Genomic DNA, 288358 nt, shown 5'->3' on the forward strand with positions numbered 1-288358 from the left:
TAACACCCAGAGTGTTCATTTGTGTCCAGTGGACTTATATAAACACTGTAGGGTGTAAATTCAGCACTCTGGGTGTTAAATCAACACTGGGGATTTTGCTGTGTGGGGGCAGGTTCTTGTCTAACTTTAGCTCATTTTAGCTGTTCTCTTCTTCAAAAGACTGTTAACATAACGGATGTAACGTCACATAATTGACATGGGCAAACCTTGCAAACTCAACGAGATTTCCATTTAGTTCACTTATAGACCAGTAATCAGAAACCGTATGAAAGTAGAAGAAACAAACGCTAGCTAACGTTAGCTTGCCAGACACTTAATTAGCAGCTAATGATAACGTTAGCTAATGTTAACATTAGGTAACGTTAGTTTGTTGGCTCTAGCTTTACTGTTGCTCTTCCTTGCAGTGTCTATAAACATCATACCAAAGTCTAAATACGTATTTTCATCTGTATATAACAATAGCACGCATTGGGTCATCTAGTACAGTGGTTTTCAAAGTGGGGGCCGCAGCCCCCTTGGTGGCCACCAGGGGGCGCCCGGGGGGCCTCAACAATTTGGTGGGAAAAATAAATAAATACATGATTTTCTTTTTCTCACTCTCAGACACACACACACACACACACACACACACATACAATCGATTCCTAATGTAATGTAATGTAAAGATGTAAGATGTAATTATTAATAAAAAAAAGGGGGATATATTCAGAAGTCTGTATTTTTAATGTGTTTTAAAGACATCTTGCAAAAGGGCGGCCTCGGTCAAATGTTAATGCCATTTGGGGGGCCTTGGCCTGGAAAAGTTTGGGAACCCTTGATCTAATAAACTGTTACTTACCGACACAATGCGAAAAGTCTTCTTCCACAAAATATCCTTCCTTCCACCTGCTGTGCGTTCCACTGGAGTTAAGGGAGGGGTCTATTAACCAAACTCCTGCCAGAAAGACGGACGAATCAGCGACCAGTCTGATCTAGGTCGGTCACTCCTAATGGTGCGTTCCATCATAGCGGTGACACTATCAGAGTTGATTTCTAGAAAACAGTTATAACACTCCATTTTGACACCAACTCTTTCATGGTACAGTGTGAAAGCTAACAGATTAGACAACATACAGAGTTAGATCAACTCCAAGTAGAGATAGATTGACTCTCTGTTCATCAACAACAGAAATTTAACTCTGCTCAATTTGCTGTGTGTGAGTGAGTGTGCTTTCAGTATGTGGTGTGACCCCTTGTGCAGTAATAACTGCAGATAAACGTTTGGGGTAAGTGTTGATCAGTCCTGCACGTCGGCTCGGAGGAGTTTTATCCCGTTCCTCAGTACAGAACAGCTTCAACTCTGGGATGTTGGTGGGTTTCCTGAATGTGTGCGGAAATGGTGCCCTGCGATGGACACTGTAGGAGGCCATCTGTGGAGAATTCTTCCACCTTGCTGGATGTGCTTCAGATCCACCATGACCAGTTACTGAAGATGAACAAATGAATAATCAGTTGTCATGAGAAAAGGGTTTGGGAAGTGTTTACTGAGACAATTATCGCCTCGACTCGATTATTAGTTATTATTATTATTATTATTATTATTATTATTATTATTATTACGAGTGCAATTATAGTTCTGTTGAAATGATGTTTTGATACGTAACAAATTACTGAGTTTAACTCTCCTCCTAAGCCTTCTGAGAAGCTTTCTTTAAATGTTCTGTAGATTGAAACGCCTGCTTAAAAACGCCTTTTAAACACAGCTCTTGTTTTTAGTGCTGAGAGTCGGAGTAACTTTTCTACAAGTCATTTTTTGGCCATGTTTTTACTCCGAGCAGTCTAATATCTCGCAGCCATGGCCCACTGTTGAATCCTCGATGTTTCTCAGTGCCCTCTGTTGGGAAATGCGAGCATATAACAGCTTTCCGAGGAAGAGCTGCTCTTCACCAGGTTGCCAGTGGTAACAAAAATGCGCACATTATGGCCAATGCCTTGTTCACTTTGTGTGTGTGTGTGTGTGTGTGTGTGTACTATATTGTGTAATTGTGAGCAAGGTTCAGTAGGATGCATTTGCAGCCTCTCTTTATTCAAAGCAGTGGCCAGATCACAGGCAGTAATCCGAGGCAACCTGAGGTCAACACCAGACAGAATCTGAACGTATGAAGCACTACAGTATGCTACAAAACAAAGAGAATGATTTTAATAGTAGTAAATGCTGATTGGTGTACTAGGGCACGGTGTGTAAACTTTGTCCAGTGTGGGTGCATTCCATCCAAGCAGGAGCCACACCTTAGTCTATTGAAAGCCAAGATCAACTGATTAAACCGGAGGAATCGGGTGTGGCTCCTGCACCGGCCCTTTGCGGATAAGATTGGACACCCCTGTCCTACAGGCTTTATTCATACCCGTAATTCCTTTTTAACCATGCGTCCGGTCATTTCTCGTGAGCAAAACGCTTTGCACGACACCGAACTGAGATTTCAGAGCATGCTTAAACTCAAACGATGCGCATGAACGAGAACTTTAACATTTAAGTGAAGACATTAAATAGTAATAAATACCGAGCGTTGTAGAAGGGTGAGCCAGGGGTTTTTGTCAGTAGATTGTACAGTTTATGTGCAATAACATGCATCTTTGGTTCGACAGCAAAACAGGTTGTTGCCAGACAGCCTCAGTTTGAATAAGCACACAAAGCAGGGAGGTTGCCATGGATACCAGTTTGACTAAGAAATGAATTTGAGGAACACCAGGGCCACTCATTTACAAATGACGCTCAGCACGATTCCTTTAGTGAAGGCAAAGTTTTGTTTTTTAGTTTTTTAGCTGCATTATAAACACCGAAATAGTTCTGTACATTTCCTGACTTCTGTGTTCTTGTGCTGCCTTTTAATATTTATTAGAACAAGTAGCCATTTTACTTTTATTTTATTTGTGTGTGTGTATAATATATATGTATGTACACACACACACACACACACACACACACACACACACACACACACACAGTGTCCTCCCTTGGTAAATATGAGGAATAGAAGGCTGTGAAAAAATTGAACCTTTTGATCAAATATTTCACAAAAAGACTCTGCTCTCATGGATATCAAACAACTGCAAACACAACACGGGTTTATCCAAAAAATCTTTGTTAAATATAGGTGTGCAACAATTATTGGCACCCTATTAGTCAATACTGTCAAGATAACAGCTCTGAGTCTTCTCCTATAACGCCTGATGATGTTGGAGAATACATGGCGAGGGATCTGAGAGTGTTCCTCCATACAGAACCTCTCCAGATCCTTCACATTTGAAGGTCCACGCTGGTGGACTCTCCTCTTCAGTTCACCCCACAGGTTTTCTGTTTCACATCGGTGTTCATTTCCACAACAAAAACATGTGTTGCTTTCATTACATTTCATTTTTTTCATTTCGAGTTCTCTAGGGGATTTGTATTAGATGGAGACATTGACTATTCCTTCCAGTATTTACAAGGTGCCCTGGGTGATCATGCCCACACTGGGGTCAACGTGAAATGAAGCGTACACTTGTGCCGCTCTATTTTCATAATCATAGGGTCTGTATGTTTAAGCAAATGTTTGAGGAATACAGAGTGGTGCAAGGGGTAACCCTTACTTTGAGTACACTACCACATAGCAGCTGGTGTGGTGAGGACATGACTAACGGGGACCTGACCACAAAATAAAAACAGCAGCTTTTTCGTGCTTGGTTGCAGAACAACAATTATTCAGAGAGAAACTAATGACTCTTCTTTACTCTCATTCACTGTCTAACTATATTATTTATTTCTTTAGTTCTTTATTTGAGAGAGCATAATACATTAAAAAACCAGCAAACAGTAGTCTGTTTTAAATAGATCAGATTCATTCTGAGATTCCAGACTGAGATTTTAACCTTATATCAGGAACAAAATTTCAACAATACTTCCTTATTATGTGAATTTCAAACAAAACAAAAAAAGATAAAAGATTTGCTCAATGGAATGTAGGATTAAATGAATCTGCCCCTTAGTATAAGGCACTTTGCATTTATACTCTGCTAAATGACAAGAAAGGTGAATATAATTGAATCTAAAGAACAAACAAACAGATCCAATCCTGTGTGTTCTCATAAACGTTATTAAATCCAACGTGTGTACTGTTTTTAATTGACCAAATTTCAGTTCTTGCTGTTATGGAGTGTTTACGCCCGATACAGCCATTGAAATCAGATCATCCTTACGTTTGCCTTGAATAGATTTGAAATGGTTTCAAACAAACAAACAAAAGAGACATTTGACAAAAAGATTAGTATATAGGATTTTTAAAATTTTTTTTATTCTCTTCCAAGTGATCGTGCCATGGCACCACTTTCTAAAACCCGTCTTCGTCACTCGGATAACATGCAAATCACGTACAGATTATGCAAAGAAAGCTTTTTTGTGGGGAATCATTTTAATCAAGATCATTTTTGTATTGTAAAATAATACGCCACACACTACATCAAATTGGTCTGCATGGCCAATCTGAAGACAAGCAGACTAAGGACATGGATTACTGGAACCATGTCCTGTGGTCTGATGAGACCAAGATAAACTTATTTGGTTCAGATGGTGTCGAGCGTGTGTGGGGCAACCAGGTGAGGAGTACAAAGACAAGTGTGTCTTGCCTACAGTCAAGCATGGTGGTGGGAGTGTCATGGTCTGGGGCTGCATGAGTGCTGCCGGCACTGGGGAACTACAGTTCATTGAAGGAACCATGAATGCCAACATGTACTGTGACATACTGAAGCAGAGCATGATCCCCTCCTTTCGGAGACTGGGCTACAGGGCAGTATTCCAGCATGATAACGACCCCAAACACACCTCCAAGACGAACACTGCCTTGCTAAAGAAGCTGAGGGTGAAGGTGATGGACTGGCCAAGCATGTCTCCAGACCTAAACCCTATTGAGCATCTGTGGGGCATCCTCAAACGGAAGGTGGAGGAGCACAAGGTCTCTAACATCCACCAGCTCCGTGATGTGGTCATGGAGGAGAGGAAGAGGACTCCAGTGGCAACCTGTGAAGCTCTGGTGAACTCCATGCCCAAGAGGGTTAAGGCAGTGCTGGGAAATAATGGTGGCCACACAAAATATCGACACTTTGGGCCCAATTTGGACATTTTCACTTAGGCGTGTACTCACTTTTGTTGCCAGCGGTTTAGACATTAATGGCTGTGTGTTGAGTTATTTTGAGGGGACAGCAAATTTACACTGTTACACAAGCTGTACACTCACTACTTTACATTGTAGCAAAGTGTCATTTCTTCAGTGTTGTCACATGAAAAGATATCATCAAATATTTACAAAAATGTGAGGGGTGTACTCACTTTTATGAGATACTGTACATACAGCAGGAGGAAATATCGTCCTTCTGCTTAATCAATGCTGTTATACTATTTATAAGCATTAGTAAGAGCTATTGTTTACAATTAAACCATCATTTTAATCCATGTGCGTTCAGTTCACCTTAGTTATGGTGTTAGGTTTATAATCTAAAAGAATAATGAACAGGAAAATGGCTGTCTGCTGCCTTACGTAAAGTCATGCTCCATGAGCAACAATACTTAGTAATAATGTAGTAATGATGCAGTGGGGTTTGGGGTTTGGGGGAAGACAAAATTCCTCTGCTAGCATTAGAAGTAGTCACTAACAGTAATTACTGCTAGTAATTAAAAGTACTTTCATCATTCCATTAAAGTCACAGCAAATGTTTTTAACCTGTTCATAAAGCCCTTCAAGTCCCAACAAGAAGGCAACTTTATTTGTTAACCAAATTACAATGGAAAGCTTGAACCAATAAATCTTGAGCAGATGGCATACGAAGCTCCAGCATGCGAAAATGCAAATGCAGGTGAGGTATTTGTAAATTTTGTTCACTCTGTCCTCTTACCTTCTCAAGTTGGCCAGGTTTCTTCATTACGGTTCCCTTTCACTCAGGGACAAGCTCAGCAAGGTTATGACATAGCGGCACATTTCGAATTCACTTCAAAATGCAGATCATAAGGTCAGTATTGTTTCCTTTGTGTATTTATACATTTTTCTGGGTAAGTATTTTATTTAATGATCACATTTGAAACGTTGAAAAAAAATAACACTGGCGCAACGGTCCTACGAGTAGCCTACTAGTTAATCAGTGGGGAAAAAAAGCTTTGTTTTCATATGGTAGATAATATATTAATGCACATGTGCTGCTGAATGAAGTTTTCTGTGTTGGGAAATGACTGCGTGTACGTTTACGTGTTTGATTATTACCTGGATAACACTGTAATCTGGAGCACAGCTGTGGAATTGAGCATAAGTAAAGCCTGACCAATCCATGGACAAACTTATTACAAATTCTGGAAACGTAACCGATGTTGCTGTACTTGGAAAACATTCAGCTCTCCCTGACAGTAACAATCTGGATTTCCTGAAACCATGTTGTGGATCCGATCACAAAGGAACATCATTTTTTATGTTTCAGTATGTGACAGACTTCAGGGGTCTAGTGTGGCGCAGGTCAAAGAGAGACCAACGTTCTTAGTTTCCTATTTTGAATATTTATTTTTTATTGATAAGTTTCGAAAATAATAATTGTAACACAGTTACTCGCTGAAGTAACTTCTTTCTCTGATTAGACGCTAGTCAAGAGACCAGTGACGTAAATATAAAATTCTTTTAAAAAAAAAAGAAAAAAAAAGTCTAAAATAATCAAAAACACAATATCTAAAGTGTAGCGATGATTCTTAACTAAAATCTGTGTCTCGGTTACCGCTACACGGAGCTCTGTAAATCTATGAATATATATTTAAAATTATATATTATATATATATATATATAATATGCACAGCATGATCTCAAATCTAACATTTTTATCAAACAAACAAATAAAATAGATCATGACGTGAACATTGCTTGAATTTACCAAGATCAGGCCATTCAAATATTTTGGGATGACTGTGACCAGACATCTCGGACAACACAGACAAACTCGGACGTTTTAAACAAACAACAACAAACTATATATATTTATTATCAACATGCTAAATCCAGTCAATCTGTCATTTAGTGACCAAAGAAAAAAGCAGATCACGATTAAGAGCCTGTTAAACCATCATGTTAATATCTATTAAAACTGATTCCACAAGAAGCTTTTGTTTAAAACCAGCTCAAGAAATGTACATGGAGCTTCAGACTAACAGCTAACAAACATGACCAGATGTTCTGTCTGACAGCTGTGGATTGTTATGAAAAAAATGGATCAAATCAGATCGTAATGGCTTGAGGGCAGATTGTATTAATGGATTTCCCTGAACATTTAGAACCTTTTGAACTATGTGGGCTTTGTTGTAAAAATGACCATAAAATAATAATAATAATAATAATAATAATAATAATAATAATAACGCTACTGTACATAAGTGAAATAGACCTTACAATGGACCAATGTGGCAGTGCATTTAGAGCCCTTTCTCTTTGACCCGTCAATCATTCAACAATGAAACCGTACTGAATACAGACATCATTGCTTCAACTCTTGACTGCGTTCATGATAACATATGGCTGGTTACGAATTCCCTTTACAGCAGTCTGAGGTGATTATTCTCCTAAAAAAAAAAAAAGAAAAAGAAATCGAAGTAAACGTAACTAGCAACTTTTCTTGTTTTATAAGCTCGTTTCATTCAAATTTGATTTCATCCAAACGTTACCATTACATAACGGTTCCAACAGGAAGTTCCCCACACGAACTGGCAGAACTCCAGGATGAGTAATTAACTGGCTGAGAAACGTAACGAAAACTTCACAGAAACACTTCACCTTTCAAAACTTTTCATAGTACAAATAGTGTTAGGCCTTAAAGCTGGCTCAAGATTAGATCAGTTCAAAGTCCTGTGAACACGTATGGAAATCAAAAACCACGCCCCACGCTTTAATATGCAGTCAAGAGTTCAAGTAAACATTGAGTTTTCTTTTTCTTTTCTAGTTTTGTGAGCATTTGCAAAAAAAATAAAAATAATAATAATAGTAAAAGTAACCTGGTGAAGTAAAGTAAAATAAACCCTTTGGGTTTTAGCCACATATTCACATGAATTCATTTACTATAGAGCTTAAAGTATTCAAGCAATTCTAATTATTAGGTCTTTTTTGTGTAAAAAAAAAAAAAAATCTGATTTGTTTTCATCATATTAATGAAGCACTCAGTGTTTGTTTCAGTGTATTTTAAATGTCTAGAAATAGGTTTAATAAGTTTGATAATTAGAAGATTTGACTATAATCAATATATTTTCACTTGCTAAGATTTGTCACTCATGTGTCTCATATTGTTTCAGATTTTTTCATTTGCAAACAAAAAGAAACTTATAATCATACAGTAATCATATGTATTGATATGCCACTAAATCTCCCTCATATCATTCTCAGGAGCGAGACAATAAAATGCACAAGCATGCTTCTCTGTGGCTTACTGCTAATCTACTGCCAGGTAAAGCTCACCATGTTCTCACTAGTCCTGTACAACATCTACAGTAGTGGACCTGTACATTAGAGGTATAAATTCATCACCTTTTCTTTTCCTGTTTTTTTTTTCTTTCTTTCTTTAATTCAACAGATCACACATGTTGGTAAGTATAGTGCATCAGTCTGTGTTTATACTTCATTAATAGGTCACATGCAATATGGGTTCTTTCTACCCTTAAAAAAGTGTTTAATGTACTGATAAAGATTGATTGACTGATTTATATTAGTAAATTGACAACGGATCAATATTGAGCATAATTACAAACCTTTCTATATAACAACATTAGATTGTATGAGCATTATTTTGTTGTTGATTTTCTTTATCAAGAATGAAAACTCTCTATTGTATGCTTTTATTTCCAAAAGGGGCTCAAGACACATATGTGGCAGAGGTGATGATCGAAGGGAACGCAACCATGGATGTATCTGGATTCATATCTGAAATGATCATGGCCATCACAACCACCACGTCCATCGTGGACGCTGAAATAATAGGCGGTAAGCATGACAAAGAGATGCGTTCTTCTTTTAGAAAAATGTTACATTTATATATTTAAATATAGTTGTTTTTGTACCACTGGCATGTACCGGTCTATCGCTGAGGATACATATACATTGTAGAATACAGAAAGCTGTTCTGGCGGTTGTTAGACTCAAAGCGATTATTTATCATTATTTTGACCAGGAAGCTTTTAAGATGTTTTCCGAATGAAAAAAGTTGATAGTAAAAAAACTGTCTTTTTATTTGCATATGAAAAATTTGACAATGTATAAGGTGTAATGCTTATGATGACGGTTATGGTGTCAAGAGAGTTTCTGTGGTATGTAGTAATAGTAATAGTGGTCATAGTAATAATAATGAGTCTTTATTGGCCACATATACAGTAGCGCACAGTGAAATTCTTTTCGTCACATACCCCAGCCTGTCAGGAAGTCAGGGTCAGAGTGCAGGGTCAGCCATGATACAGCGCCCCCTGGAGCAGAGAGGGTTAAGGGCCTTGCTCGAGAGCCCAACAGTGGCAACTCAGCAGTGCTGGGGCTCAAACCCCCGACCTTCCGATCAGTAACCCAGAGCCTTAACCGCTAAGCCACCACTGCCCCACTTCTAATACTACAATTAGTAGAAGTAGTAGTAGTAATAGTAGTAGTAGTTCCAATGAATAACATGTTTAGCAGCAAATAAAACATCTGATTCTTCCTCATGCAGGACTTAATTTGCTGCAAATTGTATTACAACTCCACCTAACCTAGCCACGCTTCTATTCTCCTACCAACATGATTATTTTATACATTTACAGCATCGATTTGACACTTTCTGTCCTTCAGACGTCTTTCTCCTTAATATTTCTGTTCTTGATGTCCACGAGTAGGACATATTTTGAAAAAGAAAAGTTGTAACCACATCCGGACATCTTTTCTCTGTCATTAGTTTGTTGTTTTGATCTTTCTTTCTTTAAAAACAAACAAACAAAAGAAAACAGGAATTTTGACTTCCCAGACGTATTGCAGTTATGGTATTTGCAGAATTCTGATTAAGATAAAGGAGGTAGTAAGTGGAAATTCTCAAGTTGGTTGGATTAATATTACTGATCCGGCTCCTTTCATCGTTCAGCTTGATTTAGAAAATGAACTGAATGCAAGGACTGTTTTTTTCAAAAATGCAGAAACAGAATTACATTTATGTTTCGTAAACATTACATCTTCTAAGGACATCTTATTATCCTGGAAACAGATTGATAGAACTGAAGTAAGATGTATTAAGTAGTCACATGGGTTGCAGATGTGATTCAGTGATGCTGATTGGATTCCTGTGTGTCGATGCAGAATGTGAGCTCGTTGGTGATGAGACAACATGCTGGTGTGAGCCTAATTACATTTGGAGTGACCTAGTGTGCGACACTTTCACTACCTGCTGCAACACTATACAGTGTGTGGCGAATGTCTCCGATTTCACGCCGATGTGTGTTCCCCAAGTGAACGGTAAGCTGACAGCTCGTGTATTTCCCAGCAAAAACAAAGTAATAAGGCCATTGTTGTCACGTTTCAAACATTCAATCCATCTCTTCTCTTTCTGTACAGTTACTCTTTATGGAGTCCTCACCATGTCCTACGTAACCAACCTTCACACGCAGGTCATTAGGAAACTTTTCTTTGTCCATGTTGAAATGTTTGTGATTGAAACTCTTTCCAAAGGCAAACTGAATCATATCGAGTACCATTTACTTCTTGCTCAGATTTCATTCTGTCAGAAACACACATATATTTGATCCAAAACCTTCAAATATAAACAAATACTTACGCTATTATTTTTCTCTCATTTATTTCAGCTGCAAGCTGCGTTCGCGCTGCTGAATGGGTTCAACACGTTCACCAGTCTAATGATTACTGGGTACTGAAAATAACCCCGTTATTATATCCATGCTATGCCTGGTTAAGACAATGATTATTATTTATTTTTTATATCTTCACATCATTGCCACGTTCTCTGCACTAAAATGCATGTCCTGTGTTCTGACACACAAACAGCGGTCAGACTTTCACTGTGAGTCTCAATGCCACGTGTAAATCTGCGAAGCTTCAAAACATAATCTCAAACATGATGACGACCTACACGTACATTACAAATTTCAACATTACAACGACAGGTAAGGAAAGCATGTCAGGTATTCGTAAAGTATTTTTAGACTAATGTTTAATATCTTTTAGAAGTGTTGTTAACTGTGTATTTGAACAACCACAGGAATGGCCAGTATCGAAATTCCTCAGGGGAAGGTGTGTTATAATTCACAGTACACACTAAACTGCAGCACAGAGGAAACCATGGAGACGTGCACATGGATGATTGCTTATCCTAACCAGTACCCACAGATAATTGGGGTAGGGTCAGAAGTGGAACTACTGCCTTGTTCAAACCAATCATCAATCAACCTTCTGAACATAAAAGGGAATTGGGCAGGTGAATGTCTAAATCCTTGTCATTTTTACCAAAGAACTTACAATGAGAACGAGACACTAAAACAAAGCATTGTTGTCTACAACAATTTCTCATGTTTTTGAAAGCACACCTACGTATATTATATCGGAATATTGGAAGATCCAGTTGCAAACTGAGCATTAATCAGTTTTACACACCATTAGATAAATGCACACAAGATTTGGATTAGTTCTTGCAAAAACAGCATTAAAGTACCTCCAAAAATGTCATTCCATATAATTACAGATAATATACGTAGGATAAAAAATTATATGTATATATATATATTTACCCTTTTTAATAAAGCAGTGTCCTCCAAGTAAAATCTATTTAACACTTTAACTTGTCATATATATATACACACACATACCAAAACCCAAGACTTTAGTGCCGCTAGCTAACTTAGCAGGCTGGTTCTGTAGCTAAACGTTGCATACTTGGACCGTGACAAGTTCAAAGTTGTGCTGTGCTATTTCATGACATCACTAACTAAACTTGAATTAGGTATTCCACAGTAATACGGAATCAGACTATAATAATTAGACCCAATCACCATTTATATATCACCGGAATCCGCTATCCCTCAAACCATCACAGTTTTGAGTCCATGGGTACATGGACATGGTGCTCATACATTCATTCCTGAGTGTAAAAGATTTTGTTGTGTGGTCCTGACCTTTCTATCACTGCATCCTTCATGATGTTTTTTTTTATTTTTAAACATTCTTTCTTTTTGCTGTATTTCAGGAACATACACCTGCCTGTTTACGAATGGGTCAGTGTCACATTCAGCCTCAGGACTTCTTGAGGTCGCCCTCTTACCAGATAAAATCAATGTCACCAGCGTGCCACCAACTGCAGATTGTTCTGTGGGTTCATCCACGTCAGTTATCGTGACATGTTCCATCTTTCTGAGTCAGGAAAATTACACAGTTATGATAAACGATTTACCAGTACAGACGACAGGTATCCGTGCCTTTATTGTGTCATTCTACATGTTAATTAACATATAACATATAGCATATACATATGGTTTATACATCATCCCTGTGCAAAGCCTATAGTCATTTATTTCTCTTAAGAGTTACACTAATGTAATATTGATCAGTTAGAAGGCAGTTGTGAGCCTGCGTGAACTACTTAGTTGGTGTTTATATGATTCCCATTCTTTTTCAGTGACCCCCCTAATACAAAGCTACACTCTAACTGTGCCCATCAACTGCGTGGCAGAACCGATACCATCAGCCAGTGCTCTGTGCCAGTTCACAAACTCTTTAAACCAGATACAAATCGCCAATACAACCATATCAATAATATACCGTGAGTACTGGTAAAAATTTGTGATTTTTAGCACTACAACTATTATGCTGACGACCTGTATCTTAACTACAATGTTTATTCAGCTGGGGATCCATTTTGTCAAGAGAACGGCACATGGCCAAAAACCAAGGGTGCAGAAGTAGCAACTATACTCTGTACCGAAACGGGTAGAGTAGGAAACATGGAGCGAATGTGCAATGGCACAGTATGGGCTGACCCAGTTGATCTTTGCACCAAAGAAACACTGAACCTATTACTCACTGCAGCATCGGTAAGAAAAATATATTTCTCATACTGCTATCGGAAAGTAACATCTAGAAATGTGCGCAAATCTGTTATTTTCTCCGTCTTATTTCAGGATTTTGAAAAAGGTATTGGGGCCACAACAGAGGGCGCAATTCTCATATTTGAAAGTCTAAAGAATGGTACTTCGACTACAAACTCCTACGGTGATGTAATGGCCACTGTTTCTATTTTTACATCAATGAGTCTTGCGTCCGGAAGAGTCACGCTGACCGATTCCCTACTGCCAGTAAGCATTTTCTAACGAGCAGTTCTCATCTCTAGTTTGAGATGCAAGCAGTCCACTGACGATTAGCTAAGAAACTAATCAGTTAGGTGCACTGGGATTAGGAAACACTGTAAGCAGGTCAATGGTCAAAAGCAATAGTTTTGAGAATCCATGTTCCGCAGATTTACTGCAGTGCCACAAACATATACGCTATAATAAACTTTATTTTTCAGTTATATTTGAGGGAATTACTTTGTAATAGGGAGGCAACCCATTTTTAAGAAACCTGCCCAGAACCTACAGCAGTACAACAAGTATCAGGAGGTTTTACTTTCCTGTGGGCGAGCAGCCGGATGTAAAGTTCACAGGCTTTAGTTCATAAAACTAAATCTGTTAGATATTTTTGTTAAATTTTGTTTTTGTTAAATTTTGTTAAATATCACAGGCTGGTATGAACAAAAATAGCTGAGCAAATATAATAGCATATGACAGACCCGTTATGAACCTGTTTCCCAGGTGCAGAACTGTAGGGTTCAGATTTAATTCCAGAACAAAAAAACAAATAAAGGTGATTTCAACAGCACCAAAAAAACACATCATTTAATACTTCCTTAATTCATAAAACTCTATCATAGACTATGAATAATTAATTTGTTAAAATATTCCAATACTGGATCTAACAGGAATAATTAGTCCGTCTCTCTTGGTTTAGATCGGACTAATCACTTTTTAGTTTGTAAATACGAAATAATTTCATGTGTTTCGACTTATTTATTTATTTATTTATTAGATCCATTTAGATATTTAATAACGTAATCATCACCAACATAGCTACAAGCTGTTTAGTAGTGTTCTGAATAAATTATTCCACTTTACAAAAAAAAAAAAAGTGATTTAATTATACCAACACATAACTTACTAAATACTGTCTTTCAGAATTTCATCGAGTCTGCAAGCAGTGTGCTGAACACGACCTGGATATCAGGAAATGTACAGCGTGACTATAAAATCGCTACCACATATCTATCGTCTGTTGAGAACCTGGTGAAAAACATTCAAGTTAATGAGAGCGAGGGACATAATTCTTCAAACATCCAACTTCAATTCTGCCGGAACAACACCGTCTGCAATAAAACCCTTTTCAATGTCGAGCTTGAACTGAACTCAACTTCTTCTATGGTGAAAACGATGGGAATTCAGAGCATGGCAGCACGTCTCCCAAGGGGCATTTATCAAGATGCAATATTTCCGGCCCTAGTTATCAGTGCTGTAATCGAAAACAACGGCCCTGTAAACATCAGGATGGCTTATCCAATACCTGAAAATGATTCTGCTGGCAACTCACCATCCTGCATATTTTGGAACATGACAGAAAATCAATGGTCACAGGTCGGCTGTACCTTGGTACAAAGTTCTGAGAACATGAGCTACTGCGATTGCGATCACCTGACCTCCTTCTCTATGCTGTTGTCCAAGACCCCTGTTAACCTGCCTTTCTTAGACCAGTTAACTTACATTGGGTTGGGAATCTCCATCTGCTCCCTGATAGTCTTCCTCATCATTGAATTCTTGGTATGGAACGCGGTGGTCAAGTCCAACCTCTCTCACTTCCGTCACACTTCCCTGGTCAACATTTCTCTGTGTCTCCTCATAGCTGACTGCAGCTTCATTGCCTCGTCCTTCCCGAACATTCTGAATGACACTTTATGTCTTATGTTGACAATCGCGAAGCATTTCTTCTTCCTGGGCATGTTTTTCTGGATGCTCTGCTTGAGCATGATGCTCCTCCATCAGCTCATTTTCGTCTTCAATCCACTGAGAAAAAGCGTGTACATGCCTCTCGCCATCATTGTTGGGTACTTTTTCCCAACGGTGATCGTGGGAGTGACCTATGTGTACTACAACAACAGAAAAGATGTAACCTACTACAGCCGTGCTACCTGCTGGCTGACGTATGTATCATCAATGCAAGGGTCCCTCTACTCTTTTCTCCTCCCCATCGGCTTCGTTGTGTTCGCCAACTTATGCTCAATGGTGGTGGTCATTTCAACTGTCATGAAGCCTGCTGCAACCGAGAACACCAAAAAGGATGACAAAGAGGCAGCCAAGAGTGTCATCAAAGTGATCGTTTTTCTAACACCAGTTTTTGGAGGGACCTGGATTTTAGGGCTTTTTGTGTTTCTGATGAACGACAACAAGTTCACCAAGGTTTTAATCAATTATGCCTTCACCATTGTTAACTCCTTACAGGTAAATGTTGTCATTATCATTACGGTACAAACTTTTGTATTACATTTTATTCAAAGCATGAAAGAAACTAATTTTTTTTTAAATTATTATTGTTTTTCCTCTCTCCACCGCCCCACCTCTTTCTTTTTAGGGATTGTTCATTTTGCTGACTGGATGTTTTGGAGAAAAAAGAGTATGTTTTTTCCTTTCTTCTTATTAATATCGTCTTAAGTGTAGCTGCTGAAGATGCTGTTATGGTGAATTGCAAAGCAGAACATTAATTTTTATTATTAATCTGCTGTTTTCCATCAGGTTCGAGATGAAATTGTGAAACTCATTTCATCTGTGAGTTAATCAATTTTTGAATTATTACAAAAAAAAGAAAAAACACGTACATTAATTTCTTCTTTTTAGAAATCACTGTTTTTAAAAAAAAAATCCATGTCCAATTCTACACGAGTCCACAGATTCACGTAATTTATGACGACATATTATAAAATTCCAATACCGTATTGGTCATTTTAAACCATATCTATGTCTATTCTTCAGAAGGGATCCAAAAGCGAAAGCAAGACGAACCTGACTTCACGTCAAAAGTGAAGGTCGGTATGTGAAAATGGATTATCTTTACACTTCCTGCATTTTGTTGACTTAAAGTACAAGTTACCATGTTTTCAATCTTACGTTGCAGGGATTAAACTAGAATAGATCGAGGGCTGAAGATGTACCAATTTTACAGCAGGAGTACACAATGCGCCAGACACAATGGAGACACACACACACACACACAGAATGGAGAGCAACAGACACAATGGACCTGCAGGATGCTGCACAGTACAATAAGTTCATCACAGAAGATAATAGAGACTCATTTAGCAAATATCCGACACCACTAGCATCCATGCTGCAGTAAACGCTTTGCATTAGCAGATGTTCAGGTCAAGTGATTTGATGGAGTTCCCTTAATGACAGCAGATTTTATTTAAATTATATCTCTTTGTCAAAGAGCTGATACTGTGTGCTTTATATATACACACGTTTTCACCTTTTCATGCCTTTTACCTGTAGTTTTGCTTTGTGTTCTTTTGCTATTCTGAAAGCAGTCTCCCTGCAGTAATATAATTGTTCAAAGTATATATATATTGTACAAAGTATGTTTTTTTTTTTCTTCCTAAACATAGAATGGACACTTATACAGTTAATAAAATTGTCAATAATACCTAGCAAAATATTTTCCAGTTTGCACTTTCTGCATTTAGCGTATGGTAAAAATGTCAGCGAAAACATGTTTATGAGAAACATATGGGATTTGTTTGTTTTTATTTATGAACATAGAATACGATTGCACACAGAATTTCACAAATTACCAAATAAACCCATATTTCTGCCTCAGTACCTGTTCACTAGCCTGATTTTATTATTGGAAATCCAAATACCTTAAAAGAAATACCTACAGTTGCAATCAAAATTATTCAGTTTTGTCTAGTGAAATATAATATTTCAGGAATATTGGACTGTCTGTAAATCATTATAATAATGCCAAAGGTGAGCTACTTTGCCTGAAAAATCCTAGACGATCAAAATTGTACTGATAATTAATTCTCAGCCCTAGGATGGACCGGTATTCCCAGCTGGGGAGCAGATCCATCATGAGCCTGATCAAGATAAAGTGGTTACTGAAGACTAATTCAACTAAGAAAATTGTGGCATTTAGATACATTACAAGAAGACAAATCAATATATAATAAATAGTATGCAGGTGGTCGCTAACTAATTAGCAGGTCCATCAAAAGTATCAAATCATTCTGATATGTTGACCAAGTAGACTGCTGATCTGTAAGAAACACACAACTTCAAATAAACAAAGAGAAGAGGTGTAATTGAACCAACAACCTACATATAACTTCTGCTCCGGGGGTTTCCTCCGGGCACTCAATTTTCCTTCCCCAGTCCAAAGACATGCGTTGTAGGCTGATTGGCGTTTCCAAATTGTCTGTACTGTATGAATGTGTGTGTGATTGTGCCCTGAGATGGGTCGGCACCCGCACGTATAAATTCCCCTCCTCCTTTACATCTGCCACAATCTCAAACAAAATGTCCTTTGATGATGTGATGGAATTTAGTGTGAAATATGTTGAAATAATACTATGCTTACAATGAGTAATGATCCCTGCGTGTGTGGATATGCAACGCTACACAAAAGATGCGATAAACTACGTATTGTTCATTAATTTGTTGTTGAATAACTCAGACATTTCACATACTATCAGTACATTTTGCTTTATTAAGAATGTTGTTATTAACCGAACTCCAACAACAGCACATCAAAAAACAAACAAACAAAAACAAGCGTAACGGTAGATCGCTGAAACGCAGTGAGGTCATCCAGCTGAGCACGGTCAGCATTCACTGATGTCGCTTTGAAGTGACGCTTGAGAGAGCGAGGATATTCGGTTCCTTTCTCCTCGCATCTCATCCTCGTGTCCTTCTCTCACATCCTAAGGGGGTGGAGCTAAGATGCAAGGAAAGGAAATGAGGATGGACAAATAAAACATAAGAAGCACCCAAGGTGTTGACTCGGCCTCCGAATTCCCCAGATCTCAATCCGATCGAGCGTCTGTGAGACGTTCTGGACAAACGAGTCCGATCCATGGAGGCCCCACCTCACAACCTACAGGACGTAAAGGATCTGCTGCGAACATCTTGGTGCCAGATCCCACAGCACACCTTCAGGGGTCTTCTGGAGTCCATGCCTCGACATCTCAGAGCTGTTTTATTGCGACACACACGCACATTATTAGGCAGGTGGTTTTAATGTTATGGCTGATCGGAGTACATGTATCATCCAGACTCTCAACCAAACAAACCCACAGCAATAAACTACTAAACTACTACTCACACAAACCTAAACAAGTGTCTCACTGCTGCTTTCACGTGTGAGCTACTGCAGCCTTAGAAGAAAGAAACCCTCAACTCGGGAATTCCTCCTCAGAAACTTCTTCTCGACTCTGAGTTCAGGAAGTGACGTCAAATCAACATGGCTGCGCGCAGCATCAAGAACAAACACAGTCGCACTTCTTACCTTTAAATACATGTGCAGAGGTTCTCTTTAGACGAAGCAAACACACCGACGTTCTGAGACAGCACGGACTACACGTCACGTCATGGTCGCGGTTAGCATGTTGCTAACAAAACACGAACTCTTGTCGCTCGCACTTTGTAGCTCGGATGCACGGAGGTCGAGGATGACGTCATTCCGAGCTCCGACGTACCACTTCCGAGGTTAGCCGAACACAGCAGTGTCAGATGTGTGTGGAGCATGTAAAGGTGGATCAACGTGTTCATTCTTCTGACAATGCCGCTGCTGTCTTCCCTACACCCACTTCCGTTGTGCAGAACCCGGAAGTTAAAAAAAAAAACCAACAGGTCTGCAGAACTGGATGTATAGGAAGCACCTGAGTTCCACACTGATTGTAATCCTGATCAAGAAGATACACGACTGGGTTCATTCCAGCAGCAGGTAAAGCTTTTTAAACACTGATCTTCCATGTCAGACTGTCTGGAGGATGAAGGATAAACCTTTGACTAAAAGTTGATGAAGGGAAACAGTTATTCTCTTACTTTTACACTAACTGTATGTGTGCTGAAAGTTAACAGTGTTAGTTTTAATGTTGTTTATATTATACTGTCACACAGTCTGGTGTTTCTCTTAAAGTAACTGAGTGACGTTAACATTTATGTTCTTAAATAAACGTGGTGTGTAATCTGACTGAGTTGGTGTGTTGAGCAATTGCCCCGAACCTGTACTGTATTATTCACCCTTCGGAAGAGACTGGGTTGCCAGGTCTGTGTGAAACACGCGCTGTGTCTTTTATAAACGAGATTAAAAAAAAAAGTCACAACCAAAACTTAAAGTATATCCTTTACATATCCTTTATACGTTACAAAATACACACACACACACACACCAATGAGAAATTTAGCATACCGACTCCAATATGTATTTGGGACATGGGAGGAAACCAGAGAACCCATATGGGCAGAAGGGAGAAGGTATAACAGCACAGACAGTGATTGAACCAGGACCTCAGAGCTGTCTGGCACTAGCACTATCTGTTGCATCACAGCGCCCCTAATCCTGTGTACTCAAACCTCAAAACTCCAACCTGTTACAGCATAAACCGCGTCCTTGTAACACTGCCGCTATATGAGACCGTTACACCAAGCAGCCGTAAAAACAAGCACATGATGCTCAGTGTTTGAGCATTGATGAATGAACTGTGATAAAGGACATAGCCTTAATATCTCAATATATTGACTGTTGTGTGATAAACTTTGTTTTCTTCTGATAATAGAAAATCACATTGGGGAGATTTGTGGAAACACCCAACATTTGCTTAAATGGGGAATTCAGTGGGGCAGAACAGCTTGGGAATTCCTCGAGGAAAAGGACCACACCAGGTGGGATCCACAGACTTAATGGTGGGCCACACAATACAGGTGAGTGAATAGCTCTGCAACACTTCCTGCTTTAAAATGCAAATGAGTTCTGAACAAGGATGGGCAGGCAGTCATGGGTTCCTTTATGAAACACCTCGTTCATTCACTCGTTCAGCTCTCTCCTTCGTTCTTTCGTTCATTTGTTTGTTCATTTGATTTGAGACCGTGTGCACAACCATCTGACTTTCCCACCAAAATTCACTAATTCCTTTATGTATTGCATAGACAACATGACCAAAAGTTTGTGGACACCTGTCCATCACACCCATACGTGCTTCCAGTATTACATATCTGTGAGTGGCAAAAGTATGTCTACCCTAGTTTTACTGATGTACACATAACTGTGGCTAAACGTTACCGGTAACTGTTGATCAGTCCTGCACATCGGTTTGGAGGAACATAGAACATTTCTACTGGATTAAGGTCAGGACTTTGACTTGGCCGTTCCAAAACATTAACTTTATTCTTCTTTAACCGTTCTTTGGTAGAACGACTCGTGTGTTTAGGATCGTTGTCTTGCTGCATGACCCACTTTCTCTTCAGATTCAGATCATTGAAATATGTTCTGATATTTTCCTTTAGAATTCGCTGGTATAATTCAGAACTCATTGTTCCATCAGTGACGGAAACAATGAGTCCCAAACCCTGACACTACCACCACCATGTTTCACAGATGGGATAAGGTTCTTCTGCTGGAATGCAGTGTTTTCTTTTCTCCAAACATAACGCTTCTCATTTAAACCAAAAAGTTCTATCTTGGTCTCATCCATCCGCAAAACATTTTCCATTAGACTTCTGGCTCGTCCACGTGATCTTTAGCAAACTGCAGACAGGCAGCAGTGTTCTTTTTGGAGAGCAGTGGCTTTCTCCTTGTGACCCTGCCGTGCACACCGTTGTTGTTCAGCGTTCTCCTGATGGTGGACTCATGAACATTAACATCAGCCAATGTGAGAGAGGACTTTAGTTGGTTAGAAGTTACCCTGGGTTCCTTTGTGACCTCGCAGACTATTACACATCGTGCTCTTGGAGTGATCTTTGTTGGTCTCCACTCCTGGGGAGGGGAACAATGGTGTTAAATTTCCTCCATTTGTACACAATCTGTCTGAATGTGGATTGGTGGAGTCCAAACACTTTAGAGATGGTTTTGTGACCTTTTCCACCATGATGAGCTTCAACAACTCTTTCTGATGATCAAAGGTTTTCTTGTCCAAATATGTCAGAAAAAGCCATCAATTTCCATGGGGTGTACTTATTTTATCTTCAAATGTTACCATAGTCCTAAATTATACATTTAAAAAAATTAAGGGTGTTCAAGGCTTGGGGTGGCAGAAAATTCCTAATGTTCATTTGGGGTTGTTTTCCCAAAACTGTGGGAACCCTATGAGAAGCACTATGAGAGATCTATTGTTGAACAAGTCCCTTAACCCTCAACCGCTTACCTACAGTATATTGCCAAAAGTACATGGACACCAGGTCATTGCCCCCACATGTGGATCTTCCCCAAACCGCTGCCACAGATCATCTAGAATGTTTTGTATGCTGTAAGATTTCCCTTCACTGAAACAATGACAATACCCCTGTGCACAAAGCGAGCTCCATGAAGACATGGTGTGTTAAGGTTGGAAGAAGGTGGAAGAACTCGAGCCCTGACCTCAACTCCACTGAACACCTTTTGGGATAAATTGGTGTGTACTATGCCTTCTTGTACGCCATCAGTGCCTGACCTCACTAATGCTTTCGTAGCTGAATGAACACCCCAAAATCTAGTGGAAAGCCTTCGCAGAACAGTCGAGCTTATTATAAAAGAGTGACCAAGTCTGGGTATGATGGTCAGGGGTCCACACACTTTCGGCCATATAGTGTACATGACTGGATTACTTTTCAAAACAGATATTCATGCATTCACAGGGAACCTTCTTCAGACTTTACTACCCATGCCAAGCTGTAGAGGGTTCAGATGAGCTGAACTGGATCCCATGCAGAGAGTACTTCAACGGCCTCGCGGACTTCATGAAAATGAGCCGAGCATTGAGCGAACGGATTTTTAACTTCCTGTTTGGTAAGCTCCTTGTTCAGACACCGATAATTAACACGTTCATGTATTGAGAAGACTTGTTACTGACGTAGATCAGCTGCTGAGTATATTCAGCACTGACGTGGTCGTGTAGCGTATAGATCATCGTGTGTGTATATAAGCTTACACATACACTCTTTATCTAGTCTGCTGATATACCTAGATCATGAGAGAGAGACTTTGACTCTGCCGGCCAAAGGTCTGGACACAAACTGCATATAGGAGGGGTTTCTTCATTTTACTGCATCAAAATGAATATCCATAATCCACTGCAGTTCTTTCGTGAATTCTTATATACTGGCCACTTTAATAGGAACACTGGTACCCTGCGCATTCGATGCACTTATCTAATCAGCCAATTATGTGTAATGTGTAATAACTTTTTATTTTGTGCTATACCGTTGCTCATAAAAGACCGTCATCATTACAGTTCCATATTTTACTGTCTCAGACATCAAACGATGAGGTATGGGAGAAGGACAAAGAAAGTTTATAAAAGATAAATCGTCATTTCCCCCCCCCTGTATTACTAGGATATTTATGATGACAAACTATTATTTCCGTCATGAAGAACTGTCATAAAGGTATTGCAGTGTTATTAAGATGACATGAAATGAATTCCTGGCTATGCCACTGTATACATATCTAAGAAGTTCTTTAAAAATGATTGAACAACTTTTCTTCTTTCTTCAAAAGGGTCTTACAAAATCCCAGCAGCATGGAACGCCTCTTTTAAACCAGATGGAAAATACCCAGTCGTTATTTTCTCTCATGGTCTGGGAGCATTCAGGTACATTTAATTCACAGTAGTCCAAGCGAGGCATGTGCAGGTATAGTAATTCTTATGATAAAATGAGCATATTTTGCTGGAAGCTATATGTAGGCTCCTCTAGATGTACTGAAACGGTGACGGTTGTTTAACATGTCTAGTAGTACGAAATCTGAGCTATTGTCTCGTATTCATGTTTTGATCTGAAACCCAGTGTATAACGTCAACAAACGAATTGGCCTCGCCGTTCCAATACTTTCAGAGGGGGACTATATGTACCTGTCTTTTTGGGCAGCATTTTACTTGGAAAGGGTCAACTTTAACATCTTGAAATGTCTTTAGTGTTAAAATTTAAAATGGTGCACACAGAGACAAACGTCGACGTGCCCACGAGTGTCTGAACTGTGGTCTGCAGTCCCTTGTGATCTTCTGTGGTGTGTTTCACAGGACACTGTATTCAGCAATATGCGTCGAGTTGGCCTCACAGGGCTTTATTGTTGCCGCAGTGGAACACAGGTAGGGTTTGTTTTTGTTTTTTAAACCAGGACTTAAACACGGTCATTCACTCAGTGGGACGCTGTTGACACTACGACATGTTAGGGTTCATGAAGGATAGTTTTGTGTTCAGCGACGTCACAGGGTGTCCGGTGCAAGCGTTGAGGTCTCTGTGGGTGTGAGTTTGTGGGGAAATGTATTTTATAACACGTTATAGACCGTATATTAAATGGATTTCTAGAATTTTGCACACCTTTTAAGCACTTCAAGAAGTTTAAAAAAAAAAAACTGAATCAGGCACTACAAGCAGCTTCGGTTCATTTGAGACGTTATTACACAATTACCAGGGTACTTACTTTCGTTCATTCATCTTCAGTATCCACTATATCCTGGTCAGGGGCCTGGGAACACTGGGCACGAGGCGGGAATACGCACACTGGATGGGACACCATGTTTTTGGGAGGTGGGAGGAAACCGGAGAACCTGGAAGAAACCCACATGGACGTGAGGAGAGCATGCGTAGAAACCCCACACAGATGGGATTCTCGTGACGTTTGAGCTAGCGGGTTGCCTCCTCCTTTCACTGAGGAATATTAGAACGTCAATACGATTCTTTTCCCCCCATTGAATTTGAATTTAAAATCGACAAATGAATTATATTTATTAATTTCAGATTAAAGCAAACGTTCACCCTTTTTCAATTTCCCTTTTTTAAATTTTTTTCTAAAATCAGAGATGAATCAGCTTCCGCAACCTTCTACTACAAAGAGAAGTCTGAAACGAAACAAAGCCATCACGCGCCACGGGAAACGTTCCGGCCTGTGTCCGATAATTTGGTGGAAGAGTGGATGTACTACAGACCACTAAAAACAGGCGAGAGTGAATTCCTTCTAAGAAACAATCAAGTGAGAGACTCCCCATATTATTGTTACTGTAAAAAATATATTAAAGGAGAAGACTCCGAGTTGTTATCTTGGCAAAGGGAGCTAGCACAAAGTATTGACTAAAAGGGTGCCAATAATTGTTTGCATACCTATATTTACCAAAGATATTTTTTTGTTAAACCTGTGTTGTGTTTGTAATTGTTTGATATCGTGAGAGCAGACTATTTTTGTGATTTTTTTTTTTTTTTTTTTAAACAAAAGATCAAAAGGTTCAACAATAAAGACGCTTTTTCACAGCCTTCAATATTAGTTATATTATAAGGGTGCCAATATTAGTGGACGGCGCTGTAAACTATAATATATTCGTTTTATTGAATTTTCTTCAGGTGAAACAAAGGGCAGATGAGTGCATCAGAGCTTTGGATCTTCTGATTGACATCAATTCAGGAAAGTCTGTGGAAAATGTCTTGCTGTCTGAATTTGACTGGTCAAAACTGAAGGTGATTACAGAGAAAAAGCCTTTATCTACAAACATGAGCGTGTCCTTCGATATGTTTACGTAATCAGAGCATAAATGATGAAAAATCCCCAACAGTATTTACAGTACAGTGCTTGGTATGCTTCTTTACAGAACTGTATGGACATGTGTAGAATAGCAGTCATGGGCCATTCCTTTGGTGGGGCCACAGTGATCGAGTGTTTGTGTAAGGAAGTCAAATTTAAGTAAGTATTCATAACGTAAGAGGGTCTTAACGTGTTCACCGGATCATCACACGTCATTAAATTCATAAGATAGATCATACACTCTAGTGTAGGACATTTCCAGCAGATAAATCAGTCACTTTTAGCATCATTTAAATCAGATTTAAATTAGATGTTAGGGTCTGGAAAAACCTTCACGTGGTCAAATCTCAACATTTCCTACTTTATATATATATTAGTTCAAGTGGTTTTATTGTAATTTCAACCATGTACAGCTGGTACAGTGAAATGAAACGACGTTCCTCCGGGACCACGGTGCTCCATCAAACAACACTCTAACCACACGAGACGACACGGACGTTACATCGTTCTGAAAACCACACGTTTTCCTGAACTGTAACTGGTGTCTTATTTGTACACCTCTCACTCACAAACAAAGTTAAACATTTTAACACCCAGTTGCCTCAAAAGCAGCGCTTTTAAAAAAAAAAAAAAAACAAAGTTTAAGGGTCCAAAAGTAATTGGACAAACTATCTATCACCCATAGACATCACCAGACGCTGGGTTTATTCCCTGGTGATGCTCTGCCAGGTCTTTACTGCAGCGGTCTTCACTTCTTGCTTGTTCTTGGGGTGTTTTGTCTTCAGCAAGTGAACTGATCTAGATTCAGGGCAGGTGACTGACACGGCCGCTGCAGAACATTGCACTTCTTTGCCTTAAAGAAGTCTTGGGTTGCTTTCCGAGTAAGCTTCAGGTCATTCGTCTGCACTCTGAAGCACCGTCTGGCCAGTCGTGAAGCGTTTGGCTGAACGTGAGCAGGTAATGTGGCCCTGGTATGCGTCAGAATTCTTCCCGCCGCTTGCGTCAGCAGTCGCATCATCAATAAATACAAGTGAACCAGTTCCACCGTCACTACCACACTATAACATGAGGTGGTACGCTTCAGACCATGAGCACTTCCTTTCCTTCTACATGCTCTTCTCTTCCCGTCATCTGTCCACAGGGTGTTCTTCCAAGACTGTACTGGCTTTTTTTTTGTTGTTTTTGTCAAACTCTACCCATGGTCGAGGTTTACCAGTGAGTTACCTCGGCTTCATTTTGTTTGAGGCTATGTCCTGACTAACGTTAGCCTTCACCACTAAAATGCGTGGTCACGAGCTGCTGCTGGTTACCAGTGTCTTCCAGAATAGATTTCAAAATGCTTTGACATGTTTTAAAGCTCTTAATGGCTTTGCACCCGTGTACCTCACTGAATGTTTTTCCATCTGTACCTCGGCACATGACCCGGGAGCCGCTAATGTCAGCCTTCTTAAAACCCCCTGTGTAAAATACAGGCACGGGGAGAGGCCCCCCTTTTGTTCCTACTTTGTTTCAAAACTGTGGAACTTGCCCCCGTTTTCATTACTCAGTTAAGATCAATACTTTTTTTTTTTTTTTTTTTTTTTTTTTTTAAAGTGGCTGAAAATGTAAAATGAATATCTTTATTAACTTGGCATTTGATTGAAAAGTTCATATTCTGGTATTCATGGTTACCTCGTTTGAATTGTTTATATATTTATTTTTTATACATGGTTCATTTTTCACTTCTATTTTTGTGTTTCTGTATTTATGCACATTTTACCATGAAATGTCAACTATCTATTGTATCAGTCAATAGTGTGTGGAAAAAAAAAGTACACCCGATGGATATTGTTTTTTTTTTGTTTTGTTTTTTTGTTTTTTTACATATTTGGATGAGTAAACATCTGATCCTCTTTGAAACGGTGCCTGTTAATGACGTTGATATACTTGAACAAAAGCACAAGGAAAATTCGCTTTTTAAAATCATTTATTCAACAGAAATATCAATAGATGTGAGATTCTTCTGTGGAAAAAGTAAGTACACCCTTGGCCTCAGAAGCTAGTGTTGCCCCCTTTAGCAGAAATAACTACTTCTAGGTGTTTTTCATACTTGTCCATGTAATATTCTTTCAGTTGTAAGATGTTTGAGGGTTTTCCTGCATGTTCTGCACGTTTCACATCCCCCCACAACATCTCAATGGGATTCAAATCCGGGCTTTGACTCGGTCGTTCCATAACCCTCCATTTCTTCTTTCTGAGCCGTTCCTTGGTGGATTTGCTTAGGATCATTATCCTGTTGAAAGATCCACTTTCAGTTCAACTTTTGGTTAAATGGCCTCACGTTATCTTCACGCACTCTTTGATATGACGCAGAATTCATAATTGAATCAATGAATGCAAGCTGTTCAGTCCCTGAGGCAGCGAAGCAACCCCAAACCATAACATTTCCACCACTGTGCTTCACAGTTGGTGTGAGGTGTTTCTCCTGAAAAACTGTCTTTGGTCTGCACCAAACATGTCTGCTGTTACTGTGACCAAACAACTCTATCTTTGATTCGTCTATCCAGCACATTATTCCAAAAGGTCTGGTCTTTGTCTATATGCTCATTGACAAACTGTAGTCCTGCAAAGGCTTTTTCCTGACACGCCTCCCACGCAGGTCAAATCTGTGCAATCTCTTTCTGATTGTAGAAGCATGCACTTTCACCCCAACAGCTGTGACTCACTAGCAGATCCTGTGATGAAATTTTCTTGGTTCTTGGAGACTTCTTTTTGCATCAGACGGTCTGATCTTAGGCTGAATTTGCTGGGACGGTCAGTCCTGGAGATTTTTTTAAAAGTCCTTTGCCAGACTCGTAGGCATCCACAACCTATTGTTTTTTTTTTTCTTTCCCTGAAGGCCTTACAGAACTCTTCTGTATGATGACACCAAACACCTCAATAACAAAGATTTGTTATATACAATAACACAAGATACTAGATATGAGAGGGGTTTAAATAAGCAGGTTCTAATCACTGGCGCCTAATCCTGAAAACCTGACACTTTACGGATTTGAAGGTGTGAACTAACTTTTTACATGTGACTGATTGTTTTTTTTTGTTAATTTAAATTGGGACAGTTACTACAGGATAGTAATTTGATAGTGTATCCATCCATCCATCCACAACCGCTTACTCCTTTTCAGGGTCACGGGGAACCTGGAGCCTATCCCAGGGAGCATGGGGCACAAGGCGGGGTACACCCTGGACAGGGTGCCAGTCCATCGCAGGGCACAATCACACACGCTCACACACCCATTCATACACTACGGACACTTTGGACACGCCAATCAGTCTACCATGCATGTGTTTGGACTGGGGGAGGAAACCGGAGTACCCGGAGGAACCCGCAGCACGGGGAGAACATGCAAACTCCGCGCACACAGGGCCATGGTGGGAATCGAACCCCCGACCCTGGAGGTGCGAGGCGAACGTGTTAAACACTAAGCCACTGTGCGCCCTTGATAGTGTAGCAACTTTATTAATAGGCACTGTTTCAAAGATGAGCAAATATTTGTAAACAAAAAACAAAACACTGGTGAGCAGAAAAGCATCTCCGCATGTACAAACCACCAGACCTCGAGGTGGATGCACTACAACAGCAGCAGACCACGTCAAGTTCCTCTCCTGGGCACAAACTCAAACTTTTCATTTGTCCTGTGCATTCTATTACAGTGTGTATCATTTAATTTTACTACTTCATTGCACTGCATTTTGAGGTATTGTACATAAGAAAAGTGCTTTCTACATACTGTTTTTAAAATGATGATGATGATGATGCTTGTCTCTTCTACAGGTGTGGCATTGCGCTGGACGCGTGGATGTTCCCCCTTGAAGAGGAAATCTTTCCAAGCGTGAAACAGCCAATATTTTTCATTAACTCTGAGAAGTTCCAGTGGGCTGGGAATATAATTCGCATGAAGAAATTAGATTCTGCAGTCATTCCAAGAAAGATGATCACCGTCCTGTCAGTAATATGATTGTTTGGAGCATAAATTATTCAAAGTTCAGAGCTAGCTCTGCTAAGTATATTCTACAGTAGCAAAGAATTTTTTTATGCAAATGTATAGATAATAAATTCATTTTTTTACGTTTTCTCTGTGTAGGGGAGCTGTGCATCAGAGCTTCCCAGATTTCACCTTTCTCACAGGTCACTGGGTTGGGAAGATCCTGAAGCTGCAGGGAGAAATCGATCCTCACATAGCAATGGATTTGTGCAACAGAGCCTCGTTAGCATTCCTTCAACAACACTTATGTAAGTTAGAAATGCTTTTGTAGAATATACTTTCATCAGTTTAGTGTCTTTCGTGCTCTTTGCTTACACGTAGCTTTTATCATTAAGAATAAGGCAAATAATTGTACTTTTAGGGCACATTAACTTCATTCTTCTACCGTACCCCTACAACAAAAGTCAGGCTACAGCACGCTCCTCACGCTTTGGTAGATAGACAGGGGAGTGATTTATTTATTTATTTATTTATTTAATAGCAAGTCAGAATTTGTTGTCTAAATTGTCGGTGTTGGTGTTTATGAACACTTTTCTGATTCTGATACCCTTCATTTTTTACCACACACTGTACCGTCAGACACCTTTCTAAGCCAACAGTTGTGCTTACAGGCATTTAGGGGGCATAACTGGTCTGAGGAGCTCTGTCTTTGCAGCACCCAGTTCAGTTAAGTAGCAATCATATTAGTGAATTAAGAATTCAACAGCCTTAGCTTGCGCTTTATGTAACATACCTAATTTATACCGCTTTAACAAACCTACAACACTTATTTACAGTCCTCTCGGGAACTCTTGGAACGACAAGGCCTATTCATCGTTTTTGCTGTAGACTGAAAACATTTGGGTTTGAGATCAAAAGATGAATATGAGACGAGTTTAGAATTTCAGCTTTTATTTCCTGGTGTTTATACGTAGGATAAAGGACACAGAACATAACACATTCTATATCGGACCAATTTGTAGGTTTGTATTTGAACAGGTGGCTGACGGGTGTGTCCTGTTAGATTGATCATTAAAACGCACAGCTCTGAAAGTCTACTCTTGGTTTGAGACTTCCGTTTCACCGGTGAAGACTGCATTTGTTGTTAAAAAGGATAAACCAACATGAAGATCAGAGAGCTGTCTATGGGAGAAAAGCAAGCCATAATCAGAGGCATTCCACAAACATTGGGTATAGTCAATAATGATTTGGAATGTCCTGAAAAAGTAAAAGAAAAACACTGGTGTACTGAGCAACAGAAACATTGTGAGAGCTGTGAGGGAAAACCCCCAACACAGTCAGTGACCAACAACCTCCACAGGGCAGGGTGAAGGTCTCACTATCCACCGTTCGAAGAAGACTTCGAGAGGAGAAATATAGAGACCATACCACAAGATGCAGACCACTCATCAGCAGTAAGAATCAGAAATCCAGACTGGAATTCACAAAGAAATACAGAGATGATCCACAAAAGTTCTGGAACCAAGATGAACCTCTACCAAAGTGATGGAAAGGCCAAAGTGTGGAGAAAGAAAGGATCTGCTGATGATCCAGAACATACAAGCTCATGTGTGGAACATGGTGGAGGTAGCGTCATGGCTTGGGCTTGCATGGCTGCTTCTGGAACATTCTCACTAATCTTTAATGATGATGGAACTCATGATGGAAGCAGCAGAATGAATTCAGAAGTTTACAGGAACATTCTGTCTGTAGATTTACAGAGAAATGCATCCAAATGAATCAGGAGGGACTTCATCATGCAGCAAGACAACGATCCAAAACACACTTCCACCTCAACACAGGACTTCATCAGGGGGAAAAGTAACAAACAAAAACAACAAAGAAACTGCAGTAAAATCCTGGAAAAGCAACACAAAAGAAGAAACTAGCAGTTTGGTGTCAGTGAGTCAGACTTGATGCGGTTATTGCAAGAAAGGGATATGTACCCAAATATTAAAGTAAATAACGATTATATAACAACATTCCTATACTTTTGCTCACATAAAAATCCGGTAGTCTGACACAAAAGCTTCTGTGTTTTGTTATTCATCACATGTAGATGTAAACACCAGGAAATAAAAGCTGAAATCCTAAACTCTCGTCTCATCTCCATCTTCTGATCTCGAACACAAATGTATTTGGTGTACAGCACACACTAATTATAAACTGGCCTTGCAGTTCCAATAGTTTCAGAGCGGACTGTAAATTAACAAAACAACCTAAAATCTATGTCGAGGTACTAGCTAGCTACTGCTACATACTTGGGTTTCATTCTTATTGAGAAGTTGCCTATAATAGACACGTTTAGCTAGGTAAGGTCTTCAGTTCAGATCCACACAGCGCCAGGCTGTATTCTCCTAAATATTTCAAATGTGCTTCTGTGGGGCAGCATGACTTTAACCTACACTAAAGAACATTCTGGCTGAGGTTCTGTACCAGTAACTGGAAGGTTGTTGGTTCAAATCCCAGGATTGCTAGAATCTCACACACACAGAGCTATCAATCACTTCACCGATTAGCTATGCACTTACATTTTAGTTTTACTTGTAAATCAGTTTTATCCAAAAGTAATCAGATGTATTGTTTCACAGCTCTGGAGAAAGACTTCAATCAGTGGAATCATTTAATTGATGGAAAAGATGTCCACTTGATTCCAGGCACCAACATCACTCTGCTTCAGTCCTCCACCTAATCCATCCGCTTGTTGTACTGCTTATCCTACACAGGGGCGCAGGGAGCCTGGAGCCTATCCCAGGGGGCTTGGGGTGCCACCAACCCCTCGCAGGGTACAGGGGAATCCCCCATTCACACACTACAGATATCGAACTCTAACCACTAAGCCACGGTGCACCCAACCCCGCCCTGATCTAAAAGAACATGCATCACGGCTCTGTTTGTAATAGTACAATCCCAACGTGCCAAACTAAATTTAATTTCAACTGTATAGCTGAACTTTGTCTGCGGTGTATGAAAATCGAGCAGGTCGGACCAGATGAATCGTAAATATTTAAAATAAGAACATTATTTAAATTGAGTGACGTGCAAATGCTTATACTTATTCCCTTAAAGGAATTTTATTAACCACAGAACGAGAGTATTTTCTGAAGTTCTACAGCTTGGTGTCCCAGCTGGTCTCGTGCTTTGCTTCTACAGCGATGTTACACAGCGCTGATCGGTTATAACGAGGACCACACCCCCCATTGAATATTAATAACCTGCGACATCGTGGTTACGGCAAAATAAACAGATAGACTGGTTGGGACTGAAGAAAAATCACACAGGCTGAAGATTCAGCTTTAAAATGATCTATAAAGCCTTTACACTACAAAATGCCTACAGTCAGAATGAAATATTCCACGATGTCATTTTATATTTGAAACCATTTATAAGTTAATCCATGTATTTCAGTTTGAAGTGTTTTGTCGCTTGTCTTGTGTGGGGAAAAAAAAAAAAAATCCTGAGATGCAGAGGAACTACAGGAAGCTAAAATACTGACACAGGAGAAGCCTGACTTTAATAATTATTGTGTAATTTATATCCGTTTTACATATGGTTTATAACTGGGCAATAATAAAAAAAAGAATTGGAATGAAAGATGTTTTGTGTGCATTGTTTAATCGCAAAAGCACCAGGGAAACTTGCACCTTGTTGATTTTTTACTGAAATTCTGACGTGGAACCGTAAAGAACAAGAACCAGGTCCACCATTTTGTGCTATAAGAAATGAAAGAAAAGTACGAGACACCACCAAACAAAATGGTGTTTCGATATTTTTCCTCCTCACAACACATGCACTTTTAAGCTCAACCGTCAAACTGAACAAACTGTTTTGAACACATCTCAATAATTTAAAAAAAAAAAAAAAAAAAAAAAAAAAAAAAAAAAGAGTAGCCGCAGCTACTCTCTACTACCGGGCTCGCTCGCCCCGGCCGGGGAAACCTGCCACTCCTTCACGAAGATGATGTCATCGGACGTGTCCTCGATTTTAACGGACAGATGCGCGACCGTTGAAGCTCTTAACTCTTCATCAGCTGGTTTCTGCAAGTCTGCAGAGCACATGACTGTCATCTGTATTAAAAAGCCAAAGTGTATATATACACCTGCTGATGGGTCTGTGGTTCATAATCAAATGTAAGCGCTTACCAGAAGAGGCCGTGTCAGCAGCAAGACGTTCAGTCTCCACCATACTGCCTTGAATCTAAAATTCAAATTCAACACAAACACACAGCATGCAAATATACAGAAATAAAAATAAAGTTTAAGTGCATCAACACTAGTGGGAGTAAACGATCCTCACCGTGTCTGATGTGATATCTGAGCCCTGTTCGGTCTCACTCACAAAGTCAATAATGTTATCTGTAAAACCAAGAGCCAGATCAGAGAATGTTAGATTTCTAAAAAAAAGAAGAAAAAAGAAATGCATCCTCGATAAAAAGGTACTGTTTTGCCATTTGTCATGTGTGAGGATGTTTTTTGCAAAGCAAGATAGCGTACCAATCACAGCAGGGAAATCAGGATCAGCAGCAAGGTCCACATCCAGAGCCTACAAAACATCAAATTACACCTGGGATTAACGTGTGTCTTGGGCGATCCGAGCGCAAGTGGTCAGCGTGACGTACGGGGCGAACGAGGTGTCCGACGTGTCTCACAGCATGATCCGGGACACATACGGCCACACAACATTCGTAGAGTGGCCTCAAAAAAGCATCCCAATGTGTCTTGGAGAGTAACGAAGGACCGCCTAAACGACTGCTTCGTTACAATCGCTGGAAAATAAATACGTGATCGTTGTGATTGTGAGTTCTCCTCCTCTGGGCTAATGGAGAACGGCGACGCGGTAACAGCAGAGCTGAAAGCAGCCGCTTCTCTTTGCGATCTCATCTCCCGTTTATTTACAAGTTTTGTTAAGAAGCCACGCGGTCGAAACGTTTTAAATGGAAGACCGATGTAATAAACGTGCACGACACCCTTCCTCTAGCCGAAATCTGATCTCAAGTGCCTGCTGGAGACACGTTCAAAATGCCAGGTATAAACACCAATGTGTTCTGGCTGTCCACTTGTGATCGGATCACTCGAGACAGATGTTAATACCAAGTGTGAGCAGGGCCTTAGACAACCATATACATAGTTTATATTTACTGAAATAACTAAATTAAAATAAATTAAAAAAGCGCACCTTCTCCTGTGACGTTACGCCAAAGGTATCCAGATCCGCTTCAGCTTCCGTCTCCTGGTCCTGTAAGATGTTAAAGCTTTATATCTCCGGTCCATGTGTGCACTCAGAGTACATATTAACTGGAATAAAGACAAAGCTGTACCTTCTCCAGTGGCATCGCAGGTATGAATCCCATCAGCTCATCTACCTGCTCACACGTCTTAGTCACATGTTCTAATGTTAGTGGACAAGATTAAAATGAGTGTATTAGTTCAGTTTCAGACCCTTTTCCAGATTAACATTAGATTATATGTTCATATTAATAAGACTAAAACAGACCTCTCTGTTCCTCTACTGGAGGACTCGTCTCCTCAGCATCTTCCACAGGTTGTACCTGATGAGAAACGTCAGCGTGAGTTTATGCTTTTTAATTGAACCAAAGTCTACATTAATTTACCTGGACTTTCACAGCACAGCATAAATCTTCTGCTAATTCTAGTGTCGGATTCATTTCCATGGCAGGTTCTGCAGGAGAAAGCGCACTAAAATCATACCACAGATTCTTTTCAAATAACGTGTTAACATTTTACACTGAGCAGTATGAGCATACGAAGTCATTTATAGTCACGTGGCTTTCACCTCATAACCGAATACCTATTTAAAAACGTATTCGGTTACAGTTACAAATTACTTCACCAGAAATGTAAATGGTGGAAATGTTATGGTTTGGGGTTGCGTCGCTGCCTCAGGGAGTGAACAGCTTGCATTCATTGATTCAACTATGAATTCTGCATCATATCAAAGAGTGCGTGAAGATAACGTGAGGCCATCTATCCAAAAGTTGAACCTTTCAACAGGATAATCACCTTAAACACACGAGCAAATCCACCAAGGAACGGCTCAAGAAGAAGAAATGGAGGGTTATGGAACGACTGAGTCAAAGCCCGGATTTGAATGGGATGTGAAACGGGCAGAACATGCAGGAAAACCCTCAAACATCTTACAACTGAAAGAATATTGCATGGACAAGTGGTCAAGAATTCCAGCAAGACTGGTGGACAAGTATGAAAAACACCTAGAAGAAGTTATTTCTGCTAAAGGGGGCAATACTAGCTTCTGAGGCCAAGGGTGTACTTACTTTTACCACAGAAGTATCTCGCATTTCTATTGATATTTCTGTTGAATAAATGATTAAAAAAGCAAATTTTCCTTGTGGTTTTGTTCAAGTATATCAACATCGTTAACACTACTGTACTGGTACTGTTTCAAAGACTATCAAATGTTTGCTCGTCCAAATATGTAAAAAACAAAAACAAACAAAAAAACCACCCAACAACAATTTCCAATGGTCCATGGGGTGTACTTATTTTTTCACATGAGTGTATATATAAAAAAAAAAAAAATCTTTTGCATACAGTTAACTAGTTTCAATTTTGCCCACTCGGATCCAGACTCGGATCGTTTCGGTAGCATGTAGACTTAACTGCTCACATAATATACCGTCAAGTTGCATGCTTCAACACGACGCTAGTTCCGAGTAACATCTGGGTAACATCGGATTTTTGCCATGCTGTTAAATTTGCCAGAGATTTTTCAGGCGGAAGTTTGGTTTGACCAATACTTTGTATCCTCTATTTTTCACTGTGCAAAGAGACCACAGTTCCACCTTCTTGCTTTCTATTGGCTCAGAAGACAGCGGGTCTTCAATTCACTGCTCAAAGTGCACCAGAAAGCAAAAGGACACATTTTCCCCCTCTTTCAATGAATTGGCTTTTCCACGTTTTCACATGTCTTCGATATCGGTGTAGCAAGAGTTTAAAAATGGCAAATGCTATGGCTAAACAGTAGATGTTGACAGGTGTGTCAGGAGCAGTGATTTATATTACACACGTTGTGGTATTCCGTTTCGGCCTGGATCCACTTTAGAAGTGACATGACTGAAGGTATTAACGCTTAGCCGACAGTCCCGAAACCCATTTGTAGTACTCCATGTCCTGGTGTAATGTGAATTCATTAAATGTCACGTGTTACATTAGAAGAACCATGCTTACGCAGTGTTCTTGTAATGGAAGTGTTTATCTTACCACTTTGCTCAACTGAAATATCTGCAACAAACATTTTGCTCTGCAGAAAAACAACAAAATCCAACATTAGAAGCTGATGTTGCTGGTTTTTTTTTTTTTCTTTTTTAAAAAACAAACCACATTTAATATGAAAGGAATGAAATAAAGCCCACCGTTTCCTGAGGAGCATCGAGACCTGAATCTGGACCTGGGGTCACATCATCTTGCACAGGTTCTGTTCATTAAAACAAAATGGTTTCAGATAGGTATTCACACAGAAAAGCATAAGCTCTTCCCCTGAGAATGATCCAGATCAACCCATATTACTTACGTTCAGACTCTGCCACCAAGTCACCTAAACAGGAGTCGTGCTCTTTATCTTGAGGCTGCAGTAACAAGTAAAAGTAGTATGTAAAGGGACTCTGACCAAAATTTAAAATGTCGATGCATATAGTGTAAGCATGCCTACTCTGTGGTCCCAGTCTGAATACCGGGGAAACCCCCTCCTAAAGACGCATGCTGCCTTGAAAGCCTATAACAGTTATGGGTGGATATTTGGGGTGGGGAGGGGGCAGTCATCACTAGTTAATGGAACCAATTGTGAGGGGGAATAGCTCATGGTTCAAGAAAACTAGATATAGTGGATATAAAAAGTCTACACACCCCTGTTAAAATGGCAGGTTTTTGTGGTGTAAATTTAAAAAAAAAAATTGAGATAAAATCACGTCAGAACCTTTTCCACCTTTATTGTGAAATTTTAAGCTACACATTAACAAGCATCATGTTGAGGGCTGGGTGTTGATCACTAAAGGTGAAAAAGGATCTGATTTTTTTTTTTTACATCACAAAAACCTGCCATTGTAACAGGGGTGTGTAGACGTTTTATATCCACTGTAGCTAGCTGACTGGCTACTGGTAACGAGTAATGACTTTGTACATAAAGTACTGCAATAACAGGAATGGATTCCTTAAGCAACAGAAGTGAGAATTTTTAAGGGTTGCTTGTTATTACTAGAGGCAAGGACAAGCACTTGCTAGCGGACATTAACTCGCTCTCATGCCTCGGTGTGGCTCCTTCTGTCAGGTTTACCGGGTATGGGGTTTCTCTGGTCCCTTTTTTTGTGCCAAATACAAACAAAATTGTCGTTTTCTTTAGCATCTTCTTCAGCAAAAGACCCAGTAACACTTTCAAATCTATTTCATATTCTGCTGGCTGCACACTCGGAAATATCCACCATTTTTCTGTGGTGTAAAGACCAATTTAGCTCAACCTGATTTGCAAAATGACCCGATTACCATGACGCAACCTGATGCTACTTGGTTATCCCTCCTAATTACCTGTAACAACAACCATCTTGTTATTAAAACACGTTCGTTTATCAACACGTTGCGCATTCAGAAGCTCAACAGTACATGACATTTTAGTTTTCGCAAGGCGCAGGCTTTTCCGTTTTTTTTAGTAATGTCAGAGTGACACGTCTCGCTCAGGGAGGAGGATTGGTTGATTACAGCAGGGAATCCTGCTGTGGTTGGCTGAATTACATATTGGTGTACAGCATGCTGGGTATTGTACTTTCGTTACATGGATGTGTGAAACAGGAAACCGACGCAAAATCCTGAACTCTGTTAAAATGCAGACACTAAGTGACACAAACCTGTGCAACAGAACACTACATACCATGACGAATAATATACAGTGGTGCTTGAAATTTGTGAACCCTTCATAATTTTAAATAATGAATAAAGTTAATGTTTTGGAACGTCCGAGTCAAAGTCCTGACCTTAATCCAATAGAAATGTTGTGGAAGAACCTGAAGCGAGCAGTTCATGTGAGGAAACCCACCAACATCCCAGAGTTGAAGCTGTTCTGTACTGAGGAACGGGATAAAACTCCTCCAAGCCGATGTGCAGGACTGATCAACAGTTACCCCAAACGTTTATCTGCAGTTATTACTGCACAAGGGGTCACACCACATACTGAAAGCACACTCACTCACAGATGTGTCATATTAGATCATTTTCCTCCATAAATAAATGATATAATATTTTATATTATTATATATAACATTTTATAATATTATAGTATTTTTGTCTCATTTGTTTAACTGGGTTCTCTTTATATACTTTTAGGACTTGTGTGAAAACCTGATGTTTTAGGTCATATTTATGCAGAAATGTAGACAATTATAAAGGGTTCACAAACTTTCAAGCACCGCTGTACGAAACTAGCTTTATGCCGGAATGCTCTTTCATGCACTTTTCGTGATCAGGAAAACGCAGGTATGAAGCAACACTGATTAAAATAAAACCTCTCGGATAACGTGACTGCTATAGGTAAGGTTCTACGTGTAATAAAATAAAGATGTGAGGGAAGTTTTCAGTTAGGAAATATTAGGAATTATCAGAATTAGGAAATATCAAATTAAATTCAGATTTCGGCATGACTTAAATGCTGTCAAGTGAACAAAACTCACGTAATGTAAAAGTTTCGTTGTGTGTACGTATAGTATATATTTAATGAAAAAAAAAAAAAGCGCACCTTCTCCTGTGACGTTACGCTGAAGGTATCCAGATCCGCTTCAGCTTCCGTCTCCTGGTCCTGTAAGATGTTAAAGCTTTATATCTCCGGTCCATGTGTGCACTCAGAGTACATATTAACTGGAATAAAGACAAAGCTGTACCTTCTCCAGTGGCATCGCAGGTATGAATCCCATCAGCTCATCTACCTGCTCACACGTCTTAGTCACATGTTCTAATGTTAGTGGACAAGATTAAAATGAGTGTATTAGTTCAGTTTCAGACTCGATTCATATTACACAATATACAGTATATATTAAAACATACTGCCATTCAATTGTGCAAAACAGACCTCTCTGTTCCTCTGCTGGAGGACTCGTCTCCTCAGTTTGTACCTGATGTGATACGTACATGATTGGTTAGACTTCCGCGTAAACGCATTCTTTTATGACTACACAAAGACACAAACTGGGACGTTAATTTACCTGGACGGTCATAGCACTGCATACGTTCTGTTCTAGTTTTGACTCAATCTCCATGGCTGTTTCTGCAGAAAGATAAAATCGTACCACAGATCCTTTTCTCCCAACAATACATTTTTTTTTTTAAATGAAAACTCTATGGACATAAAATATTAAACAATACTTAGGACAGTAAGTGTTTTCTAGTCCCATGTTTCTTTCATAGAACAAAACCATTTTGAAGCTACAACATTGTTCTGTGACTAGTCGGCAGTCGTTCTATAGTCTTCCCTAGGAATGAGATGATATATTTATTTATTTATTTCCTCTGAGGATGATCCAAGTAGGCCCTATTACTTACTTTCAGATTCTGCCACCAAGTGACCTAAACAGGAGTCCAGCTCTTTGTCTCGAGTCTGTAGTAACAATTAAAAGTCGTCATGAGGCAATGTACAAATCTTTGTTTAAACTCATGAACATCAAGACTGTTCTCGCTCAAATTCTTAAAACTTCACCAAGTTTACCTGTTCGTCACTGACTAGATACATCCCAGCACTAGGTTCTTCATCCATCTCTTCATAACCACCTATGACTTTAGATGATAAAGACTTTCAGAACATTCAAGCAAGCCAAACAATATTCTCAAGTTTAAAAGAACAAAATTTCATAAATGCTGCAGTCACATGTGATGAATCTTACCAGAACGATCTGGAGAAGCAGAACAGGTCACGGCTTCGTGCGTCGTTTCCTTTTCAGCCTGTGATGAATAACGAATACGAGTAATGCAATACCGTCCTACCTTCAGTTACACATTTTCCTTTGAACCAGCGCGAGTAAACGTAGTGCTTCTTTCCTCAAACGTAGCGCTTCTTTCCTCAATTTGCCTACTCTATTAGATAAATGTTGCGGACTTATCAATAAATTAGATGAACAAATTCATTAAGACTATTTTATATTTCAGTAGATAAATATATATTTAAATCCTCTTAAACATCAACACAAACATCGTCTAACCCTTCCACTGAGACACGTGAGGCCAGCCAACTGCAGCTTTTCTGACTGCTGCATCACAGGGCATCGTAAAACACTTGGAGGAAATCCTCCGGCTATCTACCCTCTTCTACATACGTGAGCTCACAGATGCCTAGTGTAGCTGTGATTGACAAGGGAGAGAGAGAGAGAGAATGCCCCACCCAACAATTTTGTTCTCTTTCAACACCCAGCCACGGATGGCTGCGGCACCGTCGCGACTCGGGAGCCGGGTTCATCATCATCAATTACATTAAAAAATGATAATTCCTTAGATAACTGCTTTACATTTGAAGGATTTTTAACAGCGTTTTGCTCCCACCACTGCTACATTCCTACATATGAATAGTTCAACAATCAGAACAGCACTTCTACGGATGGTTCATACCTGCACCGATTCTTCTGGTACAGTTTCAAAAATGTTCACCGGATCCACCAGCATCACAAAACCACGGTCCAAATGCTGTACTTGTATGTTATTTTGAATTTAAAACATTGCTGTTCATGTGACATTCACAGTCGTGAAAACATGCTTACCGAGGTGGAATCATCAGAAATCTTTAAAGCTTGTTCTCGGGGCCAGATCACACATTCTGACCTGACTGCACCACTTTCTGCAGCCCTCCTTACGTTTCCCAAGGCTTTGGAGAAACAAAGAATCTCCATCATGCATATAAACCGTCATGTATAAATAAATAAATAAATCAATCCAGATTTTCACGTGACACTTACCTGATTTAATGATCTCATGATCAGACCCAGTCTTATTCTCATCGTGTTCTGAAACCGATCCATGCACTTTTTCGCAGACCTCATCACAAGACTGACCTTCTGGACATGCAGTTTCCACTTGGTTCTCATCAGTATACGCCACAGAACCTGTGAATGCTCCTTTACTCATAACGTCTGTGGAATCTAATAGGCACTCCCTGAGAACATCCACAGGGTGAACTGGAGGAATGCCCACATTTATATTTGTATCCTTTACACCGACACTTCTGCCATAATTCTCAGGCTTTTCAATGTCTGCTGACGTCAAGTAGCGATCTTCATCTTGAGAAAATCTCTCACTCACAGCAACATTTCTTTTATCCAGCATCTCTGCGGGTCCAGCTTGCTCCACATGCTCGGTCAGACCATCGCATTCTACCTGCAATTTGGGAGGAGAAATGCAAGTGCCACTGTGCAGATTCTCCGTGGCTATAAAAAGGGGGTCCTTGGGCCCTTCTATGGGTTCAGCTACACATGGAGCGGACGTTTCAGGCACAGTAGTCGAATCACAGACCGTTGCAGAAGTTGCTAGTTCAAATGATGTCCTCTTGCTATTCTGAGTCCAACATTTTTTCATTGCATCATTGATGATAAGATCGTCACATTCCAGCTGAACAAAATGAGGAGTCACCACATCGCATGAACTGGCCAATTTCACAACTGTGACTTTCAAGAGTTGGTCATTGATTAGCTCATAGAACTGATCAGCTGCCTTGTCGTCCCAGGACCCATCCAAAACATCAAAACCATCAAGCTGACAAGCAAACGCCTGAGGAGGTAAATCAGATACCTCAAATGGCAGTGGTCTAATGTCGCACATTTTAACTTTTGATTCGTTTCCATAGTCAACAAACAGAACAGAGAGTGTGTCCTTTTCAGCTGAAGTCACCTTGGCACGATACCATAGTCGGTCCTCATCGAAAAGGGCAATGCATCCACTTTCAATCGGTAGGGTTTCTATACTCAAAGTGCCACTTTCCAAATTACTACCAATCTTTTGGATTATATCAGAAATCTCCTGCAGCTTTTCTGTCTCTGCATGCTGACACCAGAAAAGCTGTGGCCCAGTAATGACTGAGGCATATACAGCAATTACCTGTCCAGTCCATATCTCAGGATTCTTATAAGCACACAGATTGAAGTCAGTATCTGGGCTCTTGGGTGCACCTGTTGCAGTTATGACGTTTGTATCTTTGGAGAAAGCAGATCCCAACGGCTCACCATTGACCTCAAGTTTGACCTCCCATACAGAACCTGACTGCTGGATAAATTTACATAAAAATCCATCAGCATTTTTTTTAATTGCCATTTTGAATTTCGAGGCCGCATCATGGTCGACTTTTACCACTCCAGTCAGTGAGCAATGAATGCTATACCTTGGCTGGGAGAACATTTTGTCCAGAAAGCATATTTTTGAGAGTGAAACTTCAGCGGTGTTTCCGAAGTCAATGAATTCGACATCAGCCGTGACGCCGACGGGCGCGTTTCTCACAACTGCACGGTACCAACAGTTATCTTCAGGGTACTCTGCACTAACCAAGTCACCTTCACAGAGATCACCAGGGTTAACAGGTACATGCTTTGGCTGACCAGCATTCAACTTTTCCACCAGAGACCAAATTTCACTTTCATCCGTTACCAACTGGACAAAGAAGCTTAAAGGACTATTGCAATGTGAGATGAACGCTTCAGCTTCCAGACCTGGCTCGACTACTTTAACAGGGAGCTCGGCTTGTTTAAGGACGCCGGGTTTGGCATTTTCAAATTCACCAAGAGATTCTCTGTGAAAAACACTGTGCTTCAACTTTACTGGGGCGATTCTTTTCGTGCCCCCGTCAGGAGATTTTCCTGCGCTTTCTTCCGAGTCAGCACTTTTCTGAGATCTCCAGTGTTTTTCTGGAATCCACTGCGCTACTTTTCGTCTTTCAGCATATGACTGAAATTGACCCTTGACTTCAAGTCCTTTTACAGTAATTTGCTCGTTTCTCTCGGCTTCGATGTGAAATTTCTCTCTGATTATTGCATTTACTGGAGTTTTCCCATCATACAGCTCAACAATTAATTTACCAGATGGTTCTTTGGATACTACCAAGGCTTTGAGCTGGCGATCCGTCACAAAACTTTCAAACCAGCTATTCACTTCACTTGGAACCTTTTCGGGCACATCAGAAAGCCCACACTCAACTGCTTGCACAGGTATCGTCATAATTTCAGCAACTTCAAGTGGAACTGGTAGGACATCTGATTTCTCAACTTGCTGTGTGTCACCATAATCCACAAAGTGGACTACAACCGAAGGCTTTTTAGATTTAAGTTGTCCTCTGTACCACAGTCCATCAGTATATTTTGCAAAGCAAACATTTCCAAAGATTTTGGGACAGTTAATGCTCTGTAACTGACTGCATAATCGGTTGACTTTATCTGCAAGTGCATCAATCTGCACCAAGTTTCTTTGCGGATGACAAAAGAATTGGTTGACACTTTTCACACAGGTGATGCTTACAACTTCTTCGGACCCAGTTCTGATGCAGTGTGAAGAGTAGTAGTATGTATCTAGCCTTAAAGATGGCAGACCTACCTTTTTAGGTGCATGGTCAGCCAGACCTCTCTGGGCAAGAAGTCTGCAGATGCTTTGGAATGGACTCTCCAAATCCACTACATTAAACACCACATTCTGAGTGTCGCACATCATGGCATATACAGTACATTTCAACACCACACCCATCGAGGCTGCCTTGTCCACAAACTCTTGAAACTGCAACGTAGCATCCAGACTCCATACTAAAGTGGAATGAGAGACCGGAGAGTTCAAGTTATACAAGCAGCATCGGAAAGCTTGTCCTTTCAACTTAAGGAATTCTGGATCAATGCGGCGAAGGTCGTAAATGGGAACGCTCCTCGTTTCCCCATAATCGACAAAGAGTACGGTTACATTAGAAGCCTGGTGCTTTTGGACGACCAACGCTCGAGACCACATTCTATTTTTAGGGTGACGAGCAACACAGGCAGCTTCCAAAGGAGGCTGAAATTCAGAGTTTGCATAGTACCTCTGAAGATCTTGCATTAACAGTTTCAGGAATTTTGCATCATTAGCTTTCTGGCACCAAAAGTCATTCGGATTCTCGATGTAGGATACCGTAACGTCAAATGAGCTTCCAACTGGAATCAGGTACTCCGTGAAAGCAGATGTTAGAGCAGGCGAATTGGATGACTGTGAAACAGCACTCGTCGTGAACACGTCAGAAGTCTGTACCACTTTAGTGTATGGTGTGATCACAGGTTTATCCATAGGTTCCATATCTGCAAAACCTGCACTACAGAGCAGCTTTGAAAAATCTTTTTCTCCATCAGACATAGAATCAATGACCTGGACAAGATGTGTGTCTTGGGACTTTGCAAGAATATGTACATCAAGGACTTTGTCCACAACAGCTTTAGCAAAGAATAATGTGGCATTTAGATCCCATTCGTCACTTCTGGGTTGAACGCCGTAAAGAGCACACTTAACTGCCAAGGCTGGTAGGTTTTGATAACTGAGGGGCAACTCGCGAAGGTTACTACAATCAACCAATTCTTTGTTTCCATAATCAAGGAAGAAAACCTCTGCCTTCGTCTCAAAGACTTCACAAATAGCAGCCCTGTAGAACACATCATCTTTAGCTTTGGCCACACAAAGTCGACCAGCTACAGGCTTTATAATCAGTCCACTGGCTCTGGTCAGATCACTACACATCTCCATCAGGCCATCCATTAGCAGGTCAAACTCAGCAGCATATTTCTGTGTCTGGATCCAAAACTTTGAGGGGCTATCAACATGCTGCACAACAGCCACATGATCGGTATTAGGTAAGAGACTTTCTGTGAAAATCCCTTTCAAATCCTGGGTCCCTTGTGTCTCACCTTTAACTGAAGCCTGGCACCTCCGACTCGTTCCAATCTTGTGCATGGTATAATCTTTAAGGCACCTCGAATCTATTAAGCACTTCTCTCTTGAGCCAAATAATTTGTTTAGATTTTTGTTTTCGTGTCCATACAGTGTGACGTAGTGGACGCCCTCCGAGAGGCTTTGATACTCGAATTTGGCTATAACGGTTCTGTTAAGCAGTAAGGATTTCAGATAATCAATCTGTGAAACTGTCCAACCATCACCTCGATCAATAACTCCATGCAGAGAGCAAATATAAGTCACAACAGGCATTCTGATGAATTCTGGGGCCAGTGGTCGAACATGCTCTACTTGAACAAATTGTTTCTTCCCATAATCCACATGCAACACTTCAACTACACTGTTGGTGGACATGACCTGCAGCAAAACAGAGCGATACCACTTTCCATCATCTCCTCTTGATGCACAAGGAGCCCCCAAGTTCTCAGGTCTTGCAAAATGAGATCCAACTGTTCTTTCATAATGCTGAGTTATCTGCTCTCTCAGTTTCTTGAGTTCCTGGGAGAAAACCTTTAGCTGACAGAAGACACGTAGGGGATTTTTTACCTCCGTGACTAGCACAGTCTCGATGGTTTCAGCTTCTAGCTTCGGATACATGTAACACAGCTGTGTCTCGGTTTGTTCAAGTGGTTTACATCCGACGGATGCAGTCCTCGACGGCTCTACAGACCCAGCATCAGACTGTAAAGACCTTGAAACAAAGTCTTTGAACTCGTCATTTGACAATTTCTTTGCAAATCCCATCTCGTACATTTGCCTAGACAGACATGGAATATCAAGTAGAAATGCACACTGGGGGATGGAAAAATCCAGAACATAGGCAGTTACTGTTCTCCCACAGAATGATTTCATGTACTCCAAGGCCAATTCTGACCATCTATTTTCAACAGACAATGGCAGGACATTGGAAAGAATGCACAATTCAACTTCAGGAGGTAGGCTGAAAAAGTCAGTTTGGCCCCATGCCAAAAGGCTGATATGAGCCTGAAGTGTTCTGCCTTCATCAATGAGAAATACCGTGTAGTAAGCATCATTTCTTGACACTATACGAGCTCTGTACCATGTTTCATAGACCCGTATAAGACAGAGGTCGCCAGGCTTCCCTTCTCCTTCACGAAATACTTCTTTGGGGTACTGAATATCTTTTTTCATTTGTTGATATGCAAGTTTCTGATCCTGGACAAAATTACCCCAAAACTCTACCAGAACACAGAGACGGTTCACGTTTATTCTGGTAATGAACACGGTCACATTTGAGCCAGGTGACGGGAGCCCAGGAATTGAACACATTGTGCTGTTGTCTAGGTTTCAGGTTTGCAAATAATTCAAGAGGTTTTCAACATCTGATGACATGGTACCTATAAAGAAAACGCAAAAGAACACATTTTTTAAACCATTTGATGTTGGAATGTAATCAAGAACATACGAGTTTCATGTTTTAATCAGACAATAAAAGACCAGTGCAATATCTGGGGTTATGGTAGGGGCAATTTGTGATTTCCAAATCAAGATCTGCGAATGTTCAGAGCGTCATCACAAACGCAGCTTGAGGAGTCCTAAATGCATCGCAGTGCACACTGGGAATAATCTGGACGCTCGATCAGCTACACGGCAAACACTAGAGCAGTGATTCTCAAACTGGGGGTTGTGGTGCCACAAAGAAATTCTACAACATATTAAAAAATTTAATTTGACCTGTATGTAAGTCAGGATTGTCAACCTTTGAACTAGGACGTAAATGAGAAATATTAATAAATTAAGTCAATTATACACAGCACACTAAGACACACACTGCACAGAGACATCCGTTGATATACTAGTGTAAGGTTAGCCACACGCTGATAAAACCCAAGACTATTTAAAATGGATAGGTTTTTAAGATAGAGGACATAGTCTCTTAGCTGAGAACATTAATACAGAAAAGCCTAGTGTGAAAAAACAAACAAAACAACAACAAAAGTGCCAAAATTTGACGACTCTAGGGGGCGACAAAGGGATGCACCCTTCACAAGGGGGGCCGCACGCTGAAAAAGATTGAGAACCACTGTACTAGAGTAGAGTAGTCAGTGTCCGCGGTCATTAGACAGCACGAGAGTGGCTTCTAGACTTGAAATAAAAACCATCACTTACAAAAAAAAGTGTTTTGTTTAATTTTGAATGTGTCTTTTATTTTTATACTTGATCTATATCTTATTTACTTTAATATATCTCAATATTTATTCCATTAAAAAAAAATTATAGTACATTTTCATGGTACAGTCAATACTGTTTATTTTTGTAATACAGGAATATTTTACTTTCAGTGTTATGTTTTCACTCAACACTATAGGTGTTAATCCAACACTGGGGATTTTACACTCAGTGCACAGAGAGCTTGGAGTCTCTGAAATGACTTGTCCTGAGCCTGCGGTAGTGCGAGAGCTCGACTAGACTGAATAAAACATGAAATATTTTAAATAAAACATCGTGTACATCATCACATACTGCATTTCATGTTAATTGTTGACAGTCCAATCATTTTTCTTTCCCCAATTAATTGATAATACAAGTAGTCATTAGTAGCAGCCCTACACTCGGGTTTAGTTAGAGTCTTTATTACTCTCGACATGTTTAACTGCGACGTTGGCGTAGCTAGACGTGGATTTCAGGTTTGGATAATAGTCATGGTTGCAAAGAAAGATTACAAAAGGAGACAAGATTGACAAACAGGAAAAAAAATTATTTATCCGACAAGAAAGCACCACAAGAGTGAAAAATCCCGATAACACACCTTCTGCATTGCACTGAAGTAAACAAAGGCTCTTTCTCCTTATGAGAAAACAAGTAAGTGTTGAACAGACATTTTACCTGGTTGAGGATGTAATACCCATCAAAACGGTCAAAAACATGGGTTTAAATGCCTTTTAAAAATTCGTGATCCATGTTACCACGTACACAAATGTTCCCCCACCCCCCAAAACCGCTGTTCCTCAGCTCTACACAATGCAGTAGCACAATGCAGAAGAGCACGCCGGTACAGGTCAAGAGCTTCAGTTAATGTTCACATCAAACATCAGAATGGGGGAAAGGTGTGCTCTCCTGGGATTTTAACCGTGGCTTGGTTGTTGGTGCCAGATGGGCAGGTCAAGTATTTCAGAAACTGCTGATCTCCTGGGATGTTCACACACACAACAATTTGTAGAGTTTATAGAGGCCATCATGAGCACAGGGTCATCCAAATGGGAACGCTGAAGATTAGGGGTTAAAAATAAAATAAATAAACCACCTGGTCTTTTCGACTCTTCAATGGTCCAGTTTGGGTGAGTTTGTGCCCATGATAGCCTCAGATTCCTGTTCTTGTCTGACAGGAGAGTAACCTGACGTGGTCTTCTGCTGTTGTAGCTCATCCACCTCAAGGTCTGGTGTGTTGTGCATTCTGAGATGATTTTCTGGCCACCATGGTTGTAAAGAGTGATTATGTGAGTTACTATAGACTTCCGGCCAGCTCAGACCAGTCTGGTCATTCTCCTCTGATCTCGCCATCGACAGGGTGTTTCAGGATCTGCTCACAGGATAGTTTTTGTTTTTCGCACCATTCTCTGTAAACTCTAGAGACTGTTGTGTGTGAAAATCCCTGGAGATCATCAGTTTCTGAAACACTCAAACCAGATCATCTGGTACCAACAACCATGTCATGGTTAAAGTCACAGAAATCACAGTTTTTCCCCCATTCTGAAGTTTGAGGTGAACATTAACTGAAGCTCTTGACCTGAATCTGCATGATTTTATGCATCGTGCCACTGCAACATGTTCGGCTAATTGGATAACTGCATTAATGAGCAGGTATCTGTATTCCTATGCGTGTTCCTATTAAACAGTGTGCATTTAAATCCTCACTCGTCTGTCAATCACCTTTCCATTTACAGCATTTTTAAAAAGAAGAGGTGACGTACTTTTTATTAGACCTAGAAGAAATGACTCATCACCACCGTTTCTCCCAACCTCGCACTTCTATGTTCTTCGTTTTTAAACTCCCTTCTTGGAGATGTTTACAAGTAATGAAAGTGAGTAATCCGTTCCTTCACGACTACTCAGCCTCACTGCTTCTTTTGTGGCTGCGTCCTTGAGTGAAACTATAGTACCTGTAAATGCGTAAATGTTTGTGCACAGTGCCATCACCAAAGACGACTACTTTCTAAAAGAAGTAAATATTCAAGAAATGAATTACAAGCTACAGGTTAGTTTCCACTCTGATAAAACTTTCAAATAGAACCGAATATTGTATTGAAAGGGAATATCTTCCTTTTTCCATGTATCCTAATTTGCATTTGATATGCCAATGATCATGGTGTACTAATTTGCATATTAATTATTCGTGACGCCATTTAGCAGCTTACAGCGCACACTTTAGCTACTTTCCTCTGAAACGAGCTGGTAACGCTGGTTATGATGTTCACTCATTATATATCACACACACACACACACACACACACACACAGTGAGTGATCCAGACCCATCATTCACCACACCAAGTTAAACTGGTGTTCCATTCAGATTGTCCAAGTCTTTGCCGACTTACTTAGTCATATCCATCGCTCCAGAACTGGATTCAGGATTTCACCTCTAAACAGCAAAAAAATGACAAAAATGCCAACAAACAATAATTCCAAATATATCACATTTAGTCAAGAGTTTTATTTATAAGTTTAAAAAAACACAGAATGACTGCATGAGTGAACTGTGGTGTACAACACTACTGCAAATTCTCTCACTACACAATAACATTGTCTTCACTAGCGTGCACTGACTAGTTTGTTAGATGTAATGCTAGGTTTATAAAACTTTATATTTATCATTTACAGCCAAAAGTGCACAAATAAACCCCTGACACTGATCACTGGTCAGTCAGTTGCAGTTCACACTGCACGAGTATGGCCTTTTCTAAACCAGTCTTTTTAATAGACAGTTGTATGTCAAGAAGCCAGAAGTACTGATCATCCTAAATTAATCTGCATCATTACTGACAGATTAGATTATTTTTAATCCCAGCATTATAAAAGGTCAAGTTTTCCCTCAAACTTCAGCTAGTGTAAACCACACTATCACTTAAACTGACTGCCTTACAGCCTGGTGTTTATAACCACCAAAAACTACTAGTTCAGACGATGTTTAAAAACCTCACAATTACCCAGTGAACACACACGCCAACACATTTTATTTTATTTTATTTTATTTGAAACATCTTACCTCAGGTGTTCTCTACAGAAGCACGAGCAGACGCTTCAACCGGTTGCTAGCTATCAGTTTACAGCTTCAAGACTTCGACACTTTCTCCACTCCTGGCCTTTGAGAATAGATCAGACTAGTTAATTTTAAGTGTTAATCGATTATTAAAGCACAGGGTTGCGTTACTTTTTCTTTTTAAAGTTGTGTTAAGAATAATATCAGTCAGTTAACAGGTGCTAAACTAAATGGCGCCTCTCATTTGAAGCCCAGCCCCCCCCCCCGCCATTTTGTGTAAACTAACAGCTACTGATTGCTCATGGATTCATCTACTTGCTATATTTTGTATGGGTTTTTTTTTAAAAAATATATTATTATTAAAAAAACAACAACAATTAAATCAACAAATAAAAACTAATAAATAGAGGCGTATACAGTTTAAAACATATCATCGGGATAATTATTAGTTGGCGGTGAACGGATACACCGATTTTGCGCGTTAATTCCACTATAATCACGAAAATATCGTCTGTCTAATCACATTATATCGGCTATCAGCTGCTATGATGTGAAATTTATCAATCAGTTTAATTACTACAGATAAAACGCTGATTTTCTACTTCCTCACCTTTCCTCACTTTTATACTTCCTCACCGTTATATGCGCGGCTTTTACACACTTAGCGGTAATAACACACTTAGCGGTAATAACAGCGGCGCGGCTTTTACACACTTAGCGGTAATAACACACTTAGCGGTAATAACAGCGGAGCGGCTTTTACACACTTAGCGGTAATAACAGCGCCCAAAGCGGAAAGCGAGCGTGCACGAGCTCCTACACAACCAAAACAACTTTCTACACAATTATCATTTTAAATAAATAAATAAATATTAAAACCAACACACAATTCACAGTATTTATGGGTACATTAAAAAATGGACAAAATCGAAGAGACGCAATAAAGCATTAAGCCCAATAAAAATACATTTATTATTATTATTTTATTATTATTATTAAAATACATCAAACCATGCATTTTTTTTTAGTGTAGATGGTTCATTTCACAGAGGAAGTTTCTGACACCAAAATATTAATAATTTAACCCACAAATTAGTTCACAGTGAGCTAATGTATGCTTTTGCAATAGATTCATGGCGTGAGTTATACAATGATAAAAATAATAAGATAGTTTTTTTTTTGTTTTTTTTTTAAACGTGTTTAGTAAATGTATTTTATTTGTATTTAAAAATGCCATTTTACACCATAGGGTACAACTTGTAATTACAAAAAAAAAAACAAAAAACAACAACAACAACAAAAAACAACATGATATCCAAGATGTCCGACATAACTTCAGGAACATCTTTACAATCCTTCTATAAAATATCTTTTTTTTATAAAAGACGAACCATTAATTAATATTTATGTTCAAATATTGATTTAAGGATTTTTGAAACCTATGATTAACCACTAAAGAGGACATCATGCATTAGTCAAGTTATAGCACAGCTTTATTGGTGTGAACATACTTATTCATTTTTTAAAAAATTTTTTTTTTTACTCTTATTTATTCATTTTTCAGTTAACTGATCTATCATTATAATACAATTTACGGATTTTTAAAAGCATTTTCTGTAGTTAGCGCTATTGTGTAATTAGTATCTTGATTTTTGTATTTCGTAGAGTTTGAGAGTAGCACGAAATAGAGAAGAGTACAGGATTGTAGATGAGATTCCAAGTCAGTCAAATGAGGATAGTGACAGTGATGATGATGATGGTGGTGATGACGAATGGTAGCCAGGTAAAGAAGGGTCAACAAGTGCTAGCAGTAATGAGAGTGGAGCTGAAGATTCGACAGCCACTGCCAGCATTCAAGAGCAAAATAAAAGAAGGAATATCTGGAAAACCAAAGACAAGCAGTTTAAAGGAAACCTGCCTCCTATTTTTAATTATTATTATTTTTTTAGGAAAGTTCCAACTGAATGTTGAGGGAACAGAACCAGTACTCATGTTCCCAAATGACCTGGTAAACAAAATCTTGCACAACCCCGATCTGTATGCACTCCAAAAAGGAAAAGAAAACCTGGCCCTAACAAGTGAAGAACTCAAGACTTTTCTTGGAATAAATATGGTTATGTTATATGCTCATCAGATGAATGTCTTCATCTTGATTTGATAGAAAATGCCATGCCTGTTAACGTTAAGGTACGAGAAGATCCTTAGGTACCTTAATTTTGTGTATAATTCCTCATGAGTAAACAGACCAGTGTTAGATACTCTTGGATTTTATCACATAACATCACCACAATTCACTCATGCAGTCATTCTCTCTGTGTTTGGTTTTTTTTTAACTCATAAATAAAACTCTTGACTGAACGTGACATTTTTGTCATTGTTTTGCTGTTTAGAGGTGAAGTCCTGAATCCTGTCTTTGCAAAGACTTGGACAATCTGAATATAACACCAGTTTAACTTGGTGTGGTGAATAATCGGTCTGGATCACTCACTGTGTGTGTGATGTGAGATATATATATATATAGTATATATAGTAAGTAGCTAAAGCGTGCATTGGAAGCCGCTAAAAGGAGTCACGAATAATTAACATGCAAATTAGTACACCATGATCATTGGCATATCAAATCCGAAAAGGAAGATATTCCCTTTGAATACAATATTCGGTTCCATTTGAAAGTTTCATCAGAGTAGAAACTAACCCACCTGCTCTAACACACCTGCTTTTTTTGGAGAAAAAAAAAAAGTAAAACTCAATTTCAGTTACATTAAACACCCAGTTTCTACGAAGAGCAACGTATCAAAACACTTCAATCTTAATCGGTAAAAGTTTCAGCCTAGGGTTAGGTTATTTAGGGGACATTTTAGATGGTTTTGTTAGGTGTGGTTAATAACACAGAAATGTAAAACATGTCTGTCTCATCGGTGGTAAATTTATTCATGAATTCACAATAAAACCCAATTACAAACCAGCCATTTTAAACCAAAAGTCAGAGTAAAAATCCTAAATAACCATCTGGTGGTACATCACTTGTACAAATAAAAAGCTTTATAGCAGGAGAAAAAAAAAAAAACATCTTAACAACTCAGTGTTTATTACATAAAAGTTAAGGTAAATTAGCTGTACAAAAAATGTGGCTTATTTGCGTTCTTGTTTAAAAGTGTTCACTTGGGGAGCAGAGGGATAATCATCGCGTTACTTCGGGGGGTCCGTATTTATGCCATATTTCTCCTTGAGAAGTTTCAGCTGCTCTTCTTTTTTCTTCGTGTCCATTTTCTGGAATGCCTGAAAGGGGGAGAGAAAAAAACAAACAAAATCAAACGTAACCAAAGTTTGCACACCCCTTACAAAAGCAGAGGATTAATACTAAACATCAGAGGACAAAAAGCCGTTTGTACTTCAAAGGTAAACTCAAACGTACTCTGTTCGCGTTGTAGTACAAAACAACCAGGTATCTGTTGCAAACGTTGAATCCGGAAAGGTGGTCACAGGCATTCTTGGCATCAAAGATGTCCTCATAGACTACGTAGGCAGTCCCCCTGGTCTCTGGTGTGTTCCCGCTGCATGCACACAGTTTATTATCGTTAAGACACGGATATCATTTTTTAAAAAGCATCTCCAGACATGAACTAGAACACTTAAGTACAGTTTATTAAAACCTTCATTTAAACAAACATCGCTGAAAAACATCCGTCAGAGTGCCGAGCGCGTGTTTGTACTTGCAGCAGACGCTTTTATCCAAAGCGACTTACAAATGAGGAAATACGAACAGAGCGATAGATCAAGCGGAGAACAATACTATTAAGTAAGTAGTGCTACTGTACAAGATTTATAATCGAGTTCTAGAGAAGCAAAGCGCACAGAGTAGAGGCGTAAGAGCCAGAGTAGTTTATTTGTTTATTTTTTTAAGATAATGTGGGGCTGGTGTTTTTATAGGGGTTGGTTACGTGCTCACGGAAGAGGTGGGTCTTCAGCTGTTTTTTGAATATAGTGACAGATTCTGCCGTCCGGATTGAGGTCAGAATTTCATTCCACCGCTGAGGAAGAGTTAGTCTGAAGGTTCTGGAAAGGGACCTTGAGCCACGTTGTACGTAAATTGTTAAGCTGTACAATTCCAGCATTAAATGTATGTGAATTTGTCCTGACAGAGTATTTAACGGTTCAGTATTTCAGGAAAACATGACACTACTCTGGATGACGTTGAAATGCTGGAGGAGGCCATGAAGCTGCCCTCTAAGGATCCGGATCAAGGCTTCCAAGAAATGACTCCGACAACTCGGGTTACACATCCTGCCGTTACAAAACACACTTCCCAACTGTTATGGAAATTAAAATATGACAAGATGAGTACCCCTGTGGTGAAAGGTGACCTTGTACTAGCTATCATTCAGCTTCCGTTGTGAGACTGGTCCACACATCAGCAATCTCCCTCACCACTCTGCCTCTTGACGCTAGACATACTGATGCCAATATTACAACAGGGACAAAAGGGACGCGATCATTAGCGTCCCTTTGACGAGTTGTGGGAGAGGCGACAGTGCGACTGACTTGGGTTATGATATAAACTCTGTCCAGCAATAGACACTGAACATTAGAAATAGGCTTACATGGGAAACGGGTCTCTCACATGCTGAGAAAGGATGAGGAAAAAGAAAGAAATAAAGTGTCTCCCTTTTCCAATGCCCTGTATTCTGGGATAGTTCGGGTATTTTGTCTGGTAGGCGGGATGGAAATCTTGCTGAAGAAACGCGTCAACCCTGATCAATGATATTAAAAGCACAGAAATATAAACGAAAAACCGCTCTAAATGTTATCGACTCTTACTTTTACTTTATTTGCTAGATAGCCGACCATCGTGTAACTCCGTCGGTTATTATTAATACCATCTCAGAAGGGTTGTGAAAACTTTTTCAGACCCACAGTAGGAGTTTTACTTGCTTAATGCTTTTATGATGTTGTTCACTGCTTTTATTCAGCAGCAATACACTGATCTAGGACACTGGAGTGACTCATCAGCATGTTATTGGAAGGTGCCACGGGAAAGACTCAGGGACAGTGATTAACTGTGGACTTTAGAAAACCATCCTGTGTAAACAAGACCACGAGTAAAACAAAACGTGAACTGGGAACTTACACTCTAATCTGCCGAATTGGACCATACTTCCCGAAGATATCGTACATCTCTTCTGCTGTGATCTTGTATGGAAGGTTACGTATGTACAGTATCCTGTTCACCTCTGGAGGTAAGCGAATCTGAGGGGAGAAAACAGGAGAAAGTTTATGACGTTATTTTTGCAGTGAAGAATTAACGCATTGACCCTCTTTCTGGTACAGTCCGCTCTGAAACTAGTGGAACGGCGAGGCCAATTCATTTGTTTTTGCTGTTGACTGAAGACATTTGGGTTTGAGATCAAAAGAAGTAATCTTGAAATAAATTGAAATAAATAATATTTGGTTGCATATCCCTTGCTTGTAATAACTGAATCAATACTGCGACTCACTGACACTAAACTGTTGGTTTCTTTTCAATTCAGTTTTATTTGTATAGCGCTTTTTACAGTGGACATTGTCTCAAAGCAGCTTTACAGAAAAAGCAGCTGTTCTTCTTCTGTGAAGCTTCTCCAGGTTTTTTACTGCAGCTTATTTCAGTAGGTGTTTGTTTCGGGGGGTTTCTCCCTTCAGTCTCCTCTTCAGGAGGTGAGATGCTGATCAGTTGGGTGAAGGTCTGATTATTGACTTGTCCAGTCTAAAACCTTCCACTTTTCCCCCTGATGAAGTCCTGTGTTGAGGTGGAAGTGTGTTTTGGATCGTTGTCTTGCTGCATGATGAAGTTCCTCCTGATTCATTTGGATGCATTTCTCTTCTGAATTCATTCTGCTGCTACCATCATGAGTTCCATCATCAATAAAGATTAGTGAGAATGTTCCAGAAGCAGCCATGCAAGCCCAAGCCATGACGCTACCTCCACCATGTTCCACACATGAGCTTGTATGTTCTGGATCATGAGCAGATCCTTTCTTTCTCCACATTTTGGTAGAGGTTCATCTTGGTTCCAGAACTCGAACAGAATCATGGTTAACCTCCACTGATCTATATATAACCGGATAGCTGATGACGTCACAAACAGTGAAGCTACTGCGCCTCGCCTTATATTCCTCGACATTCTAAACTCACTATGGGTCGTAATCACTGATATACAAGATTAGTGCTCCGAAGCATAAAACAAACAGAAAAATACACCGGATATTTGTGTACAGAGAATATTTAACCACATGAATATAAACTCGTTCACAACGGGGATGATGTGCGTTTCATTGTAGTGTTTTTATAAAGATTTCACACCGCGCTAGGGCTGGGCGGTACAGCTAAAAGAAATTATCACGATATAATGCATCGTTCAGTAGAGATAATTTTTGATAAATTTTCTTTTTTTAAACCAAGACTAGTAAAAAAAAAAAAAAAAAAAAGGTTTGAATTTAACCACTGTATTTTTAATTTACCCACTTCATCAAGGCAAACAATAAATAATTGTAATTGTAGTTTTAACAGTCAAAAACAAAATAGAATTTCAATAAATATCTTCTATCATATCTTACATGAATATATGGTATATTTTGTGAATGGGTATTCTGTAGTGAAATTCATATAAAATTTACATGTGATTTAATAGCTTATTTTGATAAATATCAGAAATCTAAGAGGTGTGCGTTACAGCTGACACCTTGATGAACACTGCACAGTTGGTTATACGACTGTAAGTCATTCCCTTCAAATGCTATTGAAGTTAGAACCGTGTTTAACAATGTCGGATGTGACTTTATGACCTGAATTTCCGCATATCTGTGAATATCGGACGTTAAACCAACTTGACTCCAGTCTTTCAGAGCAGCTACTACACCATACGGTCAAAAGTTTGTGGACACCTGTACTTATAACGCGATGGCTTCATGAATGATTCGTTCAGAATATTTATTCCTCCTTTGCTTTAAATTAGTCGTTCAGGACACTTCAGATGGGTTGTAGCTTAACAACATCCCCTGTCTGAGTCTAAGACGTTACTGAAGCTAACAAGCTAACAAGCTAACAAGCTAACTACACTGCTACGGTCTTGGATACAGCGGAAGTGCTCAAACAATTCGCAAAAGTTGACGGATTAAACTGTACTTACATTCGCTCGCTTGGCTGCTTGCATCGCCATGGCTGAAGCTCTTTTCCCGAAAAACACCTTATACTTTAAGACAAACCTTTAACACGTCGAGATTGTTTTCGCGAGCGCCCCGTTCACGCCGTTTGTAACGTATTATGGCGCAGATCAATGACGTAGTTCCTGAAACAGGCCAGTGAGTTCCGGTGTTCCGGAGAGTTCAGGTTCCCCTTCAACGCGCATGCGCGAAATCACGACGCTTTTCTCCTGTGTTAGTTTGTAGTCTTATTACTTATTTTCTATTAGCGTTAGGTGAATTTCACATTGTTTGTTAGCTCAATTGCAATTAAATAGATGCTTTAAAGTATTGCATTCTCTTGTTCGGACAGTCGCTCATATTTTAGTTGTTGTTGTTGTTGTTATTATTATTATTATTATTATTAATATTATTGTTATAGTGTGTATGTCGTTTTTGTCATACAACCTTGGGCTTTATTCCAGAAAGCAAGGTCAGCTGAACCCTGAAAGTTTGATTAACCCAAACCTTGTTTACTCGGAGTATGTCTGCTCCAGAACACCTGTTAGTATAGAATCTTTTGACAAAGTGTAATCAATATGTGTAACTAATATTTGGATATGTTAATAAAGTATAATCTAATATGTATAACCAACATTTTGAATTGTTACTTAGAGTCATAATATAAAACTATTTAAAAAAAAAAACTTTTTAATTAAGTTACATTCTAAGTGTGTAGATTGAGTTAGAAGAACCTTGTGTTTTGTCTAAAGCAGCTTTACTCTATGGCAATAAATTAGCAATTAGATATTCACCAGAACTGTGCTTCCAATCAAAGCCCTTTAAGCTTGCAAATCAGTGCCACAATTACAGTATTATATATAATAACACTATTGTGTTCTGTTACGCTGCTCATCTCAGTCTCTGCCGTGTCCGAACACGATCTGAACATCTGAACAGCCTTGCTTAGAGACTGCTAATAAACAAACCGATTCAGCAGCCCATCCATGGCTCTATAAAGCAACACAACCATACCTACAAACGCTCTACAGATCTGTAAAGCATCAGACCAATCCAGTTGCTTCATATGGCTCTAAAACAGCAAACCCAGGTTCTCAATCCAGCAACAACTCTGTAGATCAGTAAAGCAAATAGGGTGAAGTCAGATAAAATGGGCCACTTTTTGGTAAATGATTTATAATACCATCAAATACCATCATGCATGATATCGAACATTTTTTTTTATAAATTAGCATGGGTCTCTTCAATATAATTTCCTTTTAAAAATGTGAAAAAAGTATCATTGTTTTAAAATTATGAGAGTTAGAGTATCAGTACCCTCTTGAGCCACAACACAATGTGACAATTGTGTTTAATTAATTATATTTTGTTGCAACGCTGTTGTACATTTTTTTTTTTTTGGGGTTGAGTCATTGGTACAGTTAAGTGATGAAATTTGTGTTCTCATGCACATCCCTGAGTACAAAAAGTATGGAAACGTAAGTATAAAATATGACTTGCAGAGGCAGCTGGCATAAACAGTTAGCAGGGCTTTGGACTTTTCTGTCCAATTAATATTAATAATAATGATAATAATACTAATACATTTTATTTATAACGTTTCTCATACCCAAAGGACTACAAAAACAGGAAACAGATCAAATACAAAAATACAGACATAATACAATTCAGTAAGACAATAAATATAAAGCAAACAATAATTGACTACACCCTATTGAAAAACGCTAGATCAAATTAATCAGTATAAGCTGTTTAAAAAAAAAATGTGTTTTCAACATTTTCTTAAAACTGCTTAATGTGGGAGCATTTCTGACTGTAAAAGGAAGTGCATTCCTTTGCACATTAGGTAACAATATTAAAGAGCGCTGAGCCTGTTCCTGTCCAAAAAAGGGTTTGGAGGGATCTTGAACGTGCGTTAATCTGTGGGTGCCCTCTTTAGTTCAGATGATAAAGACTTTCATTCATTCATTTATTCATTCTTTCAGTCAGCTTCAGTAACCCTATTATCCTGATGAGATTACTTTAAGATTACTGGTGGATCCAGAGTCTCTGTCAGGAGTTTAAGACCTACTAATAGATGGCTCTTTCCGCAAGATACCAACCCCAAAAACAACTGTCTTCAGATTTGACCCCTATTGAAATATTTGAGGATGGGACCATGATGCAGTGGATACTGTAGTTGCCTCACAGCTTTGGAGTCCTTGGTCTGATTGAAACATCGGGTTGCTGTCTGTGTTGAATTTCAAATGTATGTGCATATGTGTGTGCATGGTGCCCTACCACAGACTGGGATGCCATCCAATGTGTATTCCTGTCTCGTGCCCAGGATTCCCAGAATAGCCAACCAGTTTTTGGCCTGAAATATCTTGGTACAGAATTCATGATGCTATCAATCAAGAACTCTTGGACCACCAGCTTCAAGATAGCTCCAAAAATTCAGTGATCCACCACCATATTTTACTGTAGCTATGGGGGATTTCCTATCTATGCACTCCCAAAATACACAATACCAGTGACCAGTGAAAGTTCTTAACTCTTTGGTAAGTTTGGTAACTCTCTTGTAGGATGCTCACTGAAAGGGCTTCTTTGTGCATGTGTTGACATAAGGGCCCATTCATCCCTACCGCTTATCCTACACAGGGTCACATGAAGCCTGGAACCTATCCCAGGGAACACGGGCACAAGGCAGGGATACCCTGGATGGGGTGCCAGCCCCATTCACAATTTGGAAATGCAAATCAACCTACAATGCATGTCTTTGGACTGGGGGAGGAAACCGGAGTAGCTGGAGGAAACCCCCGAACCATGAGGAGAACATGAAACTCTGGACACACAGGGCAGAGATTCAAATCCCCAATCCTGCAGGTGCGAGGAAAACGTGCTAATCTCTAAGCCACAGCGCCTGGCTCCTCAGGGCCCAGTTTCCTAAAAACATGAAGTCAAAACCATACTAAGAGGTCAGTGTGATGCTGGCCGTACGATTTTATGGTGATCTTTGTTCTTCAATGCTTCTGAGAGGATCAGCCCAGTTTTCACGTCTTGGTTCTGCTTAGGATTGTTCATGTGATCAAAATCCCCAAAAACTATGACTCCCAAGTCAGGGAAGGCTTCTGAGACCTGCAGAGAGGGTGCAGTTGTAAAGGTTTTAGGTGGATTGTAGACAGCAATCAGAATATGGGGGTAGATAGAAGGGTCTGCACTTTAGAAAGAATTTCTCCAATTCAGCCGCACGAAACCTAATGAGATAAATAGGCACCCGGCTGCCTGTTTATTTATTTATTTATTTATTTATTTATCTATCTGTCTGTTTGTTTGTTTGTTTGTTGGTTTGAGTTGACCACCGGGTGGCACTCTGATATTGTCTACCATTTTTTTTGCAGAGGTGTGCACAGTCCTGGGAGCTGGTGGTTTTTGCTCTCATGTGGGTGATCAGTTATTTAGCTCGCAGGCCAAAGGAATAGGAGTGTATTGGACATGGCACAGTGTTTAATTTATTGATTTTTTTTTTTTTTTTTTACAATGTTCTTTCTTTCACCTTCAGTAAATATTTTATCTTGTTTAGGGTTCCTGTGGTTTTGGGAAATAGAACCATCCGAGAACCAAATAACTGCAGAAGCTGGTAGGATTAGTCAAGAGTGTCTCTGTGAGTAGTTGGGGATTGGTCAGAATTTCTTTGGGAGTGTGATTAAAGAAAACATTCCCACACACACACCTGTAATGCAGTTTACAAGTCAAATGTTGTTGAACATATGGCAATTGCTTCATAGGCAGCTGCACTATATCGAAAAGCACAAAATCATCTGTCCTGAGGACTTTACTGCATTAGAAAATGTACTGGAACATCATTACCACTGTTACAAAGCGCTGACACTTGAGACTCCTTACATACATTTTCAAACTTGCTGGGTATATGCTCTGCACAGTAGACCTAGTAGTTAAATTCGGACCTTAACCACAAAGGTCAAAGGTTAGCCTGTACAAATTTCTAATACCAGGGACGTGGGAATACTTTTTACACTGGTGGTCCTGGACTTTTAAGCAGCATTTTGGCAGTTGTTCCTGCAGTTTCAGTTAAAGGACTCTGCACTATATGTAAAGAATAAAGCCACAAAGTAATACTGATAAATGATACACAGTGATACACAATTGTGGTTGACATTTCTACATGACCCAAATGTCATTAAAATATTCTATTACAAAATCATAACAAGGAAACAAAACATTTGACATTCGTAAGAGTTATAAGCACCACCTAAACAAGTTACTGCAGCACATTTCTACATCTACATCATGATATATTTGAACTACTCAACTAAAAATAGCTATCAGAATTTAGAGAAATATGTTAATATAACTATAGAAGACTATAAAAGGTCAAGAAAGTGTCAAATCTAAACAAATTATATAGGTATATTTTAATTGTTAGCAAAAAGTATATTTAATGTTGGACAGGTTTTCACCTGTAAGATGTCTCCAGATTAATTCATTTATTCATTTATTTTCCAGTTTCCCCTCACAGAATTAGCTCTCTCTTCTGAAGAGAGGTAAAGAAAAAGAAAGAAAGAAAATGCTTTAATCCCTTTCATCCGTAATCTTGGCCTTGGCCTTCTGTGGACCGAAGACTGAGTAGCTCGCTGGGATTTCCTGCTTTGAGCGCTGGACTGTTTCAGCTACATATTCTTTCCTGGAAGAGATCAGAGGCAATAGTGAGACTGGAATGAGATGAGCAATGAGAGAAAGAGAAAGAAAGAAAGAAAGAAAGAGAGATAGAGAGATAGAGAGAGAGAGAACCTTAATCTGGTGGGATTAGACCGAACCACACTAATCTTAATGCTATTAATAAACTTAAGTTTAGGGGGAGTTTTGTTTTGTTGCTCCACTGCTGTTCGTCTATACTGCACATTCAATTAGCAAGTTTAAAACTGTTTACCAGTGATTTAAAAAGTGTCGTGAAAGCATCTCAGAGCATTGTGCGTACAAAAGGCTTCGTAATGAAGAGAATGTCAGTAACTGAAACTAACTTGATTTTTGTATAATCAGAATAAGATGTGCATTACATATGCATTACATCGTTATGTAATTATGACTTACCATTTCAAATTCATCTCTTATAATGTATACATCACGTTATTTTCTCCACTTTTTCCATTCAGTCTACTGTATGTTTATCCAGCGCTGTTAAAGGGTAATACTTTCAGTCTTAGGTTTTGTGATAGCTGTTTTTCTGATTTCATCCTGACTCCTAATTTGACTGCTTGCAGTAAACTGCTTGAGAGTTTCGCCTGTTTAAACCTTTCATACAAGAGGACTTAATTTAAAAAATCATGTTAGTTATTTTAAGTTATTAGACACATGAGGCACATTCCAAATGAAAGCATGTCAGTGTCAGTGGAGATGCAAACTTTTGACCTTACTAATAAAGATAACTAGATAAGTGGAGATCTATATTAAACTAACATAAAACGTATAGTAACTGTCAGACTCGGGACAGCTTTCTGTTTCAACTAGTTGAGTTTTTTGTTTAGCTTTTACTTCCTCATACAAATGTCATCAACCTGGCTGTAGAAACCCCTTACAGGAACAGAATCCCTTTTTCTTTTAAGGTAATTACTAGTTGACTGTAAATGGAATCACATGACACATAACAGCAAGTAATAATACACATAGGTTGTTTGACATGTGTTCCTCCTAGTGAATAACAGTTATTTCTACCAAAAATCTCATAATTTGTTTATGGAAATATCGCAAATAGATTGATTTCATTTTAATTATTAATTTAAAATGCTTATGAACACCTACATTTTAAAACTTAGTTAATTTTTTTATGCACTTGTTTCAGAGTCATGTATCTGCACTATTATGTAGTCCTGTGCTCTGTGCTATTGTACTGTTGTTTTGCACCATGGGCCTGGAGAACATTTAATTTCATTACATTTCATGACCATGGAGAACATGGTCATGGAGACATGCCATTCCAATGTATACAAGCTACCGTATATAGATGAAGGACAATAAAAATCCATTTGATATGCAGACTAATGTTACACAGTTGGGTCATATAGCTAACCGAGAGATAGAATTTGTGTAATCTAAATGTTTCATTTGCATTTTTGTAGGTAATTTGATATTGTGTACATTCTATCGCACAAATAAATAAAATTCACACTGTCTGTTACAGAAACATTCAAAGCTATTGGTATGATAGTAGTAAGTGAGGCATTTACCTCCCTTAGTGGTAGATTCACTGTCCTGGTAGTGGGGCTCTGTGAGACTAGGTAATAACAGTTGGTGGTCAGAAAGAGTGGGCCTACAAGGGGTGCTTCTTTGGAAGGTCTGGGGCAGGCATGTAGCTTGTAGTCTCCCTCTGAAGACCTTTGGCTCTCCCCATGGTCTTGGTAGTGTGGACCTACAGGAAGGCTTGACAGACTGGGAGGCTGATTGGTTCTCTTGACAAAACACAGAGCGAGCATCACAGAATGACATTGAACTAGAAGCAGCCTCGAAGCCATTCTCATCATCACTGTCTCTCCTGGTCCATCTCTGGATTTGGAAAGAAAATGAGGCTGTGGATGTTTCCCCCTGACCATTGACAGGACAGGAAGGAGATGAAGGTAAAACAGTAGGACGCGGAACTCTGTGGCATGTAGAATAACTTGAGGGTGGGATTCGAGCTCTGGAGACTGGTGGAGTAGTTGGAGGGTGGCTGTTAGCATAAAGGGTTGATGTTTCTCCCTCACATGAGTCCCTGTTTCCCAGTCTTACTGTTCCTCCCACTCTCTCAGATAAAGGCTTGATATTACCTTCATCCCCTGAGCCTAACTTGGTTATAATGTCGGTGGAATGACACAAATTATTAATCGTTTGAGAGTGCTGGAAAAGACCAACTGCTTCATCTTTGTCTTTGTCTGTATCCCCAGTTGTTTGGTCACTGTCCTTCTCTGGGTGGCTTTCGTCCACAAAATCCTGTCCATTAGGATAGGATTCTGAGATATTCAGGGAGCCCCTTGAAATACAATCCTGGCTGGGGAGTAAAGATTCTGTGTTCATTGATGCTCGGGGACACTGAGAAACACAGCACTTCTGTCTTTGTGTTGAACATCTCTGATTTTGGGTTTCACTGCCATATTCATTACTAGTAAGACCTTCATTTTTCTCAAAGGAGTTGTCCATCAGTAGCTCAGGAGGAGGAGGTGGAAGGCTGTTTGCATCCACATCAACAGGTCTCTCTGAGAATTGCTGGTCAAGTGGATAACTGTTGGTATTGTTGTTGCCATTGGTGGAAACTCCTGCCCTGCAATTGGTTATTTTAGGCAAAAAGCTCCTTTTCTTTACTCTTAATCTTGTGGGCCCATTAAAGTGTTTTTCGTTGGAACTGTCACAAACCCCCTGGCTAAATGTATTAATGAGTCGTCTGACAGCATTTTTGCCAGGGGGTACAGGTACAAAGGCAGGAGTCAAGCTAGGTGTTAGCCCAGGCTTAAATGGTCCATTGTTCCCATCTTGGCGACAATAGAATTGTGATGGATTCTGTCTCTTACTAATCCATTCTGGTTTTTGGTTATCACTTGGAAATCTGTTCTGCCCTTGGACAGTATAGTCCTTCACTCTTCTACATAAACAATCTGCTGATTGTGACCGCTGTGCACCCCATAAACCAGAATGTCTGTGCTTTCTTTGACAAGATAAAGACGAATCATCTGCAGTTTTGGGCCGACTGATGTTTCTCTCTTTTTGATCACTCCATTCAAAGGTACTATTGGTTGGCCTCTTGCTCTGCAAATTGACATGTCGTGAATACTGACTAGGGTCTGCCTGAGACCAATTAGACATCTTCCTGTCTGTCAAATCAGTTTTGCTGCCCTGTTCATGTTTTGCCTCTTCATCATCATTGCTATCTTCAGCATCATTATCTTTGTCAAAATCATCATCTTCATCCCGATTAACATAGGGCTGATCTGGTAAACTGCCCTCAGGACAACCATATGATGACTGAGTGCTAGCTTTTGATCCAGAGCTCTCCTGATGGCTGCAACGTCGCACTGAGCCATTGTGGCTCTCGTTCTCTACACCAATGCCACTGTCCTCACTGTGCAGAGCAATATCTTCTGAATTCGGCTTTCTCAAGGCATATGATTCCACACAAGCCAATACCTGTTTCACGCGCAGCTCTGCTGCTCTCTTTGCCCCCAGCTTTCCTTCCATCAATTGGGAGAGTGAGCCAAAGTAGTCACCTGTTTCTTCTAAGGATGTGTCCCCCAGCCCTTTTACAGAATTCCCTACTAACCTCATTTTTTTAATCAAGTGATGAAGCATAAGCTGCAGCAGGTCTGGAGAACTTTCAGTTGAGGTCCTCTCAGCCTCGGGTATGTCTGGGTTTAGCAGAATATCATTTTGTGCTGCTGGCAAAGCCATGTGGTTTCCATGCATTTCGAGCATCTGCTCTCCTTCAGTTGCAATTTCTTCTAAGGCCTGGTTTATCTCCTCATACTGTAATGTTAATAAGCTGACCATAGTCTGTAAAGAAAGTTGGGTCTGCGTTGCTTTTTCCAAGAGCTCTAAGAGGGCCTCGTATTTAGGGATATTATGTTTCAGATAAGCATAGGCAGCCTGGTGAGCTTTTACCATGGCTTGTGGAGGATCTAAATTTGACCGCATGTAGACAGTTTTTCTCAGTCTCTCTCTCTGTCTGCTTCTTTTGCATCCATTATTTTTCATTCTGCTGTCATCTTTTCTGTCTGTATTCTCTTTGGTCAGTAATTCCCCTTGTGAATGCGCATTTGTCTCTACTATATCAACACTTCCACTAACTATATCACAAACTGGGAGTGGTACAGCAGTGTTTTCTTCTTGTAATAAACTTAGTCCACTGGAAACTATTTCTGTCTCGGTTTGGCTCTTAATTTCTGTCCCACCTGAGAAGTGATGAATGTTGCTTTCGTATGATCCAAACTGCAGAGCTTTGTCTTGGTGGTTACAGATTCCAGCCAAGAGTTGACCTTTGGAAGGTGAGCAGCCCATCACGGTGATCAGAATGATATCCTTATGTTGATTTTATGAAGTGCTCAGAGTTGTCTAGAAGAAAAATAGCAAGTCCTTAATAACATTTATGCTTTCTCCACCATGCCCACTGATGCTGTCTTCTTGCTGTTTTTGGATTTTAGCCTTCGAAAAAAGATGATGCTCCTTTAAATGATTTAAATCTGCCCAAACTCCTTATTCTTTAGGCTGTCATTTTAGTCTTGGTATTTTTTATTAAGATTTTTTTTCCCAGTTTGTATTCACCTAGGAATAGAAACAGTGCATTCTCATCTGTGCTGTGCCTTCGAATAGTCAAGTGGCTGAGAGGATAAAGGAGGATTGGAGACTCATGCTCTTAGGATGCACAGATGGCCACGCTAAAAGTATAAAGTGCACACGTAAGAGCCTAATCTCATGAAAAAACAAGGTGGCTGTTGGTTTACTTTCTTCATCCTAATTACTACTAGTATGTAATACTAGTAACATCTAATGAACAACCGTATACCTCCACATGATGTTGTCTAATCAGTCAATCATGTGGCAGAAGCACAATGCAAAAAATCATGCAGAAACATTTTATGTTCAAAACTTAAAAACTTCATTTAATGTTGACATCAAACATCAGAATGGGGGAAAAAATGTGATCCCTGAGACCTGATTGTGGCATATAAAAGAAAATATTTTAAACTGTTTACTGTATTTATGCGAGTATGTGTACAAATAATTAACATGTTACAGCACAGAAAAAAAGATTTTCTATAATATCCAAAATAATTTCAACAAAACTTTAATTATACAATAACTGTTTCATACAATAAAGGCAAACATTGTTTTCAGAATTACTGCACTTCATGTAAATGAAAAACACCACACAATTATTAGCACCCTTCATGGAAAATATAATACAAAAAAAGAGTAATTACTCATATTGTGACATTTAAGTACAATGAAATGCTGTATTCTGTTATTTTAAATATCTCTTCCTATACTGTTTAATAAGGTTGATGAAGGATCTTAGATTTTGTCCTCTATGCACAGCATTTCAAGAGGCTTTACATATTATGTTTGTGCTTTTCAATTCAGACCAAAGATATTCAATACAGTTAAAATCCTGCAATGATATGACTTTTGATAAACATTGTTTTTGTGACCTGCAACTACTTCTGTATTGATTTTATAAGTCACACTTTGTTAATAATACTATCTACAAGCATGAAAATACCCTTTACTCCTGTTAGTGGAACTAGATATACAATTAGTGTGCCTTGAAAAATATATTCTGTTTTAAGATCATTTACTTCTTTTGAATATTATTATTATTATTATTATTATTATTATTATTATTATTATTATTATTATTATAATATAAAAAGAATATACTCCTTATGAATATAATATTGTTACTGTGACACTCGTGACGTCGTAAACTGGCTCCATGCCGAGCGCATATATAAGCGATATACACCGGCGTTATTTCCAGGGATACCGCCCTGTCTGAATGTAGGCCGAGGATCCTGTTATATCCAGAGTCCCGCAGTTATTTAATGGTAGATTAGTGTTCTTAATAATTTCCAGAGTTGGTGTACTGTGTTACTGTATTCCAATGACTTTTTCTGATAACGCAGTAATGTAACACATTACATTTTAAATTTATGTAATTTGATTAGTTACTGATGTCAATAAAATTACATGACTTGTGTCACTAATTTATTGTTAAGAAAACAATATTAAGTAAAATGCATTCCAAAGATCTCAATCTGATTGAGGATCTGTGGGATGTGCTGGACAAACAAGTCTGATCCATGGAGGCCTCACCTTACAAGACTTAAAAGATCAGCCGCTAACGTCTTGGTGTCAGATACCACAGCACACCTTCAAAGGTCTTGCGGAGTCCATGCCTCGATGGGTCAGAGCTGCTTTATCAGCACAAGGGGGACCTAAACAATTTTAGGCAGGTGGTTTTAATGCTATTACTGATCGGTGTATGTTGATGAAGACTCTTGTAATTCCCCTTTGGTACATAAAGACACTTGTTGGGATTTAGTTCGCTTCAATGTATTTTCTGATAATATCCTGTACCATCTTGGAGTGAAGTGGCAGAGCAAGACTCCGTAGTTGGAGACCATAATGGCAGAGAGCTGGATAGTGGGTCGTTGTTCCTTTAGTGTGACAAAGAGTGGAACAGCACAAAGCCAGGCAAACAAATGAAAGAGCATGCTGAAGACTGTAGGCTCAGTCTCTCTTGTTCTCACTTTGAAGGCCAAAAAGAAACAAAGTATAGCTAGAACAGCAATGTATATATGCATCATGGCAAAGCCAACAAATGTAGACCCTTGAGTGCACAGACGGATCATGGTAATATGGTCTGTTGCGTATTCATCAACTTTGAGAGGATCAAATATAAACCAGAAGAGGCAAATTAGGACTTGAACACCAGTAAGGAGGCCTATGTTGACAAAAGCCCTATTAAACTTGCTTAAGAAAAGCTGTCTATTTGGGTCATAGGACATGAAGACTAAGAATGAGCCAAAGGCCTTAACCAGAATGCATGATACAGTGAGAGTGAATCCAAGACCATACATGGCCTGTTGTACCATGCACTGATGGGAGCTTGGATCGCCTAAAAAAGCTATTACACTTCCAAAACTTACAATCAGACCTACTGCCATGATGCATAACAGAATGAAGTTGATCTTTACTGTTTCATGGTTTCTGTATATAATGAATAGTATAATTGAGAACACTAACAGTAGTATGCCTATTACTGTTCCAATCATCACCACAATAGAATGCGCTGCAGACCACTCCAAAATCCCAAGCTTCCATTCCACACATTTCGCTGAATTAGGAGGAGAAGTTCCATTTATACACTTGGTACAGGATGGTTGATCTACGTGGAGAAAAAGTGGAACATCATAACGGTAAATACAGGAGGATTAAGGCAAACATTGTATAAGTGTGCGCACCCCTAAAGTAATACTCAGTTGAAGCACCTTTAGATTTTATGACAGCATTCAATCTTTTTGGGTAAGAGTTAATCAGTTTTGCACAACTTGACTTGGCGATATTTTGCCATTCTAACTCTGTCAAACTGTCTGGGCGGCTTCTGTGCACAGCCCTCTTCAGGTCACCCCATATATTGGATTGGAACATGTTTTGGTGAAGCCATTCCTTTGTTGATCTGGAGGTTTGGTTTGGATTATTTTCAAAACTTGATAAAACCAAAATTTTGATGAGAGAGGTCTGTGGTCCTTGCCTTTATTTTGTGATTTTGCTTTAAATATGATTAGTTGGACTGAGGTATTTGAAAAATTATGTAAAACAACAGATAGTGGGGACATGAGAAAGATGGGTGTTGTGGAGTGTAATTTGTTCTAATTCTTAGTTTTCATATAAAGCAATGTATGATATAATTGTTAGCTATGTTCAGCTATTATTGTTTACAAGGGAAGCCATGTATCTTTTAGGCAAGCTAAGCATGAAATAGCTCCCCGAGAATACATAGAAAATGGTTTCATAACCTTTTCTGAAGTGATAACCTTAAGAAAATCTCTGCTAACCTTAAAATCTTACTAGGTTCTGAGGTCCTTTATTTTAGGAATGTTTTATACACATTTAGTTGTACTCACCCTCCTGGTCAGAATAATATCCAGCACTACAGTTGGTACAGGTATAGCAGCATGTTATATTTAATATGTGCTTGTATGTGCCTGGTGGACAACGCTTTGAACACCTGGACTCAGGAACCTTGATGTGAAGAGAGAGGTGTAACTTCATTAAAATCCAATCCTTAACGATGTAGTTGTGTTAATTATATACATAACATATGAATGCTTTATATATATATATATATATATATATATATATATATATATATATATATACGATGTTTCTAAGATGAATAGCATTTATTTTTCTCTCACCGTGTTGTTAAACCATGAGATTTTGTCCTCATAGACATCGACGTTGTTACTGCTTATAAGGAATTTTCCCACCACATCAAGTACTCTTTCATCACCATCCTTCTTCCACGTGATGAGATCATAACCGTTTTCAAAATCACCATCTTTATTAAAGAAATATGTCTGGTTGTCCAAGGTGAAGCGCATCTGACGAAGAATGCTTATAAGCTGAACATAAAAAAGGATGAAAATATTTTTAAAACATAAAAAACACAGTTTTGAGTGCTGTATTTAAAGATCATATAGTCCAGTAACCTAATCTGTCGTGTCAGCTGTTTTGGACATTGCTTCTCTTACATTTTTATAATCTTTTTCTTTTGTATAATCCGAGCTAGTGTGATTGAGTCTCCACCCAAGTATTTGCTACGTTCTGCTTTCCAGCACCAATCATAGGCAGCATTTGCTGGACCCCATGCAAATACACTTGTCAGAAAACCTATGACCTAATTATTATCAGAATTTGCACTCTGATAAGCATCTACACACTGACACTTGTCACTGGCAAGAATGTCCTTGTTTCTGTTTACTTTTCAATGTACTTCACTTTTCCTGTTTTTGGCTTGTGGTTAAAGACTTGCCTGTGTTAATCCTGTGAGCTTTTGTTCCCTTTGGTACAGTTCTAGCTTCGATTGCTGGAAATGCTCTGATAAATGGTGTATGAATGTAAATATGATCAACGGAGCCTCCTAATTGTTATAAATACAGTTAGCTACAGTAAGCATTGAGTTTCTTCATCCTAAATGTTTTACTGGTATTACACATTGACTATCAGTGTTATCAGGGTAAATTACTCAAAAAAATTAACTTTGTAACGTGTTACACCCAAGTGTGTTGACCATTACCTTCCAAGGCAGGAAGTTAGTGTCTTCAGTACAGGAAGTGCTGTCACATTTTAAAAGTTTCTTGATGGCATGAGCAATGGCATAGACCGCCACTCTCTGACCATAAGTCTCTGTCAGATCCACATTGTGAAGGTCCATCTTATTGCAATCCAAAAGAAATGAGTTCTTTGATTGCTGACTCTGGGTGCAGTTGGATGACATTTGTTTGTACTCACTGATGAAATCATTCCTTGCTCCTGGACTTGGTCTAAGGTTCCGCAGGTAGCCTTCAAAACCAGGAATGTCCCCAGTGACAAAGGTAAAACCAAATATGTCTCCCACTTTGTTAATGTCTGTCATCTTCATTAAGAAGTTTGTTGTAGACCAGGCATCACTAGCTATCCAGACCCGCCTAATGTTTCTCTTAATCATCTCCTTAAAGAGCATCTGCACAAGTTCTGGTCTTAGAATAAGCAGAACAGCTGTGGCATTTGAGGATTCGATACGATCAGCTACCATCTTTATCTTCTCGTCCATATTTAGAAAACCTAGGTAATTTGGTAACACTTCATGGAACTGGAGGCACACCTGTTCTTTTTGTGCGTCCTGCAAAAAGTTCTCAAGGACTGCTCTGCCATATTCATCATCAAGGGTAACCACCCCAACCCAGTTCCAGGAGTAATGTGTCATGAGCTTTACCAGTGCCTGAGTCTGGTACACATCACTTGGAACAACACGTAAGAAGGATGCATAGCGTAATTTATCGCTCAGTGCTGGTGCAGTAGAAGTGGAACTTATCTGTTAAAAAAAAAAAGTCATTTTCAACAAAGAGAAAATAAATCAGTCAACTTGTTAAATTGAATTGTTGAATATGTTACTGGGTTAAAATATCTTATCACACTAAATAAAAATGATTATATTTGATTATACACAAACAGTTCAAATGTACATGAAAGTCAATGATGAGGTCAACTTTGTGCAGAATCTTGTGGAAATCTGAATGACCAGGATATAAAAAATCTATTTATTAATTATTTTATTATACTCTAAGTTTTATTAAGATGCATAAATAAAGAAACATTTCTATAAATAAACAATTAAAATGGAAACAGTCGTTATAGGATAGGATATCATTCATAACATTCAGTTCGGTGTGACATGTGGGCTCATTAAAGAATCGTCATCAAACTGTAAGACCTTGAATATTTTTCAATTTAATGTACTGAGTAGAAGTCTTAAGCTTTATTGTCACATGTCACAAAAATGCTCAAACATTTTACAATGAATAAATAATAAAAAGAGCTATGTAAAATTGCATTTGTATTGAAATGATTTCTTTACATGCTGTTTTACCTTTTAAATACCTAGTTGTTCAGATGTTGTAAAACATAAAAATGACGTGCACAAACCCTTTATCGAAACATACCTAGATTCAGTGATTTTATGCAATTGCTGTATATTTTCAAAATAAGAACTGTGTAAGAAGCATTCCTGGAAAATAGAATTTAAACTACTGCACAATTTGTGAATAAATGTAAACAATTTTCGAAAACATTAAGTCGGGTGATAAGATGGAGCCAGGAAACTACAGAAAAGCTGATAAGAACAGTGTCTCAGTATATTTTACCTGGGGGATCATGTAGAGACTGAGTAGTTTTGCCACAGGAATAGACAGTTCTGAGTATCTTTCACCCAAGAATGCTTTTATGGGTGAAGTGAAGTTTGAGTAGTCAGAGAGGACTGTAGGTGACCCATCAACAGCAAGCATGCGCTCCACACACTCTAAAGCTTTGGTCCCGTATGCACAAGGATCACATATCAGATATCCAAGCTTAATCCCGGGAAGAAAGCTAGAGTTATTGATCTCTTCAATTGTGTGAATTGCAGCTAAAGATGACACAAATGGTATTAGATCAAAGCTAGAAGAAAAGAAAAGAAAAAAAAACAAGACCGGGTTAAAATGAGGCATAATTAAAAGTAGCACTGTTGATTTAACAAAACAAAAACAAAATGTAATAAGAACATTAAATTCTACTCTATACTGACTCTTTGCAAGTATACATTTCTGGACATATCCGATCCTGAAGGTCTTTTATATTAGAATGAACTGATGCCAGAATTCCAAAGACAATGTCCCCATGTAAATAAGCTCCAAAATGAGACCGATTTACATCACAACGTGCCACCAATCCTAGCATCACAGTTAGCCCCAGCACATAAAGACACAGACGAGGAACAAAGGTAGTCATGTTGTGAAGCCGTGAAGACATAACCTTTCTGTCTCACACTGCTGCAATGAAAAAGAAATCTGAACTTACTAGCAGCCCTTGAAAGATGTGTTTTCCTGTAATTTGGTGGAAGGTGGTAGAACAGGAACAACAGCCAGTGACACACTGTTATCTCTTACTGTGCTGAATACAGTCACTTACCTTAAAATGGGTGTTAAAATACTGTAGCATCATCATACTGTAGAAAACTGTAAGATGTGTTGCATTATGGGAATTTTATGTGAAATCAGTAAATTGCATTATGGTTCAATAGAAAAGCTACAATAGGGTTCAATGTAAAAGTTATAGAAGCTCCAGGGTCCCCAGTGTCCCATCTCTGAGGATTTAACATGTTTTCTATGAGGCACCAAATATAAAAACTTGGCTATCTCTTTTCTATCTGCCATTTTTGAACATTTGTGGCTATACTGATATTTTAATACATTATTGCTTTTTAAAACATTGGTTTAAAAATATTTTTGGCCACCAAGATATTCTTTTATAGCAAATAATCAGAACAAAATGAAATCAGATTCTTCAAAAATATATACTTTGGCAAACAAAAATAAATGTTAACTGCAGATAGTGCTACTGCTACATGCATCCATCCATCCATCTTCTACCGCTTTATCCTTTTCAGGGTCACGGGGAACCTGGAGCCTATCCCAGGGAGCATCGGGCACAAGGCGGGGTACACCCTGGACAGGGTGCCAGTCCATCACAGTACACACTCACACACCCATTCATACACTACGGACACTTTGGACATGCCAATCAGCCTACCATGCACTGGGGGAGGAAACCGGAGTACCCGGAGGAAACCCCCGCAGCACGGGGAGAACATGCAAACTCCACACACACAGGGCCCCAGCGGGACTCGAACCCCCGACCCTGGGGGTGTGAGATGAACGTGCTGACCACTAAATTTAAATAGCAGAGACATTTACAGGATTTACCAGTCGTAGTGATGACATCACTGTCCCAGACAAGCGTTCCGAACCATGACGCATCACAGTGGCTTCAAAAATGTGAGATAGAAAGAGCATTAAACTTTCTTCATTTGGCACCCATGGTTTTTGCCTTTGTGGAATGTAAGAGGTTACGTTTGAATGCAAACCACAGTTGAAGTTGTAGATAAAATGAACGTGGTATCTCAATGCTGCATTTATCATGCAGTCCTTCTGCACGCTGTATTTTCAGTTCATAAATGAAAGTGTTTTTCTGTACACCACATTACTTGACTGACCAGAACAACTACATGCATCGGTGGCAGATTGAACGCACGATGATCACCTGAGCGCAAGTTTGGCATAGTAACAAGATTTTTTGTTTTTTGTTCTTTTGTTTAGGTTACTTTTGTTTTGAGCTTATTATTTAGAGTACACACCATGATCCACTACTCTTAGTGGACACCAACATTAAGTTTTATTTTTTATTTATTTTTATTAAACATCATTATTTTTGTTTGGTTTACTGAAGATTATATTTTATTACCATAAAACACACACACACACACACACACACACACACACACACACACACAATACAAGGTATAATACAATGCAGTGTATTTCATATACATGTCAAAAATAGATCCATGTTATATTTCTGTAGAAAACAGTCATGGAATGCAAGGAACAGTGTCTATATAACACTTTTCCTCACAGATAATTTATTTTATCCTTATTGCTAAACTTCAACATTGTTATCGGGTCGTAGGTTAAACATGCTATGGTGTTCCTGAGCTGTAATAAGTTGCCCTGGAAATCTTTTGGGCACATACATCACATGTCATTTCAGATACAGAATCACGTCTCGACACTAAAAGTCCAGCTTTACATAGAACTGCTTGTAGAGAGGTACCTGGCTGATTTAAGCTAGTGAGATAAATTGTGAGGTAAATTTAAGCCAGTGGGCTATAGGCCAGAAAACACAAATACTAACAAAATACACAGAGAACAGATTGATTAGTACAGTTTAGGTCATAAGTTTACAAATGCCTTGCAGAATGTTAATAATTAAAAAACAACAAAATAAGAGGAATCATAAAATATCATTTTGGGTTTTTTTTTATTTAGCACTGCCCTGAATAAGCTATTTCACACAACAGATGTTTACATATAGTGCACAAGACACAGTAATAACTGAATTTAGACAAATTAACCAGTTCAATTGTGTCCCTTGTTTGTTGTCATATCACAGCAAACCAGTGACTACATTTTCCATCCTGCACAGCGGCCTACAAACATGGCCGTCATGGACTGCAATTCCCAGAACACTCACATTCACTCTAATCATGCACACCTGCATCCTATTCACAGCACTCACAACCACACATATAAGAGACTGGTTCTACGCAAGAACTTTGTGAAGTATTATGCTCCGTTACCTAGTCTCTGTCGTATTTCCAAGCCTTGTCTTGTGTTTGCTTTTCTGGTTATAGACTTTGTTTACCCTGTTGACCCCGATCCTCTGCTCTGCCTTGTTTAACCTGTCTGCCTGATCGTTTAACCCTAGCCTGATCCTTTGTACTCCTTATTGTTTGATTAAACTACCATACCTGCATTTGCTTCTGTCCTGCGCCTACATTACGTGACAGAATACTTTGCCTATAACATGGTAGCAGCAGGAAAGAGGAGGAGACGTCATGCTAGGGAAACCAAGCAAACTGTCCCAGCTGTGGATTCGATCCAGTTTCTTCAGTGGACTGTCATAGATCTCCCAGAGCCGTATGATGGGTTATCAGGCTACCCTGAATAGTTTCTTGTTGACTGCCAGATCTATTTTGCAAGCCTAGCGTACCCCAAGCCCGGTGAGAAGCAATGGCTAAGGTTCCTGTTGTCCCGGTTTTATGGCCCAGCACGCCAGTGGGTGAAGCGTCTAGTGGCCATGGGATCTTGAGAATGTAACGCAGTTTGTGGGACTATTCGTGATATGTTCGGAAGTTCAGAATCCTGCACCATCCTGGAGGATCTTTTGGGGGAGGCCTGCCTCAGAGATGAACCTGACTTGCCGTTCACCACCTACTATGAGCAGGCAAACTGGGTGACCTCCTTCTCAAAGCTCCTGCCTAAGACCCACTATGTGGTTTCCTCTGAAGAGCTTCAGCCGTAGGTCAACATGGCGACCTCATCTCCAGAGCTCGAACCTGAGACCCACGAGGTGGTCTCAACTGCCAAGCTCCAGTTGGAGGTCAACATGGCGATCTCCTCCCCAGAGCTCCAGCATAATGTCAGGTTCCTGCTAGAGGTCAACAAGGTGACCTCCCAAGCCACATTCCTGTCCAAGGTCAAAGAGGCGATCTCTCAAGCCATGTTCCTGTCTGAGGTCAAAGAGGCGACCTCTCTAGCCAAGTTCCCATCCGAGATCGAAGAGACGACCTCCCAAGCCATGTTCCTGACTGAGGTTGAAGAGACAGCCCCCTAAGCCAAGTTCATGTCTGAGGTCGAAGAGATGACCTCTCAAGCCAAGTTCCTGTCCGAGGTCGAAAAGGCGACCTCTCAAGCCAAGTTTCTGTCCAAGGTCGAGGAGGCAGCCTCCCAAGACAAGTTCCTGTCAGAGGTCGCCTCGTCGACCTCCCACTCCAAATTCCTGTCTGAGGTTGAAGAGACGGCCTCCCAAGACACGTTCATGTCTGAGGTCGATGAAGCGACCTCGCATGCCAAGTTCCTGTCTGAAGTTGACGAGGTGACCTCCCACGCCAAGTTCCTGCTAAAGGTCGACGAGGTATCCTCCCACCTCAAGTTCTAGTCTGAGATCGACGATGTGACCTTCCACGCAACGTTCCAGTCTGAGACCAACGTCACAACCAACCAATTTATGCTCACGCCAGAGTCTAACATGACCAACCTGGGCTCATGTAACATGAGCATAACTTGGTCGGCCATGTCAGCAGACTCGGGCGTGAGCAGAACTTGGTCATCCTTGTCAGCAGACTCGGGTGTGAGCAGGACTTGGTCATCCTTGTCAGCAGACTCGGGCGTGAGCAGAACTTGGTCATCCTTGTCAGCAGACTCGGGTGTGAGCAGGACTTGGTTGTCCGTGTCAGCAGACTCTGGCGGGAGCATAACTTGGTTGATCGTGACATCGGTTTCAAGCGTGAGGAGATCCTGGTTGGTCGTGACTTTGGTTACAGACTGGAACTTGGAGTGGAAGGACATATCGTCAATCTCAGCCAGGAAAGTGTCTTGGGAGGTCGCCTCGTTGACCTCAGACAGGAACGTGTCTTGGGAGGTCGCCTCATTTTTACGGACAGTTGAATCAATGCACCCCTCCCCCACCCTGACACCTCAGCCCAGCTGCTTGGGTCAAATAAACTCAGTGCGGACTGTTTGAATTCGCCTCAGGTGGAGGTAGTGGTTTTCAAACGGACAGACTGTTACATTTATTTGGAGAAACACAATCAGAAAGTATGTGTTAATATCCTACACACTTTTTGTGTTATTACTATTGCAACACATGTTGTGTTAAATTATCCAATAAATGTGATAAAAAAAAGAAAAACAATTTTACACAAGTGACCAACACAACATGTGTTAAATGATTGCCCAATCATGTTGCAACGTGCAATAATAACACACAAAGTGTGTAGGATATTAACACATCCTTTCTGAGAGTGTACATCTGGGCAAGGCAGAAGACTCACTTGAGCAGTTCCATGGAAGACAATGCCCTTGCTACATTGGAACACAGATTAACAGAGCTAGCAGAGGGCATCGGGCAAATACCCTGCTGGTAGCTCAACATCAAAATACACTGTAGATCAGAGGGTAAAGAAGGAGCACAGCACAGCAATGGCAATGAATACATCACATGGTAGGCAAAATTAAAGTTGGATCCTCTACCTCATATTGCTGGACAAGTGCCCAATCCATTTCATGCTACATCAGCCCATGAGATTGGCAGGGCTGTTCTACAATGCACCAGTGTTCAAGCTGTGGAACTCATGGCAACAAGGTGGGCAAATCACCGCACTTGAGCAGAAAAGTTTAGTTGGTTCAAATGGCATCATCAGAGCCTGGGAAAAACACTCCAGCTGCAGTTATTACCTGGATAGGTCTTAGGTGCACAGGCCCAGTAAGCATTCAGTGATTATTCTCACTGCTCCTTCGAAAGGGCAGAAAATTATGTATTTACATTTACAGCATTTAGGAGGCACTCTTATCCAGAGAAAAGTGAACTGATATATACTCACACTAATACAAATAAGCTATGGTCGGGAGTCAGGAGTTACTGTGAGACATTAAAAAAGGTAATTAATTCATGTGAGTATAGTTCCTGATCTAATTTTATCCAGATGACAAGTGTCACACTTGTCATAAAAAAAAGGCCCTGAAATTCCTCTTTGAGATTCGTAAGGGAATCTGATGGAAACCATTAAGCCAATTCTTATTACTTGATGGAAACCATTCAATTTTCTTGCTTTTTTTTCCAGGACGGAAGTGAACTGTAACTGGTAAATGCAGAGATGTATTTACTGCTTAGTTCATTGGTTCATTATTACCTCTTCATTCTTAATTGTGGACAGAAGTGTCTTTAACGAGCGCAGGCCCCAGCACTGATCAGTTTAGGATGACCCTTATCCACACACAGACAGCGGGAGAGGTGCTGTTGTGGAACTTAAACTCTAAAAAGCAAGGAAAATTTAATGTGCAGGTTTTTTGTTTTCATTCATTTGTAATTTGTATGTATGTATCATCTTGCCTTTATCATTATTTCAATAGGCACCCTATTGTCATTCTATTTTCCATCGCCTGAGGCTGTGAAACAAATTTGGTGACAGCTCCACATACTGGTCAGAAGGTAAAATAACATGTTAAAAATGCTTACATCTAACTGCCATTTTTGCTTCTCCTCCTCCACATTTTGTCCAATTTTCACCAAATGTGGCTCAAATTATCTTGAGACCTGTCTGAACAAAATTTATCAAAGGATCTCTGATATTCAAAACCGTTCTCCCATAATGGACTGGCAAATGCATAAAACTACTAAATCATTCTTGAATAACTTTGCCTATAGTTATGGCTGTTTTCCTTTGATTGTTATGCAACAATTATAGCATATCTGTGAATGTGCGGATCACTGAGTCTGGGTGCTTGGCCCCCGAAAAGCTTTTATTATTATTATTATTATTATTATTATTATTATTACCTACATAAACATTTTTCAGGTATGTTCCATTGTTTTGAGGTCAGGTAGGACAAATGTACTCAGCATAATAAACAAAGGGATCATGAAAGATACTGCTTAAAAAAATTACTCAGACTAATTCTTTGCTGTGTTTAATCTGAATTTTGGCAATAGTTCATAAAACACACATATAATCATAAGGCGTCTCATTCAGGGCATATTTCCACCTCATGACCAGTGTTCCCAGCACAGGCTCTGGGTCCACTGCAGGATCAAGTGGTTGATGAAAATGTATTAATGAATAAAATGAAAGGGGAAAGGATTAAGAAACCTGTCACAGATTAGTAGTTACTCATTCATTTATTCTCTCTCTCTCTCTCTCTCTCTCTCTCTCTCTCTCTCTCTCTCTTTCACACACACACACACACACACACACACACACACTTCAAAATGATGTCAGAAGAGGTCAGAAAGATTTTTTCAAATTCATATAACCCTTGTTCTTTTGTCCACAATGAGGTAAATAACTTGACATAATAATGGTTACAGTTAAACCACAGCTGGACAGTACAAAGAAAAAAACAAAACACTTTCAGATTTGCATATTAAATATTGTTGACAGGCATGTGATCAGATTTTCATATAATAATTGTCTCCCTTGCAATAGCTGTATGGTCATAATTGTATAATGATAATATAGTGCAAAACAAACCTTAAAACTGAAAATGAAAAATGATATATTTTATAGCTCTGTCCAGTGAACAGATTTATGGGAGTAAGTCTCTGGGAAGACATCTGTCTTTTTACTGCCTTTCAGTTGGACACATTAAACAACAACAACATTATAATGGTATAACGCATTTCAGATCAAGATCAGTCTTTTGTCTTTTGACTGTTTACATTTTTTTGCATTTAAAGCCATGTAGATAAAAAGTGAGGAGGAAAAGTCAACAGGATCATCCAGTTTTCCAATAAGACACATACAAGCATGTTCTCAATAGTAAAACCCGGAAAGAATAAAAGTAAAATTTAATTAGTTTGCATAATCATTAAAACCATAAGGAAATACATACATTTCTTGTTCATATATTTCTAGTCATATAAAAATATTGTCCTTTTTTTAATAAATAAAAAAGAGGTGTTTCCATTATTTAATAGGAGAACAGGAAGACGTTTTGCTTACTCAAGTTACAGTGATAATTTTGATCTTCAATTCATGACACACCCCGCCCCCCCCACACACATACAAACATGTCAAATTCATGCGCGTCACATTGATATAAATTAGAAACAAAACAAAACAAACAAACTCCAAGCAGTTTCCAAGTATGTTTCAGTGGGACTGTCAGGCCACTGTTAGGACTGCATTAAGGGCTGAGTTAGGGGTTTCAGAGAAGCCGGAATGGGTAGTTTGTCCAGACTTTTTGGAAATTCTTCTGGTGGCAGTTGAGACAGGATTCTTTGCATAGCTATGAGAAAGAGCGTTCCTGGAATTCTCCCGACGAGGTAGTTAAACTGTTCCTCTCCCAGAACTTTAGACCAGCATTGTGGATCCTTTTCTAGTGAGCTCTTCATTTTGAACCGCACCTCAGGCATGAACATGAGCAGGTTCTCAAGGCACATCCTCCTGGCACCTGTGTTCACTTTGGAGGTCCAAAGCTGCTCAAGGATGAGATCCAGCGGTGTCATACCATTGTGGTCCTCAGCTTGCGGTGAAGCCCCATTTCCCAATAACATCATGACGGCGTCTGAGCGTGATAGCTCACATGCTAGATGAAGTGGGGTTTTGCCATCCTCCATTTGGTCACATCCACCTCGGTTCATGTATGAGCGCAGAGTGGGCATTCTATGTGCCACCTGAAGGATGAGAGCCATGATGTCCTTCCTGTCATAGCGGACAGCCATGGCCAGGTGTGGGGCAGATGATGAAGAGCAGCAGAAATGCTCACCTGGCCTGGCAAGAGCGCTGTCTGAGAACTGATTCAGTAGATATCGTGCATAAGCTCTGTGGTCGTGCACGATGGCATACAGAAGTGCTTGGGAAGGAGTGTATGTCCGTTGCCGGGTGTCTTCTTCCCAGTGAAATGTCTCCATGTTGCGCATGTCCTCCAACATCCACACAGGTTTATGGTCCCGCACAGCTTGGTAAAAAAGAAAAGAGAGGAGTTTGCCCTCCTTGCACGTGTCATCCATCTCTCCAGCCTGCACCACGTATTATATTAGAATTTAGAACACGTTTAGTTGTCAGTGTTAAAAGTCACGTTCAGTCGTCACATAAACACATGTAATTAATACCTAATGTTTACATAATGCCTAATGTCTGGTTTCTCCTGCTGTAATATCACTTCATCGTGAACTCGTGCTTTCTCGGTATTCAGGAGCAGATATCACTATCAAGATAATGACGATCATGATGACGTTTCTGCAGTGCCGGAGCAGTGCGCATGCGCAGAGGCGACGTTGGCGCGAGAGCGTTGCGTGTTGCCATGGCGATGCAATGCGCCACATTTCGCCTACTGGCCTGAAACATCAAAATATTCCTTTTATACATCATGTTTTATTTTGTTTACCAGCCATCTAAACTCATAAAGCCCATAGCTTTCTCAAATAAGTGCATTTTTTTTGGTAATCTCGCGATATTTATATTTGTTTATTTAATTTTAAAAAAGTGTGACGTACTGAGCTGGACTGAAGTCGGTGTGACGTTGGACGTTCGATATTCGATATTCGCGGAAATTAAGGGACCGTCTGTAAAGTCACATACGACATTGTTAAACACGGTTCTAACTTCAATAGAATTTTCAGGGAATGACTTACAGTCACATAACCAACTGTACAGTGTTCATCAAGGTGTCAGCTATAACGCACACCTCTTAGATTTCTGATATTTATCAAAATAAACTATTAAATCATATATAAAATTTGTCATGTATTTTATTACTGCATGAGCTCATACACAAAATATACCATAATTTAAAGCTCAATAGCATTTGAAGGGAATGACTTACAGTCACACAACCAACTGGAACGTGTTCATCTAGATGTCAGCTATAACGCAGGTGTGTTTGGGGTCGTTATCATGCTGGAATACTGCATACTGATCACGCTCTGCTTCAGTGTGTCACAGTACATGTTGGCATTCATGGTTCCCTCAATGAACTGTAGCTCCCCAGTGCCGGCAGCACTCATGTAGCCCCAGACCATGACACTACCACCACCATGCTTGACTGTAGGCAAGACACACTTGTCTTTGTACTCCTCACCTGGTTGCCACCACACACGCTTGACACCATCTGAACCAAATAAGTTTATCTTGGTCTCATCAGACCACAGGACATGGTTCCAGTAGTCCATGTCCTTAGTCTGCTTGTCTTCAGCAAACTGTTTGCGGGCTTTCTTGTGCATCATCTTTAGAAGAGGCTGGTATAATAACCTCCACTCTTCTGGGAAGGCTTTCCACTAGATTTTGAGTATGGCTGTGGGGATTTGCCCATTCAGCCACAAGAGCATTAGTGAGGTCAGGGACTGATGTTGGGTGTCCCAAAGATGTTCAGTGGGGTTGAGGTCAGGGCTCTGTGCAGGCCAGCCGAGTTCTTCCACTCCAACCTTGGCAAACCATTTCTTCATGGCCCTCACTGTGTTCACAGGGACATCGTCATGCTGGAACAGGTTTGGCCCCTTAGTTCCAGTGAAGGGAAACTGTAATGCTACAGAATACAAAGACATTGTAGGCGAATATGTGCATCCAACTTTGTGGCAACAGTTTGGGGAAGTCGCACATATGGGTGTGATGTTTTAGTGGCCACAAACCTTTGGCTATATAGTGTATTTTCATGGGTTTTCATGATTTTAATATCCTGAGCACTAACCTGGAAACTGTACAGCGCTTACATCACTTTATCTCTTCAGTGAAAAACTGTCAACAGGGAGTACTGGCTGTATGTACACAAGCTGAATGGGTGTGAGGAATTTCACTGATAAATGTTAATTCTACTCCTTGCTTATTTTTATTTTGCTAAGTATTTTGGGAATAACATTTAATTAAAATACCCAGTAGGTGGAGATATTACTCTGTTTCTGTCCATGTGTTGTGCCTGCAGCAATGAGGACAGTCATGCCCAGTAAAGTTGTATACTTCTGAAAGCTTTTGTTATATATTATATATTGTTAAATCATATCATCTTCAAGAACATAAACAAATGTCTTTTTCATGTCTGGAGGTGCAAATCAGAAACTGGATAAATTCTAATTCTGTGAGCTGTAAGTCTTTTAAATCACTTTTATCATGTTTTAGTAATTCTGATTAAGGATTCAATGCAGGAATAAAACAATGAAACAATGAGGCTAAACCTTAAAGTGCTTTACTTCATGCAAATGGTGATGAACAACGGCCTTTTCTCCTTCTCTGATTAGAGCCGTGACCTCGAGTATGGCTTCAAGGCTGTGATTGGATCGTGAATGTACTTCACAGTGGCTTGACTAGAATTCAGAGAGAATATGCAATTAGGAATTACATTCACGTCTGAAAAATGCAGCGTTTAATTCTTTAAAAAACAACAACAACCCTCTACTGATTGCTTTTCACTGAGTGATAATGAGCGATAATGAAGGTTTTGCTTTTGGAGCAAGTTGTTTAATGTTACATTGGGAGGCAAAGGTAGATGTAAGAGCAGATAAGGTTTAATGCCAGTCAAAACAAAAGAGTATCTATGGAACTCATAGCAAAACACAAAGACTAGGAAACAAACATAAAACGGTGAACATAATGCTGCAACAGACAACAATGGCAAAATGAGACAAGCGGAAGACAATGTGTGCAGTGCAAAGCGTGACTTATATACAGTGCTCATTATCCCAAACGTGAATCAGGTGCAGACAGTCATGTGACGTGATCAGGTGAGGTGCAGTGGCTGATTGGAATCATAGTTTCTAGACTCTTTCATGACAGGTTCCCCCCTCGGACCTCGCGGAGAGCGTCGCTCCCCCCTCTAGCTTTTCAGACAGCACCCAGCCCAAATAATTTAATTTTCATCACAGAAAAAAACCCCCAGTAAAATCCAGAATAATTTCAACAAACTTTCATTATACAATAACTGTTTCATGCAGTAAATACAAGAATTAATTTTTTTTTAAATTCTGTACATTTTGTAAAATAAGAAAATACCATATTATTACCAATTATCGGCACCCTTCAGGTAAAGTATAATACAAAAAAGAGTAATGACTCATATTGTGAGATACAAGTATAATAACATAATAATATATATATAATATACAGTATCTCACCAAAGTGAGTACACCCCTCACATTTGTGTAAATATTTGATGATATCTTTTCATGTGACAACACTGAAGAAATGACACTTTGCTACAAATAGTAGTAATACAAGTAGTGAGTGTACAGCTTGTGTAACAGTGTAAGAATTCAAATTAACTCAATACACAGCCATTAATGTCTAAACCGCTGGCAACAAAAGTGAGTACTCACTTTTGTGAGATACTGTATATAATAATAAGTATAATGGAATGCTGTATAGTGTTATTTTAAATCTATTTTAATTCTTATAGTGTCTAAAAAGGTTGATGAAGGATCTTAGACTGTTCCTCTATGCACAGCATTTCGGAAATCTTTACATATTCTTATGTTTGTACATGCAGATTGTCCTTTTCAATTCAGACCAAAGATTTTCAATACAGTTAAAATCCCTGCAATGATATAATCTTTGGTGAACATTGTTTTTCACCTTTGATGCTCATGTAGATAATATTACTAGGATAGCCTTCTTTCATCTCAGAAATATTTCTAAAATAAGAAACATATTGTCACTACATGATGCGGAAATACTAGTTCATGCATTCGTCACCTCTAGATTAGATTACTGTGATGCCTTACTGTCTGGATGTTCCAGTAGGAATATAAATAAGCTCCAGTTAGTCCAGAATGCAGCTGCTAGAGTCCTAACTAGAACTAGAAGGTACGACCATATCACACCGATATTATCAATACTGCATTGGCTCCCAGTAAAATCTCGCATTAACTATAAAATACTTTTATTAACCTATAAAGCACTAAATGGTCTCGCGCCACAATATCTAAGCGACCTTTTGGTTTTATATAATCCGCCACGCCTACTTAGATCAAAAGATGCAGGCTATTTGACGGTACCTCGAATAGTGAAGGCTACAGCAGGGGGAAGAGCTTTCTCTTATAGAGCCCCACAGTTATGGAACAGTCTTCCTATTAGTGTTCGGGATTCAGACACAGTCTCAGTGTTTAAGTCTAGGCTTAAAACGTATTTGTTTACTCAAGCCTACCCTGACTAGATTCTGTTCTACTACTTCGCAGTCATAATTATCTTTTTTCTCCCTCTCTCCTTTCGCCGAGCCCCACATGAATTTATGGAGATACTAGAGATCCAGATCCTTTCTGCCTCTGGATGGAGCTCAAATCTTCTCTAATTCCAGACTGCTGGGACTAAGGCTGCTCCTAAGGCCATACAGACTTCATATAAATCCATAATGAACTTTTTCACACTATCTGTTGTTACCCAGATGAGGATGGGTTCCCTTCTGAGTCGGGTTCCTCTCAAGGTTTCTTCCTCTTAAAACATCTTAGGGAGTTTTTCCTTGCCACCGTCGCCACTCAGTGGCTTGCTCAGTTGGGATAAATTCGCACCTTTAATATCTGTATACCATGTTGATATTTCTGTAAAGCTGCTTTGAGACAATGTCTATTGTAAAAAGCGCTATACAAATAAAATAAAATTGAAATTGAAAATTGCAGCTGTATTGTAAATGGTAAATGGTCTGCACTTATATAGCGCTTTTATCCAAAGTGCTTTACACTGCGTCTCATTCAGCCATAAACACACACACACACACCAATGGTAGCAGAGCTGCCATGCAAGGCACTAACTTGCCATCAGGAGCAACTTGGGGTTCAGTGTCTTTCCCAAGGACACTTCGGCATGTGGAGTCACGTGGACCAGGAATCGAAACGCCAACCCTACGATTAGTGGACACCCCGCTCTACCACCTGATCCACAGCCGCCCCATTGAATTTAAATTCACACTTTGGTAATAATACTAGCTACAAGCATGAAAATACCCTTTACCACTGTTAGTGCAAACTGGAGATACATGAGTATGTCTGGACAAATATATTCTGTTTTAAGATAATTTACATTTAGGTTAATTTATATTAATTTGCTCTTGTACTTCATCTTCCACATCTGAAGCTTGTGGGTCTGTAATTCGGTTCTGTGCATTTTCTGATAATATATTGTACCATTTTGGAGCGAAGTGGCAGAGCATGACTCCGTACATAGAGACCATAATGGCAGAGAGCTGGATAGTGGGCCGTTGTGTGACAAAGAGTGGAATAACACAAAGCCAGGCAAATAAATGAAAGAGCATGCTGAAGACTATAAGCTTCGTTCTTCCTTTCTCTCTCATTCTCACTTTGAAGGCCAAAAAGAAACAAAGTATAGCTAGAACAGCAATGTATATATGCATCATGGCAAAGCCAACAAACCTAGACCCTTGAGTGCACAGACGGTTCGTGGTAAGAGAACCTTTTTCGTATTCATCAACTTTGAGAGGATCAAATATAATCCAGAAGAGGCAAATCAGAACTTGAACACCAGTAAGGAGGCCTATGTTGACAAAAGCCCTATTAAACTTGCTTAAGAAAAGCTGTCTATTTGGGTCATAGGACATGAAGACTAAGAATGAGCCAAAGGCCTTAACCAGAATGCATGATACAGTGAGAGTGAATCCAAGACCATACATGGCCTGTTGTACCATGCACTGATGGGAGCTTGGATCGCCTAAAAAAGCTATTACACTTCCAAAACTTACAATCAGACCTAAAAAAAACCTGCATTAGCTTTTGTTTGCATCAAAAGCATAAACATAAAACAGAAGCAGAAACACAAAGGACACCGAGATCTTTCAAAAGGAAATTATTACTATCCACCTGTTCAGTTCAAGTGGTAGTTCAAGTAGTAATAGCCTAGACCTAAAATAATAAATAAATACACAAACAAATACAGTTAAGCTTGTGTTAAATGTTAGAATGACTAGAAAAAGTCTTTAACTCCTTTCTGAAAACATAATCCTACTTGCATTGATTTACCAGAATAAAGAAGTATTATTGTGAAATCCATTCAGTGATCAGAGACTTGTGAAATTACAGCTGGCACCCACCCAGCGGAATGGATTTCAATGAGATATTTGTCATTCTCCAGGTCTATTAAAAATAATGTGTAAAGGACCTGCTAGCGTGCCATTCCTGTAGTGGACTAACTAACAGATTCAGCACATCTGTTTAACAGGAACATTTTCAAGATGTCCTAAAAAGCATTATAAATATGTTAGTCTCTTATGTGTATGGAATATATTACTGCGTACAAGTAGAACATGTGAGTGCTTTATTTGATAAGAATATATGAACAGGAATTAATGTGTGTACATGTCATTTTTGATTTAGTCAGTAGAGTATTAATCATATTTATCCCATAGCACTGCTGAATGATTAATTCACAATTTATTTATTCATTTTTAAAGAGCAGATCTGAGAGTAATGCAGGCTACAAGGCATGCTCCTCTGTAACATAACATGCAAACATTTTTTTGTCTTCTTAATTTTAATATATAGAGAAAAATCTGGGAGGATGGTAAAGGAATGACTCTTTATGGCTGCTATGACGCAAGCGATAACAGGAACGAATTTGTTTCACAGATGTTCTACAACATTAAAATGAAATATAAACAAGCAAAAAGCATGTAATTCTATAATTAATAAAAAAATTTTATTGTAAAGAGTGTTTATTTGAGTTACTATAGACTTCCTGTCAGCTCAAGCCAGTCAGGTCGTTCTCTTCTGATAAGAGTATCAACAAGGTGTTCCTAATAAAGTGGATGGTGACAATTTATTTATTTATTTATTTATTTATTTATTTTGACCAAATCGTGCTAAAAATAAAGAAAGGCAGTCCATGTGAGGTGAAATCTTGCTCCATGGACACCAGAGGTCAGTAGTGCACTTTCTTTACTGTTGACCATTTCGGACTCGCCTCTACAACACTGGACAAGCAGAACCTGCATTTTGCGTCATTTTAAGTGAATTTTATATTGGCAAATAAAAAGAATCGAATGGAAACAATAGGAATGTGAAAGTGCTAAAGAGTGATAGAAGCCTGTGTCAAGCTCCCATTTGAGCCGTTATTTAGCAAAAAGTAGTGCTGTAACTTCTGTGTTAGAGCTTTGCATGAAGCCCACAACTGTGAGTGAGTGGCTGCTGCTCCTCTGATCTCATTGTCTTCTTGCTGCTGTTCCACAGAACAGTAGATGATGAAACATTATTTTGCTGACTTGTACAATATTTTTGTGATTATAATGTTTGTCTGTGATCAGCTTTTATCTCTTTTCCATTTTTCTCCTTCCTTCCTGTCTTCCCTTCATTTATTCATACACTTTATTCATAAACATTAATATTTTTTAACCTTTGACTACATTGCGATAAAACCCCCCCCTATTAAAAACTACTAAAGCCATTAGCTGTAGCTATCCTCATAAGCTATCCCTTAGGTTGTTTTTTTTAGTGATTGTTGCACTCAAAAATGCTTCATTTTGTTGTCTTTTTTATTTATTTATTTTTTTTATTTGTGATGTGATTTGCTGCATTTTTGTGGAGAACTACTCGAGTTGGCGAAATTGCACTTGCATGAAATTGTTCTGCACTTCATGCACAAAAAAGGACAAATTGTCTTTTGCAGTGATGTTCGTTGGTAAATGAGACTTTTTAAAAAATTTTTAGCTTGTACTCATGTTCAATGTACATGAATCAAAGAGGGCTTTGACCAGCAGTAATGTGCATTGTGATGATCTGCGAAAAATCTGTGGTAGTTTTGAAAAATTGCAAACTCCTCAGAATATTGCAGTTTGCTTAACTTCAGGTTAATTTCTGCAATTGCAAAATTGCGAAATCCTGTTTCACTTTTATGAATTGCACTCACTTGTTTTGTCTCCTGAAATTCGCATGAGATTAGCCTAGATTATAGGCTAATGCTTCAGTGTTTTAACACAGAGTCAGTGCAGATCTGCTTGACTGAAATTCCCATACAGTGCTATCAATACAACAGCCGATATACTTTCCAACATGCATTGATTTCCTGCCTTACTCTGCGAGGATGTGAGAGACAGCGAGAGATACCAATATAGGTATACAATTGGAGTAATCACCCTTAGTGCCAAGAAGTACTTCAAAGAGTCGACTCTCTTAAACGCATTGAAATTGCAACCAACGACATTCCTGCATAACTGCAGCATTTACAAAGACCAAAGTGCCTTAGCTTACAAAAGAAAGTGTGAGAAGACTAAAATTGATTCCTGAGTGGAGAATGCTTGCCTTTGAAGTGGTCTATCTCAAGAAAATTATGGTTCTATTCCACCAGAAGTGGATAAGAATAAAGTGGATATAACAGAGTAATCCCTATATCTTATACTAATCTTATACTGTAGGAGGAATTTAGAGTTGCCAGTCCACCTACTGGCAAGTTTTTGGACAGTGAGCTAAAAGTGGAGAACCCCTTGGAAACCCATGTGGACCTAAGGAGAACAAATAAAACTCCACAGAGTCAGTAACTGAGGCTCATGATTGAGCTTCTTGTTTCATTGCATTCTCTCTCTAATTATAATCGCAGAATAAGTGCTATTAAGGTTAATCAAGATAATTGCTTCCTACAAGCTTAGCTAAATAAACCATCTACTAGTTAGATAATGTATTTATTGAATACTGGAAAATGTACAAAGATTGGACATGCTGATAAAGTAAAAGCTGTATAATTAATCACTTTCTTTGCTGGGCCTAATTTACTGCCACCAACTGGTAATTCTGTAAACATTATTTTAAAAGAACAAAACACAATTTCATACTTACTTAATTCCAATCATGGATGTGTGATTCACACTGTGATCTCATTACAATATTAGAGCCTCCCATAATGGTTTTGTGGCACTGAAAATGGATTTCAGGTCAGAAAAGTACAACACTCAAACATTTGCATACATTTACTCATTACATGCTTTTATCCAAGGACATTTACAAGTGTGGTAAAATCAAATGCAAGCACAGAAGAGCTGAGGATCACAATCCTCCTGTCATAAACCACTGAGCTACCACTCACAGGTTTCTGTATCACGATTGCAAATTCATACCAGTTTGTAAGAACCAACAAGCACAGAAAGTTAATCATCTATGCATTTTGGTCATTTATAACTGAAGCAAGTAAAAGCACACGAACGTTTAATGAAAAGCTGCAACAGCTTCTCACATATCCCCTTTACCAGTGAAATGAATAGGACCTAAAAGACAATAAAACACTTTCAATTACATATGACAGATGGCATACATTAATTCATTGGGGAAAATGATCCAATATTCCATATCTGTGAGTGGCAAAAGTATGTGAACCTCTAGGATTAGCAGTTTAATTTGAAGGTGAAATTAGAGTCAGGTGTTTTCACTTAATGGGATAATCAGGTGTGAGTGAGCGCCATGTTTTATTCAAAGAACAGGGATCTGTCAAAATTCTGATCTTCACAACACATGTTTGTGGAAGTGTTTCATGACATGAACAAAGGAGATTTCTGAGGACCTGATGCTCATCAGGCTGGAAAAGGTCACAAAACCATCTCTACAAAGTTTGGACTGCACCAATTCACAGTCAGACAGATTGTGTACAAATGGAGGAAATTCAAGATTATTGTTCCCCTCCCCAGGAGTGGAGACCAACAACGATCACTTCAAGAGCACGACGTGTAATAGTCCACAAAGTCATAAAGGAATCCAACTTCTAACCAACTAAAGGCCTCTCTCACATTGGCTAATGTTAATGCCAATTAATGTTGGGCGGCTGTGGATCAGGTGGTAGAGCGGGTTGTCCACTAATCGTAGGGTTGGCGGTTCGATTCCCGGCCCACGTGACCCCACGTGCTGAAGTGTCTTTGGGAAAGACACTGAACCCCAAGTTGCTCCCGAAGGTAAGTTAGCGCCTTGCATGGCAGCTCTGCTACCATTGGTGTGTGAATGGGTGAATGAGACACAGTGTAAAGCGCTTTGGATAAAAGCGCTATATAAGTGCGTCATTTAATGCTCATGAGTCAACAACAACAATGGTGTGCATGGCAGGGTTGCAAGGAGAAAGCCACTGCTCTCCAAAAAAACATTGCCACCCTTCTGCAGTTTGCTAAATATCATGTGGACGAGCCACAAGGTTACTGGAAAAATGTTTTGGCTTGATGAGACCAAAATAGAACTTTTGGTTTATATGAGAAGCGTTAGAGAAAGGAAAACACTGCATTCCAGCATAAGAACCTTATCCCATCTGTGAAACATGGTGGTGGTAGTATCATGGTTTGGACCTGTTTTGCTGCATCTGGACCAGGACGACTCGCCATCATTGATAGAACAATGAGTTCTGAATTATTCCAGCGAATTCTAAAGGAAAATGTCAGCACATGAGTCTGTGAACTGAATCTGAAGAGAAAGTGGGTCATGCAGCAAGACAACGATCCTAAACACACGAGTCGTTCTACCAAAGAACGGTTAAAGAAGAATAAAGGTACTGTTTTGGAACGTCCGAGTCAAAGTCCTGACCTTAATATAATAGAAATGTTGTGGAAGAACCTGAAGCGAGCAGTTCATGTGAGGAAACCCACCAACATCCCAGAGTTGAAGCTGTTCTGTACTGAGGAACGGGATAAAATTCCTCCAAGCCGACGTGCAGGACTGATCAACAGTTACTGCAAACGTTTATCTGCAGTTATTACTGCACAAGGAGTCACACCACATTTACATTTACATTTATTCACTTAGCAGACGCTTTTATCCAAAGCAACTTACAAATGAGAAAAATACAAGCAAAGCGGTATATCAAGCAGAGAACAATACAAGTAGTGCTACTGTACAAGATCCATTAATTGAGTTCCAGAGGAAGCAAAGTGCACAGAGTAGAGGTGTAAGTGCAATTTTTTTTTAAAATTATTATTATGAGTTGGTTAGGTGTTCATGGAAGAGGTGGGTCTTTAGCTGTTTCCTGAAGATGTTGAGAGATTCTGCGGTCCGGATTGAGATTGGAAGTGCATTCCACCACTGAGGAACAGTTAGCGTGAAGGTTCTGGAAAGGGACCTTGCTCCACGCTGAGTGGGAACTACTAAACGTCGGTTGCTAATCGATGGCAGATTGCGAGAGGGAACGTAAGCCTTCAGGAGAGAGTTGAGGTAGGAGGGTGCTGTTCCTGACAAGGTCTTGTAGGTGAGCATCAAGGCCTTGAACTTGATGCGGGCGGCTACAGGAAGCCAGTGGAGGGAGATGAAGAGGGGTGTGACATGGGTTCTCTTGGGCTGGTTGAAGACGAGGCGTGCTGCTGCATTCTGAATCATCTGAAGGGGATTGATGGAGCTGGCTGGGAGGCCTGAAAGCAGTGAGTTGCAGTAGTCCAGTTTAGAGATAACAAGAGCCTGGACTAGTATCTGTGTAGCCTGTTTGGTGATGTAGGGTCGGATTTTCTTGATGTTGTACAGGATGAACCTACAGGACCTTGCAGTTGCTGAGATATGGTCTGTAAAGGTCAAGCCGTCATCAAGAATCACCCCAAGGTTCCTGGCCGTCCTGGTTGGCATGAGTGTGGTTGAGCCGAGCTGTACAGTGAGGTTGTGGTTGATTGAGGGACAGGCTGGGATGACGAGAAGCTCAGATTTTGCCAGGTTAAGCTTAAGATGGTTTTCCTTCATCCAGACCGAGATGTCCGACAGGCAAGCAGAGATGCGTGCAGAGACGGATGGATCGTCAGGCTGGAAGGACAAATGGAGCTAGGTGTCATCAGCATAGCAATGATATGAGAAGCCATGAGACTCAATCACCTGCCCTAGAGATGTAGTGTAGATAGAAAAGAGGAGTGGACCCAGAACTGACCCCTGTGGAACGCCAGTTGTGAGTTGCTGAGTTTCAGAAATACCTCCCCTCCATGATACCTTGAAGGATCTGTCAGAGAGATAGGATTCCACCCAGCGCAGAGCCGTTCCAGTGATGCCCAGGCTGGAGAGAGTTGACAGGAGGATCTGATGGTTCACAGTGTCGAAAGCAGCAGAGAGGTCAAGTAGGATGAGGACAGATGATCTAGAGGTTGCTCTTGCGAGTCGTAAGGCTTCAGTGATGGAAAGCAGAGCAGTCTCTGTGGAGTGATTGCTCTTGAAGCCAGATTGCTTGGTGTCCAGGAGGTTGTTCTGTGAGAGAAAATTGGAGAGTTGATTAAAAAACGGCTCTTTCAAGAGTTTTGGAAAGAAAAGGGAGGAGGGAAACAGGTCTGTAGGTGTCAACCACAGCAGGGTTGAGTGATGGTTCTTTTAAGCAGTGGGGTAACCCGGGCTTGCTTAAATGAGGTAGGGTATGTGCCAGTATAGAGCAATGTGTTAAAGATGTGTGTGAGTGCAGGTAATAGTGTGGGAGAGATGGACTGAAGAAGGTGAGAAGGGATAGGGTCAAGGGGACAGGTTGTGGGACGGCTAGAGAGGAAGAGTTTAGAGACATCAGTCTCTGAGAGGGGAGAGAAGGAAGTCAGTTGGGAGTTACATGGAGGAGGAGTCGGTCTATGCAGGTCTGGGGTTGAGAACAGGTTCCAGATTGATGTAACCTTGTTGGAAAAGAAAGTGGCAAAGTCATCTGCAGTGAGAGAGAATGCGGGTGTTGGGAGAACTACCAATCTGAAAGCAAAGGTTCACATACTTTTACCCCTCACAGATATGTAATATTGGATCATCTTCCTCAATAAATAAATGACCAAGTGTAATATTTTTGTCTCATTTGTTTAACTGGGTTCTCTTTATCTACTTTTAGGACTTGATCATCAGAAAGGACATCATCAGAAAGTCTGATGATGTTTTAGGTCATATTTATGCATATATATAGAAAACTTTAAAGGGTTCACAAACTTTCAAGCACCACTGTAAATGTTGAGTCAGAATGCATCATTGTATCTTGGATTCTTATTGCTGCAGCTTCACTAAACATCTCTGGGAAAATAATTAAATCTCAGCAAATGCATAGATGTATTATTTAGTTTCTCCCCAGGACCAGGAAGAAAGAGCGGTGTATTTTCCTCCAACATGTTTTTTTACTCCAATGTCCCAAAATAACTCTGACTGCAAAGTTCAAAGAGCTTGCTTTTTCTGTCTCTCTGGCAGTTTTCAAAGTGGCAACCTGCTCACTACACAGGATCTTGTTTAATAATAGTGCCTTTCCACCAGCCACTGTGGCATGGCTCAGCAAATTACCCATAATCCCCTGTGTTGTTGCTATTTCCAGTGCCAAATGAGCCATGCCATACTTAAGTACCCATGCTAAATTTGATTACTTTATTTTACTCAGGTACCATGCTGGCCGAGACAGGACATACGGGTGTAGCTAAAAATAGTGCAGACCATCGATTGAGCAGCTGCACAGACGTTCTGATTAATGTCTCTGCCTTGTTACTTCTCGACTGGCACAAAATCTTCACTAGAAGGTGAGAATACTTCCACTTTTTTTTTAAAGTCCTTTTTTTCTGGTAGATTTAAGAGACCTGCAATTTAAATGATACAAGCAATGAATAAAATCTGTGTGTGTGTGTATTTAATGTTGTCTGGTATGGTTTGCTCTCTGTTTAAAGATTAAAGCACCGGCATGCTTGTTTGAGTGTGTAGGCAGCCATTAAATAAAATTAATTAATTAAATAAAATAAAAGTTTTCTCCTCTTATTGTCACATTTGCACACCACCATTAAAATAACTTCATCGTCTGATACTTAGGACTTCACTATGAGAATTAAACATGTATTTTAACATCACCTGGTACCTGGTTTCATTTCAGATTCATTTATTTGATATCAAAATCATATATTTCAAGTAGCCAAGTATTTTACTACTCATAGCTACTGAACCAAGTCAACTCCCAGTAACCTCCAGAGAAACTTCTACTTTTATAGGTAGAGTTATGCAACGGCAAAGTGACACACGGTGGGATCCAAAGGTCTGAGACTACCAGTGAAAACACTTCTATTTTGCATCTTTTCTAATTTTAATACAACAATTTTCATTACAAATTATATTACGGACAATACCTTGCAATTCAATTAAATGTGATTTATATGTACATTTTCAGTTACTCATGCCAATTATATAATTAGTGTCCTTATATTGTAATTTACACCTTCCCAAAACAAACAAACAAACAAACAAACAAATAAAAAACAACAACAACAGCAACAAAACAACAACAACTGGAATTTAATTAATGACACTCATATGAATGATTTACAAATAAATGTATTCATGTATTCATATACAGGTTGATAAATGAAGGCCATTGTTGGTTGGTGAGATTGGCTGAATACAAATTGCAGAAAAATACTTGCTTGATTTTACTGAGCATATCCTGATCATTTGGCCACAGAACATTTTAACAGAACCGTGCTTCTGAAATATGCTCAGGTTGTGTAAAAAAAAAAAAAAAAGAAAAAAAGAAAAACTACACATGTCGTCCCTAGCATTTATTTGCATTTAAACACACATTCTTTAGCCATATGTTCCTCGATAAGACTTCCATCTGACAATTCAGTCCAACAACACTGTGATGTTTAACACTGTGCCCTCTACTAATATCGGCACCCTTGGTAAATATGAGCAAAGAAGGCTGTGAAAAATTGTCTTTATTGTTTAACCTTTTTGTTCTTTTGTTCAAAACAATTCACAAAAATACTCTGCTCTCTTGGATATCAAACAATTGCAAGCAAAACACAGGTTTATAAAAAAAATCTTTGTTAAATATAGGTGTGCAACAATTATGGACACCCTGTTAGTGAATACACAAACAGCTTGTGGTGATGTAGGTGACTTCAGATTGTAGTTTTGGAGACTTTCTGACCCCAAGACGCAACTAACATCTGCAGTTCTCCAGCTGTGATCCTTGGAGATGTTTTATCCACTCGAACCGTCCTCTTCACAGTGCGTTGAGACGATATAGACACACGTCCAATTCCAGGTCGATTCATAACATTTCCAGTGGACTGGAACTTCTTCATTATTGCCCTGATGGTGGAAATGGGCATTTTCAATGCTTGTGCTATTTTCTTATAGACACGCCCCATTGTGTGAAGCTCAACAACCTTTTGCTGCACATCACAGCTATATTCCTCGCTCTTACCCATTGTTATGAATGACTAAGGGAATTTGGCCTGTGTGTTACCTCATATTTATACCCCTGTGAAACAGAAAGTCATGGTCCCTGTTCCTAGTCACCCAGGTGTACTAAAAAAAAGTAAAATATCAATGGGAATACACTTCAAATATATATATATATATATATATAAACCTGTTGTGTTTGCAATTGTTTGATAACCATGTGAGTATTTTTGTGAATTTTTTTTTAACAAAAGATCAAAAGGTTAAACAATAAAGATTTTTATTTTAATTTTTTTAACCAAGGGTGCCAATATTATTGAAGGGCACTGTATTTTCTGCTGTTCAGACTACTTGTTCCCCCTGATCAAATCAAATATGCAAAAAATCTAAACAAACAAACAAAAACAAATACTTTTTATAATCATATAAGCACTTTTTATTCATAGAGAATTCAACCGTATAATTCAGTTCCAAAACATTGGAGAATGTGACGACTGTGGAGAGAAAGGCTCGGGACAAATAATATATCATTATGTGAAATGGTATTTACCCTTTTTATAGCAAAAACAAAATGTGATTGATCAAGTCTCACAGTTAACAAGACTTGTTTAGATACAGATACAACACAGTGAAAATACTCTTCTTTAGATATTGTGTCCCATGAGAATAAAATGCTACTATACAATTCCCCTTTCCCCTTTCCCCTACCCAAGTGTACAAAACCCTCCCCAGCTTCTATAGTGTCAAGCAGCCAGTCTGATTTATCTGTGAATATGATGTGTAATTGTGTGAGAGATGATAAGAATCTCCAAAAGATGAGAGAAGTCTACATACGAGTTCATCTTGCACAGAATTTGTAGGAATTCAGGGTATAAAGCAACAACACTATCTGTATATGTGTTTGTTTAGTGCTACAAATATCTGTATCTGTATCTAAACCCAAAGTGGTCATGGCCTAAAATGTGGCTTCAATATGAACCCTAACAATATACAGTCCCCTCTGAAACTATTGGAACGCCATGGCCAATTCATTTGTTTGTGCCAAAGACATATGTATTTACATCTGGATGTGTTAAACAACATAAAACATAGAACCTTTTGTATCAAACAACCCAAATTATAGGCGAGCAAAATGATAGGAACAGATAAGTCCACATTTCCACATTTGGGGCAGTGGGATAGACTGGATTAGGAGAGGGTTTGAGGTCAGAGCTGGGGGCTCTCTGCTGCCCTCCCACCCCACCCCACTAAGACTGTCCATCCCGCCTGAGGTGGTCGCTCCGCTTCCGGATACCACTGAGGATGTGATGTTGCTCCGCTTCTGTGTTCCGAGGAGGATAGCGCTCTGCTTCATGGTCCTGTTACGGCCTGTTGGTTTATCTCTTTTAACAACAAATGCAGTCTTCACAGGAGAAACTGAAGGATAAAACCAGGAACAGATGTTCAGAGCTATTTATTGCTTAAACAGTCAATCTGACAGGACCCACCTGGGTAACAAGAAACACCTTGTCAGTCATAAGTCCCAATAGTTTTGTTCACCTACAAATTGGGTGGTCTGATATAGAACAGTTTGTGTCATTTAACACATATACATATAAATACCAGAAAATAAAAGCTGAAATTCTAAACTCTCTTCTCATATTTACTGTTTGATCTCCTACCCAAATATCTTCAGTCTACAGCAAAAAAAGAAATAACTACATAAATAAATAAATTGGCCTTGCTGTTCCAACGGTTCTGGCGTTTTACCCTTGAAAACATTGGGGAGGAAAAAGAGGTAGAAGTGGCACCACTGTCAGCATGGTCTCTTGTGAATTCTATCTCTGACAGTTCCTCAACATCAGCTACATCATTCAGGTTCATAATTAGTCTCAGCTAGAGATGTGCGTGGGGCTGTTTTTTAATCCCACTTTTCTTAGTAATTATATTTTCTAGTGAATTTAGTTGGTTCTATTTCCTAAAAACATAAACAAACTAGTAACTGAAGGTAGCCACCATGACCACTATCCCACAAGCTTCATATCTGACTGAAAATGAATGAAAATAATTAACAACTAGCATCCCGAGTATCCCAGTCATGAGGCACACCTCTAATCTCAACCAGAGGCCTTGTGAACCTTTCCGCCAAAAAACCTCCAAAATAAAACCCCACAGACAACCCCAACTAGTGCACCCCCTGCTCATATCTCAGACTGTTTCTGTATGCAACAAAATTATTCATTACATTACTTGCTTGTTACATTCAAATAAGATCAGATGGTATGGCTTTAATTGTGTTATCAATGATATTAACAATTCGTTTCCATGCAAATTGTTATACATGAGTCCTAAACATTTCAGACACACTGCAGGTTATATTAGCAACTAAGTAGGTGACTGGTGTATGCTTTCAAACTTCATGATTAATTTTAATTAAAGTGGTAGTTCACCATCTTGGTAAACATTAATTCTACTCATCATCTAATAATATTAATGAAATATTACAAAAAAATTGCACAATGATCCCCTTATTCTGATCGTCAGCCAGAATGTGCTAGATGTCGGATATTTGTATCTCTGGTTATTCAGTGGAGTTACAACTCCAGTGTAGCTGACAAATAATGGTAGGGTGTCTTATGTTCATAAATACATACTCAAAACTTTATATACAGTATTTGATCCAACAAACATTGTTAAGCTCCATAAAATAATTTTTAACCTCTTAGAACCCAAACCAGAAGGAACAATGAATGCTTCTACTTCTCATTCTTATAAAGTCATGTGAAAAAATAAGTACACCTCCCATGCAGGTCAAATATGTGCGGTCTCTTTCTGACTGTAGAAGCATGCACTTTGACACCAGCAGTTGCAAGCCTTACTAGCAGATCCTGGGATTCAATTTTGGGATTCTTGGAGACTTCTTTTTGCATCAGACTGAATTTTTGCAAATTCAGCTCTTGGGCTGAATTTGCTGGGACGGTCAGTCCTGGACAAATTGGTCATTTGAAATCTGCACCATTTGTAGATGATTTTCATTACAGTGGAATGATGTGTTTCAAATAATTTGGAGATCTTTTTAAATCCCTCGCCAGACTCACAGGCATCCACAAGCTTTTTTCTGAAGGCCTTACAGAACTCTTTAGATCTTGGCATGATGAGACCACACAGCTCAGTAGCAAAGGGAACACCAGACACTAGATATGAGAGGGGTTTAAATAAGACCGGTTCCACCTGCACTCCCTGAGCAGGTTCTAATCCCTGGCACCTGATCTTGAACACCTCATTCTGATTTTATTGATTTGAAGGTGTGATAAATGCAGGGGTGTACTTACTTTTTTCATGTGACCGATCTATTAACTTAAATTGTGAAAATTACTACAAAATGTCGATTTTATTTGTCATTTGATAAAGTGCATCACCTTTATTAATAGGCACTGTTTCAAATATGTTAAAAAATTAAAAAAAAACAAGACTGCCCATGGGGTGTACTTATTTTTTCACATGACTCTAACTGTAATGCTAGCTTAATATTTCCCCATGTTCTTTATGGATAATAGGTGTTGTTCAAGACGTAAAGGAGCACATAGACTATTTTGTAAAATAGCACAGAAAGTCCATATTTGCCAAATGAAGATGGAACTACATTAGCATCCGTGACTTCTATTTCTACTTAGTTTTCTAATCCTCAAACCTAAAAAAAAACAAAAAAACAACAACAACAACAACAACAAAACATGAGTAGGTTTGGGGTAAGGGGAAAATTGTGTTCACTTGTTGGGTACACTTGTGCCCAGAAGTCCTTCATGAAGTTAATGACACGTTAAGACAGGAAATACACTCAAATATGCAGTGTGTCCAGTCCTCAGTACTGGGAATTTGAATCATGGCAATGACAACACAAGTTTTAGCATGGCATGCTCATTTCAAGTCCACTCCTGCTTGACTCCAATCCAATGTCTGCCACTTCAAGCATATTTGGACTGTGACATTTTCACACATCCATCTGACACATATGATTAGTTTGAAATGATTGACATTGGAGATATCTCTCACTGGCTCCTGAAGGTAACTCGAAGACATTTAATATTACAGATATTACCCAGTAATTCAAAAGCAAGATAATTGTCCTGATTTCTTTAATTAGAGCTTAGTCAAACATATGTAGACTTCTCTGGTGGATATGGCATCATTTGTAGCTGTGTGAATGTGCCGTTTTATATAAGAGTAAATTCTGTTTTAAAGGACATCACAGAAAATGTATGTAGTGTGCCAGGGATTGACGTGTGTTTCTTGGCCAGAAGCCAGGAGTTCATTAAAAAAGGTTCTTAACACTTCATTAATTTACACAGGCATCATTTCTTATGGCAAAAATGATGTGGTATTTCCCAGCTCCTCTGTACATATGGGCACAGAGAAAAATGTATACTTTCTATGTGACAGAAAATGTAATGGGACGTTAGAATGTAATATTCAGTAAAAAGTTGAATTAAAGATTTGTGACTCTTTCAACAGAAACCTTCAACTTCTGCTCTTTGCAGATGATTCCTTCAGGACATGAGTGGGATGAAAATAAGAGAAAAGGGAGTGAAATAAAAAAGGTATGAAAGTTCTCTAACTTTTTTTTTTTTTAAAGTCTTCCCTTTGAGAAAGAGTGGTATGACACTTGAGATAAAAATATAAAACTTTAACTTCATTAAATTTATAAATATTATTTGTACCACATATATATTTCTGTACAGAATGAATTTGCAGTACTTTTCTGTAGAGAACGCATTGGCAGTTTTTTTTATTTATTTTAATTTATTAACTGTCATTTAACAGTCATGTATCTGGTCATACTATAATGATCCTGATGAATGGCAGAATCCCAAGGGTATATGACTACACACACACACACACACACACACACACACACACACACAAATGCACTTATTCACCAGAACATAAAGCGTATAACTGTCTGCCCAATACAACACATTGTATAGTGGATATATGTTTTAATATTCGATGAAAAGATATGTAATTCCATGCATGGGAAAACAGAGGCTTTATTCCCTTGAATTTTCTTTGACACAAGGGCAGGATGTCAGCTTGAAAGTATTGTACACAGTCTACACAGTGCTCTCCATCACCCACTCCGAACCCTCCAGAGTGCCCCTGCTGCTAGCCGTGTCATCCTTGAGCAACATACCATTGATGGAGAGGCTACGTTTGGTCCAGACACCACTGATTGATGTTGCAAACTCACCGGCGTCAAATGAGTGACTCCGTCTGAACTTGGAGTCCAGTGTTCGGCCCAGCAGGGGCTCCTTATCATTAGTGGGCACCGCTGATGCCATTGCACGACCAGATTTGTTGTTTCCCAATGGTGCCTGGCCCTTAATCTCTAGAGCATTAATGGCCCCCAACAGATGGTCCAGATTTCCTCGCGGTTTGAGAGACGCTGACCTCCAGATGTTGGCCAAAGCACTGTTGGGGCTGCAGGAGTGCAAGGCATTGACAGAATCAGCAGAGGATGAGGACGAGGATGAGGATAGAGAGCTCATACTACTCTGAAGAGAGCCACATTTAAACTCCACCACCTCATTTCGTAGACTCACCTTGGGTTTGGCTTTGAGTTTGGCTTTGGAATTTGAAGGGGGCATAAAGACTCCATTCTGCCCCAGACACCCATCATTGTTCTGTGAATAGGTATCACCAATGTCGCTTAACTTGCTAACAGGAAGCTCAGCCCCAACTGCAGTCAATGTCCCGCCCTCTCCAGCCTTGTAGCGCACCATTAGGATGACGATGAAGACGAGCAAGGTAGCCACGATCACACCTCCCACGACCAGGATCATGGTGCCACCCAGTAGCTGCCCATGCAGAGAATGACACTGTGGGTACTCATCTCTGGTGAAGAACTCAACGCAACCCACAATGCTGGTGGCTGTCAACGTAGTGGCCGAGTCATCCCAGGCTGCCAAGATGCACAAATCGTAGCGGGTTCCAGAGACCAAGTTGTTTACTAGGAATGCCTTACTGGAAGCAGGGATCATCCTTTAAAAGAAAGAAACAAAGTTTTCAAACCCAGTGCAAAACACATACTCTCAAAAAGAGTGTTATATTAGCATGCCAGGATGCACACCACTGTTGTATTAACTATGTCCTTATCTTTCCATTAACACTTAACTGGGATTTCAAATGAACATACATGAGCATTAAAATAATGCCTTTAAAAGGGTGCCATAACCTGCTCTGGAAATTTATCCTACTGAAATTTTGCTCTTTGTGTGGGGAAAAAACTTCAGAATACAGGAATACTTGACAGGATGGTTTTAAAAAAAATGTTTTTGTTAGTCCTTGTTAATTTGTAGATACATCTGAAAAACAGTATGGAGGAGTTTTGAGATAACTGGCATTATCTCTTTAAGCCATCTAGCCCCTAACAGACGGCCTAACTGATATCGCAAGGATCCAGGATAAATAAATAAAAAAGGCTGAAGAGTGCTGAGAAGTAATACATTTGGACAACCGGCAGTAGACAGAGTGCTGGCGAACATTACTTCCATATCATGAACTTTTATGAATCTATAAGAATTACCCTTTGGGAGTCTAGCTGACTGAACATGCGATGAAAGTTTCACCATCATCTGAGGAACTTTGTTAATCCTACTGAATATAATGAATTTTGCATAATTCATCCATTACATTAAAGGTGCTGTAAGTATTTTTAGTAACATTTTGCTAACTATCACTAAAATAATTAGCTTGAGAAAAAAAATTATCAAAAGAAACATCTTGGTAAAATAGAGTGCAATGGAAATGAAGGTGAATGGGAAGAGGTATGAATAATTGTCTCAGTAGTTAGTCGTTTTGGATAAAAGCCTCAGCCAAATGAGAAAAATGTAAGTGTAAAACATCAGCCTGGCTTTTCAGTGTGAGAGACCGGGTTGATTTTACAAACTTTAAAACTGATGCTGAGCTCACTTTACTTTGGTTGAAAGCTGATTAATTTGCTTATTAAGTTCTGGCATAATTTATTCTATTAATGTGTTACCTACAACATCTTGACAAGCGTCGCGTAGTTAGCTAGCTAATCCTAGCTAGCAACATCAGCTGAGCTATTGTACTTTAGTACAATCACTCACTCACTTTCACTTGGTCAGGGTCACAGTGTGTCCTAGGAACCCTGCGTGTTAGGTGGAATACACCCTGGATGGGACACCTGCCTACTACAGAGCACCACGCACACACACAATCACACACCCATTCACATTGAGGGGCACTTTGTCTTAGCCAATCCACCTACTGGCAGGATTTTGGAAAACACCCAGACCAAGGGAGAACATGCACAGGAACTCCACATCAGGTAACCAAGCTCAGGGTCAAACCTGGGATTTTTGCGTTGTGAGGTGGCTGAACCTTGTGCCGTTGGGCTTCAACTCATCAGCTGTAGCGTACAAAAGCATTGGCACAAATGCTACTTTTTGAAATGATAAAGCAGCATACCACTAACTAATCCTACAAATGTTATTAATACAGGCAAAATCGTTTAAGTCCTTGCATGGAAGAAAAGCATCGCTACTCTTCTGTCCTTTCTTTTCATTCCACTCTGCTTGTGCATTTTTGAGTGAGGGACTATGGAGAGAGACTGACATGGATTTAATAGCTCAGATAACTTTAAAATCAAATGACAGATCCAGTTGCTTTATCATCTCAAAAAGGCACTATATGACTGAAATACTTCATAGTCTTATGATCCTCCATGGCAATCCGCTCAGTTGCCACTCATTCATTCACAGTGGCAGAATGAAAGCTCCTTTGTTTACATGCACTTCACACTGAGAGTATCTGATAACAGACATTTGAATGGAATCCATTACTAGACTGTTTTGGATACCATTCCCGCTCTATACATCACCTCTCTACCTCTAGTTCTCTGTAATACTGTACACGGCACATTAGAGAGCACATCTGTGCTTCCATGGCATAGAAAGATCTATACAGGATGTGAAGATGCTGTGAAATTTCAGGGCTTCGGGTGATTAGATCTATTATACTAGTAGACTACACTCAGAATTTCCTACAGTACATATCGCTGGCTATTTCAAACTCCCATGCTCCCCTGCACCCATTACAGATTGATCTTGTCCAGCAGTTAATTCAGTTTAATTCAGAACTTCAGACAAAGTGGAACTCTGGCGGGACATGTTTGGCTCTACTTATCATACTAGTATGGAAAATAAGTGATAGTTGAAGATGGGAAGAAATGAAAGTTTTAGCAGGCTCTAGGCACTGAAAGGCAATTTTGAAAGATCGAGACTTTGCTTTCGAGACAGCATGAGGCCATAACGTTAATCATGGAGAGTGAGTCACGAACACAGCTTGCAGGAAACAGCTACTACAATAGTGAGCAAATATTGGCTCACTTTTCCCCTAAGAGCTTTATGGACCTTGTCTGCAGCACCTCTGACCCATTTGAACTTTTAGCCATAGACCTGATCTAATAAAACTTACACACCAATAAACAAAATGTTCTCCTCTTTCCTCCCTCTCTAATCATTGCACCATTTCGCGGTTCATTTTTACTCCCTCATTTCTCATTAGACGCTTCCAGTTTCAGACAGAACTCCTTCTTGCCCATTACCTTGCCCTGGCTCTTTATAGACCAATGTCATGCAAATGTACTCCTGCAACATTGATTCCTCTGTAGCAGGGAGATTTGATTGTCTTTATGCAGGCAAAAATAGTAAACGGGCCTGGAACCGGCAGAGAGAGAACAGAGAGCGTGCAGAGTGAGATAAATGGGTCTTGACATTTGTCTGGTCTGGCCGATGAGCTGTTCTCAAATGCAGCACGAACATCACTTCACAATAACACTAATGGATGGATGCATTAAAAAGAAATAAGGAATCAGAGTGAGATTGCCTAAAGAGGCTCCTAAGGCACTTTTTCTGTGTTGGTGTCAGATTAACTCTGTAATAGGGTAACCAAACCAAATAACATCTATAGAAATGATACACACCACAACACAGCAACAGATATCTTATGGAGTTCAAGAAATAGATAAGGTTAATGAGAGAAGGTGATGTATTCCTTTGTGTGCTGAGGAACCATACACCTCCTAAATTAAGGTCGTCCCAGCAGTAATTACCCAGATCACAAGCTTCTAGTAGTGTTTTCATGGTATAACACTTGAGGTATTTGCTTGCTGTATAACAGTCATGCTGTAACACACTATAACTGAGTTTAATAAAATGACACGACGAACTGTCTTTGTTTACTGTCAATCAAACATGGGCTTTAATAAAGCAGACAGACCCAGAGCAATGAATAGCCAATGAGCAAAGTTCCCCAGACAGCATGGCAATATGTATCACAAGAAGACACAAGCCAAACACACTAAATCACACAGTGGGTGACTATGGACAGTGAGGGATAAAAGAGCGTCATAGATGCCTTATGGCAATCCAGCTGAAACATTACCATGGCTTTCCATTTAACATGTCACTTCCTATCTATAGTTAACTTATATGTGCCCTATGGTAGTATGCTAGATGTCTTTAACCATCCTGTCCTGTTCCCTGCTTAGCGATGCTGGGTTCTATTGACCTTGACGTTTACTTTGTAGTACAACTGTACAATCTATTTGAAAAATTCTCTAAATATTTGATTACAGGCCTTCTATCCATCCACCCATCCATCCATCCTTCCATCCATCCATCCATCCATCCTTCCATCCTTCCGTCCATCCATCCATCCATCCTTCCATCCTTCCGTCCATCCAGCCATCCACCTACTTGTTACAGTGGTAACAATGGTGTCAGTGGTACCACTTGATACCACTTAATAACACCACATGGATATTATATGCAGTAGAATACACCAACTTTATATGATTAAACCACAATTTTAACACAGATGATAAATACATAATGCCCTAAGAGACGAGACAAGTACAGATTCCCAGCCAATGGACTGAGCAGAAGGGAGGGAGCTGTCACGCATTTCCCCAGATACTAATGGATAAATGATTTAAAAGGCATTAAGTAATTGGATTTTCTCTCTGCTTGGGTATTTCTACTCTTGCTCAGATTTACAGCAGTATTCTTACATGCTGTAAAACACTTTATATCATTATCAGGGGCCTGGGGACCAAAAGACTCGAATGCTACTCGTGAGATTTGAGAAATGCTAAGAAATAAAAGCAGAGTTGAGGAAACAGGAAAAGAAACCAATGTTTTTCACCCACACTGTAAAAGTGTCAGTAAAAGAAAATGTATTGACTGACATTCGACACAAGGGAACGTGTGTGCAGTAATGCCAATTTGTGCAAAAGTATCAATAGTATTGTATTAAATACGTATCATGGTGTATTTGAAAGATAATATTACACTTCAATTATCCTAATAGTAATTCCAGCTACTAGTCCTTAATATAGATTAATAGTTTATCTAGTGTTAGCTAGCTTGCAAATGATTTCAGCTAACAAGCTGATGTTTTTATTTGTTATTTCGTCACTTTAATTCTGGAGAAAAGCTAGTGGAAAGGAGCTTATTTCTTGCTGAACCAAGGACGCCTGGAAAAAAAGACCAGAGTGAAAAATATGATAAAAAAAAGCTGCTTGATTAACTATTTAGTGGGCCTGATGATAGATCACTGAAAAATGCAACAAGGTTACATTATCAAAGATAATACTTTTAGCCCTAAGAAAATTCAACACTTTCTGGTTTAGATAGTGATGTAGGTGATCAAATGAATAGGAAGTCCCTTATCTCATAGCATGTCAAAACTGGCAGTGCCTCCTGAAAGAAATTTTTCCTCTTCAAATGAATCGAGTCACCAACATTTAGCAAACAAGCAATATATTCTTACTTTTCTGTTCTGTTTGCTGTTTACAGTAGACTGTAGGAGTATTACTGTACAGGTGTGCTGCTTTTTTAGTCTATAACATTTTGATATGAAATATATTGAACACTGAGTCCCGAACCCTGTACATGTTGCACCTTTTATAATACTGTACCTGTAAATGAGCACTTCGTCATCGGAGCAGTTGTACTGCAGCTGGTACATTTTCACTTTGGGAGCTGCCTTGCTGATGGACCATCTGATGAGGGCAGAGTCTGCAGTCACCTCAGAAACCCAAACTGGCTTGTCCTTTTCTGGTTGGCCCTTGGGCGTGGCCTTCGAGGTTCCTGTAATATCAGAGAGGCGGGATTTGGGTTGTCCTGTTCCATTGTTTATGTGGGGCAGCTGGACGATTGACAGTTCCACTGAAGCAGTGGATTCACCGGCAACGTTGGCAGCAATACATGTGAATGTGCCAAAATCTTTCGATGTAGTAATGGTGATAACAAGTGTGCCATTGCCATACACTACAATCCGAGAGGAGTTGCCAAGGAGACGGTCATCAGGGGCTACCCAATGGATTGTGGGAGTCGGGTCTCCAGTGGCCTCGCATCTTAAGCTGGCTGTTTGACCCTCTAGAACTAACATCCTGTGTGTGTGCTGTGTGATAAGGGGCTGCTCACATATAAACTCCTCCTCCCTTATGGTCCAGAAGTAACGCCCCTTCAAATTTGAAGGAGAAGCACAAGTTTCCAAGTCGTTTTCACGCTCCAGCCTTCGAAACCAGAGCATCTCACAGTTGCAGTGGAGTGGATTGCCACCGATGCTCAGCGAAAGCTGTGGTGCAAATGGCGTAGAGACTTGCACCAATTCCTGCAGTGAATCTTGTGCCCGAGCAAAAATTGGGTCTGGCGGAAGCTTCCGAAGGCGGTTAGATGTCAGGTCCAGACGTGCAAGTCTCTCCAGTTCAGTAAAGGTACCTTCAGGAATGTATTCCAGCAAGTTGTGGTCCAGCGTGAGCTGGTGCAGGTTGACCATGTGACGCACTGAATCCCAGGGCAGCATCTGCAGGTTGTTGTATGACAAATCAAGATCCTCAATTGCAGGCACCAAGTCCTGGAAGGCATGTTCAGAGATGCGGCATAGCTGGTTATTGTTTAGAATTAGGTACTGAAGGTTTACAAGTCCCCGTAGATCATCCGGTCCCAATTCTGCCAGCCGGTTGTTATCCATGTGCAGTGAGCGCAGTGTCTCAAGGTCAGCAAAGGAGAATGGCTGGATGGAACTGATGCTGTTGCGTGACAGTGTTAGATCCACTAATTCACTCATATTGGCAAAGTCTTGCTGCGTAATGCGTAAGATGAAGTTTCCACCTAGACGGAGCTCTACCGTGTGCCGGTTGATGTCAGTTGGTACGAACAAAAGGCCTTTAGCGGGACACAGTGTCCCAAGAGACTCAGACAAATTCTGGCACACACAGTATTTGGGACATGCATGAACAGCCACCACAGTCATAACCAGGACCAGCAGCTGCCAAAGCACACGGTCCATGGTCGATTCATAAAAAGGGGCCTGTAGGAGGAAGAGAAAGAGAGAATTTAAAAATGATTAGTAATTTAAAACGCTATAGACATCATTAAAAATCTTATCCAATACTAACTAAAGAGGAACAAAACAGCATTAACTTTGGAGCAAGTCTCAGTGGCAGATGTTCATTTACTGTACTGTATATGGCTTGGCACAAAGAAAGCACAACGACCATGGTAGATTCACACAAGTGGACTGAACGTAAAAGTATGTGCATGTCCAACTCCCCCTTTCCCAGCACAATCATGAATAGATTGTGTTTGTAACAATATACCATCAGTTCGTTAAAAGATATGAGCACATACAGAACAAAATAATTTACTTAAGTTAAAAAAAACATGTTTGAAATTCACGTGTTAACTGCACTTAAAGCTGCAGTACGGGACTTTTTTGTGGTTAAAAATAAACAAAAATTTAAGATTGAGCAAGTACATAAAAATCAGTGTTCAAAACTGTCTCCTTACCTGACACCGATTCGCAATGGTAAGCTTAAAATAATGATTTATAACTTGAGCTCTCGGGTCGGATTTCGTGGGAAAGGTCAGTTTGACATCATTTGCGTTTGCGTGGATATGTCACGTCGATAAACAGAACAAGAAGAGCCGGCTACTATATCATGTGTGTGGGTGCTGAAGATTGTGGAGTGTTTATAGCATGTTCTTGTTTGTAGCTTGTTCTTAGAACAGTTGCTTAGAATTAAAACTTGTCCTCTATGGCTGCTTTTAATCTGGATAGTTTTAAACGGCAATCATCGATGACATCTGGGTTATCAGATGTTGTCAAAATCAAGAAACTTCGAACTGTCAAGAGCCTGTAGTCAAAAAGGGAAAGCGACAGAGCCCGTGCTCAAACGAGAATAAATATCGGCATGGGGTTTGAGAGGCGGCGAAAACTCCGAGATCTGAAGGGATTGAAGACTGACACAGAGATGGACTTTTTTCTGCTGAACAGGTAAGACACTTCAGTGACTCAATAGGTAGCTAACTAACGTTAGCACACTTGTTCGCTTGATTCAGCTAGGTATTGAGTTTCCTATGTTGTTTTCTTTTTGTTTGTTTGTTTGTTTGTTTCGCTATGGTCAGTGTGGTAAATTGCACTTATTTTCTGCTAGGTATAAGAGAGAGAGCAATTCAAGTTATGTAGCTAACAAAAAAACAATACGTACATCTTAAACCTTCAGATTCAGCCACGCAGAGGAGCGGTGCCGAAGCACAACCCACGTAAAGAAAAAACTCCACAAGTAACTTGCAATTTTATGTTTCAAACAGAGATGGCGATAGAGAGGTAAAAGTTCAGTACTGCAGCTTTAAATATCTTCCTAATACAATAAACCAAAACTGTGTTTACATTCATTCATATGACAGATGCCTCAATAACTTACAGTTAACTTACTCAAATAACTTACAGTTTGAGAGCACAGAGCTAAGCAGATGAGGGTTAAGGGCCTTGCTTAATGGCACAAAAGTGACTGTCTGATGGTCATGGAATTTGAACTCACAGTCTTCTGATCAAGAGCTCAGTAGCTCAGAACATTGACTAAGCCATCACTGCATAGGGCAAGTACTCACAAGTTTTCTTTGTAGTATATCAATTCCTTTTTTTCTTTATAGTAGGAGAAGGACTGAATGCTACATTAGCCAGTCGATATACATCTAAGAAGGTTACAGCTTGAAATTATATAGGCAGGACAGTAACATAGACATCATTCATATTTCTGGGTGTATGTGTGTAAACCTAGAAACACATGCTTGAAATCAACAAAAAATAGCTTGAAATGAAACTACACTGTCTAGAAATAGGCTTATTCATAATTTGTTTGCAGTATCAATAAGAGAAATATTTTGACTATATTCTATTTTAACTATATAAGATATTTCCATGTACTAACGACATTTTTGCAGTGTTTCTGCATTTCAGTCTGTGTAAATAAACGCATATATTCAACTATATTTCAAATTATAGATGATTTAAAAGCTGTCAGTACCATATAATATAAGCAGTCGCTACTTAAACCCATCTCTGATTCAATTAATGAGTAAGAAAACAGCATTATCTTTAGAGCAGTTCTCTGTAACAAATGTGTGTGTGTGTGTGTGTGTGTGTGTGTGTGTGTGGGTGTGTGTGTGGGTGGGTGTGTGTGTGTGTTCACAGCTACCCAGGGTCATCCCTATGGCCGCTGATCCTCTTCTTTGATCATGGCTGTTTCATCTTTTAGTGTGTGTATTACTGTGTGTTCAAAAGCTACATAGGAACAGGGGGAGTTCAACAAAGCACTGCAGCCAAGCATTGTGACTTAATGTGAGCATCTCAGCGTGATGTTATTTTTTCACACCTTGGTCTTTACCTTTATTTATTTATTTATTTATTTATTTTCCCCCCTAATAACACAGCAGAGACTTCCAGAAACTTTACAGAATGCTAAACTTCTCACAATAGCAATGCTAAAAACAACACTGGAACATTCAGTAGTGCTGGAAGTGTTCATGCTATAGTGAGAGAATACACTCACACAGTGTCTGGTCTGACACAGATAAGGAGGAAAATGTAATCAGACACAAGTAAGCAGACTGCCCACCTGGATAAAATTGCAAAAGACAAGCCAGAGCCATTAAGCAGAGAGGTTAGTCATTCCACACAACTAGGTAACTGCTGAAACATGACAGGAAGTGGCACTTCCTCTTGTAGCATCTCCCCACTAGGCTGAGTGCATCACTGATCCAACATTACTCTGTCACTCACTGCACACACACCACTGTTAGTTTTTAAAACGAGTTCCAAGTGTTATGTTATTTTCAGCTCATTTGGATTTCAATTTATTTTTTAGCTTTTCTCCTTTGTTTATATACAATCACCAGCCAATTTAATAGGAACACCAGTACACCTGCTCATTCATGCAATTATCCAGCCAGCCAATCATGTGGCAGTGGATAAAATCAGTTCTGTGGGTGGAAATGCCTTGTTGATGAGAATGGCCAGACTGGTTTGAACTGACTGGATGTTTACAGTAAGTCAAACAACTACTCGTTACACCCACTGTGAGCAGAAGAGCATCTCAGAATGTACAACAGGTCACTAGCTGAGACGCATGGGCTACAGACCACACTGGGTACCACCCGTGTCTACCAAGTACAGCAACTCACAGAAACAGAACATTTGAAGATTGTAAAAACACTGCCTGGTCTGTTTCCAAACTTCAATTGTCCAGTTTTGGTGAGCCTGTGCCCATTGTAGCCTCAGATTGATGATTTTCCTGAAATACTCAAACACATAAACAAGCCTGTCTGGCACCAACATCCACGTCAGAGTCAAAGTCACTGAGTTCACATTTCCCCCATTCTGATGTTTGATATGAACACTACCTGAAGCTCTTGACCTGTATCTGCATGATTTTTTGCATTACACTGTCGACACATGATTGGTTGGTTGGACGACTGCATGAATGAGCAGTTGTACAGGTATTCCTAATAAAGTGGTTGATCAGTGTGTGTTAGCAATGACACTGTCTGTGTCTGTACCTCCAAATGTCCATATTTGTACATGTGGACATGGCCTAAACTAGAAAAGGTTTGTTAAAATTAAAGATGAACCGTATCACTAAGGAAGACACTGGGGAACCGTTTTTGGAACTGTGTGTGACCTTTGGTTCTGTATCAGTTCGTGTGCGATGTGATGTGTAGCAGTCTCAACAGGAAATGTGTGTGGGACTAATCCCACTTGTACGATTATTATTTTTATTTGTACAGTATCTGTGTGCAATATTTCGTAATGAATGTATTTATTTCACATGATTTTTTTTATACATCATAATTTTCCTTCACCATGTTCATTTATTTTTAATATGTTGAAAACGTTCTGACACGATTTGTCTTTTTATCACAAAAACTTGCCATATATACAGCCAGGTCCATAAGTATTTGGACAGCGACGCAATTTTCGTAATTTTTCCCCTGTACACCGCCACAGTGGATTTTAAATGAAGCAATCAAGATGTGATTGAAGTGTAGACTTTCAGCTTGAATTCAATGGGCTTTAACAGAAATATTGCATTAACCGTTTAGGAATTGCAAGCCTTGAATTAAAGATGAAAGTCTAAACTTCAATCACATCTTGATTATATATACACTGTATACACACAGATATGTTTACACACGTATGCATGAATAAATAGAGGATTCTTCTTCCACAGAGGATGAAAATCCATCTTCCCAAGAAGAAGACAGCAATGTCAGAAGTATTTTGGAGAGCTTTTCAGAACAGTGGAACAAACCGGGCCTTTTCTCCAGATCATAGAGGAGGAAGTCACCACACCACAAGTTAGCAGACAGTATTCATGTGGATGCTGAACCATTCATGTGGTGGAAAAAAATGAATGCAAGTTCCCCCATGTAGCAAAAACTGCACAACGACACCTCTGTGTCCCAGGAACCTCTGTTGCGAGTGAGAGAATTTTCTCCACTGCCGGAGACATAGTAAGTGCAAACCGCTCTCGTCTTGCTGCAGAGAATGCTGACAGGCTTATCTTTTTACAGAAGAACCTCAAAATATAGCAATAGATAGCTGACCTGATATTGTTCTGACAGTGATATTGCACTTTACATTCTGAAAGGTTAATTTATGATTACTGAAGTAAAGGTATGTTTATGTGAAATGGTCAATTTATGTTTACATGTATGTTTATTTTTAAAATTTAGGAATATACATGTTCCCCAGTTTGTATATGGGCTACCAGCAGCTGAGCTGCCAGTGTTAATTTATATATATATTTATTTTATATTATACAATACACTAGGAATGTGTACAAGTGGATTTTTTTGCTTCTTTTAAGTAAAACAAAGAAAGAGTATTGCAATAAAAAAAAAAACAGTATTTGTTTCTCCTTAACCTCTTACTGTTCCTGTCGTATAGAAGTTCCTAAGTATAGAATAACAAAAAACACTCTGATTGATGTGCCAAGCCATCAGAACCAATCCGAACCGAAAACCGTGGTTAAAAAACTGAGGTATGTATTGAACCATGGGCTAACTGGATTGTTGCATCTCTACGATATACGCACGCAGAGGGTTAGGAGGTTATTTAAAAAAATTTTCCGTTACAGTTATAAATTACTGCATAAATTTTTTTTTATAAGTAACATACTCCAAGTATCACACCATGAAAGTAATGTAATCTGATCATTTTTGGATTACTTTAAGGTCATATATGTAAATAACGTCAAGAGATAAGCAATATGATCTATAATACTTTTATTTAGAGTTTATAACAAAAAGAGGACACCTTTATTTATTTATTTGTTTATTCTTTTTCTTTCTTTGGGGGGCGGCGGCGGCGGGGGGTTAATATCATTCAAAACAGTGTTACTATGAATGCAGACTTTAATACACTGAAGAAGACACACTATTAGCATCACATAAATATATATATAAATTCCTACATTCTTTTGAATATCCATGGAATAAAATAAAATATTAGATGCTACGAGTGTATCTTCTGCCATCATTTACACATTTGAATGACCATGTAATATGAAACAACATGATAACATGAAATTAAAAATGACCGTATATGGCCGTGGGCGTTGTTTCGGCTCAGGACAGATGTCATTTGCTGCTATTGTCAAGCAAATGTTTGATGTTGTACACAACAGCGCTTCACTTTCGCGCATTCGCTGAGAGAAGGCTAACGGTTGACAGGCAGGAATTTGGCCAATAGTTGCTGCAAGCCTTTTATAATCAACCAATTGGTGTGATGAATTACAGAGCGGGGTTAAACAATGCAAACATGTGCACACATGATGCAGTATTAGACCATAAGCACATCATAATGAAACTAAAGCTGAGTCCCAGACATTTACATAAATTTAGAAATCCTGGCCAGACACTTTTTTAAGATCTGAATGTCCGGGAAAAAGAGGACGTATGGTCAGCCTAACATAAACATTTCAGAGAACAATGTGTGCTAATATCTACGAAATTAACTTTGCACAAAATTTATTTGCACATGCAGCAGGAGGTTGCTCATGTGAGCAAAGACTGGAAAGAGAGAACCAGAAATATAATCAAGTAGCTGTCTATATTGTGTGTAAACTATGTCAAAAGATGGATTTAAATAAAAAAAATTATTTATTCAATGTAATTCTGACAGTATTCCCATTTTTACCATATGTACCTGTTATCTGATTACTTTGTTTTTTGACATAACTGTAATGGATTACAGTTACCAGTTTTTTGTATTCTTATTACGTAACGCTGTTACATGTATTCCGTTACTCCCCAAGCCTGAGCACGAGGTAAACAACAATGAAATGCATTGAATATCACATGAGATCATATATCTGATTATTGAAAGATGCCAATTTATGGCTGATGAAAGTAAACCCATCATTTGGTGTAGTATGTTCATAAATAAGGTCGTTCCATTAGAAGGAAAGGATTTGGATGCTTTAGAGCAGAACACACAGTGCCTGGCACCCCATAATTCCTCACGACTAAATGGGTTCGTTTGCTGAAAGGCCAGTACAAGCCAGTTCCTGCCACCCATGTAGCATAAATCACCAAGAAATCACAGGCAAGGACACGGAGACTTTGGCGAATGGACAAATCTTCCATGACCATTTAATTTGAAGCCTGGATGTGGATATCCACACACACACACACACACACACACACACACACACACACACACATACTCCTCCTACTGGGCTGGAAGCACTTTATTGGCTGCAGATAGAACAGGATCAAAAGGAGCTTGAAAAAGTAATGGTACTGCTCTCCAGTTAGTGAGAAGAAGCTAATCCACATAATTTTATAGTTTGGCCACTTTGAAAAAAAAATTGGTGGTGGATTGATGGTGAGGAACAACTGTACAATATACTAAATACAATGACAATTTATTAAATGTAAATATAAATAGATAATATAAATAAAAACTGTGTTGTTCTGTATATAAAATGCCATCTCTATTTGTCCTGCCATTTCCAGCTTGGGCTTCTTCTAACAGCACAAAGAGAAAACGCAAGAGATAAAGATATAAAAACATCCGGTTTAACCCTGTCCCCTGAAATGGGAATGAGACGTTGCCTGAGCTTCACGCTGTGGGAAGTGCCTTCGCGTGACCGGTATCTGAAGTCTGTGTGAAATCATGCCTATGTATAGGCCTGCCATGGTCAGGTGACGTGGCAATTACACATGTTGTGTAACTATAAAAATGATACCTGTGAACCATGTCCTCAGCCTCTATTATCTGAAGTGAAGACGCAATTCACAGGCATGCCCCAGTATGACAAAGGTATGTAATGTCTTGTTCCATTCTCGGGGAACAGGGTTACATGCATAAGCCAGACGTTCCCTTTCAAAGGGAACTCAACGTTGCGTGAGCTTAACACTGTGGGAACAAGAATACATAGTTCATCATACTGAGGGTATGGCCTGTTCAAAAAGATCCGAGCCTGAGGGTCACTGCAAGACACTCGAGCCTGGGGTGGAATGCATTTCTAAACTGTAATATCGAATGAATTTGAGCGGCATAGACCCACAGCACACATATCCTGTAAGGGAACCCTTTGGATTAAGCCTTCAAGGAGGTGACCCCCCTAGTGGAATGAGCCCTCATAAGCGATAGAGGTTGATTCCACTATCCAATTAGAGATGTGCTAGTTTCGACACAGCATCACCTCTACTGTCACCATCAAAGTAGACCAGCAACTGCTCCGACTTACGCCACTGGCTGGAACGGTGGACGTAAGTACAGAGAGCCCTTACTGGATACAGAAGGCGCAATTTCTCTTGTTCCGATGTAAGGAATGGAGGAGGGCAAAAAGCCTGCAACACCACTGGCTGGGCAGCAGCCTTAGGTTCTTTAGGAATATAATCCGGCCTAGGATATAGGAAGGCCTTGGCTAATCCAGGGGCAAAGTCAAGACAAGAAGGGGCAACAGAGAAAGCTTGTAGAGCGCCTTACTCGCTTAAGAGATATCAGGGCCAGCAGAAGAGCTACCTTTAGAGTCAGAATCTTCTCTGAGGCTGATTCTAAGAGTGACTCACACATAAACCTTGATGTTAGAGGATGTTGCCCCACAAAGGCTCCATCAATAGGGGTGTGGCTGGCTGACATGGCAGCCAAGTATACCCTGATTGTAGAAGGAGCCAACCCTGCTGAGAAACGTCCCTCTAAGAACTCCAGGACTGTAGCTATTGCGCAGTTCCTCACACCACAAGACAAAAAGTCACCACTTGAGCACATACAATTTTCTTGTGTTCAACATGGTCTCTACAACCTCGGTTAACAGCTGGTGCCCCTCAGGGGACAGACCCCAGTTTAGCTGTAAAAACCTCCCTCCCTCAGAGAATGGGGTACATGTTCTATGGCCCCTTTTTCCAAGAGGGATCTTACTTCCTGCACTAACGTCAGTCTCTGCTCTGTGCTGAATTCTATGGTGAGCACACCTCTGAACCAGTGGGGTCGAGTTCTGAACTGGACCTGGTAACCCTTTTCAATGGTTGACAGAACCCATGGAGACACATTTGGCAGTAGTTTCCATGCTGCCAGATGTTCTTTTAATGAAGTTAACTCTTCCACATTCCACCACACCCGCCTTCTGTGCCTCCCTCACACCAACTCGAAACGACAGGGAAGGAACTGGCTGAATGCCGCCGTTTACTGTTTCGCCTTGTGAAACCTGTCGACAATAGCATTAATTGTGCAGCTGAACAGGCCAGAAGGTTCAACAGGTGTGTCCAGCAGGGAGACCTTATCCTATTCCCCCTTCCCTGAGAGGTTGAGCCATAAGTGCCTCTCTGTCGCAACCAATCTACCCATAGGACAGCCGATATGATCATTTGCTTGGTCGCCCGAAGAAACAAATCCGTGATGCGGCAAAGCTCCGCCACTGCCAATTCCATCCCTGCTGTCGAGCTCACTCAGCAGGTCTGCTTGGTAGGCCTGCAACACTGTCATTATATGCAGTGACCCACAAGCAAGACCCGCTGCCGCATAGGCTTTGCCAACCAATGCCTAGGTGGCCTTACACAGCTTGGATGGCAAAGCTGGCCCCCCTAAATTTCTTGCCGTTAATGGAGAGAGGTAGTTCACAAGCACCTCCTCCACCTTGTGCTGTTCATTCCCCACAATGGCCGAATAATTAGACATTGTGAGGTTATAAATACAGCGTGTATGGTTTTTCCTAGAAGCATGATATTTCATCACGCACTTCTGGAAAAAAGGGGAGTTTTCTGTGGTGTGAGGGAGCTTTATATTCACTGGGGAGATTTATATTCATCCAGCTACGAGCCACTTCCTCTTCCCCAGGCCAGTCTAGATTAAGCTTCTCTACAGCCCTAGTAATCACTTCAAGCAGCTCTTTATATACTTGAGAGGTGCTGTCCATTTTTGGTGCAATGGATCCCCCCTCTGGCTCCTTAGACTCAGAGAGGGTGGGTTGGCTTTGCATACTGGAAGGGGGAGTCGCAACATGAGCTCCAAAATCTGGTGGAGAGCCGGACCCAGAAGACAGAACAAGAGATAGAGCCATGGTTGTCTCCGGCTCCTCTTCCAGATCCCTACGGTATCCCGAGGACTTGAGCCGGCTGGCTGCCTCGGCAGTGGCCGGCCCAGATCCGTGAGGCTCTGAAACCCAACTCCCTTCGGCTGAGAAGAGAGATCGAGCCATGAGTGGAGCTGCCTGATTGTAAAGCGCTTACAATGTACACAATAGGCGTGATGCACACCGGTCCTGCATAAGGGAGCTTCCCACAGCATGAAGCTCACCCAACACTGAGTTTCCTTTCAAAGGGAACTCCACTTTCTTCATGTCCTCAATAAACAGGGATGGCTGATTATCATAATTACCAAATCAGTACTCGTTAAGTGGCAAGTAGTGCAAGACAATTAATACAACACAGATCATGCTATAATGGAGGATGAGGGAAAGCAAGAGATAACAGAGGGACAAATTTCTCATTCATTCACTATCAGTAACCACTTTATCCTGGTCAGGGTTGCAGTGGATCTGAAACCTATTCTGGGAACACTGGGTGTAAAGTGGGAATACACCCTGGATAGAACACCAGTCCATCGCAGAGGCCCCATACACATACTCGTTCACACCTAGAGGAAATTTATTTTAGCCAATCCACCTTCTGGCTTGTTATTATGAGAAGAACACTGGAGAACCCAGAGGAAACCCACACAGACACAGGGAGAACTTGCACAGAAACTCTGCATAGACAGTAACCTGAGCTTAGGATTAAACAGGAGACCCTGGGGCTTTGATGTGGCAATGCGACCCACTGCACCACCATACTGTCTGGATAGATTTCTGTCATTAGTAAATAAATTTAACTGAATAAACTTATCCCTAGGAGGATGACTATCTTTCTGGCCATATCAACCATCATAATTATGTCATCATTATCATCAAAGACATAACATACATCAAATGCCTCTCAATATCTTCCAAAAATTATGCCCAATTTATATCACCTCTGGTCACAGGCTTTCTGTCATCAACAAAGATCACATTCGTGTGCCTGAGCTCAGAACTGCAGGGTCATTAGCATCTCATCTCTTCAAGAGAGGCTTTAAAGACTCAGCTGCAGATCTTCCATGATGCTCCTCTGCTGCCTGATAGTATTGCTTGGGAGTGAGCGCTTTTGTGCTAAAATAGAAAAATGTTAAAAAAGCCCCATAAAGCATGTGAGCCATGAAAAAAGTTGCTGTGAGACGTGTTAAGCTGCTCCGAAATGTCACTGAACTTATGGAGAACTGGATTAGAGGAGAGTACTCGGCAGCCCCACATGTTAGATAGCGTGTGCTCATAACTCCTCTCGCCAGGGAGCATCTATAAAAATCCAAGCCAAATTGAAAATATAAAATATTGAATCTCCAATAGGAATTAGTAATATGCTGACACTGTTTACTAAAAATATAACCTAAAGAACTCAAATTCTGCTTCAGTGTAAGTTTCTGCTTCCAACACCAATAGTTATGTTGGTTAATAGGAGTTTGGTTTTAATAATTGGATTAGATAAAGAAGAGGATGAAGACTGCCAGTATTATACTGTTCATGTATAGTGAAATGCTTCTCTTTGCACATCCTAGCTCGTTGAAATGTAGTGTTAGGGAGCAGGATCAGCTATGAGACAGCACTGCTAGGGCAGAGACGATTAACAGTGGCAGCTTGGAACTGTCGGGGCTTGAACTTTGAAACAGTAACACAGATCCTTTAAAAACTGAGTCACCACTAACACCACTGACATCAAGACAAGTTCCTGGAAAACGCACATCCAGATTTTTGCCTTCAGGGAAGTGGAGGCTCAGTGGTTAAGGCTTTGCGTTACTGATCTGGAGCTTGTATTTCTAAGCCCCAGCACTGGCAAGCTACCACTGTTGGGCCCTTCAGTATGGCTCTTAACCCTATCTGCTCCAGGGGTGGTGTATCATGGCTGACCCTGTGCTCTGACCCCAACTTTCTAACAAGCTGGGAAGAAAACAATTTCACTGTGCTATAATCTATATGTGACAAATAAAGTCTTCTTCTGAAGTGTCTCTCGGTGGCCCTCAATATCAGCAAACTTTCTGTGCTTAGGAAATTTTCATAGTTTTTGTGATCAGTAATGTGTCTGGGGGGTTGGTGATCACATTAGGCATGTGGGCCATCAATATTTAGTCAAATCTGACTTTCATATTAGTAACATGAAAAGGTAACAAACACTGCAAAAAATACCTGCGTCCATCTATTTATCAAGATGCACACTGTAAAAAGTGCATGATTCCATCTCAATAAATTTGTACATATAAACATGCATTTGTATTATAATTGACAAGCCCAGACTTGTGTAAATTAATTACATATAGTTACTATGTGTAAATTGATTACACAACAGTTCCAGCATGCAGAACATTGATTCAGTGTCAGTTATTATTATTATTATTATTATTATTATTATTATGTGGTAATGACGCTCTTATGGCCAAGTGTAACACAGAGGGAAAAGATTTCCTAAAGAACCCACTGTATGTATTTGAGCCAAATTTGGTGTGTATACATATAATATAATAAATAACTTGTTTACAAAGAATGTAAGTTTAGTCTATAAATGACAAGATGTATGACAATTTAAATGTATAACAAATTTAGATCTCATTTAGGCTTGGCGGGTTGATGTCAAAAATAATATTAACTCAGCACATTTTACTTTAATGTTATATTTTCATGCATTGTCTTGTGAATCAAGAGTGAAGTATTCATTTTCCTGTTTTCCTATCTACTCAGTCAAATAGTCTAGTTAACTTAATTGATTTTCATCCATACTATTATAACTGGACCTAAACAATTTATAACTCAGAACTGTAGTCATTCACAAATCATATTACATTCGGCTGCACATTAAGAGAAAGGTAAAGCACTCGCAGGCTGGAATATTGTTGAAAGCCAATGACTGGATAAATTCAAGTGTTGACAAGTTCGACGACCATTAAATTCATTTTTCATCAGTGAATGGCTGTCATTAAAGTTACATTTACATACAAGTTACTATTATTAAAAATAATCATGCTTTATTTTCCCTCAGGTTGGACTGGGTTCAGACGGACTTCTGTTGTAATACCATATAGCTCAGACACAATATCCCTGGGTCCCTGGCTGTGTTTCAAAATTTCCGCCACGATTAGGGCTTCAATTAAAATCTTCAAAATAAATCAAAATTAAAATATTCGCTCGTCATGCGGGTTTACAGGATGTGTCCACTTACATTTTGCCAAACTGCATCCCATTCATCAATAGAGTACTCTGACAGATCTGCACAGCACAATCTGGCTTGCTGTTCAGCGGGAAAAAAATAAACTTTATGCAAATGAGTGCAGCCAATCAGGCGATGGCTTCACAGAAGGGAAGACTGCTAAATCAATATAATCAAATCCATGTAAATGTCATACAAATGACAGTTTAATAAATCTATGAACTGCTCATTTTAGTACGACACAAATGTTGATGCTAATACACTTGGATACTAAATCTACTGAAACCATGTGGAATTTGATCTGTATGGGCACTCTCTCGCTCAGCACCAGCACATCTGAAAATGTTAATAATCAAAATGCCCACAATGTCTCATTTCCAGTGTTACTGTACAAGGCTACATGCTAGCTAGGTAAATTGTTAACCACAGCCGTTAGGTCGCTTGTGCTCAGTGTGTGTATTTCCACTGTGGTGCTGCCTGCATGACTGAGTGGAGTGTACTCGCCACACTGCACTCATTTATCAGCAGTGACAGTAAACTTGTTTGGGTTATTGAGTGAAAGAAAACACACTTCTTTTTCTCTATTTTCTGCTTGAAATCACTCGTCTTCTACCTGCCTGCTGCCTCTGTAGTGCCCTCTTGAAGAGTTAATAGCCTTTAATTGGGGATTAATTGTGAATGCAGAGGTGACACAACTTCTGATTGTGAGTGCAATTATCCACACTGGATTAGAATGCACAGAGCGCGCGCACACACACACACACACACACACACACACACACACACACACACAATGTGGTAACATTTTAGCAACTGCTCCACATGGGACCCTATATTCATTGGAGTGTATAATAATAATAATAATCATAATCATAATCATAATAATCATAATAATCATAATAATAATAATAATTTAATAATATTATTAACAATTGCTAGACCCAATTTATCCATCACCGGTCTATCCTTCTTTCCACCACCCACTCATATCTTTCATCCATCCATCAATCTGTAATTTACACATTCATCATATGGACCTTTCATCCCATTTATCAACCCTCTACCAGTCTATTATCCATCCATCTAATCATTCTAATCATTGTCTGTATCCATGTAGACAGACAGACAGACAGACAGACAGACAGACAGACGTAAACTTTACTGATACATCGATAGACAGACACCTGCTGTTTTGTATCACTGATGAATCTTGGAGCACAGTGTCAGGTATTCAGGACAACAGGTCTTTAGGGAGGGATACCACACACACACACACACACACACACACACACACACACACAGTAAAAGTATAATATGATCTATACATTACACTTTAACAATCTTTTTTACCTCACATTATTTCTGTTTTGTTTTTTTAGAAAAGCTAATTTTGATAAGACCTGTAAACACCGTCCATTGAATTTATTTTAACAGCATGCTTGCAACAAACATGCACTCTGTGTGTGTGTGTGTGTGTGTGTGTGTGTGTGTGTATAATGAGGGGTACAGTTAAACAAATGTCGAACCAACCTGCTGGTCTGTCTCTATGAATAAATATTTAAAGTTTGAGGGCCCCTGCACACGCGCACACACACACACACACACACACACACACACACACACACACACACACACACACAGCATGTTTGTTGCATGCATGCTGTTAAAATAAATTCCAAAACTCAAGGACTTGCCAAAATAATTACATCACGATATCGGGTGCATCATACACCAGGGCTGTGCGTTTTTATCCGTAAAGGGCCAGTGTGGCTTCAGGTTTTTATTCCAATCAAACAAGAACCACGAGTAAAAGTTAATTCAACTGGCCCTTTGCATATAAGATCATACAACCCCGTAACACGCTTTTACAATAGAGCAATCCGAGACCTCCCTGTAACCATGGAAATGGAACTGAACATTGACCTTGGTCCAGCAGTCTCTGGGGAAAACACTGTACCATGACTGCAACAGTACAGCAGGGCTTGCTATATATGTTGCAAGCTGACGGGCAATATTTCTATTGAGATGACAAACATCTCAAATGAGTGCCATTAATGATACTCTCTCAGAGGATAATCTGAGCTTCTTTCAGTCTTTCTTTTTCATAAAACTGCAAAACCATGCTAACACATGGGATGCCTGGTGCTTTCACAGAGTACTGATAAATCATTGATCTTATCTGGCTGGGTTTTCAAAAAAAAAAATCAAAAACGAGAGGCAAAACTTATTTTTACTCATCTGATAAGCATTACATAACCTTTTCATTCGGAGACTAGAGATTCGGGGGGTTTCCACCCAGAGGCTCTCATCGCTGTGATATCGCAGTGTCAATCAACTCCTAAGGCACACTAAGTCCTGGGAAGGTCGCTTGCACTAGCAGATAAGACTTTTATAAGTGGGAGAAAAACTTATTTGCCTGGAGAAGATCGATGAACCTCGCAGTGTGCTTTGTGATGCCTGGCTGCTCGTTAAGATTGTTTGTTTATGTTCAGCAAGAAGCTCAACAGGGAGGGATACAACAATGGCAACATATAGTTAAAAGTAGATTTGTTATCCTATAAAATACAGAAATTACCATTAGAAGCATACTGTTGTAATGAGTATGAGGAAACCCACCAGTGATATTACCAGAGTGTGATATTACTCCACTGGAGTCCGCAGAGTAAAAAAAAACTGATGTTTGCATAAGAGCAGTATAATAAATGTGCTTAAAAGCTGAAAAATGTGAGCTTACAGAGCAGGCAGAATAATTCACTAAGGAAAGGAAAACGAAACAATTCCAAGTGGTTAAGATCCCAGAAATATACACCGATCAGCTGTAACATTAAACGGTTTAAGGAACATGACAAAAGGTCTTGACTTGGCCTAACAAATTCCAAATTCCAGTGTTGGACAAACAAGTCTGATCTATAGATGTCCAACTTCACAACTTACAGAACTTAGGGAACTTGCTGCTAAGTTTTTGGTACCAGGTACCACAGCACACCTTCAGAGGTCTTGTGGAGTCGATGCCTCGATGGGTCAGATCTGTTCCAGCAACACAAAGGGGACCAACACAGTATTAGACCGGTGGTTTTAATGCTATGGCTGATTGGTGTAGTATTGTAGCGTCTCTGTACCTCAGGTTTGAACACCTGTGAGCCCCTGCCCATTATTTTGAAGTTCAGGGTCTGTGCTTTGTTAAATTAAGTGTTTATTGTTAGTGTAGGAATGTTAGTTTGTCTGTGCCAGCACACTGTTTTATATTCGTTTGTGTCTTTCTTCCAGTAGAATCTCAGGGCGGCTGTGGATCAGGTGGTAGAGCGGGTCGTCCACTAATCGTAGGGTTGGCGGTTCGATTCCCGGCCCACGTGACTCCACATGCCGAAGTGTCCTTGGGCAAGACACTGAACCCCGAGTTGCTCCGGATGGCAAGTTAGCACCTTGCATGGCAGCTCTGCTACCGTTGGTGTGAATGGGTGAATGAGACACAGTGAAAAGTGCTTTGGATAAAAGCGCTATATAAGTGCACCATTAAAGGAACTGTTATTTGTTCCCAGTTGCCCTGGCTAGTTCATTTCTACAGCTAACCACAAAGCCTGTTGTTGTTCCGCCAATAAAAGAGCAGGTGCAGTGTTTTAATGATGCTTCCTGGTCAACCTTCATCCTTGCTGACACAACAGTAGAAAATGACATATAAAAAACCTGAGTGCTCCTGAAAACCTGAAAACCTGAGTGCTATTTTAAACCTCAAGCAAATTCTGAATAAATAAACAAAAGGAAAAACAAGACAGAAATGTGATGAAACACTTCGTAAACACCAACAGAATATGCTGATGCCATCAATCTGGGAAATGTTTGGCTGGGCGTGGCTACTCTTCTCATGAGCATACACGATTGACATCCTTCTGTCCATGACTCCCAGCCTGTTTGTTCTATTACAGCAGGAATAAACATAATGGCACATGCGGTGAGAATCCCTATTATCAACCTGGCCATTACTGATCACAGTAGGCTAGCTTGCATTCACCTTTTAGCTGTTTTTTTTTTTTTGCTTGTTAGTATTTTGTATGGTATCACTCACTGAGCTTTAGGTTATTAGCTTGCTTTCGTGGCTATCTATCTTTCCTTGTTAGTTAGCTTTCGATTTCTAGATAACTAGATCTGCTTTGACCTGAGAGTCTTCCTTTGCCTGGTTAATTTTCTCTCACTAGTAAGCTTTTACTTTCACTTGCTGGATCGGCTTTAGTTTTCAATTTTACTTTCACCTTCATTTCACCTTCTCATCTATAGTTTGCTTTCAGCCTAGGTGAAAACTATGTATACTGCACTTAAGACCATCCGAAGGAGAGAAATTTCGGTGCATTGTCATGTAGACATGAAAATTCAGCTGAAATTTGTGCTTTGTACTGCAGGTTGCACCCACAAGACTAACCTCATTTAAATCTTCTTGGGTTTAGCTTCACCCAGGCTAAATATGTAGGTAACACTATTTTGTAGATTATATTTCTCCATTTTTAGTCAATATGAATGCATTGTATGGGTGTGATATCAGTGAAGAGTGCTGGGGTTTGTTTGACAAGTGTCAATAGCTGTAGAATGAATACAAATCAGCACTCAGTAGTGGTCTCAGAGTCAGCAGTGTGTTTGCAGTAGGAGTGTTGGGGAGAGCATGGAGAGGTCAGGGAAGTGTGATTGTGTTGTCGCAGCGAGGAAGAAGAGTTATGAGGGTTGCACATTCTATGACATATATACGATAACGCATAAAACTACACTGCAATCCCAAGGCTCAATTCCACTGAGAAAGCAGTCAGCATGAAGTGCAGTGCACAAGTGCAATGTCCACTCACTGGACCAGGGCCATTCAGTTCGAGGCCTGTGTACAAGATCTGACCCTTGAGTATGTTGTTTTTAATCAGCTAATTAAATGTAAGATTTTGTATGCATTAATTTTCATCCTGAAGGTGACACTCACTCATCCCCCATTCATTTTCAATAAGAGGCAGCTGGTAAAGCAACACTGTCAGGTGGCAGAGACAGGTGCAGGTAAAAGACTTTTTATTTCTACAACACTCAAACAGATCCACATCGTGAAGCAAAGTCGAAGTCGGTATAAACAGGTTGGTTTCTCATCAAATAACCAACAAACCAGAAACTCACTGTTGGTCTAGTGTAGCCGTTTTCTGCTTTCCTGACCACTACTCCTGGTGCTACCTTATTCAGTCCATACAGAGGAGGTTTTAGGGCGCACGGTGGCTTAGTGCCTTGCACGTTCACCTCACACCTCCAGGGTCGGGGGTTCGATTCCCACCGTGGCCCTGTGTGTGCGGAGTTTGCATGTTCTCCCCGTGCTGCGGGGGTTTCCTCCGGTTTCCTCCACCAGTCCAAAGACATGCATGGTAGGCTGATTGGCGTGTTCAAAGTGTCCGTAGTGTATGAATGTGAGTGTGTATGTGATTGTGCTCTGCGATGGATTGGCACCCTGTCCAGGGTGTACCCTGCCTTGTGCCCCATGCTCCCTGGGATAGACTCCAGGTTCCCCGTGACCCTGAAGGAAGGATAAGCGGTATAGAAGATGGATGGATGGATGCTGCAGACAAAAATGCTTGATTTTCAGAAATGCAGGTTTTTTCAAGTTGTTTTTTTTTTCCAGAAAACGACGTGAATTGGTGAAATTGCAAATGCACAAAATAGTTTTGCACGGTCTTTTGCAGTGGTGTTTGTTGGTAAATGACACCTTTTAGCTGTACTCATGTTTGACGCACGCGAATCGAAGAAGGCTTTGCCCGAATGTGCGTTGTGATGACGTCACATGGTGCGTCTCGGCCCAAACCTGTAGAAAACCTGCAGTCATTTTTAAAAAATTGTAAGATCCTCCTAATATCGCAAAGTTTGCTTGATTTTACATTCATTTCTGTGATTGCAAAATCTCTATTTCTCTAATCACTCTCTCTATTTGCTGTCCTTCCACCCTTGCTGGCCACTGAGTAATGAGCAGAGCCATCTCTCCCACAGCAATTACCCATAATTATCCTCAGCTCTTCTGCATATGCTTGGCAATGTGCTGCAGCACAGCGATTCCTGAGGCTTAAGTACTGCAGAGTCTCTCAAACAGTGGACACGTACAGCGGAGATGATAGAGAATAAATGAGGGATCATATCCGACACCATAAACAGCTCTAATAAGAGGAAGCACGAGAGAGCACCCGAGTGACACTCAGATGTTTTTATAACACTTATGCGTGTACATTTGTGGATGCATTTGTTCACATTCAACCCTGGAATGAATATCTACATTAGGCACCCTATTTGTTCAGTGCAAACTTTGTTATAGTGTTTTATTTTATGATTTCTACATTATCGAATCAGTAAAAAAAAAAAAAAACATTTTGAATTCCCAAACATTACTTTCCCTGCACAAAATGAAATGCTACAGAAAAAATGTTTGTATGTCTGTAAAGAAAGCGGCGTATTATGTAAGAGACCACTTAATAATGATGGCTGCTGGGTTTTGCTGCAAAAATCAGAAGCGAGTGCGACAGTCAAAATCTCCATAAGAAATGTGGCTGGTTCTGCAAGATACTCAATAACACTTACAGCTCATTTCCTTATAAAACTGCACTAATTCTACCGGAGACTACTTTTACATCACACCAAATATTGCCACTGTTTCATTTAATACTGTTTACTGATCTGTATAGTATTTTTCTTTAAATGGAGAAACATTTCATCGAATTATTTTTGAAGACATCTTTGCTCCACAGCATTTCTCTTTGCATGTATCCAAGCATTGGGCCTAGTCAATACAAGAGTTTACAATGTCCTGAAAAACCCCCCAAAACATTGCCATCACCATAACACAGCTCGTTCTTATGAAGCATCTAATCATTTTTTTAAATATTATAAGTGTTTATTTATAATTAATATTTTTGAAAACTGACAAGTCTAAGAATTTATTAAACTGTGCAATTCTGAAACGTTGACCTTCGGGTTCATCTTTGCTTCCCTCAACATCCTCCTCAAAGCGGACCCAAGAAACGGGTCAAAAGCAACAGTGAAGTTTCTGGAGACCGGAGACAGAACAATACAATTCTTTCCAAGACAAATCTGTTTGTTTCTTATGGGAATTTGTGTTAGAGGGAAGGTACATATTTAGTTTTTCCCAATGCATATATGAACATGTTTATATTAGTATATGTGTTTATATTTGAATATTCATAGGTTTATATATATATATATATATATATATATATATATATATATATTTAGATTTGTGTATATACATCGTTTTAACACTCATTTGGCTATCTAGCTCAGTCTCGCTTCCTTGACAGCACTGCCCCACTTTCGGGTGTTTATAGGTATGAAAAGTGGTTTACTAACAGTCAATGACAAAGTTACGTAACTCAAATGTATTATTATTAAGCACAGTGTGCATGAGTGTGTCTGATTGTGGGTGTGTTTGAAAAGCATACATAAGGGAAGCCCACTCTTTTTTGTCCCAGGATGAATAGCACATGCAGAAGAGCGAGTGTTCCTCCGTGTTCTGCCACCCACTCTCTTTAACTGCTTGCAGGGCGACTCAAATTACAGTTGGCAAGGATTAGGAAGCACTGCACATTTTAGCACCAAGGAAAACAGTAGCTAGGAGAGAGGAGTGAAGAAACCCACACACTCTGCTCAGGGCTTCAAATAAACTAATCCCTTTTAGACGAAGACCGGGCGTAAAAAGAGCGACGACGGCAAAATGAAAGCTTTTCGAATGACACACTCATTATGACAAACTCATAATCAAACCAACACACAAACTTTACTAAATTGGTTAGGCTTCAGTTAGTGTCGATGTTTAATTCCTCGCTGAGAAATTTAGAAAGAATGCTGAGTGCTGAGTATAGGAAAAAGCAGCATTTCTGGCAGTGTTTTCATTTCAAGCAATCAGTGCTAGCTAGGATAATTTGTTTGGCTTATGTCCCAAACCCCATCTTATTGCACTAAATAGTCAGTAATAGGACACTATCAATACAGTGACACTGATACATCATAGAGCTGTCGAATTCTTTTAAACGTTTACATGAACAGTTTCATTCCTTAAATGGTTCAGTATGCAAACATTCAAATATTTAGCCTCTAATGTTATACTGCCACAGACAGAGCGAACATTAGGAGTAGCGCTATCGTATGCGTCCATATTACACATTCAGAATGATTCCAATTTTCACCATGGAAGATGAAAGGAACGAAAAGCACTATAAACGTAGGCTATAATAACACAAGTTTAAGTTGCAGATACATTTTTTGTTCATTTACACACAGCAATGCTTTTGCGTTGATATTTAGAATGATTTTACGTTTCTTTATGCAGCCACCCGAGCGTGGTTTTCACGCAAATGTGATTTTCAAGTAATCTTCACAGTAAAATGAATTTTTTTTTTTTCTTCAAAAAGACGCTTCAAAACATAGCGAGGTCAACTTTTCACAGACGACAGGAGGTGGCAGGAGGAGATCGTCCGTCAGCCTTAGTTGGCACTACTTCTTTAATACTGACAGTCTGAAATGGAATATGGATTTAAAGAATGTACTGAAAAGGGACATTTTGGGTTGGACGGTTATCACACCCTGAACTTTTCACACTGTTCCACCACTTATGCTGAAATAAACCCTCAGAGTTACTTATTTTTAGCACAAAGAAGGTACTTCCTACTGTGAGGAAGAGAAAAAAGCTTTCACACAGTACGGCAACGCAAAACAAAGGAACGAACGGGAAGGAACGATAGAGAAAGGAATGTTCTGCATGCTTTTCCACATTGAAACAAGCAAGTCAGAGACATGAATACAAAACAGGCACAGGTTGAGACTCAGCCAGTCAACTCGGCTCAGTCGCATCCTACACTTTCCCCATGACCTGATTATCAATTGAAGGAAAGTAGGTCAGGCAGGTGCCATCCAGTACATCTTTAAAAAGGCATCAGTGATTCAACACTCTGCTTGAATCTGTTAATGATTCACGTATATGATGTACATTATGGCAATGGTACTGGACCTGTGTTAAAATCTTTAAATAGTTTCTGTATGATTTTACTAAACAGTGGGAAATTTTCCAGCCTATAAACACTGTGTGTACTGTAAGTGTTAATTCATCAGGACAAAGCTCTACAGTACCCTGAAGGGGAAGGGCACAGTCTACACTTTACACAGTGAAGAGAATTTAAAAGAAGAATAAAGGAGGCCCTCTTGGACAAACTGCACAGATACTTATCCATCCGTCCATACATCCATCCATCCGTCCATACATCCATCCATCCATCTATACATTCATCCATACATCTATACATCCACCCATCCATCCATCCATCCATCCATCCATCTATACATCCACCCATCCATCCATCCATCCATCCATCCATCCATCTATACATTCATCCATCCATCCATCCATCCATCCATCCATCTATCTATACATCCATCCATCTATACATTCATCCATCCATCCATACATCCATCCATCCATCCATCCATCTATACATTCATCCATCCATCCATCCATTAATCTATCCATCCATCTATACATCCATTCATCTATACATTCATCCACCCATCCATCCATACATCCATCCATCAATCTATCCATCCATCCATCCATCCATCCAAACATCCATCCATCTATACATCCATCCATCCATCCATTAATGTATCCATCCATCCATCCATACATCCATCCATCCATACATCCATTAATCTATCCATCCATCCATCCATCCATCTATACATCCATCCATACATCCATTAATCTATCCATCCATCCATCCATCCATCTATACATCCATCCATACATCCATTAATCTATCCATCCATCCATCCATCCATCCATCTATACATCCATCCATCCGTCCATACATCCATTAATCTATCCATCCATCCATCCATCCATCTATACATCCATCCATCCATCTATACATCCACCCATCTATACATTCATCCACCCATCCATCCATCCATCCATCCATCAATCTATCCATCCATCCATCCATCCAAACATCCATCCATTTATACATCCATCCATCCATCCATTAATCTATCCATCCATCCATCCATCCGTCCATACATCCATTAATCTATCCATCCATCCATCCATCCATCCATCTATACATCCATCCATCCATACATCCATTAATCTATCCATCCATCCATCTATACATCCAAACATCCATCCATCCATCCATCCATCCGTCCATACATCCATTAATCTATCCATCCATCCATCCATCCATCCATCCATCCATACATCCATTAATCTATCCATCCATCCATCCATCTATACATCCAAACATCCATCCATCCATCAATCTATCCATCCATCATTGGGCATGTATTTACAATGCTATCTGTACGTCAATTCATACCTCCAGACGCTAAATCCCATCATCCAACCCTAATGAGTTCTATTACATCACGTTTCAGACATCACATACAGAGATTTAATATCAGAGAAATATCCTACTGTTTTTACCATTAGTTTTATGAGTACGGATCAAAAGAAGCGATAATCGACTGACAAAATTACGTCACCACGGTCACAGGCATTAATAGATGAGTGAAAGATAAATGGATCGCACACACACTGTGGTGCTGAAGTTCGCCTAGCGGGATGCGAGCAGGCTTTTCATGACTTTTTCCACTTCATCCATACTGATGTCTGCATTGTATTTTTAAAACGCTCATCCACTTTAGGGACCCATTCCTTACATCACCGTCTATGTATGAGTAAAAGAAGTACAGCTTACTGTAGAGATCGAAGATTTCTTTAGAAACCTTATCAGCGTCCGTACACTGTTGATTATTAATGAGCAGTTCCTTTACAGCATTCCGCTCTTGTTTATTTTATTTTTTTTCCAATCTACAAAAATAGCCTATGCTGAGCTCCTTTCACCCGCTTTATTCACTTCGCCCTTGATCTTATATATGCTCCTTCGGCTTTATTAATTTAAATGTTGCCTAGTGAGGATTGCAAAAAAAATTTCTCACTTAATGAAAATTTAAAATAAATATAAATTATTTCTTTAATAATTTCCATTTCTTTTTTTGATAAAAAAATATATATATTTTTTGATATCGAGATCTGACTTAAATGGGAATATTTAAATAATAATTTATCTCTGTAAATTGTAAAATTAGAATCTTCAAGTAAAGCATTAATTATTGCTATAACTTCTTTAAAAAAGGGTTCACTTTTTAGGAGGTTAGAGTTCAATTTGCAGTGTCTTTTTTTTTTTTTCCCTTAGAGAAGTGTTTGTAGCTCTAAAATTAAGTTTAATTAAACAGTGATCTGTTAGAGGTGCGACAGAAACTACAGTTTACTCCAGATTAGACCAATCTTCAGACTCTATAAGCAAGGAAGTTCCTACATGCTGTCTAAATTAAGGTTTTTGTTCTTACCTGTTTGAGAATTGTCCATGATATCGTCGTATTTCACACCTGTTGTGACAGAATTCCCGCTGATATCGTTATGACTCGCCAAATTTCTCAAAAATACAGCACTGTATTAAGTCACGTAAACCTTACCGGAGACGGTGTGTGGGAACTTCATTACTCATTAGCCTGCAGCGTGGCGAAAAGCCTTCTCACATTCAGCTAGGTGAGGTTCAGCACAGTGTGTGTGCGATCCATTTATCTTTCACTCATCTATTAATGCCTGTGACCGTGGTGACGTAATTTTGACAGTCGATTATTGCTTCTTTTGAGTCGTACTCGTAACAGTGGTAAAACTATTTGTGTGTAAACTAAACCAGTCATAAATTTTGGATCTGTATCTATTTTGATCGTAGATTTATTTATTTTTTAAAAGAGTTTTTTAGATTGACACACGTACGGTTTGGTCTCTGTTGTCTCTAACCCATGGCCTCTGTTGTGTGTCAAGCATGAATTATACTCTGCCTATCTTGGAATAAAGTCAGAGACCTCGACATTTGAACTTTGTGTATCTGTGTGTTATTTGGCAAACTCTCCTAAGCGCTTGGTGTGGGAAGTGTGTGGTGGGGCGAGTGTGCCGTCTTTCTGTGTACTTTCTCTTTCTCTCTTCTTAAGAATCATAACCCGGAGATTCTCTATTCCCAAATCCTAAACGTTTTCTGGGGGCTCGTTCCGGGATATCGATTCAAATTCCTAACAGGTTATAATAAAAGTCCAATTAAAAACCCGAGACAGTACAGCCAGGCACTTCTGGTATTAGCACTGACAGAGGTTAGGAGGTTATTTGACTAAAAACCATTGGTCGAAGTGAACAAGCTGTCTCTTGAGCGCGGCTCAGTCTTGTCAACCTCCTGGGACTTGCAAACGAGACTGTCATGTTTTCATGGAGAATCTTTAGTCCAAAGACATAACCCAGATATTTTAGGCTTTAGACTTTAGCCTAAGGTTTCTATACATGTCTGGGTACAAGAATTTTATCATAGAGGAGACATTTTACTGCAGACGGACCTCTGAGAAACTAACATTGGTAGATATGACTATACTGTTACTGCCCGGAAATTTTAGCTTAGGAACCCCAAACCATGGGGCAGTTATTCTTGTCCTTCCATTGTCAGAGCTGGTCTCTGGGTCACACCAGAGCAGTTAAGGGTTAAAACACAACCATGAAATGTCTGGGGCATTGACAACCTTCCAACCTCAATTTCACCACAGTCAACCTCGTGGTACTCGAACTGATGATCTTCTGGTTCTGGGTGTATTGTACTAACCACTGACCCACCATGGCTTACCAACACTAAGCATATAAAATGAAGGACGATAATCAACAAGACAGATTCTAACAGTAGGGACTTCTCCAACAAGGAATTTTAGCCCAAGTATGAGTTTCTACCCAAGTCCTGTTCAAAGGAAAGGACCAGGAACACACGGATCAAGTATGAGCACCAGGGTTGACCCTTAGTGGAAGAGACTAAAGCTCATGGAAGTGGGAAGACAGCACTACTCTTTCACAGCAGTCTAATTTCCAATGGTTGTCAAGAATTAAAAAGATGCATTGAAAGTTTTCCACAGATTCATTATCGAGAGAGCGTTATTAGAACAACAGGGCTTGTGGATGCGCTCTGTTAGTGCACACTCATCCATTTCCACCCGTGTGTAAGTGACTTTTTCTGCATTACACTAAATGCCCCGCTTTTAAACCAAAATCGATCTGCAATTACTTTTAAAGAGGGAAGTTTTACTGGAACTGTGCTATGGATTACTTCAGCATTTGCCGATATTTTATGAAGGATCGCTTTTGATGCGTTTCATCCCCTTTTCTTCTCTCTCTCGGTCTCTCTCAAACAACAACAAAAAAAACGAAATAAGGAAAGGGAACATCAGAGCATATTCATCTTAAAACTGGAGATGAAATGCTACATCAGATGCTACATCAGAACGGCTTCAAAGTGACTTCTAAAAGGTCCAAGATCAAACATCCTTCCGTTAGAGCCACTTGTTTACTCGAGTAAGGGTCATATCCGGCAGTAGCCGACAATGACTTCGGATGAAATCATTCTTCCACATCACAGCACCCGCTACTTCATTCCCCTTTGTCTATATACGCATTTTAAAGACACACATCAAATTAAGATTTTTTTTTCCCCCTTGTTCCATATTTCATTTCATATAAATTAGCTACATTTTACTCAGAACCTGACAGGCATTTTAATTAGGTCTACTTACAGATGGGTGATAGATTAAAGGAAGATGTTTTAGTAATGTGTTGTGCCACGTTATTGTTGACACTAGCTGACAGGAGGACGAGGTGATCCTGCATCGACATTCAGTCACCTGAACAGCAGCAGCTCTTCTGTCTTTCTTTAAATATCTCACTAATGCATGAGCATCACAGTCACCGAACGTGTTTGTTCGAGCACAATTTTCAACCCTACTGATGTCGCATAGATGTCACTTTAGTCACTGATTCTCTTAAAACAATGAGCGAGCTAAGCGGTCTTCACGACTGAAACTCCCGCCATTTTTACCCCAATAATGAACGCTCTAAAAGTTTAAGTCTCTAAGATGTATTCCTCTTACCATCTTCATTCCAAATCAAGGTGAACTGGACCTGGTCATCATTTTTATACTGATCACTACGCACAGTAGGATGTTCATTTGTTAATTGTACCGTGCGGTATACCGGTTTGAAAGATATATTTAGTATTTTTCTTCACAGCCAACAGCACGCGGGTTGTAAACGTTTCTATATTCAGTGTGTACTCATATTTCCATTTATCCATCCATCAATTCAGCCTCAGTTTGGGGGGAACTATATTTTTAAAAAGTGCTGGAGACAAGAAAAAAAACAAAAAAACAAAAACAAGCAAGTAATCTGCCAGGTTTCTATAAATGTCTGAATCCAAATGTTTTATCATAGAGGAGGCATTTTATTAGCGATTCCACTCTGAGAAACTAACACCCTGAACTCAGACGAAACTAAACTGAGAAAGTGTTTGGACCAGTTATGTCTATTATTAAAAGAGATATGTGTATAATGTCTAAACTTTATTATTATTATTATTATTATTATTATTTTAAACAGTCTCCATCTTTTAAGCTGCACTGCAATTTACAGAAAACAAATTTTAACCACATGAGACTGCATTTTCAGTTGCTTTATCAGTCCACATTTTTTATGTTTTTTTTTTTGTTTTTTTCTTAATGAAATGTAAGTACTTGGTTTTTAGAGGGTGAGCTAGACATTATTGAAACACTCCTGCCCTAACACATCTACGCAAAAATAATGGCTATATGCTAACAAGAACATTTCTGAGAGGATTATTAAGTCACATTCCTAATGTAAACCAATTCCACTGATAATGCTAGCTAGCTAACAAACATCCGCGAACTCATCATGCCGTTTAAGAGGAAACGTTAATCATTTCCATAGACGTTCACAATTTTCACCGCATCCTGGTGTCTTAAAAATGCGACTACTTTCAACAGACGTTCATTTTAACCAGACATTTTCTTCCATAATGTCATTCTATCTATTTTCTTCTATCATGTCATTCTATGGAAATGGTTCCTGTTGGCTGCAAACCTGTTTTGGTAAAATTACTGGGGTTTTTATCTGCACATCTAATTTATGAAGCTTAAATAACCTTTCTCTTTCCTCAACCAAATCTTTGAACTGCTTTAAGACTCTGCAGTAGGTATTAATTACGGCTATGTCAGAAGTCAGCACTAAAACTGACAGGTGAAACTCGGTCTAATTAGAGTGTACTGTGCTGTCTTAATGACCACAGACCATAATTAGTTTCCACAGCAATCTGAATTCAAAGTGTACATGCCTAATGACTTCACCTCTCACTTGCTAGGATTAAACTAACATTTTCATTAGCATGGCATAAAAATACTGCTTTCTGTAAAGTTTTGCTGACCATATTGTTGGATCTGTGTTTTAGATCAATATTAAAGGCTTTGCTAGCCAACTGTTCTCACTAGCCTGCTGATGTCTGACCTCTAAAGCACAAACGAAAGGATCAGGTTCCTCCATTTAATAGCTTGACTTCTTAGGCTCCAGATAAGCAGGATTTGAAGTGATCAAGTTGTCCCCTGCAACCCTCCAGAAACAGAGGAAAAAAGGAAAAAAAGAAGAAGAGAAAAGCCTAGTTCAGGTTTCAATAAACTGCTTCCTGAGGGATGTGTTTTACAACCACAATTCCAAAAAAGCTGGAACATGGTGTAAAATGTGAATAAATGCAAAATGCAATGATTTGTAAATCTCATAAACCCATATGTTATTCACATAAGAACATAGAAAACATGTCAAATGTTTAAACTGAGGAAACGTACAATTTTAAGGAAAAAAATACTGTAATTTTGAATTTGAAATGACCTTATTTTATCCTTAAAATGGTACATTTACATTTGACATGTTTTCTATGTTATATCGTGAATAACATATGGGTTTATGAGATTTGCAAATGACTGCGTTCTGGTTTTATTTACATTTCACACAGTGTCCCAACTTTTTCGGAATTGGGGTTGTAAAACAGCAGGGCGAATTTGGTGCCCATGAAACCTCAAGAACTGGACTTTTAGAAATAACAAGACTGTTCGGATTCTGCTCTGTTGGAAGTGCTGAAATAGAACCGGTAAGCCTCTCGTGCTTATAAAACCTGGAAATGTTCCCATAATCCACCCTCACTGCAGTGGATCATCACTGCAGTAAAGGATTTCAAGAAATATTAGAGTAAATTTAAAAAGTATATATACTTAGGATCAAATACAGGCCCAAAAGGATCTGTCAGAGCCATATAAGGATCTGGTGTAGATTGAATATTTTAAGATTTGCAATTTTATGCAAGTTCAAATTATTTAGTGATTAGATGGTATTCTGTGTTTGACTTGATAGGAAAATGTTATGTAGAATATATGCCAGGGTATGATATAAAGACCCTGGATATAAAAAAAAGATATAAAGATATAAAAAAAAGATATATATATAAAAAATATATATATATTTATTTTTGTCATGGTTGTTATAATGTGATGGCATTTATTTAGAGCTTTGAGAAATGTTTGACTTTGTTGAAGATAGTGAAGGCATTTTGCATGTTGAAAGTTCTTAAGTAACATAATTCTGAGATGAAAGCACAAGTGTTTGGCTTGAGAAATTGGCCTGTAAATATACTGCTAATGAGCTAATTGGTGTCCTATCAGCATAAAGAAAATAAACCAAAGTCTGCACTGCTGTTTTAGAGAAATGCAATATTACAAGGAAAGAAAGGGCTCTAGATGTTTACCTGTATTGTACTGCTGCTGTGCCATAGGTTCTGGCTTGTCTTCAAGGACTGTCAATTAAATCCCAATTACCTCCCACCTGCACTGTAGGACGGATCGCTAACCTTGACAAACGAGAAGAGAGAAATGTCATATTACCTTAGTGTTTTAACCAAATAAAATATTCTTCACACAATGCCCCAGTACTGTCAGCCCATGTTCAACCTATTTATTGCACTAAATTCGAAGATCACTGAGCTGACAGGAACTATCACACAGAAGAAAAGAAGGGATAGAGGAGAAGCATTTATGCAGCACTGTAATTCCCTATCTTAAGGAAGGTAAACAGAAGAAAAATGACGCACCCATGTCTCTAAAATCAAGGGTGAAGCAGAAGAAGATTTTTCATCTATGACACTTGAGAATTACTCTTCTATGTATGAATCAGTGACCCCTCATACAGCTGATGAAATGAAGGGACTTTTGATATGCAAGAGTCTGTGTTTTCCCTGGATGAAGTGTAGTGATCTAGGTAATCTTAAAATGCACTCAGAACAATAATTCATGTGAAAGTAAATGGCAAAAGTTATTAATAGAATAAGGATTAAAAAAAAAAAAACCCAAAACAGTCTAACTTTATTGGTAAAAACGGTTTTATTCAGGAACACAGAATTTTAAACTGAGACGGTCCATTGTTCAGCTTTGCAAGAAATTGTATCATTTAAATCTCTCCTCAATTCTATCTCCAGTATCTCCAGCTTCTTTCCCAAACTCTCCCTAGCTCCTGAACTCCTGGTTAAGTGACAATGTTTTTGAAAACACTAGCTTGCTTCAAGAACTCACGATCTATTGAGGAGATTTACCATTTTAGAGCAGCATGCATCAGGTTTTTTGACTGTAGACTCTTTTATTTGTTACTGGACCGTCAATGCTTGCGATCAATTATAACACAGTGTTTTGGAGTTACATTCTCGATTGTGACCGTTATGGATGTAATGATCTTTAATGATTTAATTGATACTTTTCTATAACTTTGTCCTGTCCTTGGCCTTCCTGATGCTATGCTGTTTAGGGATGCTCCCTGTTAAACTCTGGGGTCTACTGCGAACCCATTTATATTGAGATCATGTGACATTTTAACTGCACACAGGTGAACACCATCCAACTAATTATGTGAATTCTGTTGGCAACTTTAACGTGTTTTATGTGTAAATAATTGCAATAAATGCAAATTATACAGACTTTTCTCAATACTGCAGTATTATAAGCTATTTTGTGTAGATTCATGACATATAATCACATTTCTTTGTTATGCATGTGTGCTCTGTGCATCTAATAGGTTGTAAATGTCTCTACGGTGTTGTTGCACTATAGAATAGAGGAGAGAAAAGATTCATGAGCATAGAGATTGCACCAAGTGCAGTTAGTGTTAGATATGTGATCATGAGTTGATTAACTAGTGTCTCAAGATCACCTCAGTGTATATATATATACAGTGAGGGAAAAAAGTATTTGATCCCCTGCTGATTTTGTACGTTTGCCCACTGACAAAGAAATGATCAGTCTATAATTTTAATGGTAGTTGTATTTGAACAGTGAGAGACAGAATAACAACAAAAAAATCCAGAAAAATGCATGTCAAAAATTTTATAAATTAATTTGCATTTTAATGAGGGAAAAAAGTATTTGACCCCCTCTCAATCAGAAAGATTTCTGGCTCCCAGGTGTCTTTTATACAGGTAACGAGCTGAGATTAGGAGCACACTCTTAAAGGGAGTGCTCCTAATATCAGTTTGTTACCTGTATAAAAGACACCTGTCCACAGAAGCAATCAATCAGTCATATTCCAAACTCTCCACCATGGCCAAGACCAAAGAGCTCTCCAAGGATGTCAGGGACAAGATTGTAGACCTACACAAGTCTGGAATGGGCTACAAGACCATTGCCAAGCAGCTTGGTGAGAAGGGGACAACAGTTGGTGCGATTATTCGCAAATGGAAGAAGCACAAAAGAACTGTCGATCTCCCTCGGCCTGGGGCTCCATGCAAGATCTCACCTCGTGGAGTTGCATTGATCATGAGAACAGTGAGGAATCAGCCCAGAACTACACGGGAGGATCTTGTCAATGATCTCAAGGCAGCTGGGACCATAGTCACCAAGAAAACAATTGGTAACACACTACGCCGTGAAGGACTGAAATCCTGCAGCACGCGCAAGGTCCGCTGCTCAAGAAAACACATATACATCCCCGTCTGAAGTTTGCCAATGAACATCTGAATGATTCTGAGGACAACTGGGTGAAAGCGTTGAGGTCAGATGAGACCAAAATGGAGCTCTTTGGCATCAACTCAACTCGCCGTGTTTGGAGGAGGAGGAATGCTGCCTATGACCCCTGGAACACCATCCCCACCGTCAAACATGGAGGTGGAAACATTATGCTTTGGGGTTTTTTTTCTGCTAAGGGGACAGGACAACTTGACCGCATCAAAGGGACGATGGACGGGGCCATGTACCGTCAAATCTTGGGTGAAAACCTCCTTCCCTCAGACAGGGCATTGAAAATGGGTCGTGGATGGATATTCCAGCATGACAATGACCCAAAACACATGGCCAAGGCAACAAAGGAGTGGCTCAAGAAGAAGCACATTAAGGTCCTGGAGTGACCTAGGCAGTCTCCAGACCTTAATCCCATAGAAAATCTGTGGAGAGAGCTGAAGGTTCGAGTTGCCAAACGTCAGCCTCGAAACCTTAATGATTTGGAGAAGATCTGCAAAGAGGAGTGGGACAAAATCCCTCCTGAGATGTGTGCAAACCTGGTGGCCAACTACAAGAAACGTCTGACCTCTGTGATTGCCAACAAGGGTTTTTAAACCAAGTACTAAGTCATGTTTTGCAGAGGGGTCAAATACTTATTTCCCTCACTGTATATATATATATATATATATATATATAATCATAACAGTGACTGAGTGAAATAAAACGTCCCTCAGTTGGTTTTCACTGCATTCAGAATCTCATAACAATGAAGGATTTTGTCCCCTGCCCTCAAATTGTATTATTGATTATGTGACAATAATTGCCACCTGACACACCTGAAATTGGTACAATATCTAGAACAATGAAATTACACAGTGACCCAAAAGGCCTTCAGACATCCAACATGCGATTAAATAAAAGGTTTCGGCATGACGAATGCTCAGCAAAGGGGATTTATTGTTTTCTAATGAATTTGATTACAGGGATTAAGAGGCTCAGAATTGATTTTGAGACACCAAGTGCATCCAGGTGGCAAAATGTGAGATTATTCAAAGCCTGTTCTTTCTTGAAAGCTCGGCAAATAAAGGATTGTTGATAAGAGGGTGATTGTGAATATGAATGTCAGCTCATGTTGAAAATATGGATTTAGATTTTTCGATTAAATAGCTTCAGACTTTTCCCATCAAGATGAAACAAAACAAAACAAAACAAAACAAACAAACAAACAAAAAAACGCAATCCTTTGCATACAAACAATTAAGAGGCTTTGAGATCAAATGAGAAACTCAATATTTCTAAAAAAAAAAAAATAATAAAAAAAAAAAATGTATAATTCATTGTCTAGTAAAGGCATTTCCAGAATAAAGTCAGAAAATATTTCTTGCACTGGTTATTCATATTTGATTAAGCAAAGGGTACATTATGTTAATTTGATTTGAGCCTAATGACAGACTAATCCCATGCATCTTTGGTGAAGCATGTTTAAATGGAACATTTCCTGCCATTAACTCTGATCTGTAGCAGATCCTTATGCATCATCAACATCAGTTACAGAAAATACAGCTCAGATTCACATGCTGGTAAGAAATCCATCTGTTAGCTCAACGTGATCACACATTTCTCATTTATCAGTGTCATGTTCACACTTTTAACTCTGGACTACATTTTCAACAGATCAAGGGACAGGGAAAAGGAAGGAAAAGATTGTGGTTGAAAAAGATATGTCTAAATTATTACTGTTGGAACCACCTGTGCCAGCTGAGAAAAAGCTATTTTGACTATTTCCCGGTCATAATAACTGCAAAGCAGTATACAGACCAGGTTCGCTTCACATAACAGTGCAAGATAACATGCTTCTGTGTTATGCATTTCTAAATTCGATGTTGTTATTGAAACTTACAGTTACGCTGTGCTACTTCGGCAAGTGGGTTTAAGGCAGAGGTATTCAAACTGTGGGGTGTGCCGACCGTATCAGCCCTGCCGTCGCTGGATCACTCACAAATATGCCAGTTTCTTCTTTGTCATAATAAAAATGGCAAATGAACCAACCGACATATAAATCTGGAACGTCCGATAGTCGTGCAAGTGTTCTGAACCCTCTGATATTAACTGAGCCTACCTGGGAGTCTCTTCTTAATTTTTTTTATTTAAATTTTGACTGGTTTTGGTAAGCATATTTTGATGATTAAGTACATTTGGAAAATTGTTAATAAAGCTAATTAAATGGCTTTACAACAAGGGGCTGTCAGTGGAGTTTGTTAACCAAACCTAACAAGCTAGTTAATTTCAGCAAATATTGTAAGATATCAAGATTCTGTAAGATCATGACGTTATAAATAGCCAGTTGGCTAGAATTATACTAAAAGGTTGTCATAGCTTCTAAAACACAAAATAACAGCCCCAAAATAAGCTTATTTTCAGTCCACCACTGCTTAAACATCCTAAATCCTGGGGAGAGAAATCTCTCTTCCATCTAATGGGAATATGAGCAGCATTTGTTATGATCTGATCTTGGTAGTTAGGCCACTGAACATATTCAAATAATAAGATGAGGCCCATTTATGCATTTATACAAACAGTGATACAACAGTGATCCGGTATTTTCCAGATGATACAAACACACTAAAAAAACCCACTCAGTGTCAGTGAGTGAGGTGATGCTGAAATATTAAATTAAAATAAAAGGCAACCCCTGTAGATTTTTCTCCTTTGCAGTTGTATTATGCCTTCCTGGAAAGTGTTATTGCACAAGAGCAAAGGCCAGGAGAGCTTCCTGCACTACACATGAAGTCTTACAGCTTCTCTCAGCAGGAATTTTACTTTTAGCAGCCATGGTCTTGCTCTTTGAAGGATGAAGCCGAACTCCCTGCAGTATTTCTAAGGTTGACAGATGGACACCAGACCAAATGGTTCTCTTATAATCAATTATTCTGTATTACCATTTGAAAAATACCATCCAATTATATCTAAAGGTACACTGTACACAACCACAGAAGTGGGGAGGATTGATTTTCTCTTTGAACACGGTCATGTCTGAGTCATCGTTTTCAGTTGCGGAAATATAAAAAAAACCCTTACAAAAAAAAAAGTACTCCTTTTTGACTCCAATTCCTATCTTATCGATCTAGTAAATTGCTAACTCAGTGTGTACTATGACAAATACTAAGGTCACTCACAGTGATATTCTGCCGCAAATTAAGTAATAAAAGAGTGGGTTGATCAAAAAACCTTACTGACTCAACACTGAGACTCATAAAATCCTCAAATTGATTCAGATGATCATCAATAGGTCTGCAGTGGCCTGAGTTTTTTCTTCCTACAATAACTGCTATCATGGATGGTCATGACATGCAGTAAAGATTAGTGAGCCACACCATTAAGCTCTACATTAAAAAATAAATACTTGGATTATTTGCTCCAATAGTGGCAGCTTGGTTGGATTTGAACTCATGACCCCCCAATCCGTAACCCAGTAGCCCAACACCTTATCCACTAAAATGCAGTCAAGTGCTTGATATTCTGAGGTCAATTTATCTTAAAAACCTTACATATCTGTGGCAAATCTAAAGTGGTAGGACATATTTTCATTTATATATAACAAGGTCTTTAGGTTTCACTCAGCAAGGGCTTTAACTTCTAATACTTCCAGCTGTCTGAAGGATGCTGCCAAATGTCCTACTGGGTTTGAGAAGTCTCCGGAGAAGAACACAGGGTCTGGATGCTGCACAGATCGTGCAGATCGAGGATAATGTTTGATTGAGATGTTCTTCACTGGATTCATTAATTAAAGGCAGGAGGGCTAGTCCATCTTAATGTTAACAGAACCCGATAGACAGCCTGATATACCGCATTGCTGCAATTACTGAAATCACAGTATTGCATTCTGCAATAAAGGCATGCTTGCAAACTACTGAAGTTGTAGTGTACACATTTCGGTTCATATAACGTTTCCTATGGACTGAAATAAAACGCATCAGTAGGTCTCAGATTTATTGATGGGCAAATCAGGACCATGAATTTAAGAAATCTTAACCAAGGCCAGAAACGAAACACACTGTGATAGCACCATAGGATAGGACTTAAACCATAGAAAAACAAATCCATGCATTTGTGGACAGACTTTTTTCCTGCATAGATTAAAATTTAAGGGGGAAAAAACCCCTAAACCCTTCCCTAAAATGGAGCAGTAATGTTCATTTAAAATATTGTGATTGTTTACAGTAGCATTAGAAATGGGATCTGCGGTCTGATTGGTTACAGTGGCCTTGGGGGCAGGAACCAAAAGTCAATTCATGTATAGATAAACAACAAGGACTTGTCTTACTCAAGTATAGATAAACACTATTAATTTCTTAATCATATATAGTTAGTTCATATACACTTGAAGTTCAAGTTTAAGTTCAAGTGGTTATTATTGTCATTTCAACCACACAGTGCATCCGGAAACAACTACAGGACAGGACACGTCTGTGAATGTCCTTGAGTGGCCCAGCCAGAGCCCAGACTCGAACCCGATTGAACATCTCTGGAGAGATCTGAAAATGGCTGTGCACCGACGCTCCCCATCCAACCTGATGGAGCTTGAGAGGTCCTGCCAAGAAGAATGGGAGAAACTGCCCAAAAATAGGTGTGCCAAGCCTGTAGCATCATTCTCAAAAAGACTTGAGGCTGTACTTGGTGCCAAAGGTGCTTCAACAAAGTATTGAGCAAAGGCTGTGAATACTTATGTACATGTGCTTTTTTTGTTTTTATTTTTAATAAATTTGCAAAGATTTCAAACAAACTTCTTTCACGTTGTCATTATGGGGTATTGTTTGTAGAATTTTGAGGAAAATAATGAATTGAATCCATTTTGGAATAAAGCTGTAACATGACAAAATGTGGGAAAAGTGAAGCGCTGTGAATACTTTCCGGATGCACAGTATACAGCTGGTACAGTACACAGTGAAAGGAAACAACGTTCCTCTAGCACCATGGTGCTACATAAAACAACACACTAATTACGTGAGATGACACAGAGCTAAATAAGATCTACAAACATTCTACATAAAGTGCACGTGCAGACGTGTGCAAAAAACACAGGACCGTTCAATACTACTTCAGACATTGTCTTTAAATTTTGCCTGAATGCTCAAGCCCTTCCCCAGGATCAATTCTGGCCTAGTTTGAGGAAGCGTGTCATCAACACAGATTTATCTTCACACAAATTATACTTTGTCACTCCATATATCAAGAAGGCATTCTATGGAGTTTATTTCCTGTCAGAAGTGAGTGCATATAACATATTGTTCATGGTAGTTGTAAGTACATCCTTCTAACTAAAACTGTAATTTACATCTGTACCTTGTTTATGTTGTGATCACCATCACTTCGAAGTTTCATGCTACATTTAAAAACTACTGGATGGCAGTAACGTGCGGTGAGGTTCGTGTCTGGGGAGGCACTGACTCTTTCAAAGTCAGATTTACAAATATATGAATTCAACACAGTAGCATAAATTCACCATTCAACTGGCTGCTTGCACACTGACTACTGGTTATGTTTCATATCCCATATCAGCATTCTTTGCACACACATGGGTAAGGTACATATTTGCACAAAGAAGAACGTCAAATTTATAGCAGCTCAGAGAGAGAGAGCATTTGCTCTGCACCCTCCGTGTGTTCTTAATTTGCCATCACAATTCCACAATTCATACTCCTTCAATACAAATGAAAGTATATATACAGTCCACAACAAAAAGACAAATGTAGTTTTATTCTTTAAAATAACAATTATTTTCTTATCTTGTTTTATATAATTTTTTTAGTTATTGTTAAAAGGGGCTGGTCTTTTATGTTTGTCGTGGACTGTACAGCAGTGTATGCATGGTCTTACCTTTACTCGTCTCCATTACTCACATCATCAAATCCCAAAAACGCCTCCCTCACTTCACAGGACACCTCACTTCACGCCACAGAACGCAAAATGACAGATCTGGGCTTTGTTTGTGACATCCGTTGTCTCGTCTACTTCTACAGCAATAAATAGGACTGCATTAATGTCCTTTTTTATATCATTTCTAATCACATCATTTATTGCTTCAATTAAATCGTTCTGAATTCTGTTTGATGAGCCAGAAAACACAGCGGATGTCTCCAAATGTCTAGCTAAGCTACCATCTTTCTCAGCAAAAGCATGTAATAGCTCTACATAGTTTCCACGATTAGAAGAGGTCATACTCTCATCGTTAGCACCAAATGCTAATTGCTGTTTTGCTAGGAAGCAAGTTGCATTAATGAGGTTTTTTAAAATCTCTCAGTTTTCCTTTACCTTAGCATTGTGGACGCTAATATTTAGTCTCCACTGTTCGTTCAAAGCCAAAACTATCCTTGCGCTACCAAAAGTTTTTAAACAAATTTAGATTTGAATGTGAGTAGGTGAACTTTCATGTCAAAAGTCAGGGGAAGCAGAAAAGGCGGTTTCTCGAAGCACAAGCACACAGCCAGTGTTTTCAGGTGCACCGCTCTGTTTGAAAAGAGCGTGGTATCTTCTGTCCCGTTGTTTCTGCTGTCTCCGGCATCAGTCTTCCATTATTTATCACTTCCAGTTTTGAGAAATGTTTTAGCTTACATATATAATCTTCCATTTTTGCAGTCAGGGCAAAAATTAAAATAAACGGACTGATGCGGTGCACTTAACTTTCTCTACTTGACTTTTTTAGCTAGCATATTACCCACAATGCCATTTGTCTGTAATACGTGAAGAAGAACAATAGCAGGACAAGCCTGTATGCTCACACACGCCCCCTTCAGTGAGGCAGAGGTCCTGACTGCCTCCCCTCCTGCTTTTTCACTGCGGCGTTATGTCAGATCAGCAAGACTTATACGTTATACACATATGTGAAATACATGACCTAGACTATGGAATGTGAAGACATATAATAAAAGTGTGTACAAACATTACATTGGTGACATACAGAGAGATCAATTGCACGTGCTCAAGTTGAGCAAAAAAAATGAGCAGCTCAATCCAGTTTGTGAGGGATTGCGCAATCCGAGAGGAGGCTCAGCTCGTCGCTGTCTTTCCCCCGTATTTGAACAGGAAAATACGCAAATTCAGCGATATCGACTATAAAAATCATTGGAATGATTGGAATCATACAATAATTACATTTCTATCACAGATCAGTGGACAAATATTTATTTATTTATTTTTAATCATTATTTGTTTTTTACATTTCATGATGACACAGGGGAGGCACTGCCTCACCGCCTCCCCTGACCGCACGTCACTGCTGGATATGCCAACAAAAAATTTTTTTTTTTTTTGAGTTTTGTTCAGAGTTTGGATGAGGGTCAACCCCTATCAAACCATCCATCCATCCATCTTCTACCGCTTACTCCTTTACAGGGTCACAGGGAAACCCAGGGAGCATCGGGCACAAGGCGGGGTACACCCTGGACAAGGTGCCAATCCATCGCAGGGCACATTCACACACCCATTCATACACTACGGACACGCCAATCAGCCTACCATGCATGTGTTTGGACTGGGGGAGGAAACTGGAGTACCCGGAGGAAACAGGCAAACTCCGCACACACACCGCCTCGGCGGGACTCAAACCCTGGAGGTGTGAGGCGAACATGCTAACCACTAAGCCACCGTGCGTACCTTCACCCTAGCAAACCAAATCTGGAACCAAGATGTTTGATGCTTGATCAGCCATCACACCCAGCCATCCACACTGTAAAAGAAAACTTGATTCATCAGACCAGGCCAGCTTCTTCCATTGCTCCATTGTCCATTTCTGATGCTCACGTGCCCATTGTAGATGTTTTTGGCGTGTCAATGTTATTCAATGTTATTCACATGACCCGGCAGTGGTTTTAATGTTATGGGTGATGGCTGTGTATATTTCCAAGTCATAAAATTCTGATTTCGGCAACTGTGTATGATTTCTCGGTTCCCTGGTGGATTAGTGGCTAGCATGCAGTGCTCTCATCGCCACAGCCCGGGTTTGCAGCCTAACCCCTGGCACGAGCCAGTGAAGAGTACCAGTGCCCAAGTCTGGAAAATGAGGAGGGTTGCGTCAGGAAGGGCATCTGGCATAAAACTCGTGCCAGAATCAATATGCGGACGCATGATCCGTTGTGGCGACCCCGAAAGAGGGGGAAAAAGAACTGTATGACGTCCTCAGACATGAAATGAACTCCATTCATCCTCTTTGCAGACCACAACATTCCTGACCTTGTGAAACACAAGTTCAAATAACAAGTAACACGTTCCTGGGAGTGGATTGCTTTCCTGCATGGTGTGGTCACACTCAAGTTTACTTAAAGTGAATGCCAGAGTAAGAAGCATTCACTTCTTACACGTACCAAAAATTGGTTTCCTGGACTACACTCAGATTCAAAACCAGCTTTCACACGTGAACAGATTCAAAGCAAAGCCAACCTCTGAAAGACATGTATTTGAATACAGATAAGCACCATGGAGTCAGAGATATTTGTAAATGGATCAGTTCCATGGACAGAGACATAGTTGTATACAGCTCAGTATCAATTTGTAGGGACATAACATAAGCATTCGTACAAGCTTCAGCACTGTGAACCGAGGCACAAACACATGAGAAATCACAGTCCTAGTGTGTAATGACCATTTTGCAACTGAGGAAGCAGAGAGAACAGTTTGATTTGGACTGCAGCTGAAATGGACTCCATGCGTGTTAACAGTCTCTGCTGAGCTGTCCATGACAATAATTTTAATACACTGCTCACTAAAACACTGATTCAGAGTCCAAGGTCCAGACACTTACCTCTTACAATCTCAAATTTTCTGTGTCCGATACAAAGGGCTATAACTGTTTTTAATGCCTCATAGCTGTTAACATCTTTTGCTAGACCATATAACAGATAGTTGCCTGATGGGTTTCTGTTGCCTTCAACTACCTACAGTATTATTCATTTTGGATTGTTAAATACAGAACAATTTCAGCCCTTTATGACCCTGTTTCCTGACATGAGGCAAGAGGTGGGGCTGGAGAGCAACTTAACGTTTTTGTTTTTTTTTAAATACCCGGCTTACATTTCCACCGGTTTGACAGCCAGACAATTTCTACAGCATGACGCCAAAAAAAAAACAACAACAACAATGATCATGATGGATCATGCATTTTATATTTATATAACCTACAGGTGTTCCTGGCATTATTACGTTTTATCATTCAGATCCAAAAGTTCTGAGTCATGTCATTGCCTTTGGATTTTTTTATATTTCGCTCTTAACTCTTAGGATTACGCTGTGTTTTAGGTGCAACTTAGGCCGATTTCAGATTTTGGATTTTGCTTGCCTCACTGTAATACTCATTTCTCCTCTTAATAAACCTTCTGCACATGGATCCACACATCCCTGCTGTGTCAGCATTGTAACTACTGTCTATGCATGTCTAACAGTTAAGCGAAAGACAACAGACATAGGACGTTTTAGCTATTTAATTTTAAAAAGTATCTGCTCAAAGGGATTTTTTTTAGACTTCCAAGTGAAATATATATATATATTTTTTTTTCTTGGACCATTGATTCATGGTTATAAGGGGAATTTATCTCATTTTCTCCCATATAATGTTCATAACCCTTCTCATGTCCTTCACTCTATTTTGCTGTCATGTAGACAACTTGAGTTGTTGTCATGGCGATGAAATAACCTCAGGTCCTGACGTCACTACTTCTTTGGTTCCAGTCCAGCAGGTTTCAAAAGCGAATTTGCCGGCTGAGAACCAGTGAAAAAGCATGGAACAGGTCAAGATTAGACACCTGCTCCAGCACCATATCAATGGGAAAGCACTATATGTGTGTGTGTGTGTGTGTGTGCTGATTAGATGTGTGTGTGTGTAATACTGCAGAGAATCAGGTGTGCCACTCACAGGGAAATAGATGGTAATAATTAGGTGTCCCTTTGGATCAGTCTGCTGCATTTCTGAGACTCTGCTGCTGGATTCATGCTGCACAAAACACACTCCTCCTGCACAAACACAAAAACACAGTCAATATTATGGATTTACAATTAGCCAGGTCCTGTTGCTTTTTCAGCTTTAGGCGCTCTGTTGATATCTACATGCAACACCATGTTCATTCCAAAAATAGGACAGCAGTTGTGCTCATATGACAGCAAAAGTTAGTCTTGGAATAAATGTTATTTTTTATTTTAGCGCCATTGTCACAGTCAAGGTCACTTTACAAGCTGAAAAAAAATTATGCTTTTTATGCTAGGAAAAAAAGAGGAGACGATGCAAAGGGGAAAATCTGTTGTATGTTTTAATTGGAAAAAAAGATGAACAGGCAGCGAGATATAATTAAATAACACTACACTCGTGTCAATGATTACTTTTTTTCTCACACAAAAACAAAAAAATTCTTAAATGTTAACAGATAAAGTGATCGTTAGTTTTGCTTCATATACTCATACTATTTTGGAAGATTTCTGACTCCATTGGCTTTTCTAAACTTCAGACAAATTACTTTAAAAAACAACATGTTTTTAAAAGGATTTATTAACTGCAGCCCTGATCTCACACCTGACTCATTTCCCCTCTTCAGTCTCACAACCAGCAGAATGAGGACTAAGTGTAGGACAGGCTGAGACTGAAATGTGGAATCATACACAATTGTAATTAGCCTTTATTCAGGTATAAGTGTACAGTATGAATTAAGTATACACGTGAGGTCACGGCTATTATTTTACTCAACTGACTAGAAAATATTCTTAAATACTGTATTAAAGAGTTTATTTACAGATTTTGCACTAGAAATAAATTAAATTAAAAAAAAAAAAAAAAATTTAATAAACCAAAGAAAGCACTGTTGGCTTTGTCTGTCTATCTTTATTACTTTTTTCTTTCTTTTGAACATTTGTTTGAACAGTCATGAACGTTAACATTCCCAAAGTGTTAAGCTATCGTGAGAGCTTGGATTTTGTTTTTATTATATATTAAAGACAGCATTTTCCTTAGGAAAGACACATCTAGTAGTAAATGAATACGATGCACCCAGTCACACCTAAATGAAACCTAATTTAAATACATATAACTTCAGATTGACTGGGGCGGAAAAAGACTGAGAAATTATACTTAAGTGAAAATTAAAAGTGCAAGTATGCAACCGAAAATGTACTCAAGTGAAAGTAAAGAAAGATAAGTGCACTCAAGTATTAAATATAAAGGTTTTAAATGATTAAAATTAAGGAATGTCATGTTTTCATGTAAAAAGTCATTTTTATTCCATAACTAAATGTGTCGTAATCTCTGTAAGTCTGCTTGTTATATGCAGGAATACATACTACATATGCTACATAATGTAACATCCAGCCCAGACATTTCTCTGCAGGGCCAAGGAAGGGTGTCCTCCCTTGAATCTTAAACATTTTTTCGGTTGTCATATTCATTTCCTGTCAGGTCACAATAAAGCATGCATGGGGCCTTGAACTTGATGCAAGGCCCTGCACCTTGTTCTGAGCCGTTTGTTCTGGACAGTTATTATGTGTATGATCTTTCTTGCCTTGTCTAGACTTTGCCTAGCCCTTTGGCTTTGATATTTCTGATTTCTGGTATTCTGACCATGCCTTGTTCGGTGATAAAATTTTTTGATTATGTTTTAGACTGGAAATACCTGGAACTTTATCTGAGTTTAACCATGGACGTTTTTAACCATTCCATTTGCATTAATAAATCTCAAGTGAATGGATCCATCTAACATGTCTGAGAGCCCTTTGTTACAAACGGCTTTGGCATATTAACACTCGATCAAACATTCGCCAACTTTGAGATGGAATTCCAAGAAGTGTTCGACCACCAAGAATCTGGGAAAGGTGCTGGAGACAGACGGCTTTCACTAAACCAAGAAAAACAATCCACTTCAGATAATGCACTAAGCTTTTGTACTCTGTCTGCAGAAAGCAGATGGAATGGGCTGCCATTAACAACCTTTCTCAGACAAGGCCTCAGCAATCTGAGTTTGCATACAGAGATAACTCTATCTCCTGCAATTTTCTCAGATCCCGTAAACCTTGTCAAAATTACAGATCCAGTCCCAGAAACCCAACCGTCATAGCACATACAGAACCCATGGGAGACATGCAAGTAACACTTTCCACTGAGGAAAGAAGCATCATAAGAGATTCAGTCTTTGTACATTAGGAATAAAGGGCATCCTTCAGCAACTTGCACTCTGAGACCTTTCATCAATAGATGTAACCAGGTGGGCCCCTCTTTGATCAAAACTAAATGTATTACTCTGCCCATAAAGCTTTCATGGTGTTCTGAGCTCCACGTGTTTCCCTGCTCTAGTTGACTCAGGGGCAGTTGGTAATTTCATGGATGAAACCGTGGCTCAATTACTTAATATCCCTCTTGTCCCTCTCACAGGCACCTAGATGGTATCCCTTCAGGAGGTGAAAAAGGTTTTGAAATGCACTGTGCACCCCTTAAAATGCACACTGGCACATCACATGTTGAAATGCATTCATTTATGGTAACAGATTCTCCGAGCAACCCCAATGTTTTATATTCACCATAGTTATCTACTCATGATCCGCAGATATCCTGGAAACAAGGTGAGTGAATCACTTGGGGGTAAATCATGTTATAATAACTACTCTTCTCTGTCATGTCTCTCCATCTATATTGAAAGTCATAGTGGAGTGGGGTTTTTCGAACCCTACTCAGACCTTGCCAAAGTCCTCAGAGAAACTGGCACCACACTGCCCTTGGGATTGCACCATAGACATCCTGGCAGGCACTGTGCCCCCTAGGGGGCACACTTACCCATTATCACTTCCAGAAACCAAAGCTGTGGAAGACTACATCGCCGATGAACTAACATAGACCTAAATTTTCCCTCAACCTCACTAGCTGCAGCTAGCTTCTTCTTTGTGGGAAAAAATATGGCAGATATTGGCCCTGCATAGTCTATCGAGGTTTGAATGCCGTCAAGTACCGCTACCTCCTTCCACTGGCTGCTTTGACCATATACTTTCGAGGTGCTTACAGTATAACCTCATATGCATCAGAGAGATTGATGAATGGAAAAGTGCCTTCATTACTAACACAGGTCACTATGAATATCTTGTATGGTGTTACCTGGTATACCCATGTAAACTATGACATGGGGAACTGGGAACTACTAGCCATCAAGGCCCTCTAGTAGAATGGCATCAGTGGTTAGAGGGAGCTCTGGTTCCCGTTTCTGAGCCTCATAGATTATAAGAACTTTGAATATGTCAAAGCCGCAACACAACTGAACCCTCATAAAGTCAGATGGGCCCTCTTTTCCAAAAGATTTAACTTCACCTTAACATATAAGCCTGGTTCTATGAATGGAAAAGCGAATGCCTTGTCATGAATATCTGAAAATTCCCACTCACTAGACAATAATTTCTCAGTCATGCATTCCAGGCTTAGTGTGAAGGGAAATTCTTGAGAACATGCGTCCACCTCAACAAGATGACCCCGCACAACCAGAATGTCTCAGACTGCTTCAAACCATGCAAGGTATAGGCTTAATGAAATAAAAACCTAAATATAAAAAAATTATATGAGGCTTATTTTAGCATTTCCGTCACTGAAACAACTCAATACAGCCTTGTTGTGTCATGTTGCTGCAAGGAGAAACAGCCTGAGGACGCTGTGGCATACCGTATTGTGATTGACCCGTGTAGGAGAGGAGAAGAAGTGAAACAAACACGTTTCTCTGAGGAATACTTTATTTCTTTTACAAGTGTAATATACCACAAGCCTATCAAACGTTGAAAAATACCAGTAGGATGGTAACCTAAATAATATGTTAAAAATCTAAATATTAAATTAAATAAAAAACGCGGCCGGGTGTCATGCCTGGAGATGGATCCTGAGATTTGTAGGCTAGTGTTCACCCATTTAACACTTATTTTGTTCCCACAAAGCCGACATGTGGCTTCATCTAAATTTATCAGTTCAGCTTTTCCGTTGGGCACGAATCCAAAAGATCGCAGATGTAACATTTGGTTTCCCAAAAAGATCCATCGCTGCGGCAGAACCCGAAGTGAAATAGCAGAATTCGCCTGACTGGCTTTTGCCGCACTTAAACAAACCCGCGCCAAATTAGCAGACAACACCATGTAAGGTTTGATTATGATTACGTAATTTGTGAATGAATATAAAATCTCCCGCTATATGGTAGACTATAAATACAAATTAATATAGCAACTGTTATTATTATTACACTTGTATACAAACGTTGTATATTGTACTTCTCATAGTGTCCACTCAAGCAGAAACATTAACATGGTGTGTGATATGACACCACCGCAGGTGCCACTCCACCACCGTGGTGGCAAACTACAGCCCTAAACCACTCCTGATACCTCACAACCCTGGTAACACATCGCCCTGGATTTTATCACAGACTTTCATAAGGTAATACCACCATACTCACTCTCATAAACAGGCAAAGGAGATTACTCATGGCTTATACATCCGACTGCACACAGATAGCTATAACATTAGCTAGATTGTGTAGCATGAGGTCACCGCATATGGTGAAGTGATTGATAGGATTCTTGATCTTTTTTCTACATTGATGAATTTGATTAGACGATAAACTGAAATGATCAGACGCTAAACTGAGCCCATAAATTGATATATAGCATACAGTCATTGTCTGAACGAGAGGAGACCTTTGAGATTTGTAACAAGTCCCTTGAAGGTCTAAATAAACATATAGGTCGTGTAATGTAAGTTTTTTCCCCCATATAATTGTAACTAAGCAAAAGTACTTCTTCAATTTCAGAAACATTCAACTTAAGTATAAATGCCACAAATTAATATTCAAGTATAGTAACAAAGTATAATTACCTAGGTATTTTCCACCTTAGCATATTAGCCAATATATTTAGTGATGAATTAGTGGTTTATTCCCATCTATTCTGAACAATAAAGAGCATGGAACTTAATAAGTTCCTTCTACAGTTATAAATCATGCTAATGTAATGAACTCTCCAAACTCCCAGACTGATTACCTCCCACACACACACACAGTACACCAACACAACCCACTCCATCAGTTTTTGCCTGCATATGAAATCATGTTACTCCTTTGTGTTTTTACTTTGTTATTCCTGCTGATTGTATTTGTTCTGCAAATGTAACAGACGTTTGATCTAGATACTTTGTAAGCCATTTCTGAGTGATGCTATCTTGCCTGTTGGTTTTAATTAATCTAAAATAATTGAACTAATCTTGTGGGAGAAATTCCTTCTAGCTTGTGCTGCACCTGGTTAGTTAATCTTGTATCAGTGTTGCCAAATAAGTGGGGTTTTTTCACTTAGGTATCACAGGGCTGTCTCTCCACCCTAGCTAATCAGTTTCACTACTCTCATCATGTTCCCAGATTCATAACAATATCATATCGTAAATAGCGCAGATGTCTAAGGGTCAACCTTATAATCAGGAGGTAGCAAAGTTGAATCCTGATGACTTTTGGTGAAACTCTTCTGAATGAGACAAATATAACTCTTTAAAGTGCATTTTCAGCCCGTTCTTATTCACCACACCTCTCCCTTCAGCTCCTCTCCATAGGACACCATTTCAAAACCTGTCAACAGATCCAAATTTACACACCACAGTAAAGCAGTAACAACAACATCATCATCATCATCATCAACAACAACAACAATTAAAGGATTCCTATTCTGACATGGAAGCTCTGACATGGCACCAGTGGCTCTCAAAGTGGGGATCCCCAGGGGTCCATGAAGCATAGCCAGGGTGTCTGTAATTTTTTATTTTTATTATTTTACTACAGTGGTGGAAGTTACAACCTGTGATTGCCAAAGTTATAATATTTTAGGTTTTTGTTTGACTGGTCACTTGAATTGAATGGGTTAAATCCTACCCTCCTTAACTTACAATTAATTCAGCCTGTACATGGCACAGCTTGGACCTAATGTGTGCTGCAATAAACAGCCAGAATATTGTAGTAAAAATTTTAATATACTGATGTTTGAGTAGCTGGATTTTCATGAATAAATCTGTCTCAGATGGTCTGTTAACAGAATTTATTTTACAGTTAAAAGCGTATCCGATTGCATATATTTGACAACCCCTGGCTTAAAGTTCCTAACTGGTTTCACTTTTGTTGGTGGCAGTTTATGGTGAATAAATTGCTTTATACAACAGTTAGTTCTGATCAATTAATTTGATTGGTCAAGCGGTGTTCCAACAGTGTTCAGTATAACTGCACTGGGACGTTTCACTCTTTGTATCGCTCCCCCGTCTGTGTTCGCCCACATAACATTCCACTTCCCAGTTTGAAACTTAGTACTTAGTAGTGTTAGCAACATCATCGGCAGACATGGTAAACAATACTTTTCAGAAATATATATATTTTTAAACTTATGACTTAAAATACGAGAGCTCATCAGATGAGTATGAAAAGGAAGAAGATACGCCAATTTCATTGGAAGCACCTTCAACGGAAATGTACAAATCAATGTGCGCCACCGTGTCAGGCAGCCAATGTGTTATAAAGTGAGCGCGGCTTCTTCAGGATCTATTTGGACACAATATGGTCAAATGCTCTGTTTATTTGTTCCGCTAGCACGTCAGTCAGTCATATAACGTCAGTTACACTATATTCATTTCTTTGTTAATTAATTTATAATAATAATAATAATTAAATTATTAATAAATCCATATAGGACATAGCACTTGCAATCATGCTGAATAGTGGAACAGCTTTGATTCGCTATGGCACTTGCCCTGCGAGTGCAATATTGCTGAATTAAACACAGTGATAATAAGAGAGGTTTGTAAAATACACACACTGACTTGTTGAATGCATTAAAGTATTGATGTTATTGATGTAATGGATGTTTCCTCTTTGCTACAGGTGAAAAGTAGAGTGGATGTCTGTGTGTGCGTATGTGCGTGTGTGTGTTTGTTTGTGTGTGTGTGGGCGATACATGCATTATTGATGTGCTCTATGGTGGCCCCTTCTCCAAGGTCTACTCCTCTTATCTTAACAAAACAGTAAGTGCCATAACTGTAACTTGCTTCTTTGGAAAGTCCATGAGCGATCATACAGATCATCAAAATAACCAGTGCAAATCAGGTCTGTCAAAAATGTTCAGACTTTCAGCTGTTTGCGATGAAAAAATCAAACAAAAGCTATTGAAATAGTTCGACACAACGAATCCTTCAAGTGGTTTCGCCCAATTCAACTGAAAACGCAACTTATAATGATTTCTCCAGTCTCAGAATTATTCACCCCCCTGAATAGACTCCCTCACAACAGCACAAATATGCAGAACAGGTGTTGTCTCAAGCACACCTGATATAAACTAATCAAGGACCAGGTGTGCTTGAGCTGGAACACATGAAATACCTGAAGTGGCCAGGGGCAAAAAATGTACGATATAACTGGACGGGGCAGAAAAAGGAAGCTGTCAACGGCTGCAAGCAGATTTGTGAGAAGGCAGGTTGTGAGAAACCCTCGAGTGACTGCAAAAGACCTGCAGCAAGACTCGGTGTAACAGACACTGAGGTTTCAGTGAGCACAGTAAGGCGTGTACTAAACACAGAGGTTTTCCATGCCAGAACTCCAAGACGTTCACCACTACTGACCCAAAAGCACAAAAGTCGCTCAAAATCATATAAATGATCCACAGAAGGTTTTGGATTCTGTTCTGTGGAGCAGTGAAACAAAACTGGATCTTTTTAGCACGATGGATCAGTGGTATGTCTGGAGGAAGAAGAATGAAGAAAGAACACTCTATCCACAGTCGAGCATGGTGGAGGCTCGGTGATGCTCTGCGGCTGCTTTGCGTCCTCTGGCACTGGAAACCTGCAGCGTGTGGAAGGCCAGATGGATTCAGTGAAGTATCAGGAAATCCTAGGAGAAAACCTCATGCTGTCTGTGAGGAAGCTGAAGCTTGGGCGTCATCGGACCTTCCAACAGGACGACGATCCCAAGCGTACCTCAAATTCCACCAAGGCTTGGGTGCAGAAGAAGTCCTGGAAGATTCTACAGGGCCATCAGTCACCTGACTTGAACCCCATAGAAAATCTCTGGTGGGATGTGAAGAAGGCGGTTGCAGCACGCAAACCCAAGAATATTACTGAACTGGAGGACACTGCTCATGAGGAATGTGATAAGATTCCTCAGGAACGCTGCAGAAGCTCTGCATCTCGTTTGCAGCAGGTCATAACAGCAAAAGCGTGCTCTACTAAGTACTAAAGATGCTCGCCATGATGGGGGTGAATAATTTTGAAACTGGAGAAATATTATGAGTTGCATTTTCTGTTGAATTGGGGGAAACCACTTGAAGCATTCGTTGTGTTTCATGGCTATTTTTCAACTATTTCAATCGCTTTTGTTTGAGTTGTTCATTGTAAACAGCTGAAAGACTGTAAATTTTGTCAGTAAACCTGATTTGCACTGGGGGTTGAATAATTTTGATTGCAACTGTACACCGATTAACCTGTTCCATAGAATAGCACATCATTCACATATCGCTCCTGGAGCGTAACCGTAGCTATCATATTTATCTCTAAAAAGCAGCAGTTCAACCGAAAATGAAACTCATATGACATCATGTGGCTTGGTCATTTTCCCCCATTTTCCCCCATAAAATAGAAGAATAGGTTTGTTTTAAAAATGAAGTATACAAACATTATTGGAACTTCACATGAACCAGAGTTTGAAGATTTGATTTCATTCACAGTTTTAGTTCTGTAACCCTCCATTTTTATTGATAACAGTGTGTCAATACAGGGTCATAAAACTACACAGATTTTGAGATTATAGGACAACTTGATAACTTTAGTCTGTGCACAATGCTAAACTGGAGGCTTCCTTTATGTGTTAGCTATATCAGCACTGTAGCTCCAGTGCAAAATGAAAGAAGAAATCTTCAGACACCAAGCCTGTTTTGGTTGAGTGACTACATTTGTTTACATTTTAGGTAAGGACAGCATTGTGTACATTGTGCCCAAAAACTTTAGCTTGAAGCCTGAGCCGAGTCACTTTCAAGGAGTGAGACACCAAAAAGACTGTTTCTAATGGGAAAGAAAGCCAGCAGTGCATTTCTTTCTCTCTCTCTCTCTCTCTCTCTCTGTCTGTCTCTCTCTCTCTCTCTCACACACACACACACACACACACACACACACACACCAGCCTCACTGGTGCCTGGAATCCATCCGTCGAATGGATCCATCAATTTACTTACAATTCCCATCTGGACAAATGAAAATAAATGGCCCGTGGATGCAAATGTACCTGCTCAGCAAAATCTCCATCATTCTCCATGTGTGTATAAGAAGAATAGACAGAGATATAATAGGAGAAAATAAATATTTAGCATGTGGAAGTGTTTGGTGAACTCTTTTCGTGACTGGGCCGTGTGCTGAATATAGATGAAGTCTTAAGAGCCTGAGACGCGGCAGGGATTTACTATAGATGGTGAAAGCAGAAGAGAATGAAAAGGAACATATAACCCTGTCATTTATATACATACATACATACACACACACACACACACACACACAGCAAAAAAAAAAGAAATGTCCCTTTTTCAGGAGACTGTATTTTAAAGATAATTTTGTAAAATACAAATAAGCTTTACATGCAGATCTTCATTGGAAAGGGTTTAAACAATGTTTTTCATGCTTGTTCAGTTAATGCACATGCAGCTGTGGAACAGCCTTTAAGACACTAAATGTTTACAGGCAGTAGGCAATTAAGGTCACAGTTACAATTACTTAGGACATTAAAGAGACAGTCTCCTGAACAAGGGACATTTCTTTTTTCGCTGAGTATATAAATATTATGCCGGTTTAAAATAATGCTATCGCACTGCTAAGCAACAACACAAAGATGCACAATGCAGTGTTTATGTTTTCTCTACAACTTCAGTCAAATACGCTTTTGCTTGTACATTGAAGGGTCAGTGGTGAATGCACTGAAGTTCTGTTAAGCTGTGAAACCATACTTTCCTTTTCAGTATTGGATCTCGGTCTGCAATATCTCTACCAAGGAGATATGACGCATATGCATAAATTTGGTATAAAGCTTTGAAAGGCAGTGGAGTTCAGCTGTCTTCTATCTCAGAAATGCAGAAGGACTGTGTGCAGAAGTGAAGACTTCTGAAACAGATCTTTACCACCTTTAAACTTGATATTATTATTTGCATTTGGTCATATTTAGATTTTTATTATACAGAAGTTTAGTGCTAAATCATCTATCAGTCTTTGTTATAATTGTGTTGTCCTTGTTTCATGGATGGACGTTTTAATTGACTGTAAAAGTCAAGGATAGTTACAAGACTTGCATAGAGGACAGTGCGTAAGGATCGATTTACAAGAAGAGCAGCTGAAAGTTGTTGACTAGAGGTCGACCGAATGACCGGTTTTGCAGATTAATCTGCATGATTTCGGATCGGTTATCAGCAAAAATCCACACTGATAGTATTTAAGTGCTGCTGTCATTATACGGTACGACAGCACCCTCTAGAGGCAAAATAAAAAATATCACTCACAGATTTTGTTATGTCATTGAAATGTTTTTTTTTTTTTGTATGTTTCTGTGTTTATTTGTTATTTGGAGGGTCACTTTATAGTTCGGTTGGATGTATATCTTTTATTGACATTAATATTTCGTAATAGTTAATATATATTAATATTTATATATGTAGCATGGTACAGTCAGTAGTTTATTTTTGTAATAAAATGGATACATGTTTTTATTTTGAATGTTATGTTTTCATTAAATATCAATTTGAAAAACTCTGTTGATTAATCGGTTTTCGGCAGGTACTGCCCAACTTGGTTATCGGCATCGGTAAACTCCACCATCGGTCGATCTGTACTACGGACATCTGGAATGTGCTTGAACATAACGTTTTGACTGACTCCTGTTAATTTGCACAATAACTGACACTAATGTAAATAAGCAGTGATAACCAAGGTGCCACCACTTTATTTCCTAAAATTACAGAAGAAAACAATTACAAAGACACACATTTCTGACTGTTATGTGAAATAGCAGCAAACCCCCGTAACCTACAGCACAGAGATCGTTTGCCACAGCATTACCTTCAGCTGCTTCATCCTTTTAGTCACAGTTCAGCATTACTAAATGCAGTGTTTCATACTTGAACTTGACCTACATTGATCGGTAAACAAATTTAGCCATACAAATAATGCAAAGAATCTTGGGAGCAAAGTGTCCAGTGGCTGTTCTCTGTGAAAATGACTATTTTGAAGAGACAATAAAGCATTAGGTTGAGCTGAGTTCATGTGTGTGTCGTGTGGCATTGTTGTGCTGCGCCGGAATCAAACAAGTAAAATGATGCATCATTACTATTTTATTGCAGGTTATGAGTAAAGGAAACAAGAGTGGAAGAAGTACTCATAAAGCTGAATATAAAAATAAATTGGGTTTCTTTTAATAGAAGCAGCATGGAGTCTTGGATTAATATCAGATTAGCTGCAATCCCTAGAGTGTGTGTTGCCTGTGAGAAGCTGCTGTGAGTGTTTGTGATGGTGTGTTTGAAAGGGAAAATAGGCCTGTCAAATGCGAGATCTAATTGGGCAAACACTCAAACACATATGCACACACATATCCACGCCTCAATATGTCTTTGATCCATAAAACATGAAGTTCATTAGGTTCACACACACACACACACACACACACACACACACACACACACACACAGTGCACCAATTAAACATTTCAGGAAATGGGAAGGGAACGTCAACAACAACAGAAGGTTTTGGTGGATATTATGACTTTAAGAATGAATCCTTTTTTGAGAAGTCAACGACCGGTGAGATTCTTAACATTTCTGAAGCTACTGTGATGAGTTTAATGTTCTTGTTGGCTCTGGAGTTGCCATTACTCACTTGACGTCATCCTCCACTGGTGACATATTGTAAAACGCTAGCACTGAGAATGATTTGAATACCTGCAAGACACGTGACTAGCCAACGACCATGAACTGAAGGACTCGTCATTCATTGCAACACAGCGGCATTGTTTTTCATGCCTACAGCACCATGCAAGTCGATATCCACAAATGATAAGGCAAACCACATACAGGTGACCCCAAATTAAGCAGCTTGTACAGGTGTAAATAGTCGAAAATGGTGTGTCTACATTGTCGTGATGAGATAATGAATATTCAGAGTCGTCCTTTTAGTCTCCTTAATAAATATTCTAGCACTTTCCCTCTTGCACTACTCTGGAGTGTTACCTTTTATAAAGCGTAAAGTCCTCATATAAAAATAGAACGTTTAAAATGCTACACTGTGAAGCACTGAAAACTGCTTTGACTGTTAAGCAGCAAGCGGCACGACTTTCACACAAACCCATATAAATAAATCGAATGGATTCAATACACCTCGATGTGTAACCTGCATCAGCAAAGTCAGATTACAGGATTTTATCACACAGGTTGTGAAGATAAACAATAATAGAGCTCATGACTAAGCCCGACTGTGGAAACACATTGCACTAATCCTTCGGCTCTATGATGTGAGATTTTCACCAAAGGTGTCATTCTCTCTTTCTAGGAAAGTGTCTGAAGGATGGTTAAAGATGCTCACCATCCAAAGCACAGCCTGTTCAACCTGGGACATTCTGGTAGGCCATCTATCTCACCTGTAGTTACTGACTTGGATATCTGTCTAGCACAAACACAAGAAAAAAAAAATTGTGAGAAAAAACTGTCATCGTGTGAATTCACATACTGTGAATGTCAGGAAGTCAGGGTCAGCCATGATACGGCGCCCCCCGGAGCACAGAGGGGTAAGGGCCTTGCTCAAGGGCCCAACAGTGGCAGCTTGGCAGTGCTGGGGCTTGAACCCCCGACCTTCTGATCAGTAACCCAGAGCCTTAACCGCCAGGCCCCCGCTGCCCCTTTGTGCTTTGTATAATAGGATTTTTGATTTGTGGAATAGGATTTGTGCGGCTGAAATGAAGAATTTGAGAAGGTTTAACTGTTGTGTTTGTGGGAGAGAAAAAAATTCTTCAAGTGCAAATTCCACTGTCATGGGTGCTCCTATGTTTTCCTCAAATAATACCTCCACATTGGGTCAATAAGTATTTGAAGAGTGACAAATTTTTTGTCATTTTGCCTCAGAACACCACCATGATAGATTCGAAATGAAGCAATCAAGATGTAATTGAAGTGTAGACTTTCGGCTTGAATTCAAGGGTTCTAACAAAAATTTTTTTTAGGGTTTAGGAATTACAGCCATTTTTACAGAGTCCCTCCATTTCCACAGGCTCAAAAGTAATTGGATAATCGACCGATAAGCAGTTTCAAGGCCAGTTGTATCATTTTTCCTCATTATTTCATGACAGATTAATGAGCTAAAAGGTCTGGAGTTGATTCCACGTGTTGAATTTGTATTTGGTAGCTGTGTATGGGAACTCTCAGTATGTGGATTTGACTGTACATCAAATCAACACAGAAGCAGTAGCAGAAACACAAAACTACTGCTATAATAAGAAGTTGTTGTGGTCCACCTGAACCTATGCAAGTTTTCTCAGAGTTCTTATCTTGCCTATGTCATTTCCAGTGTGCTAATTCTGTGTCTGAATACAGACTTTTTGAAGAATCTTATGAAAAATTCAAACAAGCAAAGTTGTACAACAAGGTACAGTGTCCTCCACTAATGTTGGCACCCTTGGTAAATATGATCAAAGAAAGCTGTGAAAATTTGTCTTTATTGTTTAACCTTTTGATCTTTTGTTCAAAGCATACTTTGCTCTCGTGGATATCAAACAATAGCAAATAGAACACAGGTTTATCAAAAAATCTTTCTTAAATATACGGGGTGCAACTTTTAGTCAATACTTTGTGCTAGCTCCCTTTGCCAAGATAACAGCTCTGAGTCTTCTCCTATAACGCTGATGAGGTTGGAGAATACATGGCGAGGGATCTGAGAGCGTTCCTCCATACAGAACCTCTCCAGATCCTTCACATTTCAGGTCCACGCTGGTGGACTCTCCTCTTCAGTTCACCGCACAGGTTTTCTCTGGGGTTCAGGTCAGGGGATTGGGATGGTCAGGGCAGGACCTTGATTTTGTGGTCAGTAAACCATGAGAGTAGAGGCTTTTTTTCTTGAAACCCTTCCAAACAACTCGTGGTGATGTAGGTGACTTCAGACTGTAGTTTTGGAGACCTTCTGACCCCAAGACAAAACTAACTTCTGCAGTTCTCCAGCTGTGATCCTTGGAGATGTTTTGGCCGTTCTCTTCACGGTGCGTTGAGACGATATAGACACGCGTCCAATTCCAGGTCGATTCATAACATTTCCAGTTGAAAGGGTGGAAGGGTGCCAATATTAGTGGATGGCACTGTATACTATGCTGATATACTGAAAATAGGAGAAGAATCAACCTTGAAAAATCCACTCCATAATCAACTAACTTAATACTTTATATTAAATGATTATTCAATATACAGGCAGAACCATGGCCTTGATATGATTCTTTAATCATTCTTCACATCTGGAGGTATGCAAACATGTAAAATGATATCCCCACCGGTTTCATTAATGCCATCTCACATTTGAGCAAACAAACATCCTCCGTCCCTCTTTCCCCACTCATTTCTCCTCCATCCCTCTCCCCTTCCTCTCTCTTCCATTATCCACCTAATAAACATCACAGCCCTAACAACATGTTTACTGCAAACAGTTATGAAGAGCAGCAACAAAATGCCATCTCACGTGAGCTTTTTAAACATACAGTCAGTGACTATGTTCCAAACTACACAGTACTGTTCCAGCTGTTTTCTTGCTGCGAGCGGTGTAATTAGTAGCTTAGGGCCTACTATTTTTTAAAACAGATATCCCCAAAAAAGTACATTTAAATATCCTTTGATGAAAAGCTTAAAGTACTGGGTAGTCGCAGGGGGCCCCATTATGGTGTGAAAAGAATAGAAACGGCAATTAATGTAACTAAAGAAGGTAATAAACGTAATGTCACAAGATCATGAAGAGGTAGCAATCATGAAGCATTTGTATTTATCTACGGCAGAAATTGCAAAAAAAGTTATTAATGGTAATTAATTGGATTTTGTCAATCTGTCTGCTTTAAATACTTTAAGTTGCTAGCTCATTACTTCAGTAGCCTGTTGAATTTAAAGATATTTACCACACTTTTAAAAACACCGGGTTAAAAACAACCTAAATTGGGTTATCTTTAGCCCAGCGGCTGGGTAAATATAGGACAGAACACATTTTGGGTTAAACTAACCCATCAAGTCGGGCTGTAAATTTTAACCCAGCAAATGCGTTGTTTTTCAATCCAAAGGATGGTTTCATTTTTACAAAAGCGCTGTGTTAATTTTATTTTAGAAATGGGTTAATATTTTCAGAGTTATTTTTACCCTTTGAAAATGTCATATATACCACATTATAAACAAACATGTCAACACGTTATCTCCTGTATTTATACACAAGAAGGGGTTTTTGTGCAAGAAGGGGTTCAGAAATGTATTGCTAGAGCTGCTAGAGTGGTGTTTAGGTATAGACTTTGAAGGAAATGACTCAAACAGGTCATATATTTAAGATGAAAACATCAGATTTTGATCAAAGGAGACGTGTGAAACCATCTAAAAAAAACACTGGGCATTACAAACAAGTAAGCCAACGCTAATGAACATAGCAGTGCGTTTAATGTAAACTGGACTGTTATCTCACATTTCCGCTTTTTCTAGCGTACAGTGACGGTTTTATGGATAAATATATCGATACGAACCTTGTTTCTCCAAATAAATATAACCATCTATCCATGTGAAAACCGCTATCTCCACCCGAGGCGAGTTCAAACTGAGCTGATTTGACCCAAGGAGCTGGACTGAGGTGTCGGGGTGTGGGCGGGGTGTGGGAGGGGTGCATTGATTCAGCTGTCAGTGAAAATGACCCAGACATTAACCCAGCAGTTGGGTTGCACAAAACTACCCAAAAACTACCCAAAATAATTCAATTAGATGATCCAAAAGCTCAACCCAGCGTTTGGGTAGAAAAAATAACCCAGCATATTTTTTTTGAGAGTGCACCCAGGTGATTGAAACCTAAATCACCTGCAATTTGTTTCAGAACTAGAGCAACTCAGATTATCACAACCAATGAAGAAGTTATCTTTAATGATTAATACATAATTAATTAATTTCATAACTGACTATCTATTCTATCTCTATTCATTTTCTATGTATATTATGTACGTTTTGATATTTACTTCCTTATTTTCGTTCAGTTGTTTTGAATATATTGTTTTTTAAATTGTTTTTCCCTTGTCTAAGACAATGTGGTATTAATTCTGTATATTCTTGTATATAAAATACATTTACGGCATTTGGCAGACGCCCTTATCCAGAGTGACTTACATTTATCTGATTTATACAACTGAGCAGTCGAGGGTTAAGGGCCTTGCTCAAGGGCCCAGCAGTGGAAGCTTGGCAGTGCTGGGATTTGACCTTATGATCTTCTGAGCAGTGGTTCAACTTCTTACAACTGAGCTACCGCTGCCCAAAAATACACGCCCCAAAATAATATGATTGGTATGGGTAAGGAACCTGTCGTGCTGTAGAATACAAAGACATATACAACTTTGTTGCAAAAGTTTAGGGAAGTACCAGAAGGTGTCCACATACTTTTGATCATTACTTTTTTTTTTTAAATAAAAAATTGTAAATCTTGCAAAAACTTCTAGTTTGGTTTGGCTAACACAAACATTTACACACAACTTTAATAAAAGCTTGATAAATTAAGCCCATTATTAGTATGCTATTTAGCAAACACTGCCTACTAACTACAGTTGCAATCAAAAGTATTCACCCCCCAGTGCAAATCAGGTTTATTGTCTAAATGTACAGACTTTCAGCTCTTTGCGATGAACAAATCAAACAAAAGCTATTGAAATAGTTCAACACAACGAATGCTTCAAGTGGTTTCCCCCAATTCAACTGAAAATGCAACTTATAATGATAATTATAATTCTTATAATTCTTATAATTCTCCAGTCTCAAAATTATTCTCCCCCCTTCAGTTCCAGTCAGGTGACTGTGATGGCCCTGTAGAATCTTCCAGGACTTCTTCTGCACCCAAGCCTTGGTGGAATTTGAGGTATTCTTGGGATCGTCGTCCTGTTGGAAGGTCCGATGACGCCCAAGCTTCAGCTTCCTCACAGACGGCATGATGTTTTCTCCTAGGATTTCCTGATACTTCACTGAATCCATCTCGCCTCCCACACGCTGCAGGTTTCCAGTGCCAGACGATGTAAAGCAGCCCCGGAGCATCACCGAGCCTCCACCATGCTCGACTGTGGACAGAGTGTTCTTTCTTCATTCTTCTTCCTCCAGACATACCACTGATCCATCGTGCTAAAAAGATCCAGTTTTGTTTCACTGCTCCACAGAACAGAATCCCAAAACTTCTGTGAATTATTTATATCATTTTGAGCGACTTTTGTGCTTTTGGGTCAGTAGGGGTGAACGTCTTGGAGTTCTGGCATGGAAAACCTCTGTGTTTAGTACACGCCTTACTGTGCTCACTGAAACCTCAGTGTCTGTTACACCGAGTCTTGCTGCAGGTCTTTTGCAGTCACTCGAGGGTTTCTCACAACCTGCCTTCTCACAAATCTGCTTGCAGCCGTTGACAGCTTCCTTTTTCTGCCGCGTCCAGTTATATCATGAAATTTATACCCGTAGCCAGTTCAGGTATTTCATGTGTTCCAGCTCAAGCACACCTGGAGCAACTAATGAAGCCCTTGATTAGTTTATATCAGGTGTGCTTGAGACAACACCTGTTCTGCATATTTGTGCTGTTGTGAGGGATTCTATTCAGGGGGGTGAATAATTCTGAGACTGGAGGAATCATTCTAAGTTGCGTTTTCAGTTGAATTTGGGGAAATCACTTGAAGCGTTCGTCGTGTCGAACTATTTCAATCGCTTTTGTTTGATTTGTTCATCGCAAACAGCTGAAATTCTGAACATTTTGACAGTAAACTTGATTTGCACTGGGGGGTGAATACTTTTGATTGCAACTGTACAGTATATGACAACAAACGAGTCATTCTACACACTACCAATAATAAAAAGCGTTGTTGCACTCAAAAAAACAGTCTTGAATTAGTGCTGTCAACACAAAGTGAAGTCAAACACACACAATCTAATCGCTTTTCAGGTGTTTAAAGGAGTGATAATTCTGTTGTTAGGTGACTGAAATGCAAAGGCTGAATGCTTTGTGTCAGTTGTATTGGTGAGTTTCTACTAAGTCATGACTCATTTGTTCATTCATTTGTTTATTCATTCATTCATCTTCAGTAAGCACTTTATCCTGGTCAGAGTCACGGTGGATTCTGTGCGCCCGGTTCAGGGAGACATTCATTTATTTCTTGTTATCTTCATTTTATGTTGTTATTTATTTTCTTATCTTTCTCAGAGTCCGTGTCAAGTTCGAGTACAAATTTACCCGAGTGCGTGACAAGTCCGAGTTCGTTCATAATTAGACTCGAGTCCGGATCGAGTACCCTAACGTTAGTACGTGGTTTGGCAAGCAAGCATGGATAAACCGGAACACACTCTGCTACATCGTTTACTCCAAAAATCTGTTTCCCTTGAGCACAACTTCTCTTCATCCATATGACAAATTTATCTACCTGCCTCTCACATGCTGTCTCTCCGCCACGAACAGCCGCGATAGAGGAGCGCTAATCAATCACGCTTTCAAATAATCAGAGTCTAAAGCACTATTGCACAATGAATTTGAATTGATTGAGGAAAAGTGGGAAGGGGAAAAGAGATTCATTCACAGGGAAGGTCGATCGTTAGCACCAGCAGATTGCTCAGGGTTCAGCTGCTGGCAGAGAACATTAATAATGCAGCACAAAAGCTATATCTCACGACTGATATTTTCTTCATGTTTCCTTTTTAAAGCTTTTGCAGCATGGACAGAAAATTCACCAGGAGGGTTAAAACTGCAGGTCAGTGCAACCTGCCAACATGCACCACTGCACTGTGGGACATAAAGACAGTCAAATGGGGATTATAATTGCAGCAATAATGGCTAGCAGACGACTTTAAATTCCTCAGGTAAAGCTGATCACTTCAGTCCTGAACATTAGGTGCAATGGACTGGCAACCCCATCGAGGGTGTATTCCCACAACATGCCCAGTGTTCCCAGGATAGGCTCCAGAACCACTGCAACCCCGACCAGGGTAAAGTGGTTCCTGGAAATTAATGAATGATTCATTCATGAAAAATTATTCTTTCTTTTATCACCCTGTCACCTTCAGCTCTCAGTACCGCAAGAGCAGTACTTTATTATTATTCTGCCACAACCGTCTCGCCCGTTTCTGTCCTACTCAGGTCAAACAGACCCTTTCTCCGAAAATGGAACAATACCAGACATGACTTTTACCTAACACGACATTTTAAGTACATGACACAGCTCATATGAGCTGTTGTTTTTCACTGAAAACTGCGATTACACCGTTTCAGCTACAGTCTGAAATAAGCGAGGCGTGTTACCACATGAGTGAAATACAACATATGGCAGTAAAAATTGATTTAAGATATTATCATATAGCAAAACAGTGGATTTGCCTCTGTGTTAAATAGACGTTTACAAGAGATGATTAATAAAGATCAACTGAGGAAAAAGCTGCACTAGCTGCTGTAAATGAATGAATAAAAAGAACTCTAAATACAATTCACTGATCTAATACTCTCTATCCATATTCTCTATCCGAGCTCAACTGGCCTGAAATGCTGGATCTGAATAAAATGGCATGAATCAGCCACAGAAACACTACGATTTCAGCATTGTGTACAAAATCATAATAATAATAATAATAATAATAATAATATAAAAGCTACTCAACTAATTGGTAGTGAAATAATGTCTAACTAACTAATGTAAGTTGGAGTGAGGGATCAGTCAGAGTTGGGCAAAGCCCCTGAACAGTAAACAATGTAGGTATAATAATGCCTAACACATAGAAGAATGATTAGTAATGGGGTCGGTATGAGGTGTTAGCCATTAAGAGATGATAACAGTTAACACTCTTATAGATGTGCATGGTCTTACCATTTAAATAAAATATACAGCATCGCACTCTGACAATTTGAAGAAAAAATATCAAATGTCGCACGAACAGGAGACTCGGATAGGATTCGTTTTATTCAGGAATATTTCTAAAATAAACAATCTTTCTCAGTTTTAAATAAATGATTAGCTGAAAATAAGGATCAGCTGAGTAGGACAAAGCCTGAGGGTACTGTCATCACCGACAACGAAATACAATCCTCTCAGCCTTATTTTGCCTGGCCAGGAAAGGCAATTGGGCTCAGGCAGGATGTGAGTCTGCTGATTAAAAAAAAGATGAGGCCGTGGCTTTGATCAACCCCTGCAGTTTCCAGCCCTGCTAATGGATTCCTCCTTTAACAAGGTCGATATCGAGAAAAGAAACATTTGCTGCTAAGCTCCAAACTGATCCATTTTAACTTAACTTTAACCCCTTGTAGGGATTTGACATTTTGGGATTATAATATATTTATTATTGTTGTCATATTTTCTCATGTTTAACCAGTGAAATGAACATTATTCTCACCTCACACCCAGTGTTCCCAAGACCGTGACCTTGACCAGGATAAAGTGCTTACTGATGATAAATGAATGAAAATGTACATGTATTTTCACGTTAAGCACGTGACGGGGTTAGGACGGATGCACATGCTGATAAGAGCTTTATTAGAGTAGAGGGAGGCAGACGAATCCAAAACGTGAGACAATAGCATTGGTCAGAAACAGGCAATAGGTCAGGCAACAGGTCAGGCGATCAGCAAACGGGCGTAAACAAGGAATCGGAGAACGAGAGCGAGAACAAAACTATGAAATAAACGCGACGAACAAAGGCTTGGTATACGGAAAACTCACACAATACTTCGCGAATGACAAAGAGACACGAGGGGTTTAAATGACAAACGTAATCAAGGGTGAACACAAAACAGCTGAGACTAATGATGACACGTACGCGAAACAACCAATGACAATACAGGGGCGGAGACAGGACAGACATCACAACAAAACACACGTGTCAGAAGTAAACAAGTAAACTCACACTGAGCTTGTGCTTCGGGTATGAGAGCGCCGCGCGCTCCAGCGCTGTCGCGAGGAGAAATCATGACCTGTATCGACATACCTGTTTCTATCAGTGAAATTATTACATTAATATGTTTCGAAAAATCCATTTCAGATCATATACAGAGTTTTTAAAAATCATTTTTGTTTGTACTTATTTTTTTCCCACCTAAATTTTGTTTCTGAATTTTGGTTTACTCTTGTGGAAAAAAACGACTCCCTATTGAAATCTGTTTGTAAGAGATTATCCCTCAGCAGCCCGGAGCATGACGGCGCGCTTCAGGGTTTTCTACGACTTTGTTTACGTTCACACGTGTGTTTTGTTATGGTTTCTGTCCTGTCTCCGCCCCTGTATTGTTATTGGTTGTTTCCCTCATGTGTCATCATCCATGTTACCCCTTCTGATTAGTTTGTATATTTAAACCCCAGTGTGTCTCTGTTCAGGGCAAAGTATTGTGTTTCTGTGCGTAGCCGCCGGAGCCGTACCAAGCATTTCGATCTTTGTTCTTTGATTCATGGTTTTCGGTGCTTGTCCTTGTGTTTATTGATTCCTGTTTCGCCTAGTTTTGCCCGTCTGTTGGTCGCCTCACCCACGCTTGGTATTTGACTTTGATGTTGCCTTTTGATTTGGATTTGTCTGCCTGCCTGTTAATAAAGCCTTTAACTACAATTGCATCCATCTTCACCCTGCTAATCGGACACTGTTGTGTTTTTTTTGTTTTCACGTGAGCTTACTTGTTTGTTTTTAGAAATTGGTGAGGCCACACAATTGTTATTTATGATAAAAACGTAGAATTGAAGCGGTTCTACTTTCTTTTTCTGTATAAACATTATATATAAACTATATTTCATGTAGAAATTAATCAAAAGCACCAACATTTTTCTGCCTTGGTAGTTTACATATGTGTGTGTGTGTGTGTGTGAGAGAGAGAGAGAGAGAGAGAGAGAGAGAGAGAGAGAGAGAGAGAGAGAGAGTGGTGGCTTAATGATAATGAGCTGATGATCTGGATTAGGTGTACTTGGAGTTATGGAAGCTTGAGGATAAAGGTCAGTGGGTACTCAATCTTACACCTATTCTGAGGTCCTCTCCTCTGCAGGTGGCCTAATTCTCAAGCCCTGCTTTTGGAAATAATGTATACCTAATTCTAAATCATTACAGTTTCAAAATCATGAAGCTGGGTCATTCCAGTTGTACAGTCATAGAAAAGGTTTAATTTGTGAATCTGCATAAGATACAGTATATGGTTAAAAGTTATACACACATTTGTGGTTCTTCCCCACACTGCTGACACAACGTTATTAACACACAATGTGTATATGATGTCTTTGTATGCTGTACTGTAGCAGTACAATTTCCCTTTACTGGAGCTAAAAGGTCTAAAAGGTCTAGCCCAGATCTGTATGGCATGACAGTGCGCCTGTGCACAAAGCAAGGTCCATGGTTTGCCAAGGTTGGTATGGAAGAACTCGAGTGTCCTGCACAGAGCCCTGACATCAATTCCACCGAACACCTTTGGGATGAACTGGAAGCCAACCACATGCCAACTTCTCACTCAACATCAGTGCCCAACCACACTAACGTTCTTGTGGCTGAATGAGCACGATTCCCTAGAACCATTCCCCCGAAATCTAGTGGAAAGCCTTCCCAGAAGAATGGAGTGAAAAGGGGACTAAATCTGAAATGCGATGTTCAAAAATGGGTGTGATATCAGGTGTCCACAACCCCTCTCACTACTCTGGTGAAAGCATCAAAGCATTTAAGAGCACAAAAAAACAAATTTTTACTAATGTTAGCAATATTCGCTCCTAAGACAATCTTCCCAGGTGTTCCATAATGCAGTATATATTATGTAGCTAGCTAATCTAGCTACATGCTAGTATGACGGGAAGGATCTGCTACACTGCTCTTTGTTCAAGACCACCGTTAGAGACGGCTAACTGCCCTATTCTGTATGCATTTGCTTACAAATGCCTGTGATTGGCTGATGTCACTCTGATCCACAAAAAGACAGAAGGTCATTCTTCTCACCCAGAGATTTTGCAGACTGACCGGCGTCCCCGAGTTAACAAAATCAAATCGTTTTAATTTAATTTGTTAAACAAACTTGCATCCCCATATGATGTCGACACTAAGCTTCTGCTTTTCATTTCTTCAACTTGACATAGCAATGAATAAATTAATAAATAATTTCCACTTCGAAAAAGACGTCTATTGCACTTGCTCTTTGATGTCAAAATCAACGTTTGTTATAAAGCTACATAAGATTAGCTAACTATATTATCGAGTAAATACAAGCAAAAAGCAGGTTCACTCTCAAGCTGGCCAATGTTAAGAAGAATGTTTTGGTGAAGTTATATGTCAGGAATTCAATTTGTCATCTCCCATATGACAGGCTACAACCTAAAAAGCCCACTCCCTTGCTTTCTAGTTCCCCTGAAGCGGAAGGATGCCACCGACATCACCTGTTTCACATCTAGATACATCAGGCCTTTAAAAAAAATATATCCCTTTTATTTACCCTCTTGGCTCAAAATGACCTTAATATTACCCTCATGATAGACGCAATGATGAGATTTGGCACTATTATGAGACAATGTTCATGACTGTGATATTAATGAAACACATTATTGAGTTAACGTTCCAAAATGACAAAATTTCACAGATATGGAATCCCTTCACTGGATTGCAGCCAAGAGTGTTATTAATATTATAGCACATCTGCCATCCTATTTCCCCAGCTGATATTCACAATAGGTCGCATTACTGACTGAGTTCTTTTCAGATAATGTGTCCTGTTACACCCGATCTCTCCAGTCCTGCCTACTTGAATACAGTGCAAGCAGGAGTGTGCCAAATGCCTGATGTATTATCCAACCCAGTTTCGTATAAATAAAAAACAACATTTACATAACTTATTTGCAGCACTTTGTATATTATGAATATTAATGTTCTGTTTCAAAAATAAACAAATAAATAAAAATAAAATCAGGCTTGCAAATCACTATGGAAGGCTCTTTTTTCAGTATTGCATATATTCAGTACACAACTGTTTAGACCTCAGATCAGAAAGGATGTGTTTGTCTATTATTATGATTTGGAATATGATCAGGATGGCACAGTGGGTAGCACTCACAGCTCCAGGGTCCCCAGTTCCATCCGGCGCTTTGGGTTACTATCTGTGCAAAGTTTCTGAGTTTGTGTGGGTTTCCTCCAACTTCCCCAAAACATGCTGACGAAACTAACCTCAGCTATTTTCTTTTCTAAAAAATACGTATGAATAATGAAACACAAGGCAGGAGAATGCAATATGCCGTATTTGCGCCTTGATGGCCCTGCACAAAAATATGGCTGCTGGAGGCGGCAGGTATTTTGCATTGAAGCTTGATAAAATTAGGCCATGAAAGATTTGTCTTAACCAAGCAGATCAGCTAGAACATCTCAGTTTGGCTCATGGGTGTGAAAAATGAGGCGAGCTTACTCACACACGTCTCACACACTGCTTTAAAACTCCATTACGGAGGTGTGATGTCATCGCAAGCAAAATGTGTGCAAGCTGGAGGGAGAAGAGTGAGTGAGTGAGTGTGTGTGTGTGTGAGAGAGAGAGCGCGAGAGAGAGAGAGAGAGAGAGAGAGAGAGAGAGAGAGAGAGAGAGAGATGGAAATACAGGATGATGATTAAAAGAGACTGGAAAGAGTAGGAGAGAGACACAGAGAGAAAGAGGAGGCTAAGGGAGCCAGGGAAGGGGTTTAATAATTTAAAGAAATTATTGAGGGAGACAGAGAAGGGTATGATGTAAATGAAGTAAATCTCGACGACAATGGTGTCAACCGGGAAGTCAAGTCTACCGTGTATGCCAGAAATACCCTTAAAATATTCTTCGTGAGGAAATCTACTGATGAACAACTACTGCAGATATCTGACCTTGCTGTGACCTTGACCCTGTTTGAAGCACTTCTAAAAACCTAATCTGTTCATCTGCTGGGTACAATGATAAATTCAACATTCTGCAATTCTGCAAACTTTGAACCACTCATTCTTGAGATATAGCACTAATGATAATCCCAGACAAATGCATGGATGGACAGATGGACGGACGGACAACCCAAAAAAAACAATGCCACCACCATATAAAGACTGTGATGTGCTCATCCCAGGAATCTTAGTCACAATATGGTCATACTGAACATCCTTTCAACACACTTTCCTCTTTTACACCCATATATCCTAATTGTTTAGAATTCCACTCTCTGGTGTCAGCCAGAAGAGGATTCCCATTTAACTCTGGTTCCTCTTACAGTTTCTTTATGTTGTCACAATTTTCCTTGCCACTGTAACATCTGGATTCCTGTACTGTCATGGTCCAGGTCAGAGCTGGGGTAATACATGGGGTATTTTCCTGTTTTTACCTTTCCTGGTGTTTCCAGTATTTCCCTCCCTCTCGTTCCTGTGTGTGTGTGTGTGTGTGTGTGTGTGTGTGTGGGTGTAGAACTCCACCTCACACCTCGCCTGATATATAACATATATAAACTCCAGTCTTTCAGCCACTCTTCACCAGATTGTTCCGGCTTTCGTTGCGGTACACTGCCGGCTGTACTCGTGTTATTGTTAATGGTTTCCCACACTGTGCTCGTCGTGTGTTTTCTCTCCTCGTGCTCCAGGATCACCGCACCTGCTTCCTGCCTGCTCACTGCCAACACTGCTCACAGGTCCATTTCACCTTGTCTTCCCCATGGCTCTCCTGCTCTGCACTCAGCACTCACGCTGCTGACCTGAGTTCAAGCCTCGACAACATGAGCCAGCATCGGCTGTGCACGCTCACGTGGGCCCGGGGTCGAATCCTAACCCCGACTACACATTATCACACTTCTATCCCACACACCCAAGTTTCCAGTACCCTTCGATAAATCCTGTTAACCTTGTGCCTGAGTTTTGCTTTTGGGTCCCCTCCTCTCTGTGCTTCATAACATGTACAACTACCGCTTGTGACAGCCCGGTAAGTGCGCAGAAACACAAACATATCACGTAAACCTGCTAAAAGTTGGGTTGAACCAGCTCCAGGTGTGTGTGCGTTTCCACAAGTCCCATTGAGCGTAGCCTGGTGCACCGAGGAGAAGATCTCACCCCCATACAAAGGAGCTACACAAAGATATAATGTTCCTCACGTGATTGGCAGCGAGGTGCTGAAAGGACAGCGTCACTTCAGAACCTCGATTGTTTTGGACAGCATGAGAGTACATGGCTGCAAAGCGGGGCGGCAGAAACACACACAGCTGGCAGCCACTGATGACAGCAGCCTCTCTTTACCCTCCCGGACCAGAGGGGAGAGTATAAAAGGGCATCAGAACAACAGCCATGTGAGCAATGTTCCTCAACACATATCAGCTGATATATTTTTCTTCCTTTCCTGCAGGAAGCAGAGACAGCTCAGACGACGACAAGGACATTCCCTGGCAGCCACATCCAGATCGATGCCTCTGAGGTCTTCAACTGAGTTCCTTGGGTCCCGCCTCTCACCTCCAGAAGCCTACTCCTCACGCTCTGACCCCGGAGGCCTACTCCTCACGCTCTGACCCCGGAGGCCTACTCCTCACGCTCTGACTCCGGAGGCCTACTCCTCACGCTCTGACCCCGGAGGCCTACTCCTCACGCTCTGACCCCGGAGTCCTACTCCTCACGCTCTGACCCCGGAGGCCTACTCCTCACGCTCTGACCCCGGAGGCCTACTCCTCACGCTCTGACCCCGGAGTCCTACTCCTCACGCTCTGACCCCGGAGGCCTACTCCTCACGCTCTGACCCCGGAGGCCTACTCCTCACGCTCTGACCCCAGAGACCTACTCCTCACGCTCTGACCCCAGAGACCTACTCCTCACGCTCTGACCCCAGAGACCTACTCCTCACGCTCTGACCCCAGAGACCTACTCCTCACGCTCTGACCCCGGAGGCCTACTCCTCACGCTCTGACTCCAGAGAACGATGCTGATCTGCCGCTGCACCAGAGCACTGCACTCCCCACACTCAACCACACTTCTATAAATAAAAGAGCACTCTAGTCTCCCAGTGTCTGTGTTCTGCCTGCTCCAGCTTTAAAAGCCACACCCTCAAAGAATTTATAATGGTTTTAATGTTCATGATGGGAATTGTATTGGTTTTAATGGAAACTGTAATAGTACCTGTGGGTCTCTACTCGTAATTAGTTGCCTTCTATTGGTGGCATGTTATGTCTCATGGATACCATTAAGGAGCAAAAATGGTAAGGGCAATGATTTTAATTGTTAGCTGATGGTTTGTAATGGTATTTGTAGTGGAAACCATTAGAATTTCCGTATTGGTTTCTATTGTTTTTCTCAGCAAGGAAGAATGACTAGAAGGGAAATGTCCGAGGGATTTAGTAATAGAGGACTGAGATACCGTACTGAGTACACTACAGGGAAATGCTTTACTTCACATAACCTAGCTTGATATGCCTAGTGAACACTAAACGACTTTCAAAATCGGCATACCACTCACATTACATAGCTTTAATTACGTCTGATGTGTCTTTATGGATGTAGCTGTGTCCACATTATACAAGCATTAGCAGATAACGTTCACACACTGCATAATCTTTCACTCGGAGAGATCAAAGTGTGTCTGATCTCCAAATCCTGCTTTCTCTCAAAAATGAACATGAGAGCTGTCTATCAGGTGATGATGTCACAGTGGAGAGTAAGAGGCTGTGGTGGTTGCTCTGGCACAATTTTCTAAGAAAACAAGAAGAAAGAGAGAGAGAAGAAAAATGTGGAGGAAAGACTAGTTGGGGAGATGTGTGCAGTGAGGATTTTGTCTGCAAGAAGAACTGGAAGTATGGTGTGAAGAAACATAGCTATTTTTATCCTGTGTGTCACCAGGAGTCATGTGTTTGTTTGTTTTTTTATTTTTGCTGTTCCTAACATCCATCCAGGCATGGCATGCCAGATTATTTCTTATTGAAGCAATATTATTTTGTTGACAACAGTGGGAATCTCACTGGCTGTTGATCATAGAAGTTCTTACTACTTGTCACAGAGGTGCTCCCTCTACATGATTGAAAATATCACACTACACAATGGAGGTTTGTCTTAGGTCCAATAAATTTGTCTTCAGCTTGGCCATAGAAAACGGAAAAGGAAGTTAAACCTAGAATTTAACAGAGATATATGTATATTTTTTGGATAAACCTGCGCTGTGTTTGCAATTGTCTTACGTCCATGAGAACTGAGTATTTTTGTGATTTTTTTTAAACAAATGATCAAAAGGTTAAACAATAAAACCAATTTTACACAGCGTCCTTTGCTCATATTTACCAAGGGTGCCAATATTAGTGGAGAGCACTGTATGTAATATTGGATCATTTTCCTCAGTAAATAAATGGCCGAGTATAATATTTTCGTTTAATTGGATTCTCTTTATCTACTTTTTGTACTTGTGTGAAAATCTCATTTCTACATGTGCATAAATGCAGAAAATTCTAAAGGGTTCACAAACTTTCAAGCACCATTAATATATGGTCGGCGGTGTTCTTAAAAGCTGCCTTGCTGTATGACCTGAGTAGCAGACATCAGGAGAGGAAAGCGTGTGTGTGTGTGTGTGTGTGTGTGTGTGAGTGTGCACATGGTGATGCCTTTGATGCCTGAATGTGTGTGTCCGTGAGTGAAAGGATGCACCGACCTGCCTCTCTATACTCCTCCACATTCATCTGACTGTAAGGTTCATTAAGACTGTTCAATCCTCAGATTGTTCAGTCAGGCGCAAACTTGATCATATCACCACAACATTTTATCTAACATTAGCTTGCTGGTAAATCTGGCTCCATATTAGCCTAGTGCAAAATAACTCCCCCAAAGTCCTTTAACACATTACTGTGTTCTTGATGAAGCATACGGGCATATTAAAAAAAGTATATATATATATATATATATATATGATCTGTAGTGATACCGGCTAACCAGCATTCAAGTTACTTATTTGGCTCGTTATTTTAAGCAACCTCAATAACACCTCCTTAGTCTTATCTAGAGAGATATGTTAAATGCCTCATGTTCTTAGCTAGCATATGTCACTGACAGCCCTACTTTGTTATGCTAGCTTAGTTTTTTTTTAATAGCAGGCTAACAAAACCTAATCAGTAGGTTGTGTGTTCAAATCCTGATGATGGCAAGGTTTTGACTCATTCTATTTCTATTTCTTCAAAGGAATTTTAGGAGAAACATCTGTTACAAAGTTGATGTGTAAGGGTAAAAGATCAGAGAAAAACCTTTGCGCAATATATGTGGATGCCAGTGATTCTGGGAGGGGAATTAAAAAGATCTCCAAATTATTAGACATACATAATTTACTGTAAGGAATACTGGTATATGGTCTGCACTTATAGAGCGCTTTTTTAACCTTAGTGGTTCCAAAGCGCTTTACACGGTGTCTCATTCACCCTTTCACACACACACACACACACACACCAATGGTCGCAGAGCTTTCCATCCGGAGCAACTCGGGGTTCAGTGTCTTGCCCAAGCACACTTCGGAATGAGGAGTCACGTGGGCCGGGAATCGAACCGCCAACCCTACGATTAGTGGACGACCCGCTCTACCACCTGATCCACAGCCACAAATCATCTACGCATGGCGCAGATTTCAAACGACTGCCAATTTGTACAGGGCTGGTCGTCCCAGCAAATTCAGCCCAAGATCAGACCGTCTGATGCAAAAAGTCGTCTCCAAGAACCCCAAAATTTTATCACAGGATCTGCTAGGAAGTCTTGCAGCTGTTGGTGTCAAAGTGCATGCTTCTACAATCAGAAAGAGATTTGACCTGCATGGGAGGTGCGCTAGGAAAAAGCCTTCACAAGACTACAGTGTACCAATGAGAATATAGACAAAGCCCAGGCATTTTGGACAGACGAATCAAAGATAGAGTTGTTTTCCCACAGTCACGTCGGACATGTTTGGTGCTGACCAAAGACAGCTTTTCAGGAGAAACACCTCATACCAACTGTGAAGCACGGTGGTGGAAATGTTATGGTTTGGGGTTGCTTCGCTTCCTCAGGGACTGGACAACATGTGTTCATTGATTCAATTATGAATTCTGCATCATATCAAAGAGTGCTTGAAGATAATGTGAGGCCATTTGTCCGAAAGTTGAAGTTGAACCGATAGTGGACTTTTCAACAGGATGATGATCCTAAGCACACGAGCAAATCCACCAAGGAACGGCTCAGAAAGAAGAAATGTAGGGTTACGGAACGGCCGAGTCAAAGCCCGGATTTGAATCCCATTGAGATGTTGTGGGGGGATGTGAAACGTGCAGAACATGCAGGAAAACCCTCAAACATCTTACAACTGAAAGAATATTGCATGGACGAGTGGTCAAGAATTACATCACGAGCCAATTATAATATCCAAGTTATTCTGGGTGGATTTGTTGTGTGGATGTGTTTGTAAAGCTATGTTTTGCGCATCATACTAAAAGTAGAAATAGTAAAGAAGAAAAGGGAAGGAATTCTTCTGTAATGCTTATATACAGTGGAATGTCACCAATTATTCCGACTTTGTACTGAAAAAGTGTACAAATGTAGTTTGTAATGTGTTTTTAACATAAAAACAAGAAATCACAGAATTTAGGCCATTGGAATTGTTTAAATCTTACACATTTTAAAATATTACATATTGCTGAGTTCTGAAAGGGTTTTATTGCTCCAAGTCCTCGATCAGTAGATGACAGCAGATGGACCTTTTATTACTAGCTACATAGCAAGCTAATTTGATTCTGTAAATTGATGTGGCTATGTTGTCCTGCTTGAGATGTGAAGAGTGTTTCTATTGAAAACTCTACTTTATTTAATATAGGCAGCTTCAGGCTGTAACGATAATGACCACAATTTTAGAGCAATAAGTGCCTGATGCTGATACTCAGTGTAAACATCAAAAAGCTGCACATGTATATGTGTGTCAGCTAAACTCTACTCTCAGAATGAGTCATACTGGAGGCATTAATGACAAAAGTGCTGAAAAAGTATGATTTGTTTGGGTGTGACCCAAATCCCCGCTCAGATCGTGAAGCTCTAAAAGAAGTCAGGTCCAGCTAAAGCTCACACTGAATGCTGATCACAGCCACTCGACTCCTTTTTAAACTGAAACCCTCATGTTTTTAATTCCATTACTCATCCATCCCACATCTCTGAACTCCCTCCCTCCTGAAAGATGTCAGATTTCTGAGGATGACAGAAGCATTCCAAACTTTATTGGCCATTTCAGTTCTTTGGGGGATTTTGAGGACTTTGGGATTCTGACTCAGAGTTCATCTCAAAATACGGAAAGGCGGGTCAGGGTGTCAGGTTGTTTTCTCACTTAGAGAGTGTAAAAATAAGTATGTTCTGTGAGAGCTGTGTTAAGAACTTAAAGGTAATAAGTTCAAATCAATGCCACAGTGTTGGCCCTGAGCTCTTTACCAATATTAAAACTCTTAATCATTATTGAGCCTGGTTTATGAGGCAGTTGAAACAGAATAAAAAAGCCTTTCTGGGCAGGAGACTGAGCTTTCAGACAGTTGGGTCATATAACCAAAATGAGAGAGTTACTGACTGTGCTGTCTGGCTATCAATACCCTTTGTCTCTCCACTTATTGTATAGCTTATAGCTCACTATCATTGCTGAATTCAGAGATACAACTAAGAAAAAGCAGACTGATATTGTATCGGGTGTGTAGAAAGACAGTCAGATGGGTTGGAGTGAAGTTCAGCTCTTTAGATAGTTATGACATAGGAATAGGTCACTTCCATTAATTAACAGACAGCCTGCAGGTTCATCAACAGCTAAGAATGGCCTCCTGCTTTGACAAGGTGTGTGGCCGGTTTCACCCAGTCGTTGCACTACCAGAGTCACCACACTGGCTCAGTTCGTTTACAGCTTTCAGCATCTGATATTATTAGCGATAGACATGCTAAGGAGACCTTTAAATACAGTCTGATACTGTAATTTATTGATGGTGTTTCTGTTGAGGGTAAAAATAGTTCTGAAATCTGATACCGATCTCCAGTGAGGATAAGAATCGCTCAAGGTGATGATGTTGTTCTCCATTGAGGATAAGAATTGATTAAGGTGCTTATACGGTTTCCTGTTCAGATGTAGCCACTGTGTGCTGACTGTCTTCAGTAAAAGAGACTTTATCTCTGAACAAATTGCTTAGCACCAAGACCAGATCTTCTGTACCATCTTGTGACTTTCCTTGCCATTTGCGGAGTTCTGACCAGTTTATGTGCTCCCAGTGGCAAACCATTATATATACACACACGATATACATTTTTGGGGAGGCAGAATCAGAAAGACATATTTACTGTATATGTGACTCTGCATAGAACATCAGTCACAGTGTACAGGGCTTCATATAAAGTGTTTCACACCATAGTAAGAAATTTTGCACTTATATCATATAAGTGTGTCTCTAACAACTTGTGAACATGCTGAAATTCTGGAGTCATTCCAATGGGCCAGACTGCTGTGACACAGCGACCTGTTCACGTGGAATGCCAGGTACAGTCTGATAGCATACCAACAGACGGAGCCATGGCCTGTTTGGCCAGAGTGGTGCTATTAATACATCAGTTGCGCAGGCTGTAGGACAAACTGTAGTGACATCCACATCAGCAGTAGCAGTGGAAAAGCTCACTGCTGAAGATTTGGCCAGTCATGCACACCCTGGACTAAAGCATTTGTCTCTGCTTTGTCTGTTAAGTCTGCACAGGAGTCAAGTGACTTTCTTCATGACTGACTTTTAGTCCTAGTGCTTCTGCATATGAGATCAGGAGCTTTGTCTGGCTCATCACCTGCTGTTGTCCTCACAGCAGCCCAACGTTCTGATAAGGGAATGTGCACACATCCTGGCACAGCAGGGGCTCTACAGTGATTTGCATATACAGTACTCTGTGAACACACAGTGTGCCAGTGCTAACACTAAGCAAAGGGTATGTCAGTCCTGAAAGTGCCTGTATTCTAAAACAATTAGAATGTGGAAATGCATTTGTCAGGTCTACGGTCAAAACCAGTCATGTCTGTTCACTGCTCGCAGTACTTCTGGTTTGCAAAGAATGAACAATTTATGTTCATAAATTTATACACACGGCTAAACGCTGACATAAACAAAAAGGCCATGTGCTTGTTCTAAACACATAGTCAACCATTGCATGAACAGTAATAAGTCAAACACTAGCATTACTGTCTACGTGTTAGCAAGAAACAAAGGATCAGAGCACTATACTTAACATCTTTGAATCCATTTGACAAGACAAAAATGGAAAAAGGAGGAATGATGTATAGTAGCAAGGACCTTTTATGGGCATTGAAACAAGCACAGTTCCATTAACCATTAACGGTCCTTAACATATGGAAGTAGAACTGTTAGTCGGTGATTAAAAACCTCTTTTGTTTTTATTACAAGCGCTACAACACCTACTTTTTGCATTGAATTGATTATTTAGAGAAGTAAAATCAACAGGGCCACAATATATCTATTTCCTGGGGGCTTAAATGTATGGACTATAAAGTGAAAACAGGCTGAAAGGTGAAAAATAAACTAGTTTTTCTCATTTTTTTTTTCCTGAGGTGTAAGTATAGTCATCCTTTGGGACATAAATATACATCCGACCTGTCCTCAGTGGATGGATTTTTGTCAGAAGTGTCCTCACAGTTGCACACGTAGACTGACATATTCTGCAGCTACACTGACATTTCTGGCTTTCTGTGTCACATCTGATTTCACATCAGAGAGTCTAAATCTCGTGCTCTTTCTCAGAGAGAGCGCAATGAAAAGTGCCCATTACCTATGACAGCCAAGAAATCACCCAGAGAATCCGGTGCAAAGTTGCTCGCTGTTCAAGGACAGAGATAACAAGCCGGAAACATTGTGTCATGAACGATAATTAACATGACTGAGTATATGTGTATGTGTGTAAGAGAGAGAGAGAGAATAAATATTCAATCTGTAGTCAACACTGTATACAATAACCAACAAGTGTACACTTGGTCCCTCTTCCACTTTGAACATGGCCTCTATTAAACTCATTACTCTTCTTATCTGACACTCCTTTAAAATGATAAATGCAGAGATATTGAATATTAATCCCAGCGCTAATGCACATTTATTCACACTGACAGTCTAGACAGGAGCTCCATTACACTCGGGTCAGAAGTGTGAACTGGACATGGAAAAAAATAATGCCTCAGTGTAATGGTAACGTGGAGAGCAAGCACTGCATAATGCCCCCTCCAAGATCCACATCATTATTTAGTGAAAAGCTGTGAGTGAGCTGAAGGTTTTCTGACCCCTCTTGTACCCAAATGGAAAGGCGAAACAGAGTTGATGAGCAACCGTCCCGATTTACACAGCGTCAGGTCCCATCAGCAAAGTAAAAATTAGGCGTATTTTTCTCAGAGAAGCTGGTGAAATTAGACCCGACGTGGATGGGTTGCCATCAAATGCAAATTGCACTCGCGGTAAATTGGTCTGAGACCTTTCAGAGCAGAGGCAGTTATAACACCTGAAAACACACCATGTTAGGACGGTTCAAAATAAAACTGTTACACGTCTCCTAACCTGTACGGAAAAGCAATATAGATTTGAACCAGTTTACAGTGGCGCTTCGTGAAAGTTTGTGAATATCTGAACATGGGCGTAGGAGCCATTATACATGGGGGGGGGGGGACCTTTCAAAATCTAGGTTTTGTCCCCCCGTACTTTTTCCTAATCTCACATTTTATTTAGCACTGCCTGCCTGTCTCAGAGGATTTGAGAGTTGGACAGTCTCCAGATGATCCCATTCCGCAACTTTTAAAAACAAAATTCAATTAAAAGTGAAATTAACTTTCACTACAATAAGTGCAGGGGTCAGACTTGAGTAGCTAGGGCTCGATGAACCACTTGCCTGATGCCAAGCTTGACTAGAGCAAAGTGTCGGCCACTGCAAGGAAACAAACGACACCTGGAATGGATTTTCAGAGAGGTGGCTACTCTTACGCAATGAAAGCGGAATGGATTCATTTGGAGATGACTCGAATATTCCGTGACCACCCGTGGGAAAAAAGACTCACGTCCTGAGGTGAGGGCGGTTACGACACAGCATTCAGACGCTCTTCAGCTAACGTATAGATGAAAGATTTACCACTTTGTATTTGAGGTAAGATATTGTAGCTATTTCAGCCCAGGGAATTGCTGATTGTTTGCTAGTTTTGATCGACAGTTCTGTTGTTGAAATAATTATTTAGCCTATGAAACTGTCAAATATGAATAAGTTTGTAAGCTACATACAGCGAGACTACGATCCTAAACACACGAGTCGTTCTACCAAAGAACGCTTAAAGAAGAATAAAGTTAATGTTTTGGAACGTCCGAGTCAAAGTCCTGACCTTAATATAATAGAAATGTTGTGAAGAACCTGAAGCGAGCAGTTCATGTGAGGAAACCCACCAACATCCCAGAGTTGAAGCTGTTCTGTACTGAGGAACGGGATAAAACTCCTCCAAGCCGACGTGCAGGACTGATCAACAGTTACCCCAAACGTTTATCTGCAGTTATTACTGCACAAGGGGTCACACCACATACTGAAAGCAAAGGTGCACATACTTTTACCCCTCACAGTTATGTAATACTGGATCATTTTCCACTATAAATAAATGACCATGTATAATATTTTTTGCCTCATTTGTTTAACTGTGTTCTCTTTATCTACTTTAAGGACATATTTATTCAGAAATATTAAACTTTTAAGCACCACTGTATATTTAAGAATACACTGCAATATAAATAATGTATTTGGTTATGATTGTGAATATTGTTTCTTAAAATATATATCAGTATGTATCAAATGCAAGGCAATATACTTACAACCAGAACCAAATGCATTATTTATATCACAATATATTCTTCTAAAATGGGCCAACGTCAAGTATTTACATATAATCTAAAACACACACACACTATCTAAAGCATTTGTTTAGCCGTATGAGAATTCCTGTACACCCCAATTCCGAAAAAGTTGGGACAGTATGGAAAATGCTAATAAAAACAAAAGTTTTTATTTGTAAGTGTAATTCGACTTGGTTTTAAACAAAAATCCGTATAAAGGCAAGAGATTTGATGTTTTACCTAATCAACTGCATAGTTTTTTTTGAAGATAAATTTTTTAAAAATTTGAAATTGGACTTAAATATGGATTTATGTTTATTGTGAAAATGGACTGTGATGTTGTTTTTTTTTTAAACTGTTTACTGCACATTACCGAAGATTCACCTAAACATGACCCGGAGTATTTGCGTTTGCCACGGCCAGCAAGCACTTCCTGACTGCACCATTAATAATATCATGTCCTCCCCAACTGTCCTTCAACCTGAAATGGTGGAAATGCTTATTGTCCTATCAGTTCTGGACAATTATTGTATCCTGACAAGATTTTAAATGCTCTTATACCTAAATGTTGTCCAGACTGAAATCCAGGAGCTATAATGTGTGTTAATATGCAAGTTAGGCCACTGCATTCAAACACCAACTTCCAGTGTTGTCTAAGATGCATATGATGACCAAGTATAAATGGGATCAAAAGTGGAATGCTACTTCATCACAGTATCAGACAACAATCTTAAAATCTCATCAGGACTAAAGTTGCGTAAAAGTGCCAGATATAAATAGAATCCTATATTCAAAGATTAAATCACGTTAAGGAATTTAGGTTTATAATGACAAAAGCGGAAATAGGAGAAGAGAAAAGACTGCTATCTGTAGACTTAAAATGAAAAAGTACAGGAAATATATTTTGCCTAAACTAGATGATAAAATAATAATGATTTCCTTAATGATTTCAATATTCAATACATGCATCCCTAATTCTTGGTATTGTAAACCTTTGACCTTTACTCTGCATGTACATTGTAGACGCCTAGATCTTTGAAGGCACTTAACACCAGGGTAATAAACTCACACTGCAATTAGAGAAGCATGAGAGATTATCCTAAAGCACCACGCCTCATTCAATCCCCATTACTGACCAGCTCGCAAGACACCATCATCATCCTGTTATATGGGTAGGCACGGGCTAATGATTTTCACATTTTGTGCTATTATCATGATAATTTTTAAATGACTTTGTGTTTACCGGTAGTTGTTCTCAGAGGGCATGATGTTTAACCATCAGCATTTTAAGCGTCTCATCTACGTGGTGGTGTGATGGTGGTGGCCCCTTTATTATTTCCCTAACGGCATGTCCAGAATTATTTTTATTCCCGTTATATGCTAACATTGACATATTTTTAATAATTAACAAATGACAGGTCGAACCTTTTAGCTGTTTAACTTTTAATAGTTACATTTTAATGTTGTGGGATGACATTTATTACTTACTGTACCTTAAAAAGATATGAACAGTCGATCCCTTACCAGCCTCATTTTTTCTCTCTCTCTCTAAAGGAGACCTTTGGGCCTTTTTACAAGATGTAATATAAGTCTCAGGTGTCCCCAGAATGTGTCTGAAGTTTCAGCTCAAAATACCACACGGATCATTTATTATACAATGTTGAAAATGCCCCCTTTTTGGGTGGAAGCAAAAACACGCTGGTTTGGTGTGTGTCTCTTTAAATGCAAATGAGCTGCTGCTCCCCGCCCCCCTTTCTGGAAGAGAACAGCTCGTGCTTTGGATACTACATTATTCATAAAATCCGCTAACAAGCTCGTTTCGAAAGGCGATTTGCAAACATTCACAAAAATATAAAGTGCAATATTTACATCTTCTGGATATGAAGCTGGATCACGAACGGTCGATACTGATCTATGCTTGAGAATCAAGTTTTTAATAAATCCTGCTTTGTATTGACCCGCGTTCACAAAGCAGTCTGGTGTGAAATGATTTAAGGTGTTTTGGGGGCTCATTTCCTTCAAAAATAAAACTTCTCCACTGCGCCTTCAGTGGTTTTGAGGCCGGGAGTACATGAAGACTCTTATGTTCATTCTTACAGCCAACAACATGGCGGAGTGTGTGCAGCTCACTCGGGGAGGATCTATACTAATAGGGCAGAGTCCGTGGGCGGGGCTTGTTCCAACAGGTCATTTTGAGACCCTGTTTAAGATTTATTGGGAATTTAAAAAAAACGGAGTGGGTGGATTTTTACCATTGTAGGGTGGTTGTGTACACACTCTGCCAACACAGATTTATGTTCAAACACCATTTCAAAGTGAATTTTGCATAATAGGTCCCCTTTAAGGGATAGCTAAAACAAAAAAGCAGCTTGTCATGTTTCTGACAAATTGCAAAACACAAAGTCCTCTATACTGAACAGTTTCCTTTGGTGGAAAGCCTGAAGGCACAGCTGTTAACTCTGACTGTTCATACTTCCATAAATGGTAAATTAACTTCGCCTATAAATGTCGTCTATAGTATTCTAGGAACTGCATCATCTTAAAAGATCCAATATTCTTGTGAGCTTCATCGTCAGCATCTCCTTCGTTACTTCATCACATCTTGATATGTCACTTCACTCAACTTCCAAACTCGGTCATCTCTTTCACCGAAAAGCAAGCTGGTTAGCATAGCTCGCTAATACTAAAATAATAATAACGTTAGGACCTTGGGTAAAGATTTACCTGTTAGTGTATGAATGTCACAACTAAGTAGGTTAAGTACTGCATGTAAGTTAAATACAAAGACACACACTGAGCACGGGGGCAATGAGACACATCACAGGATACACAGCAGGTCGGTTTAGGCCACACACACTTGAATTAATGTAAGGGAAGTTACAGACTGTCTGTCTCTGTCTAACGTTAATTTCTTCGTCCAGAAGGAGAAGATTGTTCATGTGTATATTCTATCCTTGTGTGTGTGTGTGTGTGTGTGTTTTTTTTTTTACCTCATGAGGTTTCCATCATGAGGTACAGCGTCTCCGATCCCCTTAGGCTTTGATCACACATCACACAGTCCTGCGCACTAAAAGCTAGCAACCACACATGCTGTAAACCCCTCCCCCCCACCCCACGCCACGCCACGCCACGCCACGCCACGCCACCCCCGGATGAAGAGCAGGAACTGCCGTTTGTAATGAAAATAGTACCGGCAAGGCGACGACACGTGCTGCCAGAGAATAAATATAAGTGAGAAACATTTTTGCGTTTGCTATTTAGCCAGCAGCAAAATGAGTTCATCAATTTCAGTCCAGATCTGCACAAAATAAAACCTGCATTTTCCATTTGTCTTGTAATAATCTGAATTCTCCAAATGATCATGGTAAAAAGATAAATCTGAAGGACATTAAGCATAAAATGTTAAGCATAAAATGCTGCCCATTTGTCAGGATATGAATGAAACAGTGGTGTGTCAGAAGTTAAGCTTCTGTGCTGAAGATTAGAAGGTTATGAATTCAAATCACGGGGATGCCACAGTGCCACTATCAGGTCCTTCAGCAGGATCCTTAATTGGCCATATACAATCTCTTTTATGCATCTGCTAAATTTGACACATAGTAACACGTGAGGTCATATCCACATTAATAGAGATATTTTCAGAACAAGCTATATGACTTCGCCCTTTTTCTACGCACATCGACAGCAATAGGAAAACCTTTACACAGATCATACAGGACAGTTATGTATTATTACAGGATGATTAACATTTATGATTTTTCTACGCACATCGACAGCAATAGGAAAACCTTTACACAGATCATACAGGACAGTTATGTATTATTACAGGATGATTAACATTTATGATTGTAAATACTATCTACTATCCATACTGGTGCGTGAAATGGAGTTTTAGTGTGAATGGATGGCCAAAACAGGGATATGTATATTCAAAAAAATAAATATGTTCAAATAAATACATAACAGGTTTGATTTACTCCCGACAGTTAAATTGTGTTGTCACTGCAACTGAACTGCATTATGATTTGTTTAGATGTTTGGATCCATGCTTGAGTATGGCTGCTGTGTCCGGATCTGTCCCACGGAACCTCACCACAGGAGGTAAATGCACCACGGTTTGTTTCAAACAAAGCATATGTGAAAGCTAGTTATCGTTACGCTCTTCTGACTTCAATTTTCTTTTGGGTATGAAAATTATTGCTGGAGATGCACTGCTTCACACACCACCTGTCTACTGTGGGCCTTGTCCCAATCAGTTCACACTGTGTTGCCATGGACGTGTTGGATGCTGAATTTTTGTCTAGTGTTGTTTTGAAGCAGGATGTTTAAGAGCCAGGGTGTTATTTGACTACTGCACCCTCACTGTTGTTGCTGATTGCTACAGTGCACCATTTGGTAACGGCATTCCTGTCTGAGAGGAATCAACATCTAACACTGAATATCTCAGCCTGTGTACTTCACGCCAAAAATGCTTTGTACTGCACCCAATATGACCTCTTGTCATCAGACCAGTTGGCAGAGACTGATCAATGGTGAACTTGACCGCACTGTATCCGTCTCTCGGACAGCCGGCATAGTGCAGCAAATAAACCGTATCTTCCATAAAGCAACATATTGCTGCTCTGGATCTGTTTGATATTTATTTAACTGGAATGTTAAGATTCCTGGTCATTCACGAGATTTGATGTGCACTACTGGCAAGGAAGGGTCGGCGTCTGATCATGTCAAATTGGCACGGTCAAATTCCTGTGTTATTTCTCCTTAGTTTTCTTATTCCCTTTATTCATTTAGTCTGTTTTTACTGTAGCTGTGTGGATGAGGTCCCATGGTGTATTATGTATTGCACCATCCTGGAGGCTGCACTCTTCCCCTACCCTGATGAATTTCTGTATCTATCCCATCATGTTTGCTGTCTGAGAGACAGCATGACTGCTATAAAATCTACAGTTTTGATCAAACACCCACTGGCTTCAAATGACCCACGAAACACCTTCACTTCACTTGCATAGTGACAGAATCTGTGATAACATCTATATATTAGGCAGAGAAGATAAACAGTCTGAGAGTTAAAGAGTCTGTCTGTTTCACAGTGGAACAAACTACTCCTGAAAACAGAGGGAGGTCCTCACATCCGTACACCTCCAATCTCATATAAACCAAACAAACTGCATTATAGCACACACACACACACACACACACACACACACACACACATGCACACCGTTTACAGTTTGGATTGATGGGCACGGTTAATTTAAAAAGTATAGGCACCCTTCATTAATGTGAGAAGTATTAGATAGATCCATTCATCTGCTATTTTAGTAAGAACACCTCTTGCTCATTCATGTTAATGAACGTTAAGTTGATGTTCACATCAAGCATCAGATACAAGCTCGCACTGTGTGTAAACTCTACAGACGTTTGTGCATGAAAATGACAGGAGATCAGCAAGTTATGAAATGCTCAAACCAACCGACTGGCACCAACAATTCTGGCAATGGTCAAAGTCAAAGATCACATTTTCTCACCGAGATCTCATTTTCTCACTGAGATCTCATTTACCGAGATCTTATTTTCTCACTGAGATCACATTTTCTCATTGAGATCTCATTTTCTCATTGAGATCACATTTTCTCACTGAGATCTCATTTTCTCATTTGCTCCCCGTGACCTTGTGTAGGATAAGCGGTACAGAAAATGGATGGATAGATGGATAGATGATTGTTTCAAGGATTACAAAACACTATTATTTAATAAAAATGCTCTTATGAGAAATCCAAAAGGTAAGTAGTTTGAGCTGAACATGTGAATCATTGTGTGTAATGCTTATTTTATTCTAAACTGCTTGATTTCTTGAAGGGTGTCAATAATTCTGGAGATGACATAAATAGGCAGATAGACAGAACTTTGCAAATTGACAAATAACTCTGGCATTTAAACCTGGTTGGGGAGCAACATGAAATATATAGAATCGTTTTCATACCCCATATGAAGTCACCCATTTCGGACAGGTTTGGTGTTTGAGACTTGCTTATTTGATTTTGCGCTGGAGCTAAAAGGCTGGTGTAGCCAGCAAATTCATGCAAATTGTTGCCTGGGATTTTCAGCCCATACAGCAAGCCTACAATTACACATGCCACAGGGAGCCAAATATCTTTTTGACAGCTTCTAAGTGTTCAAATGAGTATCTACCTACAACCCCAATTCTAAAAAAGTTGGGACAGTATGGATTACTTTGTGAATTTATATTTGAAAATATACACTTCAAATCTGATGACTGAAGCACACTCCAAAAAAGTTGGGACAGTCGACTGTTTAGCGCTGTGTAACATCAGCTTTTCTTTTAATAACACTTATTAAGCGTTTGGGCGCTGAGTGAAGACACCAGGTGGTTAAGTTTAGCGAGCGGAATTTTCCCCATTCATCCATTATGCATTTCTTCAGCTGTGTAACTCTACAGGGACTTCGTTGCCTTATTTTGCGCTTCATAATGCGCTACACGTTCTCAATGGGAGACGGGTCAGGACTGCAGCAGGCCATGCTCGCACCCGCACTCTCTGCTTACGCAACCATGCGCTTGTAATCCGGGCGGAATGTGGTTTGGCGTTGTCCTGCTCTGGACGGAAGCGTATGTTGCTCCAAAATGTGTACATATCTTTCTGCATTAATGCTGCCCTCACAGATGTGTGAGTTACCCATGCCATGGGCACTGACACGCCCCCATACCATGGGCACTGACACGCCCCCATACCATGGGCACTGACACGCCCCCATACCATGGGCACTGACACGCCCACATGCCATGACAGACGCTGGCGTTTGGACCTGACGCCGATAACAGCTTGGATGGTCCTTTTCCTCTTCGGCCCGGAGAACACGACGGCTGTTTTGTCCGAAAACTATTTGAAATGTCGACTCGTCGGACCACAAAACACGATTCCACTGTGCTACTGTCCATCTCAGATGAGCCCGAGTCCAGAGAAGTGGGCGGAGCTTCTGGACAGTGTTGATGTTTGGCTTCTGCTTTGCATAGTAAAGCCTTAACTTGCATCTGTGGATGCAGCGGCGAATGGTGTCGACTGACAAAGGTTTACCAGAGTATTCCCGTGCCAGTGTCAGGATCTCCATTACAGACTCGTGACGGTTTTTAAGACAGTGACGTCTGAGGGAGCGGAGATCACGGGCATTCAGAAGCGGTTTTCAGCCTCACCCTTTACGTACCGAGATTTGACCGGATTCCTTGAATATTTTAATTATATCGTGTGCTGTAGAAGGTGAATGTTCTTCTCAAAGTTTTGGATTATTCGCTGACGCATCTTCGACCCGTCCTCGCTCTTGAAGGACTAGGCCTTTTTTGGAGGCTCCTTATATACTATGATTAGACGATCGCCTCACCTGTTTCACATCACCTTCTTATTTCAACTTCTCACATCGCTACAAGTCCTAAACGACCCCCGTCCCAACTTTTTTGGAACGTGTTGCATGCGTCACTTTCAAAATAAACAAAATTCACAAAATTATGCAGTTGATTAGGTAAAACAATCAAATACCATTTCCGTATATGTTTTTTTGTTAAGTGAAAGTACAATTTCAGATCACTCCTCTTTGTTTCTATTAGCAGTTTCCAGACTGTCCCGACTGTTTCAGAATTGCGGTTGTATAATAGGGCTGGGAAAATAACTATATATTATTGATCGTGTAATAAATGTCACAATACATGTATGTATGATCTGTGTGTATTTATATGTCTGCATGTTATTGTCTAAAGCAGTTCAGAGTGGTGGGAAACACAGTATTTGTGTATTTATAACACTTTGTACAACACTTTATTCAACTGAAGTTGTTCTAAATGCATGAACTAACGTACTTTTTTTGTATTACCTTTATTTTTTAAAACAAAACTGATGATTGATGAACTTTTAAAACATATTTCAAAAATATCTTTTTATATTTGTTGTTGTCCGTTTTAGTATTACGCAAGTTTTTAAAAATATAAATGAAATGAAAGCATCATGAATTTTTTATTTTATTTTTATTTATATGCAACAGTACAGTTTTGCTGGCAGTTTGTTAGCAAACCTATATACATGATACATACTGCATATTGTCTTCTAGAAATGTCTTCAAGTATCGTCATGTATTTTCGTCACATCGCCCACCCATACTGACTGATTTCCAACAGAAAAGCGCAAACAGTGCAGAGAACAGCTTCATAAATGTTGTTTGGAAAAAATTTTCAGCTCAGTCTTATGACGCATTCTGAGTCGAACATCACGGAATACGCTTGAAACATGATCCGATCCCCTACAGCAGGTTTTATTTGAGCAATTAACAGTAAGAACAGTTTTATCTGACACTAAACACTGATCCAAATGGATGAAACACAAAATGTCTGAGTAGACTACGAGACATGATAATAATCACCTTTCCTCCACAAACTCACCGCATTATCCTTTATTCCATACAGTTTGTTTCCACCCCCCTTCATCACATCTTCTCTTTATCCAGACCTACAGTCTAACTTTTATAGTTCATACTTTTACACACATATAATGATGGACTCCATCAAAAAAAATCATATAGTTCTCTACAACGCTATATATTTGATCTACTATTTACTACAGTAGCATGACATCGTGTGACGTAGCCACGGACAGACTGTATGATCATTTGTTGCAAACACTATTTTATCTCCCACCTTCTCTTTCACACCTCACACACACACACACACACACACACACGCACACACACACACACACACACAGTCATGGGCTGCATCTCAAACCACCTACTTGCACTAAACAGTAGGCTGCGTCAAAATAGTTCACCATCTGTGCTACCTCTAATTTAACAAGCGATGTTATTAAGCTGAGCAATGATCAGACGTGAAAACTCTCCGTTACTGTAAACATTCAGTCGTGGCTGTAGATGACAGGGTTAGACAGTATGCCACTATACTACCCCACTATACTGCCTGTGCCTGTGCTGTTTAGTAAGCACAGGATTTTACAGTGAAGGAGCTGAAACATACAGTTGCACGTCCTTATTTATTCCAAACACGCTCTTTCCATCCTCCTTTATCACGCCTTCTCTGTATCTACACCTCAATTTTTTTTACAACACGCCATTAATAAGATCGACACTTTCTTGTTTTTCTTGTTAATTCCTGGTTCAGCGTAAGCTGCCATTAAATCTGTAGACGGAAACCACAGTCATGTTCACCTTACTCACATGAATGGACTGAAATGCTTCTTTCCTACATGAAGCATGGCAGTTGTTTGCTGAAGGGAAAGTGTCTGCGGTCTGCAGTGCTACTGAGAATAACAGTAATGGGTTATTTGAAGGCAATTTCTCTATAAAAAGCACCTGGAATACAGTCTGGCTGGTAAACGATCATTTTTTTAAATACAATTTAGTCTTACATTACATGATAAAACGATAGTCATGATTATATTACTTGATATTGGAATCAAAACGACTTTTAAATCAATCCTTTATGCATTAATTTCTTTGCACAGACATGAGAACAAAAGAGCTGTACTGCGCTTTATTATTTCACCTTTTTAAATCTTGTAAAAACAAACAAACAAACAAACGACGACAACAACGAATATATATCAGCAAGGTTATGATTACAAGAGTATGCGATCAAGCACACCGGCCAAACATATGAAATATGGCGCTTTGATTGAGAGATAGCGCATCATGTGAGATTAGTTATTCCCTGCACTGATATATTGCAGTGACACGTCAACACTGGGTAGATGATCGTAAATATAATCGCAATTCAAACGTGATGTTCTGCGTGCTACGAAGCAATATTGGAACGTTCCCAAATGAAAGTGATAATTTAATGATGCAGAAAGGGAACGCGGGCTACAGCGTGTGGCATCAGGCCTGTTTTAAAGCCCACTGCAGAATGCTGTGCTGACCGTCAAGTCTCCTCCCAGGTTAAACAAGGATACAGATAAATTGCATCAGCAAGCTGCTTGTGTATAAAAGAACCCGAGCGCATTTCAGACTGGTGTGCTCTGTATGGCCACAGATTTCAGAATAAAGTCACACTCTGACACAGTGAAACGTTTCATGCATTTTGATGTGTGTATTTTTTTTTTTTTTTTTTAAATAATAATTTCATTGATGGTGAAGTTTTAATGAACCAAAATATGTCACAGTTTATCTGCATCTTTTATATCCTTTAGTTCTTGGTATTTAAAGTATTAAATACTACATTTAAATACTACGCCTGACACAGCACTGACTGTGAATTACTACAGGACTGTCAGGGTAGCTGACAGCTCAGGAACATCATGTGGAGTATTTTTTTCTGCCTTGACTGAATAATTATGTGGGTTTTTATTTAAAAAAACAAACAAAACAAAACTCATATGCATTATACATTTAAAGAAAAATCTTTAGGTAAAAACTACAAAGAAAAATCATTTGGATTCTGTTTACTGTTTACACTGGCTATTTCCACACCTATGCTAAGACGGACCCCTGCCACTTATCATTTTCACTGGATCTTTTCTTTTTGCCTTCTGCTGCTTTCTTGTCTCGACTCTGTGATGAAATATGGCACTCGGTGAAAGTTGGGAATCTTTCGGTGATGTATGCTTTTCATGGGCAGATCTAGTTTGACCCTTGCTGTCAGGCTTGATTGGACATGTACAAATTTTTGCACTGTGTGTGTGTGTGTGTGTGTGTGTGTGTGTGCTTCGAGTTTCTTACAGCTCCGATCAAACACATGGCTGACAACACAGTGAGAAAGAGAAGAAACAAAGTTCTTTTCTTCTTTTCACCCAAGGGATGTTATGCTTTAAAGTGTTCAGTAATGTAGGCCACAGAATCAGCAGTTACCGGTAATACTGCATGGACAGGCCATTTGTCATCGTGCATTTTTGTAAATCTATAATGCAAAACTTTTTGACAGGAGAAAATACTAAATTATCCTCATTATACACCACTTCTACAAGCAACCAGCAGAGTGGCACAGCTGGACTGCGGAGAGTCGAGAACCTTTCTGAATTAAATTATAGAGAATAACTTCAGGTATATTATTAGATGGGACGCTGCGGCGCATTAAAGGCAGTTTCTCGGGATAAGTTGCACAGAAACACTGTGTACAATTTTCAATATACATGAAATTCTGCATGATTTCTTGATGAAGCAAAATTGAGACACCGTTTTACTGCAGGACGTCTCCACTTGTACATAAAGCAGTTATTGTGCAAAAACCAATTCGATGGAAATGAACTAGAACCAGGGCACACGGTTAGCATGTTTGCCTCACACCTCCAGGGTCGGGGGTTCGATTCCCACCGTGGCCCTGTGTGTGTGGAGTTTGCATGTTCTCCCCGTGCTGCGGGGGTTTCCTCCGGGTACTCCGGTTTCCTCCCCCAGTCCAAACACATGCATGGTAGGCTGATTGGCGTGTCTGAAGTGTGAGCGTGTATGGATGTGACCACTCATTCATGTGTATTTGACTGTTTACACAATACTGAATCACACTGTATGACACCGCATTTGTTATACACCTCTAAATTATATTATATTAAGTCGTGATTAAAGAAAAGTCGAACGTTCTGTGATGGCCCTACTTCAGATGGAAAGCAGTTCCTGTAATTTTGAGAGTAATCAATGCCACCGTGTCCAGTAAACGCAAGGAGGGTCAATAAAGAACTGTGATCTAATGCCGGATAATCACATTTTATAAGACCAAACCATTCCTGATTCAGAAATGGAGCTTTAAGCATCGGTCCGAACTTAATCTGATTAAATACAGAGGGCCGAATCAGAGCTCAGTGTGTCCTACTGCAATTTATGGTCTTACCCTTGTGCAACCCAAACGGTTCATTTACCATTTCTACTTACTAAATTCTAAAACTACAGCACCGTCAAAAGAGCACACAATTATGAGCACAAGGTGTATATTACTATACTAAGCCTACACCCTATGACAAAATGTTAGGGTGAACTCATATTCAGAGAATTATTGTCTCAGCTTTCTTGTTATTAAGCAAACAAAATACTCCCATCACACGGTACATTTCTGAAAGTGTTGACTATTTAGCATTTAAATGGCAAATGGCGCACTTATATAGCGCTTTTATCCAAAGCGCTTTACACGGTGTCTCATTCACCCATTCACACACACACACACCAATGGTAGCAGAGCTGACATGCAAGGCGCTAACTTGCCATCGGGAGCAACTCGGGGTTCAGCGTCTTGCCCAAGGACACTTCGGCATGTGGAGTCACGTGGCCCGGGAATCAAACCGCCAACCCTACGATTAGTGGACGACCCGCTCTACCACCTGATCCACAGCCGCAATCCTAAAGAAGCATATCCTTTTGTCAAATCTGACTGAAAACAATTTTTTTATGACTTTTGGTAATGTGAGACACATTTTCACTGATTTAGGCCTTTACTTTCATCCACAATGACACGTTTAAAATATTACTTATTTGTTATGTGTACAGTTGTTATAGCATCAGTACACCAAATTCCAATGACAGGAATTAAAAAAAGAGTTCTGCGACTTCAACATAGTCTTAAATTGTACACAGTAGTAGCATGACTACGTGTAAAGATGCTGGCCTTTCTAACATTCTATACTTCATTTACTATAGCAATAGCAACAATACGAGGGTTTAGAAAATCTTTCATATTTAAAAAAATTCAAAACTGAAAAAAAAAAAAAAAAAAGAAACACCATAAACATCTAAAATGATAGAAATGCAGTACACAAAGTAAAAATCTCTCTATACTCAGTAGCAAGCCTCAGGAACATTCACTCTCTTCCATCTACCACCCATCTATACTTCATAAAAATAATATTTAATGCGCATAAAGTCAGTGCATCGTTTCGCCACGGTTGTGCAGCGTTTCATGTATTTATTAATACATCCATTATATATCTTCACTATTGCTCTCAGCACTTGAAAAGGATTCAATTATAAAAAATATGCACATGATTTAATCATATTTTGTTAAAATATATTAGTCTCGACAATTTTATAACCTAACAAAATGTTTGCAGTCAACTCCATGTTTGATGCTGATCAAAGCCCTTAATATGCAGTCACGAATAAAATCAGGGTATTTCTATTAAGCAGTTCCACTGCGAGGACTCAGTAACATAAGTGCTGACTTTCACTCATCAGGCCAGAAAATTAATCCTGCTAAGTTAAACTGTCCTAACTTACCTGATGTCCTAATATATTGTACCTGAATTTATAATAATTAGCCAGCAAGGTAAGCTAGCTAGCTAAGCATAGCCACAACTGGCAAGTCTTTCCATTTACCATGATTAATGGCCTCTCCTTGTGGCTGCGTCCTGAACAACATGCTACATTGCTGAATATATTAAAATAGCACCATTACAAGTTTGACATACTATTTAGTCACTATTGAAAGAGTGACACACACTTGTCGACTTATTGACTCTTCCAAAAACGTGCTTCTACCCCATTATCAAATCTCTACCACCACTATTCACATCACGCAATGCTCTTCCTCTTATTCGCTACATCCCACGTCCCAATCTCGCACATCCACAGTGAAAGTGAGGACTATAATTTCTGCGGTGTGTGTGTGTGTGTGTGTGTGTGTTTTCATAGCCAAGAGTCTGAAGGGAATTTGGTTGGCGCGCTTCCCGTTGAGCAAGGGGTCACGTGGAGGAGGTCACTGGAGAGCTAGAGAGATCAGTCAGGTTTCTACACAATCACACAATAATTGGAGAGATTCGGTTCTCTCCTATGAGTCTATTGAGGCCCATAATGCAATGCAGCTACTGGCGGCAGACATCAGACAAAATGTGTGGGTGTGTGTGTGTGTGTGTGTGGGTGTGTGTGTGTTGCCTTTGCAGCTTTACAGAAGAAAAAGCCAACAATGAAAAAATAAAGGATTGTAAAATATTTCTGAGATGACTGTCATATTAATGAATATTCAAAACGTTTACCGTTTATTCAAGCTAGCTGTATAACAAAAAAAAACTAACCTGACAGAATATCTGAGAAAACGTTACCTCTCTGAACGCAATCATAATTCTACATTTGAGGATTGGGTGTGTACTCAAAAACGTTTGAGTATCATGAACATTAACGTTTTTTGTTGTTGTTGTTGTTGTTTTAAAGAACATTTATTATATTAGCTTTTTGTGTTCTGTGATAGCCTTAGGAGGTAAAAAGCAATATCGTACGACTGATGTTATGGTGTTTATGAAAAATAGCTGATATTTCATTAAAAAAATGTAAAACTAGGAGAAAATGATGCACAATGTGTTTTTCAGGCCAGGGAGGGCTTGATGATGTCACGTCACAGAGGTAATGGAGGTTAGGACGGATGCAGGTGGAGTAAAAGACGTTTATTAGAGAGGGAGAGGCAGACGAATCCAAAACGGTAATCCAAAGTGTGGTCTAATAACAGGCAAAAGATCAGGCGATATACAAACAGGCATAAACTGGGCAAGGCTAGAATCGAAAACGAGAAACAATGAACAACCGCTTAGTAATGAGATAAACTCAATACTACACAACGTGCACAGAGACATAATCATGGGTTAAACACGGGACAGCTGAAAACAATGATGGCACATTCGGAAAACAAACAATGACACGACAGGGGCGGAGTCAGAACATAACCATAACAAAAGCAGGTGTCCAGCGTAAACAAAGTCAATCTATCGAAGTCCGAAAAGCGTGCGTTCGCGAAGGGCTCGCGCACCTGGCTCGTTCACGAGCATGCGCTTCGGTTTTCCGAGCACGGTAGAAACTCAGTTATTAAGATTCAGTCTCAGTGGTTAGAGTCGAAACTCTATTGTGAACTGGTTTGAATGTAAAGTGCTACTTTAAATGTATCCTTATGTTCTAACTTAACACATACATACCCCTAAGTAGTTACATCTTCTGCCATAACAAAACTACGCGATTTTATTAAAAGTGCAACCATGTGCAGAGTCAGAACAACATTTAAGCCAACTATAAATGCATTGTTTTCTTTTTATTTTGTAAAGAGGATCATGATTTCTTCATATTGGTGTTTTTTTTCCTTTGTTGCCCAATCATCGTTGGACAAGGCCATCTTAAAGAAATACACTTGAATGTCCCATATAAACAGGATATAAACTGTCCCATATAAACACCTTAGATAAAATGAATTAATAGGAAACTTGCAGTGTAATTTGCCTGCATAGATTTTGCCATCAGATTTGACTATATGCAGCATTGGTGAATAAGAGCCACTGAGATTATAGGCAAGGTACAGCGGTGCTTGAAAGTTTGTGAACTCTTTAGAACTTTTATAGTTCTGCATAAATATGACCGAAAACACACACACACACCTTCCTCTCCTGAAGTCTGCTACTCACGTCATACAGCAATGAATAATAATACAGAATAACACAAAAGAACACACACACACACACACATATACACACACACATACATGTCATATATCAAGGAGGTAACTCTGGACTTCATTTCCCAGCATCCACTGCACCATATTACATCACTGTCTAGCTTCACCTTTGTCCCTGTACCATGTTTTGTTTCCTAGTTTATGTTCAGCCTTAGCCACAGTATTCTGCCTAGTTGTCTTTGTGTCTTTTGTTGTTTGTTTGTTTATTAAATGTTTGGAGATCTGCGCTTGCTTCCGTATCCTTCTTTGTAATGTGACATACGTGTATATATATATATATATATATATATATATATATATATATATATATATATATATATACACACACACACACACACATATTATATTATATTAATGGTTCTTGAAAGGTTGTGAATTTTCTACATTTATGCATAAATATGACCTAAAACATCATTAGATTTTCACAAAAGTCCTGAAAGTAGATAAAGAGAGCCTTATTAAACAGATGAAACAAAAATATCATACTTGGTTTATTTATTGTGAAAATCTGATTAAACCTGTTTAAGGTCATATTTACGAGGCATATAGGAAATTTTAAAGGGTTCACAAACTTTCAAGCACCGCTGTACAGCACAGATTATTTGAAATAACTGTTAATATAATGCGATATTTTATCATTATGTTGAGAATATCAAAAGGGTATAAATACGTTATATCGTTCATTCATCTTCATTGACTGCTTTACACCCGGGATTGGGATGCCAATCCAAATAGATGGATCCTTTCAGTTAATTTATTGTAAAGCAGAATACATTTGGATTTTGTTCATCTATGGTTAAAATAAAGACTAACTCGATCTTGAATAAAATTTGTTACACTGAAGAAGACAGGATCTGCTTCCCCGAGTTACGATCATATGTGTAGTACTTCCTGCTCATGTCCAACTGTGTTACTGATTGGTTGACTGTAGATCAAAACATTTCCTCACCATCACTTTATGAATTACTTCTTACGATGCCTCGTAGGTGTCTGGTGCAACGAAACGCTAGCTTTACATTAACTTCTTTCAACTTTACATTATTATGTTCTGCAGGTGCGACCGGCTGCTGACGGTTATGATCTTAAATCCCAGGACTGCCAGAGAGCCACTGCTGCACTTGCAAGTGCTTAGATTGGATTTTGCCTCACTTGTAAGTCACTTTAGATTGAAGTGTCTGCCAAATGAATAACTGCAAATGTCACACCATGTTTGACTCATTCCTCAAAGTTTATTCCATAACAGAGCTTTCGGTCTCAATAGCCTTAAGCTTCACTACAACTGACCCAGCCCGCTCACACAGCTGAAACACGTTCTGGCAGGTACGGACGACTATAAATAAACAGAAGATTGATTTATGAGCTACTATAGTTCGGTAAATTAAATAAATATGCATCATTTCATTATTGAGTAAAGATAGTTTTTATCATTATAAAGCTCTATCTGCTAAGGTATGTGAGTAACTATTGTACAAAAAGTGGAATGGATTTTTTAAAAAAAAATCTGATATACTGAATACACCGTAAAGCAGTATATTTTACTAAATAAAGCGTCACATCATCCATTATAGTTATTGATTTTACACTTGCACCACTGAACAACTTAGTATCAATTTAGTTTTTTTCTATGCGGTACTTATAATGGAAAGAGAGTAAAGAGAGCCATAAGTTAATATCAGTATTAAGCACATCCTAAATAGCATGGCATGAAGCATGAGGCATTGAAAATCTCGGTTATTTTTCACAGAGGCGGAAGTGATTTGTATTCCCTGATCGCTACCGGTAGCCTTGGCATTTTTGTGAACTGCAGATTAAATTCTTGGAAGCTGGCTTTAATTTTGAAGCCAATAGATCTTATAAATATTTCATCGCCTGTACTCTCCAACACGACTCTGAGTGCTCAGCTGCTGTTTTCTCAAGGCTCATGAGGGTGTAGGGGTTTGGCATCGGCTTGCCAGCCTTCCCTATCTACTAATAAGCCGTGATCTGACTTAGTAATGAACAGCGGACTCCATCGGCACTTGGGCAGGGGAATCAAAACAGTCATTTCTAAATAGGGGGTAAACATGATATTATAAATTCCCGGTATATTATCCAGGCAACCCAATGTCACAGCTTTAAATGGTTGCTACAGCTTCATATTTCCAAAAGGAGTCACATTAAAGGCTTTTTAACTCTTTAAAGCTGGGTGCATACTACAAGACTCAAATTTTGAAAAGAAAATCACCTTGCAATTAACATCTTTTGATCACACACACACACACACACACATATATATATATATATATATAGTGCCCTCCATTTGGTAAATAGGAGCAAAGAAGGCTGTGAAAAATTGTCTTTATTGTTTAACCTTTTGATCTTTTGTTAAAAAAATTCACATAAATAATCTGCTCTCATGGACATAAGACAACTGCAAACACAGCACAGGTTTATCAAAAAATAATCTTTGTTAAATATAGGTGTGCAACAATTATTGGCACCCCTATGAATTCATATGAGTAAAATATATTTGAAGTATATTCCCACTGATATTTTATATGTTTTTAGTACACCTGGGTGACTAGGAACAGGAAATTGTTCAACCATGACTTCCTGTTTCACAGGGGTATAAATATGAGGTAACACACAGGCCAAATTCCCTTAGTCATTCATAACGATGGGTAAGAGCGAGGAATATAGCTGTGATGTGCGGCAAAAGGTTGTTGAGCTTCACACAATGGGGCGTGGCTATAAGAAAATAGCACAAGTGTTGAAAATGCCCATTTCCACCATCAGGGCAATAATTAAGAAGTTCCAGTCAACTGGAAATGTTATGAATCGACCTGGAATTGGACGTGTGTCTATATCGTCTCAACACACTGTGAAGAGGACGGTTCGAGTGGATAAAACATCTCCATGGATCACAGCTGGAGAACTGCAGAAGTTAGTTGTGTCTTGGGGTCAGAAAGTCTCCAAAACTACAATCTGAAGTCACCTACATCACCACAAGCTGTTTGGAAGATTTTCAGGAAAAAAGCCTCTACTCTCAGCCAAAAACAAACTCGAGCGTCTTCAGTGTGCAGACACTACTGGAACTTCAAATGGGATCGGGTTCTATGGTCAGATGAAACCAGAATAGAGCTTTTTGGTAATAATCACCAGAGGTGGTTTTGGAGCACACAGAGAGGTAGCCATATGGAAAAGTACCTCATGCCCACGGTTAAATATGGAGGTGGATCTTTAATGTTTGGGGCTGTTTTTCTGCCAGAGGACCTGGACATTTTGTTAGGATACATGGCATCATGGACTCTCAAATATCAACAGATATTAAATGAAAACCTGACTGCCTCTGCCAGAAAGATTCAAATGAGCCGTGATTGGATCTTCCAGCAGGACGATGATCCAAAACATCATCAAAATCAACACAGAAATGGTTTACTGACCACAAAATCAAGGTCCTGCCATGACCATCCCAGTCCCCTGACCTGAACCCCATAGAAAACCTGTGCGGTGAACATCCCTTGCCATGTATTCTCCAACCTCGTCAGGCATTATAGGAGAAGACTCAGAGCTGAGGTGATCAGGAGCAGCTGCCTTTCCTTTACTTGTCAAAAGCAGTTCTCACCTCTACTTCTGACATGATGAATGGTGCAGACAAGATTAGCAGGTCAGGGGCAAGGGTAGCAAAGTGGTGCTTTATTCTGTACTGCATATCACAGACAGTCTTCACAAAGAATCTTAAGGCTAAGAGTAGCTGATTTAGTGGGAAAACATGTCAAAAATAAAGCTCCTAAATAAAAAAATAAATCTCCTAAACCTGTGAAAACATAGGGGTAGTCCAGAGAACTCTTAAGTCACTACGGCCAAATCACGAACATTACTGAACAGTTGCTGCTGGTGATTAACACCACAATCAAGCTTCATGTGTTGGATATGCGTGAGATCATATTACAACAAAACAGTTTATATAAAATGGGGGGAAAAAGGGTGATTTCATATTACACTGAAAGAAAAATCCAAAAGCTGTCACGTACGTGTTCTTTTAAATGTCTAACAACTACAAAGTCATGGATATACTACACTGTAATCTGCTACATAAAGAATGTAAAAAAAAAATCTATATTTAAATTAAATGCAATTAGCCAAAATTAAACGTGACTTGAAAATTAGCTTTTTATTTTCATGGTATGAAACAACATCAATGACATATGCAGAATATTTATTTACAAAGAGAGCTTATTGTCACGGACCTACGTTTGGTCAATGACGTGAATTTTCAGTTATACTCTGAATATACAGTAGCACAGTGAACGTGAGGCCATCCAAACAATTACATTCTACACTGAAAGAGTCGAATGAACTCCTCACAAACTATAGACAAACACCATTTTGACTGCAGGTTAAGTTCTGAGCTGTCTGTGGTTATGTCGAGATGTCGTTATGTTATCCCCTCTCGCAGGACGTAGTTTGGCAGCCAGGTTAAAATCCCCCCCACTTTGCTTAAGAGATGATGCAGAGTTAGGATAAGAATTCAGAACTGAGGAAATCTATATAGAAAGTTCACATATAGCAGTGCATGTGTTAACGTGTGCATGTGTTCAAATAGTGATTAAAATGGCGGCCCCAAAATGAAATGGGTCTGTGAATTACACTGCGAGTTTACATTACAGTTGGAGAGAACATGTTCAGTGCACCTCTGGATGATTAATTATTAAACAAATACTACTGCATATGGACTTGAAAGACGGACAACCGGTCACTCAGTGGAGGGTGAAATCCAGCGGGGATATCCTTGAATCTGGGATTAGCCGATCCGTCCATGTTGAGATGATCTAGAGATTATGCTGGGGACAACCTGCACTCTAGGGACTGCTTTATCATGTCATTAGTGATTTGCATAAAGTTGAGAAAGTCTTAATTCAAATGTCGTTATTGTTGTTGTCAGAATTTTGCATTTTGGTTTATAACAGCTGGCTGCTCCGTTCTGCTTCTGGCAAAAACGCTTTACAATGCCTCCAGAAAGTATTCACCCCCTTGTGTCTCACTGTATGCTTGCACAAGAAATGTCACTGACTTTGGGAGGTCTTACAACTAAAATGTCTCCTGCAGTCATGAAAATCAAGGAACTGCCTGTGAAGCTTTGACGAAGTTGTCAAGAGGAAATAAAATGGAGAAGGCTCGTAAAAAACATCTGCAAAGTTTTGAACCGTCTTAGGAGTACTGTGAAATCCACTATAACAAAGCAGAAAAGCATGGCATCCTCCAAACACTACAAAGATCAGGCCAGACTGAGCACTCGGTCAAGAAGGCAAGACTCGTCAGAGAAGTGTCCGAGGGTCCAATTACAACACTGAAAGGGTTGCAGAGCTCACTCAGAGCTGAAATAGGAGAAACTATCCAGACATCAACAATATCAATAGTTCTTCAGATACGGCCAAAAGGTAGCCACTTCAAAAAAAAAAAAAAAGAAACAAAAAGGCCGTGTTAGAAAATCTGAGAGCTTTTGGAAAAAATATTTTGCAGTTTGATTAGACTAAAGCTGAGCCATTTGGTCTAAAGCCACAGCATAATGTTTGGCACAAACCAAATGCAGCTTAACACCCAGGTAATACCGTTTCTGTGAAGCATGATGGTGGTAGCATCATGCTGTAGGGTTGCTTCTCAGCAGGAGGAACTGGAAAGTTTGTTGCCATTACAGGCAAGATGGGCTGAGCAAAATATTAGCAAATTGTTGAGGAGGACCTGATCCAGTCAGCCAGACTGCTGCATTTAGGGAGAAAATATATGTTCCAACAGGACAATGAGCCAAAGCACAGGACAAAAATGACAAAAGTAATGACTCGGTGGGGGGGGGGGGGGTTGTGTTTTGGAATGGCTGATTCAAAGCCCAGATTTAAAGCCAATTAAAAAATTGTGAAATGACATAAAAAAAAAAAATGTTGTCCACCAAATTCATGTAATTTGTCAGGGTTGGAGAACATTTCCACTGAGGAAAGGAAGCACATGTGCAAAGCTCATATAGACACATCAGAAACAGCTCACATCTGTAACTGCTGCAAAATGACAATTCACACTGAAGGGGTGAATAATTACGCAATTTTTAGAATTTTTTATTTTCAAATCATTCGGATATTCTGAATGCGTGTGTGCGTGTGTGTGTGTGTGTGTGTGTGTGTGTACTTATAGCTGTATGTACTATATGCATACTTGTATCTGTAGGTGTGAGTTATGTGTGTAGACTTTCAGTCACTAGCTTAGTGTTTAAGATTCTCTTCAAGTTACTGGAAGGTTCCGAGTTCAAATCGTATCAGCGCTACAATGCCGCTGTGGTGTCCATGAGCAAATGTTTGGCTTTATGCGTGGATTTGATTCTGTCTCACTTATAAGTCACTTTGAATAAAAGCGTCTGCCAAGTGAATAAAAGCAGCCACTCTTCCATCTGACAAACACTTACGAATCAGCTTCCACTTATGATTTCGAATGATTTTCGCACCAGATGCCTTGTTTGTTGTTCTTGCCAAAGCTGATTCTGCTGGCAGCCTCAGACCACGGAGAGCACATACTAGTACACATTTTCATATCAAAGTCGTAAGTGTGCAGTCTCTCTGATCGCATATGTGTTTTAATGACAGTCTGGCAGAAGCTTCTCCGTCCCGGACCAGCACGACCGCAAAAAGTTGCAGACGAAAAGGCGACGAGAGGCGGTTTACATCTTAAACGGCGTACGTGTTTTATAGGTTCTAGTTACAGATGGCATATCTAAATAAATAAAACTATATTAAGGTAATTGTGGAAAGAACATCCAGTAAGCAGAAAGTAGGTGCGTGTCTGTATTTTATTTAGGCCACATATTTAATACATTGTGCTGCATTACTATTTTTGGCTCTCATGGCACAAATGGAGAAGCATGGCACACCGTGGCTGTTTTTCCCAGCATGCATTGCTAACGCAAAATAATTCCGTTCAGAGTTACTTTGGTCGTCATTAATATTTGATACAAGCACTGAGTGTGTGTTATTAATGCTGCAGCCCAACAGTAACATTACGGTGAATTATTATTTTAATGTGACACATTGGCAATAAAGAAATGTTGTTCTTTTTTTTTTTTTTCTCCTTCTTCTTCTCATTATTATTCTCCTAGCAGATGTTTACAGTAGACTTGTGCATACTTTCACCCTTTCATCAGTCTCACACGGTGCTTGTCAGCATTCTTTGAACATCAAATTAATTGGGTAAGGCTTTAATGAGAACAAAATTGTCCAAACAACATCAGCATGTACAGCATTGCTCGGTCTGCTGCAGAAGTTGGTACGTCCTCGTTTAATTTGTAGCAATGCAGAAACGTAGTTCAATCGACACTTTGGCCAAAAAACGTCATTTATACACAGCGTCTACCTGCTGTAAGCGTAATCGGCTGTCTGTTTCTGAGGTTTGCTTTTTGCACTGGAGCTACGAGTCCAGTGTTCCTCCGAACAAGTAATGGAAGTCTCTCGTTCCTAAAATCTGTCCCGTAAACGCACAGCCAAATTTTCAGACAATTTTCATAACTTTGCTTTCAATTACCTTGACATGCTGCATAATCTCATTTCAGAATATACGATTTTGTAAAATAGCAAGGGTAATCCATATGTAAAGACTTGTATTTAAGTCTAAAGTGGAACCACCACCGACATTTCAGTTAACAGCAAGATTATTCAAGTAAAGTACTTTAAAGTGCTGCCTTTTTTTTGCCACGGGAAAAATCCAACATCATTCTTCAAATAGAAAAGAAAATGAAGTGTTGAACTGGTAAAAGTGCTGCATTTGCACTTGCACGCTTATTTAAGTCCCTATTTAAAAGCTCCGCCGGTGTAAATTGCGTCTCGGCACAAGGTGCGCTGTGCAAACACAGTTCAATAGTTCAATGTCACTCATACCTTCTCTTCCCTTCCAGTGCTCTACCCTCTCGTCCTCTCCTCCTGGTTAAAATCCCATCATCATCATCATCTTAAGGGCAGCAGGACCATTTTTCGGCTCGAACGAAGCGTTAGATGAAGGATCGAGTACACATCACTGAAGAATTCAAAGCCACAAGTCACTTTCTGCTGCCGTGGGTGCTCACAAAAGACGGCACATCCCAAAAACAGATTATGTCCAAGTCTCACCCTTTCTTTAGAAGATAATCTCACCTGGATACTATAGACTTGTATATAAGAACTGCTGCTGTAATCATAAAGACTACAAAGCTCATACTGGACATCCTTTCATCACATAGTGAAAAATATCAAGAATAATGATTTACACTCTGTTGTTACTATCAGGTGTCACCCAGAAGAGCATGGCTTCCCTTTGGAGTCTGGTTGCTCTCAGGGTTTCTTCATGTTGAGGAGTTTTACTTGATACTTTGTCATCTCCGGCTTGCTCATTAGGGATCTAAATCTACATCCAGATTTCTGTACAGCTGCTTTAATGTTTACTGTTGAACACAGTATGCAATACAAACAAACAAACAAACAACAAACGAAAACTTAGTTGAATTACAAGAAAATTCATTGTAATTTCACAAATGTCATTTTGGAAGAAAAAAAAATTGGTACAAAAATCCCTCAAAATAATTAAATAATAATAATAATTATACTAAGTAAATAATTTTTCTTCTAAATAACAACAGTATGCTGAATTGAGTCACTCACACTTCACTAAGTAGTTAGCATTTTGGTTAGTTAACAATCATGCTAACAATTGTATATATAGTTTTTTTTTCTGTGGTATACAATCACTAAAAAATAACATTTGTGATGGTAAACTTGCCCATGCTAGCCCCGTGCCTTTGTTATTTAAAGCAGCTGACTGGACACGAGCAGCGCTCACGCTATGAATAGCAGAAGCATTATTTTAAGATGTGAAAGCTGGTATGTAGGTTAATTCCCTCTGTGTCATCTACTCCACTTCAAAGCTCTTTCCTTTTTTTATTAGGCTTCATCGTCTTCGTTTCAGGGTTGAACAATTCAATTTAAAGATGGAAAAATAAAAAAAAACAATCGGAAACCTGATTAGACGAGTGCTCAAGCGATAATCCATCATGACAACACAATAAATTCCAGAGTAAACTTTCATGTTTGTTCAGGGGTTTTGTTCTTCTTCTTTTTTTTTTTTTTTTGGACTTTTTAATTGTATTTTTTCAGCAAGTAAATCCAAAGGACTACAATTCTTCCACAAATCATTTAGCATTTTGTGACTGATTGCAGTGGCAGTGTGTGTGTGTGTGTGTGTGTGTGTGTGTGTGTGTGTGTGTGTGTGTGTGGAAACTGTAGTTCAACAGGTTAACAGTGAGGAATTACAGTCTACAGAGATAGACAGATGACCGGCGATCATTTCAGAGCTTGAGACTTGCGCACCATCGCTAAAGCAAGCTAGCTAAGTATGAAGAACTCACAGTGACACTGGCAACACGGAGGGAAAGACACTGTATGACGCTGTCACCACACCATAACCTCAAATTTGAACACATTGTCAGAAGTCAAAAAAGATGCTAGCCAGACTCCGTTAGCGACTTTTATCTCACCGACGCATACATGCAAAGCTAGAGCTGAGAGAAGACGGCTAACAGCCGAAATATTCGGTTGTTTTGTCGTAGGTGAACTAATGACAGGCTCGAGGTGAACACTTATCTCATATGTAAGCGGTAAAATGGAGATAAAAACAGATTTTCAAATATAACCGCTATTGTAGCAGATGCGTTTGTGTCTTTCTGTGGCTACATGCTAAACGGTGTGTCAGTATAGCACACCGCCTGTCACAAACTCCCTCAGTGAGCGTCGCCGTTCCCAGTGTGAGTGCTGTTAGCTTGTCGTTTATTATCAGCTCGCCACATGATTTTGTTATCGTTTTGGCTTTGTTTTCTCCTCCCTTGTATGTACATTCTTCTCCTCCTCATTATTTCAGTATATTAACCATGTCACCCGTACCTAGTTATTAGTTAATCACACAGTGTCTATATTTCCGAGTTATGTTCTTGGTCATGTGTGTGTTCTTGTTTTTTGTTTCTTGCTTTTCGCCTGTCTCATGTTACCTTGCATGATTTCTTAGTATTCTAGTTTTATTTGTTAATATTACTTTTATTATTAAAACCTTGTGTCCAGTTTCCAGCATCTTCTTGCTTTGACTCATCACACGGCGTAAACTCTGAGCACCGTGCCACGATTTCCAGCTTGCGATCAAAGCTGCCTGTAAATCACCAAGCGTTAAAAGGCCTGGAGTAAAACAAGGCAGCCGTTTTATATTTTTATCTATCATTTGTAATTAAAGTGTTTTGTCGAGGTTTTGTTCTGCTCATTTGTTTAGTTTAATCCACAATGTTACGGATCCTAGTGTAGTATAAGATTTTGCTAAAAAAAAATTTTTTTTTGCCAGATATCAGAAACATGAAAACTTTCCCATTTGTACATGAATAAAAACTAATCTGATTTAAAATATAATAAGATTGATGATGATACTGCCTCTTTCCTCCATGTAGCACTATTGCTAACATTTGTTCTGGGTGGAAATGCATGGGAGAATGAGAAACACTGGGGAACAGAGAAACACAAAAATATCCAGACAGGTGGAAAATAGTTTGAGAAAACAGCGGGTGGTTGCCAGAATAATTTTTGCGGGTGTGTCTTGGTACCAGTGAGTGTAAACTCAGCTGAGGTCTTTTATCCTCCAAGACAACGATCTGGTAGCAAATCTCTAAAGAAAAATTTTACACTTCATTCACACTGCTAACGGAAACAAATGACAAATCTGCCGTGATCTGTGAAGGATGAACGCATCCGAATGACATTCTAAATACAGGCCTATTTAATGAGTACGTCTCAATCCCACTTGACACACAATGGTTTAAAACCAGCATTACTTGACCCCCCCCCCCTTTTTTTTTTTGCTTATAGTAACACAGCTGCTTTGGCTCGTGAAGAACTTGATAATTAATTGTGATGATTTAATGGCATTAATCATATAATTCCCAGCTCAACCCTGATCTTTTCACTGTTGATTTATTGACATATTAGATCTGAGCTCTCCGACCATCACGACCCGCTGTCCCCGGTCCATCACTTTGAATATGCAGTAGGGCAATGCATAGAATCCTGCAGATACACGTCAAGAGCTTCCGTTAACGTTCACTCCAGCATGGGGCAACATATGATCTCAATGATTTTGACAATTGCATGGTTGCTGGCTAGTTTGAGTAATTCAGAGACTGCTGTTCTCCTGGGATATTCACACACACACACACACACAACAGTCTACAGAGTTTAGACATAATGATGTGAAAAAATGTCTACTGAGTATTCTGTGGGTGTAACTGTTGATGTTGGTGATGAGAGAGGTCAAAGGAGAATGGCCAGATATATATATATATATATATATTACAGCAGCAGTGCCCTCCACTAATATCGGCACCCTTGGTAAATATGAGCAAAGAAGGCTGTGAAAAATTGTCTTTATTGTTTAACCTTTCGATCAGCCATCTGTACTTTACTTAAGTAGAATTAATAGTGGATACTTTTGATTTTTACTTCAATACATTTTGCAGCAAATATCTATACTTTCTACTCCACTACATTTCTATAATGCATTCTGTTACATATTATGATCCCATTTTTTTTTTTTTTGCCAATATGTATACATTTAAGAATAGGGAGAGCGTTTCTGGTCCACTAAAGTTTAAACCAAGTAAGTGCGATTCCTTCTTCAACGAGAGCAGAGTGCGCCTTTTACAGCAGCAGGAGCCTGACACTCAGAAAAATGGATTCAGAAGAAGCAATCTCTCAGCCATCTGATATGTGCCACCCATGGCCCTATTCAAAAGAGTTATTTGAGATAACAGGTTCTGGGAACGACTGAGATTTCGGTGCATTCTTCGTCTCCCTCGAAAACACAAGTTGCTGGCTTTCAAGAATTCGCATTCAAATTTGAAGAAACATGTTGTGGTAGAATGTTTTTTCATGTAAAAGTTAATGTGGCAAGAATATCCGTACAGAAGTTACAGAAAGGAAAGGTTTAAAACTACTAATACTCACTAGCGGTGTTTAGCTGTGTTTAAATTCTCATTTCAAATTCATTCATTCTCATTTTCTCATTCTAAGATCTACCGTCGCCTTAATTAGGCTCAGATCATCGTTCCTGCATGGCATGCAAATCCAGTGCCTATTCCTGGGATGTTTAGTAGTGTGTTGGATTTGTTTTCTACACTGCAGTCAACAGAACACAATCATTTGCATTAGATGGCTATTTTACAGTTAAATAAATCTTTTTAAAAAGGTATAACCAGTCTTCTTTGTTGTTTTTGTTTAATGGCATTTAACTCTTCAGGTCAAACCTGCGGGATAACTCGTCCTCTGCTGAATTGTAAGTCCGAGTGTGAACTGTGCCACAGAGGGTAAACATAAGTTCAACAACCTTTCCAATAATCAAAAGAGTTTGCTTGCAAGTATTACCAGTAGCATCATCTTTAGCATTCTTTATTAAAATGGCACAGCCCATACTATGTTTTAATTAAAATAGAGATAGTTGTAATGGACAGCCCATTAGGCAAGTACCATCCATCCATCCATCTTCTATACCGCTTATCCTTTTCAGGGTCACGGGGAACCTGGAGCCTATCCCAGGGAGCATCGGGCACAAGGCGGGGTTCACCCTGGACAGGGTTCCAATCCATCGCAGGGCACAATCACATACACACTCACATTCATACACTACGGACACTTTGGACACGCCAATCATCCTACCATGCATGTCTTTGGACTGGGGGAGGAAACCGGAGTACCCGGAGGAAACCCCCGCAGCACGGGGAGAACATGCAAACTCCGCACACACAGGGCCACGGTGGGAATCGAACCCGAACCCTGGACCCTGGAGGTGTGAGGCGAACGTGCTAACCACTAAGCCACCGTGCGCCCCTTAGGCCTACTTACTTTTACTTAAACAAGGTGGTTAACGTGGTACTTCTACTTTTACTAGAGTACATTGTTCTCTGGTTATTTGTACTTTTACTTAAGTACCAAGTTTGAGTACTTCCTCCACCACTGCTCAAACTACCCAAAACACTTGGCCTCCTGGAAGCGCACGCAAAATACCATTGATACCACACTATCCGAAACCATATCCGCAAGTGTGTGACATCACTGAACAACTGAATGGAGCTTGAAGCAACATGGAAATGAGCTCGATATGGATCAAAGAAATTAATTTGGGTCAGAGGACTTTCATTAGTTCTTAGCAACATTAGTCTTGTAGCTCCAATGCAACCCTAAAGAAGCAGATGTGTCTTGGTTGATGAACTAATTTGCCCCATTTCAACTGGGAAACCAAATCATATTGATTCTCATAAGATGAAACTGACACTCTGCACTACCCAATCTAATGAAACATCCAATTTGCTAACTGTGTGACTAAGCCTCTCCGCACCTGCAGTGATAAATAATTGATTAAACAGCGTCTGGTGATTGAAACCCTCTGGTTACGACACATTTTATGAAATCATTTTCTTTATGAAAATGTAACAAAGGAACTGTAATGAAAACATCGCAAATAAAAATCAAAACACGAGAAATTCCAGAAAAAGCATTTTAGTTTGTAGTGTGGAAAATAAGAAGGTGTGATAAATACGAATTGTCACAGATTGTTTGGAATAAACAAGTGTGTGTTAAAGTCACACCATCAGTGTATGATTGGCTGGTGCACATTTTATTAGCGATGATGAATTATAGATTAAATAGTGCCTTGTTACTGGAGCCCTCCTGTTAAGCGCTGGTTTTATGAGAACAGTTATCAGTGGAGTGGATCAGGTTGTCTTTGGAAGGAAGGAAGGAAGGAAGGAAGGAACTCACACAAGGAGAGCAGACTCAAGTCTTTATACATCACCTTGAATATCAGCAAAATGACATGGTCCGTAAGCTCTGATTGAGAGTTCCACTTAAATCAGTAATAAAGTGCTGACCAGTGAAGGCGACAGGAGACTGAGGACCACAAACAAACAAGCGTCCGATACCATCACTAATTTGCAAATGATTCTTGATGAACACTCGAGATAAACGTCTCACTAACATGATCTTTTCTCTCGAGCACTTAAACAGTCAACTTTGCCATCACAACACCAACATGTATACCTCGATACTCATACTATGTTGAGTGTTGTAATATTAGCAGTGACACAATGCCCTGGTGTATGATTATCCTGGAAAACGTAAGGGGAAATGTATACTGGAAAGACAATTGAAAATGCATAACAGTCATATAATAACAATTGTATGCAGTGCATTCATAAAAATGCACAGTCATATAATAAGCATATTAAAGAATGAAACAGCTTACATGAAAACTCAGAACATGAACAGATTCAGATTCTTATGCTTTCTATTCTATTAAAAATATGGTAAGTCTATATCGTGTTGGTGATATCTGGGCGATGGCCACCCAAGAACAGTCATAAAAACTAAAAAAAAAAAATAAGTACACCCCATGGGAATTGTTGGGTTTTTTTGACATCGCAAACATTTGATCATCTTTGAAACTGTGCCTATTAATAAAGGTGATATACTTGATCAAAACTGCAAGAAAAGTATATTTTTCAATCATTTATATCAATAGATGTGATATTCTACTGTGAAAAAAGTAAGTACACCCTTGGCATCAGAAGTTAGTATTGCCCCCTTTAGCAGTCAAACAGAGCCCTCCACTAATATTGGCAGCTTTGGTCCAATTCCAGGTCGATTCATAACATTTCCAGTCGACTGGAACTTTTCATTATTGCCCTGATGGTGGAACTGGGCGTTTTGTTTGCAATTGTTTGAGATCCATGAGAGCAGGGTATTTTTGTGAATTTTTTAAACAAAAGATCAAAAGGTTAAACAATAAAGACAATTTTTCACAGCGTTCTTTGTTCACCAAGGGTGCCAACATTGGTAGAGGGCACTATAATTTTTTGCGGACAGTTTGCATAACTGTCCACATACTGTATTGTTCCATGCAATATTCTTTCAGTTGTAAGATGTTTGAGGGTTTTCTTGCATGTTCTGCCCGTTTCACATCCCCCCACAACATCTCAATGGATTCAAATCCGGGCTTTGACTCGGCCGTTCCATAACCCTCCATTTCTTCTTTCTGAGCCGTTCCTTGGTGGATTTGCTCGTGTGCTTAAGATCATTATCCTGTTGAAAGATCCACTTTCAGTTCAACTTTTGGTTAGATGGCCTCACGTTATCTTCACACACTCTTTGATATGACGCAGAATTCATAATTGAATCAATGAATGGAAGCTGTCCAGTCCCTGAGGCGGCGACGCAACCCCAAACCATAACATTTCCACCACCGTGCTTCACAGTTGGTATGAGGCGTTTCTCCTGAAAAGCTGTCTTTGGTCTGCACCAAACATGTCTGCTGTTACTGTGACCAAACACCTCTATCTTCGATTCATCTGTCCAGAGCTCATTATTCCAAAAGGTCTGGTCTTTGTCTATATGCTAATTGGAAAACTGTAGGCTTGCTCTAATGTTCTTTTTAGACAGCGAAGGCTTTTTCCTGACATGCCTCCCACGCAGGTCAAATTTGAGCAATCTCTTTCTGATTGTAGAAGCATGCACTTTGAAACCAACAGCTGCAAGATTAACTCGCACATCCTGTGATACAATTTTGGGATTCTTGGGAGACTTCTTTTTTCATCAAACGGTCTGTTTATGCGCTGAATTTGCTGGGACAGTCAGTCCTAGACAAATCTGCAGTCGTTTGAAATCTGTGCCGTTTGTAGATTATTTTCCTTACAGTGGAGTGATGTGTTTCAAATAATTTGGAGATCTTTTTAAATCCCTCGCCAGACTCGGAGGCATCCACAAGCTTTTCTGTGAAGTCCTTATAGAACTCTTTAGATCTTGGCACCACACACCTCAATAACAAAGGGAACACCAGAAAGTAGATAAGAGAGGGGTACACCTTGAACACCCCGATCTTCAACACCTGATTCTAATTTTATGGATTTGAAGGTGTTATAAATGTAGGGGTGTACTTACTTTTTCCATGTGAATAATCTGGTATTGTTTGTTCATTTAAATATGTCAATTATGTCAATTATATGTGTCATTTGATAGAGTATCGCCTTTATTAATAGGCGCTGTTTCAAAGGGGATCAAATGTTTGCTTGTCTAAATACAGGCATGTCAAAAAATAATAATAATTTCCATCAGCTGTACTTGTTTTTTCACATGACTGTACATTCTCTCCTGTCAAAATAATCTCACATGTTTATTAATAAAAAAATCTGGAAAACAACAACAAACACTGCCGTGTTTCCAGTTTGGTGGTGAGCAGAGGTCATGGGAGAGAGTGGGAGTCAGAGAGGCTAGAGGTATGGGGATAGTGGCAGTGCCACACAGAGCTGGTACAGGTTTTTCCTCCATAGTAATGCTAGTACATTAATTACCCGGTGAGATTCATTGGTCGCTAGTATCATGCAATATTGCAATACTAAAGAAAATGATCAACTGTGGTTAACACGCTTGCCTCACACCTCCAGGATTGGGGGTTCGAATCCCACTTCCACCCTGTGTGCACGGAGCTTGTATGTATTCTCCGAGCTTCGGGAATAAATATATTTATAAAATTTAGACTAGTACAAGTATGGGATACTACAGACATCACACTGTACATATCATCATTTCATAACTATTTTACATTATTAGTGAATGGAACACTAGTCCCAAACAATCAGATTTTTCATCTTCATCTCTGTGTTCCTGTGTTCTTGTGGGTCCATGAGGTCAGTGCAGGCCGTGTTAGTTTCTTGGCTGGAGTCTAATATACTGGTAGCAATGAGATTTCCATTTCTTTGATGGTTGGCTGGTGTTGCTACATGTAGTATTTTTTAATATACTCAAACACCAATAAACTGCCACACTTGTCTACTTTTAAAGACAATTGGCACAACTCCCGCACCACTAAATATCAGTGTGTCCTTGAAATATAATGGCTGAGCAATTGGATTATATCAATGAACTCACTGACAACGAACCTCACTTTTGCCAGAGTGGGATGACGGCATTCCCTCACCATTCTGATAAGAGCATCTGGCTAATCTAATGCTAGAGAACTTCTGTCAACACAGTGGTGCTGTTTGTAAGGTACCATATCCTACACTGTTTTTATGAAGTCCAGGTAGAATATTTGTGTGGCTTTATGCACGAAAAACAATTGGATTCGTTTTTTCCATCCTGAATGTATCCCTCAGGCTGTGTCTTTAGGACTGTGATATTTACATGACCTCTGTTCTGAGTGGATGGTTTCACAAGTGAAGAAGACTCTGTAAGATAAATAAAGGCTTGTGACTGTCCATAGCTGTTAAAATGATATAAACATAGGTGAATGTTAATTGTACTGTTATTAACTTAATGACTAGCGACTGAATTTACAAACAGATGAGTAAGGTGAAAGCTAGCTAGCATGAGTGTATTGAGAATGGTGTATACGTCATTCTATTTTATTACATAAAATTGCCTTATATTCAGTGTTCATACTGAATTGTCCTGGGTATATAAAATATTAGAATGCAATAATGTTATTTACTGGTTGTTGGTCTGCTCTCAGGTCCAATGTAATGGGAATTGCCTGGTCCTTCAACATAAAATTTTTTGAAACCACTGTAAAGTTACTGATTAACAGTCAGTGATATCACCCGTAACCTCCACTGGGCAGGGGTAAAAGTATCACAGTCCACCATTTGAAGAAGACTTCAAGAGCAGAAGTATAGAGACCATACCACAAGATGTAAACCACTCATCAGCAGTAAGAATCGGAAAACCAGATTGGAATTCGCAAAGAAATACAGAGACGAGCCACAAAAGTTCTGGAACCAAGATGAACCTCTACCAAAGTGATGGAAAGGCCAAAGTGTGGAGAAAGAAAGGATCTGCTCATGATCCAGAGCATACAAGCTCATCCGTGGAACATGGTGGAGGTAGCGTCATGGCTGCTTCTGGAACATTCTCACTAATCTTTATTGATAATGGAACTCATGATGGAGCAGCAGAATGAATTCAGAAGTTTACAGGAACATGAACAATTTGGTCAATGAGTCGCAGGCTTGATGCAGTTACTGCAAGGGCTAGGCAACCGAATATTAAGTGTTCCATCCATCCATCCATCCATTTTCTGTATGACTTATCCTTACTGGGTCACGGGCAACCTGGAGCCTATCCCGGGGGCGTGGGGCACAAGGCGGGAACACCCTGGACGGGGTGCCAATCCATCACAGGGCACAATCCCACACACATTCACACACCCTGGACACTTTTGGACATGCCAATCAGCCTACCATGCATGTCTTTGGACTGGGGAGGAAACCGGAGTACCCGGAGGAAACCCCCGAAGCACGGGGAGAACATGCAAACTCCGCACACACAGGGCTGCAGCGGGAATCGAACCCCCGACCCTGGATGTGTGAGGCGAACGTTAATTTACTTCAAGGCTTACCTGTTTCTATACTTTTGCTCACCTGAAAATGGGTGGTCTGATACAAAAAGTTCTCTGTTTTATGTTTTTTAACACATCGAGATGTAAACACCAGGAAATAAAAGGTGAAATCCTAAACTCCCGTCTCATATCCATCTTTTGATCTCAAACCCAAAGGTCTTTGGTGTATAGCACAAACAAATGAATTGGCCTCGCCATTCCGAGAGTTTAGGAGGAGGAGTATTTTAAACATGTTTGTTTCTGTGATGTCAGTGAAAAAAGAAATCCAAAATGTACTGTTACAGCTTAGTTTCCAAAACCAAGGTCCAAGTGTCCTCACAGAAGCGTGAATGCTTTATACATATTATATTAAGCTTTTTAATATCAGAAAATTTGGGGTTCTATGATAGGAGCCCTTTAATGTTTGTGATTATGCAATAACAAACATAATGCAATGAGCCTCCAGGCTTTCATTCCAGTCAAACAGGAGGCAAACCTGAGAGCTGATTGGAGACCGAGACAAACTGATTAAACAAGCGGAATCTGGCTTGGCTGCTGCTGGGTTGGAATGAAAACATGCAGCCACACCAGCCCTTTGTGTACAAGAGAGAAGACCCCTGCAATAACGTCCAAACTACGGAGCAACAATATGCTCCATAGGTGCACAGCAACTATAGCAACTACCCTCAGCATCAGTTCGGAAAAACTGCAGTATAACAATGTTTTCTGGAACCATGATTCAGTACTGGAATCCATGTAATCCGACCAATTTCTCATAATTGTCATAATAATATACAGTATACATTTTGAATCCTTCAGTTTTAATACACCATTTATGTCCATTTGCATACAAATGGCTGATCTAGGCGGATGATTTGGTCATATTCATGATATATTCATTGAAATTTTTATGGATTGTGCCCCATTATGTATTTAACTGTTTAATGCCGAAAGCCCTGCTGTACAGATACTGCTGCTTTACAATGAGGGTGATTCATCTGACGAGCTCTAAAGACGGTCCAATTCTCTTAGTGTCTTATTTACATTGTTACCAATACTGATAACTGAGATGAGAGAATATAGATTGGGGATTTTAATATAAATGTAAATGTAATACAAACTAGCCTAGGACATCGGGACACAATGTAGCTATGTACTGAGCTATTCGGAGCAGATAGGATGGAAAACTCTCTTCAGATCTCAAAAAGAGGCAAAGAGTGATTAAGTGAGCAAATGGAGTGAGCCAAGAATTTGTAATTGGCACGGTATGGGTCATTTGTGGCATGCTGACATCGACTCATACATACTGCCTCTACACCAGACACTGCTAATGAGAATCTTAGGAAACTTGAAATAACTCTTTCACACCCTCAATTTTTTTTTTTTTTTTTGCTGAACTCTTGTTCTCTCTCTTTCACACTTCATCCATCTTCTCACGCTCTCATTCTCTCACTTGCATTCATGTTACAGCGTCTGTTCTGATTTTTGGAGATCTGATAAGAAATGCACTGTACGGCCAAAAGTTTGTGGACACTTGACTATCACAATCACATGTGCTTTTTGAACATCCCAGTTCCATATTTAGTCCCAACTTTGATGTTATAATAACGGTCACTCTTCTGGGAAGGATTTCCACTAGATTTTGGCTGTGGAGATTTGTGCTCATACAGTCACAAGAACACTAGTAAGGTCAGGCCCTGATGTTGAGCGAGGAGTGCTGTCGCACAGTCAACTTTTCAATTCATCCCAAAGGTGTTCAGTGGGGTTGAGGTCAGGGCTCTGTGCAGGACACTGAATTTCTTACACTGCAACATTGGCAAACCATGTCTACTTGGAGCTCGTTTTGTACACAGAGACATTGTCATGCTGGAATGTTTGAGCCCCTTAATTACAGTGAAGGGAAACGGTAATGCTAAAGCATACAAAGACATCCTATACAATTGTGTGCATGCAACTTTGTGGGGAAGAACCACATATGGGTGTTATGGTCGGGTGTCCACATACTTTTGGCCACAGTGTATTCATAGACAATTTCTACATATCACATCATTTAGCTTTTCTTTAGAAAGTGTTTGGAACTAATATTGTACATACACACTGAAGTCCCTTCTGCAGCTGCTCTTAGACTTCAAATCCAAGTGTCAAATTTCCCTATTGTACTTTACTTAGTCTTTTATACATTTCATGGATTTATGCATTCTTGGCAGCTGTAAGTAAAAGCTAGAGGATGTTGAATGCCACATTTCATGTTGCTATTTTTGCACTGCATCACAAATAATTACCATATAATTGATAATATATAGACATAATTTGCTGCGATCATCTGTCATTTTGTTGCTTTCTAGTGTAAACACATTAGTTTATGTCAACCTGCCATCATCTGGACTTATATTGTCACACACACACACACACACACACGTGCAGTTTTACAAGCTGGCTTAAAGCTAGAGCCATGGCACCATTCCAACATAGTTTAGCATACCGAAACAAATATGTCAGTGTCATTGCAACATTTTCAAAAACAAGTTTCTTCTGACTCATGATTTTTGAATGAATGGAATATATGTGTGATTAAATTATAAACTAGGTTAAATTATTCATCTATTTATAAATATAGATGAAGAATATGTTTACACACATTGGCTGCCACATTTATTAGGGAAAATCTAATTAATCTGTGTAATTGACTTGAATGAGTTATTAGGCAGATTCTTAATGGACTCTTCAGAAATTACTTACTGCATTGCTTATTTCAATTATTTACCATGTAACCATTTTATTTAATAACCCATAATATAATTTGTTTATTCATTTGGTCAGGATGACTCCTCCAGTTCAGTATTCCTCTTTTTCACAGCAGATCTGGTCCACATGGCTTCTTTACCGCTCAGAACAACAAAGCAAAATAACCAGTAGTACAGACTTTTGTTCACGCAAGACACGAACGCTGCAAACTTCACAACAGAAAGCAACACCACAGTATAGTTTACAAAAGGTACAAACTATACTAAATGTACTTTTATGGGTAAAGTGGTGGTACTTAAATTATAATTCCATAAATTAGTTACCCTACACCTTCTAGGTCATCAAAGTTAATGAACAAAAGACATACCCTTAGAAAGGTTCCACCATAGTGACTAGTGTTTATACCCATTTGTAAAATTTAGTACATTTTTAAGTGAACAACAAACTTAAAATCCTCATTTTTATGATGATAATAGTTAATGTCCTGCCTAAATCACCTTAACTCCCGCTCAAGCACCTATTGAAGCAACAATGAAAATTAAATAAAAATCTAATCCACTTACCTGAATCCTAGAGATGGTTATGCTATGGCTCATTTTTTAGCCCAAGGCAACCTTAACCTAAAAGGAATAGGACAGAGGGAAATATGGTAGCTTTAGTAATACGCAGTTTAACAGCAAATGCAATAACAGCCAGAGGAAAACATTATTAAATATGTACAGTGTGCTGCAGAGAGCTCCTTGGACTTCGTGGCTTGGTTTCCAATCTGACATGCACTGTGAATTGTTGGAGCCACAAGTGTGCGCCTTTCAAAGTCATGTCCAATCAACTAAGTTTGCCACAGGTGGACTCCAGACAAGTTCTAGAGACATCGCAAGACAATCAAAGCAAACAGGATGTACCTGAGCTCAGTTGTGACTGCCTTAAGCCGGTTTTACACTGTATCATCCCAGCGGTCTATTACGGTCTATTAGACGGAATTCTATACCAGATGACATGTTCTTCAAGTCAGATTGCATGATGAAGATAGTGACTACATTCTGCTATACTGGGTGCAGAGTGAAGCAGCACACGGGTGTGTAGCTCTTCAACCGGAAAGCATGCACTTGGTTCCCTTTGTCACAGGAGTAAATAAACTGGACGAACAGAATGTCTGCATGCTAATTAATTAGCTACGTACCTGGAAGCTGCAATTCATTCTCTGTTTCTTTCCATGTCGTGTTTCTTTCTGTAAGTGTGATGAGACATTACAGAGACATTCTTACTGCTGCCACAATTCAACGAACCACTCTTCTTTTAAATCCTATATGTTTTGTTATATTTCGTCATGATCACTAGTGTATTTGTAGCAGTCCTGTGAGTTTTGTGTAATCATATGCCGTCCATCTATTGCAGGTTTCTGGATGAGTGTCATAGCAGCTGTCACACTCGGGGATTTTAATCAAACTTTTCTGACACTGCCAGAACTTAGCAGACATCTGTCTTTGGTCACAATTAAATCAGCCGCTGGTGAGCATGTCACATTATGTAGTGTAAGACCACCTATCTCAACTCCCGACCAAATATTGTCCTTTACGACGTGCCACTGTGCCTGCAACAGCAAAATGGTGATGAAAATCGTAGTGTAAAGCCGGCTTTAGGCAAGGGTCTAAACACGTGTCCAAATGAGAGATTTCAGTATTGATGTTTCATAAATTCACACAAAATCTTTCAAACTTGTTTTTGTTTTGTCATTGTGGATTGTTGTGTGTTGATTCATGGCCAAAAAGTGAAATTAATCCATTAATACATCCATCTATAATACAATAAATTGTGCAAAAACTCAATGGGTCTGAAGACTTTCTGAAGCCACTTTAGATCCTTGTCACGAAAACCTAGTCTTTGGGTATCATTTGAGAATAATAATCTAAATATGATTTAAAATATTCTAAAATATAATAATACTATTAAATAATCGATTTCACTACCTAGTGAATAGAGATCTGCGTGCTTTCCTCTGCCGTGTTGTTTCAGAAGTAGATCGTCTGTATCTAATTTGCTCCTGTAAATTTATAGCCTCTTGTTTATCATTGGCAAATCTGCTGAAAAACTAAGCCAACTGATACAAACATTTGTCAATCATACAGATACTAAATTTAAGGAGCTAAAAACTCCAGGCTTCTACGTAAAACATATTTATAGCCATAACACATGAGAAAAATTCCAGTCTGGAAGAAGACCCTTGCGAAAAAGAAAGTTGCGATCATGTGCTTTGGCAGAGTAATCAGTTATCGGGAAATGTAGACTGTAAGTGTGTAAAATCATGACTGCTGCACCGTGATAATGTGTAACTGTACAGCTGACAACTAAACAAAACATTCTTCATCCCTAATTACTATCTAAATCGCAACAATAACTGAATAGTATGTTTTAAGAAATAAATGGTGATCTGTGAATACAAATGATTCGGTAAACATTGGACGGCTTAAAACAAAGCTGTCCAGTCTCATTAGCAGGGGCCTGATGTGGCTTCAGAATCCGACTGAACATATTTAATCAATTAGTCTCGGTCTTCAAAAAGCTGATGAGCTGTACTGTGGCTTTTACTTGGCTAGAATAAAAAAACCTGCAGCCACATTGGTTAAATGGATCAATTTGGACACCCCTTGTCCAGAATTTTCGTTTAGAGAGGTAAGTGGCTCTTTGTTTCCTTGGCTCTGCACACTATAATGTGTTTCCTGCTTTAACACATCTGATTCAGCTCATCAGCTCAATTACACACCTGAGTGTTGTCAACTGTGTTAGAGTAGAGGCTGCAAACTCGTTTGGGGTTGGATGCCACATTGGTTAAAATTTCACAACAAAGCGGCCGCATATCAATACATCCAATAACTTGTCGTTAATGATATCGGCTTTATTGAATTTATAAGGTTTAATCACATTGCTTTCAATGTGATTAAACCTATTCTATTCAATATAACCACAACAGACAATGCAGGGTATTAATATTTTGTACTACTGTAACTTTTTAGCAATAGACACAACGCTAATGTTTGCTAGAACCTCTTCTTCATAATTATTAGTCTTCACAGCAGCATCAAATCATCCCATGACTATTACTGAAAACAGACTTGCTTTCTCCTGGCTGCTTTTATCTGCTATGTCTGTAACTGCCCATTATACTGGTCCTACTTTTTTACCAGGATTGGTTTCATTGTACCTTCTAATATTGCATTCTTTAAGCGAAAGAGTTTCTGCTGTAATTCCCAAAAGAAACACACTTGTCCATTTCTCCTGGAACCCTGTGCACCTTCTATGCCGTTGAGATATTTGTTCAGTGTGCTGCACAACACTCGCCTGTACGTGTAGGTTGAAATGGTGCCAAATAATAGTGCCACTGCATCTGGGTGTCAGTGTCACTAAAAGCTAGATGACGACAATAAACAGATAAATCAGGAACTGTAATGAGTTTTCCCAAATATAAAAGCATCTTAATTATTAATTAGGTCAAATTGTGTCTTAATTATGACACAATTTGGTGATCTTTAATAAAAACAGTGTTTTATTACAAATTTAATGCATGCCCTTCATAGATATTCATTTGTGCACACAAACGCTGTTCAATAAATGACCTTCATGCATAACTCTGCATCGCATCTTTAGCTAGAAATTCACCAAAGTGCATACTGATTAAGGGAAACACACAAAACAACACATGCTATTCTGGTCGTGTGAGAGACACAGTCCTCTGTAGACCCTATTACTGAATAAGCTCTCTGGGTGTCTTCAAGCTTGCACGACTTTTTACACACGCACACACACACAAACACACACACACACACACAAACACCTTTGTTAAGCGTAACTAGGCTTAAGACTGTTTCTTCATCACCTCCTTACTAAAGCCTACTGCAATTCATTAGGGTGACCTGAGCTGATTAAATATTCAGTTAGCACCCCCACCTACATTTAAAAAAAAAAAAACTTTATTAATAAAATTAATCATTTGTTTACGCTACTGCTGAGGAGGATACCTGCTCGGTGGTCGAAAAGCTGGTCTCTTTGCTTATATGCTGATAAATTGAAACAATTAAATGCGCAGGGAGACAAAAGTATTAAGAGCGAATTGTGTTTAATTATGCAAACAACATTAAATGCAACAGGATTTGAGGCGGTGATTCGATTTGCCTGCACAGAGTGATTTCTAGCACAAGCAGTGACCGGAACCTGCCATATGGCCTGGGAATTCAGTGAAATAAAACCCTGACCTTCATCACGTCCCAGTGGTCATATCAAAAGCCTTCGGGCCAATTGCCTGAAGCGTGGATGGGGTAAAGAAAGATGAGAGGCATAAACAGAAGCTAGAACAGAAGTCAGGAGAAGCAAGAAGTCCACTGACTGTCAGAAAGCACTTAGTGAGCATTGTAGGGCTTATGGGACCAGAGCTGAGTGACATGTAGCATTATTTATAGCTAAAAGATCTTGCAGGCATGGTATTATTATACCGGCATTAGTCTGAAACCTGAATACATGTGCAGACTGTGGTTAAAATCAGCATTCATTTGCACAGTGAACAAAACAATCAAAAGTTTTTCTTCGTGATATCAGTATCACCAACAGAAAATGCACCGTCTGTCAGAACGCTATCAGAAAGCAATGAGCGAAAAAGCGAGGATTGTTCTAACTCATCTGAACATTTTTAGAATCACAAAGGTCAGTGCACTGTCAATGAACACATATGTTGTGCCTTCCCTACAGCGACAGGCGATAGACGAGCTGGAGTGGTTCTCAGTAATTCCAAGCAAATAATAAATGGAAAAATAATGATTTTGGAACACAAAAAACAATTATCCCTGTTTCCCACTTGCAGTCTACAGAATTATTGACACCCTTCATTAAAATGAACAAAAGTGAGAAGAAGAAAAAACATTCTCAAATAATGATATCTGAGAATAATGACGCTTTTCCTGTGATGTCTAACAAGGCTGGAAACTGTTGTAGAGGGATGTTTGACACAATATACAAACACATGCACACATTTTTACCATTTTTAAGCTTTTTATATTTTAGGAAAGCCTTCAAATCAGACCGTAGACTTTCAGTGGGTTCAGTTGAAAACACTGTTCAAGGCCTGATAGTTTCTTTCTTTTTTCTTTCAGTTTTTTTATGTTATAGCCCTCGGTGTGCGTAATGGTATTTTACCATCATTTTTAATCCACTGCCTCACCTGTGCACGTCAACAAACATCTGTCTATTTTCTGTGCTATAATCTGTTGTATTCTCCTCATGGTGAAAGATGACTAAGCTATGTCCCATCTCATATTTATGTCAGTGGTAATCACATACAGTCAAAGGAAACAATAGGGGTCCTACTGAAACTAAGAACAATTTAAAACATATAAATGTTTAGAAGCGTTATCATTTGTCTCGTTGTTTAATGCTACATTTCGACGATATCAAAATATTTTCTATCTGCAAGAAGATTCTGTTTAAAAAGATCTCAGGTGAAGTAGTTTCCTTAATTATTTGATTGAAAAGTTTGAATCATTGAGTGTACTCTTATAAAATCATACTCTTTGAGTTAACTCTTGTCTTTCTGCAGAGGTCTTTAAAATTCACACCTCTTGGTAAATATGAGCAAAGAAGGCTGTGAAAAATTGTCTGTATTACTTAACCTTTTCATCTTTTGTTCAAAAGTATTTTTTTCAACTGCAAACAAAAGCACAGGTTTATTTAAAAAAAAACTCTGTTAAAAATAGGTGTGTAATAATTATTGGCACCCTTTTAGTCAATACTTTGTGCTACCTCGTTTTGCCAAGACAACAGCTCTGAGTCTTCTCCTATAACGCTGATGAGGTTGGAGAATACATGGCGAGGGATCTGAGAGCGTTCCTCCATACAGAACCTCTCCAGATCCTTCACATTTCCAGGTCCACGCTGGTGGACTCTCCTCTTCAGTTCACCCCACAGGTTTTCTATGGGGTTCAGGTCAGGGGACTGGGATGGTCATGGCAGGACCTTGATTTTGTGGTCAGTAAACCATTTCTGTGTTGATTTTGATGATGTTTTGGATCATTGTCCTGCTGGAAGATCCAACCACGGCCCATTTGAAGATTTCTGGCAGAGGCAGTCAGGTTTTCATTTAATAAATGTTGATATTTGATAGATGCCAGATTCCATGATGCCATGTATCCTAACAAAATATCCAGGTCCTCTGGTAGAAAAACAGCCCCAGAACATTAAAGATCCACCTCCATATTTAACCGTGGGCATGAGGGACTTTTCCATACGGCTACCTCTCTGTGTGCTCCAAAACCACCTCTGGTGTTTATTACCAAAAAGCTCTATTTTGGTTTCATCTGACCGTAGAACCCGATCCCATTTGAAGGTCCAGTAGTGTCTGCACACTGAAGACGCTCGAGTTTGTTTTTGGATGAGAGTAGAGGCTTTTTTCTTGAAACCCTTCCAAACAGCTTGTGGTGATGTAGGTGACTTCAGATTGTAGTTTTGGAGACTTTCTGACCCCAAGACACAACTAACTTCTGCAGTTCTCCAGCTGTGATCCTTGGAGATGTTTTATCCACTCGAACCGTCCTCTTCACAGTGCGTTGAGACGATATAGACACACGTCCAATTCCAGGTCGATTCATAACATTTCCAGTGGACTGGAACTTCTTAATTATTGCCCTGATGGTGGAAATGGGCATTTTCAATGCTTGTGTTATTTTCTTATAGACACGCCCCATTGTGTGAAGATCAACAACCTTTTGCCGCACATCACAGCTATATTCCTCGCTCTTACCCATCGTTATGAATGACTAAGGGAATTTGGCCTGTGTGTTACCTCATATTTATACCCCTGTGAAACAGGAAGTCATGGTTGAACAATTTCCTGTTCCTAGTCACCCAGGTGTACTAAAAAAATTATTTGTTTTTATAAACGTGTGTTTTGTTTGCAGTTGTTTGATATCCATGAGCGCAGATTATTTTTGTGAATTGTTTTGAAGAAAACATCAAAAGGTTAAACAAATAAAGACAATTTTTCACAGCCTTCTTTCCTCATATTTACCAAGAGTGCCAATATTAGTGGAGGACACTGTACAGTATGCTATATGCCGATCCTGATGTCCAGTCACAATCAGAGCGCTGCGAGAGAAAATCCAAAGTCAATTTCCCATTCATCCCATAAAAGTGAGCATCTGACTAGTTGACGATATAAAAATCTGATAGAATTCTTTCTGACTGAAGACATTTTATTGTCTCACAGTGCGGACAACTTATCACACGGCTAAGCTATCACACAGCCTGCCAGAAAGCAAAAAAGTACTCAAGGAACATGTAAAGCACTGGGAATTGGGAGTTTGTGACTTAACGCGCCAATAAACACAAACAGACACCACCTTTTTTTCCCCATTTACTTTGTTAGACATCTGTTTATTGTGTAAGTCAGTGACCTTGACTTACATTATTTCTATTAAAATGACCCTGAGCACTGAACCCTTTCATATACAACAGGGTAAATCATGCATTCCTGAGAAATACCTCCATGTCATATCAGCCATTTTGATATATCACAATAAACAGATGTCTGACAAAATAAATGGGGAAAAAGGTGTCTCTTGTAGGCATTTTGCTGGCATGCCTGAGTGGAAAGGGTTACTGGAAATCAATACGAAGTTACTCTGACGGATCACCTTTATCCTGGGATGAAACATTATTACCCTGATGGGAAAACTCTCTTCCAGGATGTCAATGCCCCAATCCACAAGGCACCAAAACTTATTGAGTGTTTTGATGGGTCTGAAAATAATAAATCACATTCTATTCACAAATAATAAATCACATTCGAAGGCAGTCACCAGATCTAAACCCAACTGACCAGCTATATGAGACTGGTGTGTTAAACCGCGCTCTGCACCACCATCGTCAGCGCAGATCCTCACTTAAACACAGGATCGATTTATTTTGCACAGTATTGTTGACAAGGGAACTTTAATATGTTAGTAAAGGTGATGTGCCTTTACATCTGTATTGAATTTTATTTGATGTCCTATTTCTCTTTGTGTACTCTATAGTCTATATTTCTGTATTAGTATCACAGAGCGGTTGAATTCTCTAATCTCATAAGTCAGAAGTTGTGCATTATTTTTTTTATATATATATATAACAGCATGGCTCAGACCAGAGCTCCGGGTGTGACATGAAAGGCAGGTTAATTATTGTGCTTGTTCTAATGCAGCATTGTTTCTATAGTAATAGCTCATACAAAGTTGTGTGGTGGACGCGCCACCTACACTAACTCATAATGTAAGTTATAACAGGAACTAATTTATCTTGCTGATACTCTACAACATTAACTCTTAACTATACACTATAATGCATGATGTGTCATTTATTAATAAATCAAACATTGCACTTGTTGAGAAATCACTGTGTTATGAATGGAAGAACACTCAGGAGCATTCTAGGCACGGAATTGAGCAGTTACTGGCTCTCTGGTCACTTGAACTTCTGTTTTACAAAAGTATAATCTTAAACACCAATCAGCGGTGTGTCATGGATATCCCGGAAGCTAGTCCGGACTACAGTTCCCAGCAGCCACTGCACCACACCATCATTGTCACATGACCACCTGCACCTGAATCTGATTCTTGCTAACGCGCCCGGTGTCTATATAGGCACAGTTTTGCACTGCACAGGTTATCTTGTGTTTGTCTTTTGTCGCTGTCGGTTCTGGCTTTGTTATCACGGCCTTTGTTTATGTTTATTCTTCGCTTTAGAGTTTTGCCACAAGATCATATTGTCTTTTTTGTGTTTTGTCTTGGTCTTTATTAGCACGTAAAATCTGCACTTGCATCCGTCTCCGCCTCCCAGCCCTGACACAGCAAAATACAATAAACAAATACCCATCAGTGCATAGACAAGTGAATTTAGTGTTCCTAACACACCTGATTGATCGTGTGAACTAATTAATCAGGCCCTTAATAAGTTGAACAAAGTGTGTTAAACAGGAAATAGATGGGAAGATTGTTCCTGTAACAGATTGTTGAGGCTCCGATCACACTGATTACACCGATTACACTATTATACTCTCATTCAACAATTCTGCTCCAGTCTTCACATGCAGCAGTATCGTGCTGATACATTTGCGCTCAGTTTAACTGCGAACTACCTGCATTCGTTTACCTTGTTTCCCAATTAGGTATGTTAATGCGGTTTAGCTCATTTACCCTGAACAAAGTCTGGATGCAGATAATACATATATTTAAAAATATTTATCACTGAAAATAAACATACAGTTATGGTTTAGTGATATGTAGGGGAGGGCGGGGCACAACCGAACACTTTTTGTTTTCTCAAGTTTGTGGAAAAGTACTTAGGGCTCGGAGCATTTTTGTTTTTTGACATTAATTTTTACAAATGTCTGGTACAAATAGTTGGTCTTGTTTTATGAATAAAACACATACTTTGTACGCGCTGTTACATGTGAGGGCTACGTTGTAACGACCATATGACAGCTTAAATCCCCCTCCAACAATTTAATCTGATTAAATTTTTTAAAAAACAAAAACATACAAGATAAACTATGATATCATTCCATTAAAAACATTTCTTAACTTATCTTATTCTTAAGCATAAAGTCATATGACAACGACAATGAACACAGAACAAAGCCAAAGTGAAAGCCAACGTAATGAAGGCAAAGAGATGACACACACACACAGGTGCACCCCGGCCTGTCTTCCTTGGCCTGTTTCTCATGCTGTAGTGAATAAAAATCATTAAAGGGAATTGTGTGAGTTTGCATGGTTAATTTACTCGGTGTGAGTTTACATGTTTAACTGCACGGAATAGCACAGTTTCATGTAATAGCAGGGTAAGTTTTAACACAGCGTTACAACATGACCCCTGTGCGTAACTGAGATCCGGACCTGGATAGTCCATTCCGCGGGCTTTATAAGCATTTAGTTTCTATGTAGGATTCTAACAGAGAGAGATATTAAAGATAAAAATGGTACTAACTTTGCCTAATGCTAAACACAGGGCTGTGTGAAATTTTACTCACGCTATGATAAAATGATCTTCTCTTGATATCTTCCAAAGTCGTTTGAATTTCGGTGGATTTTTTTATTTTTTTTTTTTCCGACCGTGCCCCGTGTTAGACTGTGTCCTGCTCTCCCCCGGCCACACCGTATACTGTAGTATAATGATATATATACAGCTGCTAAGTATTTCAAAGTTAAAAAGTTAATGAAGAGCTTTAATGAGATGCAGCTTCGCTTTAGTGCTTTCTGTACAGGTTTTTCTGAAGCGACAATTTTGACAATTTTGAAAAAGACTGCTTTACTGCGGCGTGGAAATTCAGTTGAGTAGCATTTGTCTACTGTGATTAGGTGGGATTTTGCAGAGAGAACAGGAAATGAAGTGTTATTTACACAGGGACCATTCTGCAGCGTCGTTTCAGATAACCATGGCTCTGGTATATATTTGTTTAGTGAGAGCAGTTTAAACGGCATTATTATTATTATTATTATTATTATTATTATTATTATTCATTGACTTTTTCCATCCAAAAGTGAGACAAGCTTAGTTGGGTAGTTGGGTAGTGAGTCCTTGGGCACAAGCACCAGCAGTGGCTCTATGGCAGTTTTCTTACAATGTTCCAGACATTAGCACAGAACTTTAATCGTAAATGCTTCATCATCAGTCTGACTTAGTTTTAGTTAAATATTTCCAGTCTCAAGTCTAGATTTTTCATAGATCATTCTTTGCATGTGTTTGTTCCTATCGCGGACCGTTAAGGTGCTGGTGTTAAGATAAACCGTGTATAGTGTGCCATATGGCCAAAGCTCGACCTTTAAGCTGGATTTCCTAAAGCAGGCAAGCAGTTATCCCAGACAGCAAAAGAGTGACATCCTAGTGCTTACCACTTTCATCTGCCCCACTTACTGCTGCAGAATAACAGTGATGAACACATGAATGTGGCTGGTAGAACACCAACATTTTTTTAAAAATAAATCCTCATAATGAGATAAAATCTTATCCGTGTTGTAGACCAGAGATGACCTGAAATGCTGCAGAATTACATATGAGTTATTGTGCTTGGGCCAGATTTCAAATGATGTGAAAACCTTAAATGTAGAGCTGCACTGACACACCAGCCAATAATTGGCATAGTCCAATAAGGCAACAATATCTAACAGTCAATAATCAGCAGACAAACGTCCTCTGCCTGTGATGGTTTGGGCATAGATGGTAAAAATCTATGGTGCATGAATATGTTTTGTGATAAACAGATAGCAGAACTGCTATTTGCAAGCTATGTTTTACTAAATATACAACTAGGCACAGCCCTGGTTAGTCATCTGTGAAAGGACATGATGGGGTTCTTAAAGCTGAAGCCGAGCTACCACAGAGACAAGTTCCATCGCAAGTCAGAAACGTAACATCACTCCCTCTGGGTGGCACAAACAGCTGAAACGGCTCGTAAAAGCAAAGTTTAAACGTTTACATTGCTGTTAAATAAAGGTCGTCCTAAAACGCGGACAAAGAACGACCAGACTATATGCACGTGCTGCGTTGGATTGCGGTAGGGTTTTTCTGTTGTTGTTTTGTCTTGTTTTTTGTAAGTGCATTACTGCTTAAAGATGTAATAAGATATAATGATGGTTTTGCCAGACGTTAGATAAAGCTAGCTGTTTGACAAACAGAAATTGAAATAATACATCTCTTCCTTTCAGTGTTCCCTGCCCAGTCACTCACATGCACTGCTGAAGCTCGAGCACCCCGAGTGCTTTCTGAACTAACAGGAAATATGATTGGCAGGCAAATACAGATGCCTCCTTGTCCTGGGTGGTTGGTTGGATGTTGGTGGTCTGCATTTGTTTTTTATACTGTTTACAGAGCCTGGGGCGCCAGGGAGACCACAGAGAAAGCTATTTTATTGAAGCTGCTGAAATATATCCAGAATTTTGCCAAAAGTGTTCTGACTCGAAAATAGCTGACCCCACCTTCAAAATGGAACTGTTAACTGTCGAGCTACTTTTGGTGCACAATACACGATCCAGCGCAGACAGCAGACGATTCTGGGTCAAATACCGCTGCGTGGCGATGGTGTACAGTGAATTAAAATTTTGTTCTGACTTTAAATAAATAAATAAATAAACAAATAAACAAACAAACAAACACCTATCCAACCTTTTAATAGAACTGTTTAAAGTCAGGTCACTTTCGGTCCACAATCCACCAGTGCCACACAACCATATGTGACCCAGTATGATGGCGTGTCTGTGCCCGAATCATGCCTACGAACAGACAGCTGGGATTGATGCACACATCCAACCTACACAACACTGTCATAAGCCAGATTTAGTGCAGAGAGGTAATATATCATACCTGACTCCGATATGCAATGAAAGCGATTCAGGGCGTTAGATCAGCTCTAGAGGGAAAATACATCATGGTATCAATGTGTCAGAAAGCAGGTGGTATAATAGCACCTACACTATGTGGGCACAGAGAGTAATCAGATTTACTATTTCTGCATGATATACTGTAATGAGTGAGAGGATACAACCATTCTGCAATGAAGATGAAATCTGAGCGGTGAAGGAAGTTAGTGCACACTACACACCACACACTACACATTACACACCACACACTACACACTACACACCACACACTACACACCACACACTACACACCACACACCACACACTACACATTACACACTACACAACACACACCACACACTACACATTACACACTACACATTACACACCACACACTACACATTACACATTACACACTACACACCACACATTACACACCACACACTACACATTACACACTACACACTACACACCACACACTACACACCACACACTACACACTACACATTACACACCACACACTACACATTACACACCATACTACACACTACACACCATACATTACATACTACACACTACACACTACACACCACACACTACACATTACACACCACACACTACACACTACACATTACACACTACACACTACACACCACACACTACACATTACACACTACACACTACACACCACACACTACACATTACACACTACACACTACACACCACACACTACACATTACACACTACACACTACACACCACACACTACACACCACACACTACACACTACACATTACACACCACACACTACACATTACACACCATACTACACACTACACACCATACATTACATACTACACACTACACACTACACACCACACACTACACATTACACACCACACACTACACACTACACATTACACACTACACACTACACACCACACACTACACATTACACACTACACACTACACACCACACACTACACATTACACACTACACACCATACACTACACATTACACATTACACACCACACACTACACATTACACACCATACTACACACTACACACCATACATTACATACTACACACTACACATTACACACCACACACTACACACTACACACCACACACTACACACCACACACTACACACCACACACTACACACTACACATTACACACCATACTACACACTACACACCACACACTACACACCACACACTACACACTACACATTACACACCATACTACACACTACACACCATACATTACATACTACACACTACACATTACACACCACACACCACACACTACACACCACACACTACACACCACACACTACACACTACACATTACACACCACACACCACACACTACACACTACACACTACACACCACACACTACACACTACACATTACACACCACACACTACACACCACACACTACACACCACACACCACACACCACACACCACACACTACACACCACACACTACACACCACACACCACACACTACACACCACACACTACACACCACACACTACACACCACACACCACACACTACACATTACACACCACACACTACACACTACACGAGCAGACCACAGGAATGGCACTGATAGTGAACTGAACATATATTACAGGTGAAAAGTTCCAGTTGTGTTGTGCTCTTGTGTTTACACACCTTACAAACCTTACACACCTTACCCCCCCCCCCACACACACCCCTTACCCTAACACACCCCCCCCCCCCCCCACCCCTCAGTCATATGGCCATAAAACCATGCTCATCGCCCATTCAGCACATCGAAGCAACCCAAATGATCCTACCTCTGATCTGCCCCCAGAGCCATAATGATCCTCCGATGTGCTCCAGTGCAATTATTTAACATCTCCGATAAACAAACATCGGCATGTTAATCCATGTCTATTCCCAGTCGTAAAATTCAATCCATGAGGAAAATGGCTGAGAGAGAGAGAGAGAGAGAGAAAGAGAGAGAGAACCGGAACAGTATCCGTGTCTCTCAGTACTGGACCCCTCGCATCCTCTATAATAAACCCAGATAATCTCACACCGACCACTTTAAGAAGAATCGAGTCGCATTATTATTATCATTATAATTATTATTATAATTATTATTGTAGGTTAGACTTCCACGATGCCGGCGGGTCTGCACAGTCCTCCTTCATCAGCAGTTCCTGGAACTGATTCTAAAAAAAATAACGAATAAATAAAAATACACACGCGCACACAAACAGAACAACTAATCACAACCGTATAAAATAAATAAATAAGTAAATAACTGCAATAAACCCGATTTCTGGTACTTGGTAAAGGGAAAGTCGGTGCAGTCTGCGGTACCTCAGACCAAAGTAAATCGGATTATTACTCGCACTGGAGAGACACGAGAGTGCGCGGATCCGTGTGGAAAGCCATCAGAGTCATAAACGCCTCAAACGCGCGAGCCCCCCTCCAAACCAGATATATATATTTAATTTTTTTTTTTTCTTTAGCCCAGAATGATTCTCCACTTGGAGCAGTTTGTCAGGTCAGTACGTAACTGAACGTCAGTAAAAGAAGACTGTTGTATCTAAATCGAATAGGTTGCTGAATTTCCTCAGGTTAGTCAGGACAATAATCCTCAATTCACTGATCAAAATGAAGCCACGGATAAGATGGATGAGAGGAGCAAAAATCCAGTTTATTGTTCCAGAAAACCAACATGAGGTCCCCTCAGTGAGACGTCCCAAAAGTGATCTGAATCCGAGCACAGACTCAATGCCCTATTTATACAGATCTTTTTTATACTTATCTTTTATACAGTCTTATCTTGAGGTTACGCCCCATTATCTCATTCTTTTGGAATCCCAATATGCTTTAGTAATGTCTTTTTCTGATTCCCCTTTAAACCTACTTCTCTGATTTTAAAATACCATTAGAACGACCTTTTCTCGCTCTGAAATCCCCTTAAACCCCATTTTCAGCCATTGGATATCCCCTTATCTTCATGTCTTTCTTTTGTGTATTTGAAACATTTTCCGAGGCCCTTACTGCCGTTCCCACTGGCGGTAACTCCCACCGAGCTGTGCGCATCTCATCGCCCCGCTGTCCTGAACACTTTGGATATTTTCATCACTTCTTCATTATGGGTGAGATATAGTTTTATTATTGCTTAATGTTACACACATTTCTTCTCTAATTCTAAGCTTGTTTATATGTTTTTGGTGCTTCTGAGACATTCTTAGATTTTATCGGTCAGGTAGTCCTGTAAACAGTAATAACACCCGAGCCAAGTTTTATGATAAGTCCAATTTTCACATTTTTTAAGCAATTAGCCCTCACAGGAAAAAAAAATAAATAAAAAAAAAATAACAATATGTATGCAAACTGACTATTTAGAAGCATGCTTTTAAAAGTTTTTGATGGAGAAGAATCTGAACTCAGCTCCGGATGATTAACAGTTCAGCTCACGCCCCTGCCCCAAACCCCTGATTGTATATATTTAAGGTTCCCCAAACACCATATAATCTTTATATTACTACTACTACTACTACTACTACTAATAATAATAATAATAATAATAATTATTATTATTATTATTATTATTATTATTATTATTATTATTATTATTATAATTCCAAAAAATCAATAATATGTGTTTGGTATAAATTTTAGTATAAATATGTTAGCCTTAAGGTAATATAAAACCTAGTGTGCTCCAAAACAATGACATGATTCACATTTAGAAAATATACGCATTCAAAATTTAGTCTCTCTTTACTACCAATATGGATGGACAGTTTTGATGACATCACTCTGCACTCTGGTGTCCCGAGCCCAACAGTTGTACGTTTCCTGGCTGTACGGTAAGCTAAACGCTACTGGCTGTTTAAAAAGCGGAAGACTCGATATGTCCCGCCCTGACTTCCTGTTTCAGTGGAAATGAAGTCGACACACTGAATAATGCTACTCATTATTATAAATTTGATTTTATTGCGTATATTAAACTTTAAACAAGTTTCTAATTACTAGACTGAATTATGTTGAATGAGCGTGATCAATTCATGTAGTATTATTTTAAAACAATGAATATTAAGAACTCCTGTGAGGATGTTGGCGTTGATGGTTTCTGTATTTTGGTTTACTTTTTGAGAAAAAAGTTGTTGTTGTTATAACAGTTGGCCCTGATAAATAAAAACTTGAAATTGAAGCAGAGTATATTTTCTTTTTCTCATGATCTTATAACTGAATCAAATGAACATATGTAAAAACAATTGTACTGTACATTAGAATATTGCGGTGGTAATGTTGCTGTTACAGAGCACCAGCAACCAGGGGTTCAAATCCTCAGCTCAGGTGAGAGTGTGGAGTCTGATCAATTCATGACTTTGTTGAAAGATTTGTATACAAACACATGAGAATGCATCCAGATGATTCTCTCTGAGTTTACAGAACCACAGTTACATATATAATGTCCCAGATTCTGCAACCGAAATTATGTGGACTATCCAGATAATCACGACTATGAGGCATCTCTAGATTAGGCATGAATTTCCTTTTGGGATGTGGCTCTGGAGGAAACACTAAGGGAGAGAGCCCTGAATTGCAATACTTGATTGGTGGTGTATTCTGACAGTTACCAATTAACCAATTAGTTACCAGTTAACCTCATAACACTCCTATAAGAGTCTTGGTACACATGGATTCATGTAGAAATGACATCAACTAGAAAGAGGTAATCCCCTAAGTTTATGTATGCTTGAGTATCTGACACTTCAATTTGCATCAGGTAAAACGTCTATTAGCAAAACAACATCAGCACTTTTTCTATACTTTTATCAGGACCATAAAGCATTCCTTTATGAACACTTCGGTTAAAATGTTAACTTTACATCACGATAGCTATCAGTAAGTGTTATAGATGTGAAGCCGCACCTGATTCCACCTGTTTAATTAGCTGAGCTTGGCTTTGAATAGTCTCAGTGAATATCAGGTGTGCCTTCTGCTTGTCTGGAATGAAAACCTGCACCTACACTGACCCTTTCTGGATAAAATTGAACACACCTGCTATACTGATTGTGTAACTTGATGGGTTCTGAAATCAGCAAATAAAATGTTCAACCCATACCTGTTTGTCTATCCATTCTATATTGATAACGTTAATAGCAGAGGTTATATTTTGGGGCCTGTGTGGACCCTTTGGTTTTCCATATACGCCCTGCACTAGGCGGGATTTCTCAGACCTAAGACTAATGCAGCTTCCAGGGTTTCTCAACTCCAGTTCACTGTGCTGCAGCTTCGGTTTCTCACTGATTTTAGTCATCAGAATAACATAAAACTATGTTCTTAAACTAGATATATGTTCTTCTTAACCTAGATAAAAAGTGTTGGTGGTTGCAGTAGGTTCAAGTTAACAAAAACAACAACAATATAGTAAAATAAAATAAAAACAAATATGTTAATGGTGCAAGACCTTCAAGTGATGGCATAGCTCTGTAGGCTACCGTTATGTAGATTAAAATGCACTTAATATAATATAAATCTACATATGTTTGTATGTATTCCTCTGAATTGATAAGATTACTGTATATTCTCAATGATGGTGAGTAAATGTAAAATGTGACATTTTCTAATAAAATCTGAGCTGCTATCATAAACGGTTCTGCGTTGAATATATACACAATATGTAACTGTACAGCTCGGAAAACAATTCATGTTTTTTTACATCACAATTCATTGCCCATGCATCTGTCACTGATACACAATATGGCCAAAAAAAAAGGGGGGGACAGCTAATCATCACGCCTACAGTATATGAGTTTGTTATCCAAAACCATGGGCATTAAGAATGTGCAGTGTTCACATCATATGTGCAGCGTGCACTCATGTATTCCCCTCTAAAGATGAGCCATGGAAAGCGTTTCACAACTTTCAATCAATCTCCAAAATGGAAAATGAAATCTAGAAATCTAAACAGAAATGAACAAAATAGAATTCCGAATTGAAGCTTAAAAAATTATTTCAAAAATAGAGAGCACTACTTACCATAAAAAAAAAGTATTATAACAGCATTGTCTGAAATGAATTGATCTGAATGTAATGTCAGATGAGTCGAAATACATCAAAAGGCTTAGCGGTTAAGGCTCTGGGTTACTGATCGGAACTGCCAAGCTGCCACTGTTGGGCCCTTGAGCAAGGCCCTTACCCCTCTCTGCTCCAGGGGGCGCTGTATCATGGCTGACCCTGCGCTCTGACCCCAGCTTCCTGACGGGCTCGGGTATGCGAAGAAAACAATTTCACTGTGCGCTACTGTATATGTGACCAATAAAGACTCATTATCATTAAGTGGGTGGTTTAAAAGAACTAAAATACACAAGTATTAATATCACGCTGCAGCTTCTGCAGTGTGATACACAATATGAAACAAAACTTCAATCGAATAAATGGAATAAATATAGTGATCTACAATGTTTTGTGTGCATCCTGGGAAGAAAGGGTCTAATAAATGATAATGTCTGTGTTCAGGGCAGAGTGATAACCTATAATGGTTTCATTTATTATTTACACACACAAGGTAATATAGAAAGGAACCATTTCAAAACTGTCTTCATTAGACTATTAAACCATTTATCAGCACTTGTTTGATTACAGATGTATAGCAGATTGCATTGATGCAGAAATGTAGATAATCCATATCAGAGCTGTAATGATGCTAATGGGGATCTTGGGGACCTTGGCATCTTGCTAAATGGCAAATTTACTGCGACGGTCACATTATCATAATGATTAATGTTTAAAGCGCATCAAGTCCTATACATGGTTAATTGCTGGCTGCCAAGCCACTGGGGACAAAATGATCAAGTAAAGAATGCTATGGAGAGGGAGGACGCATGCATGGACTTGAATGGCTTGATGGGGACAGTTCATACCAGATATGCGTATGCTTACCTAGGCAGGTTGGAGCACTGTGACAAATTGGATTTCGGACGTGCCAAAACCTCAGCTTAGACTAAATCACTAATATAATATTTACCAATCTGGATACCTGATGCACTAAAGAGAAATGGGAAAATCATCACATACATATTGTTTCCATTTCATTTCAAACTATTTGAATCAGTTTCATTTTCTCAATCATATAATCTATCTAATAGTGATACAAACTTTGGTCCAGTTAGCAGCTGCTTGGAAGGAAGAGCCATGATTACCATCAGGGCAGTCATTTTCTACTCTTTATATCCCACTAATGATTCAAATCACAGGGTGTGATGTTAACGAAGCACCTGTGAGCTGTTACCAAGAGAGAGACAGAGAGAGAAAAAAGAGACAGAAAAGAGAGAGAGAGAGAGAGAGAGAGAGAGAGAGAGACAGAGAGAGAGCAGACACAAAAGAGTAATCACCCAGGAAGTCCGGCAGAAAAATCAATGGAGACACATCAGCCTCTATCTCCTTCATCCTCTGAGACAGATTCAAGTGCAAAGTCTGTTTATTTAAGTTAATCCAATAATCACAGTCGCTATTCACAGTGCAGCCACTCTGCTGATATGGTACTGCTTGAGAATGCAAGGTGAGCAGAGACAAATATGAAATATTAAAACCACACAAAAGCAGCACAGAAGGCCTAAAAATCACTTTCATTACATGAGGTCCCTCATCAATTAGCAGGCCGTTTGGGATACCGACACCCTCTTTGCAAACATGGCAGTGCTTGGTCTCAAAGTAAACTCCGGAAAAAGCACCAACACTGAACAGGTAACAGCTCAGTGTAAATGCTAGAATGCTTCAGAGTGCTAGCTTCCCTGTCACACTAAAGTGTAGCAGACATTATTATGCTTGCTAGTCAGATCCAGCTATGTCCCTGACACGGTGCAAGCACCTGTTCAGCGCACTGGGATTATTGATGGTAGCCGCAGCAATAGTACGCCTGGGTTTCCTTGAACTACAAGCTTTTCAGAAGTGTTTTATTAGACTATGGCTGACCCCAAATGCCTCAAACAGTGTCCTTGTTTCAACAAGATAGGCACAGGCTGTAGCTTGCTAGAAACGTTATGCAATATGGTACCACTTGGGAATGGTGTCCTACCAGAGAGATAATCACCACTGATATTGTTGTATTTTTCCGTTTATAATGTTGTGAGATTTTACTATACAAACCTTTAAAAAAAAAACATTGTTAGAAATCATAGGCTTGGATTTTCAATGTGTTCCCAATCGTATAAATGTAGTTAATTAGTTAAAAATACGGCTTGTTTACCTTTTTACAGTACTAGATGTAGATCATGATTTCTATCCATCCATCCGTTTCGTGTACCGCTTATCCTACACAGTTGCAGGGAGCCTGGATTTTATCCCGTGGAGCTCAGGACACAAGGCAAGGGACACCCTGGACGGGGTACCAACTGTTTGCAGGGCACCGTCACACACACTCACACACCCGTTCACACACTACAGACAATTTGGAAAATGACAGTTAGCTACAACATGTGTCTTTGGAGGAAACCCTCGGAGCATGGGGAGAACATGCAAACTCCATGGATACAGGGTGGAGGTGGCATTCAAACCCCAGAGGAGCGAGGCAAACATGCTAACCACTACGCCATTGTCCCATCTTACATCATTCTTTATCTATCTCAATCACAGTGCAGCCACTCTGCTAATTCTTAATTTTACAACACTAATCAGGGTCTTAGTGGAGCCGCAGTGAACCATGGAAACACTGGTCGCAAGGCAGGTGCGCTCACCTCTGATGAGACACCAAAGCACTATGCACATACAGTACAGTTCACACACTTCTTCACACGCAGGAGAAATTCAGTGCAGCCAATCCACGGATCTGTATGTTCTTGGGATTTGCGAAACCCACATGCAGAAGACTGCACATACAATAGCCAGAGCTGAGGATTGCACCGGAGGCCCTGGAGCTATGAGGTGACAACGCTACTCGCTGTATCACCATGCCAACCAGAAGAAACGGTAAATTATTAAAAGAACACAACTTTCAGAGTCCGGCATGCAGAAGTCTTTTATTTATCTCTGATCTAAAAATGATACTGCTGCTGTATTCATTTTCTACAGATAAACGGGCAAGTCGAAACAGTCAGAGCTCCGTGTAACTGAGGGAGAGTTCACTGATAAGAATTATAATCATCTTCAAAAAGAGCAAAGGCTGCCAGTATCTTTCAGAAAGACTATTCTAAGCTGCTGCTAGTTAAGTGTGATTCTCAGTTTTCCAATTAGTGTGTGTGTGTGTGTGTGTGTGTGTGTGTGTGTGTGTGTGTGTGTGTGTATGTAAATGGCAGATGTCTTTTGTGATTGAGCCCTCTGGGCCTTAGTTAGTAACAATTAATCATAATCACAGTGTGTCAGATCAAGGCAGCTGTAGTCTAAACATTCTGTTAGTGTGTGTATATATATGTGTGTGTGCGTGTGTGTGTGTGTGTGTGTGTGTGTGTGTGTGTGTGTGTGTACGTGATTTGCAGCTTTACCTCTAACTTTGTGTATATGTATGTACTAGTTTCCCAGCATTATACACTGCAAAAAAGTGAAAATATATTGAATATGGTCAAATTTTCTAATGTTTCTTATTATGAGATTATTATAAATCAAATATAAGATCAATTCAGGCTCTTTTAGGTGATTTAATCATTTCATGCTTTAAATGCACATACATACATTTTCTACTTATATAATATACTTATAGAAATAAAAGCTTACATTTAGGAGAAAAAAAACCAGAAGATTATTTCATGGTTGAATTAATAATTAAAAAAACAACAACAACAACAACAACCAAGAAATAGGTTTAATAATCATTTATTTCGTTTGTTTTAATCTTATAATAACTAGATTATATAACTAGATTATATTTATAATAACTAGATTCAAGATATTTTCACTTGTCAGGACATGATTATTCAGAGTGTATAGTATTAGGGCCATGTAGGTATGTCATTTTGGGTATCTGAAGTAATAATATGTAGTTTTAGGGTAGTTACTTATATAGGACAGGTTCCTAACTATAGCATTTGATTTGAAATGGTTTGTAGTCAGCTGGGAAATTTTTCAACTGTTATTGAACTGGAAACTGTCAATCAAATTCATCGCCCCTGAGTTCTCCTTAACCTGAAGCAGTGCAAGATCCTAATTTAACTTTTTTTTTACTATGAAGAACTCTTGTTTCATTCATGGCAACATGATGTCCATCCATCTTCTATACCGCTTTATCCTTCTCAGGGGAAACGGAAACGGGGAAACGGGGAAACCTGGAGCCTATCTCAGGGGTACACCCTGGACAGGGTGCCAATCCATCGCAGGGCACAATCACATACACACTCACACACCCATTCATACATGACATGAAAATCAGCCTACCATGCATGGTCTTTGGGGGAGGAACCCGGAGAACCGGAGAACCCAGTGGAGAACGTGCAAACTCCGCACACACAGGGCCACAGTGGGAATCGAACCCCCGACCCTGGAGGTGTGAGGCGAACATGTTAACCACTAAGCCACCGTGCGCCCTGGCAGCATGGTGTGAAATATGGGGTTGAAATATTGATTATGGATGATGTAGCTTCACAAGGTGAGATTATTCACTGCATCAGAAGCATTAGGACGTAGGCAGAACCACAGCAGGAGAAGTGTATTGCATCAGCTTCACATCAGGAGAACACATGCAGCTTAATGCATACAATAAAAGGATTGATTTTTTTTACAACCATCATTCAAACTTAGGGCTGCGTTAGCTCTGGTTATGCCTGTTCAACAAGAACCGGAGAGACAGAAGGCAGAACAGACTTTAGGGCACCCTGAGATATCAGCACCCCTCTACTCCAAGAAAACTTTTTTCCCTTTGTTTTTCTTCTTCTTTGTTTCATTTTCCCTCCTTCATATTCTTTGACTCAACTCTCAAACTTCCTGCTCAATGCCAATCCAAATGCCAATCCACAGTCCTCTGCAGTGAACAGCCAGATGATGCAGCGAGAACAACAGGAATGCTGTAGACCACTATTTCTGCAGTGTAAGCTTGATGATGATGTTGTTCAGCATTTGAGTAAATCTCTATGGCCCTAGGACCAGTATGGCCTAATGGACAGGCAAGCCCCAATTATTACTGTTAAAATGGGAGCCTCAGGAAACTTATTTCAAAATTGAAACTGAAATGGGCCTGCACACTGCAAAAATGGTCTCTTAGCAAGCAATATATAAGATATATATATATAATATATATATATATAAAGGATTATTGAGCCTTTTTCTAGATATTTTTACTCATTTCAAGCTCTAAATGGTGTTGTTCTGTTGGCAGATAATTTTGCCTATAGGCATTTATTTCTAGAAATAAGCAAAAAAAAAACAAAAAAAAAACCAATAATATAATAATAATCATATAATAATATCATAATAAGAAATATTAGCCTTTTCTTTTATTTGAGATCTCTTCACTAAGATATATATATATATTTTGAAGTGCATATTTTGCAGTCTTCTGGTGGAAAGGCTGGATGTATTATTTTTCAGAATGAATCTCTGGCACAAATGTGCCATGTACAAGTGCACACCAACTCACAGCCGTTTCCTGTTAAAATGCCTTGCTATTCTCCGATGTGTATTATTTACAAGGTGCCAATAAATTTGTAAAGTCTGGCTTTCCTTGAAGCAAATACCAAATGCCTTTCTTTGCGATTGCATGTGTAGATAATCAATGATGTAGCTGATTAAAGCAAAGGTGAAGAACAATTGATGACTACACTCAGATATTCAGTCACAAGGCATTATTTTTCACTGGACATCTTAGAGGGATTGCTGTAATAAACTGCAAACATCATTAAATGCTGCCATCAGGGCAGTCCTGCACACTAAAAAACACCGGGTTAAAAACAACCCAAATTGGGTTATCTTTAGCCCAGCGACTGGGTAAATATAGGACAGAACACATTTTGGGTTAAACTAACCCATCAAGTCGGGTTGTAAATTTTAACCCAGCAAATGCGTTGTTTTTCAATCCAAAGGATGGTTTCATTTTTACAAAAGCGCTGTGTTAATTTTATTTTAGAAATGGGTTAATATTTTCAGAGTTATTTTTACCCTTTGAAAATGTCATATATACCACATTATAAACAAACATGTCAACATGGTATCTCCTGTATTTATACACAAGAAGGTGTTTTTGTGCAAGAAGGTGCAGAAATGTACTGCTAGAGCTGCTAAAGTGGTGTTTAGATATAGACTTTGAAGTAAATGACTCAAAGTCATATATTTAAGATGAAAACATCAGATTTTGATCAAAGGAGACGTGTGAAACCATCTAAAAAAAACCCGAGTAACCAACTTACGATCCAATGGGCATTACAACCAAGTACGCCAACGCTAATAAAGATAGCGGTGCATTTAATGTCATGTAAACTGGACTGTTATCACACATTTTCGCTTTTTCTAGTGTACAGTAATGGTTTTACGGATAAATATACTGATACGCTCGATCATCTTCACTCAATCATGTGTTCATTTTTAACACACCTGCGTGTCTAGTTAAGGACAGCACATTTTTGTGTCGCTTTTAACACAATCAGTGTGTTCGTACATTTAACACATGCTGTGTTAAATATTTCCACACAAAGATGCGTTAAAGAAACTACACAAAAATAACACAGATGTGTTATTTATACTTTTTTCCCTGCAATTATCCTTAAATGATATTTGTTTGTGTGCTAAAATTCAAATAAATGCTCACAAAATAAACAAACAATTGCATGAAAGTCAGGTGACATTTATTAAAATCATTTAAACACTTGACAGATGTAAGAATTGGAGTTGATGCATCTTCTTTCAAATCTCTGGGAAGACAAGAGTCCTACTCCCTTCCATTTGAAAAGCTGTAAAAGAGCAAAAAGAGTGTTGGTTAGATGTTAACTACAAAATATGGACAAAGGCCTTTGGGCTTTAACTGAGAAATTGCGTTACAGAATCCCAAATCATGTAATTTTGGAAATCTGACCTCCTCTCTCCTAATGAACAAAATGGTGCTGTATACTCACCAGGAGAATCTAGCTAATTTATGAATATTTATTTTTACCTAATTACTTACCTAATTAAGTCAACCAACATTACAGAGATAATGGAAGGCATTTCAACCGACTGTAACCCCAGTGAAGAACCCCTGTGAAGAACTTTTAACCTCGGCATTACTGAGCTAGCTAGGTTCCGTTAGCCACTGACTGTCTGCACCTGTTACCCAGCATTAACATTCACCCAATACATGAAGAAACACGGCTCTAACCCATCCTCCTAATGCTAATTACTACAGCTTGCCTTGTCCAAAACAGTTGCTAAATGTAGTCAACGTTAACCCGCTCTCTGTATTACATCATGGTGAACAGCTGTAATGCTAGGTTATCGTTAACTCTCAAAAAGGGAATGGGAATATCTAACATTACAGCGAACTGTATGCTAAAGTAATGTTTTCATCTCAGGTGAGTGTCTAGGTTAGCATCCCTAGTGTGATTGGTGAAAGCATCCAGCTAGCTAACCCTAACTCAGAGCCTCAGATAAGATGCATATCCAGAGAATTATAGAATAACCTCAGTCCATATTTCGCAGCCAAAACAAACACATGACACTAGTAGGGTAACGCCATCACTGAGGAAGCAGTACATGATATTCACTCCTGAAGCCGTAGTGATGGGTAAAGTTGATTATCCCTCGCTGAGTCACTGTTTTACAATGAATACATTTTCGAGAGCTCGCTGCCTAAATATCACAAACTCGGCCAGGCATTTTCAGCAGCATTAGCGCTAAATAGTGATGAATGCTAACCTACCTGTGGTCATTTGGTTGCCTCGCCTCAAAAACTGCTACCTCCACCTGAGGCGAATTCAAACAGTCCGCACTTAGTTGATCTGACCCAAGCAGCTGGGCTGATGTGTCGGGGTGGGGGAGGGGTGCATTGATTCAGCTGTCAGTGAAAATGACCCAGACACTAACTCAGCGGTTGGGTTACACAAAACTACCCAAGACTGAGAAAATAACCCAATTAAATGACCCAAAAGGCTCAACTCAGCGTTTGGGTAGAAAAAATAACCCAGGATTTTTTAGAGTGTAGGGAGAAGAGAAAGCTGAATATATTAATGAGAAATAACTTCACATTATCAGTCTTCAACTACAGAATTCATTATTGCAACTTTACAAGATTAGTACACTGGGATATACTTATATATTCGACTAATACTGGAGTATTTCATCATATCTCACAGACAAATGGGATATAAGTGCAGGGAAAACTGCATTGACAGATATCCACAGCAAACAACACAGCTAGGCAATACGCGTAAACTACAGAACATTTAAAAGGGTCGGGTAAGGTAATGTTCAAAGAATTTAACCTAACCAAAAAAAAGAGACATGGTCAAGTGTTTCTGACCCGTACCGAGCATATAACAGTGAGTGTGTGAACAGCTGTTTGTGATCAGACATCTGGTGGCTGAGAGTGTTTCTATAAACACACCACTGAAAGGCTGTGATATGACCTACCGTAACAGGAGTGAGCAAGATAACAGGAACCAAGACTAAATATATTAAATCAGTCTCTCAGAAAAGAAGGCATGTCAGTTTGGCTTCCTGTATCTGTTTCTCTCAGATAATGAGACTTTAAACTATTTCCTACTTCCTTTTCATGAGTTTCTGTAAACTTGTGTTGGTGTTGGGCAAGAGTTGTGGCTCATTAGTTGTAATACAGTGTGGGTGTGCAGGAAACCTTCCCTGTAGGCCTTACTATTAGTTTTGGCTGGATGGGCCCATGATGTCTACATTATTTAAATTAGGTAGCTAATTGGAAGGATCAACATTTTTTTTTTTTTTTTTTTTTTAAATATCCTGATATCTCAAGGGCTGATGTTTTAAACTTGCCCTCCTTCTTTAGTATCATCATTTGGTCAATTTGGAAACACCAATAGAATTCCAATTAGACGCAGACTTCCCACACTATGTAGGTGGTCCCCATCTTAAATCACAAGTTAAATGAATTGTGATTATATTATCTCATCTTATCATACTGCTACTGTTAGGAAACATGGCAACATTTACAGCAGAACCATATCAAACTTTTCTATAGCATAAAACCATAAAAACTTTTACCATATCAAACACTAAGCAAACAGTAGGTTTTTACTATTGACAGTGAATCTGATTGTTGAGGATCTAAACAGATGCCTTCCATGATAATGATCCCTCTGTTTGAAACTGAAGGATAAGTATCACAAAATGAGCCACGGAAATTGTTCACGACGCGAATGTGACACAGCTTTATAATCCATCCATCCATCCATCCTCTATACTGCTTTATCCTTTATAGGGTCACGGGGAACCTGGAGCCTATCCCAGGGAGCATGGGGCACAAGGCGGGGTACACCCTGGACAGGGTGCCAATCCATCGCAGGGCACAATCACATACACACTCACACACCCATTCATACACTGCGGACACTTTGAACATGCCGATCAGCCTACCATGCATGTCTTTGGACTGGGGGAGGAAACCGGAGTACCCGGAGGAAACCCCCGCAGCACGGGGAGAACATGCAAACTCCGCACACACATGAACATGGTGGGAATTGAACCCCCGACCCTGGAGGTGTGAGGTGAACGTGATAACCACTAAGCCACCGTGCGCCATACAGCTTTATAATGATCTACAAATTATGTGAGCAAAAAACCATGGAAATATCGTTCTTTCACAACTCACCATTCAACCTGCTGAAATATCTACAGCACAATTGCACAATTGCTATATTCCCATAGCAGGTAAAACTGACCCAAATCCGATTTACTGACCAAATCCCATTTTTTATATTACACTGTTCACATTATGTTTTCAAAGAACCCTATATCTGACATTAGTCTGAATAGATCACGCTCCTAAACTGACCCACGTGTGAAAAGGAACAATGTATAACATGTAAAAAAAAAAGGGGGCGTTTATTCAACCACAGCCACTTCTTTGGTTTGCGTTCTTGGTTTCTCTCAATTTCGCTTTTAAACTTGTAACTTTCCCTTGGCACTGCACCCAGGTACTCCTACGGCTGTGCTCAACCATTTCTTTTGAGATCTCTTCAAACGTAGAGCGGTTTGCCATATGTGCCTTAAAATTTTGCTCGTACATCAACATCTCTCTAAATGTTTATGCGGCCTGTTACCTCACCATCCCAACACTGAAATCCTCCTTCACTGTATCCTCCATCATTCCTTCCCGGTACAGTGACATTCTGATAAATGTCAGGTTGGATTGATGTAAAAGTCACACGAATTCCGATCTGCCTGTTCAGACAGAGGTCGCACTGATACTTACTGTACCGGATCGGATTTCAGTACCACATATCAAAGTGGCCCAAATTGGAATTTAAATGATCAGACTGAATATGTTTGTTTTGTTTTTTTGCTGTTCACACAGCCATGCACAGTATCGAATCTGCATCACATTTGAAGAATTATACCACAGTTGGGCCACCTTTGCTTGCTGTGTGAATGTAGCCTTTGTGTTCATCAGGGGTTCTTACTGTTTTAATGGGATGAAAGATCAATGCATCATCGGACATTACCGGCTGCCAGTCAGTAAATCGTGGATGAGCATCTCAAACTTTAACGTATTGGTGCCAATCAGAATCGCTTGGAGGCTGCCGCAGGTGTAGTTCATTTATATGTTAAAAACAGAGAGTCTGAAGTTCTGTTCAGTTATTCACACTCATTTCTGAAAATGGTTGTTTATAAGTCTAGTTAGCTAGCGGTCACGTCCTTCTTTTGGCACGAAATGGCAGACAATGCTAATGATGACCTGATTTTTAGAAAGGTTTTTTGATGCGCATACTTATGAACAGAGACTGGAAATTAAACAAGAGGACTGATCATAGCCCAGGATTTTCATTCGGAAGACAGGGAGCAAAAAAGGCCCTTTTAGCTGTCTTGGTACAGTACAATTGATTGGCTGGGTTTATGATTAATCTTAGATTCCAAATCCATGTGAATGAGCAATAATGTGTTAGAATGAGTGCATTAATATATCATCTTTGCTAGATACCGAACTATGCTAGAAACATATATGAATAAACATCAGCTATCTAGCTAATGAACTTAACAAGCTACTGAAGGGTAGCATTTAGCATTTGGCTAAATTAGCTATTCATCTAACATTACCTTACATAATACAATGGTGATAATTGAGGTGACTGTTACTTCAGCATACCTCACTTTGTTAGTTACCATTATTGTTCAGAAATGTATTCCTCAGATTTTAAAACAGTTTCAGATTTGTTGTGTCAACTGACAACTTATTTACTCTTACCGCACTTGAGTAATTTTCTTGGACATTACTTTTACTCGAGTGCATTTATTACTACAGTAGCAGTACTTCAACTCACAACAGTGTTTTGTACTCTTCCCACCACAGGATGAAACGATGTGCTGTAACCTCCAGCCATAACAATGTAGGTGTGTCAATATTGCATGCAAAGGTAATTCAGTACACATATTCAGTGGAAGAGTATTACATTACATGACAGATTTATTAGTTGTACAGTATTTGTATTTATTTGTTCTGCCTAGTGTATAACATAACTGCTTTGCACACGCTACCTAGTGCACAATATGTATTGCATTCCATGTCAAATTCAGCCGTGGACAAAAAAAAAACCAAAACCAGGCATACAGTTCTGTCAGAATTTACTCAAGAACGGTTGACGCTTGAAGGTTATCCCTGTTAAAACTACATTTACATCCATCCATCTTCTATACCACTTATCCTTCTCAGGGTCACAGGGAACCTGGAGTCTATCCCAGGGAGCATCGGGCACAGGGCGGGGTACACCCTGGACAGGGTGCCGGTCCTTATTGTGCAGAGCACAATCACATACACACTCACACACTATGGACACTTTGGATCAGCCTACCATGCATGTGTTTGGACTGGGGGAGGAAACCGGAGTACCCGGAGGAAACCCCCGCAGCACGGGGAGACCATGCAGACTCTGCACACACAGGGCCACGGTGGGAATCGAGGAGGTGTGGAGGTGTGAGACAAACGTGCTAACCACTAAGCCACCGTGCACCCAACTAAATTTACAACTAGAATTAATTTCTAAAGCCACAACCGCTCACCATGTTTTACACCACACTTCAGATGAGAGTCACTTAAAACTCAAGCACTGAGAGAGACTTTGCAACATTAATTCTTCCTTACATTCTTACTACACACTGTTTTCCTGAAAGTCTGCATCTTTTACAGTCTAGTAGTTAACAACAGCGTTTTTACTGAGCATGAGAATGTTTATTATTCTGTAGTCCAATTTAAAGGATTTATCTACACACACACACATACATACACACACACACACACACACACTTCAGCTTGAATACAGTATTTTTTATATGCATCAATAAATTTCAATAGGTATTGATGTTGGAAAGTACAACCTTTATCCCTTTCTACAAATTCAGGATTATTTTTTTTTACTCTAACTGGAAATATGGAAGATGTTATGATTATATAGTGTTAAAATTATACATTAGCCCATCTATAATTACTCACATTTCTTATCAGAACCTCAAACATTGCACGCCTACAAGTGTTAAAGGTAATAGTCACTACAAGCCTGAAAGGGACAAACCTGGAGGAATAATAGAGCAATGTGATGTATTGTGGCCACGGTTAAATTGTACTAACACACATTCTTCTCTGATTAATCGTAGCAGATTTTCACAAAACAAACATGTCTCCATGTCCTCATTTTCACTTGAGCTTTGAATGTAGGTGACACTCGGATTTTTTTTTTCAATGGATTTTGCTCGCGCACAAACTGTGTATGACTCAATCCCACGCATCTCCCACAGTTCTTTGCAAATGTCTGAAGTTGCGGGGGCCAAAGGCCATTCCATTCCCTTCTTTTCTTTTGTATCTCACTTGTGTACTGTATATTTGAATATGCAGTTCACAAGCAATACCGAAGGGTATAATCTTTTATCTTTATTCTTATGCCTGCTTTGTTTCTGCAACAACAGAAAAAGTGTAGCGCTGTAAATGATGCAAACTTCCTTTCTATACTGAATGGATGCTGTGCATGACTTATAGCAGAGTTTTATGGTTCTAACAGAACCGGCCACCTCATTCACGGATTAGTCATAAACCCACTGAACTACACTTCACATAGCAAAAAGTTTTTGAAATGTAAGAAAGTAGAAAACCTTCACAAAATTGTAAATGACTTTTGTTTGGGGGCTGTCTCCCCATATTATAGAGAGTAGAGAGCTTAACTCTCAATAGGAATGTGTCTGTTTTATTATTATTATTATTATTATTATTATTATTATTATTATTATTATTATTATCCATACATCAATTTCCTGTACAGCTTAATCTACACAAGGGCGTGGGGAGCCTGGAGAATATCCCAGGGAACTTAGGCCGCAAGGCGAGGGTATCGCACGCACACTCACACAATTTAGAGATGCATACAATGCATGTCTTTGGACAGGGGGAGGAAACTGGAGTACCAGGAGGAAACAACCCCTGAAGCACAGGGAGAACATGCAAACTCCGTGCACACAGGGCAGTGGCGGGATTCGTACCCCCAACCCCAGAGGTGTGAGGCCAATGTGCTATTATTATTATTATTATTATTATTATTATTACTATTATTATTATTATCATCCTCATTATTATCTGAACCATAAGCAGTCTGTCATTTGAATAAAATCTGTGTGCTAAGCACAAATCTGTGAGTGTGTGTTTTCTTGGTTCCTCTTCAGAGTGTCAAAATATCTCGGAGAATAATATGCAGAACAAAAGCCCAATGATTCAGTGTCCACAACAGGGAAAATACAGCACAATAAAATAAAATGGTTTCTATTCAAGACAGAAGTGTCTTGAATAGAAAAGTCTTGAATTGCATAAAAATAATTACTTTTATTTTTTCTTGCTCTTAAGTCACTGCGGCATTTTATAATGCAGTTGCGTTCTGCATTGTTTCCTGACAATAAAGTTGACTTGACTACACTTAATACTGAATCTCATGCTGTGCAAAGCTGCCTAGGAACTACTGACACATTTTACACCTCTCCTCTCTCTATTAATAAAGCAGACAAACAGTGCTAAAAATAAGCATTGCAAATTAGACCGTCTCTCACATTGTTGCCCTACATAATAAAGGATGTTTTTATGCACACGTCCTCATAAGCTGAATTTGTACCGAATTAGTTGCCTCTTTTTATATTAGACTGTGCCAGTATAATAACCACTTATGGTTTGCACTGGCAAAAATTAACATGTGCTATTGCAAGAAGCCTAACTGATACACTTGAATGAATTTAATGTGATGAACATTATATGTCATCATTACATCATTTCATTATCTCTCCCCCCCCCCCCCCCCCCGCACGGTGGCTTAGTGGTTAGCACGTTCGCCTCACACCAGGGTTCGATTCCCGTGGCCCTGTGTGTGCGGAGTTTGCATGTTGCATGTTCTCCCCGTGCTGCAGGGGTTTCCTCCGGGTACTCCGGTTTCCTCCCCCAGTCCAAAGACATGCATGGTAGGCTGATTGGCGTGTCTGAAGTGTATGAATGGGTGTGTGAGTGTGTATGTGTATGTGATTGTGCCCTGCGATGGATTGGCACCCTGTCCAGGGTGTACCCCGCCTTGTGCCCCATGCTCCCTGGGATAGGCTCCAGGTTCCCCGTGACCCTGAAGAAGGAGCAAGCGGTAGAAGATGGATGGATGGATGAAAATGATAAAAATTAAAGATAAAATAAGATAAGATAAGACCGTATTAATTCCTCGTCAAGAAATTAATGTGTCACATTATAATATAATGTAATTATAATATAATAAGACAAGTAAGGGAAAATAAATAAATATAAATATGAGAGTGACAGTGTCTTACTGTCATAAATATACAGATTGAAATGTAGTAGCAGCTGGATATACACAAATATGACGAATGTTAAATAAAAAATGAAGAGTAGCTGCATGATCAGAGAATATGTTAAAAAAAAAAAAAAAAAAAAAGAGTACGGTCCATGGACCTGTGTAAATTCACTACATGGCACATGCATTGCAGACAGCATGCGCATGCTGTATATTGATGACCGAAACACTTTGATTGATGCTTCTTATTTTATTTTTGTTAGTGGTGGTTCTCCTAGCTTTCTGAAATGGGAGCACCACTGCTCCACAGTGAAATCCCTTGTGTTGAATTAACACCCAGAGTGTTCATTTGTGTCCAGTGGACTTACATAAACACTGTAAATTCAGCACTCTGGGTGTTAAATCAACACTGGGGATTTTGCTGTGTAGAAGATGATTTCTAACGCTAACAGGTCCAGCAGAGGAGAAACTGTGCAGTCATCTTGTGTTATAGAATGTTATAGAATAAACCAATGACATTTCCACACAGTCTGTCGTTATGGCATTTTTTCTTATCTATGTGGCATCAGTGGTGTGACACAATAGCACTAGTTGTATCTGTCTCTGTTTAAAATGTATATGTATCTGGATTCAGTTTTAAGCCAGGTGGTCAGCATGGTCTGAGAATTATGGATATGGCTCTATCTTATATCACATGAGAGATATGTGCAGGGCTGTGTTAATCCGCTTGTGGGGTTGTTATATTATTTTTTATTGTATCTGCCTGTGATCTATTCTAACGTATATAGTTGGCTTTATTTCCCAAAATATAAACAAACTAGTAGCCTAAGTTAAACCTCCACACACCAGACCAGGACTGCTGTATGTTCTCGTTAATAAAGGTGGCCAGATCTTCGTATCTGGCAACTCACTCTTCCCTGCAAGAGTAAACTCCACCATCTCATATGACCTTTTTGTTGCATCTCAAATCTCAACTCAAAAATCTCAAAAAAAGAGCATCTGCTGTTTGAACCTTTCTGGCAAGTTTTCTGAAAAAAAAGAAAAGAAAACAGAAACAATGAATAGTGGGCTCCTATTCATATCTGTATTTGTATCTGTTCAGAACACATTATCTCTTCAATCTGAATGTATTCGTATTTGGTTTCATCCCTATGTGGTATTACACACTGAACCTGATGGAGCCGTTGTCATAATGCTAGTTGGTGCACTTTCATTAATGAAAACTCGGAAAATGTAGGAGACCACCCTTCTTCTGGTTAGACAATAAAACAAATAACCTAATGTTACCTGATTTTCTACCAGATATCATCAGATAACAATTAGTGTTGTAGAGGTTATGTTAACATTAGCTAACCTGTTTACTGGCTGATGTTAATTTTATGTTAAAAGAAAAATAAGTACACCCCATGGAAATTTTGCCTTTTATGACATATTTTGACGAGCAAACAATTGATCATCTTTGAAACAGTGTCTATTAATAAAGTTGAGATACTTGAACAAAACTGCAAAGAAAATTCGCTTTTTCAATCATTTATTCAACAGAAATATCAATAGATGTGAGATTCTCCTGTGGTAAAAGTAAGTACACCCTTGGCCTCAGAAGCTAGTATTGCCCCCTTTAGCAGAAATATCTTCTTGTAGGTGTTCTGTATACTTGTCCACCAGGCTCGCTGGAATTCTTGACCACTCGTCCATGCAATATTCTTTCAGTTGTAAGATGTTTGAGGGTTTTCTTGCATGTTCTGCACGTTTCACATCCCCCCACAACATCTCAATGGGATTCAAATCCGGGCTTTGACTCGGCCATTCCATAACCCTTCATTTCTTGTTGAAAGGTCCACTTTGGGTTCAATTTCAACTTTCGGACAAATGGCTTCACATTATCTTCAAGCACCCTTTGATATGATGCAGAATTCATACCTGAATCAATGAATGCAAGCTGTCCAGTCCCTGAGGCAGCAAAGCAACCCCAAACCATAACATTTCCACCACCGTGCTTCACAGTTGGTATGAGGTGCTTCTGCTGTTACTGTGGTCAAACAATTCTATCTTTGATTCATCTGTCCAGAGAACATCATTCCAAAAGACCTGGTCTTTGCCTATATGCTCATTGACAAACTGTAGTCTTTGTAGTCTAAAGTTCTTTTTAGACAGCAAAAGGCTTTTTCCTGACACGCCTCACATGCAGGTCAAATTTGTGCAATCTCTTTCTGATTGTAGAAGCATGCACTTTGACATCAATAGTTTCAAGACTTACTAGCAGATCCTGGGATGAAATTTTGTGGTTCTTGGAGATTTCTTTTAGCATCAGACGGTCTGCTCTTGGACTGAATTTGCTGGGACGGTCAGTCCTGGACAAACTGGCAGTCGTTTGAAATCTGTGCCATTTGTAGATTATTTTCCTTACAGCGGAATGAAATAATTTGGAGATCTTTTTAAATCTCTTGCCAGACTCATAGGCATCCACAACCTTTTTTTCTGAAGGCCTTACAGAACTCTGTTGATGTTGGCACAATGACACCACACACCTCAATAACAAAGGGAGCACCAGAGATATGAGAGGGGTATAAATAAAACAGATCCCACTACGCAGGTTTAATCCCTGGCACCCGATCTTGAACACCTGATTCTAATTTTATGGATTTGAAGATGTGTTAAATGTCGGGTTGTACTTACTTTTTCCATGTGACTGATCTGATTTTGTTCATTTAAATTGTGAAAATTACTGCAAAATGTCAATTTTACATGTCTTTTGGAAGTGTATTACCTTAATTAATAGACCCTGTTTCAAAGAAGATCAAATTCTGGTATGACAGTCTCTTTCAGTGGGGTCACCCTCATAAATTCTACACAAAGAAGCCTTCCGAGACATCTGCCTTCCCATGCTTTAGACCTACGCAATATAAGATTGTGAAATTGAATCTGCAGAAGAGCAAAGCACATCAGCCCTGTCATGGGATGAGTCTCTTAGCAGACTAGATGTAATCAAGTTTACAGTGCTCTGTCAGAACAACATATAAATACAGAGACCGTTCCAGACAGTGTCTCCACCGCTCCAGGGGCTCCCCATTCCCCATGCCATAATTTCTCTGTAAGTAAATAATTAAAGGATCTAAAGGATCCAGGTGCTTCAACAGAGTCACTAAATACTTCAATATATATATATATATATATATATATATATATATATATATATATATATATATATATATATATACATATACTTCAATATGGAAAATGCCTTGGAAACAGCAGGGTCTGTGTTGCATGCTGCAGTTTGCATGGTCCTCCATTTAAAAGAGGGGTAAAATGGTACTTCTACTGTGCTGAAATTTCTAATGAATCAATAATATATATATTTTTTAAATTCCCTTCATAACCCAGAATACCCCTTGAAGTTCCTTCATCATTTGAGGTTCTAGGCACTCAACTATTACCACCACCTTATCTTCCATCAGTACCCCACCGCACAGATCACATATTCTGGAAAATAAATGTTGTTTGGTGGTAATTAAGGTGATTTTTGAGTAGTTACAAAAAGTTACAAACACTGTTTGAAATGAACAGGTCATGTGTTCCAAACAGATACAAATACAGTTAAGAATGAGCTAAAACAGTCTTTTTTCTTTTCTTTTTTCAGACGTCTGGCCAGGAAGGTTTGCAAGGCAAAATTGTGAGATGAGAGGTGGGATTCTGTGTGATTCAAGAAAAAGCCATGTGATTGGGATGTTTTTAACTTTCACGCTGGTGTGTCCCAGCAGTCAGAAACCACGTTCGTTCATTTTTCCTGACTAACTGTCTGGTCAGTGTCATGGTGGTTTAATTTTGGCTACACGTTTGTTTATAGTTTGGGAAATAGGTCCAAATAAATTGATTAATTTATATACCATGGGCAGGAACAAATAAAAAATAATAAGTGTGCCAGTGGGATTTAAAAAAAAAAAGTTCTGCAAACATCAGTTATGATTGCATGATGTAGCTGAGGTTTTGTTTTCCAAGCGTTCTCCAGTGGTTTGAGGGATATAGTGGCAGCAATTATATTTAATTAAACAAACAAACAATCAAAAACACTTTCTGATTTAGAACACGACTACTTCAGGTTCAAATATAAATACAGACACAGATATGGATATTTGGAGCACTAACAGATACTGACACACTGTAGATACAGATAGTAGCATGTGTTACACCCCTACTAACAAACATGCATTACCAAACAGGATAACAGAGTGTATCAGGATATCATCAAGATACACAATGACCTGCTTGTTCAGCACAATGCTAACAACATTATTAACAAATGTCTGAAACACAGAGGGGGCTTTGACCAGGCCATAAGACATCACCACGTATTCAGAGTGTCTGCTAGTGCTGAAAAATGCAGTGTTCCACTTGTTGCCCTCTCTGATCAATCTTAAGTTATATCTGGTGGTTAGGTCGAGCTTATTGAAATAAAAAGTCTCTGGGTTGCTCTAAGGTTGAGGGGAATAAAGGGTGTGTATACCTGTATTTTGCTGTGCTTGCTTTAAAACCACTGAAGTTAATGTAAGTATGAAGGCTTCCCTTTAAGCAAATTTAGGAGAGGAGTATAGGAAAAGGAATCTTTGTTGTAGTGCCTCTTGGATGTATTCATCTATTGCCTTCAACTCCTTATAAGAGTGAAGATATGCTCTTGCACTATGGGGTTATGCCTTTCAGTAAAGTGAAGGGAGCTTAGGGGTTCCGTTCTGAAAGCTTTGCCAAGGTCTGAATAAAATTGGGGAATTGGTGTCTCATAGAGTAATTCAGAACTTTCAGAAGCCTTGGACATGCAGACAAACATGGGATGGATTGAGACAGGAGTATACAAGTCTTTCTAAATGATGAGGTTCAGAAAAATGCTTCTCTTCTGCATTCCCAATCTACTCTCAGATTAATTTGTTTGTGGCATGTGGCACTTGTATGACTGATCCCTCCCTAATGGACCTGCCATCTAATGCATGAACTGTAATGGGGATTACAATGGATTAATGCATTTACATTAACATTTATGGCAGACACCCTTATCCAGAACGACTTACAGAAGTGCTTTGAAGTCTCTACCAATAAATGCATTCCGATACTGGTGCACTAGGTCTCGGACTAAGAATACCATCGGTCAGAAAGGTAATATAGTAAGAAACACACAGACAACACAATTTTTTTAAAGGAAAAGTGCTCATTTAAGTATTTTAGAAAGCGGTAGGTCTTTAGACGCTGTTTGAAGACTGCCAGTGACTCAGCTGTTCGAACATCTAGGGGAAGTTTATTCCACCACCTAGGTGCCAGAACAGAGATGAGTCTTGATGCATGCCTTCCTTTTACCCTGAGAGATGGTGGCACCGTCTCTCGGGGTACAAGGAAGACCTGCATCAATACGAACATTGCAAAACGTCTGCAGAGAGGAAAAGGTGACAGTGTCCATTATCATCTAGAGATTTCTGGTTTTGTTTGGCCTGACAAATACTGTGCCCTAGATTTGTGAGGCCACCTGTTACGATACAGGGAGGTGAGGCGGGAGCAGGTGCAGATCAACGTCTTTATTTTCAACACAGCAGAAAAAATCACAGGAAACGCGGTCTACACTGGACAAGATTAACGGGTTCATGGATGATGCACTTGTTCACTAACCAGCCAAAGACTACCAGACCTGCATCGTGCAGACAAATAAACCAATTTCTCAGTATATAGTAACCCGAGGTGCAATGAAGCAGACTGGGTAAACAAGCTTTTATCTCTAAGGATGAGATATTTCAGATTATTTTGTGAAATATGTGGAGCTGTTTTGGTAGTTATAATGCATTTTAGACGTGAAATGAACTGTAATGCCAACCTGTGTGCATGAGTAGAGAGGTGTGTGCAGAGCAGGGGCGTGAGCTGGACTGTTAATCATTCGGGGCTGAGCCCAGATTCTTGTCCGTGAAAAAACTTTTAAAAGCATGCTTCTAAATAGACTGTTTGCATACATTTTATGTTTTTACTGTTTGCATACATATTATTTTCCTGCATGTGAGTGCTAACTGATTTAAAAATGTGAAAACTGGACAAAAAGTTGTATTTATCATAAAGCTTGCCTCAGGTGTTATTACTGTTCGCAGGACTACCAGACTGATAAAATATCAAACTTTTTGGCTGTCTAACACGAGACTAGGCTAGCTTGGTGTCGCTAGCCAAGGGGAGGCACAGCTAAGCTATCAGTATATGGGTTTAGCTGCTACAGTGCCATGCAAAGTACATTATCTTTCTTTCCGCTCTGCTCATATCATGTTCACGTAAACTGGAACTTGTATAGACATTTACACACCTTGTTTTCATTTAGTCATTTAGCATTTTCTTGCTCAGCATCAGATGATGTTACTGTTTCAGTTTCAACACCTTTACAGGAATTTTTTTTTTTTTTTTAATCGGCGTATATCCATTTTTCCCCTCCTACTAACTGACTGTGTGAGCTAGCATTTGGCAGAATTGAGAGCTGTCAGCCTTTTGCTATCAGAGTATTTGCACGTATTTTCCGTTAAATCTTGTCTGTTTGCTCTCGCCTCCGTTCACTGAAGATAAAAAACAACACTCTATTCACTGAAGATACACAATCACAGCACTGCCGTCTACTTTGACTGACGGTCAGTGGTGTAGTGACAAACTGCTCCAAGTGGAGGATTATTCGGGGATAAAGAACAACTCTTCGGGGCTAAAGCCCAGAATGCCCGGGCCAGGTTACACCCCTGGTGCAGATTTCTGAGAACGTGAACTCTACAGTGAATAATACTGGCTAACAATTGCCAGTAATCATCAATGTCATGAATAACAGAGTTGAGGTGGAGCTTGGTTAACAGATTTTCTTAAACCCACAGTGCTAGGCTAACATTTTAGCATTTGTAACATTACTTCTGCTTGTTTATGAGCTTTTGGGGCAACATTTGTATTGACATTCTTCCTACTGCTCAAACAAAATGACCTAAACTCAGCTGATAAAAATGAAAACGGTCTCCAGTTGACCATTAATCTCAGCTCCTGTCAGATTCAGGCGGAATATCTGTAACTTCAGACCCCTAAAGCAGGAATACAAATAAATCTTGCAGTTGCAGAGCATAGAGATAAATTGCTCTGAGAGCTCCACAGTCATGACTCATAACTCATAAGCCTTTTTTCATTCTATCTATAATACTATTATGAAGCTTATATATTATTATATAGTTATATAGTTTTATTTCGTCTAATACGAAAAACAAATTTGATCAACTTATATTTCTCTAACAAGACCGTCTGACAAGGATTAGTGCATTACTGTGTGTTTTTATTGGCTGAAAGCACTAAACTGTAGCGTAAAGTGTTAAAAAAAAAAAACCTGACGACAAAAACTGTTTACTAAACCAAGAAATGATCCATCACAAGAACTCAAAAACTCAAGACTTCTTGTTTTGCGAGGAAAAGCAAAGTGCAGAACAAAGCACCTATGGTCAATGTAAAATGTTGTAATGGTTCTTGTGGATAATTGATGCTTTGGGGCTGTTTTCCAGCTCATGATCCTGGGTTACTTGTGAAGACTGATGGCATTAACTCTGCTCAGCACTAAGATTAAGGTGATTCGACAAGGTTTTGCTAGGACAATTTACCCCAAAGCCATATTGTATATTATTTTTGTAGGGCCGATCCAGCTTTAAAGCTGACTGATCTTTTTGTCAGTTGAATAAGCCTAGTAGGTTCCAGTAGCAAATGAAAACTGAAATAGAAAACAAAAATGCACTTTGGGAAATTCTTTTGATTGTTAGCTTCAAAACGGTGTTGAAATTTGAATTGTAGATCTGTAAAAATATTGATTGTGAAATAAATTCTTGACAACAAACATAAAACATTCTCTTATTGACAATACTTAAATATACCCCCAACCTGGGGGGTCTTCCACAAAGCAAGCTAACGCGATAAGCCCAGCTAATTTCCGTCCATTTCTGTTCCATGAGCAAAGCTAAACGTCCTGCTGAGTTACTATGACAACATATGCTTTTGTACACACCTGTTCTATGTCAGGTTAGTTGTGAAGCTTAGTTTAGCTTGATGAATTCTATTGGCTAAGGCTTGTGCTTTGTTCTCCCATAGAGCACAAGGATTTAGGAGAAAATACAATGTATAGTTCACATAAACATAATTACTTTCTTATCAAAATATTATTTCATTCCTTATAGTGAAACCAATTTCAACAAATATCCAATCTACTAGTTTGTTGAGAGAATCAATCGACGTAGTATTAATGTGATCCAGTTAGTATCAAAATAACCTAACTCGATCCTACATGGTTCAGTAGCATAGTGAGCACTAACATGTTAACAGTAAAGGTTCCGGGTTTGAATCTGCGTGTGGGTGAGGGCGTGGTGGTTCAGTTTATTTCCGAGCTTTGAAAATACATTATAAAATCACGTGGGCTGCAACTCAGTTCATTCACATGGAACCAATGTGGAAAAAAACTCAAAGTGACTTTGAATCAAGTAAAGTCAGTGAACTTTTTTCTTCCAACTCAGTAAAAGATAAAATCTAAAACGTTATGAAATGACAAGAACAAGGCACACTAAATACAAATCTGCCTTTAAAGCATTAAAGTAAAATAAAAATCAAATAAAAATCCTCAGTTATGTGCTTTATTAGAATCCACTATTTGTACCCGGAGATCAATATGTATTAAGTTGTTAGTTTTGACTATAGAACTAAATTAAAATGATTTTATATATATATATATATATATATATATATATATAAAAGCTATTTGTTTTAATTGTACTGTATGGTCTTAAGCATCTATTCTGTTGTGTGTGTATATATATATATATATATATATATATATATATATATATATATATATATATATATATATATATATATATATATTTCCATGCTGCTTCTCAAGCTTAGTTAAATTCTGTCGTGTTGCTTTTCTTTGCAATAATGCTTTCATACTCGTTGTATAATTGAATTATAAATCTCATTGCCCAGCTGGAGTGAAAAAGCTGCTCTAATTTGCTGCCACTTAACTGCATATGCATGAGCCTCGAATCCCCAATTCCGGCTTGAATTAGCAGAAATACTGTACACAAAATTGTATATTGATTGAAATTCAAAATCTAAATTTTGGACACTTGTTTCTCTTGTTTTCAGGTTTCTTTTAGCCAAATACGTCAGATGTGTCATTTTAACATCTCAAGTCTTCATTCTTCATCCTATCATATTAATGAGTTTAAAAAGTTACTCTGATAAACCCTGCATACTGGTCAGGGGGTTTTTCCTGATGGGTTGTGGGGAACTAAATGATTCAGGGGAAGACACGGGGTCCTAGATGATTGATAATGGTGCTTGATTAAGCCACTGATTGGTACTTGGTTGTCACGGCTTTACTGCTGCGCTGTTGCATCTTACTTTTTGCCAAGAGACGGTCCAGCGCCTAAAATGGAAAAATCGTGTGTCGTACAATGGGCCTCATTTATCAAACTTTTAGAAAAGTTGTGTGTATATGTTTGCGTAAACCAACCAAACAAAACATTTTAATGTATGGGGTTTTTGTGTCTCACTTTCTTTATTTTTAAATTCTTGGTTTTAAGAACATTTTCTCGATGGTATTCTGTTGCGTTTGAGGTGATGCTACAATTTTTAATTCCCCGCCTTCAACCGTTAAATACACCTCAACTGGAAATTCCAACTCGTCAACTTGGGGTGGTCTTCTCAACTACCCGTTCCTTCCCTGATTACGGAGTGATGTGAGATCAACATGGCCGAGCACACTGTGAACAGTGTAAAGTGCCCCTTCTCTACTTTTAAATTAGTTTATATCAGTATTGGCTTTAGATCAGTTAATATACTGTACAGACACTTTAACCAGTACTTGGTTAAATCTATAATATTGACCATATTTTTGAGAAGGTCATGTACATTTGAGTTATCACTAATGTGGTTAGCGCTACTTGTTATTTGTCCACTGTTGTTGCTGTGCTGCAATTTCAGTTAAAAATATTGCACAGATGTTTGAAGTTCACTCCAGTAGAACAGTCCCAGCAGCCACTCAGGCTTGTAACTGTAAAATTGCATTTAAAGCATTTTTTATGAACTTTACGGGCTCTGACACAGCAAACGAATGGCACGCTTTAAAAAAAGAATAAAAGAAATTCCATGTCAAATGTGCCGAGGTGGGAAATTACATCATTACTACTTGCAAATTACCACTTAAGGCACTACGAACGCAGCATTAGTCCCTGACCTAGTGAACTAGCATGAGGATCTGTTTTTGATAGAGACTCTAAAGCACTTCTATAAAGTCGCTCTGGATAAGAGGGTCTACTAAATGCCGTAAAGCAAGTTCAACTCGACAGCATTTCCAGATATAAAATTGCACTAATCCATGTAAATGATTTGATTTTAAATTGATCAAGTCAAGGTTTACATTAATTAGGCTTCTTATGCGTAGATGTTCACACACTCGGGAGCAAGAGTAGGATAGGAGCATTTTTCGGAATTTATGGGATTTTCATGAACACGTTTGTTTTGCGTAGATGCTCGTACTAATGACTTTTGCATAAATCCATTCATATACAGCTTGATAGCTGAGGCCTAATGTCTATAACAAATATTATGTCAATTTATCAAGTGAATTAACAGTATCACTTAACCTGCTCGTTAATGCTTTGTTAATGCTCGTTATAAATTTCTCACAAATAAAACTCATTACTTACTGGGACACACCTTGACTATATTTCAGCTGGGATTTGAGCACTCTTATCTATTAGAGCTCTTGATCATTTGAGAACCAAAATGACGTCTGTGTTCTTAAGCAATTGTGACTGATTTGCTACTCTGAGAGGTTTGATGATTGACTTTTCCTGATTGCAAGGAAAAGGTCAGTAGATGACACACACTTGCAGTGGATCGAGACAGAGTTATGAGTACTTCGAAGATGTCTCCATATTAAATGTCAGGTTAGGAGACAAGCAAACTGTTATTACTAGATGTTTAGATTTCTTTCTTTTTTGTTCATTAAAAAGTCCTGACAAAGTTACAGAAACTCAGAAGTTACATAAAACTATGACTTGATGGCGCTGGTGCACAAAACCAATTAGCTGAGAGAGAACGTGAGTAACAGGAAAAGAACCTGACACGATTTGATGCTGCTGTCTTTTATGTCTGAACACCAAGAAGTTTTTAATAACCCCCCCCCCCACTCAGAATTTCCCATGATTGCTACTAGCGTACACAAATATGTGAGAGTTATGTGAGCGAGCGATCTATTTCATTCTTTCAGTGTTGTTTTATATACTAAATAGCATTATTTCTGTTTCTTTTGTCTCTTTCCTGCAAATATTTCACTCGTCTGCTCAACAATAATCCACTGATTGGTTGATAGTTTATCGCATTTATTTTACACATGGCATATACAGTACTTGTGCGTGCATATATAGAGAGAGACCTTCTTTGTTTGAACGGCTGCAAATCGCACACAGGCATATAGGCTACTCATACTATTCAAAATTAATAGTACTTTTTTCAATTGTTTATGTCAGACGTTCTCAACCTTTTGTAACTAAAGCCGCCCCAAGCCTCCCCTATCATGTGGCACGCCCCCCCCCCCCCCCATATTGGAGGAGACCAAGTATAGTCAATATCTATTCTATATCAAATCTATCTATATATATACCTAATCTATAATCTGTTCAAATAGATAGATAGATAGATAGATAGATTTTTTTTTAGTTCTGTGTTTTCGTACTTTTTTTTCTTACTTTTCATAACTTATGATTTCAAAAATAACTTCTATGACATTTATAAAACTATATAACGGACAGGTACGGAACAGGAAGGGTCAAGCATGTTTCTGAACACTGTAACTACTTTGAACAAGAGAACTAGGCTGTGATAATGTGCACTATTTAACATGTAAAACATGTTGCATTATATTCGTCTTGTGTGCAAAGAAACATGTGCGTATGAATGATGAAAGGGATGAAGGGCGCGTCCCGTGATGAAGGGCGCATCTTAACAATGTCCATGATGTCCGGCTCTCAGACACTCACAGAACAGAGCAGACGCAGAGAGAGGTGCAGCGGGAAAGCAGGACCTCGCGCTTGCAGGACAGTACTGCTGACATTTGGAAAGTTGCTAAGGTTTGTCCAAGAAGTCGCTAGATTTGTCGCTAGGTGGGGTTTTTTTTGCAAAAAAAGAAAAAGGCACTAAAGGGGTCTGAAAAGTGGTTAAGTTGGCAACACGGGTCTGCACTGACAGCTAGGTAAAAGGCAGGCTAAGCTCCGCCTCTCCCCAGCAGAAAGAAAATACAGAGGGAGAGGGAACGCAGGGTTTTTCATTTACGCACATTCTATTTGAAAAGCAATAAAATACACGAGTACCCACATGATGCCCTGTCTGTCTTTTTTTTTCTTGAAAACAATTTGCGCCCCCGTTCCGATCTCTCCACGCCCCACTGGTTTATGTCAAAATGTGTTATCCAAGTTTATGCTCATGAATGTACCAGTAATACTGGAGTTTCTCATTTCTAGTAGAAGGCAGCTCAGAACGTTTGAATTCCTTTTTATTCTGACTTTGATTTATAATACATTTCATTTAGCAGTTTTATTACCACATTACCCACAACCATGCCTGTCAGCATTAACTCTCAGATGCCCTACATTAAATATGAATGCTACATGAATACTACATAAACCTAGACTGATGCCTCTCCAAGCACATTTTTCCTTCTGTACTAGTATCACCATTAGTACTATATTACTATCTTTTATTACATCAGCGATGGCGTCTGATCCTTTGTGTTTGATGACCCTTTTGCCACACACACACAAGATGTTTTCCATGACAAACACTTTCCAGTTGAAAGAACTATAGCTCAGCCAAACACTAAATATACAGTATACCATGCCCCCCATACCCTAGATGTAGTTGATCAGTCGAGACATGGTTGGTGGCCAACATGGTGGCTTCTTTAGTTTTACACTGTAGCTGTACAACGCTACTGTAGCAAACACGATGAGGGAGCTTAAGGGCACAAGTTAAGCATTGAATAAACCAACGAAAATACTGTGAAATCTGCTAATTTAGACAAATTAGACTAGCTATTCAGTTTGGACAGATTAACGCCATCATATCAAATGAGTAAGAGTTGCCTGTACCTATCATAGCAGATGCACTTGACAGATTGAGTTGTATTATGGGAAGTTTAAACACAAACCATGCTTAAAAGGTGATCTTTAACAGTCTGGGCATCATTTTATGGTTTACATACAAACTAGCAAACTAGTGAAGGCAGATCTTTAGCAGTCTTTGGCTGTATTGTGTACTGCGCAGCTGCTGCACAATTTCCCAATGAGGTGTAGCACAGTAAATACAACGCGACACGTTTTTACACATTAAACCCACCATCTCCGCATCGCTAATCTGAGTGCAAATATTGATTTGTGTCTGTGGCTCGATCAGTTACGGCTGTAGTGCAGTGGGAGGTCGTGGATATGATATGATGTGGTTGAGGGTGGACACTGACAGACGGCAGACAGGGCCTTTTCTTCAAAGTTAAATTATTGTGATTTAAAAAATTATTTTCATGATAAGGTTCTCAGGTGACTATTTCCAGTTCCAAGTTAAACGTGGGGTGTACCACATGACAAAGGGCTGCTGATTTACCCGTCTGAAAGACTACAGATACAGACTTTTGTAGGGTTTACAGTTTGCGGTTGTATCCTTTTTATTTGTATGTAGGAGACAGTAAGGGCCAGCCTTGGCAAGCCACTTTCATACATATATAATCAGCCTGAAACATGACCAGCTCACTGGGAATTCTTCTGGCCCTCCCAGTTACCATTCTGAAACTGCCTCACGCCATTATAATTAATTTTATGCTTCATTTACTGATTGCACTTTTATTTATTTATTTATTTTTTTAAAAACAAAGCTGGTTCAAATTGAATCAGAAATAGAACAGCGGTGCAGATGAAAACAACAACAAAGACATAAACAGGAAATTAATCACAGGAAGGTGAAGGGTCTATCACTTGTGTAATAACCTGTATCAGGGGTCATTATTGTTCTAAATGTCCTGTATCTGTGTTTATTCCATGATGCCAGGGTGAAAGCAGGAAATTGCATTTGATTGGAAAAATACGCTTTTTGGCATTCTTTTTCTAGCATTTTATATACATATGTGTATATATATATATATATATATATATATATATATATATATATATATATATATATATATACATGCAGTAAATAAAGTCTGCTGTAGGGTTTAATGAAACTGAATAACCCATTAGAGTTGTTGATGTTTATTATTATTATTATTATTATTAATTATACTGAGATTGTCACCAGGAGAAATCTAAAAATGTCACGTTCGTGATGAGTAAGTGCAGCAATGCGTTGTGGGATATATTACTAGAGATAGCCATAAAGACATTGCGTTATTATAGTCTGTGTGCTGCATAGTCCATTTTTCCAACAACTATATTTTTGGTATTATTTTTATGGGTGGGGGGGGAGGGTAATTCATCAATAATTAATGAGTTTGGGGGCTTTATCCATTCACAGAGTATATCTATCTTGCAGTGACTACAGGAGGGACTTCTGTCACTCATTACCTTTAGGCAGATGAGGCCACACCCTCAGACTAATGGTGAATGTTGGAATGCCCCTCATCTACTCTGGGCCCTAAAGAGCGCCCCACAATGCTTAGTTCTCATCCTCATCCGGTGATTTATATACTTCCTTACTGACACCAACAGTCAATGGAGTCATAGCTGCTTGGTAATATAGCTAAGGATATCTGGTTGTCATCTACATGAACAGTTTATTTAGGAATTTGAGTCCTACCTGTTTTCCACTCTGTCCAATCCTTTTACAATGACTAGGTGCTGCTTTTTAAAAATAATAATCATTTCCACAAGTTTGGGATTTTTTTTTTGCATTCTGTATGCAGATGTGGAAATGACCTACTGCAGTGCAGTATGGGAAGTTGTACTATGAGAACATATTTTACCATCCGAAGTTAAATCAACTTCTAGTCTGCTAATAATACAATGATTGTGGTTTGCTTAGTTGCCACTTTAAAGTCAACCCTATCTGGGAAAGTGGTTCATTCGTGCCATGGTTAATCCATTCCAACACTTTTAAGGTAAAGCTAAGGGGTTTATTTTTGACAAATGGTTTGAACACCCATCTCATTTCAGAACAACACGCATACACATTTGGGTGAAAGGGCCTAAGCTAATTTAAATAGGGGGCAAGTGTAGATCCACTTCAAAGTGCTTGTCTTTTCTAAGGGAATTGTGTGAAATCAAGCATGGTTAAATGCATAAATCCAGGCAGTGTGTAGGTGGCTGGGCTTTGTTTGGCGCTCTGCCATCGACACAAGGCCTGATAGCCAATTCTGGAGGAGCTTTGAGTGTGAAGATACTGTGAGCACTTCCAAGGGGATGGCGAAAAGGCAGCATATAAGATTTCCTCTACTGTAAGAACACAAAAATGGTTATCATGAACATTCAGACACGGGGAGACATTAAGAATGGCTTGAATGCTAAGACCAGCCTGAGGGGAGGAATATTAATGGCTCATGCACTTTGACTTATAACAAGTCAAACTTACCAGCTCAGACATAAGTCCTTAAAAGAGACAGAGAGAAGATCTGCTTCATCCTCTCAACCCAGCAAGCTGAGGTTTTAACACGGGCATTAATGTCAGATCACAAAGATCAGGTGTAATCTTCCACCACAATGAATCAGGTATTCAGATTAAATATGGTTTCAGTACCCCATCACTGATGGTTTCACATCTGTGCTGTATTTGAAAATAATTTGTCCAAGAGAGCCGACATGAAACTCGCACTACTTAACCTAGTACAATTTTACTACGGTTAAAAGGACTTTATAACGTATCATGATGCAACAGCGTGTGTTTTGCTGTGATCCGTGTTTGATGTAACTAATCCACTAATCCTTACGCTTTCTCAGCACAAGTACTCACCCTTCATACAGACAGACATGCGAGACGGTAACACGTAGGAAACAGTATTAAAATGAGGGAATTTGATAAGGGGCTAAAAATATACATCGGAAATTCGAAATCTTAACGACCTAGACGTTTCTGCAAAAATAAATAAATAAATAAAAACGTGTCACGATGCACGGTGTGGTCAGTGAAAAGGTGCATCATGGATGAGCCTTATATTCTATTTGCTTCAGCGGAGCTTAATTAACATATCTAATACAATAAAGAGACTACAGGTTGTATAAATCCAGGGTTTAACCATGGAAAATGTACAAAAATACAAAAACACAGGATGATATGGCTGTACAAATGAGCTTTTAATGACCTGCTGATCTGTGGGGAAAAAAGAATAGTAACCAATATTTAAACCCTTGTATGTTCTTATCATGCCTAACAAGCTGTTCTCTCCTCCAGAAGCTTTCTGCACTTATGACTCACCTCCTGCTGCTGTGGATAATCTCATATACCCCAGAGACTTGCACCACCTAAGGACTAACAATACGATTACACAGAATATTCCATATGCTTTCAACACATTTAATACTGTTTGCCTTTTCTGCATATAAGTATATACTGTAATGATTTATAATTCCACTATCTGGTGTCACCCAGAAGAGGATGGCTGCCTTTTAACCCTGGCTCCTCTCAAGGTTTCTTGCTCGTGTCTTCTCAGAGAGGTTTTCTTCGCCACTCTCGCCTCTGGCTTTGCTCATTAGGAATCTAGGTCTAAATCTGGATTGAATGCGTGTGCAAGGCTGCTTTCTGACAACGTCTATTTTGAAAGTGGTTTTAAAAATAACCTTTGATTGAACTGAATAATGTATGCACACACACACACACAAAAATCTATAAAAAGAACTTCATATTACTTTAAAAAATATAGCTGCTTCACTATATTTCACTTAAAATTCCCAGCATGGCCATGGAGCAGCGATTGAGAAAGCCGGCAAGAGCATCAATTCAGCATTCAACTCAGAGACTGGAAGTCAGTCTGACAATAAAACGTGCCATATCTGTCTCACGGGGCCGGATGTGATCTGTAAATTGTCCGGAGATGCCAGTATTTAGAAATTTTGGTTTAAAGAGTCATTATATCTCAAAATGTTTTTAGTTAAAAGTGGAAATGAATTGCTCTGTATGAATGCACGTAAATTGCTCCAGCTTGTGATACACCCCTGCAAAATCTTAAAACAATGTAGTCTCCCAGCTGTAGATGCAGATGATGTGACATGGCACCCAAGTACCGAGACACATTAGACAGTTCAGTCAAGTGATGTTATCGTGCTCAAACCCGCTCACACCACCCCCATTCCCCAGCCCCCTGCTATTCATACCACTATATCATCTATCCGACAGAGGATTTGTTGGTTGTTTTAGGATCAAATGTGATTTAATATGATACGTGTGCCATACAAATGTACGCAGTGATAATTTCATGACTAGAATAGATAGAAGGAAATAGTGTATATAGATTTTCATAGCATGGAATCTCTCCGACAGATTAATACCATTATCTACTGTCTATAGACTAAAACTAAAACTCTGGCTAACCCTGCAACAGACATTTTCCCCAAAACATCCACAACACCCCCAAGTACGTCTGTGAGGTAAGAGCAGTATGAAAGTTATGACCTTAAAGTGTATTTCTCATACCTGCCTCCTGGGATCCCGGGACAGGCTGTGGATCTACCGCTACCCTGTATTCTCATTAGACGTCAGTGAGACGAGTCTAAATATATCATTTCATTACCACACACTAATTGTGAAAAAACTAATTGGAGCTTTGAACTCTGTGGCAGTTATGCACAGCCTCATAACATTTGTGGAGCTTAACACTAGGTGAAAACCAGTCCCCGTATTTGTCTCTCATAGACATGTAGGTTTTGTTTTTGTGTTTTGTTTTTTTGTTTTTTTATATATATTTTGATATGAACACAAGTGTGCCATGGATTGGCACCCTGTCCAGGGTGTACCCCACTATGTTCCCTGGGATAGGCTCCGGGTTCCCCGTGACCCTGAAAAGAATAAAGCGGTACAGAAGATGGATGGATGGATGGATATGAACACAATTAATGTCCAATTATCCCCTTTTCACTAATACATAAGCAATGTTAACACAGACTATTCTTCATTTTAATTCCTAATACCTCTATTCAAGTGACGAACACAAATTTGGCTGCTGGGTTTTGCTTGGAAAATATCTTAAAAATGAAAATGTCATTAAGTTTGTAGAAAACAAAGAAATGTGCATACTATGAATTTCTGTATATGATGGATATATTCTGTTTATCAGCTAGATTCAAACCAGACTCGGCATTATGATGTGCTATTTAGCTAATAAACAGTATCGTTAAACCCTCTTAGAAATATTTAGCACTGGAATTACATGAGACAAGTTTGTTGTTGTTTTTTTAGAGAGAGAATTGTGCTCATTCTCTATGTATCAATCTTTCACTAACAAAATTGCTCTCATGCAGGAAACTTAATGTATAATAAGTAGTCTCTACTTTGCAGGAGCCACAAAGAGTTTATTTGTAGATACATCTTAACTACTGCCTTCAGGGGGAGCTATTTTCAGAAACAATAATATAAAGCCCATTTCCCAAACTATTTGTTGAGCCCAGGCCATTCGTAGGACATGTACATGTGCCTATAATGATCTTTTTTTTTTAGTTTTTCACACATCCTCTGATATTTGCTTGTGATGTGCTGGTATATTTCACACAGAGAGAAGTGTACTGTTGTTTTTGCGGGTGCCAAGGCATGATCTGAATTGCCCAAATTCATAGTATTGCTAGGTTTGTGTGAATTGAGTGTATAGTGCACGGTTACATGATGCTGGCTGGGCAGGAACCAGCTCAGTGCTGCAGTGACGAGACTTGGCCAGGGTTGTATCGCCCCCTTGTGGAGAACATTGAGATTGTATCTGTTGTAAAGCTTGTGTCCTAAAATAATCCATTTTCAGAAAGATGCATGATGTGCCCTGGACATACCCATGCCCTTGCCCTACTTATGGGTAAATGGCCTGCAAAACACAGTATGAGTAACAACACTATAAATCACTATAAATCAACACAGTATGGGGAACTCCGAAGCGTAGCAGTCACAGTCACAGGGACATTTTAGAAGCCTATGAACACCGCACCTCTTGCCATAGATTTTAGTGGGAATAATGAGTCGACTGACAACATGCACCAGAAACCTGAAAACAATGTCCCATTATCCATTATAAAATGTAAACATTTAAACATTTGATGGAATGTATGCTAATGTAACTACGAATTAGTCTATGGTAGATGTCTGGAGCAGGCCCCAGCGGCGTACCGAAGAGGGGGCGTTTGCAATACTGAAAGGAGGCGATGACGTAACGCAAAGTTTTCCCAACTAGAAAAACATATGCAGCCCAGAATCCGTGTTCTGTCGAACTGCCCTACATCCTACCATAGCACAAAGTTATAGGCTAGACCAGGGGTTCCCAAACTTTTCCAGGGCAAGGCCCCCCAAATGGCATTAACATTTGACCGAGGCCGCCCTTTTGCAAGATGTCTTTAAAACACATTAAAAATACAGACTTCTGAATATATCCCCCTTTTTTTTATTATTAATAATTACATCTTTACATTACATTACATTAGGAATTATATAAATATATACATATATAAATATATATATTTTAAAAATCATGTATTTATTTATTTTTCACACCATATTGTTGCGGTCCCCCAGGCGCCCCCTGGCGGCCCCCACTTTGAAAACAACTGGTCTATGCTACCGGAAGTACAGTGACAAGATATACAACCCCTATCTCATGGACTGCGGAACGCATTTGAAATTGGTCCCAAAAAAACAGTTTGTTTCTGCTTCTTCTTCTCCTTGTGTAGGTAAACTGTGAGTCTGGGATGGCGTGGAGAGCGAGCTTAACCAGACAACCAATAACACACTGCCCACTGTCTACTAGGTCTTGATTAATGTTTATTTTACGTTTATAAATAACTCTAGCACATATTGCTGGGAGAATCTGATTAACTGGACAAGCATACAGCGAAAGGTGGGGGGGTTAAGTAGACAGTCATTTATAAATAGGAACAAAAATGCCCATATTTGTAAGTGTAAACAAAGATATATTTTTTTAAAAAAGCTAAATTGATGAAGAAAAAAGTCTTTGAGACCTTCACTAAGCTTGTAGTAATGGTACAACAAGCATTCTGTTAAAATCATTTATTGTATGTTTACATTTCAACAGGTTTATTATGTTCTTTCTGTTTCTGTAATGAGAGAACATAGTCAATATATATTACATCAGCGCACATTATCCAAAAGTGACCTCTCTAAATTTCAGAGCACATTTAACACATTTTCTTGTGGATATTATCAATTTTCTTTTATTGATAAACACTTTCAAACAAGGTTTATTTTTCATGGCATTGTACAGTATATCTCTACTGTGGGCCTCTGTACTTCCCAAAGAAGAGGATGCTTTTAGTGGGGTTGTGTCTGATGAAGAAGAGGAAGGGGTGGTCTGCCATGAAGTGCTCCTCTCGTGCCATACAAAAGTTAACCATTACAGCTGTGGCTGCTGCTGCCTCTGTGCCTTCCTCATTTACCTCCACAAAAGCTTTGTGGGTTACCGACGACACAAAAAGACCTCCTTTGCTACTCATGCCCGTCAGATCGGCAGCACTGGCCTGGAACAAAGAGCTCATGCCCATCTTATTCAGAATATCTTTCAAAGAGTACTGCTCTTCCAGCTTGAATTTTGGCAGATGGACGATGATATCGGTCCACCTGTCCATCTTCTCTTGGTTTGTCCACTCAAGCAGTTTGTCCACCGTTAGTTCACGCTCCAGCTGTTAAGCAACAATCACACCGACATGGTCAGGTACTAGTGAGACTATGAATATTGGTATAAGGATAAGTTAGTGCCATACAAATCAGGGGAGTGTCATACAAGACAAAAGAGCTAACGCACCAATAAGACCAAGACATGAAATGGAATAACGAAATGCTTGAGCAGGTCAGCCAGCAACTAGCAGATAACTGGCTTCCTGTCAGACAGCAGCCAAGATACAATCCATATCCAGATACAGTGTTTATGGGATCGTGCATGCTAATAGGCAGTTTAATTTCTAGTAGATGTAAAAATGGCCTTTTATAAATAGATTTTGTTTATCTGCAGACCATAAAGATAAAATAAAGATAAAATCTTGAGGAAGTTTGTGCTGACCTTCTGAAGGGGGTCTGAGCCATCCTCAGACTCCTGAGGCAAAAGCACCACCATACTGAGTTCCTCCTCCACATATGGTAAATCCAGCACCTGCAGCCTGTACTCATCAATGTAGTTGAAGAGGAATTTCTTTGTCTGGTACATCATCTGCACTGGTTTTGTCTCATTCTAATAAACAAGCACAAGCAGTAATGAGCAATAGGTAAACTATACAGAGAACCTGTAGTATGAAGACTGAAGTACTAGAATGTGAATGTGTACTGTGTGACGTCCACCTGATTTATCTTGAAGGGCATCTCTTTAGTGTGTTCAGTATTAAACACATTCTTCCATTTTCCCTTGAAATAAATAGCATTCACCAAGGCAAGTCGAGTCATCGCTGTGACCGTCCCTGACTGCAGAATATCTTTGATTTTACCTGAACCCAAAATCAAACACAACATTTAAGACTTGGTGGTCTTAAACGCAGCTGTTGTGTCATGTGCTTTATGCTGTAGATTTTGAGATAATATTGATGTCTAAAAGGATTTGGTTCTTACCCTCAGTCTTCTCCTCCACCCAGTGGTTGATGAGCTTCCGTGACTCTTCTGATGCTCCAATGAAGTCTACCGCCTGCATGTCAGCTTGATACAACTTCTGAGTGGAGCCTACATATTCCTGCAACAAAAGGCACAACAGAATCAGGACACATATTTCCCCTGCACAATCTCTATCAGATATTCTCGGGGAGGACTGGGACTTTTATGAACCAATTAATTCCTCCCAGATGTAGAATAGGAAAGAAGAGGTTTTCTTTTTTCTGAAAAGGTAAACTCTTTGTTCTGAAAGGTGGGGTCAGTATTTTGGATCATGCGTCTGTCCAAGACAGAATGAACTTGGGGCAGAGTGGCAACTTTCTGGGGTCTGGAATTGGTGAAGATTTGAGCCCCAAGAAGGTTCCGGTCAATGGGAGAACTGAAGTTTGCATCCCTGCAACACGGTCATGAGGATCCACTGTTCTAGTTGCTGCACAATGGACAGATTTTTTGGGGGGGGTCCACTTAGGGCCTGATCCACGAGGTAGACCAAAGAGACCCAGGCATTGGTTAGGTTATTGTGTGATTTTCAAAAACAAGCCATTTTCCATTCTTTTTATAAAAATACTAGTAACTAGTTTCACTTTTCTAAATCAAAAATAAATGAGTATCGCTGAGAAATGTGGATAGTTGCTTGCAATGTCAGTTAAATGACTGGCTAGGTAACGCGAAGGAAAAAAATGTCCATTAGATTCTCTAGTGGGAGCTAGAAGTCTGGCTTGGAAGAGTGCTAACAGAGATGGAGGAAACCATTTTGGGTTGCTGAACAACATAGCGCTGCATATTGTGTGTCACCTGCATATTTTTTGACACAGTATGTTAAAAATGGTTGAACCTCTAGGACCTAATTTTATCCATTATTCACACATCAGAGATCCTACTCATATATTTGTAACAAAACAAACCAAAATCCAGGAAGAGTTTTGGAAGTCTTACAGATGAGAAACTGAAAGTCTTCTCTCCATAAAGCCTGTTGGCCAGTCGGAGGATGTAGGAGGCTTTGGGGCTGTTAATTGCAGAGTTGAGGGTCTTGAAATGGGTGTGAACATCAGGGATCGAACTGAAGGACAAAACCTGCAATGAACAACAGAACCATAAATGAGAGTTCACCTACAGTATATGTCACTATTTCTTCATACGCCTTAAATACACCTCAGGCATTCATTTAAAAAAAAAGAAAAGAAAAACCCTGCAATGCTATGATAATGAAAGGTGCTTGAAGATTACATTTGAAAGGTTTAACATTCCTCAAGAAAATGTAATGCTAAAGATGGAGTAACATGACATGGTTCACTGAGTGTCTGAACAGGTGTGGTCTCGTTATTCTCACTGAGAAACACCCTGGATATGACAGTGTAAACATTGTGTGAGTCTAAAGTTCGTCGTGAAGCTATAAACTTTATGTCTGTGGGTATGCACAGTTACGGTTGTCTATTATGTAATTTATCAGCCACACACACTTTATGATACTGACTGATCACAGATACATTTACACTCATGGCATTTTGGCAGACGCCCATCTCCAGAGCAACTTAATTTAGACAACTGAGCATTTAAGGGCTTAAGGGCACAGTGGTAGCTTGACAGTCCTGGGATTTGAACTCATGACCTGCTGAGCAGTAAATCACCATCTTATCCACTGAGCTACTGACCTCAGGAGACACAGGATGTGCAAATACACCGCATTTTAACGGGTGTTTCACGCATCATTCATTCGTCAACCGTTCATATGATCCAACAGATGAACATAATTTGGGGATTTGACCAAGAATAATAATCATTCACCATCGCACAAAACCTTATTAATTCCCATACAGTCACAATTTTGACATTTTGTGCACACGTTGCCGCGCTGGGTTTTTGTCCTTTATGTGTTTAAGATAAACTCTCATACCTTAGCCATTTCATCAGCAGTGGTTCCTCGGGCTCCTAAGTAGACCATACTGAGTGCGGCGCTGACGCTCAGCGGGGAAAAGAACAGGTTTCCATCCGGGTTCTCGGCGCTTATGGCCCGATACAGGTCCAGCGTGAAGGCACTATTAGCACGGCTCAAACTCTCCATCTTTGATGTATTGATATAACTCTAATTCAAAACATATACAGTTATTTGAATAGCACAGAATACCGAAATCCGTGTATATTCGGTTTTAAAATCAGGAAACTTCATGTAGGAAAAAAGAAAAACAGATGTCAAAGCTGTCTATCCAGCTGCATTGCTTTCACTTACAGAATGTTATTCAACAGCTGGATGGAACATTCTTGCTCAAAATAACAGGTTAAGCTGCACTTCACAGGAAGTATATACACTCAGTCTTTGCTTATTCAAGTGAAATGTGGAAGAGTGGAAGTTTACATTATACAAATCCTGTCCACGAGAAACGTCGGCTGTATATTACTAAATTAATGTAAATTAGAAATGTCAAGAGATCTGGATTTGGAGATACTCACATATGGAAGCTGTGTGAACAGTGAGAATACAGCAGTGACTCCACCGGCTGTGTTAAAGCAGTGCGGTGACACCCAGGAAGTAGTGCTAGGGAAGCGAGACAGAGGAGGGTTATATAAGGGATATGAATATAAGGGAGGAGCATCAGTGGAGGGGAAATTCAAACAAGAAGATAAAAGAACTGCTGTAGTGTAGCATGTTTATGTCACTCACACAGAAAACAGTCTTACTGCTGTTTATTCTTAGCGTACACAGTAGGTTGTTGCCAGATATAAACCTGTAGCAGAGAAATCTAAAGACCAAGGAACAGGTTTGTTTTGTTTTAAATCTTTACATGCCCAGTTTGAAGCCTCTCAGTCCTGTTCTTGGCTGACCGGGGTGAACTGATCAGGGTTCATGGTGGATTTAGAACCTATCCCAGGAACCTATACCAGGCTGTCATACACTTTGGATGGGATGCCAGTCTCTTGCAGGGCACCATGCACACACTCATTAACACATAGGGGCAATTTATTTCAGCCAATATACCACCTAACATGCACAGAGACTCCACATAGACTGTAAACCAGGCTCAGGATCAAACCTGGGACCCTGGCACTGTGAGGATTGAATGCGATCCACTGTGCCACTGAAACATCACTCCATGCGTAGGCATAATATCGGCTCAGATTACATGAATAAATTAAGATTTTCCATAGAGTGTTCAGTTCAGGATATACTGTATATAACCCGTTCATCTGGATTCTGCACTCATAATGAATTCATTCAGGTTGGCAAAATCTTTTAATGTAAATACAGCCAGTGCAATATTTCGATAGTGATATGTAAAGTATTATGTGAAGAAGAAGAAATGCCGGAGACCAGGAGTGGCCTGGCCCATGTGTACTTTATGGGATGGTTATTGTCAGGCATGGGTAAAACCACATATTTTCTTTTTGTTCAGATACAAAAACCAACAATAAACCAACACTCATATTATTAAAAGTAAAAAAAAAGAGTGGGCTAAAGTGGTGATAAAAAAGATATTTGAAACCCTTTGCCTATTGATCCTTTGACTCTTTAAGTGATATTCGGCTATTCGATGACCAGTGCTTCAATTGATTAAATTAGTCTAGTCTTATCACTGTATATCTGGATAGTGCTTTCTGTCTAAAAGGCTTCTGTGAGAGATCTCTGTTCCACTCAAGAAACACCCTCTGAACTCTACTTGTGTGTGTGTCTATCTGGGTGTGTTTTCTTTTCCTGCCAGTGTGACTGATGACCTGCATTACTCATGATTATGGCTTGTACTCTGTTGCAATTTTGCCCTTCTCTTGACTTGTGTTTTTATGTGTTATGTATGAACTGTTACAGTATAGTGCCTACTTGTTACATATCATGCTTTACACAGGTAGTGGGGGCATGGTAGCATGGTTACCTTGGACTTCTGGGGTTGGGGGTTCGAATCCCACCCCACCCTGTGTGCACGGAGTTTGCGAGTTCTCCCTGTGCTTCTGGGATTTTCTCTGGATAGTCCGGTTTCCTCGCCGAGTCCAAAAACCTGAGTTGTAGGCATTTCTAAATTGTCCATAACGTGTGAATGTGTGTGCAGTTGTGCCCTGTGATGGGTTGGTACCCCGTCCAGGGTGTCCCCTACCTTGTGTCCTGAGTTCCCTGGGATAGGCTCCATGCTCCCTGCGACCCTGTGTGAATGGATGGATTACACATACTGGTTAAATAAACTATTTTACATCAATATATTTGTGTAAGAGTCAGTTCTTATGTAAACCTATTAAGAAATGTCAGCATTAACAGTTTATCCAGCTACGGTTGGTCAATGCCTACTCACTATAACTCTCTGCAGACTTCATCAACAATGATCAGTGGACCTGCATAACCTGAGGATTGTTGTTTTTCTTGCTTGCTTTTACACACTTAAGGAAACAGTGATTCACTGTGTAGCAAAATGACATTGAATGAGCACTGATGTATTTAGGTGTGTTGATTCAGTGTTGAGTCGCCTGTGATGAACTAGAATCCCATTCAGAGTGCATTCCTGCCTTGCACCCATTGTTCTCAGAATTGGGTTAGGGTTAGATCCACCGCGACCCTGACCAGGATAAAATGGTTACTGAAGATGAATAAATGATTCGTTCTTGAATCAGCATCAGGGACGCCTTAAATGCAAAATTGCTGTTAAAATCACCTCTTGCAGCCTGAGCACTTAAAATCAATGATTCTTGATCACCTATTTCAGAAGTCCAGATATTACTTCCATAAACATCTACGTCACAATTTGAAATATCAGCATAATGCCATAATTTTACATTTTTAATTCATTAAAAAAATTAACTATATTTTATCTTGTCACTTCAGGACATAAAATTGTTACAGTGAAGAATTCTAAAGGGTTCATAAACTTTCAAGCACCACTGTATAAGAACAGTAAAATAATAACTAAACATTTCAATGCTTAGTGGTTAGCACGTTCACTCTCACACCTCCAGGGTCGGGGGTTGGATTCCCACCGTGGCCCTGTGTGTGTGTGTGGAGTTTGCATGTTCTCCCCGTGCTGCGGGGGTTTCCTCCGGGTACTCCGGTTTCCTCCCCCAGTCCAAAGACATGCACGGTAGGCTGATTGGTGTATCTAAAGTGTCCGTAGTGTATGAATGGGTGTGTGAGTGTGTATGTGATTGTGCCCTGCGATGGATTGGCACCCTGTCCAGGGTGTACCCCGCCTTGTGCCCGATGTTCCCTGGGATAGACTCCAGGTTCCCCGCGACCCTGAAAAGGATAAAGCGGTATAGAAGATGGATGGATGGATGGATTTTCAGTTGTACAAAATGTAATTTTATGATTCGATTCTGTGTTGACTTGTTTTTGTTTAAAACTTCTTTCATTGGCTAATGGTTTACTACATTCCACACAACGCTGTTCAACTGCACACTGATACTGCTGCGAGTGTGAATTCATATATGTATACTCTCGCTCATATTTCGAGCCCAATGCTTGTTGTCTCCACTATTCAACAGTCGATTTCTCATTAATATGAGAAATATGAGAACATTCTTGAAAAATGGCGAGTGAGCATCTTGTTTGGTGAGCATTTGCTCTTGTTGTTAGGAGCTAAACTTGAGTGTTATTCCTTATGTTTGAGATTATTGAAAATATTTCTCCTATTAAACGCCATTATACAGTAACTACACTAGCTGTCACCTGCTGTGACATCAGCACGGCAGACACAATACAGCACAAACACGCAAATGAGCACCAGGATCGCTAAGCACACCACAGAGTTCAATATAAATATATTTATTGTTTCAAGGTGGACATTTTCTTTAATACAGCTTCTTGAAAAGCTGACCTAGAAGACTCAAGCTCTCAAGCTTCTGTTGTAAGTTGTAATCTCACTGCTGTTAACCTGAAGAACAACAGAGCGTGCACAGAAAAGACATGTGCTAAAGACATCATGGACATTCAGAGATCGAGGCCAAAGCTGTTGGCACCCACTCGTACAAACCCTTAATTAGAGCGCCATGCTGGAGTGGGACCTGCTTTGAAAGAGTGTGCCAGAGATTCATATAACAGAAGAGAGTTGACTTAAATAACATGTAATTAACTGTTTAAGCAACGTCACATTCCATTGTGTTTTTAAGCTCTTCAAACACTTCTGTACAGGTACAGTACCCCGTCAGACTTCTGTATCTGTGCTGAGGGTGAGATTATTGCAAACACTGATACAAATATACAATCCAAGCGATTTTAATTCTAAATAAATGCACTGCACTTGTACAGACACAGAATGATTATTATGAAAGAACACAAAATTATTGTTTAATAAACATAGCTTTTAAACAACTTACCCATACCATAACAATAGCATATTAATTGAATGACAAATGTTGTCTTAAAAACATCCTGATATGACAGATGAAGAATAAGTTACTATATTAACACAATTTGTTCGCGCATACAGTATATGGGTAAGTGGACCCTCTACAATCATTTCCATGTCTGTTATGTTATTATTATCATATTACCTATATAACTTCATTTACTTTATATACTTTCATTTCATTTAAAAGTCATTAGTAGCACTTTTTCTGATGGTTTCTCTGGTTTTGAAAGTTGTTTTCGTTTAAATCCTCTATGAAATTCAATTCTTTAAATGTATACTATATATCTTTGTGTAACATGTGACATGTATATGAAATTTTATGAAGTTGGTTCCATAGTGCCGTGGTCATCTCATGTGCTTTACATACAGACGGTCCTGGGTTTGACCCCCAGTGTATTTCCTCATTTGTAAGATGCTTTGGATAAAAACGTCTGCTGAATGAATAAATGTACTGTAAATGTAATAGAAAATGTTCAAATAAAGTCGAGAGGTTTCAAATGATCTAACCAAAAAATTAAGCCAAGGACTTTTATGCATGCAGTTGCATACAGACATTTTTAAATTAGATTGTTGCAAGACATGTACATCACAAAACACACACACACACACACACACACACAAATTATTCCTTAATGGATTGTGTATATGTCCTGGCTTCAGTTTCATTTCAAATATTGGTTAGATTAAATGTGTGTACATGTGCATTCACAAGTATCTACACATTATTAAAACACATTTATTTACATATGAAACTGCTGTTTCTTTATTAATGTGTTTCATGATATTCCTACTGTCACAAGAAACAAGAGAGGAGGAGACGGGCACACTGAAGGCTGCCACGTATGATATTCTGATTACTTCTATATTCACATGCAAGGCACATATAATCTACACACAGTAAGAAATGTACATAACTAATCATCTGGTGAGGGTGTCACAAGATTAACGTCATGTAGGTGAGGACGGATGCAAGCGCAGATAAGAGCTTTTAATAGAGAGAGGCAGGCAGACAAATCCAAATCATGAGACGATAGCGTGGTCGAAAACAGGCAGTGGGTCAGGCGGTCTGTAAACAGGCATGGACTGGGCAAGGCAAGAATCGAGAACGAGAAACAAGAAGCAAGATCAATGACCATGAAACAAAATGAGGAAACAGGGTACAAACGCCTGGTGCGGTGATAACACTCAATACTTCACAAAGTCACTGAGATCAAACAGTCTCTTGATACTGTGGTTGTGAGTGCTGTGAATACGATGCAGGTGTGCGAGTAGAATGAACGAGTGTTCTGGGAGTTGCAGTCCATGGCGGCCATGTTTGTAGGCCACAGTGCAGGATGGGAAACGTAGTCACTGGTTTGCTGTGATACCACAGACGGAATGTCTGTTTTTTTTTTTAGCTTTTATAACATAAATGATAACAGGATGTTTCATGGATGTTCCACAAGATTAAATGTAACTATTAATTAACATTATGTATGTTAATTAACATAATTAACATAATGTATATTATTATGTGTTGTTTTTCATGAGAAAATTTTAAAATGTTGGCTTTGGCAAATTGTTGTGGTATAAGCAGAATTATTTCCCCATGACACTCTTTATTTCCCTGCCGTGTTTTATTCCTTACTTTATATCGCAATCCTAGTAGTGACTAATGGACACTTAGTGTTTGGAGTTGTGTAACGTGCATTAAGCAACACCAAATGGTCTGCTTGAAAAGAATATTTATTTGTTCTTGTACTTAAATGTTTTGCAAAACACATATTAAGAGTTAGCAGATGTAATCTAACTCCCAGTGAACAAACTTAAAGTTTATCAAGATGGCACAAGAGATAAAGCTATAGTACATAAGCAACAAAGATAACTTGTTCCCTGAGGAATAGCAAAATCAGAGGAAGTCTTTAAATAAGAACATAAATAAAGACAGCCAGATAGCTACAGAGACACGACCACACTTGTGTTACACACAGACAGCACCATTTAGAAGTCAGATTAAACCCAAAATAAGTTCATCATACCAGCAGGGTTTTACCATTTCAGCACCTCACACACCGCACGTCATCTGCTGGATCTGTGTCTGTCTGCTGGCAAGCAACCAATTTCAAGTAGTTTTCATGTGTTTGCATGTGTTTATCTGCTCTGAATGGGTGCGTTAGGGCAACAGTGGAAAGAGCTTACAGAGTATACGTTCTTTTAAAAAATATATGTACACATTCAAATACAGTGTTAAGGCAGCGCTTCGACCTAGAAGCACAGGGCCATTATTTTCTTTTTCTTTTCTTACAGGATTCACTTGATTTGTTTTAGTTTATTTACATTTCATAGCTACTCATTAATATATATATATATATATATATATATATATATATATATATATATATACACACACACACACACACACACACACACATACTTACACATAATATATATATATATATATATATATATATATATATATATATATATATATATATATATATATATATATATATATACAAGTACCAATATTAGTAAGAAAGATATCTTATATTTTGGTGGTATATTTGGTAGGTATAGTAAAAAGCACAACCAAAATAATTACAGACAACTGCAACACAACTACTTATACAAATAACACAAATAATACATATATACACTTTTACAGAGAAAAGCTGAGATGGGCTGGAAAAAGAAAAGATGTTCAAGTAGTTTATGAGAGACAACCAGCTCGGCTAAAATGAAATATCCTTCTGGTTTTAAGGTTAAACTGCTTTTCACACTTCGGGAAAAAAAGGGGTTTCTTAAGGTCTTCTTGGATAATTCTTCTCGGCTAGGTAAATGTTCTACTTGGATCTGCTTCTCTTAGGGAAACACTCTGTCTTTCTAAGAACGTACTGTCACACACACACACACACACACACACACACACACACACGCACACAGACACAAAAGAACACATGCTGCTGAAATTCCAAATGCCCTTACACTCCTCCCTCCTGCAAACACCCCCCCCCCCACCTCCCCCGACATGCAACTAATTCAGCCTAGTGTTATTGAGTGTATGGTCACTCTAATACTCACCTCTGAGTCTGCTCAGACTGAGGACAACACACTCTTTGACGAACAGGGAGAAGGGAAAGGTCGAATCCAAATTAAAAAAGGTGTTGAAGGAGATGGGAGGAAAAGAGGAGAAGATTTTAAACAGTGCTAAATATCAAGTGTAAGTAAAAAAAAACGGAGTGAGTGTGGTGAGTCAGGTTTTATACTCAGTATTGTGGAAGCCCTTGATGCTATCGGGGGTCTGAGATTAAATTTTGCTTCATCAGGACATACTGCAGAGGCTTACCCTAATTAAACTTGAGCTAACAGCGGACACAGTATATATTACAAAATCAACACACACATTACCTCTAGCTTAAGCTTTTCTGCTGAATAAATGATTCCCGTGTGTTTACATGTCACTACATGTGTGTTCATGTGCCGTGTGTATTCATCCAAGGGGAAAGCTGGGTCCTTGTAATTTTACACTGTGGCATTTGCATTCAGCTGTGGGAGTGATGATAATGAA

At 39.4% G+C, this 288358-nt stretch overlaps 8 protein-coding genes across 15 annotated transcripts; 2 read left to right on the forward strand and 6 right to left on the reverse strand.

Moving 5' to 3' along the window:
- Positions 1-5918: 5918 nt before the first annotated feature.
- Positions 5919-16449, forward strand: adgrf3b (adhesion G protein-coupled receptor F3b). Its single transcript, XM_053613953.1, has 17 exons — positions 5919-6018; positions 8415-8475; positions 8602-8614; positions 8877-9008; positions 10335-10642; positions 10838-10899; positions 11037-11155; positions 11251-11466; positions 12232-12450; positions 12661-12804; positions 12888-13075; positions 13163-13336; positions 14252-15565; positions 15696-15737; positions 15857-15889; positions 16094-16146; positions 16236-16449. Exons 1-16 carry the CDS (start codon positions 6005-6007, stop codon positions 16142-16144), a joined length of 3090 nt encoding a protein of 1029 aa, XP_053469928.1. The 5' UTR covers positions 5919-6004; the 3' UTR covers positions 16145-16146; positions 16236-16449.
- A 2187-nt stretch (positions 16450-18636) lies between these two features.
- Positions 18637-32428, forward strand: pla2g7 (phospholipase A2, group VII (platelet-activating factor acetylhydrolase, plasma)). Its single transcript, XM_053613955.1, has 11 exons — positions 18637-19064; positions 19900-20044; positions 21953-22103; positions 22815-22908; positions 23335-23403; positions 24116-24287; positions 24653-24766; positions 24898-24989; positions 28645-28815; positions 28955-29103; positions 31426-32428. Exons 2-11 carry the CDS (start codon positions 19946-19948, stop codon positions 31524-31526), a joined length of 1212 nt encoding a protein of 403 aa, XP_053469930.1. The 5' UTR covers positions 18637-19064; positions 19900-19945; the 3' UTR covers positions 31527-32428.
- Positions 32429-32561: 133 nt separating this feature from the next.
- On the reverse strand, positions 32562-46130 carry tdrd6 (tudor domain containing 6). 7 transcript variants are annotated; one of them, XM_053613950.1, is made up of 20 exons: positions 40791-46130; positions 40596-40699; positions 39729-39786; positions 39554-39621; positions 39391-39445; positions 39054-39115; positions 38921-38963; positions 38733-38803; positions 38591-38650; positions 36383-36437; positions 36225-36286; positions 36073-36112; positions 34446-34513; positions 34328-34382; positions 34152-34222; positions 34010-34069; positions 33328-33376; positions 33173-33189; positions 32977-33031; positions 32562-32894 (listed from the first exon to the last, which is right to left on the reverse strand). In XM_053613950.1, the coding sequence occupies exons 1-20, from the start codon at positions 46063-46065 to the stop codon at positions 32731-32733; spliced, it is 6492 nt and encodes a 2163-aa protein (XP_053469925.1). In that variant the 5' UTR covers positions 46066-46130; the 3' UTR covers positions 32562-32730. The 7 variants fall into 7 exon arrangements, with proteins under 7 accessions (XP_053469925.1, XP_053469924.1, XP_053469923.1 ...); XM_053613949.1 differs by having other exon boundaries at positions 32562-32879; positions 33131-33189; XM_053613948.1 differs by having other exon boundaries at positions 33131-33189.
- A 6771-nt stretch (positions 46131-52901) lies between these two features.
- sf3b6 (splicing factor 3b, subunit 6) lies at positions 52902-57316 on the reverse strand. Its single transcript, XM_053614678.1, has 4 exons — positions 57158-57316; positions 55124-55242; positions 53411-53549; positions 52902-53274 (listed from the first exon to the last, which is right to left on the reverse strand). The coding sequence occupies exons 1-4, from the start codon at positions 57185-57187 to the stop codon at positions 53185-53187; spliced, it is 378 nt and encodes a 125-aa protein (XP_053470653.1). The 5' UTR covers positions 57188-57316; the 3' UTR covers positions 52902-53184.
- A 9157-nt stretch (positions 57317-66473) lies between these two features.
- On the reverse strand, positions 66474-73314 carry LOC128601468 (G-protein coupled receptor family C group 6 member A). Its single transcript, XM_053614695.1, has 6 exons — positions 73018-73314; positions 72599-72890; positions 70993-71769; positions 70112-70318; positions 69818-69935; positions 66474-69078 (listed from the first exon to the last, which is right to left on the reverse strand). Exons 1-6 carry the CDS (start codon positions 73239-73241, stop codon positions 68159-68161), a joined length of 2538 nt encoding a protein of 845 aa, XP_053470670.1. The 5' UTR covers positions 73242-73314; the 3' UTR covers positions 66474-68158.
- A 7044-nt stretch (positions 73315-80358) lies between these two features.
- Positions 80359-81804, reverse strand: zgc:112001 (uncharacterized protein LOC550384 homolog). Its single transcript, XM_053614857.1, has 2 exons — positions 81663-81804; positions 80359-81569 (listed from the first exon to the last, which is right to left on the reverse strand). Exon 2 carries the CDS (start codon positions 81558-81560, stop codon positions 80724-80726), a length of 837 nt encoding a protein of 278 aa, XP_053470832.1. The 5' UTR covers positions 81561-81569; positions 81663-81804; the 3' UTR covers positions 80359-80723.
- A 19756-nt stretch (positions 81805-101560) lies between these two features.
- Positions 101561-238190, reverse strand: lrfn2b (leucine rich repeat and fibronectin type III domain containing 2b). 2 transcript variants are annotated; one of them, XM_053613670.1, is made up of 6 exons: positions 237575-238190; positions 223936-223992; positions 150591-150688; positions 138454-138555; positions 107572-108968; positions 101561-102605 (listed from the first exon to the last, which is right to left on the reverse strand). In XM_053613670.1, exons 5-6 carry the CDS (start codon positions 108945-108947, stop codon positions 101678-101680), a joined length of 2304 nt encoding a protein of 767 aa, XP_053469645.1. In that variant the 5' UTR covers positions 108948-108968; positions 138454-138555; positions 150591-150688; positions 223936-223992; positions 237575-238190; the 3' UTR covers positions 101561-101677. The 2 variants fall into 2 exon arrangements, with proteins under 2 accessions (XP_053469645.1, XP_053469646.1); XM_053613671.1 differs by lacking the exons at positions 223936-223992; positions 237575-238190 and having other exon boundaries at positions 150591-151490.
- A 38702-nt stretch (positions 238191-276892) lies between these two features.
- serpinb1 (serpin peptidase inhibitor, clade B (ovalbumin), member 1) lies at positions 276893-281142 on the reverse strand. Its single transcript, XM_053614028.1, has 7 exons — positions 280937-281142; positions 280383-280571; positions 279425-279562; positions 278453-278570; positions 278189-278331; positions 277914-278081; positions 276893-277536 (listed from the first exon to the last, which is right to left on the reverse strand). Exons 2-7 carry the CDS (start codon positions 280548-280550, stop codon positions 277129-277131), a joined length of 1143 nt encoding a protein of 380 aa, XP_053470003.1. The 5' UTR covers positions 280551-280571; positions 280937-281142; the 3' UTR covers positions 276893-277128.
- Positions 281143-288358: the final 7216 nt, after the last annotated feature.

The sequence above is a fragment of the Ictalurus furcatus genome, chromosome 25 (genome assembly GCF_023375685.1).
Source record: "Ictalurus furcatus strain D&B chromosome 25, Billie_1.0, whole genome shotgun sequence".
Taxonomy (NCBI): domain Eukaryota; kingdom Metazoa; phylum Chordata; class Actinopteri; order Siluriformes; family Ictaluridae; genus Ictalurus; species Ictalurus furcatus.

Coding starts and splice junctions, on each gene's coding strand:
- pla2g7 (XM_053613955.1), top strand. CDS start 19,946: ATGGGGAATTCAGTGGGGCAGAACAGCTTGGGAATTCCTCGAGGAAAA. Junction 22,909..23,334: donor CATGGTCTGGGAGCATTCAG/GTACATTTAATT, acceptor TGTGTTTCACAG/GACACTGTATTCAGCAATAT. Junction 24,767..24,897: donor TTGACTGGTCAAAACTGAAG/GTGATTACAGAG, acceptor GCTTCTTTACAG/AACTGTATGGACATGTGTAG.
- serpinb1 (XM_053614028.1), bottom strand. CDS start 280,550: ATGGAGAGTTTGAGCCGTGCTAATAGTGCCTTCACGCTGGACCTGTAT. Junction 279,563..280,382: donor CTGCTGATGAAATGGCTAAG/GTATGAGAGTTT, acceptor TGTTCATTGCAG/GTTTTGTCCTTCAGTTCGAT. Junction 278,571..279,424: donor AGACTTTCAGTTTCTCATCT/GTAAGACTTCCA, acceptor CTTTTGTTGCAG/GAATATGTAGGCTCCACTCA.
- LOC128601468 (XM_053614695.1), bottom strand. CDS start 73,241: ATGTCTTCACGGCTTCACAACATGACTACCTTTGTTCCTCGTCTGTGT. Junction 69,936..70,111: donor TCTCATGGTTTAACAACACG/GTGAGAGAAAAA, acceptor CTTCACATCAAG/GTTCCTGAGTCCAGGTGTTC. Junction 69,079..69,817: donor ATATTATTCTGACCAGGAGG/GTGAGTACAACT, acceptor TTCTCCACGTAG/ATCAACCATCCTGTACCAAG.
- adgrf3b (XM_053613953.1), top strand. Junction 12,451..12,660: donor TTTACCAGTACAGACGACAG/GTATCCGTGCCT, acceptor ATTCTTTTTCAG/TGACCCCCCTAATACAAAGC. Junction 12,805..12,887: donor AACCATATCAATAATATACC/GTGAGTACTGGT, acceptor ATGTTTATTCAG/CTGGGGATCCATTTTGTCAA.
- zgc:112001 (XM_053614857.1), bottom strand. CDS start 81,560: ATGGATGACACGTGCAAGGAGGGCAAACTCCTCTCTTTTCTTTTTTAC.
- lrfn2b (XM_053613670.1), bottom strand. CDS start 108,947: ATGGACCGTGTGCTTTGGCAGCTGCTGGTCCTGGTTATGACTGTGGTG. Junction 102,606..107,571: donor GACGAAGTGCTCATTTACAG/GTACAGTATTAT, acceptor TTTCTTTTAAAG/GATGATCCCTGCTTCCAGTA.
- sf3b6 (XM_053614678.1), bottom strand. CDS start 57,187: ATGGCGATGCAAGCAGCCAAGCGAGCGAAT. Junction 55,243..57,157: donor AAGCAGCCAAGCGAGCGAAT/GTAAGTACAGTT, acceptor TTCTCCCCTCAG/ATTCGCTTACCTCCAGAGGT. Junction 53,275..53,410: donor TGTACTACAACGCGAACAGA/GTACGTTTGAGT, acceptor TCCCCCTTTCAG/GCATTCCAGAAAATGGACAC.
- tdrd6 (XM_053613946.1), bottom strand. CDS start 46,065: ATGTGTTCAATTCCTGGGCTCCCGTCACCTGGCTCAAATGTGACCGTG. Junction 38,651..38,732: donor CTGCGATGCCACTGGAGAAG/GTACAGCTTTGT, acceptor AACATCTTACAG/GACCAGGAGACGGAAGCTGA. Junction 34,070..34,151: donor CTGCGATGCCACTGGAGAAG/GTACAGCTTTGT, acceptor AACATCTTACAG/GACCAGGAGACGGAAGCTGA.